The sequence below is a fragment of the Tasmannia lanceolata genome, unplaced genomic scaffold (genome assembly GCF_043159265.1).
Source record: "Tasmannia lanceolata isolate RefF3 unplaced genomic scaffold, GAP_Taslan_0.1 ptg000002l, whole genome shotgun sequence".
Lineage (NCBI taxonomy): Eukaryota > Viridiplantae > Streptophyta > Magnoliopsida > Canellales > Winteraceae > Tasmannia > Tasmannia lanceolata.
This window is the reverse complement of record NW_027518679.1, coordinates 58,900,908-59,145,000: the sequence shown is the minus strand read 5'-3', so window position 1 is coordinate 59,145,000 and position 244,093 is coordinate 58,900,908. Positions and strand designations below refer to the sequence as shown.

The window sequence follows — 244,093 nt, the reverse complement described above, 5'->3', positions numbered from 1 at the left end:
TTAATTCGAGAGGCAATTTGTCACACTGGTTGTAGTCACTTTGTTGAATCAAAAGAAAGTTTCATACTTTTTTTTTAATTTCAACGGTGTACAAAATGACTCTTTGAAGATATTAATGAGACTGGAACGGTGCATAGAAGATTAGCATTTTCCCTGCACAAGGATACGACACATGAATTAGGAAATCTATTCCAATTTCTACCTCGTTCTAGAAAAGGAGTGTGCACCAGATTGAATTTCTTGGTTGAATTTGGTTGTCTGACTTCTTCCCTCTTGTGGAAGCCTAGAGAGGCTATTGTTTCTTCTAGGAATCCTTCTTTCTGTGTATTGCTTGGGATCATCTCGGTTATGAGTTTGTTGCTTTCTTTTTTTCTTTTTAGCTTTTTTTGAATGGCTGTGAGTTTGATGCTTTCTCTTGTCTTCAAACAATGTTTTCTATCATTTAAAAAAAAATTCTACCTCTTCTTCCTTTGTATCAAAAGTTTCCTTTCCTTAATGGTTCATGTTCCAAATTTTTAAAAGCAGCAAGTATTTCCCCCATGGGAGTGAACAGAATAAAAAAAAAGAAACTCAACATAAATCTTTGAGTTTTATGAGTCTAAAATGCCTCTTGATGTTTAGATGGCGAATTGCTATAAGTTTCATTTGTAGAATCTAAGTGCTATTTGTGAAAGGAACATTTGTCTTACACAAGCTAAAATATAAAAGATATTTTTCCTTTATTATTGTTAGAAGGTGTATATGTGCTTAAGGGTATTTTGTCATTGTATTATTCTTTCTCGTGTGTGTGTGCATGAGTAAACAGTTCCTGAGGTGGCGTTAGCGCTAGCTTATATGAGGTGGCACTCACAAAACATAGGTGGCCCACTTTGTTTGGATGATCCAAAGCATTCATTTGATAGGCCCTCATATAGATAGGGTGCCCACAAAAAATCAGGTCCATAGGATCATCCTAACCCTTCCATTTGTGGAGGTTTAGATTTATGGAGGTTTATACTCATCCATTTTAACCTCGCAAATGGAAGGGTTAGGATGATCCTATGAAGTTGATTTTTTGTGGGCACCCTATCTATGTGAGGGCCTATCAAATGAATGCTTTGGATCATCCAAACAAAGTGAACCCCCTATGTTTTGTGAGCGCCACTAGGGGTGGTTATTCGGTTATAACCGGACCGAATAAACCGAAATAATTTCGGTTATCAAATTTCGGTAACCGAAACCGAACCGATTTACAATTCGGTTATTCAGTTATAACAGAATTGTGGGAGAAAAAGAGGGAAAAAAGAAAAATCTCGGTTTGGATCGGAGGGCTAGGATCATCCGATCGAAATGATTTTTTGAGCACAACCTAATTAAGTTATGATCAATCAAATGGACGGTTTTGATCATCCTACGGAGTGCACATATAGCACTTTTTTTTGGAAAAACATGGTTTTCATCCATAATTTCGGTTATTCGGTTAACCGATTTTTTTTTTGAGATGACTGAAAACCGAAACCGAATAACCGAATTTCCAAAAAAAAAACACCAAAACTGAACCGAAAAGAAAAAAAACTGAACCGAACCAACCCAACCAATTCGGTTCAGTTCGGTTATTCTGTTATAACCGAATAATGAACACCCCTAAGCGCCACCTCATATAAGGTGCACTAGCGCCACCTCAGGAACCCTTCTCTCTCTCTCTCTCTCTCTCTCTCTCTCTATATATATATATATATATATATATATATATATATATACACACACACACACACACTGTAGACACCCCATTTTGACCGATCATAATTCTGTCTCGACCCTAATAATAATAATAATATACCCCTGAGCATTGGTATTGGCACTCCCCTATTGAGGTCCCCCAAACTCCGAGGCTTACCCGTACAATCTTGTTTTGATGTTTAAAGAGCCATCAATGGTCATTATTATTTCCAAGATACCCTGCAGAAAGCAGAGGGGCGTGAGTGGCAATACATAGAGTGAGAGAGGGGCTGAATTTGCTATTAAAAGGAGGGTTATTTTAGATTTATCCACATATGGGTGTGCCAATGCCAATTACTGTGTGGTTGCAACTAATGAGTGAAAATATTACATGAGGGGGAGTGCAATTACCAAGCTAAAAGGTTGCTCTTATCAGCTCCCATTCTCATTTGTAAAAGGGCCTCGAGTGGGGTTTTGAATGAAAGGAATCACATTTCAAAAAAAAAAAAATATAATAACGAGTGGGGTTTTGAATGAAAGGAATCCCACTTCAAAAAAAAATATATATAATAAAAAGGGTCAAAACCCATCATCATTGTCCCCCCTCCCTCCTCATTTTTTCTTCACCTACCACCACTCTTTCAAAACGTCAAACCACAAAAAATAAAAAAATAAGAAAATGAACCGAAAAACACCCGAATAAAAAAAAAAAGGGATTCGACCATCGGGTGGTCGCCAACGATCTGCAGAGATCTGCAGAGAGAAAAGAGAGAGAGAGAGAGAAAAAGATCTGAGAGGGAGGGAGAGAGAGATCTGCAGAGAGAAAAAAAAGAGAAAGAGAGAGAGAAAGATCTGAGAGGGAGGGAGAGAGAGATCTGCAGAGAGAAAAGAGAGAGAGAGAGAGAGAGATCTGCAGAGAGGGAGAGAGAGAGAGATCTGCAGAGAGAGAGAGAGGAAGGGTCTTCTCCTCCGGCAACCCAACCGGATTCCGGTCACCTTCTCCGGCATCCTCCCAGCCAACCACCGGAGCTCCACCGGCATCCCCATCTCATCCACCCCACCTCCAGCGGGCCCCACACCAGCGGGCCCCACACAAGCACGACTCTGTCAACACCTTCCTGGATCTCTTGTTCCTCCCATAGCTGGCGTAAGTTCATTTTTTTTTTATTTTATAATTATTCATTCTTTGCACTACACGGGTCCCACAGTGGGTCCCACAACGGGTCCCACAGCGGGTCCCACATCAGTAGGTCCCACAACGGGTCCCACAGCAGTGGGTCCCACATCAACGGGTCCCACAACAGCGGGTCCCGCAGCGGGTCCCACAACAGCGGGTCCCACATCCGTGGGTCCCACATCAACGGGTCCCACATCAACGGGTCCCACAACAGCGGGTCCCAAAGCGGGTCCCACAACAGTGGGTCCCACATCAACGGGTCCCACATCAACGGGTCCCACAGCGGGTCCCACAGCGGGTCCCACATCCGTGGGTCCCACAGCGGGTCCCACATCAGCGGGTCCCACATCAGCGGGTCCCACAACAGGTCCCAAAGCGGGTCCCACAGAGGCTCCCACATCCGCGGGTCCGACAGCGGGTCCCACAACGGGTCCCACAACGGGTCCCGCAGCGGGTCCCACAACAGCGGGTCCCACATCAACGAGTCCTACTATGAATAGTAGTTTTGAATAGTACTTATAAATAGTAATTATGAATAGTAGTTTTGAATAGTACCTATAAATAGTAATTATGAATAGTATTTTTGAATAGTAATCTTGTATAGTAATTATAAATAGTAATTATAACAGTCTTCAGCACAGGAGTCAGTCCTTCAGTCAGTCCAGGAGTTTTTCCTATCATCATAGGGGTTAGGATTCTGTCCATCCTCTCATCAAGTCGTGATCTTTACCCGCTCCTGCAAGGTATAGGATGCTGTCCAACCCTTGCCGAGTTATTTTCCTGTTCGTTCCCCCGCAAAGCATAGGATGCTATCCAACCTTTGCGGGATTCCAGAAGTCCCCCTACCCTTATGATGATAGGATTTTATTCTCTGGTGTCAAAAAACAACAAAAACATTTCAAAAATACTTGAAAACAACAAAAACATTCCAAAAACACTTGAAAACAACAAAAACATTCCAAAAACACTTGAAAATTCAAAAACATCTCAAAAACAATTCAAAATCCAAAAACATTTTAAAAATCAAAATCTCAAAAAATCTTGAGTTATGTGCAGAGTAGTTAGGAATTCTGTTCCGAACTACGGATGGCTTGATCCCTAGCTGAGGGGTACGTAGGCAGCTCAGGCGTGCTGCTGGCACCCTGAGTTCAGTCACCATTTTTTACACTCTTTCACCCTTTACACACCACTTTACCATTATTTCTCACCTTTCCGTCCGAACTACGTTGGCTTGATCCCTTTCAACAGGGTACGTAGTGCAGCTTGGGGTCCACATCCCAGGTCCAGCCAAACCTTTAAAAATAAACATTTCAAATATTCCAAAAAAATACAAAAAAACTTCAAAACCTTTTCAAAAAAGATCTTCCCCTAGAGTTAGGAGTCTGTCCTAGATATTTAGGGTGTTTTAGAGTTAGGAGTCGGTCCTGATTTGTATTGATATGGTGTGTCCTGTCGTGTGAGTGTCCCTAGAGTTAGGAGGCCTCAAGTCGATCGGTTAGACATTTAGTCGAACCGATGGCTAGACTAGGAAGCATATAGTCAACCCATGGTTTTCCTTAGAATGCACAGCCTAGATGCACATAGGATATAGGGCCCACCTGCATTAGCTTAAGGCTAATCAACTTGCATTAGTTAGGGCATATAGAGTCCTAAAAATTACAATCCACTTGAATTTAAGCAATCGCACAAAAAGCTTTAAACATCAGTCGAGTCTAGTGGATCGAGTCTAGGATAGCGGTCCTAGAGTTTTAGGCATCGTAGTTTAGAATAGGGCACCGAACTACGTTGGCTCTGATTCTTCCCGAGGCCGGGATACGTAGTGCAGCTAGGATGGATGGCCATCCTGGTCCGAGTCAAGTATTGCATTAGAGTCTAGGGTTTGTCGTGTCGGGTCGTGTGTCGAGTCGTGTTGTGTTGTGTGTTTTGCTGTGTTTTCTTATTTTTATGTACAGATCCTATACCTTTAGCTGTAACATGCATGTGCTTGTCCACCAGAACTTAGACACCAATTAGGCATGTCACTCATAACCTAGCTATTCTTAGGCGACATATCTTTCATTTCTTTTGTGTGTGCTTCTTATTCATCTCCGAGACATGCATGATTAGCTAGACGTTATCTCGGAGATATTCGTTCTCATTTCGCATGATTTTCGCCCAAAACTCTTCAAAATTAATAATAAATGGCATAAGAGACCAGGTGCTAGCACTTGGGCGAATTGGGGGCGCCTAATCCCTTCCCCATTCGTCATCAGGCACGAACCCTATTTTATATCTCTGGTTATCCGTTGCAACAGAGCACAGCATGGGATCCAGGGCCCACTTCCTTGGATGGCGACTCTTTCTTTGTTCGAGGTGCGTCTCGAATCCGGGCTAGTCCTCGAATCGAGAGGTATCTCCCTTACATCGCCGCTCATGCTGTGAGGGGCACTCTTTCGAGAGTTCCTTGGTGGGGCTCTCCTTCACGTGGACGATCTAGAGAGACTCGTCGTGGGGGCACGTCCCCTCACGCCCGTCCCGGATCGGGGTCCACAGACTGGCGACTCTGCTGGGGAAATTTTGAAACATTGCCTAACTCTGTAAAAATGCCATTGTTACTAATTTTGAGGAAATTTGGGCCAAAATCGAGTTAAATGGGAACTTTATCGTTAGAAATCCAGGGGCACCAAGTAGGTGCGTAAATAAAACAAGGGATTCACACACTGCACATCATGCATTGTCATATTCTTTATTTCTTTCATTATTTTCCTTATTGGCCTCAGGGAATAGATATGACGCGCACCAGATGGGAGCCGTTGTATCTATTTCCTAGCTATGCGCCGGAGCTGCAGCCGTAGACACTGGGTGTGCTGGTGTTCTACAGCAGCCGATGAGCAATGAACATACTCTGTATAATGCTGGGTGTGCTGGCGTTATACATCAAGGGTATGGTCATAGGCATAGTACCCTGCAGAAATGCCTGGGCCCTACTTTCATTTCATTATATTATGTATATATATTAGTTGCTCCCTTTAGAACCAAAATTAGGGAACCCTTGCTAGGACACTATATATATGTACTCATATAGGACGAACATGTGTTGCTCACACGTGTGGAGCCTAGAGTTAGGAGCTTTGTCCCCTTTGTAGACTTGGGTAGTTCATTTTGACATGGCTACAGCGGTCCTAGTACGCTCATCAGTCTGTCTTGAGTCGAGACTTCCTTGACTCCGCTAGTTAGACTAGGGTTGGTGCCCCTGGTTAGGATGTATATATATATATATATATATGTATATATTTATTATTAGATTAGGGCTTGCTTCTTAGTTAGGTTTCCTTCTAATCTAATCAATTTTTCCCCATCTATCCATTCTGTGGATTATCATCAGATTCTTGGCTCTTTTAGTCATGATCTGTCTTCCGTGAGCCTGATCCTTTGATTGATCCTGATCAGACCGTGTTCCACATGTCGATTGTGAGTCTATCTTGCCATTATCATTATCGGAGTGTGTGTTCTTGCTGAGAACCCTGCTTTATCTTGACCATGACGGCATACTCTTCATGTTTAGTTGCTGAGACCCTCCTAGTATAGCCGTCATGCTGCCAATTTTTTTTTAGAACCCTTGAGCGTAATCATTATCCTTTTGGGTTCATTGACAAACCATGTGCTTACCTTACCACATCTCCTGGTATAGCCGTTATGCTGCCGAATTTTCTCCAAATACCTTGAGTGTGGTCATCATCCTTTTAGGCTTGTTGACAAACCATGTACTTGTCGTACCACATCTTCATGCACAACCGTTAAGCTGTCGGATTTTGATCCAAGGGAAGGATGTGTTGGCGCTACCTTTTGTCTCAACTTGCACATTACATTGCTATGGGATTAATTCTCATTGAGCCTAGTGTTTATGATGTCCATGACAGGAGTCTTAGTCACTCGTTTACCATCAACCCCAAAAAGCTTTCATCTCTAAACTCGCTTGGTCTAGCCCGCTATACCTTTTTCCTCTCACATTGCCCAGATGGCTGAGTATGCTGAAAGTCTCGTCTTGAGAGAAATGAGAGAGATGGTGATGACATCCATGACCTGATAGACGGGGATCCCCTCAGTCTTCTCGAACTCAAATGCTTCTGAGAACCCTGCACATAACCGTGTTGCACTTCTTTCACCCACCATGGGAACCATTCAACTCATTCAACCCTTCACAGATCTTACCACCTCTACCTATACCACCTCTGGGCTGGAAAATGATTAGGAAGGGAAAAGAAAAATGTCAGAGCTTGAACTCCTTGAAAACATTATACCAGAGAAAGCCTTGCCATTGTCAGGTGCTAAAGGACAATTTGAGCTGGATCAACAGAAACCAAAGAGGCCCTCTCTTCTGAGATTCTAACTCCAGGATTGCTCTCTCCAATCATTATCAATGAAGGCACGTTGTCCTTGAACTTTCAGCGCCAATCCGTTGCCTCCGATGAAGTGTCTCATCTTTGAAATTTGTTTGGAAGAGTGTATACTTACCCTCCTGTCAAAGTTGGTAAGCCTAACCATGCCAATATCAATTCTACGTACGTTGTGTTTATTGGTCTCTCTCATTGTGAACCAATGTCCAATCTTTTGTTGAATTTGATGGAGAGCCTATCGTGGCGCGTCAAAAATCAATGTATGTACTTCAAACATTCAACGCAACGAACATTTGATTCCAGTGTCGTCATTATTCTTGTATATGTTCACTCTTGGATCTAATGTTAATAAACAAATTAAGACACCCTCCTCGGACGAGGATGCCGATGAAATTCTCCTCGAGATTTGAAAGATGATCAAACGAGAGGAAGAGTGTTGAGCAAAGCCACTTGAAGATGAAATCGATACCGTGGATAGTGTTATCGAAATCCGAAACTCGGGAAATAAGGATTAGCAAAATCTCCCGAAGAGCGCAAAGAGTCGATAAACCTATTTAGAGGGTTCAAGGAAGTGTTGCTTGGTCCTATGAGGATAAATCAGAAGCGTGCCTTGGCACTGTTCAACGTGAGTCACCCTCAGCTTCAGACATCAGGTCGAAAGAGCAAAAAAATTCAAATGAAGAATACCAAACATCAAATGCAGTGAATGAAAAATTGAGAGAAGACTTTCAGACAACAAAGTCATGAGCATAGAGCATGAACCCCAAAAAGAATACTTGGGCTATACATTGCGATGGAATTTCAAGTTAAAGCATTCCAGGCGTAGGGGCATTCCCCACATCCAAGCAAAAAAATAAAAATCAGAATGAACAAAGAAAAATAAGATAGAATCCAGAGACGAAAGGAGAAGGGAGCATGCCCCACGTCAACTCCTTAGAAATATCAGAATCCCGAGAATTTGAGTCGGTTTTAAAGCATCTTCAGCATATAGAGAAGACCCTGAGTCTTAGAATACTGAGCATCAGTGCAAGATCCCAAAGACAAAGTGGGAATTCAATCAGTCAAGTTTGCGCAGTACAGATGAAGTCTTGCCAGGAAATGCCGCCAGACTCCTAAAAAAAAAAGAGAAAAAAGTTCAAAGCCATTGAACCTTAGCCATTCAAGAAGCTTGTATGCCAAAACATCAGAAGGCCATCCTTGGACGCCTGAGCCTTAAACGCCAAAAATCCCAAGTTCAAAAAAAAATCCTTTTGCGAACACCTTCGAGCCTCAACAAAATCAAACATTCTTTTCAAACACCCGCAAATTAGGGGCATTTCGGCCCGAACTACGTCTGACCTGATCCCCAACTCTTCGGGGGTACGTAGGCAACCTGATCAATTCAGGTTCGGTCAACCTTTGGGATAAAAATCAAATTATTCCCTTTCAACCTTTGGGATAAAAGTCAAATTATTCCCTTTCAACCTTTGGGATAAAAGTCAAATTATTCCCTTTCAACCTTTGGGATAAAAGTCAAATTATTCCCTTTCAACCTTTGAGCTTAAAAGCCAAATCATTCTATTCCAAACCTCAGCGAACCACTCGAACCTGATCCTCCATTGTTGGGGTACTTAGGCAACCTGGCCAATCCAAGTCTAGTCGAAACTTTGAAATCCAAAAGAAATATCCAACCGTTTTGAACCCCGGCCCACTTAGAAAGTCCTTCTGGTGAACAAGCAGAGGTTCAAAGTCAAGAACAAAAAACGATGGAATCTGAAGACCCGCTAGGCTGAAAACCCGGGAGGGCGGTCTAGGCAAAATTTAGGGTCATTCACCCGCTAAGTTGACAACTGAAAAGTCAGCTTAGGCAAAAGTTAGGGTATCGAGCCCGCTGGATTGAAAACCCGAAAGGGCGAACCAGGCAAAAGTTAGGGCAAGCGGTCCATCAGATTGAAAACCTGAAAAGGCAATCTGGTCAATGGCAATGACTTCCAGCAAAAAGTGAATCATTGAGGTGGAGAAACAGTCTTCAACCAGGGTAAAATCTCGGAGTCCAAGTAGTGCCAGCAAGCTTACTTTAACATTCCTCTAAACTGAGGGCATCGAAACCGAGCAATCCAAAAGGGATAATAACCATGACATAAACACCGAAAAAGGAGAGTTGTGCATCTTGACACGGTCTTCGAAATACTCTAAGAGTGGCTAAGCCATACCCTTAAAAAATGACACATCAGATCCAAGAGTGAGTCAAAAGCGAGTCGAGTCCTTGGAACAATGAGAATCTTCTTTGATTGAGTCCTTGGAAATCTGTTCCTCCTTCATATTTGTGTTCCCTCTCCTTGCGAAGTCCAAACTGTCAGATGCTGGAAGAATGGGAGCGTGTCCTCCAAAATGCGAACAAAATTCAGAGTAAATCCTGGTTTAGGTATCAGAAAAGGCGGGAGACATCTTGTTCAAACCTACCCGAGACCTTAAGCCTCCAAAAGTGAGCCATGCGAAAGAAGAGATTTTCAGACTCAGCCATCATGGTTATTGTCCTATTCTCTCCATACAAAAGAACTTTGCATCCTCGAGCCTTCATGAAACGAAGCATCTTTTCTTCAACCATCATTGTCCTGCCTCCTTAAAACTCCTGTCATGGAAACACAATATACTAGGGGCATCTTTTATGACTTGCGTCATAAAAGATATCAAGCACAAAAGGCAATCAATGATGTACGAGTATATCTCGAGCCAAACTTCAAACTTCTCAGACGAGTGCATTCTCTGAAAGGTCAACTTCCCCAGAAAATCAGTTTCTCCAGTGGAGTTTAGAATTTGCTCCCACAACCTTCAATCTCCAGCAGAATTCAGTTCTCTCGGAAAAAATGGTCTACTCAAAACCTCAGCACGTTACTTATGTCTGGTCCTCAGCAGAGATCGCACACTCCTAACGTTCTCGGCAAGAGACAATCAATCATGTAATGGAATCGATCGAAATCTCAATTTCTTGAATCAAAATTGTTCATTCTTGAGTTTCGTGTTCTTGATTCTTAGAGTGGTTTGATCATGATAACTGTCTAATCATTCCACCGTGTTGATCTGTCAAGATGCTATCTTCCCAGATCCCAATTTAGGCTTGATCATGATAACTGTCTAATCATTCCGCCATGTTGATCTGTCAAGATGCTATCTTCCCAGATCCCAATTTAGGTTTGATCATGATAGCTGTCTAATCATTCCGCCGTGTTGATCTGTCAAGATGCTATCTTCCCAGATCCCAATTTAGGTTTGATCATGATAGCTGTCTAATCATTCCGCCGTGTTGATCTGTCAAGATGCTATCTTCCCAGATCCCAATTTAGGTTTGATCATGATAACTGTCTAATCATTCCGCCGTGTTGATCTGTCAAGATGCTATCTTCCCAGATCCCAATTTAGGTTTGATCATGATAGCTGTCTAATCATTCCGCCATGTTGATCTGTCAAGATGCTATCTTCCCAGATCCCAATTTAGGTTTGATCATGATAGCTGTCTAATCATTCCGCCATGTTGATCTGTCAAGATGCTATCTTCTCAGATCCCAATTTAGGTTTGATCATGATAGCTGTCTAATCATTCCGCCGTGTTGATCTGTCAAGATGCTATCTTCCCAGATCCCAATTTAGGTTTGATCATGATAGCTGTCTAATCATTCCACCATGTTGATCTGTCAAGATGCTATCTTCCCAGATCCCAATTTAGGTTTGATCATGATAGCTGTCTAATCATTCCGCCATGTTGATCTGTCAAGATGCTATCTTCCTAGATCTCGATTTAGGCTTGATCATGATAGCTGTCTAATCATTCCACCATGTTGATCTGTCAAGATGCTATCTTCCCAGATCCCAATTTAGGTTTGATCATGATAGCTGTCTAATCATTCCGCCATGTTGATCTGTCAAGATGCTATCTTCCCAGATCTCAATTTAGGCTTGATCATGATAGCTGTCTAATCATTCCACCATGTTGATCTGTCAAGATGCTATCTTCCCAGATCCCAATTTAGGTTTGATCATGATAGCTGTCTAATCATTCCACCATGTTGATCTGTCAAGATGCTATCTTCCCAGATCCCAATTTAGGTTTGATCATGATAGCTGTCTAATCATTCCGCCCTGATCATCTGCCAAGATGCTATCTTCTCAGATCCAAATTCAGGTTTGCATATCTTCGACCTTTCGGTTCATTCGCAACCAGGTCAATCCTTTGAGTTTTGACTCATTCGCAGTCTCGCTCATACCCTCGGCCTTTCGGTTCATTCGCAACCAGGTCATAGGTTTGATCATGATAACTGTCTAATCATTCCGCCCTGATCATCTGCCAAGATGCTATCTTCTCAGATCCAAATTCAGGTTTGCATATCTTCGACCTTTCGGTTCATTCGCAACCAGGTCAATCCTTTGAGTTTTGACTCATTCGCAGTCTCGCTCATATCCTCGGCCTTTCGGTTCATTCGCAACCAGGTCATAGGTTTGATCATGATAACTGTCTAATCATTCCGCCCTGATCATCTGCCAAGATGCTATCTTCTCAGATCCAAATTCAGGTTTGCATATCTTCGACCTTTCGGTTCATTCGCAACCAGGTCAATCCTTGAGTTTTGACTCATTCGCAGTCTCGCTCATATCCTCGACCTTTCGGTTCATTCGCAACCAGGTCATAGGTTTGATCATGATAACTGTCTAATCATTCCGCCCTGATCATCTGCCAAGATGCTATCTTCTCAGATCCAAATTCAGGTTTGCATATCTTCGACCTTTCGGTTCATTCGCAACCAGGTCAATCCTTGAGTTTTGACTCATTCGCAGTCTCGCTCATAACCTCCACCTTTCGGTTCATTCGCAACCAGGTTATAGGTTTGATCATGATAACTGTCTAATCATTCCGCCCTGATCATCTGCCAAGATGCTATCTTCTCAGATCCAAATTCAGGTTTGCATATCTTCAACCTTTCGGTTCATTCGCAACCAGGTCAATCCTTTGAGTTTTGACTCATTCGCAGTCTCGCTCATATCCTCGACCTTTTGGTTCATTCGCAACCGGGTCAAAATCTTAGGTTTCCGACTCATTCACAGTCAGGCCTGTTTTCTAATTTCTTGACTCATTCGCAGTCAAGTTAATCTCTTTGACTTCGGTTCGTTCGCAGCCAAGTCATAATTCTGGCCTTTTGGTTCATTCGCAACCGGGTCAAAATCTCGGACTCTTCGGCACATTCGCTGCCAAGTTCTCGCTGATTTCTTGATTCATTCGCAATGAAGATAATCTCCCTGACTTCGACTCCTTCGCAGTCGAGTCAATCTTTCAATTCTTAACTCATTCACAGCTCAAATCAAATTCCATCCTTTTGGTTCATTCGCAACCAAGCTAAAATCTTAGACTCTTCGGCTCATTCGCTGCCAAGTTTCTTGCTGATTTCTTGATTCATTCGCAATCAAGCTAATCTCCCTGACTCTGACTCATTCGCAGTCGAGTCAATCCCTCACTTTCTAGTTCATTCGCAACTAGGCCAGTATCCTTGACTCTGGCTCCCTCGCAGTCAAGTCAAACCCTTTGCTTTTCGGTTCGTTCGCTTCAGTTCGTTCGCAACCAAGCCAGTTCCCGTTCCTTTGACTCATTCGCAGTCAAATTAATCTCTTTGACTTCAGTTCGTTCGCAACCAAGTCATCATTCCGGCCTTTTTGATTCATTCGCAATCGGGTCCAAATCTTAGACTCTTCGGCACGTTCGCTGCCAAAGTTCTCGCTGATTTCTTGATTCATTCGCAATCAAGCTAATCTCCCTGACTCTGACTCATTCGCAGTCGAGTCAATCCCTCACTTTATAGTTCATTCGCAACTAGGCCAGTATCCCTGATTTTGGCTCCTTTGCAGTCAAGTCAACCCTTCGCTTTTCGGTTCGCTCGCAACCAAGCAAATTTTGACCTTCCGACTCATTCGCAGTCAAGTCAATTCTCGGCTTCTGGTTCAATCGCTACCAAACCAATATCTTTCCCGGCTCTCTCGCAGCCAAATCAATCCTTTAAAGTTTTGCAAGAGAGGCTATCTCATCCATATATCTATTTTTGAGTTACGAGTTCAAGAGAGGCTATCTCACCCGCGTTTGTGGAGTCAGAGTCCGGTGAAAGGCTATTTCACCATATTATCTTTGTGAGTATCATTTTCAAAAATCCAAAAAAAAAAAACAAAAAACAAAAAAAAAACCCTCTGATTTTGGGCCAGTCAAAATGTGTTGTCTGTTCAGCTTTGACATTCGCGCGACAAGCGCGCTCTGCCAAAAAGGGGCATCTGTAGACACCCCATTTTGACCGATCATAATTCTGTCTCGACCCTAATAATAATAATAATATACCCCTGAGCATTGGTATTGGCACTCCCCTATTGAGGTCCCCCAAACTCCGAGGCTTACCCGTACAATCTTGTTTTGATGTTTAAAGAGCCATCAATGGTCATTATTATTTCCAAGATACCCTGCAGAAAGCAGAGGGGCGTGAGTGGCAATACATAGAGTGAGAGAGGGGCTGAATTTGCTATTAAAAGGAGGGTTATTTTAGATTTATCCACATATGGGTGTGCCAATGCCAATTACTGTGTGGTTGCAACTAATGAGTGAAAATATTACATGAGGGGGAGTGCAATTACCAAGCTAAAAGGTTGCTCTTATCAGCTCCCATTCTCATTTGTAAAAGGGCCTCGAGTGGGGTTTTGAATGAAAGGAATCACATTTCAAAAAAAAAAATATATAATAACGAGTGGGGTTTTGAATGAAAGGAATCCCATTTCAAAAAAATATATATATAATAAAAAGGGTCAAAACCCATCATCATTGTCCCCCCTCCCTCCTCATTTTTTCTTCACCTACCACCACTCTTTCAAAACGTCAAACCACAAAAAATAAAAAAATAAGAAAATGAACCGAAAAACACCCGAATAAAAAAAAAAAGGGATTCGACCATCGGGTGGTCGCCAACGATCTGCAGAGATCTGCAGAGAGAAAAGAGAGAGAGAGAGAGAAAAAGATCTGAGAGGGAGGGAGAGAGAGATCTGCAGAGAGAAAAAAAAGAGAAAGAGAGAGAGAAAGATCTGAGAGGGAGGGAGAGAGAGATCTGCAGAGAGAAAAGAGAGAGAGAGAGAGAGAGATCTGCAGAGAGGGAGAGAGAGAGAGAGATCTGCAGAGAGAGAGAGAGGAAGGGTCTTCTCCTCCGGCAACCCAACCGGATTCCGGTCACCTTCTCCGGCATTCTCCCAGCCAACCACCGGAGCTCCACCGGCATCCCCATCTCATCCACCCCACCTCCAGCGGGCCCCACACCAGCGGGCCCCACACAAGCACGACTCTGTCAACACCTTCCTGGATCTCTTGTTCCTCCCATAGCTGGCGTAAGTTCATTTTTTTTTTATTTTATAATTATTCATTCTTTGCACTACACGGGTCCCACAGTGGGTCCCACAACGGGTCCCACAGCGGGTCCCACATCAGTAGGTCCCACAACAGTGGGTCCCACATCAACGGGTCCCACAACAGCGGGTCCCGCAGCGGGTCCCACAACAGCGGGTCCCACATCCGTGGGTCCCACATCAACGGGTCCCACATCAACGGGTCCCACAACAGCGGGTCCCAAAGCGGGTCCCACAACAGTGGGTCCCACATCAACGGGTCCCACATCAACGGGTCCCACAGCGGGTCCCACAGCGGGTCCCACATCCGTGGGTCCCACAGCGGGTCCCACATCAGCGGGTCCCACATCAGCGGGTCCCACAACAGGTCCCAAAGCGGGTCCCACAGAGGCTCCCACATCCGCGGGTCCGACAGCGGGTCCCACAACGGGTCCCACAACGGGTCCCGCAGCGGGTCCCACAACAGCGGGTCCCACATCAACGAGTCCTACTATGAATAGTAGTTTTGAATAGTACTTATAAATAGTAATTATGAATAGTAGTTTTGAATAGTACCTATAAATAGTAATTATGAATAGTATTTTTGAATAGTAATCTTGTATAGTAATTATAAATAGTAATTATAACAGTCTTCAGCACAGGAGTCAGTCCTTCAGTCAGTCCAGGAGTTTTTCCTATCATCATAGGGGTTAGGATTCTGTCCATCCTCTCATCAAGTCGTGATCTTTACCCGCTCCTGCAAGGTATAGGATGCTGTCCAACCCTTGCCGAGTTATTTTCCTGTTCGTTCCCCCGCAAAGCATAGGATGCTATCCAACCTTTGCGGGATTCCAGAAGTCCCCCTACCCTTATGATGATAGGATTTTATTCTCTGGTGTCAAAAAACAACAAAAACATTTCAAAAATACTTGAAAACAACAAAAACATTCCAAAAACACTTGAAAACAACAAAAACATTCCAAAAACACTTGAAAATTCAAAAACATCTCAAAAACAATTCAAAATCCAAAAACATTTTAAAAATCAAAATCTCAAAAAATCTTGAGTTATGTGCAGAGTAGTTAGGAATTCTGTTCCGAACTACGGATGGCTTGATCCCTAGCTGAGGGGTACGTAGGCAGCTCAGGCGTGCTGCTGGCACCCTGAGTTCAGTCACCATTTTTTACACTCTTTCACCCTTTACACACCACTTTACCATTATTTCTCACCTTTCCGTCCGAACTACGTTGGCTTGATCCCTTTCAACAGGGTACGTAGTGCAGCTTGGGGTCCACATCCCAGGTCCAGCCAAACCTTTAAAAATAAACATTTCAAATATTCCAAAAAAATACAAAAAAACTTCAAAACCTTTTCAAAAAAGATCTTCCCCTAGAGTTAGGAGTCTGTCCTAGATATTTAGGGTGTTTTAGAGTTAGGAGTCGGTCCTGATTTGTATTGATATGGTGTGTCCTGTCGTGTGAGTGTCCCTAGAGTTAGGAGGCCTCAAGTCGATCGGTTAGACATTTAGTCGAACCGATGGCTAGACTAGGAAGCATATAGTCAACCCATGGTTTTCCTTAGAATGCACAGCCTAGATGCACATAGGATATAGGGCCCACCTGCATTAGCTTAAGGCTAATCAACTTGCATTAGTTAGGGCATATAGAGTCCTAAAAATTACAATCCACTTGAATTTAAGCAATCGCACAAAAAGCTTTAAACATCAGTCGAGTCTAGTGGATCGAGTCTAGGATAGCGGTCCTAGAGTTTTAGGCATCGTAGTTTAGAATAGGGCACCGAACTACGTTGGCTCTGATTCTTCCCGAGGCCGGGATACGTAGTGCAGCTAGGATGGATGGCCATCCTGGTCCGAGTCAAGTATTGCATTAGAGTCTAGGGTTTGTCGTGTCGGGTCGTGTGTCGAGTCGTGTTGTGTTGTGTGTTTTGCTGTGTTTTCTTATTTTTATGTACAGATCCTATACCTTTAGCTGTAACATGCATGTGCTTGTCCACCAGAACTTAGACACCAATTAGGCATGTCACTCATAACCTAGCTATTCTTAGGCGACATATCTTTCATTTCTTTTGTGTGTGCTTCTTATTCATCTCCGAGACATGCATGATTAGCTAGACGTTATCTCGGAGATATTCGTTCTCATTTCGCATGATTTTCGCCCAAAACTCTTCAAAATTAATAATAAATGGCATAAGAGACCAGGTGCTAGCACTTGGGCGAATTGGGGGCGCCTAATCCCTTCCCCATTCGTCATCAGGCACGAACCCTATTTTATATCTCTGGTTATCCGTTGCAACAGAGCACAGCATGGGATCCAGGGCCCACTTCCTTGGATGGCGACTCTTTCTTTGTTCGAGGTGCGTCTCGAATCCGGGCTAGTCCTCGAATCGAGAGGTATCTCCCTTACATCGCCGCTCATGCTGTGAGGGGCACTCTTTCGAGAGTTCCTTGGTGGGGCTCTCCTTCACGTGGACGATCTAGAGAGACTCGTCGTGGGGGCACGTCCCCTCACGCCCGTCCCGGATCGGGGTCCACACACACTAGTAAAAAAAACCCCGTGCAATGCACGGGCTGACAAAGAAATGTACGGACCACATCATAGGTTGATCCAAACCGTCCATGTGATGGAACACAACATCAATAGGTTGTGCTAGTAAAATCATTTCCATAGGCTGATCCTAGCCCTCCAATCTATAGAGGTTTCCATAATTAAAAAAGCATAAAGGAGGGGGGTAGGATTGAAATTATGTAGCTTTAATGGGTGCCTTTGTTAAAAAGCATAAAGGAGGGGGTAGGATTGAAAATATGTGGGTTGAATGGGTGCCTTTGTTAAAAAAAAGTCAAAAAAAGTGATGTGTAATTCTCATAAAATTTTGGAAGAAATTCAAATAATTCTCTTCTTTTCTCTTCTGCTATATATATACTGCTATATATATTCCTCATATATATATATATATATATATATATATATATATATATATATATATATATATATGAGGAAAGTGTTGGTGAGCTTAAGCGCCCCAATCACATGGGTCCCACATTTTCTGTGGTGATCCAAACCATTCATTTGTAAGGCCTTATCGTAGATAGGGGGTGTACCAAAAATCAGCTCCAAAAGATCATCCTAACCCCTCCATTTGTGGAGCACAAAAATGGGCAGATTTGTGGACAAATTATGTCTGTCCATTTTGACCTCCACAAATGGATGGGTTAGGATGATCCTATGGAGCTGATTTTTGGTACACACCCCATCTATGTAAGGGCCTTTCAAATGAATGGTTTGGATCATCCTAACAAAGTAGGCCCCAATGTGATTGGGCGCTTAAGCTCACCATAAGTTTGGTGAGCTTATGCTCACCAACACTTTCCTCTATATATATATATATATATATATATATATAGAAAACGGTTCCTACACATATGTGTAGAGAGTTCTCTACACACTAGCTTAAAATACAGTGGGGGCCCACATTGTTTGGGTGATCCAAGCCATCCATTTTAAAGGCCCTCAAATAGATAGGGTGTCTACAAAAAATCAGATCCATAGGATCATCCCAACCCTACGATTTGTGGAGGTAAAATGGATGTCTTTAAACCTTCACAAATTAGTCCGTTTTTTGCCTCCACAGTTCGAATGGTTAGGATGATCCTATGGATCTGATTTTTTGTGGACACCATATCTATGTGAGGGCCTTAAAAATGAATGGTTTGGATCACCCAAATAATGTGGTCCTCACTGCATTTTAAGCTAGTGTGTAGATAACTTATCTACACATATGTGTAGGAACCGTTTTCTCATATATATATATATATATATATATATATATATATATATATATATATATATATATATTGTTAAGGGCTATGATATTTTCACCCCCTCTACAGTAGGCAACCGCCCCCATTATAACGTGAACAGTGGGCAACTTCAACGCTTTTTTACGTCAAATCACATTAAGAGGGGGGCGAATGCCTACTGCAGGGGGGGGTTTGAAAATATCATCGCCCTATTGTTAAATGTATTCAAGCCTATTAAGGGCAAACTTGTCATTTTATATTATATCTTTAATATATAAGTGAAATCGTGCGTGGTGACCACAAATTTCGACTTCTCCATTCCCTTAAAAAAAAAAAAAAAAACTTTCGGCTTCTCCATTCACAACATTCTCTATCTCTTCTCTCTTCTCCTCTCATCTCATCGTCTCTTTCTCCATTCATTCAATTGTGTTGAAATCTAAGATGGTATCAGAGCTAAAGATGGAAGTCACTATTCCTTGTTAAAAGGTTCCATTATTATCTTCCTTTTTTCTCTTTTTTAAACCCTAGCCAAACCCCCTTTGAGTTTTTTTTTCAATAAATCCCTAACTACTATTCTTCTTCCTTAATCTTTTCCCTCAAATCATTCTAACCCTCACCCTCTTCTCAATCGCCCACCCCACCCTCCACCAACCCTAGCCGCCGACCCCCCCTTCCAAAAAAAAAAATCTCTTGTTTTCTCTTCAAACCCCACCCCTGACCCTAACCTCCTACCACCTTATCCGTACACCCTCTTTGCATCTCTTTTGAGTTTTCGCCCTACCCCTTTCCCCTTTTTCTAATCCCAAAACACACATTTTACTTTTCACCCTAACCCTATATATATATATATATATATATATATATATATATATATATATATATATATATATATATATATATAAGGGCTACGATATTTTCACCCCCTCTACAGTAGGCAACCGCCACCTTTATAACGTGAACAGTGGGCAACTTCAACACTTTTTAACGTCAAATCACATTAAGAGGGGGGTGAATGCCTACTGCAATGGGGGTGAAAATATCATCGCCCTATTGTTAAATGTATTCAAGCCTATTAAGGGCAAACTTGTCATTTTATATTATATCTTTAATATATAAGTGAAATCGTGCGTGGAGACCTTAACTTTCGGCTTCTCCATTCCCTTCAAAAAAAAAAAACTTTCGGCTTCTCCATTCACGACATTCTCTATCTCTTCTCTCTTTCTTCTCTCTTCTCCTCTCATCTCATCGTCTCTTTCTCCATTCATTCAATTGTGTTGAAATCTAAGATGGTATCAGAGCTAAAGATGGAAGTCATTCTTCCTTGTTAAAAGGTTCCATTATTATCTTCATTTTTCTCTCTTTTTTAAACCCTAGCCAAACTCCTTTTGAGTTTTTTTTTTCAATAAATCCCTAACTTCCCCCTCCCCACCCCCCCCACCCCCCAATCTCTTGTTTTCTCTTCAAACCCCACCCCCGACCCTAACCTCCTCCCACCTTATCCGTACACCCTCTTTACATCTCTTTTGAGTTTTCGCCCTACCCCTTTCCCCTTTTTCCAATCCCAAAACACACATTTTACTTTTCACCCTAACCCTATATATAAGGGCTACGATATTTTCACCCCCTCTACAGTAGGCAACCGCCCCCCTTATAACGTGAACAATGGGCAACTTCAACGCTTTTTTACGTCAAATCACATTAAGAGGGGGGCGAATGCCTACTGCAGGGGGGGTGAAAATATCATTGCCCTATTGTTAAATGTATTCAAGCCTACCCTAGGAAGTATTAAACCTAAATTTTGAGGAAATATAGGGAGTTATTTAATAAAATATCAACAACTCTCTCATTTTAAGTTCCAAAGTGGTGAAATCCCTACCATTCGAAGCTTGTCTAATTCTCTTTCCACAGAGAAAAACCCTATGAAAAAACTCAATTGGTTGAGAGAGTTATGTCTTTACCTAGGGAAGTATTAAGTCATATTTTTGAGATAATATAAGGAGTTATTTAATATAACATCAATAACTCTCTCATTTTAATTGCCAAAGTGGTGAAATTTCTATCATTCGGAGCTTGTCAAATTCTCTTTCCAAAGGAAAAAATCTCATCAAAAAATTCAATGGGTTGAAAGAGTTATGGTCTCCTTACCTTAGAAACTATTAAACCGTAATTTTGTGATAATATAGGGATTTATTAAATAAAACATCAATAACTCACTTATTTTAAGTGCAAAAGTGGTGAAATCTCTATCATTCGGAGGTAATCAAATTCACTTTCTAAAGAAAAAGAATCTCATCAAATTATTGAATGGGTTGAAAGAGTTAGGATGTCTTTACCGAGGGAAGTATTAAACAGTAATTTTGAGATAAAATAGGTAGTTATTTAATAAAACATCAATAACTCTCTCATTTTAAATGCCAAAGTGGTGAAATTTCTACCATTCGGAGGTCGTTAAATTCTCTTTCCAAAGAAAAAAACCTCATCACAAAAATCAATGGGTTGAAAGAGTTATTGTCTCTTTACCTTAGGAAGTATTAAACCGTAATTTTGAGATAATATAGGGAGTTATTTAATAAAACATCAATAAGTCTATCATTTTAAGTGGCAAAGTAGTGAAATTTTTCCATTCTGAGGTCGTCAAATTCCCTTTCCGAAGACATTTAACCTCATCAAAAAAATTCAATGGTTGAAAGAGTTATGGTCTTTTTACCCAAGAAAGTATTAAACTGTAATTTTGAGATAATATAGTGAGTTATTTAATTAAACATCAATAACTCTATCATTATAAGTGCCAAAGTGGTGAAATTTCTACCATTCGAAGGTCGTCAAATTCTCTTTCCAAAGAAAAAACCCTAATCAAAAAATTCAATGGGTTGAAAGAGTTATGGTCAGTTTACCCTAGCAAATACTAAATCGTAATATAGGGAGTTATTTAATAAAACATCAATTACTCTATCATTTTAAGTGCCAACGTTGTGAAATCTCTACAATTCGGAGGAAGTCAAATTCTCTTTCTAAAGAAAAAAACCTCATCAAAAAATTCAATGGGTTGAAAGAGTTATAATCTTTTTACCCTAAGAAGTCTTAAACCGTAATTTGGAGATAATATAGGGAGTTATTTAATGAAACATCAATAACTCTCTCATTTTAAGTGTCAAAGTGGTGAGATCTCTAGCATTCGGAGGTCGTCAAATTCTCTTTTTAAAGAAAAAAACCTAATCAAAAAATCAAATGGGTTGAAAGAGTTATGGTCTCTTTACTTAGGGAAGTATTAAACCGTAATTTTGAGATAATATAAGGAGTTATTTAATAAAATATCAATAACTATCTAATTTTAAGTGCCAAAGTGGTGAAATTACTACCATTCGAATGTCGTCAAATTCACTTTCCAATGAAAAAAACCTAATCGAAACATTCAATAGGTTGAAAGTGTTATTGTCTCTTTACCATATAAAGTATTAAACCTAAATTTTGAGGAAATATAAGGAGTTATTTAATAATACATCAACAACTCTCCCATTTTAAGTTCCAAAGTGGTGAAACCGCTGCCATTCGAAGCTCGTCTAATTCTCTTTCATAGAAAAAAACCCTATCAAAAAAATCAATTGGTTGAGAGAGTTATGGTCTCTTTACCTTGGCAAGTATTAAACCGTAATTTTGAAATAATATAGGGAGTTATTTAATAAAACATCAATAACTCTCTCATTTTAAGTGTCAAAGTGGTGAAATTTCCATCATTATGTGGTCGTCAAATTCTCATTCCAAAGAAAAAAACCTCATCAAAAAATTCAATAGGTTGAAAGAGTTATGGTCTCCTTACCTTAGAAACTATTAAACAAGTAATTTTAAGATAATATACGGAGTTATTTAATAAAACCTCAATAACTCTCTCATTTTAAGTGCCAAAGTGGTGAAATCTTTATCATTCGGAGGTCGTCAAATTCACTTTCTAAAGGAAAAAAACCTCATCAAAAAATTGAATGGGTTGAAAGAGTTATAATCTCTTTACCCAGGGAAGTATTTAACCGTAATTTTGAGATAATATAGGGAGTTATTTAATAAAATATCAATAACTCTCTCATTTTAAGTGCCAAAGTGGTGAAATTTCTACCATTCGGAGGTCGTCAAATTCTCTTTCCAAAGAAAAAAACCTCATTAAAAAATTCAATGGGTTGAAAGAGTTATTGTCTTTTTACCTTAGGAAGTATTAAACCGTAATTTTGAGATAATATAGGGAGTTGTTTAATAAAACATCAGTAAGTCTCTCATTTTAAGTGCAAAAGTGGTGAAATTTCTACCATTCGGAGGTCGTCAAATTTCCTTTCCGAAGACAAATACCTCATCAAAAAATTCAATGGGTTGATAGAGTTATGGTCTCTTTACCCTAAGAAGTATTAAACCGTAATTTTGTGATTATATAAGGAGTTATTTAATAAAACATCAATAACTCTCTCATTTTAAGTGCCAAAGTGGTGAGATTTCTAGCAATCGGAGGTCGTCAAATTCTCTTTCTAAAGAACAAAACCTCATAAAAAATCAAATAGGTTGACAGAGTTATGGTCTCTTTACCCAGGGAAGTATTAAACCGTAATTTTGAGATAATATAAGGAGTTATTTAATGAAACATCAATAACTCTCTCATTTTAAGTGCCAAAGTGGTGAAATTTCTACCATTCGAAGGTTGTCAAATTCACTTTCCAAAGAAAAAAACCTAATCGAAACATTAAATGAGTTGAAAGGGTTATGGTCTCTTTACCCTAGGAAGTATTAAACCTAAATTTTGTGGAAATATAGGGAGTTATTTAATTAAATATCAACAACTCTCTCATTTTAAGTTCCAAAGTGGTGAAATCTCTACCATTCGAAGCTCGTCTAATTCTCTTTCCACAGAAAAAACCCTATCAAAAAACTCAATTGGTTGAGAGAGTTATGGTCTTTTTACCTAGGGAAGTATTAAACCGTAATTTTGAGATCATATAGGGAGTTATTTAGCAAAACATCATTAACTCTCTCATTTTACATGCCAAAGTGGTGCAATTTCTACCATTATGTGGTCGTCAAATTCTCTTTCCAAAGAAAAAAATATCATCAAAAAATTCAATGGGTTGAAAGAGTTATGGTCTCCTTACCTTAGAAACTATTAAACCGTAATTTTGAGATAATATAGGGAGTTATTTAATAAAACATCAATAACTCTCTCATTTTAAGTGCCAAAGTAGTTAAATCTCTATCAATCGGAGGTCGTCAAATTCACTTTCTAAAGAAAAAAAATCCTCATAAAAAATTGAATGGGTTGAAAGAGTTATGATCTCTTTGCCCAGGGAAGTATTAAACCGTAATTTTGAGATAATATAAGGAGTTATTTAATAAAACATTAATAATTCTCTCATTTTAAGTGCCAAAGAGGTGAAATCTCTACCATTCGGAGCTCGTCAAATTCTCTTTCTAAAGAAAAAAACCTCATCAAAAAATTCAATGGGTTGAAAGAGTTATGGTCTCTTTACCTAGGAAAGTATTAAGCCGTAATTTTGAGATAATGTAAGGTGTTATTTAATAAAACATCAATAACTCTTTCATTTTAAGTGCCAAAGTGATGAAATTTCTACTATTCGGAGGTCGTCAAATTATCTTTCCAAAGAAAAAACCTAATCGAAACATTCAATAGGTTGAAAGAGTTATGGTCTCTTTACCCTAGGATGTGTTAAACCTAAATTTTGAGATAATATAAGGAGTTATTTAATAAAACATCAATAATTCTCTAATTTTAAGCACCAAAGTGGTGAGGCACAAATATTACAGCACGAATGCGACCATTTAGAGGGAATAATTTATGTTGACAAAATGTTGCAGAAGACATTCAGAACTGTAGACAACTAGGATTTACCTCTACCTAGAGGGTGCTCCAAGCTTGGTGTTCACTAACTTTGTCTTACGCCCCAAAGGGCGTTGCTTTATTGCATCTAAAACTGCCATTAGGTACCTGATGAAATATTAGTCCTCTCAATTGGTGGTGGTATTGCAAAATTCTGTTGCAATTAATTTAGTTCATCATCTAAATGAGACGAATATTTGTATCCTCTGTAGTTTCAATTTTCTTTGGCTTTTCTCATCAGGGCTGTGGATTAAGCATTTCCAGTTCTGCCTTTCTCTTGGATAGCCTGAAATCATCAAATGGTCAAATGATTTTGGTTGAACCACTGTTTCAGATTTCAGGGTTTAGGGTTAAGAGCTACTATGACGGGAAGACTATGCTTGGATGGCAACTATCGTAGCGGGACTTCTTTTAACTACTAACTGAGGCATATGTCGCTGTGTTGGGTTGAGCATCAAAAGGTAAATGAGGCCCCCTTAGATGATGGTTTCTTATTCGAGGCCATAAAGATCCATAGATGGTTTGAGAAAGCCTCTTGGTTTTGAAGTTGCTCGTATTGATGGGTTTGAGGTTCTGGCAAGTAGATAATTTAGATGTTCCGTGATGGTCGCAGTTGAGATATGGTGGGTCACTCACGACACTAGTGGATTAGAGCCATATCCAAGACTGGAGCAGTGAGATCATGGTCGCAGCAAAGTCTGCTCAGTGGGTGGAAGAAGGACAATGCCATGCCCATCGAGGAGCGGTTCATTAGCAGCAAGGATAGCATTAATTGGCTTGTATTCGCTTAAAAGAGATGATTAGATGAGGGGTCTTTTATGCCCATCAATTTAGAGACGGCAACCCGGAAGGGTGTGGCTCTTTGGCGTAAAGTCATGGGTTTGCTCCCCAGTGACGAGATCCCCCTTGCTTACCCGATGCGCGTGGTTTCCGGGTGATTGCGCGCATCCGTAGGGAAATTGTCCTACCCCCGAAGGGGGTGGGGACACCCTTCGTTACCAAAAAAATTTTAGAGACGGCAAGGCAAGCTTGACTGCTCAATCGGAAACTCTTTTGAAGTGCCACCCGTTGTGCCATGACTATCAGAGAAATTATATGGTGCCTGACCGTGAAGTCCCGTGTGGTCAATATGATAAAAGTACCGCCCTTGATATTTGATCCAACAGCTGCCTCTTAAAAAAGCAGGTTGCTGTTGGATCAAATATCAAGGGCGGTCTTGCCTTGACAGGACTTCACGGCCAGGCACCATATAAAAGCTCTGATTATCAAATCTAGCCCTATCAAATTTTAGATTTAAGGGAAGCAATATATTCACCCTCAGGCTGGATCCCACGGTCCCATACCTAGGTGAGCTCCCACTCAAGACCGTAGCATTCCACTTCCACCACACTTCCCCACCCGAGTCTCATACCTAGCCAGGGCCCATGCAGGACCATAAAATTCAATCAACTTCTGCATCCACCATCCTTGGCAGAATGGCAACCCACTTTGCTCTAGCCTTTTTTCAATGTAGTCCTCACCACAGGTCAGTCCTTCTGTGACTAGTGTTCTGTGATTCAAACACAGGATGTGATGGCTGCTCTGATACAAAATGTTATGTACCTAACTAAGATGTCAAAAGCTCCAGGGTTGAGTCGGCTGATGGAACATGTTAGGCAAGACCCTTTAAACCGATCTTATACCAGGGTGGGTCCCACACATAGGGGGACCCCACTTAGGACCGTAACAGCATCAAAAGGAAGCAATGGCTAACATTAATCCTCCAATACTGTTTTATCGTAAGATCAGTTTCTTCCCATTCCGAGACCGTGCATTCGGCACAGGGATAGCTATCTATCCCTGAGGCGGTCAGTCGCTGGTTGCCTAGGAGACTTGCAGATTGGTAGGCCAATTGATATAAAATAATGAGAGCACATGGTGAAGATTAGGGATAGTGGAAAAAATGGACACCATCTGGGACGGTTGATTTTTAACAGCTGTCACGTGAGATAGAAATTAAAAATCTCAGTTCAATCATTTAGTAGAGAACAAGTACAAGCACTAAGGCAGTAGTTGTCTCAGGCAAATATCAAGAAAAGGAACTACTTTGATGTGGTCGACTCGTCACACAACATAACATAATGAACTGAGCAATATAGGAAACAAGTGGAAGGTCAAATCACCATTTTATTATTTGTGACACATTACTATAGTCTGCTCTGTGCATTAGGATAAAAAAACATTACAGCTGTTCTTTCTGGGGAAACAAGACCAGACTATGCATATCCTAGCACTGTCGTAATTGAGAAATTTATGGCCAAAAGGATCCGTACCATTGATCTTCGGGATAAGTTGAATAAATAAAAGGCTTTGGAGAGTTAGCCAACTTGTCTTTGTCGCTCAACTTTGGGAAGAGTTTGGCCTTGTAGAAAAAGGAAAGTTGTCTTCAAGCTGAGCATATTATTATGTTGAAAAATGAAGATCCGGTCTTCAAGCTTCAATTGCTTTGGTCTCATTGGGGAGTTTTCTTGATTGGCCTCGTGCTGATTGACGACTTCTGTGGATGTCTAGTAGATCACACTTTCTGCCTTTTCCACACATCTTTTCTACCATTATTCACTTGATTAAAAAAAAAGGAAATGAAAATAACCCAACATCATCTATACAAACAATGGTTACAATCATTAAAATCAACAACAGGATGGTGATAATAAATTGGATATGAAATACCTTGCAATTGAATGCAAGGCAGTGCTAGAAAGAACTTTCTTTTCAATCTAGTGTTCATCCGGTGAAAGACAAGGTTGGGGATATACAAGACCAGAACTGATACCAAAGGCCTTCCAACAGTAAGCATTCGTTTTTCCTACTGAATACAATAGTTGAATATCACTCAAATATATGTCCATGCATGGAAAGTTGTCACTGCAAGCAAATATCATTGCATTCTCTGTGGCTGATGTCCCTCGAATCTGTTTGAAAGAAACTCTCTCCAACTTAATGGACGATGTCTGCATCATTAGATAATAATTTGAGCAACTAACTTAATGTCACGAATAAAATTTACTTCATCTTGTCTTTCCCTTCGGCACTATGTAATTAGGACAGAGACTCATGGCTGCGACAGACATGGATATGGGGTGTTGAAAAAAGACACTCCATACTCCAACACACCATACAGAGTTACACACGCTAATATGAAAAGTAAGATGATGATAACTGTAATCCCATGTTTTGATATTTTCTTTATTTTACATTGCTCTCATTTTCTGTTATAATTCCCGAAAAGGTATCAACAGCCAATCAGTGGAGTATAAAATAAAGCACAATATCAAAACAAGGGAGTGCCCAGGAATAGATTTTAGTAAAGAAGTATACAAATACAAATGGAAAAAAAAAACAGAAAAATAGGAAATAATATGAATAAAAGAAAATTCGTAGAGGCATATTGATATGCATACATGCATGTATCAATGCACTTACAGAACCTAAAAGTATCATGTCCTCGTTAGATAGCTTTAGAAGTGACGTTAGAAGATGGTTTTGAGTGCAATACCTGGTTTGGACATTGTAACATTGAGTCACAATAGTATTGATCAATTATTATTGGGTTTGAAACATTAACCATCAAAACATTCCGAAAATCAACGTCTCTGACAAACCCACTGCCTCCCTGATGAAGTGTAATCAAAACAAGACAGATTTAATATATGAAATGCATGGATTAGAACTTAAGAGAATTGCGATCAACCAATGTTCAAAAGCTTGCTAATCAACTAGGAATTCAGCTAGGGCTGGCCGGGCGCCAAATTAATCAGGTTTCATGGTACTGAAAAAGATGAGAAACTAATCCCTAATTAATTAACATTATCAACCACCAGAGGGGCAAGAATACCTGCCACGTCTTGATCCTCAGTCCATTTTCAGTATTGGAAAGAAAGGCCCCATCAACCAGTATATCACGCACTTGAGAATACGAACTGAACTTGCCCAAACTTCCGATACTAATGGATTTAGAGTAGCAGCATCAGTCAGGATGTTACGAAACTCAAGATTCTGAATGATTGAAGTTCACAACAATATTACCTTATACCATGACCAGGCCCACAGATAATGTTTCTCATCTGCACTACGGAAGAATTACTGACTACAGAGATGCAGTCGTCTCCTGGAATGTTTTAGGTGAATCACTAAATAATTTGATGAACATGAAATGCAGTTAATATAGGATGCACATACAAGTGCAACCATTCTTCTTTTTTCTGAATGACAATTTATTGAAGAGAAATGAAGCCTGAACAAGTGTAACCATTATTTTCACATGAAATACATAACTCGTATGTATGTATGAGCATATCAATATACTAGAATTGATAAAGATCGGCAGACTCAATGTTTTGACATGTTCTGGAACTTTAATGCTAATGTAAAAGTATTTACAAACCACAGACGATCATCAAAAAAATCATAGATGGGCTGATGGGCATATGCAGAGAAAAATAAGATGATTGTGTTTTATGACTGCAAAGTGTCTGTTGAACTAGGCATGAAACAACAGTTTAATTAAACAATTAAAAATTCAATGGACCGCCCAAAATATTCACTCAGACAACTCAACTCAATCAAGACATGGATTGAGTTAAGGGGGTGGCAATGTTTCTATAAAACCAGAGAAAACACAAATTTAGTACACATAAAAGCTCACTTAAGCACTCAAAGGACTCAAAACGCTTCAGAAAACCGTCTACATCATAAGCTTTTTGAAATTTAAAAAACTCATTCAAGTATTCAATTGAGTTTTTAGTCCATTTGGACATGGTACCTCATCGATTCCAAGTCAGCTATCAACTTTTTAGATCTTTTTCACGAAAACGCAGCTGGTAAATGAGTACCAACAAGAATAGAGGACAGGTAACTAGACAGCCATGCTGTAGGCTTTTAGATAAGATGGATACCAAGAGGCTACTTTAAGGGGCTGGTTGGATCTAGGGAAAAAATTTCCATCGAAAATGAGTTCTCCAGCAATTGGCTAAATCGTTTCCCATTAAATTATTTTTACAGAATCCAAAATTTTCCCCATTTTGTAGGAAAACTTAATTCCTGCAATCCAAAAATTTCCCCCTTTTCTAGGAAAACTTAATTCCTGCTGGAACTTGGATTTTTTCCATGGAGAGAGAGCTTTTCTTCCCTAGATCCAAACAGTACCTAATAATGCATACCTGGAATTCATGAATGGTGATATGCAAAACGAATTTCTTGGACTTACCCAAAGAAGAAGGAAATGTCAGCCAGGTCCAAGATTTTAAAGACTTACAATTAGAACTTGGTAGCCGAGTTTCAAAATGTAGATGCAGGTCAAAATGAGGCCAAAGCAAATCCTAGTCGACTCGGCATGACACGGTTGAGTACTCGGCTGACACAGCTAAGTACTTGGTTGACGTGGTCGTAACTTGGGAGAGTCAAAGGAGTTTTGATTAAGTTTGTAGGGCAAACGCGGACTCGGACAAGAACGTGACCAAGGTAGAAGGGAGTCGAATCAGGGGGTCGACGATGATGCTGGGGAGTTTTGAAACTACACTTGGTAGTATACATTATGTGGGTGCAAGAAGCACTTCATACATGTGTGGGACATTTCTAGATTTGCAACTTGTAATACAGTAAAATTTTAATGAACTTCTAACAACTCTTCGTGGAATGGTGCTATGAGAAGCTTCACAAGGTCCAGCACATGAGTTCAGCTTGATCCAAACTCTTCATCTAAGAGGCCCCTTCAAATGACAACATGAAAATCAAACCAATTAAAAATTGCACACGTTCTAGTAGATAACCTGAATTTGAATCATTGATCGTTTTTTTTTTCTTAATTGTTCACTTTTCAGCCTCCGATCAAACAACCATCTAAACATTATGATTTTTAGGCTATCTCATCTCCAAACAGGGCCCAACAGATGAAGGGATAGAACCATGTGGGAATTATTTCGGTATGCTTAGATTATGTGTCTCATGGTATTGTGTTCCCCCATCTATTTTTTTCTTAAGATTACACAAAATCATGATACTACTATCTTACGTTGTCTAAGAGTTGTAAAAGACTAGGGCTCTGCAAAATTAATACGAGATCAAAGTTCTTTTAGATTAGATTTAGAAAATTGGACACAGGCCTCACATCTGTTGAAATACACTTTAGATCTGTTATTCTAAAAATCAATCAGATCATTAGTCATATGAGAGCCATATAGAACCAAAATATAAATTTGCATCATAATCTTAAGATTTTTAAAGTAACTCGAGAAAATTAGAAGAAATGTGGAAAAAAAAACACACACATGAATCTGTTGCATTTCTATGTAGTACTGAACTGTATAGAGCATCTAGACCAATAATACTGAGGAATGATGTCTCATTATATTCAAGGCTTCCAGCAATTCCATTTCATCTCATTTCAATCCATGAAATAAAACTAATTTCAGAACCATTAGCAATCATGAATCCCATTGACTTTCCATTTTAGAGAAAATTGCTCTATTGACCAAAGAAATTCAAATTGGGTTAAGTATTAGTTTCTATGATGATTTTAAAAAAAATAAGCAAATTGTAAGTTTTCAGCAATATTGCTTGGGTGAGTAAAGAGGCATTGCTCTTGCCACCAGAAAATAAACAAACACTAAATGGAACTTGAGCCTTGGGTCTAGTGAAGAATGAAGACTGAATTGGCCGAAGACTAGTTGGAGAATTGCAATACAAACCATAGCATGAAAACAAAATGCCTCTAAAGTAAGCATACTAACCAGGTTATGCATTGCAAAATTGTCTTCATTCACATACTTTTTGGGCAGGGTTTACACTTGAAAGCCAGAATGTTGGACCAGTCTAGTATCATGAATTAACGGAAATAGAAATTGGAATATTGAATTCAATGGATTGTGGCTTTCTTTCAGAAATTCAGATAACTTGACAAAGTGCCCATATAAATTTATGTAAATTGGAAGAATTTTATTTCATGGCTTTCATCTAATGGTTGTTGATGTTGTAACAAAAACGTAGGTTGGGCATGCCATATGGGGAACAGAGAAATAGTCTAGTGGTATTGTCAGAGACTCCAAAGTCAAGAGTAAATGAGATAAGAAATATAACAAGACAGAAGGAAGAAGCAAAAGGTAGCATAGTAGAAAGAGTAAATCCACACCACGGATGTCAATGACAGCTGCTGACCTGTTTGAATTATGCTGTTCTTGACCTCTACGTGACTGGATGCACTTATGTGGATACCATCAGTGTTTGGGCTATCAGCAGGGGCAACCACTTTCAGATGAGATACCTTAACCCGATAACAGTTAGTGAATGCCATATGCATCTGTTGACTATTTACTATCATCAGGTTCCTAACATCCAAATTATTGCATCTATGAAAAGTAATGGCCTGCACATGAGAATTCGAAAACCATCAAGTGAAATAAAGCCATGAGGAAACCAAGGAACCATTTGTTAATATTGGTTTAGTTACAGAAAAGAAAGCAGAACTAACCGTAGGTGCATGTTGGCATGGCTGCAAATAAAAAAAAAATAGAAGATGGTTTCAGGTACAATCAATTCAGAAAAATATCATTTTGTTTAGATAAAAGTGGGATAAATTAAATATATAATTTGAGGAATATATCATTCAGAAGTGAAGTTCACATTGGTGGTGTTGATCTTGCATGAGCGATCCCACCATTTCCTTCCCATGCCATTGATAATCCCTCCTCCTCGTACAACAAGATGATCCAGACCATGGAAATATAGCCACTTGCGTGGATCCAACCCATTCCAGATATCAGGTTCCTCGGGAGCAACAATAGTACCTGAGACCTATTAAAATTAACAAAACCCAATTCATTCTATGCCACCTGTTACCATTCGAAAAAAAAAAAACAACACATGTAGTAGAGGATATATCAGTAGTCTCAACTCTCAAGTAACAACATACCAAGAGAGTCACTTTTGATTGACAAGGTCCACCAAAATTGATGGGGCGAACCAAATAAACATTCCCCGCCGGAATTTCAAGTATCGATCCTGAAGGTAAAGAACAAGCCACCTTCCAAGCATCTTCAAAGGCCTATATAGTAACATAAATTCATCAAGCTTTTCTTCACCTACACTAGAGTAGTAACAAATCGAAATGGTATAGATAGGAGGATTTCCACTTTCTACTCCATCTCAATTAGATCGCGTACCTTAGTATCGTCCCTAAACCCGTCTCCTTTCGCCCCAAAATCATTCACGGAAACGACCGCCTTCGAGTCTCCAAACCAAAAAGGGAGCTGCTGAATCACAGACTCAAAGCTTTCTATATTTAATGTATGTAAATAAAACAGGATAATAAGAAACACAGAAATAAAATACAAAGGTCCAAAGCTTCTTCTGCAGAAGAATTCAGTAATCATTTCTTCCTCCTCCTGCAGAGTGAGAGTGAGAATCTATTCGTCAATCAGGGAGAATCGAGAGAGGGCTTTGCACTCGTTTTATTCTGGTACAAGGGTTAGACTCCTCTAAATGATGGGGATATTTCCATTAGGAGATGATATTCGCACTCACTCGTTTAAATAAGGGCACTACTTCCATTAATTAGTTTTTCTGATAGATTGGGATTCTATATGGTGTAAGGCCTTACAACAATACGGTACGAGTACCGCCCTTGATAACTTGATCCAACAGCAGCTTACTTTTTTGAGGGGCTGCTGCTGTTGGATCAAATATCAAGGGTGGTACTTCCACCGTACAAAGGCCTTATTGTTGTAAAGCCTTACACCATATAATTTCTCAGGTTATTCATAGCAGTTGAAAAGAAATAAAAAATCTTTGAATGATATATCATTATGGGCTTTCGTCTGTTGATAGTAGGGCTGCAACAGGGTCGGGTTGGGCTGGGTTTTTCAAAACCCTAGCCCAACCCTGGATCCCATTATCTTGGCCCTCACCCGCCCTAACTCACCTCTATGCAATGCCCGCCCTGCAGGGCTCAGCGCGGCCCTGGCCCACCCTAGTGGCCCTGATTGGGCCGGGCTGGCCCTAATTGACCCTAGTGCAAATACCACTTAAGAGTGCAAAAATAAAGCAACCACATATCATATAGAACAAAATAATCAATAAACAAAGAAAGGGAATAAAATAAGACAATATGAATTCAACAACATGACGGGCAACAAAGACAATTAATAATAATAATCTAAAGTAACATCAATCCAAGGTAAGAAAACATTAACAAAAGAAATATGCACAGATGGTTCAATTCTATAATACCAAACAGGGTCGGGCCGGTTCGGACTGACTCGAGGTCTCAACCCTGAACCCGACCCAACCCTGAGTCAGGGCCAAAAAAATGAACTCTGACCCTCCCTCAGGGTGGGAAAATCAAAACCCAAACCCTGTTCGGGCTCAGGGTGGGTCAAGGCTCACAAGGCCAAACTTGCACCCCTAGTTGATAGCATTTGAGAAGAAAGGAAAATGTTAACAGCACTACTGTATTTGATGAGGGCACTCCTCACTTTATTAAAAGTACGGTGTGGCCTGCACCATAGGATGAACCAAACGGTCCATTACATGGGCCACAGCCTAAATAGGATGTGCCCCAAAAATCATTTCCATAGGTTGTTCCTAACCCTCCGATCTTAATGTTAGAGCTAACCATCTATGGTGCATGCCATATCGTACTTTTAATAAAGAGGAGTGCCCTCATCAAAATACAGTAGTGCTGATAACATTTCCCGACAATCATTATTTTATCTGGGAAAAGGGTTTTTGCAAAAGAAGTCTTCAACTAGGCTTTATTTGCAAAAAGAGTTTTCTAGATTGACAATTTGCAAATAGAGTCAACACAATTGAGGGAATTCTGCAAATGTAGTGCCATAAATTTGTAACCAAATGGTAGATTTTTATTTTATTTTTTATGGGAAAACTGTCAACTGGTGACACAAAAATGCGAAAATAGTGAATGGGTGTGTCACCCTTTTGAAAGTTTGTGAACGGGGGTCGAAATACCTTTTCTGACATGGCCTTTTACATAAATACCCTTGAGAAAGAAAAACCCATTTTCTCTTCGTTTTTAACTGTACAGAGGCTTTTTTTTTTTTACTTGGGAAAATTGTCAACTGGTGACACAAAAATGCGAAAATAGTGAATGGGTGACACCCTTTTGAAAGTTTGTGAACGGAGGTCGAAATACCTTTTCTGACATGGCCTTTTACGTAAATACCCTTGAGAAAGAAAAACCCATTTTCTCTTCGTTTTTAACTGTACAGAGGCTTTTTTTTTTACTTTTACTCTCCATTTTCATTTTAACCACCTGAAACCCATCTTCTCCGGCGTGAAGATTTCTCATTTTTCTCTGGAGTGGGGCGGTTTCCTGCATTATTCCAAACCTCTCTCCTCCGTTATCAAGTGTATTCTGGCGAGGGCTTCATTTTTCCGGCGAGGGATTCATTTTTCCGGCGTGGGCTTCATTTTTCCCCCATCCCCATCGTGCAGGTATGTTAGGGTGTCGTATTTCATATTTTTTTACTTTTTTTTCGTTCTATTAAGTTACCTTTGTGGTGTATTGTTTCATTGTCAGTATTTGGAAGTCTTTACACATCTAGGGTTTATTTTATTTTTTTGTTCCATTTTGACTGTGGAGAACCCCCTTTTGATAATCTCTCATTCTCGGTGTTGAGAATCCCCTTTTGAGATTGATAATATCCCCTTTTCAGTGTTGAGAACTCATTTCCAGTGTTGGGACCCCCATTTTCCAGTGTTGAATGCTTTATATCCAGTGTTGGGACCCCCTTTTGAGGTTCATAATCCCTCAATTTAAGTGTTGAGGACCCCCTCCAGGTAGATTGATAATCCCTCATTGCCAGTGTTGAGAATCCCCTCATTTCCAGTGTTAGTAACCCTCTCTAGGATGTTGATAATCCCCCATTGCCAGTGTTGAGAACCCCCTCTAGGTAGTTCATAATCTCCCATTTGCAGTGTTGGGAACCCCTTTTCAGGCTGATAATCCCCCACTTTCAGTGTTGAGAATCCTTTCTAGGTACATTGATAATCCCCCTTCTCCACTGTTAAAAACCCCCTATTGAGGTTGATAATCCCCCTTCTCCAGTGTTGAAAACCCCTGAAGGGAGGTTGATAATCCCTATTTCCAGTGTTGGGAACCCCCTGTTGAGGTTGATAATCCCCATTCTCGTGTGTTGAGAACCTCCTGTGGTTGATAATCCCCCTTCTCTTCTGTTGAGAACCCCCTGTTGAGGTTGATAATCCCCCTTCTCTTGTGTTGAGAACCCCCTGTTGAGGTTGATAATCCTCATTGTCCAGTGTTGAGAACCTCCTGTTGAGGTTGATAATCCCCCTTCTCCAGTGTTGAAAACCCCCTCAAGGGAGGTTGATAATCCCCATTTCCTGTGTTGAGAACCCCCTGTTGAGGTTGATAATCCCCTACTCAAGTGTTAAAACTCCCTATTGAGGTTGATAATCCCCCTTCTCTAGTGTTGAAAACCCCCTCAGGGAGTTTATAATACCCATTTCCAGTGTTGTGAATCCCAGTTGAGGTTGATAATTAATATTTGTAGTGTTGAGAACTCCCTGTTGAGGTTGATAATCCCCCTTCTCCAGTGTTGAAAACCCCCTCAAGGGAGGTTGATAATCCCCATTTTCAGATTGTTGCCAATCCTCTTTTGGATCATTGTTCATATAGTAATTTTTGGTATGGTTTCTACACTTGAGAAGCACATATTTGAGTTGTGAACCCCATTTTAAGAAACATGAACTTACATTACAATTAATTATGTTCTTCTTTTGTGACAGTGATAATATATATAGTTGGATTGGGAGAAGGCAAAGTCTACAATGAAGATGCGTGTAAGTGTAGTCTTTTTTGTTCTCGTTTTAGATTGTTAGTCAATAGAATGCTCTTTTATTCTCTAATTGTGTTAATAGGCAAATGAGAGCCGGAGTCGAAAGTCTAATAGGAAGCCCGCAATGGGTTTAAAAAATGAGGAGATGAAAATGAAAGGTGGTAAGGGGAAAATGAAATTGAGAGGTGAAAAGGGAGAAATGAAACTGAAAGGTGAGAAGGCAAAAATGAAAAATAGAGGTGAGAAGAAGATAGTTGAAGTGAAAGGTCAGAAGATGAAAACCAAAGTGAAAGGTCAGAAGATGAAAACCGATGTGAAAAGTGAGAAGATGAAAAGCAACGTGAAAGGTGAGAAGAGTGAAGTGAAGGCAAAACATGTAAGTGTATTTGATCTTTACAGTTTTAATCTAAGTTACTTGATAAAAGTTCAAGTTCTGATTATGTATGTTGTTTGACAGGATCCATATGTCCCTGCACGATGTTCTCCATCGTACTTTATTAAGGAGATGCGGAGTACACAGTTCCGGCAGTCCCACTATGATGCTATAGGCAAGACTCCTTTCAAGGACTTCATCCGCCTATAACAGAATCCATTGGAAGAGGCTGTCATGCATAAGCCTCTAATTAGAGCACTACACAGTAAGTGGGTTCCGACGACGAAGACATTCATGCTAGGAGGTATCGCAGTTCCATTTAGGGCTAGCGATGTTGCATTGGCTTTAGGCCTTCCACTTAGAGGGGAAAAAATTAATTTGGCGAGGGTTCCGTGGACGGACAAGAGTAAACCCACTCCTTTACTGCCTGGGTGGCCATTTCGTAGAGGATCTGTTCTGACATCTGACCTTTCTGTGCAAATCAAGGCCTTAGTTGGTCTAGAGGACCAACCCTCCATAGAGACTTGTGTGAAATATGTCGTGCTACACCTATTCGCTACTGTGTTATTCACTTAGGCTGCACATCGGGCCGACCAGCTGTTTTGGCCCTATATCGATGATTTAGAGAAGATGTGCAACTATAACTGGGGGGAAGCAGTATACAATTGGTTACTCGAGTATTTAAACGCATCTGTCGCAGGGGGAAAATATCTTGGAGGTTGCTCCCTCACATTGCAGGTATCATGGCCTCTGCAATAGTTTGCCTTTTTATTTATCTTCCTATTAATAAAATATTAACAAAGTCTGTCTTGTGTGTGCAGGTGTGGCTTTTCGAGCACACGAAGTTGTGGATACCAAAAAATCCAAATGCCTGTCCACGCCTTCTGAAGTGGAAGTCGAAAGGAAATGAATCGAATAAGTACTATATGATTGAGCATGGGAAGATAGACAAATCTGAGGTGAGACCCTATCTACTAGATACCATTTTAGATAGTCTATAATATTTTCTGATCTAACAACTTTCTCGAATCATTAGGTAGTGGTGACATTGACGCCACGAGAGGACAAACTACGGTACATTCCTGAGCAGGTATCGCAATGGACCTCTTTTTATATTATGTTTTATTTAACTTGGTAATGTTTACAAATTTTGTGTGTTGTATCCCTTATTTGTATATTAGGAACCCGAGGAAGAAGGAATCATTGGGCAGGGAGAACCATTAAGGCAGTCACCTACTATCCCAGCATTGACCGGCACACCTGCGTTTGAAGGAAGGGATACTGTAGTTGAGGAGGGTGGTCAGGAAGCCAGTGAGGATAGGAGGATAAAAAGAGAGTGGGAGAAGATAGGAGAGGCATGGGACAATATAAAAAAAGAGAGGGTACAGAATGAAGAGGAGAAGGAGAGGTTAAGAAGAGTCAGGGTGGAGATGGAGGCGGAGAAGGAGAATTTACGAATACAGATTGCAGCTGAGAGGGAAATTATACAGAAGGAGTGGGAAGCGAAGAGAAGACAGGAGGGAGACGAAGCTGAAATGGAGAAGGAAGAATTGAGAAAAGATGGGGAAAAAGAAGAGAAGAGGAAGATATGGAGGTCATAAATGTGATGAGTCAGGCTGAAGATGTTGGCTTCGTAAATGAAGCAGTTGTAACAGGAGCGTCAGATGTTGTAACCATTCTCGATAGCCCTGAGGGTAAAGAGAAGAGGAAGAGGACGGAAAAATTAGGGAGCATTGAGAGGAGAGTGAAAAATCAGAGAAGGGATAGGAAACCAAGCTACGCCAAGAATAGCTCCTATACAGTACCCCCAGTGACAAAGAAAAAAGTGAGAGGGCAACGAAGAAAGTAACACGGAGGCGAACTGATCTCATTCAAAAGTTGAAAAAACAAGACCAAAGGCAAGTACACTTGTTTTCAATTAATCATTATTCAAAGTTAGATACTTGCTTCCTCTAACCTTTGTATATTTTTGCAGTCGTATTCTCATGACCGTTGACGGGGTAAAAGTCTTGGCCGAGGATCTCGAAACGTTGTGGAACCTGAAAGGAGTCCTCAGTGGCCAAGTAAGTGTCATTTTTTAAATTAAGTGTTGTCTTCAGTACCCATTGTTGAGGTAATTAAGAATTTTTTTTGAGTTGTAGGTGTTGGATGCATATGGGAAGTATTTGTGCACCTCCAGCAATGCCTTGACTGGACGGATTGTATATATTCCTTCGTCAGTACATGTAAGAGGCTTTTTTGTAGCTATACATGTTACTTTACAACTTATCCATCATTTAGTGTTCCCACAAAATTCATTTCATTGTACAGGGATATAAGACTTCAGGGCGTGATTCAATGGATGACAAAAATAAGTTGGACTCCGATCGGTTGGCGAACGAGCTATTGCATCGTACACTTGACCATATCCCGTTAGAAGATATTGGGATGCTTTTAATCCCATGCTGTCAAGACTTTCATTGGGCTCTTGTGCTTGTTGATATGGTGAATAAAAAGATGGTTGAGTTCAACTCAATGGAAGGGGACTCATTTCAGGAGTGAGCATCTCCCACTGTAAGTAAATTAACATCTTCCTTAACATTTAAAGTTACTTCCATATGTATAACACTCAATATTCCTTCGTTGTCTTAAATTCAGGTAGCATTAATGAAGGAATATTTGAAGGGCCGGGGTTGCAACATCGATGACTTTCCATATTCACAGATGGATGGCTTCCGAAAGCAGAACAATGGGTGGGTTCAAACTTAAAACTTTCGAATTTTTGTTAGTATTCCTATCTCATTCGTAGTTAGCTTAAAAGTAACTCCATTCAATGCATGCTTTTATACAGGGTTGATTGCGGCGCTTTTGTCCTAAAAGCGATTGAGCATCTCTACCATGGTCAACCACTGAACTTTGGGCCGACAAACATTCTTGAATTTTGGCTACAACTCTGTGAGAGATTTTTACGAGGAGAGTTTGGGGACTGCACACTTATATAGGAACACCTTCTAATGTTCATGGATATTTATTTTTTCTGATGATCATGCTAAAAACTTTATTTTTTAATGGAGATTGGCAGGGGAATTGTTAAATGGCAAGGGAAGTTGTTATGGTCTGTGTTTTTATTTGTGAATGGGTGGAGAACTTGTAAATTGAAATAGGTTTAATGGAAGTGTGTTTGTGTTTGTGAATGGGTGGAGAACTTGGTTGGTGAAACAGGTTTTATGGAATTGTGAACTTGTTTATGAATGTGGAGAAGTTGTAAATGTAAGCAGGTTTTATGGAAGTGTGTTTGTGTTTGTGTTTCAATTTGAATATTGGAACTTGTAAATTTAAACAGGTTTTAGACATGTGTGTTTGTGTTTCTGAATGAGTAGGAAAGTGATAAATTAAAACATAATATGATGTGTGTTTGTGTTTGTGAACAGAATATGAAGTGTGTTTGTGTTTGTGTTTAAACAGGTTTTATACATTTTCAATTCCAGCAGCTTTACTCCCCTGGAAAATGGTTGGTGACCCTTTTTCTGGGTTGGTAACCCACATTCCACGGTCAATCACCCAAAAAAAGGGAGGTTGGTAACCTTAATTTTCAAGTCCAGCAGCTTTACTCCCCTGGAAAAATGGTTGGTGACCCTTTTTCTGGGTTGGTAACCCACATTCCAAGGTCAATGACCCAAAAAAATGGGAGGTTGGTAACCTTAAATTTCTATTCCAGCAGCTTTACTCCCCTGGAAAATGGTTGGTGACCCTTTTTCTGGGTTGGTAACCCACATTCCACGGTCAATCACCCAAAAAAAAGGGAGGTTGGTAACCTTAAGTTTCAATTACAGCAGCTTTACTCCCCTGGAAAAATGGTTGGTGACCCTTTTTCTAGGTTGGTAACCCACATTCCAAGGTCAATGACCCAAAAAAATGGGAGGTTGATAACCTTAAGTTTCAATTCCAGCAGCTTTACTCCCCTGGAAAAATGGTTGGTGACCCTTTTTCTGGGTTGGTAACCCACATTCCAATGTCAATGACCCAAAAAAATGGGAGGTTGGTAACCTTAAATTTCTATTCTAGCAGCTTTCCTCCCCTGGAAAATGGTTGGTGAGCCTTTTTCTGGGTTGGTAACCCACATTCCACAGTCAATCACCCAAAAAAAGGGAGGTTGGTAATCTTAAGTTTCAATTCCAGCAGCTTTACTCCCCTGAAAAAATGGTTGGTGACCCTTTTTCTGGGTTGGTAACCCACATTCCAAGGTCAATGACCCAAAAAAATGGGAAGTTGGTAACCTTAAATTTCTATTCCAGCAGCTTTACTCCCCTGGAAAATGGTTGGTGACCCTTTTTCTGGGTTGGTAACCCACATTCCACGGTCAATCACCCAAAAAAAGGGAGGTTGGTAACCTTAAGTTTCAATTCCAGCAGCTTTATCAACCAAGGGAATGGGTTGATGATCCAATTTTGTGTGTTGATAACCTCACTTCCGATTGGTTGATGACCTATTTTGGGGGAGTCGATAACCTAAATTCCAACATTCAAGTACCTTTATCAACCAAGGGAATGGGTTGATGATCCCATTTTGTATGTTGATAACCTCACTTCCGATTGGTTGATGACCTATTTGGAGGGAGTTGATAAGCTGAATTCCAACATCAAGTAGCTTTATCAACCTAGGGAATTGGTTGATAATCCTATTGTTTGTGCTGGTAATCCAATTCTGACTGTTGATAGGTCCATTTTTATGGTTTAGATGTAGGAGAGCGACAACTAAATAGAAAACAAATAGCATATCTATATCCAAAAAAATTGTTTATGTATTGATGTTCCAATTACAACCATTCTTTACAAAATAACAAAAAAGAAGTCATCACAATATCTGAGAACATTCAAAAAATTCAATTACACCCTTACACAAAGAAGGGAGCTTGGCAAGGTACGCCCGACCTACTGAGTATGGGTGCAGAAGGCCCAATAGCAGTTTGGTCAACTTGTTGTCTTACCACGGGTGGTTCTTTGCAACTTCTTCTATTGTGGCCAAGTTGTCGACATCGGGTGCATTTGTAATGTAATCCACCTTTCAATTCGCGAGCAGTTCTTCTCGTACGTGGCCTTCCCGGTGGTCGCTTTGCAATCGGCGGTAATATTGTCATCAAGGATTCGGAATTTAATTCCCATTGGGTCCTGTCTAGTGTCAGGTGCAAAACTTCAGCGTACATATCCCGATATCTCTCTACATGAAACCATTTCTCACAGTAATCGTATGCATCAAAATCTGTGATGCTAATGGCTGCCATGGCATGTCCACACGGGAGTCCAAATGTTTGGAATGCACGACAACTGCACGTGCGAAGTTCCAAGTTTACGCCATCTGTATGTTCAAGCGACCGTACTTCATATTCATGAACCCCAACTCGATAAGCTGTATACTGGCGGCTCTCTTCCCTCGCTAATGTTATACGTTCTTTTGCGTAATGAGTCAACTTTGTTTGCCAACTATGACCCAATTTCTGACGCTTTTGAATGAAGTCTGTAGTCTGATGTCTAGTGTACTCTACCAATGATGCAATCGGCAATCTTCTCGCATCCTTCAGGACAGCATTGAAACACTCCGATCTATTTGTAGTCAATACATCATACCTATCCCCCTTAAAGTAAAAACTAGCCCAGTGTTCGTTCACAATGTCACTTATCCACTTGTGTGCACGTTCATTCCTCACCTTAATCTTGCCCATTGTTTCTCTGAACACACTCTCTCTCAAAGTCCGTGCGGCTTTCCAAAACAATCTCTCAAGTAGAACATCTTTGAACTCGGATCGCAAATTGGCGGCGAGGTGACGCATGCAATAACTATGATGAAAATTGAGAAATATATTAGGCACTGCCTGCAACAACCCCTTCTGTCGATCGGAGCATATGGTGAATATGTTCATCTCCGCTGCCAATACGTACTGCCTCAGCAACATAAAAAACCACCTCCAACTATCTTCGTTCTCCGTCTCAACAACCCCAAATGCTAATGGATATAAATCGCTGTTACCATCGACCCCGATTGCAATCAATAAGATTCCTAGATACTTCGCTCGCAGATGTGTCCCATCAACCAAAATTATAGGCCTGAGTGTTCGATGAAAAGACCGTATGCTGAGACCAAATGTCCAAAATAAGCGAACAAATCTATCATCTCCCCTAGGTCGTAAATCTCTGGCTCTGAAAACACGCATATAGCTGTCGGGATTTCTTCTCATCATCTGAACTGTAAGTGCAGGCAATATTCGATAAGAGTCCTCCACATTTCCACACTTAATCTCAAGTATGATGTTCATCGCGTTGTACGCTTTCCAATAGCTTATAATTATACCCCAATGCATCTTGATATATTCTCGTATGATCTTCGTCCTCACATCATCTGGGCAAGCAAATAAGCATAAACATGTCTGAGCAACCCAAGCTGCTGTGATAAGAGGGTGATCATTGCCCCTTAATTTAGTTCTACACGTATGGTCGGGGACAAACGACTTCACTAACACACAGGTCATATGATTAGTACCCGTTATACGCCATTTGCAACCCTCTACCTTGCATCGAACGGCATACTTCTTCAATGTTGACTTTGACCTCACGAACATAAACCTCTGCCGAATAGTGTACTCTTTGACAACCTTTTTGAAGTGTTGCATATTAGAAAATATTGCCCCAACCGTTAACTGCTCAAACTGAAGATTATTAGTATCTACATCATGGGCTCCAACAAACATCCCATCTACTTTCATTGGCCGACTACTGTCAGTCGGAACCGGTTGAGATCCCTCTCTGATAGGAGAACCCCCTCTGATAGGAGAATCCGCACTGAAAGGCTGAGCGCATGGACTAACACCGATATTTCCATAATCGTCATCATCCTCCTCCTCCTCCTCCTCCTCATCATCATCATCATCATCATCACTACCATCGTCATTATCATCATCATTTATTTCTTCTTCTAAATCTAAACCCCTCACACTGAAACCGTCTTCAAAAACATTACTGAAGTCCACTTCAAGATCTCCCACATTTTGGAAGTCATCGATACCTCCACTAACATGGTTGCCATACAAATCACTTGCCAATGTTTCATTTAAGTCAATTTCAGACTTGCATAGTTCGGCAATATATAATCAAGTTGGATCCATATGAATTATAAATTGAAATATGAAAGTATTCAAACATTGCCAAAGAACTACAATACCTTATGACAGGTTCTGCTGGAGCACCTCTTATCTCTTCACTTACATCTTCACTTACATATCTCCCATCAAATTCACTTTCGTAGTCTTTTTGCAAGTCCACTTCAAAACGATGACATTTTTGGGACGGAATTGAAGTAGAAGGAATGCTACGTTTAAGAGAGGGTCTCCTAGTGCAGAGTTTGTTTGGGGGAAGCATTGACGAATTCAATGAATTAATACATTTGTCATTTATGCTCTTAGTTATGTATATCATCACAGAATTGAACATGTATCTGTCAAACATCCTTAACATTGTTTGGAGGACATCATCATCATCGACGTCGATTAAAGTGACTATATATGGATCCACAACATATCGACATTTTATCTATAGTAAAACCTGCCTTTCTATAACACCAATCCTTCTTCGGATTGCAGCTTCAAATTCGTCGAAATTAATTCCACGGCTGACAAATAACAATGTCTTCTTCCCTCCGATGTATTCCCAAGAAACATCATCCTTCAAATCTCCATCATAGTGTAAAAGAAGAGAAACCATTGTTTCGGACATTTTTATAAAATTCTAAATAGGAGTTCTAAACAGAGTTGTTGCTAAAAGGGGATCTTCATATCTTCTTGAGGGGTATTCAAGTATACACAATGGGTTACCAAGTTCATAAGTGGGGTTATGGACTCTAAAGGGGGTTTCACTACCTCAATGGGGGTTTGAAGGTCAGTCCACAAGGTAATCTAAGAGATTATAAGCTACCTAATGGGGGATTCAAGTCCATACGGAGGCTTCTGTAAAGGGTAATCAAGTTGCAAATTAGGGGTTTTCAACTCTCTACACAAGGGGGTTTTCAAGTTTGTAAAGGGATTACCATGTAAATAGAAGGGGAGTTACCAACAATGTACAAGGGCTTTTCAACACTCTCCAAGGGGGTTACCAAGCCTCTCCGAGGTGTATCAAGTGTCAAAACAAGTTTATCAGGTAAATATATGGGACTTACCAACAGCAAATAAGGGATTATCAAGTGTAAAAAATTGTGATTCATGTACAAAAGGGTTTACATAAACCATCTATATTCGGGTCATCAAACACTAATACCAACTTTATTAGTAGGGTACCAACTCTATAAGAACAGTTTCAGAGATAATAGAAGCACAAGCCCTAACTCACCATTTTAAAAGGGTTATAAGATAGGGTTATCAATCACAATAAAGATAGGGTTATCACACACAATACAGACAGGGTTATTATCACACACTAAAGACAGGATTCAAACGCATTAATGGAAGCACTAATCCTAAGAGAGTAGATAACCTACTAACCTTCACTTACACTTTGTGGGTTTCAGGCGTTAATGGAGAAATTTGCAAGAGGTTGGCGGTAAGTTTGGGTAGGTGAAAAGTAAGAGAGAGAAAAATCTACTATAACGTGTTCTTTTTGGCATGAGGGGTATTTGGGTAAAAGGCCATGTCAGAAAAAGGTGTTTCGACCTCCGTTCACAACTTTTCAAAAGGGTGTCACCCATCCACTATTTTTGCATTTTTCTATCACCAATTGACAATTTTCTCTTTTTTTATTTTTACTCGTATAAGAACCAAAATGACCATGTATATTTGAAAAGATGAAAATTACCTTGTAAATGACTTCAAATAAAGCAGAGTCGGTAACCCGTGCCTGTAAATATGAGTACTTGCCATTGACCTCGCTCATATCGTTGGTTGTTTGCTCCCATCAAAACGTCCAGTTGCTTTCTTATAGCATCCATTTCTAGAGTTAGGGCTAGGGTTTTCTGTTTCTTATTTTCTTTTTTGCTCGGAGTTTAGGGAAATATCTCTCGTCTAAACCGGCAGAGAAGAATATATAAAGAAGAAATTAAAAGGGAAAGAGTCTCCCTCCCTCAACCACCATCCTACAAAATCTAACTTAAGACCTACCAAATAGAACTTAGGACTTGATCTAATTACCCTAAATATACGCATGGATAATCCTATATATATATATATCTAATCTAATACAATAAGCTGGGATGAAAAGAGGAGAGTTTTTTCGATTTTTTTGAAAATTACGTGAGAATTACACCTCACATTTTTTGACTTTTTTGAACAAATGCACCCATTCAACTCATATAATTTCAATCCTACGCCCCCCTCCTTTATGCTTATAACAAAGGCACTCATTAAAGCCGTATAATTTCGATCTTACCCCCCTCCTTTATGGTTTTTTAATTAAAAAACTATAGGGTGATCTTAACCATCCGATTTAAGATAAGAGGAATTATGGAAACATCTATAGATTGGAGGGCTAGGATCAGCCTATGGAAATGATTTTTGGGGCACAACCTATTTATGTTGTGTTCCATCACATGGACGGTTTGGATCAACCTATGACGTGGTCCGTACCGTTCTTTGTCGGCCCGTGCATCGCACGGGTTTTTTACTAGTATATGTAAAGCGGAATCCTACAAACTGTGGTGCTGCCACGTGTCAGCCTCTCCTCTGCCCTAGAGTTTAAAACGTTGGAATTACAAAAGAAAAGTCGGAATTCCAAAAATCTAAACGTTTCATATCCCGTTTTTTCTAGAATGCAATTAATTTCAAAATCAACCTTGTATCCCGAATTTATTGGCATTTATTCAGAAACCTTAGCCCTTACCAAATCCACACTCAAAATGTTTCCAGTAATGCACTTAATTCCCGCATGACATAATTTTGTTTCAGTTTTTCTCGCCCATTTATTTTGGAAAAGGGACACCGATTCATATCCAAGCACCTATCTCTCTCTCTCTCTCTCTCTCTCTCTCTCTCTCTCTCTCTCTCTCTCTCTCTCTCTCTCCCACGCGTCTCACCCGTCCTCTTTAGCTTTCAAATCACCCGTTTCATTTCTCTGGGGGTGGTTGGGTTTTAGATTGTGCAGTTTGAGATAATTAGAGTCTCCTTCAGCTTGAGGAAGCTTTCAAGCCCTCTCCACCAACCTCTATCTTTGGAACGTCTCCCATCACCACCTACACAACCATGTCCAACGGCAAACTAAGAGGTATATTCGCTAGCCCTTCCCATCTCACCCTCCTTTCTTCTTCCCCTCTTACCCTGGTTTCTTCTTCCCATCCCCCGTTTCATTCTCTGGCCCAAATCCGGAAAGCAAATTTTTCTTTTTTAAACTGCAAATGATGTACAGAGGCTCACACAATCCGACAAGCAATTTTGTATTGACACTGCTATGAATGGCTTTAATCCAATGGCAAAAATTGGAGGAAAGACCGATTTTAGAGCAGTGCTAATAATGACCCAATTTTTTTTAATTGTCTGGTGCCTCTCTTGCTTTGTTTACATCCAATTCCAAGTTATGTATTTTCAATGTCTTAACAAAATCCCTCTTATTGAGAACATTTCCCATTTCCACCTGATGCTGATTGGGTAATGAGAAAATTTATTTAGTGAACTTTGCAGTGGATGATATACATCAGATAATTCGATATCTAAACATGTAGGTTGTTGATTCTTGAGTGTGTTGTTGTGTCGGCATCATCAAATCACAATGGATTGTTCAGTTTCTTATGAGTTTGGTCACACACATGACTCTTTGTTGTGATATGTCATGCTTTTACCAAATGTCATATGATATAGTTGTGCCATTGATACAATCATAAATACTTATTGACTTCTCTGATATGGAAAGAGAGAAGAGGATTTCTTAGAATTTTTTTACTGGATTTCACATAAAGTACTGTTACAGATGGGTGGATTTCTGTGCATTTTTTTTACAGGATTTCACATAAAGTTCAGTTACAGAAAAGGAATTAGTCTGCTAGAAAGAGCCAAAGCAAAGATGATCCGATATTTTCAGAGAAATGATGGGCACTATTATAATGTTGATGTTTCAAGTCATCATTCCATCGGTTGTAAAGAAAGATGAGTAGAAGAATTGGGTATGCACTAAGTCTTCTCATTGTTGCTGATTTTAGCTCTTAATTGATTGTTTATACATTGGTGTATAATTTTTGGTAATTGGGTTGTTTATATTATTATTATCATTGTGTTTACTCTTACAAATTTTGAGCTCCAAGGTTGGTTTCTTTTCCTTATCAAGTGTTTGTGTCAGCAGCCTTTTGTTTTGGTTTTGCAGGTACATAGCCAGTTAGAAGTCCTAAATATATTTCAGAACGGTAATTTTATTTTTCTAGCCTGTCTTATCTGTTACATACTAACGAGTATGCTTTTATATGTTACTTTTTCTTGCATATCTTTCGATCACTATAGCTTCCCACTTATGACCTATATCTATTTTTTTTCATAATTTGGATATTCTTCATGAAACACAAAGTTGCGTAATATGATATAGCTGAGGAAGCATCAAAAGGAGATAGACAACGAATTGGGTATTCTTCATGAAATCCAAGCCATTATTTTACATGTGTTATTCCATTTTAGAATGTTCTTTAGAAATTTGATAACATCTATATGTTTTTGGTTGAGTGCAATTTTTTTTTATGTAATTATTATTTTTATTGTCAAATGTTCAGAACTTTTGATAGATAGCAATTACTGATAAGATAAATTATTCTCTGGAGGTGGACATTAGGACATTTGATTTGTTTCATGTTGCATGCTGATTATGATGGCTTTATAGCTTGATCATTTATTTATTGATTTAAGGTAATTTGTATCACTCCACCACGACCTCCTTCTCTCTCTCTCTCTCTCTCTCTCTCTCTCTCTCTCTCTTTAATGCATTATAACATTTTCTCCCTTTTAATAAATCTACTTTCCCTTCTAAAAAAATTTACTATTTCTCCGTGGGTATTGCTAATTCCTAATTCCTAATCTTCTTTACAAATATATCTTCTTCTCTTTCTTTTTTGAAAAATAAATTCGATAACATACATTTTTATGTTAAGGTATACATTTTTAGTTAATGTATACCTCCTCAAAGTCCATATTTGAGTCTGTGAGTAAATGATTTTGGCCGTTTCATTGCATGACTGTTACGTTTGAAGCAAACTTGACCTTTTCTATGGTACCTTGGTATAATTTGATTTATTTCTTTTCTCTACCTCTGCAATTGAACTGCAATTTTGGTTCTACATTTTTATTGGGTATTTTTATATGCGAGCCTTTATTTCCTTGAGCCTATTTTTATTTCTTTTTCCTTTAAAAGCAGATCTCCTTTATTTGACCTTTATTCATGTATTTATGTTACAATTTATTAAATATTTTGGAATCTGCTTTTTTGGCATTTTCTCACATTCTAAGTGTGTGCGCGCGCACGCGTGTTTATTTATTTATTTATTTTTATGTTTTGGGATTTGTTGTCATGATTTATTTTCTGCAAAGTCTACTAATATACACCAAAGCCTGCTTTACTTTGTTGTCCCTATTTGGATCTAACAGCTTGGAAAGGATAAAACTATTTAAAAAATTCCAATTTCCCATTATTTAATTATATATGAAAGAAAATAATTTGAACCAACATGATTCCAGTTGAAATTGTAGACACATTCAATTATGGTGATATCCCTCTAAATAATCTATATCAACATCTTTTTCTTTTAAATTATGGAAATGAAAAAAAAATCTTAGGGAAATATTTTTATCAAAAGAAATTTTCCTCCAATCCAAAGAGGGAGCGATTGGAGTTTTCCCTCGAAGAATTGTTTCTATTTTTAAACCTTTTCTACAAGCGCATGTTATATTTCCTTGCGGGTCGTACTTCTATCGTACTGCCAAAAGCCACTTTTCTAAAGAAATATTTTACGTAACTTTATTATTCGGGCTTATCATTTTTTGGATTTTTGGGTCTAAAGGTGTTTAATAGAAATTCAAGCTTCACAGCAGATTCTCTTCACACCAATATATGTTTACACCAAAACTCATGCCCTGGAAGGAATACATGATCACTTGAGTTTCAAGGTGATTGATATATAAGTCAAGAACTATGTGGTCCATTTAAAAGTTTTCTATGGTCATGTTTTTCCTTCGCCCTGCTTGGCAGCTTGGAATAATCCATTACTGAAATTCTTCTAATTTTTGTTGTTGTTGTTTAACCTTCTTCTTTTCCGATATAGTGATTGAAATTCTCTAATATTAAAACATTTTTAAAGCATATTTTGTTCCTCGCTCCGTGCATCGCACGGGTCTGCAACTAGTTTTATTTCATAGCTATAGAAGGTGTATTATATTGAGGATAAATAGGGATGAAAATTGGGTTGAAATTACTTGGGTAGGAGTGAACCCAAGAAAAGCCTTTGTCCAAAATTTTAAACCTAACTCAGCCCAAACACAAAGTGAGCTCAAGAAGTCTAACCCAAGTTAAAATTACGAAATTCGTCACTTACTCCGGTTCAGTAGATAAACATGATCGGATACTTGTATTAAACCCATTCAAAATTGCCATATTTAACCAATTTAAGTACGCTTGTTAAGGTCATTTAGGGCATGTTTGGCAACAAAAAAAATTATAGATCCATGATTTACCTAATGTGAGAAAGGGGAGTAAAGGCCGAAGAATAAGAGAGATCCAAGGGTTGGCGACTGAAGAGAGCCTATGATGGGGTTGGAAAAAGAGGAAAATAAAAACTATATTCTAAACGAGTATTTTCCCCTTATTTCTAGTGCTATCTCATGATATCCTCATTCATTCCCCTCTCAAATTTCTCTCTCACCATTACACAGGGTAAACAAATATTCCATATAATTTCTTTTGTAGCTGCCAAACAAGCCCTAAGTTCTCAAATGTTACTAAGTTAACATTGTATATAAAAGAACAGCTATGTATTGCAAATATTCAACTTCGTGCTACACTTAAAGGCTTATGAAGCAATCTTAATTGTTCGTCATCAATTCTTTTATGAGAGAAAAGAGTGTGCGCTCAATCGTTTCTCCTTAACATGCGGTCGAAGAGAGAGAAAATATCTGATTGGCTGAGAAAGTGTGCGCTGGCGGGGAAGAAAAAGACGATTGTAAGTCGTCTTTTTGTCCCTGTAGACACCCCCATTTTGCTAGACTTTAAAAAAGCAAAAGATTTGGTAGTTTGTCAAGTTTCGAGTCCGTATTCCACCTAGGATTAGGCATCCATGCATTTTAGGGTAGATTTCATTTCATTATGGGAGTTTTGAAGTTGATTCGTGATCCTGAAGGTCTCTAGGAGGTTCCTTTGGCCTCTGAAAGATGAAAGTTCAAGTTTCCAAGCAAATGAAAAAACCTGCTATTTTTAGAATTTTCAGGGTTTCCCTCATTTTTGCCTATTTTGCACTGCAGGGGTATCTTGGTCATTCCCGATGTGTCTCGTTTGACCCCCGAGTTATATTTGAGAAATCTTGAGTGATTTTACAAATTTTGAAAAAGCTGCTATTTTTAGAAACTCATAGGGCTTCCAGATTTTCATCATCTTATGGATATTTCAATCATTTCTCATATGTCCAAAACCATCTCGAGGGTACGGCTGATGGATTATGAGTAATTTCGTAAGATTTGGAAAACCTGCTAAATTTAGATCTCTCAAGATTTTCTCTTAGTCTTGCACTTCGGGGGTATTTTAGACATTTCCAATATATCATATTCTGATTCTCCTCTTCTAGTTTATTATTCCATTAGTTTCATCTATACTCTGTATTTTTTTGCTAGCCTGTAATCTGGTAGTTCTGTTGCTAGATGGGAGTAATGGCGGCTAATTTAATTTATATATTTTGTTCCTGGTCTTTTTCTCCTGTTCTTTTTTCAGTCATGCTGTTAAATTGCAGGGCAAATGATATATTCACCCCATTGTTTTACTTGAGACAGCCCCTTCTAGTGTAAAAGAGTCGTCATAAAATAATAAAGGAAAATGATATAGTTGGGGCTGTCCCAGGTAGAAAAGGGGATTGATATTCATAGTTTCAAAGAGTTCCACATCCCATCTGGTTCTGTCAGTGGACCCCGACAAGGCCAAAGGATCCGCTTTTGAGTCCGATAATAGGATTTGGACATACAATCTATTCTCAAAATCCAAAAGGAATAGGGCCCAAGTGTATTCTCTTTTTTCACTCCAAATCTCTTCTTTTTAGGGTTTATTTTTAGGGTTTATTTTTATGGTTTCATCTTCTTTTTAGGGTTTATTTTTAGGCATCTATATTGGGTTTATTGGGCTGTTTTTCTGAATTTTTTATTCTGAAACATCTATATGGTGTCTGCAAAATAAAACAAGGTTAGTTGAGCCATTTCATAAAAATTGAAGAGAGGAGACACTATATAAGAGCAAATTTCATGGGCATTGCATACAGATTTCTTACTTCTCACCCTCAGACAAGAAAACTTGTACTTCACTCGCTTTCTCTTAGAATTCTCAAGATTGTTCTTCTTCTTATATTACCATTTCTTATTATGCTGATGGGCCATGTGTATGTTGTATTTTTAGGTATAACAAATGGATCCATCTATTGACGAAGTACATGTAAATGATTTAATTAAGGACGATGGGTTTAATCTCAACGATGATAATTTAGTATGGGATGGGTTTAATCTCAATGATGATGATCTAGTATGGGAGGCTACTGATGAGAAGAAGGAGATGAGGGTTGTAGTCATACAGTTACTACTCCCAACGAGATTGTCGGTGAGGATAGTATTGTGAATAAGCCGTTTGAGGATCAGGTTTTTCAAACTTGAGAAGCTGCATATGAGTTCTACAATGCTTATGCGTATGGCACTGGTTTTGGACTACGAAAATCTAGTACTACCATCCCAAATTTAACAAAGACGGTGATATCTAGAACATTTGTATGTAACAAAGAGAGGGAGAAAAAAGCTAAGGAGAAGAAAGATGATGTTAATGAGTTGAGGGAGCGTCGCCTTGCCAGGATGAATTGTAAAGCGAGGATGATCATCAAGTTGAGAGATAAACAGTGGAAAGTTACAACTTTTGACGACAACCATTCTCATCAGCTTACTTCCCCACTTAAAAGGTAAATGCTTTGTTCACATAGTCAGTTCCGTAAAAACAAAAGTTGTAAGAATTTGATTGAACAGCTCAGTGGAAGCAATTTCAAGCCTGGTCAGATAAAGAATGCCATTAACTCTACTTCCAATGCTCCCATCGTCTCAACAAATCAAGTTATTGCCCATTTGAGAGCACTTAGGGAGAACAATATGGGTAAAGAAGCGGTGACAGTGGCGAATCATTTCCAAAAGAGAAAGTGTGAAGACCCGAACTTCTATTTTGAGTTGGAGTTAGACGCGAATGGGACTTTGCGTTCGATGTTCTGGGCTGATTCCAGGGTGAGAGAAGCATACCTTACGTTTAGTGATGTGATCATATTTGACGTGACTTATAAAACAAACAGGTTTAAAATGCCGTTTGCACCGTTCACTGGAGTTAACCATCACAGGCAGTCGACTTTATTTGGATGTGCATTTCTTGCCGACGAGACAGAGGAGACTTTCACCTGGTTATTTGAGCAATGGCTCACGTGTATGTTTGGTAAAGCTCCACGTGCTATAATAACTGATATGGACGGGGCTATGCGAAATGCAATTAGAAAAGTGTTTCCACATACCAGGCATCGGTTTTGTTCGTGGCACATAAAGAAGCATCTCCTTGAGCATGTTACGAACATGATAGATGCCGACAGTGAGTTCTACAAGGATTACAATCACTGGTTTTACAGGAGGGAAATAGAGGAATCTGAGACAGAATGGAAAACTTTGGTTGGTAAATATAATATTGATGAAAGTCATTGGTTAGGAAAAATGTGGGATCTCCGTGAGCATTAGGTCCCCGCCTATTGGAGAGACACATTCACAGCAGGAATGACATCTAGTCAATGGAGTGAAAGCATAAATTCTTTCTTTGATGGTTATGTTAACCAGAACACCTCCTTAGTTGAATTCTTGGGTCAATACGATAAGGCACTAGTTGAGCGGCATAAAGCCGAATCCGAAGAAGATTTTAAGTCTACAAATACAATTGCGAAAATGAACACAACCAGCCCATTGGAACTAAATGCTGGGGAATTCTATACGAAGAAGATGTTCACCATATTCCAAGATGAGATGATGGGTAATTTTGCCTTATGAAAAGACAAGTTGGGAAAGAACGGTAATGTTGTGGAATACAGTGTAGGAATTAGGACAGATGACAAGAAGAAATACTTCAGGGTTCTGTTTGACAGTTCTAACGATGTAAATGCAACATGTCAATGTGCTAAGTTTGAGAGGGAAGGAATATTATGCAGACATATCCTTCACGTTATGGATAGAAAGCAAGTACCTACTATCCCAAAACATTATTTATTAAAGAGAAGGTCAATTGATGCAAGGTATCGAGCTGGGGGCACAACATCTGTAACCCAAGGAGATACTATTGGCATGAATGGACTAAAGAGGTGGTGTCTAATGTCAACATGGTGTGGGAGCCAGATCCCGCGAGAGGGGCGTGGGGCGCGAGCCGCCGCGCGCTCTCTCTTGGTCTCTCGTACCCACGCGATTGGCGTGTGCATTTTAATTATTGATTTGAATTTGTCTTTCCTGTAAACTTGGGATCACTAAGGCAATCCGAATTCCACACGAAAGAGACTGACAGAGTCGCCACCTAGATGTGGGATCTAGGACCCGTAATTAACCAGAAATCTAGACTCGCTACCTGGTTACAAGAATGGAAGGTATGGGGAGTTATCCACCACATGCACCATTCCTGTCCGATAATCGGTCTTCGATTCCAAAAGCTAACTCTTTTAAATTTATTTTAAATGGCTCATTCAACTCTATGTTAATGTGCGAACTAAGTGACATGCATCCTAGAATCTAATTTCAATGTGAATCCTAGATGTGTATCTTGATTTATTAATTTGTCTGGATTCATTCTAAGTGAAAGTTCTCCTAGAATTCTAATTTCATGGAAAACCCTAACTGATTTGATTAAGTATTTACAAGAAAATTAATATACAAAACACCACAATTTGTTGTGGTGCCGACTCGCGGGTGGTATGCCATCAGACATCCAAGCTGCCTACGTACCCAAGCCTCACTGGGATCAGAGTCGACGTAGTTCGGTGCACCTAAGCTAAGCTACTTATGCCTAACTCAACTAGGACACCGACTTAAACGGATTTGACTGTTTCAACAGTTTTAAAAGTAGTTATTTAATTCAAGTTGAGGATTTTATTATCTTAGGATTTCATCTAAGATGCTGTATGATTCTTATCTAAATGCAAGTTGTTCCTTAGACTAATGCAGGTTTGCCTACACCCTAGTTTACTAGGCTTGTCTTAAGGAAAGATTGGGTGACTAGTGTAACTAGACCTATGGTACGGTTGCTATTCATAGCAAGCGTCCGTGATGAGGCTGGACTCCTAACTCTAGGACTCCCTAAAACCTAGGACACGGCACGACACCAGTGTTCCTAAATTGGGCTCTAATGGTTCTTAGATTGGAAACCATAATCCAATGGTTCCGAAAGACACAAGATAAATCGATTTAAGTTCTCGAGGTTAATGAGTTTCAGATTTCGAAGATTTTCAGTTTCTAGACATTTAAGGATTACCAATGGTTCTAGGGTTCACCAATTTCGGCCTTGAATGGCATCCAAAGGAGGGAATCGTGCGCTCTTTCCTTGTGCAATTTAATACTTAGGTTATAGCATCTTATTGCCTGGCAGAATCTCAGGATTTCCGTGGACAATAACCTCGGAGCCAACAACATGCTATAACTTAAATATTCAAATTGTCAAAGATCAAGTTGCAATTGGGATACGATTATGGATGCACTGGCCATTTTTCCAGAAAAATCTAAAGATCCTAAAATTTCTGTTTCAATGGATTAAGGAGTGAACATGTGACAGAATTTTAAAGTTCTTTAGGAATTTTTATATGATTTTCAATTAATTTCGAATTTTCCATGGATTTTATCACTTTTAAGCATATGAGCGGTTTTACAAGTGAAATTGTTGCAAATAAATTAGAAATGATTTGAAATTTCTACAGCAGCAAGATGAAAATGTATGTAGCTTACAGGATGAGTTTTGCATATTTTTACATTAAATTCACATTTAATCTTGATTAAACCATTAAATGTCCAGATTGCACAATTAACACATAAACTAGTAGAAATATAACTCTAAATTCTATGAAATTTCTACAGAAATACTATATGAATCAAAATAGCATGCAGTGAGATTTTCATGAATTTTAGAAATTAGTTACTACCAATTTCGGATTTTACAATTTCCAGACCAGATTATAAATTAACACTACATCCCATATTAAAACAGATCCAAATAACACGAATATTTTACAGTAACAAGTAATATGGAAGATAAGACTACTGTAAAAATTTTATGAATTTTAATGATGATCTGATGTTAGTAACAATTCTCCTAAAATCTGATAAGTTTCAAAGAAAATATTAAATAATATAACAAATAAACTCCAAAACTCTTTATAAATTCATGGTAAAATGAATCAGTAACATATTATTTTCCCACGAAATTTCATTAATTTTAGAATCTGTTTGGTATATAATTTAATTTTTCTTCGTCAAAAGATGTTTTTTGAAGAGTTTTCCATTTTTAAAACACAATTTGTGGAAAAAATCAGAAAAATTCGGAAAAATACAGAAATATTTTGAGAACAATGCACCTACCTGTGGTGAAGATCTCCGCCCAATCCAAAAAAATATAAAAAATCCTGCCGCCGCCGATCCGCTCCGCCGTCTTTCGCTTTCTCTGGAGTGTTTAGAGGGAGTGATTGAGGGAGTGAAGAGATAATGGAAGAAGAATATTAGGGAGAGGGATGGAAGAATATATTGAGGAAAGGGATTGGAGGGAGTGATTAGAAGAGATAATGGAAGAGAAAGAGATAATGGAAGATAAATTTCTTTTTTTTTTTTTATGGATGGGAAGGAAGATATATATAGGGAGAGAAAGAGAGAGAGAGAGATATGTTGGTGGAGAGCTCATCATGTTGTCCCTCTTAGTGGAGAATCCATCATTATTGTTCTTAGTGGAGGGCCCATCATGTTTCTTAGTGGAGAATCCATCATTATTGTTCTTAGTGGAGGGCCCATCATGTTTCTTAGTGGAGAATCCATCATTATTGTTCTTAGTGGAGGGCCCATCATGTTTCTTAGTGGAGAATCCATCATTATTGTTCTTAGTGGAGGGCCCATCATGTTGTCTTAGTGGAGAGCTACCATCATTGCTCTTCATAAGAGGCCTCACAAGAGGCCCCATTGAGGCCCCACAACGCGGGCCCCACAACGTGGGCCCCACAACGCGGGCCCCACAATGTGGGCCCCACAATGTGGGCCCCCGGTTGATTCAATTTTAAACAAATGTTCAATGCGGGCCTACCAAACGGGTACAAATTCTCCCTTGCTCGGATTCTCACGAATAACCCTTCTCCGCTCTTTAGCGGAAAAAATCAGAACAATGCAGAAATGACCAGAAAGATTTGAGAAAGCGTAAGGGACGAACACCGGAATAGAAAACATTGAAAAATTGACAGCGAAACCCTAATTTCTTTTTTAATCAAAGCAGAGCAAAATGGGGTGTCTACAGATGCCCCTCTTTGGTAGAGATGACGTAGTCATCGAATACCAAAGTCAAAATGACAGAACCATTTTGCGTAGCTTTAATCGACAAAAGACTCTACGGAACCTAGACGCAAGCATTTACTACCTAATGTAAAACCCAAAACGAAGTCCTAGAATTGGAATGTAGTAAAAAAAATCCCGCTGCGGTGCCGCTCGACATCACATTTATATGATGTTCAAAGAGAAAAGACCATTTTTGAATGGACTCAGAATGAAATACCATATTTTTACGGCTTCCAAGGAAATGAGACATCACATTTGTATGATGCTCAAAGAGAGTAAGAGACCATAGTTGTATGGACCTGAAGAGAATGGAATACCGTATTTTTTACGGAGTTCCAAGGAAATGAGGTATCATATTTGTATGATGCTCAAAGAGAATAAGAGAACATTTTTGAATGGACTCAGAAGAGAATGGAATACCGTATTTTTACGGAGTTCCAAAGAAATGAGGTATCATATTTGTATGATGCTCAAAGAGAATAAGAGAACATTTTTGAATGGACTCAGAAGAGAATGGAATACCGTATTTTTTACGGAGTTCCAAGGAAATGAGGTATCATATTTGTATGATGCTCAAAGAGAATAAGAGAACATTTTTGAATGGACTCAGAAGAGAATGGAATACCGTATTTTTTACGGAGTTCCAAGGAAATGAGGTATCATATTTGTATGATGCTCAAAGAGAATAAGAAAACATTTTTGAATGGACTCAGAAGAGAATGGAATACCGTATTTTTACGGAGTTCTAAGGAAATGAGGTATCATATTTGTATGATGCTCAAAGGGAATAAGAGAACTTTTTTTAATGGACTCAGAATGAAATACCGTATTTTTACGGCTTCAATCTTCGGTTGAGATTAATGAATTTGGAGGTTTTTTTATGAATTTGAATTTGACGTAGAATTGGATTTGATGAATTTGGGGAATTTGAATTTGACGTAGGATTGGAGTTGATGAATTTTGGGATTTTGAATTTTGACGTAGAATTGGACTTGATGAATTTTGAGAATTTGAATTTAACGTAGAATTGGATTTGATGAATTACGGAATTCCAAGGAAATGAGGTATCATATTTGTATGATGCTCAAAGAGAATAAGAGAACATTTTTGAATGGACTCAGAAGAAAATGGAATACCGTATTTTTACGGAGTTCCAAGGAAATGAGATATCATATTTGTATGATGTTCAAAGAAAGAAGACCACTTTCAAATGGACTCAGAGAGTATATGATAACAGAGATTATCAGGAAAGGGGGAACTGGAATCTCCAATTAACAATTTTGGAAGCAAATGATTCAATACCACCATGCAGCAAAGGTCTTTCAAGGCTTGAATATGAGATGCCACTTTATTAGCAACCTGCCCCAGTTTAAGGCCTTCTAACCTTCTTCTATTCATTGACCAGAGATCATTCTTGCAACGATTTTTCACCATTCGTGACAGTCTCACCTTTTCCAAGTTTCTCGGAATCCGTTAATGAACCTGCCTTCAGAGTGATTGCACCCTACAACAATTCTTTAAAATAGCATTTGTAAATTTTTCTAAAAATAGAACCACAGACATTGGTAATAAAAAGACAAAATAAGAAAGATTACTCAAGTGATCTCGTGATGCTTCTGACTTATCAGTATTTTCTTTTGGGTTAGGTTAGCCTCTTTTAAAGAATGTTTCTCCACTGATAAACATCTTCACTTATTTTTTAAGACAGTGATACTTCATATATCCTTCTATCAACTTTCGGATTGTTTTGAAATTAATGCCCTTAGTTTCGGGAATCATTGTTATTTTTGCCTGACCTACTGAGAGTTCAGAGGTCGATGTAATTCTTCTGGCGTGAACCCCATCTTACCACGACCAAGTATTCCTTTTTAGATTTTCAACTTGGCGGACCGTTCAACCTTAACTTTTGCCTGAATCGCCTTTTAGGTTTTCGACTCAGCAGGCTACCCCCTTAACTTTTGCCTAAGCTGCCTTTTCAGGTTTTCAACTTAGCAGAGGAATGATCCTGAATTTTGGCTAGATCGCCTTTTCAGGTTTTCAATCTAGCGGATTTTCAAGCTCCATTTTTTTTTTTTTTTTTTTTTTTTTCTGAACACCAAAAGGACTTTACAGGTGAGGTAGAGCTTTTCAAAGAATGGCTTAAGGTTTTGCAAGAGTTTCGACCGAACCTGTGAACAGGTTGCCTACGTATCCCAGTGTAGGAATCAGGTCATGCGTAGTTCAGGGGAATGCCCCTAGTACATTGGGTTTTGAAGGAAAATTTTATGTAGGCTCGAAAGGGTTTGCAAAAGGTTATATATTTTTTGATTTTGGGTTATGAATTTGGGTTTTATTCGGCCAAAAGACGGCCTTCTGGTGTTCAAGCATAGAACCTCTTGAGTTGATCAAGATTTGTTGGTTCCGGCAATATTTCTCCATTTAAATTACGGAGCTTGACGGCTTTTCTGGGTAAGATTTGGTCCACGATGTATGGCCCTGACCAATTAGGCTTGAATTTGCCTCTTGGGTCAAGCACTGGTGCTCGATTTTCTTTTAGAACAAGATTGCCTTCTTCGAGATCTCTGATTTTAACCTTTTTATTAAAAGCCCGGGCTATTCTGCGCTGATAACCCTGCACATGGTAAAGTGCTTTTAACCTCTTTTCATCTAGCATGTTCAGCTCTTTATATCTGGCGTCTGCCCATTCATTTTCTGGCAACTTGACTTCAGTCAATACTCGGAGCGAAGGTACACGGATCTCCACAGGTAGCACTGCTTCCATACCATAAACAAGAGAGTAAGGGGTTGCCCCAGTTGAAGCTCTAATTGATGTTCTGTAAGCCCACAATGCGTACGGCAACTTATTCGACCAATCCTTATAAGTTTCTGACATCTTGCTAATGATAGTCTTGACATTTTTGTTTGCAGCTTCCACCGCTCCATTTGTCTGCGGCCGATAAGGTGAAGATTTATGATGCTTAATCTTGAACTCTTCGCAAAGAGTGATAACTTCTTTCTTGAAATGAGATCCGTTATCTGAGATAAGTTCATGGGGAATTCCATATCTGCATATGATGTTGGTTCGTATGAATTTAGCAACTGATGCGGATGTAAGCTTTGCATAAGAAGCGGCCTCAACCCACTTAGTGAAGTAGTCAATTGCAACGAGTATGTACTCGTGACCACTAGATGACTTAGGGGAAATCTTGCCAATTATGTCAATTCCCCATACCGAAAACGGCCAAGGAGAAGTAAGAGAATGCAATTCGGTAGGTGGTACATGAATGAGATTCGCATGTATCTGACATTTATAGCATTTCTTCACAAATGTGTGACAATCTGCTTCCAATGTTGGCCAATAGTACCCCAGACGTAGGATCTTCTTTGACAACATCCTCCCATTCATATGAGGTCCACACACCCCTTCATGAACATCTGCGAGAATTTCTTCTGCCTGATCTTCAGTGACACATAAGAGTTGGATTCCGTCGAAGGACCGTCGATACAGCTCTCCTCCACAAATGACAAAGTTAACTGCCAATCTCTGCAAAGTCCTTATCTCCTTATTCGACGCCTCATTGGGATGCCCCTGGCCCGAGATGTAGTTCTTTATGTCCGTATACCATGGTTTACCATCGGGACATCTTGCAGCTATCTCTATAGCATCAACATATGCAGGAGCCCATTGCTCTTGAACCGTGATGGGCCTCATCTTCATATTGTGAGGTATGTCAATCATAGAAGCTAACGTCGCTAAGGCATCGGCGAATCTATTCTTCAACCTTGGCAAATAACTGAAAGTGATGTGCTGGAATTGCTTAGCGAGAACATCCAAGTATTCATGATATGGCAGCAACTTTTCTTCTTTGGTTCTCCATTCTCCTTGGGTTTGGCAAATGATTAACATTGAATCTCCATATACGTCAAGATTCTCTATGCCTAAGGCCAATGCAGCCTCAAGCCCAACAATGCATGCTTCATACTCTGCCATATTGTTGGTGCAATTGAATTGTAACTTAACGGCAAGGGGAACATGCTCATTTCGAGGTGACACAAGCAATGCCCCTACTCCCTGTCCTGTTTGGTTTGCTGCTCCATCAAAATAGAGGGTCCAACCAGTTTCTGGATATTCATCTTCTACCATCATGATCTCTTCATCTGGGAACATCGTCTTGAAAGGCTGATTTTCTTCTTGGGGTGCTTCTGCCAATTGTTCAGCAATGGCTCGGCCCTTTACTGATTTTTGGGTTACATGGGTGATGTCAAATTCAGACAACAATAACAACCATCTGGCAGTCCTACCTGTCAGGGCTGGTTTTTCAAAGAGATATTTCAGAGGATCCATCCTTGATAGGAGCAAGACCTTATGTGATAAAAGGTAATGCCTGAGTCGCTGAGTAGCCCAAACCAAAGCTAAGCAGGTTTTTTCTAGGACAGTATACTTCTGTTCGTACTCCAACATCTTCTTACTAAGATAGTATACAGCCTTTTCATGCTTGGTTTCTGGATCTTGCTGTGCTAACATACAGCCCATTGTGGTTTCTGTTACTGACAAGTAAAGCAGCAATGGATGCCCCGGTATTACTGGTGCTACTATCGGTGGTTCAGACAAACTTTGCTTTATTTTCTCGAAGGCCTGTTGACATTCCGCCGTCCACTCTTTGGAAGAGTTTTTCTTTAATAGCTTGAAGATAGGTTCACAAGTTGAAGTCAGATGAGCGATGAATCGTCTTAGGAACTGTATCCTTCCTAGGAACCCCCGTATTTCCTTCTCGGTTCTAGGCGGCGGCATCTCCTGGATAGCCTTAATTTTCTGAGGATCCACCTCTATGCCCCTTTGACTCACCATGAATCCAAGCAACTTACCAGAGGTAACCCCGAATACACACTTGCTAGGATTCAAGCGAAGCTGGTATTTGAGTATTCTTTCAAAGAACTTCTTGAGGTTCGGGATGTGATCTCTCCTTTCCTTGGCTTTTACAATCATATCATCGACATAAACTTCGACTTCTCGATGTATCATGTCATGGAGTAAAGCTGTAGCTGCTCTTTGATATGTTGCACCAGCATTCTTAAGACCAAATGGCATTACCCGATAGCAATATGTCCCCCATTGTGTAATGAACGAGGTTTTAGCCATGTCTTCGGGTGCCATCTTAATTTGATTGTAGCCCGAGAAACCATCCATGAAGGATAGTAATTCATGCCCGGCCGTATTGTCTACCAGGATATCGATATGTGGTAGAGGGAAATCGTCTTTCGGACTTGCCTTGTTCAGATCTCTGAAATCTACACACATTCTCACCTTTCCATCTTTCTTCGGTACAGGTACTATATTTGCAAGCCATTCCGGATATTCCACCACTTGCAGGAACCCAGCATTCAACTGCTTAGTAACCTCTTCTTCTACTTTCAAGACCCACTCGGGCTTCATTCTCCTTAGCTTCTGCTTTTTAGGTTTAATTCCTGGCAACAAAGGTAGCTTGTGCTGAACAATGTCTTCGCTCAACCCGGGCATATCTTTGTAGGACCAGGCAAAAACTTCCTTATATTCCTTAAGTAGGTTTATTAATTCATCGCGCTCTTCAGAGGATAGAGTATTTCCAATTCGTATTTCCTGTATTAAATCTTCTGTTCCGATGTTTATAATTTTGATTTCATCTTTAAGAGGCTGGGCTCGGCGCTCCTCCTCTTGTTTGAGCATATGCTGCAATTCAAGGGGAGTTTCGTCGATCCCTTCTTCCTCGTCTGAGGAGGGAGTGTTATCATTATTAAAGTCAGAAGCAAACACAGAGACATACTGAGAATCAGATTTCATTGAATTGAAAGAAATTACATCATTATTCTTGGACTCATCCTGAACAGGCTCAGGATTCATATAGTAAATAAACTCAGAAAACGACTCGCCTGGACTAGGCACTGACACTGATTCAGTTGGCTTGACTAGACTTGACTTAGCCGTAAAATAAGATGGAAAAATATCAGAACTCCAGTTGGAAAGATTTTCTGTTGCAGGTGCAATTTGACTCTGAGGTTCAGTAAAGGTAGCATCGCCCTGAATAACCGCCACTAGCATATCTTCACAGTCAGTCTCTTCTTGCTTTTTAGAATGATCTAAAACGGGCAACTCCTGACAAACAACATCAGGCACATCTTCTTCGAACAAAGACCCCAACATATCTGGCTCAAGGCAGACTATCCAATCCTCAACAGTTTTTTCAACACAATATACCGGCGGTTCTGTTTCTGGGAGAGCAAGGCCACTGAATATTTCAAAACCCGGTATCATGATCCCTGTTACTGAGTCATACCATGGTTCAGAAAACCCATAGTATGGAGAAGTCTCACCTTCTTTGATAAAGTGACCATTCATTGATAAGGAATATGGAGTCATCGGGAGTATCCTTCCAGTGCGGCGGATTTCTTCCTTCAATTTCAACAATTCTTTCATGGATTCCTCCTCCTCCTCAGTAGGTATATACCCAAGACCGAAAGCTCCAGAGTTTGCTTTGATTGGGCGCCAGTGAGACGCTTTGCTTGGATCACGGCCTAAATTCATACCCGGAAAGTAGTTCATTTTTCTCATCATCTTGGCAACCACAGGACTGATGGCAAAAGGCAAATACAACTCCTCCCGAGAGGCATCTTCATAGGAAATAGCAGTAACATCGAATGCGAAACCATTCAAGTTGTAATCATCTGCTTTTGTAACTGGAAGAATCCGAGTTTCTCCTGTTATCTGCCCTATTTCTGGCTCTTCGTCGCCTCTGACAGTGATCAATTTTCCTTCTTTAATGAACTTCAGTTTTTGATGAAGGGTTGAGGCAACAACACCTTCCTTATGCAACCAGGGTCGTCCCAGAAGTATATTGAACGAGGCCTTGATATCAATAACTTGAAATTCCACCTCAAATTCTTGACCGCCTATAACGATCCTGGTGGTAAGGACTCCGACCACATTTCTGCGGGTATTGTCATATGCGAGGATACCAAGGGTTGATTCGGCAAAATCAGTGGGACCGAAACCCAAGGTAATGGCAGTTCTTAATGGACATACATTCAACGCGGATCCATTATCTACCAGCACAGACGGTACTTTCTTGCCTTCGCAAACAACAGTGACATGAAGAGCTCTAGCATGATTCCGACCTTGAGGAGGCAGCTCCTGGTCTGAGAAACTAATGGCCCTGGTGGCGTGTGTCAGAGCGACAACTTCAGCTAGTTGCTCTGGAGATATTTCTGAGGACACCTGTGTGGTATTCAGTTCTTTCAACACAGCCTCTTTGTGTTTCTTCGATGCTATCAACAACCCCCAAACAGATATGACAGCCTGAGTTTTCTTCAACTGCTGAACAACTTCATCATCTGGGTCCTTCACGTATTGCGGCTCCTCTCCTCGAGCCAATGCCCCTGGATTTTCGACTCTTAATTCAGCAGGTTTGAAAATTCTTCCACCCCTTGTCACATGTCTGACTTCATCCAATTCTGGCTCACCATAGGTGATAATTTGAGGGACTTGTGGCTCATAGGTGATTACCAAGGGAGGTACAGACTCCCTCAGGTATGATTCATCACAGAAGATGATTTCGGGTTCAGAAATGGGTTCTAAAGCACATATGAGGGTGAGAGGGTCAAACTCAGGATCTCCTATGGTTATGGCATTAACGGCAGCGGGAGGATTAGCATGACCAGGTAGCGGGTTTTGGGTAACATTGGGTCTTGGTTGGAATGCAATGACTTTCTCATCAATAAGTTTCTGGATTCTGAATTTCAAGGCGATGCAATTGTCTGTAAGATGACCAGGACCCCTGTGATACTCACAGTGTAGGTCGGCTCGCCAATTGGCAGGTAAAGGATTGGGGGGAGGCCGGGTGGCAGGTAGGGTTATGCGACCTGAAGCCAGACACTGCTTAAGCACCTCCGAAGATGGAATGGGAAGAGGAGTAAATTCTACCCGGGCTTGTTGCCGAGGTGCGGTCGCAGGTTGAGCATAGTCCATTACTAGAGGTTCCTGGGATTTAGAGGATTGAGCATTGGAATGGGAGATACTACTGACTTGGGCTGGTGGGGATTTTTTGAAATCTCTAGGATTTGGGTTGCTACGGTTGAATACACCTTGAGCCATAGCCTCCTCTATCTGGGTGCCAGCCACAATGAAGTGTTTGAAGTCTGGATAGTATTGCAATGACATGTGATACTGGAGCTGGGGGGAAATATTTTTCATGATTATCTGGACTTGCTCCTCCTCAGACGGGCGCTCCATCATCTGAGCTGCTATTCTCCTCCATCTTTTCACAAAAATCAGAAAGGATTCTCTCGAGTCTTGTTTTGTTCTCTCTAAATCCTTTCTGGTGATTTCTGTCCCATCATCATATTTGAACTGCCTGATGAATTGCTCGCCGATATCCTTCCATGTCCTGTAACGAGTCTTGTCCAAGACCATGAACCATCTCCTAGCAACCTTGGTTAGGGAAACTGGGAACAATTGAGCCATTTGCTCAGGAGATAAGCCTTGAGGCTGACACATGATGGTGAACATTTGTAAATGTGTGATTGGACAACCCACACCATCATATTTGTCGAAATCGGGCATTTGAAAATTAGCAGGAAGGCGGATTTCGGGAAATAGAGTAAGATCACTGGGATTGAAACTACCCTGGTCTTGAAACTGAATGTCTTGAACTTTTCTGGTAAGAGTCTCTAATTTCTCCATAACAGACTTATCAACCATGGACTGAGAAGGTCTACTGCGATTCTCGCTATACTGCTCTTTTTCCAAATCTTCTTCGGTTTTATCATGGATATTGATGAACACTGGCTGGACAGGTGCTGCTGAAGTAGCTGCTTGGTGCACAGGCCCTTTATCCTTGGACAACGATTGTCCGAACTTCTCAGAAAGTTGAGCCTTGATAACTTGGTTCTCTTCCTTGAGTTCTTGAAGCTGCCGGAGAATCAAGGTAAGAGTATCGGTGATAGCAGCGAGTGGAGGACTGTCCTGGTTTTCTGCCATTGGTGAGGATGAGGACGGGAAAGAATGAGATGCTGGGGTTCTCAGAGAAGGTGGCGGGGATACAGATTTCCTCTGTAATCGAGAAGAGACCCGAACCCAAGGAGTATTAGGGTTAGCTATGGTGTCTACGGCTCTGTAATATTTGAAAGACATATTTAAAATCAGAAAGAAGTAGACACTGATGTATGCATAGACGAAGATACTGAAAGAAAAAGGTGAACTTTTATTGATAGATCATTAAAGCTTGAGTACATGGTTCGATCTTTCAAAGATAGACTGATAAGAGAAAACATGACATTAAGCACTCTTTCTAGACTTCTTCTTTGGACGACTATCTTCCTCAACTGACTCCTTGAAAGATTTGATGACTCGAACATCCCAAGCAGATGAAACGGCTTTGACAATCTTGGGCTTGAGATCCTCAGGCGGATAGAAATGACGAAGGGGAGGCACAATGGATTGCTCCCTTCCATACTGACGCTGAATCCTGGCAGGAATATAAAAGGAAGTCTTTTTGAGGCCAAGAAGGCGAACGTAGTTAGCTTCTCCAGTATTGAAGACAGCTTCTTGGATTCCAGGGATTTGCCAATAAATCTGATCTTCATGGCGAGAACTCAACCACTCAGCCCAATCGCCTTTATGATTGAAAGAAACATCATGACGCCATTCACTGAAGGTGTATAACGTATGATCAAAATGCACAGGAGCTGCAATTTTTAGCTTGTGGCATAACCACACGTGAAGTAATGCAGGACATCCTGAGAAGGACCCAACAAAAGATCGAACATAAGAGCCTGGACCTGAGCTGGCACGAAGACGAGCCATCTCATCCAATCCATTGAAGGTTTCTGCAAGCATAGTAGGAATTGGATTGGCGCCACGATCCATCTGATCAACGAGGTCCAAGAGAACAGCTGACGCACAGCGAGAAGGCTGGACAGTGAGGAACCTAGCAAAGGAGCAGAATCTCAGAGCGCGACCTCGGGCTTTTTGAATATCAACAGCACCAATATGCCCAACAGGAGGGTAAATGTCAATCAGTTGTTGCATGGACACTTCCTGGTCTTTGATGAAAGAGTTCATGGATTCATCTGGATTATTCATCAAGCGAAGGAACAAAGGACGATAATCCGACACGTAAGATGGCTTCACCAGAGGGCCATCTACAGGATATTCCAATAAGGCACACCATTCTTCAAAGGTGGGACACATTTCTTGGTTGCCAAAACGGAAGACATGATGATCGGGATCCCAACACTCTGATGCAGCATAGAGTAATCCCCAATCGAGCTTGATGGTGGCCACGTAACCGAAGAGATTTTTCTCTTGCTCACTTATGGCATAGATATGGGATTCTCTTAATGTACCACGGATCCAATCAAGAATTGTACGAGTAGACATGGTGTCTGTAAGCCAGGAGAAAGGATACAGGGATAATCAGGATTACATGAACATGAGATTAGGATGAGTTCCTACCAATATAAAGGAAGTATGGATACTCGATCGAATCAGATAATATAAGATTAAAAATCGTACGATCGAGATGAGATGAGATAGCATAAGATTGCTTTCAACGGATGGATCATGAATGACTAATCCTATGAGATCTTTGGAAATGAATGGGATTTAAATCCTAACCCCAAAGGGAAAGTTTTTTAATCTTTGCACATTTTATCAGTGTTACCTGAAGGCATCAACCCTAATCCTAATCTAGCGGAGTGGAGAGAGGATCTCGACTCATGACTTTGTTTGTGTACCTAGGACCGATCGTAGCCATTAGAAGATGGTCTACGGCCTAATCTAGACACAAATAGGTAGGATATCCTAAACTAGGCTCACACACGTGATGCACATGTGTTCGTATACTACATGCATGTGTGGGTTAATCTAGGGGTAAGGCCAAGAGTTCCCTTAGCGCGAATCCCTGTTCGATATACTGTACCAGTGTCCGGCGTATCAGTACGTGAACAAGAGATCCGTTTACGTACCATAAAGGTACTAGGCTAAGGGTGGAATGCTTCTCTAGCACAGAGGCACCAGGTGATGAAATCCCAGTCAACCATGCTAGATAACACTCCGGGTTCCTAAAATAGGACGTGTGTGCATGTGAGATGCAGGGGTTTAGATGAAAGTGATGTAAGTGTGTGCAATAAGTTCGCGCAATCTATGATGCCTTCAGGTTTTGTTAGATTAAGTTTGAGTATATGTGATGAGAAAATAAAGCATACAAACTAATCTAACAAGCATAAAAGAGATAGAGTTTTCATGAGCCAGTTAAAATAGATTCAAATGAGTTATCCTTTGGAATTGTAATGAAGTTAGGTGGTCCCCAGCAGAGTCGCCAGACTGTGGGACATGATCCTGCGAGAGGGGCGTGGGGCGCGAGCCGCCGCGCGCTCTCTCTTGGTCTCTCGTACCCACGCGATTGGCGTGTGCATTTTAATTATTGATTTGAATTTGTCTTTCCTGTAAACTTGGGATCACTAAGGCAATCCGAATTCCACACGAAAGAGACTGACAGAGTCGCCACCTAGATGTGGGATCTAGGACCCGTAATTAACCAGAAATCTAGACTCGCTACCTGGTTACAAGAATGGAAGGTATGGGGAGTTATCCACCACATGCACCATTCCTGTCCGATAATCGGTCTTCGATTCCAAAAGCTAACTCTTTTAAATTTATTTTAAATGGCTCATTCAACTCTATGTTAATGTGCGAACTAAGTGACATGCATCCTAGAATCTAATTTCAATGTGAATCGTAGATGTGTATCTTGATTTATTAATTTGTCTGGATTCATTCTAAGTGAAAGTTCTCCTAGAATTCTAATTTCATGGAAAACCCTAACTGATTTGATTAAGTATTTACAAGAAAATTAATATACAAAACACCACAATTTGTTGTGGTGCCGACTCGCGGGTGGTATGCCATCAGACATCCAAGCTGCCTACGTACCCAAGCCTCACTGGGATCAGAGTCGACGTAGTTCGGTGCACCTAAGCTAAGCTACTTATGCCTAACTCAACTAGGACACCGACTTAAACGGATTTGACTGTTTCAACAGTTTTAAAAGTAGTTATTTAATTCAAGTTGAGGATTTTATTATCTTAGGATTTCATCTAAGATGCTGTATGATTCTTATCTAAATGCAAGTTGTTCCTTAGACTAATGCAGGTTTGCCTACACCCTAGTTTACTAGGCTTGTCTTAAGGAAAGATTGGGTGACTAGTGTAACTAGACCTATGGTACGGTTGCTATTCATAGCAAGCGTCCGTGATGAGGCTGGACTCCTAACTCTAGGACTCCCTAAAACCTAGGACACGGCACGACACCAGTGTTCCTAAATTGGGCTCTAATGGTTCTTAGATTGGAAACCATAATCCAATGGTTCCGAAAGACACAAGATAAATCGATTTAAGTTCTCGAGGTTAATGAGTTTCAGATTTCGAAGATTTTCAGTTTCTAGACATTTAAGGATTACCAATGGTTCTAGGGTTCACCAATTTCGGCCTTGAATGGCATCCAAAGGAGGGAATCGTGCGCTCTTTCCATGTGCAATTTAATACTTAGGTTATAGCATCTTATTGCCTGGCAGAATCTCAGGATTTCCGTGGACAATAACCTCGGAGCCAACAACATGCTATAACTTAAATATTCAAATTGTCAAAGATCAAGTTGCAATTGGGATACGATTATGGATGCACTGGCCATTTTTCCAGGAAAATCTAAAGATCCTAAAATTTCTGTTTCAATGGATTAAGGAGTGAACATGTGACAGAATTTTAAAGTTCTTTAGGAATTTTTATATGATTTTCAATTAATTTCGAATTTTCCATGGATTTTATCACTTTTAAGCATATGAGCGGTTTTACAAGTGAAATTGTTGCAAATAAATTCGAAATGATTTGAAATTTCTACAGCAGCAAGATGAAAATGTATGTAGCTTACAGGATGAGTTTTGCATATTTTTACATTAAATTCACATTTAATCTTGATTAAACCATTAAATGTCCAGATTGCACAATTAACACATAAACTAGTAGAAATATAACTCTAAATTCTATGAAATTTCTACAGAAATACTATATGAATCAAAATAGCATGCAGTGAGATTTTCATGAATTTTAGAAATTAGTTACTACCAATTTCGGATTTTACAATTTCCAGACCAGATTATAAATTAACACTACATCCCATATTAAAACAGATCCAAATAACACGAATATTTTACAGTAACAAGTAATATGGAAGATAAGACTACTGTAAAAATTTTATGAATTTTAATGATGATCTGATGTTAGTAACAATTCTCCTAAAATCTGATAAGTTTCAAAGAAAATATTAAATAATATAACAAATAAACTCCAAAACTCTTTATAAATTCATGGTAAAATGAATCAGTAACATATTATTTTCCCACGAAATTTCATTAATTTTAGAATCTGTTTGGTATATAATTTAATTTTTCTTCGTCAAAAGATGTTTTTTGAAGAGTTTTCCATTTTTAAAACACAATTTGTGGAAAAAATCAGAAAAATTCGGAAAAATACAGAAATATTTTGAGAACAATGCACCTACCTGTGGTGAAGATCTCCGCCCAATCCAAAAAAATATAAAAAATCCTGCCGCCGCCGATCCGCTCCGCCGTCTTTCGCTTTCTCTGGAGTGTTTAGAGGGAGTGATTGAGGGAGTGAAGAGATAATGGAAGAAGAATATTAGGGAGAGGGATGGAAGAATATATTGAGGAAAGGGATTGGAGGGAGTGATTAGAAGAGATAATGGAAGAGAAAGAGATAATGGAAGATAAATTTCTCTTTTTTTTTTTATGGATGGGAAGGAAGATATATATAGGGAGAGAAAGAGAGAGAGAGAGATATGTTGGTGGAGAGCTCATCATGTTGTCCCTCTTAGTGGAGAATCCATCATTATTGTTCTTAGTGGAGGGCCCATCATGTTTCTTAGTGGAGAATCCATCATTATTGTTCTTAGTGGAGGGCCCATCATGTTTCTTAGTGGAGAATCCATCATTATTGTTCTTAGTGGAGGGCCCATCATGTTGTCTTAGTGGAGAGCTACCATCATTGCTCTTCATAAGAGGCCTCACAAGAGGCCCCATTGAGGCCCCACAACGCGGGCCCCACAACGTGGGCCCCACAACGCGGGCCCCACAATGTGGGCCCCCGGTTGATTCAATTTTAAACAAATGTTCAATGCGGGCCTACCAAACGGGTACAAATTCTCCCTTGCTCGGATTCTCACGAATAACCCTTCTCCGCTCTTTAGCGGAAAAAATCAGAACAATGCAGAAATGACCAGAAAGATTTGAGAAAGCGTAAGGGACGAACACCGGAATAGAAAACATTGAAAAATTGACAGCGAAACCCTAATTTCTTTTTTAATCAAAGCAGAGCAAAATGGGGTGTCTACACATGGCAGCAACTGATTGAAAAAGTTGGTAATGATAAGATTCTCTTCAAGAAGATGACTGATTTTTGTACGGAGCTTGCTGTAGAAGTTGAAAAGAAGGAGAAGGAGATTGTCTCTCCGCAGACTGACTTGGCAACATTTGATAGCCAAGTGCAGTCAGACATTGGTCTCAGTCAAATACCTGAGTCAAACATTGGTTCCAGTCAAATACCTGAGTCAAACATTTGTCCCAGTCAAATACCTGGGTTTATAATTCGCGACCCCGAAGTTGTAAGGACGAAGGGCAGGCCCAAGCGTGCAACACGTCATGTATCTAGCATAGAGGCTGCTCAAGCAAACAAAAAACAACGCCAGTGCTCAAGATGTGGGGGATATGGACATTACAGAACAAGCTGTCAAAAGATGACTAAGGTTTGGAAACGTTATTATTGCTCTTGTCATTTTATTATGCTCCGCTTTTTTCTTATTGATTTAAATCTCTATTATTGTGCTTGCTAAAAGGTGTCTGCAAATCAGCAGCAAAATGCCGATAACCAAGATGGAAATGAGTAAGATAAAGAGAGTTAGACACTTGCTTTCTAGATGAAGGTGCCATTTCTCACTGCCCATTTTCACTATTTGTTACATAAGTTTAAATCACGAGTCCTTGGATTATGGGTGTTTTTCTCATTGCCCATTGTCATTTAAAAAAGTTTACATCATTTACAAGAAATTTTAAATCGTCATTTTAAAAAAAAACATCATTTAGAAGGTGCCATTTCTCACTGCCCATTGTCACTAACTTGGTGTTTTTTTGTTTTTGTTTTTTTTTGTAGACCCACTATCGATCGTTCATTTGGTGCGATCAATATCGGCTGTAACTGCATTTACTGCATGTTGGGCTTCATTCTGATTATGGCAGCTGTGATTCTTTGGTTTTTGAAGCTGTAAAATCGGATGGTAGGCATTGCTGGGATGTTATTTTGAACCATTTGAACGTGTCTGCCAGATGCAACAATTTTATGAAATATTGTAGATTGGATAAACGAGCAGAGTTTTACTGCTTGACAAGGTGACTTATTAATGGGTGATTGTTTTACTCCCTATGAATATACCTAATTGGTTATAATTGCTGATTTTGAATTCAAAGGATACAAATTGTTGGGGAGCTCGTTACCTCTCATCCACTAGGTATTGTGGGTTTGTTGACAGCCTCGCTTCTTGGAGGTAGTCTTTGATTGGCTTGCTTAAATCTACTTCAATTTCACAGACTATGACAGTAATGGCTAGCTATGAGTATGACTATCCATTGTCTTGAGTGAAATCCTTAACGCGTGGGAGAATTGGACACTACATCGCTATGATTGTTATTTTTCCCTCGGCAAAAAGAAACAATGAAGTTGCTAGGTTGGCAGAGACCATTGGTGTAGCTTTTTTAGGCCTTGGAATGTGGCTGATCTGGGTATTGAAGAATTGAGCAATGATTCTCGTTTACTCTCCAATGGGTATGGCATGAGGTGTGTTTAATGATAGCCCTTTTCTCCAGTGAGTTGGTTGCTGATTATGTCTAAACTGTGATATCTGATGACATAGAACTCAAGTTGTGCTCCAAAAGTTGTGCTTCCACTTTGGGCTACAGTCTGGATGAAATACATTATGTCTAAACTGTGATATCTGATGACTTTGCTCTGTTTGTTTGTGTTTTTTTAGAAAAATAGGGGATTGTAATTCTCGTGAGAAATTAATTTTTTCCGTAATTGTCATAACTTTCTACCTTTTGTTGGTAATTTTTCATTTAAAACTTTATAACTTCAGCTATTTTACTTTTGTAATGATTACTTTTTTTTCTTATTTTTGCTTTTGCTAGCCATTTTTGCCATGTGCGAATTTTTGCACCAAGGATGGTCACATGCCGAGAAGTGGCATAGGAGAAGTTTGCTAGCAAATTCCTATAAAAAACGAAAAAAGAAGGAATGTTATCAACACTACTTTTTCTTGGGCACAGTCTATTAAGGTTATCAACACTAATGTTATCAAAAATCGTTTCCATAGGATGATCCTGTAAAATATTTTATTGGGCACAGTCTATTAAGGTTGTGGCCAATCAAATGGACGGTTTGGATCTTTGGATCATCCTATGGTGTGTGTAGCCGTATAGTCCAGTTTTTTTTCAAAAAGTGCAGTACTACCCACACTAGGATAATCCAAACCGTCCATTTGATAGGTCACGTATAGTCCAGAATTTTTCCAAAAATGTTGTACTGAATTTAATATAACCCAAGCTTGATAAGGCTCGCGAGCCTGGCCGAGCCTAACCTAGCCGAGCCGAGCCCGAGCCTGGTTCGAGCCCGAGCTGAGCCTTTGAGCTTAACGAGCCGAGCCGAGCCTGGCCAAGCTCGGCTCGGCTCGGCTCGTTTACAGCCCTAGTCCCTGCCTCCCTCCTCAGCTCCTCTTTTACAAATGGACCCATGAATATTCCATGAAATAATTTTTCAAGGTTTCCAAACAGGTTCCTAGTGATTGTTATATGGAACGCATGTATTTCATCCCAAATACAGGACTTGTTGTTTTAATATAGATATAAGTCCTAAAACACACTTCGTTGAAAGACAAAAAGGAATCTCTTGGGCTGCTCTTCATGGGGAAAGAAATCTCTTGATAACGTATTCCTGATAATTGATCCTGCCTAGATAAGGTTATCTTGAATTATTTTGTAATTGTTCACCTCAAGGATATCAATCCCTGGAGTAATTTTATCAACTGGAGTTACTCTCCATGGGGATAACAATCCCTGGATAATCTAACATGAATGGGGCATAACTTTTGGATTTTGAGAACCAAACTGAGTCCAAAACAGATTATTGGTCTCAGTTTATTCCTGGTCCCCTCTCTCAGCTGATGTGAAATACCTGATCATACCCATAAAAAAAAGCAACAAATGCACAAATGCACAAATGCAAAAGAACAAAATCATCAATTACAAATACAGGGAAAGGACTAATTGCCAATTGTAGAAAGAGTAAAAGAGCCATATCAAGTCCCTCTCTAGCTAAGAGTTATCATTACATAAATAGTTCATCATCTACCATTAAATAAGCTGATGGACTCATCTGCTTGCAAAATTACTTATGTATGCTAAAATAAGAAGCAAAATCACTATAAGAACTAAAACTTTAAGCATGGCATTATCAATCTCCACTGCTCTCATGTGCTCCTCCAACATCCTATATTCGCTAAAGACTTCACGTTCGCCACCAACTTCACGCCCATTGTACGACCTTGCCTCACTGCCTAGCACGTTCCTGTCTAAGTCATCGTCAGCCCAATAGAAATGCTCGCACTTCTTGTCCTACATAATGTTTAAACTTTACAATTTGGAGAAGATAGAAAATAGAGGACTGCAATAATGAATATTACTCACATTCTTTCAAGCGCAAGTGTAGTAAGGGCGTCCTTGGTTGCCATTCTTGTTACTGCGGGTGATTTTCCTAACTGCCGGCTCAGAACACTGACAAAACTCGGCGGTTGGCCACACACTATGTGAGGTACTGCTGTAGTTACTAGATGATGCCATTTCTTGGGTTTTTCTTACAAGCAAAACAAACAACCATTCATGAAATGAATAGGACAAAAAATTGCTAAAAATTGAGCATGTACGCCTGTACTATTATGCAAAAGTGGGCCACGTAATGGCATTCAGCCGAATTGCCCAACAAATTCTATTTTAAACTTCGGTGGCTCTCAGAGTCATTTGGAACATTATAAATGTGAAGCACCTTTTAGCTATTAAATATTGGGAAATGTTATCAGCACTACTGTATTTTGATGAAGGCACTCCTACTTTATTGAAAGTACGGTATGGCCGGCACCATAAGATGATCCAAACCGTCCATTAGATGGGCCACAACCTAAATAGGTCGTGCCCCAAAAATTATTCCCATAGGTTAATCCTAACCCTCCGATCAATAGAGTGTTAGATCAACACTCTAACAATCAGATCGGAGGGTTAGGATCAACCTATGGAAATGATTTTTTGGACACGGCCAATTTAGGTTGTGGCCCATCTAATGGACGGTTTGGATCATTCTATGTTCGGGCCTTACCGTACTTTCAATAAAGTGAGGAGTGCCCTCATCAAAATAGATCAAACATGTATAAAATATGTATAAATAGGTTGATCCTCCTCAAAATCATGAAAATTTCCAAGAATATAGTGAAAGCTCATTTTCATTTTTTGGGTGTTATTTCCAAGAATGCCCTCAGACAATACAGTGAAAGCTCGTTTTCCTTTTTGGGCAGAAAATCATGAAAATTTCCAACAATATAAAGGACATGAAACCCTCCTCAAAACCCTCTTCAACTGGGAAAAAATAATTTCAGATGAAACCCTCCTCATAAACAGAACAACAACGTGGGTTGGTTCTAGATTTTTGTTCTCATTTTCCTGTTCATTTAAGATTATGACAAGAAAATGGAGGCCATCTTCTCCTTTTTTGTTTTTTTCAGACGAATGAAACCCTCCTCAAAAGCCTCTTCAATAGAGAACAAAAATGCAGACAGAACCCTACTAAAACCAAGATGAAACCCTCTTACAATGAGGGGAAAAAATAGGAAACCCTCTCCATACATGATTTGCTTCTCATTTTCAGCAAAAAAAGAGAAAAAAAGAGAAAAGTTATAAGAAACTAACATTTTCTAATCGGCCAAAGTAGGGTTTTGCAGAGGGTAGGATGCTGAGACGAGGGCGGCGGCGAGCGAGGATTTTCCGACAACAGCAAGGCATCTGTTCAGCGAGAGAAGAGAGGAAGGAGATAAGGGTTTTGGTGGTTACGAAAAGAAGAAAACCCAAAATCGATTTTTTTTTGGGTTTTGGTTTCGTACGGGACGAAAAGACGACTTACAATCTTCTTTTTCTTCCCTGCCAGCGCACACTTTCTCAACCAATCAGATCTTTTCTCTCTCTTCGACCGCATGTTAAGGAGAAACGGTTGAGCGCACACTCTTTTCTCTCATATATATATATATATATATATATATATATATATATATATACTAGTAAAAAACCCCGTGCGATGCACGGGCCGACAAAGAACTCTACGGACCACGTCATAGGTTGATCCAAACCGTCCATGTGACGGAACACAACATAAATAGGTTGTGCCCCAAAAATCATTTCCATAGGTTGATCCTAGCTGTCCAATTTATAGAGGTTTCCATAATTCCTCTTAAATCAGATGGTTAAGATCACTCTATAGATTTTTTATTAAAAAACCATAAAGGAGGGGGGTAAGATTGAAATTATGTGGCTTTAATGGGTGCATTTGTTAAAAAGCATAAAGGAGGGCGTAGGATTGAAAATATGTGAGTTGAATGGGTGCATTTGTTAAAAAAAGTCAAAAAAGTGATGTGTAATTCTCATAGAATTTTCCAAAAATTCAAAAAATTCTCTTTTTTTCTCTTCTCCTATATAGTATATAGGAGAAGAGAATGGTTTGGATCACCCAAACAATATGCCCTCCACTGTATTTTAAGCTAGTGTGTAGATAACTTATCTACACTTGTGTGTAGAAACCATTTTCTCTTTTATATATATATATATATGAGAGAACATTTCCTACACACTTGTGTAGGTAAGTTACCTACACACTAGCTTAAAATATGGTGGGGGCCCACATTGTTTGGGTGATCCAAACAATTCACTCTCTCTCTCTCTCTCTCTCTCTCTCTATATATATATATATATATATATATATATAGCTAGAGAAAAAAGGAATTTCTTTTCTTTTTATGTGAGATTTACACATCAGCATTACTCTTTTACCATTAACCCCATTGCTGATATCTAACAGACAAATTATTTGAGGGTAAAATCGTAATGTACTTACAAAAAGTACCGACCAAGGGTATCTGTCTATGACAATTACGAAAAAAACTACCAAGAAGAGGTAAAGACATATGACAATGACGAAAAAACTACTTTATATTACTCATGCAGGACACTTGCAAAATATTGACGGATTCCGGGCACCTGAAGAGGAACAACAATTATGGAAACCTCTATCGATTGGAGGGCTAGGATCAGCCTATATCGATTGGAGGGCTAGGATCACCCTATGGAAATGATTTTACCGGCACAACCGATTGATGTTAGCGGTCCTAGAGGGTTAAGCATTGTAGTTTAGCATAGGTCACCGAACTACGTTGACTCTGATTCTTCCCGAGGCCGGGATACGTAGTGCAGTCAGGATGGATGGCCATCTTGGTCCGAGTCAAGTATCGCATTAGAGTCGAGGGTGTGTCATATTGTATGTTTTGCTGTGTTTTCTTACTTTCCTGTACAGACCTTATACCTTTAGTTATAGTGTGCATGTGCTTGCCCATCGGAACTTAGACACCAATTAGGCATGACACTCATAACCTAGCTATTCTTAGGTGGCATGTCTTTCATTTTCATTTGTGTGTGCTTCTTATTCATCTCCGAGACATGCATGATTAGCTAGACGTTATCTCGAGGATATTCGTTCTCATTTCGCATGATTTTCGTCCAAAACTCTTCAAAGTTAATAATAAATGGCATAAGAGACCAGGTGCTTGCACTTGGGCGAATTGGGGGCGCCTAACCCCTTCCCCATTCGTCATCAGGCACGGGCTTTTTATATCTCTGGTTATCTGTTGCGACAGAGCACACCATGGGATCCAGGGCCTACTTCCTTGGATGGCGACTCTTTCTTTGTTTAAGGTACGCCTCGAATCTGGGCTAGTCCCCGAATCGAGAGGTATCTCACTTTACATCGCCACTCATGCTGTGAGGGGCACTCTTTCGAGAGTTCCTTGGTGGAGCTCTCCTTCACGTGGATGATCTAGAGATTTTCTGGGGGCCCGTCCCCCCGCCTCTCTCGGATCGGGGTCCACAGCCCGTTTGTGAACGGTGTCTCATTTTCCGAATCCATTTGTGAATGGTCTCTTATCCTCTTTGAGCCCGTTTGTGAACGGTGTCTCATTTTTCGAGTCCATTTGTGAATGGCCTCATATCCTCTTTGAGCCCGTTTGTGAACGGTATCTCATTTTCTGAGTCCATTTGTGAATGGTCTCATGTTCTCCTTGAGCCCGTTTGTGAACGGTGTCTCATTTTCTGAGTCCATTTGTGAATGGTCTCATATCCTCCTTGAGCCCATTTGGGAATGGTCTCATTTTTCGAGTCCATTTGTGAATGGTCTCATATCCTCTTTGAGCCCGTTTGTGAACGGTATCTCATTTTTTGAGTCCATTTGTGAATGGTCTCATGTTCTCCTTGAGCCTGTTTGTGAACGGTGTCTAATTTTTGAGTCCATTTGTGAATGGTCTCAGATCATCCTTGAGCCCGTTTGTGAACGGTGTCTCACTTTCCGAGTCCATTTGTGAATGGTCTCTTATTCTCTTTGAGCCCGTTTGTGAACGGTGTCTCATTTTTCGAGTCCATTTGTGAATGGCCTCATATCCTCTTTGAGCCCGTTTGTGAACGGTATCTCATTTTCTGAGTCCATTTGTGAATGGTCTCATGTTTTCCTTGAGCCCATTTGTGAACGGTGTCTCATTTTCTGAGTCTATTTGTGAATGGTCTCATGTCCTCCTTGAGCCCGATTGTGAACGGTGTCTCATTTCCTGAGTCCATTTGTGAATGGTCTCCTATCCTCCTTGAGGTTGTTTGTGAACGGTGCCTCATTGTCCGAGTCCATTTGGGAATGCCTCTTATCCTCCTTGAGCCTACTTGTGAACGGTGTCTCATTTTCTTCTAAAATCCGTTTGAGAACGATCTTTGTTCCTTCTCTTCAGAATCGATTCGAAAATGATATCTCATTCTCTCATTGCCCGTTTGTGAACGGCGCCGCATCGGGATTATTTTTCATTCTAAGTTGCGTGATTTTCTTTCTTAGATTGAATGCATTTCTCTATTTATTCTGAACTACCAACTCATGGTAGCAAGAATAAAAATGATTTTTTATTACATTCTAATTCTAGGACTTCGTTTAGGGTCTTGCATTAGGTAGTATATGTTTGTGTCTAGGTTGCATTTTTTTCTAGAGTCCTTTGTTGATTAAAGCTGCACAAAATGGCTCTGTCACTTTTGCTTTGGTATTCGATGACTACGTCATCTCTACCAAAGAGGGGCATCTGTAGACACCCCCATTTTGCTATGCTTTAAAAAGCGCACTTTAAAAGCGAAAGATTCGGTAGTATCATAGAGTCTTGAGTCTGTATTCAGCATTAGATTAGACATCCATGCATTTTAGGGGAGATCTCACCTCATTATGGGAGTTTTGAAGTTGATTCACGATCCTGAAAGTCTCTAGGGGTTCCTTTGGCTTCCGGAAGATGTAAAATCAAATTTCCAAGCAAGTGAAAAATCTGCTATTTTTAGAATTTTCAGGGTTTCCCTCATTTTTGCCCATTTTGCACTACAGGAGTATTTTGGTCATTCCTGATGTGTCCCATTTGAACCCCGAGCTGTGTCCGAGAGATCTTGAGCGATTACATGAATTTTGAAAAAGCTGCTATTTTTAGAAACTCATGGGGCTTCCATATTTTCATCATCTTATGGATGTTTCAATCATTTCTCATATTTCCAAAACCATCTCGAGGGTACAGCTGATGGATTAGCAGTAATTTCGTAAGATTTGAAAAACCTGCTAAATTTAGATCTCTCAAGATTTTCTCTTACTCTTGCACTTCGGGGTATTTTAGACTGTAAGCCCAAGGGTTCCCCATGGGTTCATTAATCACCTTGTTTTGATTATTAACAAACACAAATTGATTAGTCTTTTATGGACTAATTGTTTGGCTTGGACAAATCACACCTTGGAGGATCCACCAAGGAGAAGCTCAACATCATCCATATCAAGCATTGAACATATAGAGAAGTTCATGAAGGCCAAAGCTGGAGGATCAAGAACCTAATACAAAGAACCAAGGAGCTTGTACCACAACTTGAAGATGTCAAGCATGGAAGCTCAACCATAGAAGATCCCAGCTCAAGAGAAGAGTTCAAGAGAGTGATAGAAGGGTTAGAATGTATTCCTATCTCTCTTGCATTTCCTCTTATCAATGCACATTTTTAAACCCCTAAAACTAGTGAAAAATCATATTTTCCAAAGAGACTACAACATACCCTTAGAGCCTAATTGGTTTAATGAATGACCATGTGGTGTTCCATCATTGTGGGACCCTCATGACATTCCATTTAACTTGGGTAAATTGAGTTCCAAAAGCCCAAATGAATTCAGCAACAAAAACAGGAAAATATATTGTTCATAGGCTTTTCGGAACTCCGAGAAATGGTCCAGTAGTATTTTTTCACTTCTGGTCATTTTCTCAGAACTCCGAGAAATGGTCCAGTAGAATTTTTCTTCTTCTGGCCGTTCTTCCGGAACTCCGAGAATTTGTCTTGGAACTCCGAGAACCTCGCGACAGCACAGAAAAGAGCCGTTGGGATTTGAAATTAAAATTTATTTTTTGATATTACCACCCACAAACGGTCATATTGAGTTGGAACTCTATATATACACATTGTATGGATCTAAAACATTAGAAGAACATGTTCCAACCTTAACAAACCGTAAAAACTTATTTGCAACCATTTTTGGGTTAATTTCTCTCACCAACCTCTTGTGCCTTGATTTGAGAAAATCATTTGAGATTGCTATAGGCATGTGGACCCCGATCCTGAGAGAACGACGATGAAGGTGAGGGGACAGGTCCCCACACCATCCTCTCTGGATCATCCACGTGTGAAGGAGAGCTCTGCCAAGGAACTCTCAAAACGGATGCCACCCTCATTGCATAGCACGAGTGGCGATATAAAAAGAAAGGGATATGTCTTGATTCGGAACCGGGGTTCGAAACCGAGACATACCCAAAATAAACTCAGAGTCGCCATCCATGGATAGGCCATGGAACCCTAAAATCAAATCCTCTGTGCAATGGATAACCAGAAATATATATGGGTTCGTGCCTGGTTACGAATGGGGAAGGTCTGAGAGCACCCCCAATTCGCCCGAGTGCAAGCACTTGGTCTCTTATGCCATTTTCATTAATTCCAAAGAAGTTTGAGTAAAAATCATGTGAAATGGGAACAATCCTCAGGAATCGTCTACCTAAGCATGCATTTCCTGAGAATGGAGAAATAAACACGTAAAATGAAATGAAAAATGTGTCACCTAAGCAAAGCTAGGTTATGAGTGACATGCCTAATGGGTGTCTAAGTTTCTGGTGGACACGCACATGCAAGCTACAACCAAAGGTATAGTATCAGTACAAGAAAGTAAGAAAACATATCAAAACATGAGACACAAATCTATGCTATGTATGACGGGACAAGACAAGTCCTAACTCTAATGCAGGACTGGACTCGGACCAGAATGGCCATCCATCCTAGCTGCGCTACGTATCCCGGCCTCGGGAAGAATCGGAGCCCACGTAGTTCGATGCCCTATTCTAAATTATGATGTCTAAGACATCTAGCCCTCTATCCTAGACTCGATCTAAAAGACCGAACCAGTTATTAAAGCTTCTTGTATGATTATTAAAATTCCAGTGAATTGTGGATTTTAGGACACCCTATATGCCCTAACTAATGCAAGTTGATTAGCCTTAGGCTAATGCAGGTGGTTCCTACAATCCTATGTGTAACTAGGCTGTGCAACCTAATGAAAACCACGGGCTGACTATATGCCTAGTCTAGCCATCGGTTCGACTAAATGTCTAACCGATCGACTCGAGGCCTCCTAACTCTAGGGACACTCACACGACAGGACATACCATATCAATACAAATCAAGACAAACTCCTAACTCTAGAACACAACCTAAACAGCTAGGACATACTCCGAACTCTAGAGGAAGATCTTTTTGAAAATGGTTTGAATATTTTTGTAACTTTGAAAGATTTAAAATTTTTATTTTTAAAGGTTTGGCTGGACTTGGGATGTGGATCCCAAGCTGCACTACGTACCTCGTGGAAGAGGATCAAGCCAACGTAGTTCGGAACGAACTCTCTACCTATCAAACACTTACGGCAAATCAACTATGCTCTAATAATACTATTATAAGAGCAAATGAGTCAAAGACTCTCTAATGACAGTAACTGGAGAATAAATGAGTCAAAGACTCTCTAATAAAAGCGACTAAAGGATAAACGAGTCAAAGACTCTCTAATAAGAGCAACTGATAACACTGAAATGAGATAACGAAGTCAAAGACTCTCTAATAATACTGCAAATGAAACAGATGAGTCAAAGACTCTCTAAAAACGGAAACACGAGTCAAAGACTCCAATGACACCAACTAAAAGATAAATGAGTCAAAGACTCTCTAAAGGAAAAGAAACACGAGTCAAAGACTCCACTAACATTAACTAAAGGATTAATGAGTAAAGACTCTCTAAAAGAGATGAAAAACACGAGTCAAAGACTCCACTAACACCAACTAAAGGATATATGAGTCAAAGACTCTCTAAAGGAAAAGAAATACGAGTCAAAGACTCCACTAACACCAACTAAAGGATAAATGAGTCAAAGACTCTCTAAAAGAGATGAAAATACGAGTCAAAGACTCCACTAACACCAACTAAAGGATATATGAGTCAAAGACTCTCTAAAGGAAAAGAAATACGAGTCAAAGACTCCACTAACACAAACTAAAGGATAAATGAGTCAAAGACTCTCTAAAAGAGATGAAAATACGAGTCAAAGACTCCACTAACACCAACTAAAGGATATATGAGTCAAAGACTCTCTAAAGGAAAAGAAACACGAGTCAAAGACTCTACTAACACCAACTAAAGGCTAAATGAGTCAAAGACTCTCTAAAGGAAAAGAAACATGAGTCAAAGACTCTACTAACACCAACTAAAGGCTAAATGAGTCAAAGACTCTCTAAAGGAAAAGAAACATGAGTCAAAGACTCTACTAACACCAACTAAAGGATAAATGAGTCAAAGACTCTCTAAAAGAGATGAAAACACGAGTCAAAGACTCTACTAACACCAACTAAAGGATATATGAGTCAAAGACTCTCTAAAGGAAAAGAAACACGATCGAATCATATAATAGAAGATTGAAAATCTGTGATCAAGATGAGATGAGATAGCATAAGATTGCTTTCAACGGATGGATCATGAATGACTAATCCTATGAGATCTTTGGAAATGAATGGGATTTACATCCTAACCCCAAAGGAAAAGTTTTTTAATCTTCACACATTTTATCAGTGTTACCTGAAGGCATCAACCCTAACCCTAATCTAGCGGAGTGGAGAAAGGATCTCGACTCATGACTTTGTTTGTGTACCTAGGACCGATCGTAGCCATTGGAAGATGGACTACGGCCTAATCTAGACACAAATGGGTAGGATATCCTAAACTAGGCTCACACACGTGATGCACATGTGTTCGTATACTACATGCATGTGTGGGTTAATCTAGGGGTAAGGCCAAGAGTTCCCTTAGCGCGAATCCATGTTCGATATACTGTACCAGTGTCCGGCGTATCAGTACGTGAACAAGAGATCCGTTTACGTACCATAAAGGTACTAGGCTAAGGGTGGAATGCTTCTCTAGCACAGAGGCACCAGGTGATGAAATCCCAGTCAACCATGCTAGATAACACTCCGGGTTCCTAAAATAGGACATGTGTGCATGTGAGATGCAGGGGTTTAGATGCAAGTGATGTAAGTGTGTGCAATAAGTTCGCGCAATCTATGATGCCTTCAGGTTTTGTTAGATTAAGTTTGAGTAAATGTGATGAGAAAATAAAACATACAAACTAATCACAGCATCAGGATTTTACAAAGGAAATCAGTGATTCCTAAGGTTTCTATTTTGATAATTTAATGATTGAATATGTGATGGAATATTATGATCTGGAAATTTTTAAAACAATTTGATTTTAATTCAATTTACTCAAGGATTTTAAAAGGTTTCAATTCAGATTGTAGATTTACACATCAACATATAACAAATCTTTTCAGAACAAGATGAAATTTTTACAGTAACTTCTCCTTAATTATATAAGATTATAATAAAAATTTCATAGATTTTAAATGTGGTTTGCTATTAGTTTTTCAATGTTGAAAGTTTCTGTCCAGATTGTGAATTAACACAGTAACGTATAGCAAATAAATTCAAAACAATATGAAATTTCTATAGTATGTGTATTACAATAAGAAAGGATTACTGTAAAAGTTTCATAAATTTTAAAAATGATTTACTATTAATTTACGATTTTACAAATATCCATCCAGATTATGAATTAACAAAGAAACACATAGTAAATCAAATCCAAATCAGTTTAAACTTTATGAAAACATGTAATTCCAGTAGTAATTATCAAACAAATATTTTCAGAAGTTTTCATTGCAATTTACTATTTTTATCAGATTTAATACAGCATGCATGATTTTACGTAAAAAATCATAAACAAATATCCAACAGCAACCAAAAATCTTGAAAACTTCACGGGAGATTAGATTAGATTTAATTTGCATCTCATCCAAATTTCACTTTTGAAAACATTATAGAGTTTTTGAAAATTGGTTTTTTCCAAAAATACCCCTAGAGTTAAATGAATTTTTAAACCCTTTAAATCAAATCAAGAATTCATAAAGAAATTCGTACTAATTCAAAATCTTACAATTATGTTATGTTTAAATTTTTATTGATTTTGGATCTATGTTGACATCTTCTTAAATTCAATCTTTAGAATTTTACCCCTTTGAGGGTAAAGTTCAAAAGGTCAAATTACGGTCAAAACGAAGTCAAAATTCTTCGAAATTCCAGATTTCTACACTTCTTAATGTTCAAAACACTCAGAGATTGAAAAAACATATTTTGAATAACAATAAGAAAAAATAAAAATAAATCACAAATTCAATCCTAGCATGCTTCTAGTTTAAGATATATGAAAGAGGGTTTTGGAATACCAACCTTGCTAGCTCTCCTTGTCTCTAGGGTAAGTAATCCTCGGATATACGCTTTGTCTTACCCTTTCAATTAGCAAAGAAAACCCCCAAAAAAAATGTTGCCGCCGATCCGTTCCGCCGTCTTCACTTTCTCTTAGAGGGAAGGATTGGGAGGTGATTGGGAGAGATAATGGAAGAAGAATATAGGGAAAGGGATTGGAGGGAGTGATTGGAAGAGATAATGGAAGAGAAAAAGATAATGGAAGATAAATCTCTCCTTTTTCTCCTCTTTTTTATGGATGGGAAGGAAGATATATATAGGGAGAGAAAGAGAGAGAGAGAGATGTGTTGGTGGAGAGCTCATCATGTTGTCCCTCTTAGTGGAGAATCCATCATCATTCTTCTTAGTGGAGGGCCCATCATGTTTCTTAGTGGAGAATCCATCATCATTCTTCTTAGTGGAGGGCCCATCATGTTTCTTACTGGAGAATCCATCATCATTCTTCTTAGTGGAGGGCCCATCATGTTTCTTAGTGGAGAATCCATCATCATTCTTCTTAGTGGAGGGCCCATCATGTTTCTTAGTGGAGAATCCATCATCATTCTTCTTAGTGGAGGGCCCATCATGTTTCTTAGTGGAGAATCCATCATTATTGTTCTTAGTGGAGGGCCCATCATGTTTCTTTAGTGGAGAATCCATCATTATTGTTCTTCATAAGAGGCCTCACAAGAGGCCCTACTGAGGCCCCACAATGTGGGCCCCACAACGCGGGCCCCACAATGTGGGCCCTCGGTTGATTCGAATTTTAAACAAATGTTCAATGCGGGCCCACCAAACGGGTCCAAATTCTCCCTCGCTTGGATTCTTATGAATAATCTCTCTCAACCTCTCACGGAAAAATGCGAAACATGGCGGAAATGATCGGATGGGGTTTCTCCCAAGCATAGCGAACTTGGGTCCGGTCAAAATGGGGTGTCTACAGATGCCCCTCTTTGGCAGAGCGTGTGTAACACGCGAATGGCAAAGCTGAACAGACGACACATTTTGACTGACCCGAAACCAAAACAAAGCAAATTTTTGGGTTTTCAGTTTTAAAACGATATTCACAAAGATAAAACTCTACTAACAATAGGGAGATAGTCTCTCACCGACTCTTAACTCGGCAACTAAGACATCTCAAAGAGATAGTCTCTCCCTAATACTCATGACTCGACTAATTAATAAAAAACGAACGAACGATTACAAAAACACAAACATTTTTTCTTTTTCTTTTTTTTTTATATATCAGGCTAAGCCAAAGTAAACATAACAATTGCTCCAAGAGCACCAACCAAAGAAACAAGTTAATCACTTCAATCACTCAAAGAGCTTCCATTTTCTTTTTTAATTTTTTAGAAACCACATTGCAATTTGTCCAAGACAAGTATAATTCGAAACACTCAAAGAGTTTTTTTTTTTTTTTTTTTTTTTTTTTTTAGAAACCTGCAAAAATAGGCCAAAGACCAATGTATCAAAACTCGTCCAAAACAAGTTCAAAATCAAACACTCAAAGAATTAAATTTTTTTTTAAAAAAAATGCCGATCAGTCAAAGACTTGACCAATTATTAGGGTATTCGAGTATTTGAGCTAAACTCAAACACCTAATACCAAGGCGAGACTAAGTCTCAAGCCCAGCGATAGTTATACAGATCATTGCTGAAAATAAATCTGTTTAACTATCCAAGTAATTCTGACTCCTCTCTTTCAAGGTAGCGAATCACTCCGGATCACGCGGTTCTGCTAAACAGTTCCACGTAAATCCAAATTCGTAGGTCCTGCTAAACAGTCCCCTACAAACCTCTTCGCAGATACACATGACTCCTAACACGTTAGGAAGCTGCACATTGCGGGACGATGATTAGGTAAGTCACCACTTGACATTACACTACTAATCATCTGGGTACTAAGTACCAGAGGCGAGACTAAGTCTCAAGCCTAGCGATAGTTATACAGATCATTACTGAAAATAAATCTGTTTAACTATCCGAGTAACTCTGACTCCTCTCTTTCAAGGTAGCGAATCACTCCGGATCACGCGGTTCTGCTAAACAGTTCCACATAAACCCAAATTCGTAGGTCCTGCTAAACAGTCCCCTACAAACCTCTTCGCAGATACACATGACTCCTAACTCGTTAAGAAGCTGCACATTGCGGGACGATGATTAGGTAAGTCACCACTTGACATTACACTACTAATCATCTGGGTACTAAGTACCAGAGGCGAGACTAAGTCTCAAGCCTAGCGATAGTTATACAGATCATTACTGAAAATAAATCTGTTTAACTATCCGAGTAACTCTGACTCCTCTCTTTCAAGGTAGCGAATCACTCCGGATCACGCGGTTCTGCTAAACAGTTCCACATAAACCCAAATTCGTAGGTCCTGCTAAACAGTCCCCTACAAACCTCTTCGCAGATACACATGACTCCTAACTCGTTAAGAAGCTGCACATTGCGGAACGATGATTAGGTAAGTCACTACTTGACATTACACTACTAATCATCGGGGTACTAAATACCCGGGAGAAGGAAGAAAAGACCAATCCGTGTAACACAGGATCGGAAATATTTTCCTTATTAAAACATTTCAAAAAGACCAAACCGTGTAACACAGGTTCGATAATTTCCATCTCTATTAAAATCTTTCAAAAGGACCAAACCGTGTAACACAGATTCGGTAATTTCTATCTCTGTTAAAAACTTTCAAAACGACCAAACTGTGTAACACAGGTTCGGTAATTTCAAACTCTGTTAAAATCTTTCAAAAAGACCAAACCGCGTAACGCAAGTTCGGTAATTTCAAACTCTGTTAAAATCTTTCAAAAGGAATGAAGAATTTACCATCTTTGATCGATTTCACTAATGGGCCAGTCATCTCTTACCAAGAATAACTAGGAGCGCATGATCTTTGCTGAAAGCAAAACTCAAATATATTGATGAGATTTTCAGGTGCTGACTCTCTTTAACAGGTGAGAAGCATTTTGATGAGGTTTGAAGGATGCAGGAGTAGATTTTATACTCCGCTGGGAATTAAAGTTTCTGAAACTGACTCCAAAAGAAACAATTGGATCAAGGAATTCAACTCAAAGACCATGTTCAAGCTTCGCTGCTTTCTATTTGCTAAGAATAGATATCCCAGTTATCATTGTGTAATATCTTTTATGACGTAAGTCATAAAAGATGCCCCTAGTATGATGTGCTTCCATGACAAAGTCTTAAGAAGGCAAAAGCAAGGTAAGTAGAAAAAATTTGAGTTTGCATGGGTTCTTTCTTTGGTATAGTGGTAAAACCATCTCCACAAAGGCTGAATGTAAGAATTCTTCATTTTGCTCAGTGCTTGAGGCTTTGATGTTTCAGGCAGGTCTGAATAACAAATCTCTTGCCCTTCTTTGATTCTTAAACCAGGATCTACTTTGAATTTTCTTTTCACTTTGGAAGGTATACACCCATTCTCTCCAGTGCCAAACACTTTTGATTCTAAAAGAAAAACAATGATAAACCAGAAACAGACTTCTGATGACTCTTTCAAAGAAGACTTACAATATTCAAGGGACTTGACTAAATTTTGATTCACCCTTAGATAAAATGTGTTATTTTGTTATGGTAAGGTTAGCCACTCTTAGAGCACTCTCAAAAACTATGTCAAGATGACCTAATTTCCTCCATCGGGATCTCCGTCATGGTTGTTACCCCTTTCGGATTGCTCGGTCTTAATGCCCCTAGTTTAAAAAGGTGTCAAAATAAGTCTCGCTGACACTACTCGGATTCCAGGATTCTGCCCTGTGCAGAGGTGGCTTCTCCGTCTCCCTGATTTCTCTCTTCAAAAGAAGTCATAACTTTTGCTTTCCAAGCTTTCAGTCTGAAAGACCACTTATCTCAACTTTTGCTTGTACTCAAACTTGGGAATTCTACGTAACTGAGGAACTCCTTCTGCTTCTATTCAACTCAACTGTTCATGGGAAGTCTTTGCCCTTGACTGGATTACCTCTTCAAGTTTTCAATCCAGCAGACCATTACCCTTACTTTTTGGTAAGTCAATCCCTTTACTTGTTGACTTAGCAAGAAAAATGACTTTCACCTTTCTCTAGGCCGCCCTTTCGGGTTTTCAACCTAGCGGGTCTTCAGACTCTCATTCTTTTCTTTCTGTTTTTCTTTTCATTCGCCTCGAACCTTTGCTTGTTTCACCAGAAGGACTTTCTAGGTGAGCTTGGGTTCCAAAGGGTTGAATACCTAAGGTTCTAAAGATTTGGACCGAATCTGGTCTAGCCAGACTACCTACGTACCCCAAAGATGGAGGATCAGATCCGCGTAGTTCGCTTTGGGATTTTTCAAAGAATGGTTTAGCATTTAGCTTCAAAATTTTCAAAGGGGATTTTATCCCAAGGTTTGACCGAACTTGAATTAATCAAGTTGCCTACGTACCCCTGAAGAGGTGGGGATCAGGTCCGACGTAGTTCGGGTGCATAAATGCCCCGGGTTTATAATGTGTTTGAAAAGAAGTTGTTTTAATTTTGCTTTTGGCCCAAAGGGTTTACAAATGGATTTTAAAACATTAGGATTTTGGCTATAAAAGCTCAAACGATCAAGGATGGCCTCCTGATGTATTTGATGTACAAGCCCTTTTGTTTAAGGTTCAAAGCCTTTGAAATTATTTTTTTTTGAGGAGTCTGGTGGTTTTCTGGCAAAACTTCAACCACTGTGCTCCACTCCCGTCTCAAAGATCTTGAATTTATGCTCAAGATTCCACAACTCTGTCTGAAAATCTTCTCTCAATATCTCATCAACTCCACAGGATGCCTGACGCTTATCTCTTTAAAATTTTATTCCTCAACTGGATGTCTAAAGCAGATGAAGTCTTGCTTTGATCAACGACAGGGCATTCCCCTGGTTTATCCTTATAGGATCAAGCAAAACTACCTCAAACCCCTCTAAACAGGTTTATCAATTCTTTGCGCTCCTTAGGAGATAAAGTTTTTCCAATCCATCCATCCCGAGTTTCGGATTTCGATACCACTATCAATGGATTTGATTTCTTCTTTAAGTGGCTATGCTCGACGCTCTTCCTCTCGTTCGACCATCTTTCAGATCTCGAGGTGAATTTCGTCTGCATTCTCATCCGAGAAGGGGGTCTTTAGTTGTTTAAACATTAGATCTAAGAGTGAATCATAGAGTATCAAAGATACGAAATCAACAATTTTATTGAATTGAAGACTGTAAGTACATTGATGATTTTTGACACACCTCAATGGGCTCTTCAACAGTTCTGATAGAAAACAGAATACTGACTCTGTATAAGAAAGATTGACAGACATGACTTCATTTTTTTTTTTTTAACATCTACGTAACTGAACTTTTTCAACTTAGAGAGAAGAAAGTTGATGTACACTCAATGAAAGACAAATCTAAAGATACAGGACACTTCTTCAAAGGTAGTGAACTGACACTGAAAGCTTATAGGTGATACACCTTTCCTCATGATAATGATAACTATAAAGTTCAATCCCGGAGTAGAAATCACAGAAAAGGCAACAAAAGGCTTATGTTGACAATGTGGGTAAAATAATAGACTGCCTGGATCAAGTATGATTAGAAATAGTCAGTCTTTAGAAAAAATGGTCTTTCGCTAAACATAGACTCTTGACTTGGAAGCACACACACTAGATCAATAGTCATGGGATAAAGATTCTGAACAAACAGAGAAAAGAGTAATCTTGAAATACACCAAAGGGTATTTTATTCTAAAAATCAAAGAAATATTGTCTATGAATGTCAAAGCGAAATAGACAGTGATATTATGACCTACATCAACAGGGTTTCAATGAATTCTCAATCCACACCTTGAAGTCTCATTTGAGTATAACTGCTCTTCTTTTTGGGAATGAAAGAGTCAGGAACGATAAACATCCATAATCAAAATAAATTTCGATCTCAGCAATGATCATGCACTCAAAGAATACAGGTAAGATCAAACTTTTCCATTAATGATTTCGATATGATCCAAGGGTAAAAGATATATGATAGGTAAACATGGATCAAAAAATCAATGGCTCAGATAATAGACCATGGCCATAAGAATGACAAAAGTAGGGTCAAAGACCAGATCTAAAATCTGAATGATGGATATCAACAACTGTATGATCAATATGAGATGAAATGATAGACCATGGTCATAAGGACAGCAAACGAGCTATCGGCCAGATCTCAAGACAAACAGGTTGACAAATAAGGATCTAATCCTACTAAATGATGTATACATGAGAATCAAGACAAGGCAGACTGACTCCAAAGGATAGCAATCATGCTTAACATACTTTTGGATAAAATCCAGCAGCATAACGGCTATACGAGGAGGTCAAGGTCCAGACTAAGTAAACTGACTCTAAAGAGTAGCCGTCATGCTCAAAATGTTCTGGATAAAATCCGGCAGCATAACGACTATACAAGGGATCACCCTAGCTCAATCGAAAGGTATGAATAACGGTTACTAGAGAAGGGTGATCAACAGATGGACTAACCAAAGGTGAGAATATACAACAATGGGTCAAACCCTATAATCAACAGATCAAGGGCTAAACTCGGCCAAGGTAATGACGGTCAAAATCCACTGACTAGATCTAGATCTAAATTCGGAATGGATATAACCGACTGAAAGGAATAAGGAATCTCTGACTAAGAGGAGAACCATAATATACATAATCAGTATATATAAGTAAATACACATACTGTAGACACCCCATTTTGATCGGACCCAAGTTCGCTATGCTTGGGCGAAACCCCATCCAATCATTTCCGCCATGTTTCGCACTTTTCCGTTAAGTGTTGAGAGAGATTATTCCCAAGAATCCGAGCAAGAGAGAATTTGGATCCGATTGATGGGCCCGTCTTGAGCATTTGTTTAGATTTGGATCAAACAGGGTGGCCCGCGCATTGTTTTAGTGAAAAATGAGTTTTGAACCTACTTCGATCCAACACCTAAAGATGATCATCAAGAGAACGGTCAAGATCTCAGAGAAGTCGTTTTAAACAACCAATTTTGTTACGATCATCAGGTTGAGTTACTCGGATCAGCCCATTGAAATGATTTAGGAGGACACAACCTACTTAGGTAGGGGACCCATCAATTGGATGGTCTGGATCGTCATAGAGGAATGATTTAAGGGGGCACAACCAATTTACATTGCGACCCACCATTTGAACGGTCAAGATCATCAATTGTCGCCCATCAAATGGATGGTTCAGATCATCAAATGGGAGTGATTTAAAAATGGGGTAACATATTCACATTTTGATCTATTGGATGGTTTGGATCAGCCCATAGGATTGATTAGTGGAGCACAAATTAAATCACATCGCAGCCCACTATTTGAACGGTCAAGATCATCAATTGTCGCCCATCAAATGGACGGTTCGGATCATCAAATGGGAGTGATTTAAAAATGGGGTAACATATTCACATTTTGATCTATTGGATGGTTTGGATCAGCCCATAGGATTGATTAGCGGAGCACAAATTAAATCACATTGTCGCCCATCAAATGAACGGTTCCGATCATACTTTGGAGTGGGGCATATGATTTTATGCACAATTGGGAATTTGGTCACATATGGGACCCATTTGGGTTATCTTTTACCTACTCAAAAGGACTTTAAAAAACATGCATGGGGCCACACACATGTCAAAATTCAATGTCCACAATGGTGGCCACCTACCATGGAATATGTCCACAATGGTGGCCACCTACCATGGAATAAGTCCACAATGGTGGCCACCACCCTCCCATTCCTTTGCTATAAATGGTTCAATGAGGGTGAGTAAGAGGGAGAACTCATTTCTCTTCTATCATGTGTTCTAACAAAGTTGCTATGAGGGGTTGAAAAGAAAAAAAAAGAAAAGAAACAAGAAAAGAAGAAAAAGAAACAAAAAAGAAGCAAAAAGAGAAAGAAAGCGGAAGCGATCGCACGGAGGCGGAATTTTTGAGTTTTTCGGCTCTCGGATTCGGCGAGGATTTCGATCACAGGTAGGTACACCGTTCTCGGAATTTTTTTTAGAATTATTTGGTATATTTTCGGATTTTTGCATGATTTTTAACAAAGAAAACTAAACGATATACTAAACAGATTCCAAAAATAATGAAATTTCGTGAGAAAATAATATGATAATGATACATTCTACCATGAATTTGTGAGAATTTTTGGATTTTGTTTGGTATATTATTTTACGCATTCTTTGAAAATTATCAGATTTTGGGAGAATTGTTACTGACGTCAAATCACAGATAAAATTCTCCAAAGTTTTACAGTAGTCTTAAATTATATACTTCTTGCTTCTGTAAAATTTTCAAGTGATTTGGATCTTGTTTCATATGAGCTGTAGTGTTAATTCATAATCTGGTTTGAAATTTGAAAAATCCGAAACTGATAGTAAATAGTTTTCTAAATTCATGGAAATCTCACAGCATGCTATTTTCACTTATCTCTTACTACTGTAGAAATTTCATGGAATTTAGATATCTATTTCTAGTAGTTTATGTGTTATTTTTGCAATCTGGTTAATTAATTTTTAAATCCATATTAAATATGAGTTTAATGTAAAAATCTGTAAAAATCTTCCAGTAAATTACATCTCATCATATCTTGTTGGTGGAGAAGTTTCAACTCATTTCGAGTTCGTTTGCAACAGCTTCACTTGTAAAATCACTCATATGGTTAAAAATTGGTAAAATCCATTAAAAAAATAATAAAAATTAAGTGAAAATCATCTTAAAATCTCTAAAGCACCTTCATCTTTGTGTGTGTTTGGGAGACCCGCCCGGTCTCATTCTCTCGTTAGTCCTCTTTGTGCGCCGTTTGGTTTTGGGAGAACACCCTACTCGGCTTGGCTTCATACCCCTACCCTTATGGGTATTGGGTTGCACATTTGTTGCGCCCTAGGGCTAGGTAGCTGTCCGGCCCGGCTTGGTGTTTTACCTCTGCCAAATGTGCAAATTCGTGTTTCCTTTTCTTTTAGAGAGTCTTTGACTCATCTATCCTTTAGTTGATGTTATTGGAGTCTTTGACTCATGTTTCCATTTCTTTTAGAGAGTCTTTGACTCATTCGTTCTTTTGTTGTATTACTAGGAAGTCTTTGACTCATTGGTTCTTCTGTTGGCGTTATTTGGGAGTCTTTGACTCATTCCTCCTCTAAGTTGTAGTATTAGAGAGTCTCTGACTCATTTGTTCCCCTCTTTAGTGTTGTTAGTTCGGAGTTTCTCCTTTAGAGTTGTTGATTACTTCGCTTTTGATTAGAGGTTAACTCAGTCTTATTAGAGCTTTGCTTGCTTGGGATCTTGGATCGTTTTCTCTCTTCTTGGGACGCTATCTTTCTTGTTGTGGTTTGTCTCTTTGAGACGCTAATTGCTTATTCGGGGTTTCCCCTTTTGCTTTAGGGCTTTGCCCTAGTTTGTGGTATTACTTGCGTGTTCCCTTTAAGATTAAAAATATTTTAAGGTCCTGAGCATTGGAAAAGCTTTAAAATCCAAAAACATTAGAAATTTAAAACTCAAAAACATTTGAAAACTTTAAAAATATCAAAAACATTTGAAAATATAAAAAAACCTTAAAAAATCTGAAGTGTGAGTGTTTCTTTTAGAAGCGTAGTTTGAGAGTTCGTTTCGAACTACGTTGGCTTGATCCTCTTCCGAGGTACGTAGTGCAGCTTGGGATTTACATCCCAAGTCCAGCCAAACTTTTTTTGTAAATAAACGTTTTAAACCTTCTTCAAAAACCTTTAAAATATTGTTTTCAAAAGACCTTCCTCTAGAGTTAGGAGTTTCTCCTCGATAGAGAATTTTAGAGTTAGGGTTTTTCTTTTGATAGGTTGTTTGATTGATTGTTTGCTGTGTGCTTGTTTTAGAGTTAGAGGTCTGTCCTAGAGTTATAGGAGCGCCTCCGTCCGGTCAGTCGGCGATCCATATCGCCGAGTGATGACTAGAGTAGGATACGCTGGTCCACCCTTTGTTTTCCTTAGGAAATACAGCCTAGTCACACATAGGTTGTAATAACCACCTGCATTAGGCTAGGGCTAATCTGCATTTAGTTAGGGCATATAGGGTGTCCTAAAATTCACAATTCACTGGAATTTAAATAATCGTACAATAAACTTTAATAATTGGTCCGGTCTTTTAGATCGAGTCTAGGATAGAGGGCTAGGTGTCTTAGGCATCTTAGCTTAGAATAGGCGCGGAGAACTACGTTGCCTTGATTCTCGTGGAGGCGGGGATACGTAGGCTTCTTTGGATGAATACCAGATCATCTGAGGACTCGGGCTAATCACTTTTAAAACTGTTGAAACAATCAAATCACTTAGGATTTTCCATGAAATTAGAATTTTAGGAGAACTTTCACTTAGATTGAATCCAAACCAATTAAGAAATCAAGATACACATTTAGGATTCACATTGAAATTAGATCATAGGATGCATGTCACATAGATAGCACATTAACAGAGAGTTGAATGAGCCATTAAAAATGAATTTAAAAGAGTTAACTTTTGGAATTGAAGACCGATTATCGGGCAGGAATGGTGCATGTGGTGGATAAATCCCCATACCTTCCATTCTTGTAACCAGGTAGCGAGTCTAGATTTCTGGTTAATTATGGGTCCTAGATCCCACATCTAGGTGGCGACTCTGTCAGTCTCTTTTGTGTGGAATTCGGATTGCCTTAGTGATCCCAAGTTCACATAAAAGATGAATTAAAATTAATAATAAAAGGCACACGCCAATCGCGTGGGTACGAGAGACCAAGAGATAGTGCGTGGCGGCTCTCGCGCCACCACCCCTCTCGCGGGATCGGGTCCCACAGACTGGCGACTCTGCTGGGGATAACCTAACTTCATTACAATTCCAAAGGATAACTCATTTGAATCTATTTCAACTGGCTCATGAAAACTCTATCTCTTTTATGCTTGTTAGATTAGTTTGTATGCTTTATTTTCTCATCACATTTACTCAAACTTAATCTAACAAAACCTGAAGGCATCATAGATTGCGCAAACTTATTGCACACACTTACATCACTTTCATCTAAACCCCTGCATCTCACATGCACACACGTCCTATTTTAGGAACCCGGAGTGTTATCTAGCATGGTTGACTGGGATTTCATCACCTGGTGCCTCTGTGCTAGAGAAGCATTCCACCCTTAGCCTAGTACTTTTATGGTACGTAAACGGATCTCTTGTTCACGTACTGATACGCCGGACACTGGTACAGTATATTGAACATGGATTCGCGCTAAGGGAACTCTTAGCCTTACCCCTAGATTAACCCACACATGCATGTAGTATACGAACACATGTGCATCACGTGTGTGAGCCTAGTTTAGGATATCTTACCCAATTGTGTGTGTGAGCCTAGTTTAGGATATCCTACCCATTTGTGTCTAGATTAGGCCGTAGTCCATCTTTCAATGGCTACGATCGGTCCTAGGTACACAAACAAAGTCATGAGTCGAGATCCTCTCTCCATTCCGCTAGATTAGGGTTAGGATTGATGCCTTCAGGTAACACTGATAAAATGTGCGAAGATTAAAAAAACTTTTCCTTTGGGGTTAGGATGTAAATCCCATTCATTTCCAAAGATCTCATAGGATTAGTCATTCATGATCCATCCGTTGAAAGCAATCTTATGCTATCTCATCTCATCTTGATCTAATCATATTGATCTACAGTTGTTGATATCCATCATTCAGATTTTAGATCTGGCCCTGGACTCTACTTTTGTCATTCTTATGGCCATGGTCTATTATCTGAGCCATTGATTTTTCATTGATCAATGTTTACCTATCATATATCTTTTACCTTTGGATCATATCGAAATCATTGATGGAAAAGTTTGATCTTACCTGTATTCTTTGAGTGCATGATCGTTGCTGAGATCGAAACTTATTCTGATTAGGGATGTTTATCGTTCCTGACTCTTTCATTCCCAAAAGAAGAACGGTTATACCCAAAGAACATCTTAAGGAATAGATTGAGGATTCTTTCCAAATTAACATACCCGTTGATGTATTTCAAGATTACTCTTTTCTCTATTTGTTTAGAATTTTTATCCCATGACTATTGAGATAGTGTGATTGCTTCTAAGTCAAAAGTCTGTGTTCAACAAAAAGCCCCTCTTCCAAAAGACTGACCATTTCTGAATTCATTCGATACATCAGTCTATTGCTTTACCCACATTGTCAGCATAAGTCTTTTGTTGCCCCATTTAACCTAGACCTTGTGGAGTTGCCTTTTCTGGGATTCCTACTCTGGGATTGAACTTTATAGTTATCATTATCATGGGGAAAGGTGTATCATCTATAAACTTTCAGTGTCAGTTCACTACCTTTGAAGAAGTGTCCTGTGTCTTTAGATTTATCTTTCATTGAGTGTACATCAACTTTCTTCTCTCTAAGTTGAAAAAGTTCAGTTATGTAGATGTTAAAAAAGAAGAAGAGAGAAGTGTCATATCTGCCAGTCTTTCTTATATAGAGTCAGTGTTCTGTTTTCTATCAGAACTGATAAAGAGCCCATTGAGGTGTGTCAAAAATCATCAATGTACTTACAGTCTTCAATTCAATAAAATGGTTGATTTCGTATCTTTGATACTCTATGATTCACTCTTAGATCTAATGTTTAAACAACTAAAGACCCCCTTTTCGGATGAGAATGCAGACGAAATTCACCTCGAGATCTGAAAGATGGTCGAACGAGAGGAAGAGCGTCGAGCATAGCCACTTAAAGAAGAAATCGAAGCCATTGATAGTGGTATCGAAATCCGAAATTCGGGAGAAATGGATTGGAAAAACTTTATCTCCTAAGGAGCGCAAAGAATTGATAAACCTGTTTAGAGGGGTTTGAGGTAGTCTTGCTTGATCCTATAAGGATAAACCAGGGGAATGCCCTGTCGTTGAGCAAAGCAAGACTTCATCTGCTTTAGACATCCAGTTGAAGAGTAAAATTTTAAAGAGATAAGCATCAGACATCCTGTGGAGCTGATGAAATACTGAGAGAAGATTTTCGGACAAGGAGTTGTGGAATCTTGAGCATAAATCCAAGATCTTTGAGATGAGAGTGGAGCACAGTGGTTGAAGTTTTGCCAGAAAACCGCCAGACTCCTCGATAAAAAAAAAATTCTAAGTCTTTGAACCTCAGCATTCAAGAGCTTGTACATCATATACATCAGGAGGCCATCATTGGACATTTGAGCCTTAATAGCCAAAATCCTAAAATCCTTTTGAGAACCCTTTGGGCCAACAATTTAAAGCCAATATTTCTTTTCAAACACATTATAAATCCGGGGCATTTATGCACCCGAACTACGTCGGACCTGATCCCCATTTCTTCAGGGGTACGTAGGCAACTTGATTAATTCAGGTTCGGTCAAACCTTGGGATAAAATCCCTTTTCAAAATTTTGAAGCTAAATGCTAAACCATTCTTTGAAAAATCCTTAAGCGAACTACGCGGACCTGATCCTCCATTTTTGGGGTACGTAGGTAGTCTGGCTAGACCAGATTCGGTCCAAATCCTTAGAACCTTAGGTATTCAACCCTTTTGAACCCGAGCCCACCTAGAAAGTCCTTCTGGTGAAACAAGTAAAGGTTCGAGGCGAATGAAAAGAAAAACAGAAAGAAAAGAATGAGAGTCTGAAGACCCGCTAGGTTGAAAACCCGAAAGGGCGGCCTAGAGAAAGGTGAAAGTCGTTTTTCTTACTAAGTCAACAAGCAAAATGATTGACTTATCAGAAAGTAAGGGTAGTGGTATGCTGGATTGAAAACTTGAAGAGACAATCTAGTCAGAGGCAAATACTTCCCATGAAAAGTTGAGTTGAATAGAAGCAGAAGAAGTTCCTCAGTTACGTAGAATTCCTAAGTTCGAGTGCAAGCAAAAGTTAGGACAAGTAGTCTTTTAGACTGAAAACTTGGAAATAAAAGTTGAGACAAGTGGTCTTTTAGACTGAAAACTTGAAAATTAAAAGTTGTGACTTCTTTTGAAGAGGAGACTCAAGAAGACGGAGAAACAATCACTGCATAGGGTAGGATCTTGGAATCCAAATAGTGTCAGCGAGACTTACTTTGACACCTTTTTAAACTAGGGGCATTAAAACCGAGCAATCCGAAGGGGTAGTAACCATGACGGAAATCCCGATGGAGGAAATTAGAGCATCTTGACTTGGTTTTTGAGACTACTCTAAGAGTGGCTGACCTTACCATTTAAAAAATGATACATTTGATTTAAGGGTGAATCAAAATTTAGTCAAGTCCCTTGAATATTGTAAGTCTTCTTTTGAAAGAGTCCTTAGGAGTCTGTTCCTTGTTTCTCATTGTTTTCTTTTAGAATCCAAAGTGTTTGGCACTGGAGAGAATGGATGTACACCTTCCGAAATGTAAAGAAAAATCTAGAGTAGATCCTGGTTTAAGAATCAAGGAAGGGGCAAGAAACATTTGGTCCAAACCTACCAGAGACATCAAGCCTCAAGTAATGTTCAGCAATGAAAGGAAGAATCTTAGATCTAGCCTTTGTGAAGTTGGTTTTACCACTATACCAAAGAAAGAACCCATGCAAACTCAAATTTTTCCTACTTACCTTGGTTTTGCTTTCTTAAGACCTTGTCATGGAAGCACATCATACTAGGGGCATCTTTTATGACTTGCGTCATAAAAGATATTACACAATGATAACTGGGATATCTATTCTTAGCAAATAGAAACCAGAGAAGCTTGAACATACTCTTTGAGTTGAATTCCTTGATCAAGTTGTTTCTTTTGGAGTCAAAGTTTCATAAACTTCAATTTCCAGCGGGGTATATAATCTACTCCTACATCCTTCAAACCTCATTAGAATGCTTTTCATCTGTTAAAGAGAGTCAGCACCTAAAAATCTCATCAATCTACTTGAGTTTTGCTTTCAGCAAAGATCATGCACTCCCATTTATTCTCGGCAGGAGATCGCTATGCTATCAATGAACTCGATATAAGATCGATAAATATTTTTGTGTTGATTTGAGACTCTTTGAGTAGTTAAGGCCCTTTGAGTGTTACAGACTCTTCGGGTAGTTGAGACTCTCTGAGTATAAATGTTTTGATTTGTTTTGAGACTCTTTGAGTAGTTGAGACCCTTTGAGTGTTACAGACTCTTCGGGTAGTTGAGACTCTTTGAGTATAAATGTTTTGTGTTGATTTGAGACTCTTTGAGTAGTTGAGACCCTTTGAGTGTTACAGACTCTTCGGGTAGTTGAGACTCTTTGAGTATAAATATTTTCGTGTCGGTTTGAGACTCTTTGAGTAGTTAAGACCCTTTGAGTGTTACAGACTCTTCGGGTAGTTGAGACTTTTTGAGTATAAAGGTTTTTTGTGTGTATTTGAGACTCTTTGAGTAGTTGAGACCCTTTGAGTGTTACAGACTCTTCGGGTAGTTGAGACTCTTTGAGTATAAATGTTTTTGTGTTGGTTTGAGACTCTTTGAGTAGTTGAGACCCTTTGAGTGTTACAGACTCTTCGGGTAGTTGAGACTCTTTGAGTATAAATATTTTCGTGTCGGTTTGAGACTCTTTGAGTAGTTAAGACCCTTTGAGTGTTACAGACTCTTCGGGTAGTTGAGACTTTTTGAGTATATAGGTTTTTTGTGTGTATTTGAGACTCTTTGAGTAGTTGAGACCCTTTGAGTGTTACAGACTCTTCGGGTAGTTGAGACTCTTTGAGTATAAATGTTTTTGTGTTGATTTGAGACTCTTTGAGTAGTTGAGACCCTTTGAGTGTTATAGACTCTTCGGGTAGTTGAGACTCCTTGAGTATAAATGTTTTGTGTTGGTTTGAGACTCTTTGAGTAGTTGAGACCCTTCGAGTGTTACAGACTCTTCGGGTAATTGAGACTCTTTGAGTATAAAAGTTTCTTTGATGTGTTTGAGACTCTTTGAGTAGTTGAGACCCTTTGAGTGTTACAGACTCTTCGGGTAGTTGAGGCTCTTTGAGTATAAAGGTTTCTCTATGTAGTTGAGACTCTTTCGAGTATAAAGGTTTTTGCATGTGTTTGAGACTCTTTGAGTAGTTGAGACCCTTTGAGTGTTACAGACTCTTCGGGTGGTTGAGGCTCTTTGAGTATAAAGGTTTTTCGTGTGTGTTTGAGACTCTTTGAGTAGTTGAGACCCTTTGAGTGTTACAGACTCTTCGGGTGGTTGAGGCTCTTTGAGTATAAAGGTTTTTCGTGTGCGTTTAAGACTCTTTGAGTAGTTGAGACCCTTTGAGTGTTAGAGACTCTTCGGGTAGTTAGGTCTCTTTGAGTATAAAGATTTCTGTATTGTTTTGAGACTCTCAGAGTGTTATAGACTCTTTGAGTGATTTGTTTTAAACTCTCAGAGTGTTACAGACTCTTTCAGTGATTGTTTTGAGACTCTCAGAGTGTTACAAACTCTTTGGGTGATTGTTTTGAAACTCCCAGAGTGTTACCGACTCTTTGAGTGATTGTTTCACATTTGTTTGAGTGATTGATTTATATTTGCATTGATAATGGTCTGCATTCTCTAAAAGTAATTTCATTGCGTTAGTTTTCTTAAAACTTTGTTGTTAAAAAGTGTGTGTTTGTGTTTGCTTTAATAGAGCCCTTGCGTATTTGTTTTAGATAGTTGAGTCGTGAGTATTAGAGAGAGGCCATCTCATTGAGATGTCGTGATTGCCGAGTTAAGGGTCGGTGAGAGGTTATCTCCCATTTGCTTGTTGTTTATGAGTCTCTTAATGTTACTTTGTTGTGTGCCCTTGTGAATACCACCCTTAGAACCTGAGAACCCAAAAATTTGCTTTGCTTTTGGGTCAGTCAAAATGTGTCGTCTGTTCAGCTTTGCCATTCGCGTGTTACACACGCTCTGCCAAAGAGGGGCATCTGTAGACACCCCATTTTGATCGGACCCAAGTTCGCTATGCTTGGGCGAAACCCCATCCAATCATTTCCGCCATGTTTCGCACTTTTCCGTTAAGTGTTGAGAGAGATTATTCCCAAGAATCCGAGCAAGAGAGAATTTGGATCCGATTGATGGGCCCGTCTTGAGCATTTGTTTAGATTTGGATCAAACAGGGTGGCCCGCGCATTGTTTTAGTGAAAAATGAGTTTTGAACCTACTTCGATCCAACACCTAAAGATGATCATCAAGAGAACGGTCAAGATCTCAGAGAAGTCGTTTTAAACAACCAATTTTGTTACGATCATCAGGTTGAGTTACTCGGATCAGCCCATTGAAATGATTTAGGAGGACACAACCTACTTAGGTAGGGGACCCATCAATTGGATGGTCTGGATCGTCATAGAGGAATGATTTAAGGGGGCACAACCAATTTACATTGCGACCCACCATTTGAACGGTCAAGATCATCAATTGTCGCCCATCAAATGGATGGTTCAGATCATCAAATGGGAGTGATTTAAAAATGGGGTAACATATTCACATTTTGATCTATTGGATGGTTTGGATCAGCCCATAGGATTGATTAGTGGAGCACAAATTAAATCACATCGCAGCCCACTATTTGAACGGTCAAGATCATCAATTGTCGCCCATCAAATGGACGGTTCGGATCATCAAATGGGAGTGATTTAAAAATGGGGTAACATATTCACATTTTGATCTATTGGATGGTTTGGATCAGCCCATAGGATTGATTAGCGGAGCACAAATTAAATCACATTGTCGCCCATCAAATGAACGGTTCCGATCATACTTTGGAGTGGGGCATATGATTTTATGCACAATTGGGAATTTGGTCACATATGGGACCCATTTGGGTTATCTTTTACCTACTCAAAAGGACTTTAAAAAACATGCATGGGGCCACACACATGTCAAAATTCAATGTCCACAATGGTGGCCACCTACCATGGAATATGTCCACAATGGTGGCCACCTACCATGGAATAAGTCCACAATGGTGGCCACCACCCTCCCATTCCTTTGCTATAAATGGTTCAATGAGGGTGAGTAAGAGGGAGAACTCATTTCTCTTCTATCATGTGTTCTAACAAAGTTGCTATGAGGGGTTGAAAAGAAAAAAAAAGAAAAGAAACAAGAAAAGAAGAAAAAGAAACAAAAAAGAAGCAAAAAGAGAAAGAAAGCGGAAGCGATCGCACGGAGGCGGAATTTTTGAGTTTTTCGGCTCTCGGATTCGGCGAGGATTTCGATCACAGGTAGGTACACCGTTCTCGGAATTTTTTTTAGAATTATTTGGTATATTTTCGGATTTTTGCATGATTTTTAACAAAGAAAACTAAACGATATACTAAACAGATTCCAAAAATAATGAAATTTCGTGAGAAAATAATATGATAATGATACATTCTACCATGAATTTGTGAGAATTTTTGGATTTTGTTTGGTATATTATTTTACGCATTCTTTGAAAATTATCAGATTTTGGGAGAATTGTTACTGACGTCAAATCACAGATAAAATTCTCCAAAGTTTTACAGTAGTCTTAAATTATATACTTCTTGCTTCTGTAAAATTTTCAAGTGATTTGGATCTTGTTTCATATGAGCTGTAGTGTTAATTCATAATCTGGTTTGAAATTTGAAAAATCCGAAACTGATAGTAAATAGTTTTCTAAATTCATGGAAATCTCACAGCATGCTATTTTCACTTATCTCTTACTACTGTAGAAATTTCATGGAATTTAGATATCTATTTCTAGTAGTTTATGTGTTATTTTTGCAATCTGGTTAATTAATTTTTAAATCCATATTAAATATGAGTTTAATGTAAAAATCTGTAAAAATCTTCCAGTAAATTACATCTCATCATATCTTGTTGGTGGAGAAGTTTCAACTCATTTCGAGTTCGTTTGCAACAGCTTCACTTGTAAAATCACTCATATGGTTAAAAATTGGTAAAATCCATTAAAAAAATAATAAAAATTAAGTGAAAATCATCTTAAAATCTCTAAAGCACCTTCATCTTTGTGTGTGTTTGGGAGACCCGCCCGGTCTCATTCTCTCGTTAGTCCTCTTTGTGCGCCGTTTGGTTTTGGGAGAACACCCTACTCGGCTTGGCTTCATACCCCTACCCTTATGGGTATTGGGTTGCACATTTGTTGCGCCCTAGGGCTAGGTAGCTGTCCGGCCCGGCTTGGTGTTTTACCTCTGCCAAATGTGCAAATTCGTGTTTCCTTTTCTTTTAGAGAGTCTTTGACTCATCTATCCTTTAGTTGATGTTATTGGAGTCTTTGACTCATGTTTCCATTTCTTTTAGAGAGTCTTTGACTCATTCGTTCTTTTGTTGTATTACTAGGAAGTCTTTGACTCATTGGTTCTTCTGTTGGCGTTATTTGGGAGTCTTTGACTCATTCCTCCTCTAAGTTGTAGTATTAGAGAGTCTCTGACTCATTTGTTCCCCTCTTTAGTGTTGTTAGTTCGGAGTTTCTCCTTTAGAGTTGTTGATTACTTCGCTTTTGATTAGAGGTTAACTCAGTCTTATTAGAGCTTTGCTTGCTTGGGATCTTGGATCGTTTTCTCTCTTCTTGGGACGCTATCTTTCTTGTTGTGGTTTGTCTCTTTGAGACGCTAATTGCTTATTCGGGGTTTCCCCTTTTGCTTTAGGGCTTTGCCCTAGTTTGTGGTATTACTTGCGTGTTCCCTTTAAGATTAAAAATATTTTAAGGTCCTGAGCATTGGAAAAGCTTTAAAATCCAAAAACATTAGAAATTTAAAACTCAAAAACATTTGAAAACTTTAAAAATATCAAAAACATTTGAAAATATAAAAAAACCTTAAAAAATCTGAAGTGTGAGTGTTTCTTTTAGAAGCGTAGTTTGAGAGTTCGTTTCGAACTACGTTGGCTTGATCCTCTTCCGAGGTACGTAGTGCAGCTTGGGATTTACATCCCAAGTCCAGCCAAACTTTTTTTGTAAATAAACGTTTTAAACCTTCTTCAAAAACCTTTAAAATATTGTTTTCAAAAGACCTTCCTCTAGAGTTAGGAGTTTCTCCTCGATAGAGAATTTTAGAGTTAGGGTTTTTCTTTTGATAGGTTGTTTGATTGATTGTTTGCTGTGTGCTTGTTTTAGAGTTAGAGGTCTGTCCTAGAGTTATAGGAGCGCCTCCGTCCGGTCAGTCGGCGATCCATATCGCCGAGTGATGACTAGAGTAGGATACGCTGGTCCACCCTTTGTTTTCCTTAGGAAATACAGCCTAGTCACACATAGGTTGTAATAACCACCTGCATTAGGCTAGGGCTAATCTGCATTTAGTTAGGGCATATAGGGTGTCCTAAAATTCACAATTCACTGGAATTTAAATAATCGTACAATAAACTTTAATAATTGGTCCGGTCTTTTAGATCGAGTCTAGGATAGAGGGCTAGGTGTCTTAGGCATCTTAGCTTAGAATAGGCGCGGAGAACTACGTTGCCTTGATTCTCGTGGAGGCGGGGATACGTAGGCTTCTTTGGATGAATACCAGATCATCTGAGGACTCGGGCTAATCACTTTTAAAACTGTTGAAACAATCAAATCACTTAGGATTTTCCATGAAATTAGAATTTTAGGAGAACTTTCACTTAGATTGAATCCAAACCAATTAAGAAATCAAGATACACATTTAGGATTCACATTGAAATTAGATCATAGGATGCATGTCACATAGATAGCACATTAACAGAGAGTTGAATGAGCCATTAAAAATGAATTTAAAAGAGTTAACTTTTGGAATTGAAGACCGATTATCGGGCAGGAATGGTGCATGTGGTGGATAAATCCCCATACCTTCCATTCTTGTAACCAGGTAGCGAGTCTAGATTTCTGGTTAATTATGGGTCCTAGATCCCACATCTAGGTGGCGACTCTGTCAGTCTCTTTTGTGTGGAATTCGGATTGCCTTAGTGATCCCAAGTTCACATAAAAGATGAATTAAAATTAATAATAAAAGGCACACGCCAATCGCGTGGGTACGAGAGACCAAGAGATAGTGCGTGGCGGCTCTCGCGCCACCACCCCTCTCGCGGGATCGGGTCCCACACATACACACAAATCCTAACCAGGGGCACCAGCCCTAATTCTAATCTAACGGAGTCAAGGAAGTCTCGACTCAAGACAGACTGGTGAGTGTACTAGGACAGTGTTGTAGCAATGTAAAAATGAGCTACCCTAGTCTACAAATGGGGCAAAGCTCCTCTAGGCTCCACATGTGTAAGCAACAGATGTTCGACCCTATATGAATGCAATATACACACGGGTACTCCCTAGTTGGGCTTCACTAGGTCAGTAAGTATATATATAATATATATAAAACAAAGTAGGGCTCCGGACTCAATCTAATGGGTACTATGCGTATGAAACATACTTAATATGCTGCAGCGCTGGCGCATAGCTTGGAAATAGATTCAACAGTACCATCAGGATGTAATAACATCCCAGTCAGGCACGCATTGAATCTATCCCATGGAGCCAATAATGAAAAACAATGAAAAATAAATTTAAAAAAAAATAAAAAATAAAAAAATATGACAATGCATGATGTGCAGTGTGTGAATCCTTTGTTTTAATTACGCACCTACCTGGTGCCCCTGGATTCTAACGATAGAGTTCCCATTTAAAATGATTTTAGCTCAAATTTCTCCAAAGTTAATAAAAATGGCATTTTTAAAGAGTTAGGCAATGTTTCAAGAACTCCCCAGCAGAGTCGCCACCCTGTGGACCCCGATCCTGAGAGAACGACGATGAAGGTGAGGGGACAGGTCCCCACACCATCCTCTCTGGATCATCCACGTGTGAAGGAGAGCTCTGCCAAGGAACTCTCAAAACGGATGCCACCCTCATTGCATAGCACGAGTGGCGATATAAAAAGAAAGGGATATGTCTTGATTCGGAACCGGGGTTCGAAACCGAGACATACCCAAAATAAACTCAGAGTCGCCATCCATGGATAGGCCATGGAACCCTAAAATCAAATCCTCTGTGCAATGGATAACCAGAAATATATATGGGTTCGTGCCTGGTTACGAATGGGGAAGGTCTGAGAGCACCCCCAATTCGCCCGAGTGCAAGCACTTGGTCTCTTATGCCATTTTCATTAATTCCAAAGAAGTTTGAGTAAAAATCATGTGAAATGGGAACAATCCTCAGGAATCGTCTACCTAAGCATGCATTTCCTGAGAATGGAGAAATAAACACGTAAAATGAAATGAAAAATGTGTCACCTAAGCAAAGCTAGGTTATGAGTGACATGCCTAATGGGTGTCTAAGTTTCTGGTGGACACGCACATGCAAGCTACAACCAAAGGTATAGTATCAGTACAAGAAAGTAAGAAAACATATCAAAACATGAGACACAAATCTATGCTATGTATGACGGGACAAGACAAGTCCTAACTCTAATGCAGGACTGGACTCGGACCAGAATGGCCATCCATCCTAGCTGCGCTACGTATCCCGGCCTCGGGAAGAATCGGAGCCCACGTAGTTCGATGCCCTATTCTAAATTATGATGTCTAAGACATCTAGCCCTCTATCCTAGACTCGATCTAAAAGACCGAACCAGTTATTAAAGCTTCTTGTATGATTATTAAAATTCCAGTGAATTGTGGATTTTAGGACACCCTATATGCCCTAACTAATGCAAGTTGATTAGCCTTAGGCTAATGCAGGTGGTTCCTACAATCCTATGTGTAACTAGGCTGTGCAACCTAATGAAAACCACGGGCTGACTATATGCCTAGTCTAGCCATCGGTTCGACTAAATGTCTAACCGATCGACTCGAGGCCTCCTAACTCTAGGGACACTCACACGACAGGACATACCATATCAATACAAATCAAGACAAACTCCTAACTCTAGAACACAACCTAAACAGCTAGGACATACTCCGAACTCTAGAGGAAGATCTTTTTGAAAATGGTTTGAATATTTTTGTAACTTTGAAAGATTTAAAATTTTTATTTTTAAAGGTTTGGCTGGACTTGGGATGTGGATCCCAAGCTGCACTACGTACCTCGTGGAAGAGGATCAAGCCAACGTAGTTCGGAACGAACTCTCTACCTATCAAACACTTACGGCAAATCAACTATGCTCTAATAATACTATTATAAGAGCAAATGAGTCAAAGACTCTCTAATGACAGTAACTGGAGAATAAATGAGTCAAAGACTCTCTAATAAAAGCGACTAAAGGATAAACGAGTCAAAGACTCTCTAATAAGAGCAACTGATAACACTGAAATGAGATAACGAAGTCAAAGACTCTCTAATAATACTGCAAATGAAACAGATGAGTCAAAGACTCTCTAAAAACGGAAACACGAGTCAAAGACTCCAATGACACCAACTAAAAGATAAATGAGTCAAAGACTCTCTAAAGGAAAAGAAACACGAGTCAAAGACTCCACTAACATTAACTAAAGGATTAATGAGTAAAGACTCTCTAAAAGAGATGAAAAACACGAGTCAAAGACTCCACTAACACCAACTAAAGGATATATGAGTCAAAGACTCTCTAAAGGAAAAGAAATACGAGTCAAAGACTCCACTAACACCAACTAAAGGATAAATGAGTCAAAGACTCTCTAAAAGAGATGAAAATACGAGTCAAAGACTCCACTAACACCAACTAAAGGATATATGAGTCAAAGACTCTCTAAAGGAAAAGAAATACGAGTCAAAGACTCCACTAACACAAACTAAAGGATAAATGAGTCAAAGACTCTCTAAAAGAGATGAAAATACGAGTCAAAGACTCCACTAACACCAACTAAAGGATATATGAGTCAAAGACTCTCTAAAGGAAAAGAAACACGAGTCAAAGACTCTACTAACACCAACTAAAGGCTAAATGAGTCAAAGACTCTCTAAAGGAAAAGAAACATGAGTCAAAGACTCTACTAACACCAACTAAAGGCTAAATGAGTCAAAGACTCTCTAAAGGAAAAGAAACATGAGTCAAAGACTCTACTAACACCAACTAAAGGATAAATGAGTCAAAGACTCTCTAAAAGAGATGAAAACACGAGTCAAAGACTCTACTAACACCAACTAAAGGATATATGAGTCAAAGACTCTCTAAAGGAAAAGAAACACGATCGAATCATATAATAGAAGATTGAAAATCTGTGATCAAGATGAGATGAGATAGCATAAGATTGCTTTCAACGGATGGATCATGAATGACTAATCCTATGAGATCTTTGGAAATGAATGGGATTTACATCCTAACCCCAAAGGAAAAGTTTTTTAATCTTCACACATTTTATCAGTGTTACCTGAAGGCATCAACCCTAACCCTAATCTAGCGGAGTGGAGAAAGGATCTCGACTCATGACTTTGTTTGTGTACCTAGGACCGATCGTAGCCATTGGAAGATGGACTACGGCCTAATCTAGACACAAATGGGTAGGATATCCTAAACTAGGCTCACACACGTGATGCACATGTGTTCGTATACTACATGCATGTGTGGGTTAATCTAGGGGTAAGGCCAAGAGTTCCCTTAGCGCGAATCCATGTTCGATATACTGTACCAGTGTCCGGCGTATCAGTACGTGAACAAGAGATCCGTTTACGTACCATAAAGGTACTAGGCTAAGGGTGGAATGCTTCTCTAGCACAGAGGCACCAGGTGATGAAATCCCAGTCAACCATGCTAGATAACACTCCGGGTTCCTAAAATAGGACATGTGTGCATGTGAGATGCAGGGGTTTAGATGCAAGTGATGTAAGTGTGTGCAATAAGTTCGCGCAATCTATGATGCCTTCAGGTTTTGTTAGATTAAGTTTGAGTAAATGTGATGAGAAAATAAAACATACAAACTAATCACAGCATCAGGATTTTACAAAGGAAATCAGTGATTCCTAAGGTTTCTATTTTGATAATTTAATGATTGAATATGTGATGGAATATTATGATCTGGAAATTTTTAAAACAATTTGATTTTAATTCAATTTACTCAAGGATTTTAAAAGGTTTCAATTCAGATTGTAGATTTACACATCAACATATAACAAATCTTTTCAGAACAAGATGAAATTTTTACAGTAACTTCTCCTTAATTATATAAGATTATAATAAAAATTTCATAGATTTTAAATGTGGTTTGCTATTAGTTTTTCAATGTTGAAAGTTTCTGTCCAGATTGTGAATTAACACAGTAACGTATAGCAAATAAATTCAAAACAATATGAAATTTCTATAGTATGTGTATTACAATAAGAAAGGATTACTGTAAAAGTTTCATAAATTTTAAAAATGATTTACTATTAATTTACGATTTTACAAATATCCATCCAGATTATGAATTAACAAAGAAACACATAGTAAATCAAATCCAAATCAGTTTAAACTTTATGAAAACATGTAATTCCAGTAGTAATTATCAAACAAATATTTTCAGAAGTTTTCATTGCAATTTACTATTTTTATCAGATTTAATACAGCATGCATGATTTTACGTAAAAAATCATAAACAAATATCCAACAGCAACCAAAAATCTTGAAAACTTCACGGGAGATTAGATTAGATTTAATTTGCATCTCATCCAAATTTCACTTTTGAAAACATTATAGAGTTTTTGAAAATTGGTTTTTTCCAAAAATACCCCTAGAGTTAAATGAATTTTTAAACCCTTTAAATCAAATCAAGAATTCATAAAGAAATTCGTACTAATTCAAAATCTTACAATTATGTTATGTTTAAATTTTTATTGATTTTGGATCTATGTTGACATCTTCTTAAATTCAATCTTTAGAATTTTACCCCTTTGAGGGTAAAGTTCAAAAGGTCAAATTACGGTCAAAACGAAGTCAAAATTCTTCGAAATTCCAGATTTCTACACTTCTTAATGTTCAAAACACTCAGAGATTGAAAAAACATATTTTGAATAACAATAAGAAAAAATAAAAATAAATCACAAATTCAATCCTAGCATGCTTCTAGTTTAAGATATATGAAAGAGGGTTTTGGAATACCAACCTTGCTAGCTCTCCTTGTCTCTAGGGTAAGTAATCCTCGGATATACGCTTTGTCTTACCCTTTCAATTAGCAAAGAAAACCCCCAAAAAAAATGTTGCCGCCGATCCGTTCCGCCGTCTTCACTTTCTCTTAGAGGGAAGGATTGGGAGGTGATTGGGAGAGATAATGGAAGAAGAATATAGGGAAAGGGATTGGAGGGAGTGATTGGAAGAGATAATGGAAGAGAAAAAGATAATGGAAGATAAATCTCTCCTTTTTCTCCTCTTTTTTATGGATGGGAAGGAAGATATATATAGGGAGAGAAAGAGAGAGAGAGAGATGTGTTGGTGGAGAGCTCATCATGTTGTCCCTCTTAGTGGAGAATCCATCATCATTCTTCTTAGTGGAGGGCCCATCATGTTTCTTAGTGGAGAATCCATCATCATTCTTCTTAGTGGAGGGCCCATCATGTTTCTTAGTGGAGAATCCATCATCATTCTTCTTAGTGGAGGGCCCATCATGTTTCTTAGTGGAGAATCCATCATCATTCTTCTTAGTGGAGGGCCCATCATGTTTCTTAGTGGAGAATCCATCATCATTCTTCTTAGTGGAGGGCCCATCATGTTTCTTAGTGGAGAATCCATCATTATTGTTCTTAGTGGAGGGCCCATCATGTTTCTTTAGTGGAGAATCCATCATTATTGTTCTTCATAAGAGGCCTCACAAGAGGCCCTACTGAGGCCCCACAATGTGGGCCCCACAACGCGGGCCCCACAACGTGGGCCCCACAATGTGGGCCCTCGGTTGATTCGAATTTTAAACAAATGTTCAATGCGGGCCCACCAAACGGGTCCAAATTCTCCCTCGCTTGGATTCTTATGAATAATCTCTCTCAACCTCTCACGGAAAAATGCGAAACATGGCGGAAATGATCGGATGGGGTTTCTCCCAAGCATAGCGAACTTGGGTCCGGTCAAAATGGGGTGTCTACAAGGCATTACTTCTAATCATCTTTGAGAGTGCATTGTGAGCTTTACTTTATATTAGCCTATCTAGAGGCAAGTGAGCAACATCTTCTTCTCTTCATTGTATTTGGCAACAAAGGGCGCCGTATTTAAGACCCTTGGAGCTCGAACGCTCGGATTGTACAAGGCGAAAGGAACGCCGTATTTAAGTTCCTTAGAAGATAGTGGATACCTCAAGGAGAGCAAACTTGAGAAGAGTGGAGTAGGTCTTGGGTTTAAGACCGAACCACTATAAAAGCCATTGTGTCAAAGCCTCTTGTCTCTCTACCTCCTCTTGATTGGTGATTGGTACACATCTCTCTTACTCTCTCTTGTAGGTGCTTTAATATTCATATCCTTGCTTGAGTGAGTGATTAGCACTTAAGTTGAAATTGCATATTCATCTCTTGCTAATTAAGCCTCTCATCATTCTAATCAAGTTATAAAATCAACTAAGGAATAAAGTTTACATATTACTATTAAGCTTAATTAATCAAACTAACTTAATTGAGAAAAGTTAAAACTAGGATAATTTTGGTAAAGAGTTTTTAAAGAGAATAAGGTTTTTAAAGAAACCCAATTCACCCCCCTCTTGGGTTGCCTAGTGGGATTTCATAGACATTTTCAATATATCATATTTGGTCCCTAAGTTGTGTCTAAGAAATCTTGAGTCCGTTCATAAATTTTCGAAAATCTATTATTTTTGGAATTTCTCAGGGTTTTCCCTAGTCACGTCAAATTCTAGCACCTCGGGGTAATTTGGTCTTTTCCTGTATAATTCTTTTGATCCCCGAAATATGTCTAAGAGATTATGAATGATTTCCTAAATTTTTGGAAAACCTGCTAAATTTTGAATTTCTCAGGGGTTTCGCTTAATTTGGAAATTCTAAGTGTTGAGAGCATTTTGGGTATTTTCAGGGGATACCAAATGATCCTGTTTAATATTGCTCACCGAAATGACCCAATTTTAAAAGTTTCTACTTTTGAAGTTTGACCACAAAGACTTTCCATTTTTAATTTTTCCCTTTAGGGGTGAACCAATCTGATGATATTTTAGTCGCATTTGGATGTCTAACAGTCAAATATGGGCATTTTGGTCCTAAAAGTTATTTTACCAAAAAGATGGTCCGATCATGAGTGAGGGAGCACCATAAATGTCAAATGGGTTGGGTCCATTTATAGGATGTTGAATTTAGAAAGATTTTATTGAATTTTTACGAAAAAACCGAAACCCGTGTGAAATGGCCCAATCCTTTAAATTTCCATCATTGTATTACTCTTTCTCTATTAAATTAATGAATGGAGGGACTTTTTTCCTACATTGTGTTTATTTGAAGCATGAAGCATGTGTATTTGTAGTTGTATACATTTTCAATTTAGAATGAACCTTATTGATCCAGACATACGAGACAACGCATTACTCATTTCGTTAGTTATTTGAACTTGTCAAATTATTATGGATGCTTATCTTGTTTATCCGATGGTTTCTAAGGAGTTATTTGCAATTATTCCAGCATTTCTTGCTTTTTTATCTAAGTTTCCATCATATGCATGCATTTTCATGATTTTACAATATTTTGACTGAAATATATGACCGCATGTTTCCATTTCCGTGGCAACTGGCATACATACCAAAATTGACATTTAAAACTTTGTCGCCTTTACGTAATGCAATGGGAACCTCAGCGGAAGCATTTACAAGAGAAGTAGATAATTGTGAAGCAGATGGTGTGAGAGCTAGAGTTTGTGATCTCCGGTTGCAGAGGCTTTTGTCGAGATATATCAGTAGGAATATGTTGAAGGCTTGGAGCTACTTGTTTTCAATATTTATAATTTCAATGACCATATGAACAGGAGTAGGAATGCTAGAAGCAGGGAATGGTTCCTCTCGAGTACAAGTAAGTTTGCATTGAGATGCTGACCTTCTCCAGGAAAATAAGAGTACTCTCGAAGAGGCGAGATCAGCACATACATAATATCGACGAGAACTAGGATAATAACATCAGTATCCCTTTCGCCATTCAAAAAGAAAAAACATCAGTGCCTCCTTTTCATCTGATGTCACCATCTCATCATGCATGTATGATTGTACACTGTTGGGTGCCTGTGGCCCACCAATGGTTCAACCCTTGGCAATCTTCTAGTCTTGTTTTGATGAATGTTTTTAAAACCCAATTCACCCCTTTTCTTGGGCTGCCACCTGGACTAGCAGTTCCTATGTGGCTCACTTGCCATATAAGATTGTTTCTACGCAAAGTCATGGTTAATGTGTGGGTACAGGTCCGTTATGCCCCACATACGCCTCTTGTCTTGCAAAGTTTTACATGCACTTCCCCTGGACGGATGGAGACTTGCATTGTTCCCTGTGGGAACAAATTACATAGTTTTGAACTATCCTATTAACCAATCTTCAAAACGTGCTCCTCACCCCAGAATTTGACTGGGTGGACATGGTTTTTGACCGAACTGTGCACCCAGTGCGTATGTACTTTCTGAACTTCAAAACCTCATTTCTGTTTGATATTCATGTTTATCGTCTTTTTCCTCTTGTTTTTTTGAACATTTTGGAAGATGTTCTATGGACTAGTTCAACTTGTCCATGTCGGTGATAAACCTGGTTGAGTTAACTGGCCATAGCTTTGGACACTTTCCAAATAGAGAGTGAGTTTTGGATGTTGTTATTTGTCATCTGATGCTTGTAGACACCCCATTTTGACCTAACCCAAATTTCCCAAATTTGAATAAAAATCCCGAAATTAAACAAAGTTCCCGAAGCCCAAGTCCCGAAACCAAATTCCGAGTCCCCAGAATCAAGCTTCAAGCTTCCGAAACCGGTTCCGGAATGTTCCGAAACCAATCCCGAAATTCCCAAAAATCGAGCTCTAATTACAAAAGAACCTGAAAAATCTGAAAATGCCCGTTTGGTGACCACTTTTCGAAATATTGTGAAAGCCTGAGTGATACCCGAGCCCCATTGATATCCTCCGTTCAATTGCCCTGACCTTCTCTTTCATTTTTGCAAAAATCGCGAAGTACCCTAAGTTTTGGCAGTGGCACTCCTTTATTTGCACTCCTAAGCTTCGACTGAGATATTTTCACTAACTTACCTCGTCCTTTATGAGTAAAAATATCCCCGAATAGTTGTTACCATTCCCAAGAGCGCGCTTGCAAATTTTTACACGAAACAGACGGAAAATCAAGGAAAGGATGAGCTGAGTTTGTGTCATTATCAAAATATGGTAGTGCTTACATCATTTGCGAAATGGGCAAGGAGCATATCCCTCTTTTCCTTGCCTAATAAGCCCCCTTTAGAGTAACAAAAAAAAGTAGGGAAAATGACCAAATGAAAGGACTTTCTACTGACTATGACATATGAAGAGGGGAGATTTGGAAATAACCAATCTATAGTGATGGTGACTGGTTTGCAAGGGTTTAGGACAAAAATACCCTCATTTTTAAAATACCGTCACCTCTCTCTGTCTCATGGGATGATCCCAACCATCAATTAGAGGGTCACAATTCCTCTCTTTCTCTCTCATGGGATGATCCCAACAGTCCATTAGAGAGCTCTCTCTCTCTCTTTCTCTCTCTCTCTCGTGGGATGATCCCAACCGTCCATTAGAGGGCCCCAATGCCCCCCTCTCTCTCATGGGATGATCCCAACCGTCCATGAAAGGGCCACAATGCCCCCCTCTCTAATGGGATGATCCCAACCGTCTATTAGAGGGCCACAATTCCTCTCTCTTTCTCTCTCATGGGATGATCCCAACAGTCCATTAGAGGGCCACAATGCCCCCCCTCTCTCTCTCTCTCTCGTGGGATGATTCCAACCGTCCATTAGAGGGCCCCAATGCCCCCCTCTCTCTCATGGGATGATCCCACCCGTCCATTAAAGGGCCACAATGCCCCTCTCTCTCTCATGGGATGATCCCAATCGTCCATTAGAGGGCCACAATGCCCTCTTTCTCTCATGGGATGATCCCAACCGTCAATTAGAGGGTCACAATGCCCCTCAGGTTCGTGCATCTCTCTCCGGTATCCTCTTATTCTGAGTGAACCTTCTCTCACAGGTTGGTAGTATCTCCCTTTCAGTTGTTTAAACCCCTAATTTTTTTAGAAATCTATGGTTTAAAGCCTTAAAGTTTGGTTTAAACCCCTAATTTTTTCCAAAATTTTCACAGATTATTGGTTTAAACCTCCAAGTTTGGTTTAGAAATTTAGTTTAGAAAACCCTATATTTTCCCAAATTAGTTGAGAAAACCGTATATTTTGGAAAATCAGGTTAGAAAACTCTATAATTTTCCCAAATCAGTTTAGACTCAAACCAATAAGTTAGGGTTGGTACTCTCTCTTTCAGTTTGGAAAATCAGCAACTGAAACCCTAATTTTTTTATAGAAATCTATGGTTTAAAGCCCTAAAGTTTGGTTATGTTTTTTAGAAATATATGGTTTAAAGTCGTAAAGTTTTGTTTGAACCCCTAATTTCTTAGAATTGTATGGTTTAGAGCCCTAAAGTTTGGTTTAAACCCCTAATTGCTTCCAATTTTTTCACAATTTTTTCGACCCACAATTACGGGCAACTTCTTCCCGCCGATGTATTCAAATGATACCGCATCCTTTACAAAGCCGTCGACGTGTAAGATAAAAGAAGCTCTTCGTTCTACCGTTCTTCTGTTTACACAAAATTAAACCATTGTCAAAATAACCAATTGAAAAAAAATCATTCCAATTAACAAGTAAAGCAGCCATTTTAGAATTATGCACAACTTCAACCACTACTAAATCTCCATAAAACAACATAAACCACTACTAAGACAATTCGGGCCACTTTTAAACACTCTAGACCACTACTAAATCATGACAATGAAATATGAACCACTGCTTACCCTATATAAACCACTTATAAATTCTATAAACCACTGTTAAGCCAGTATAAACCACTTATAAACACTCTAAACCATTGGTAATCCTAAATAAACAACTTATAAACACTCTAAAACCACTGGTAAGTCTATATAAACCACTTATAAACACTCTAAACCACTGATAGGGTTATATAAACCACTTATAAACACTATAAACCACTAATAAGCCACTCTAAAACCACTGGTAAGTCTATATAAACCACTTCTTACCCTGTATAAACCATGTATAAACACTCTAAACCACTGATAAGCCTACATAAACCACTTATAAACAGTCTAAACCACTGATAGACTTATATAAACCACTATTTACCCTATATAAACCAGTTGTAAAAACTCTAAACCACTGATATACCTATATAAACCACTTACAAACACTATAAACTACTTCTTACCCTGTATAAACCATGTATAAACACTCTAAACCACTGATAAGCCTACATAAACCACTTATAAACAGTCTAAACCACTGATAGGCTTATATAAGCCACTGTTTACCCTATATAAACCAGTTGTAAACACTATAAACCACTGATAAGCTTATATAAACCACTTATAAACACTATAAACTACTTCTTACCCTGTATAAACCAATGATAAACACTCTAAACCGCTGATAAGCCTACATAAACCACTTATAAACACTCTAAATCACTGATAGGCTTATATAAACCACTGTTTACCCTATATAAACCAGTTGTAAACACTTTAAACCACTTATAAGCCTATATAAACCACTTATAAACACTATAAACTACTGCTCACCCTGTATAAATCATTTATAAATCCTTATAAACCAATTATAAACACTCTAAACCACCGGTAAGCCTTAATAAACCACTAATTACGATTATAAACCACTACGGAGGATTCTTAACCAAAGAAGCTATATAAACCACTTATAAACACCCACTTCAGTACCGGTTTATGGTAGTGAAATACTGGTTAAACTTAAGAAATTAGTGGTTTACAGAAAAATAACAATGATTATAAAGTGTTTAAAGTAATTTAAATAAGATTAAATAGTGATTGAAGGCTTTCTGCAATGGAAGACAATAGTTTAACATGGAAAACTTTCATTCAAGTTTATAAACATGCCTTATAATGGAAAGAGATGGGAGAGGGGTAAAAATACACACCTTTCCATTAAATTGAAGCTTTCTGCAATGGAATGGTGGTTTTTAGTGAAGATTTTTAAGATTTCCAAATCCAATAACGTTTTTTTCCAATATTTGTTGAAAATGGAGGCGTTGTGCAATGCAATGAAGGATTAGGAAGGCTTTCACATCTAAAAATGAGGTTTTCAGCAATAGAATGGAGCTTTTGGCATTTAACAATGGAGGTTTTTGGGTTTCAAAAATGGAGGTTTTTGGGTTTTTCATACGTACGTTTTTTTGGTAGGTGGGAGGAAGAAGAAGAAGAGGGAAAAAGGTGGGTTTTGGGATTTGTTTTTCTCTAAATGTAATCATTTCAAAAAGGTGATTTGATAGGGGGAGATAGAGAGAGAGAGAGAGAGAGAGTCAAGGGCATTTTAGTCATATGCACTCTTGATTGGTGATTTAGAAAACACCCCTCTTGAAATGTCATAGTCAGTAGAAACCCCTTCTATTTGGTCATTTTCCCAAAAAAGTATCTAAGATACACTTGAGGTGGCTGTCCAAGCCATACAAGAGGGGTCGAATATGTCATTTCTTATAATGAAAAGGAAGGTGAATTATTGCAACGAGGGTGTGTCAATATTAATTTCTATATATATACAAATGAATAGAGGGAAGAAGCTAAATGGGGAGTGTGCCTTTACCAAAACATGGGGGTGTCAAAATCAGCACAACCCTCATTTATATATCAACGAGTTAAGGTCTGTTGAGAAAAAAATCCGATTCTTTGAAGAAAATAGAGATGGGTGAGAGATGAGAGCAATGGGAGAGAAGGTGTGAGGAGATTTGGGTCTCCTTCTCCAATCCATACTCGAAGACCACCATTTCTCTATCTTCTCAAAACCTTGTCTACCCCACCATCATCATTTTCCTGTTCTTCCACCTCCAAGAAAACCACCATTTCAACCCAAACCCATTTCTGTCCTTCCATAAACCCTAACCACCATTACAGTCATATTCTTCTCCATACCGCCTATACACCATCTTTACCTTCTACCTTTAGCCTCTATAAGCCAACAACATCACCATCTCCATTGATTCCGGCAACTTTGCCGGAATCCGACCAAACCCCCTACGATTTCTCATCTCAGCCCTCCATATCCGACCAAACCCCCTACGATTTCTCATCTCAGCCCTCCATTTCAGCCACCATTTCCACCTTCTACCTCCATCTCCACCACTAGCCACAACCCTCTTCTCAAACCACCGTCCTCAAACCCAAACCTATTTTCCAAACCAAACCCCTGTTGTTGAAGCCCTTAACCCCTAGCAGCGACCCTGTTTTTCCGGCCAAATCCCCATTAATTTTAGCCATTTTCCAAAACCCATCCATCACCATCTTCTACCTCCATCAAATCCATCGGAATCTGATCATGATCCCAACCACAAATTCGGTAGCCTTCATCTCTTCTCCCTCCTATAATCATGCCATTCCCACCTGTCTCAACGGACCCCATCTTTCATTTCCCTTGTTATTTCATTGGGTACATAGACCCATAGCAAAAGCCATTGCCATTTTCACCATATACTCTCTCTAAAACCATAGCCCTTTTTCCATCTCCTCAATAGACCCGAACCCCATCTCAGATCTGGTCGATGGTTGCATTTCTCGGCACAAATTTGGTCCCCAACGGTTAGGGTTCTAAACTCCAAGGCCTCCTCTTCGTTGCCCATGTTGCAGCCCCTTATCATTTTTCCATACTCAATCACATGGAAAAGGCCATGAGCGAATCTCCGCTTTCGTTCAGTTTTCTGGTAATCAACTCCAGCTTATGGTCTAACGCAACGGCAACAAAGCATCTTCGCTAAATTGGACTTCATCAGCTACTTCTCGGTAATCCCCGTCTCTTTCTCTTTTATTTGAATAAAAGTCACGACTATCTAGCTAGCTTAAGATCCTACATTCCATTTCATTGTATGACCGCATTTTTGAGCCCTTGGAAATTTAGAGGGTTGGATCAATCCAAACTCCAAAATTCCATGTATAGATGATTAAAGAGAGCCACCCTCCCCTGTACTTTGTGAAAAATGTATCAACACATATGTCTTAGTGCTTGCATGACCAAGGCTCCCCTCCTCTTTCCTTCTTAACCGGTTTATAAGAGCTTATAAGAACTGTGATACCATCTTGGCAGTTCTTTAACCCCCCAAAAGATGAGCTGCCTTGGTAGAAGTATTAAAACATAATGAGGTTGATATCATTTCTTTATTGTTTATTGCTCAAATTGATGGTAATGAAGTCTCAGGGTATGCTTGAGCTATGATTGGTCGTGGTTTTCCTTTGCGCATGGTATGACCGGATCATCAACACCGTTGTGTCTTGATATTAACACCATCACATTCTGAAAATGATATCACTATTATTCAGTCCTTTAGTAGCAGGCCTTTCAAGGTCGTTTCACATGCATAGTAAAAGTGTTGTCACCAAGATCTGGTGGTGTAGATGTCAACCGTCGGGCGTTGATACCGGCACTACCCAATCTTAGTACTCGCACAAATCTGCTTGTCCCTTCTGCCCTAAATCTCTAGTTGGGTCTTGGGAATTTCTTTTGAGTAAATGTAATAGCCCTGATCAAAGCTTTAATAATGGGAGGCAGGTCAGTTTAGTGCCATTATCAAAGCAGAGCAATGTAGACGTTTTGTAATTGTACGAACTCAGCTTGTCCTTTCCATTAGAATGGGTGTCTAGAAATTGTTCTTCTAAAACTGAGATGATTTTTTATGGTTGTATTGGATAGAAGAGACAAGATGAATTAGTGTTATTTTAGAAAGTGCAGTTGTGGTGACATAACTGCCCTAAGGTAGTATTGGAGGGCTGATACTTGCACCACTCAATTGTGAGGGCACTGTTATATTGTTTAGCACTCATAAGTTTTAATGGATGGCTCGTACACATGTTGTCTCATTCACACAGTCAACATTTTGACAGATAAGTGTATAACAATGTTAATAGTAAACTTTGCCGAATATTTTGGTGTGGATATTGGTTGTCGGATGTTGGTATTGGCACTACTTCGTCCTAATGAGTGCACCAAATTCTTTTCTTGTTTAGAACGCTTCTAGCTCATTTCTATCACTTCAATGGTAGATCCCTTCACCATATGTCTTAGTTTTTGTCTCTCAATCATCAAGGGTGGGTTTAGCTTAAATGTTACCTTTCATCTTTGCAATCTTGATCTTTGTATCCTGACCCTTTTACCCTTGTCGTCCTCTTTGTACTAGGATTTCTCATGGGGTTTAGGGATTCCTCTTTCTTAAGGACTTTTACTTCTTCGGGTCCATCTTTCCACACGTTCCTTAGGATTCTCTTTGCATTTCGGGATCCCCATCGATTCTGGAAACACCCGTCGGGTTTAGGCTATGACGGACGGCAACCTCTTGAGCCAACCCTTGGCCCTTCATATCACTCTCTTACCCCATCGCTTCTTATAGGGCTTAGGGGTTTCCTTTTCTTTGAAGGTCTTACGTCTTACAGGGCTCAAGAGTTCCTTCACTTCTGGGATTGTTCTTCGTGCGTTCCTTGGGATCCTCTTCGAGTTTTGGAGTTCCATCAATCTTGAGAATACTTTGTCAAGTTTGGCGACGATGGAATGTTTCTTGAGCCAACCCCTTGCCTTCTTATCATTTTCCCCATCTTAGGGTCGTCACAGGGTTTGAGGGGTTTCCTTTCTTTTCGGGACTATTCTTTGCACGTTCCTCGGGATCCTTTTCGAGTTTCAGGATTCCATCGATTTTGGGAACACTTCTCTCGAGTTTAGGTGGCGACGATAGAATGTTTCTTGAACCAATCTCTTCCCTTCTTGCCTTAGAGTTTTCACAAGTTAAGGGATTCCCTCCTTTTAGAGTGTTTAACTAGTTAGGACCCTTCCTTAGTGACTGATTGTTTAGTGGTTCTTCTTATAAGGGTTTTGTCTATCTCTTTTGTTTAGAAGTTTGCCCTTAGGGTTAGAAGCTTTTCATCTCTCGTTTGTTTAAGGTTTTTCCTCGCAGGTTAGATATCATCTCCTTTGAAAATTGATTACGTCTCGTCAGTTTTGTTTTCGTCTCTTCGATATTGTTCTTTCCCTTGGGATTTTAGTTCCCCCGTTTTGATTCCTTTCCCCTAAAGCTTTAAGGATCCCGTTTCCCTCTATAATACTTTACCGCGATATGGTGGGTATAGAGGCTCTTCTATTGGATTCCCTTTATCTGAAAGGGTGTTAACGCACTTTAAATACTTGAAAAACATCTAAAAAAACCAAAAATCTGAAAAGCCGTGAGTCATTGGGAGAGTAGTTAGGAAAGTTTGTTTCGAACTACGTTGGCTTGATCATCTTTCACGAGGTACGTAGTGCAGCTTGGGATCTTTATCCCAAGTCCAGCCAAACTTTTGTAAATAACATTTTAAATCTTTCTTGGAATAAACAATTTTAAAACCTTGTTTACAAAAAGCTCTTCCTCAAGAGTTAGGAGTTTGCTCTAAATAGAGAGTTTTAGAGTTAGGAGTTTGTCCTTGATTTGTTGTGTGCTTGATATGTGTTTGTGTTAGAGTTATGAGTTTGTCCTAGCTAGAAATGCCTCCGTTCGGTCAGTTGGCGATTCACATCGCTGACTGATGACTAGGTCTAGGATGCGTTAGTGATCCCATTGTTTTCCTTAGAACACACAGCCTAGTTATACATAGGTTGTAGGCTAAGAAGCACGGGTACGGGTACGGGGTACGGGTATGACACGACACGGGTACGTGATTTTCCAAAAAACCCGGGTGCGGGTACGTTAAATATAATAATATTTTTTATTATTTTATTATATATTTATAAAAATTAAAAACAATTAAAGAACAATCAAATTACAATTAACATCACCAAAATAGCAAAATCTAATATTACTCCATATTTCATAAGTTCCAACTTTAAGTACAAGATATTACGATCGAATCATTCATTAGATACAATGTCCGTCGCCTCATCTCCAATAACATCATCTGCATCATCGGTAAAAACAACGGCTTCCAAATCCGGCTCATCGAGTGAAAGGCTAGCAACTTCAAGCACCCCAACATCCTCAAAAGAGTCAAATGAATCTCCACCTATGTCCCACATTCTCGTCTCTCCCTGTGCATACTGTGGAGATCGTCTTGATAGAAGACGAAGATTACTATGAACAAAAACCAAGTCCTGAGCCCGTTGTGGAGTTATCTTGTTCCTTCTCAAAGAATGCACAAAGGAGTAAGTGCTCCAATTCCTCTCGGCACAAGATGAAGACGAAGGCTGCATAAGAAGCTTCAAAGCTAAGCTTTGAAGCGTAGGAGCACACGTACCGTGGACAGCCCACCAATCATGAGGCTCTAAAGTAGCTCGGTCATTGATGGAATCAACGTCATTAAATAATCCAGACTTCATAGAGAAGTGGGCAAACTCCACATTAGCCTTCGTGCGATCTGCTGAATTGGGAAAGTACCTTTTGAGGCACTTTACCCTCTCTGCATAAATCTCTGTATCCTTATGTGGAGGAACACGATTTGAACCGGTACTAAGCCATTCTTCACTGTAATACCTTCAAGAATAGAAAAAATAATTTAGTTTCATGTTAAAAGTAAGAAATAAAGTTCACAATGAACATAACTATTAATCTAAATAAAATTTGAAGTCACCTAACCTTGGATTCAATGAATGAGCCAAGCAATGAAGCGAAGTGTTCTTGTTCCAACGATCAAAAAGAATTTCTTGCACCACTTCATAAAAGCTAGACTCTTCTTCTTTTCTCTTTGCTTCCTTCCTATAGATTGTCGTCTTCACTTTCTCAATCATCGTGTCCCACATATCATAAACCAAATGAAGACAAGGCTTATCCGTGTCACACTCTCTTAGCATGTCATACATAGGAGATGTAAAAGAGAGTATGTAATCGATAGAATCCCACCAAATGTCATCCAACACCTTCTCTTTCACAAACTTTGCTTTTCCTACATCATCATCTCGATAGCAATTCCATTTGTCACTAATCACCATCGATTGTAGACCTTGCTTTAAGAGTTTAAATCTCTTAAGCATCACAATAACACTCGCAAAGCGAGTCTCGGCAACGGAAAGCAACTTCAAACTATTGAAGTCGTTGAATATGGCCAATCTCATCGAATGATTCATGATGAAATTCTTCACTAGCATGACATCTCCCGCAATATCCGAGATCCAACTACATTCTCCATAGGCAATTTGATTTACTTCCACATTCTTTGCCGCACAAATGTTCTTCAAAGCAAGATTGAGTGTGTGCACCACACATGGGGTCCAAAATATGGAAGGAAATTGAGCTTCAACAAGTTGTCCGGTCGCCTTGCAATTTGGAGCATTATCAGTAACTACCTGGACAACCTTATCATGTCCAACCTCATTAATGACTTCCTTCAATAAGTTAGCAATGAAATGCTTGTCTTTTGTCTCCCCCGAACAATCTATCGCCTTAAGAAACATAGCTCTACCTTCCGATACCGCCATGAAGTTAATGAGAGGCCTCCTCTGTGAGTCGCTCCATCCATCACTAACAATGCTCACGCCTTTCTCCCTCCACGTGTCTCTAATAGGTTGCAACAACCTATCAATATTAGCCCTCTCTCTTTGAAGTAGAGTTGTCCTAAGCAAGTTGTACCCCGGAGGCAAATACCCCGAAAGTGCATTGTTGGCGGCAAAAGTGTAGGAACTAGCATAGTATGGGTTTCTTGCTAGGTGAAAGGGCAAGCCACCAGAGTAAAACATCCTAGCAATCTCGGCATGTAGTTGATCACGGGCCGCCATGTTGAAAGCTTTTTCAAGTGCACTCACATTTCCACTTGTCTTTCTCTTCTTCAAATCATAACTTGGAGCCACAAACATACTTGTGCAACCCAATGATCCAGTACTCGACGATGGCGGCAATGGCACTTTCTTGGGAGCATTTTGCTTCATAATCTCTTTGCATTCTTCCTCAAACCTTTGCATTGCAAGTAGATCACTTGCTTTCACTTTAGGACATTGTCCGATTCCTTGTCCCGCTATCTTCAACAAGTGCGCCCTAACCCTTGTGTAGGAGCTACTGAAACTCTTACTGCAAAAATTGCATTGCCACCTCACATTCCCTCCACCTTAGGATCTTTATCAAATCTAGAGACATGCTTCCATAAAGGCTTCGACAAATCTTCATCAGTAGAAGACGTATGTGCGGCTTGGGCGGCGCTACTAGCACCGGATGAAGACATTCTAAAATCTATTAAACAACAAAAACAATTTTAGTACGCAACGTTGCAACCCAAAAAAACAAGGGACTCTAATTCTCAATTACACAAATTGAAACAAACAAGGTTACAACTTACAAGGCAACACCAATTGTAAATTTGTATACACAACCAAACATACCCATGTAAATTAAACAATTGTACACACAACCAAACATACCCATATAAATTCAAAAGGCAAGTGGCAAATGGCAAATGGCAAATGGCAATCCAATGCAATGCAATTATAAATTTATAATGAAGCAATTTTAGACTCTCAAGTCTCAAGTCTCAACACTCAGGTATTGGCGTATTGCATCCAAAAATCAGTTTTGGACTCTCAAGTCTCAACAAAGTAACAGACAACAGGTATTTGCACCCAAAAATAAGTTTTGAACTCTCAACAGCCAACAAGTATTGCACCCAAAACTCAGTTTAGGACTCTCAACAGCCAACATGTATTGCACCCAAAAATCAGATTTGGATTTTGAGAACAGATTGTGAGTCCGAAGCTGATTCTTAGACTCAAAATTAGATTCAACAGATTGTGAGTCCAAAAATCTGCTTTGGATTCACAATCTGTTCTCAAAATCCAAAAGTCAAAACAAACAGGGCCCAATAATCATTAATCTGTTTTGGACTCAAAATCGATTGACAAAATCCAAAAAATGTTCTCAAAATCCAAAACAAAAGGCCCAATAATATGTTTTGGGCTCACAATCGATTGACAAAATCCAAAAAATGTTCTCAAAATCCAAAACAGATTAATGATTATTGGGCCCTGTTTGTTTTGACTTTTGGATTTTGAGAACAGATTGTGAATCCAAAGCAGATTTTTGGACTCAATAATCTGTTTTGGACTCAAAATCGATTGACAAAATCTAAAAAAAAAAACAGAGAGAGAAAGAGATACAGAGGGAGAGAGAGAAACACAGAGAGGAGAGTGGCTAAGAGGCTGAGAGAGAGAGAGATAGAGGCACAGAGAGATAGAGGCACAGAGAGAGAGGGAAACAGAGAGAGAGAGATAGAGGCTGAGAGAGAGAGGAGAGAGAGAGAGAGAGAGAGAGAGAGAGGAGAGAGAGAGAGCACGAGGAGAGAGAGAGATAGAGGCTGAGAGAGAGAGAATCAGAGAGAGAGAGAGAGAGGGTTACCTTTAATGGCCGTCGTAGGGGAGGGATTCGCCGGAGTGGAGAGACCTCGTCGGATCACCGGAGAAGATGGGTTAGGTAGGGTTTTGAGAGAGGAAGAGAGGATTTGGGTATTTCAGAAAATCGATCGTTTTTTTTCCTTTTATTTGTTTTCAAAACAACCCCCCCCCCCCCCAATATGTTATAAAGCCACCCCCCTGTTTAATTCAAAACCTACCTTTTTAATTCAAACACCCCCCTTTTTATTTAAAAACCCACCCAAACGTGTCGGGCACGCGTGGGTGCGCACCCACGACGCACCCGACACGCACCCACAACAGAAAATTTTGTTTTTTTTTTTTTAAAAGAGGGGTGCGCACCCAGGACGTACCCGGGGCGTACCCGAACGTATCCGCACCCCATACGTGTGGGGTACGGGTACGGACCCCCAGGAGAGTACCCGTGCTTCGGAGGTTGTAGGAATCACCTGCATTAGTTTAGGGCTAACCTGCATTTAGTTAGAGCATATAGGGTGTCCTAAAATCCACAATCCACTGGAATTTAAATAACCGCACAAGAAGCTTTAATAACTAGTCCGGTCTTTTAGGTCGAGTCTAGGATAGAGGTCTAGATGTCTTCGGCATCATAGCTTAGAATAGGTGTGAAGAACTACGTTGCCTTGATTCTCGTGGAGGCGGGGATACGTAGGCTTCTTTGGATGAACATCAGATCATCTAAAGACTCGGGCTGAAGCATTAGAGTCTTAGGGTCTATTGTTAGCACTTTAGGGCTTGTGATTGTATATTGATGATGATTTTTGCATAGGATCATGATAGTATGTGTTCATTTCTCGGCTTACTCGCATGCTTATTCTTTTATCTGCCTGTATTTTTGTATCTTAATTCTTTTCGTGATTAACTGCTAGTTTTAGATTTCTCATCTTGTGCAGACTTGATACCTTTAGCTGTAGCATGCATGTGTCCGTCCACCAGAACTTAGACACCAGTTAGGCATGTCACTCATAACCTAGCTGTGCTTTACGTGACACATCTTTTATTTTATTTTGTGTGTGCTCACTATTCATCCCCGAGTCATGCATGTTTAGGTAGACGTCCACTCAGGGATATTTGCTCCCATTTCACATGATTTTTCCCAAAAAATTTTAGAGTTAATAATAAATGGCATAAGAGACCAATTGTTTGCACTCGGACGAATTGGGGGTGCTCTTCGGACCTTCTCCATTCGTAACCAGGTAAGAGCCCATATATATTTCTGGTTATCCATTGCACAGAGGATTTGATTTTAGGGTTCCATGGCCTATCCATGGATGGCGACTCTGAGTTATTTTAGGTACGTCTTGGTTTGGGGATTCATCCTTGGATCAAGAGGTATCTCATTTATTGCCACTCGTGTTTTGCTATGAGGGTGGCATCCGTTTCGAGAGTTCCTTGGTAGAGCTCTCTTTTACGTGGAGATCGAGAGGATGTAGGGACTCATTTCCTCATCATCCTCAGATTAGGGTCCACAATGCTACAATCACGTCATTCATATTATATGTTTTTTGCTTAACATCTGACTGTGCTCTTCTGGGTGCATGTCTGGCCCTCTTTTTCATAATGGATTGTTTCTTTGCTAAGTTGTGGTTAATTAACGACTGGGTACAGATCCGTTATGCCCCGCATATGCCTCTTGTCTTGAAAGGTCTGACATGCACTTTCCCTGGAGGGATGAAGACCGGCATTGTTGGGAGGACGGGGAGCGGAAAATCAACTCTCATACAGGCACTTTTCCGCATTGTTGATCCCACTGGTGGTCAGATTCTGATAGATGGCATTGACATTTCAACTATAGGACTGCATGATCTAAGAACGAGGTTAAGCATCATCCCTCAAGATCCAACCATGTTTGAAGGGACCGTGCGAAGCAACCTTGACCCGCTTGAAGAGTACAATGACGGACAGATTTGGGAGGTGAATTTGTTTGAAAATGTGGACACCCCGATGATGCTTAAATTTTTTTTAATTATTTTTTTATTTTTATTTTTTTTGTGGCGAATTATTTATACGATTCTTTCTGTTTTAGGCTCTAGATAGGTGCCAACTTGGAGAAATTGTGAGGAGGAAGGAGGGAAAGCTCGACTCTGCAGGTTTGATTTCCACTTTGGATTCATTGGATATCCATGTCGTTTGACCCCCATATCCACTTGGGATGTGTATTGGGTGCTTTCAATGAATACATCACTTCTGGGAACTTGAGAATTACATGTCACGAAGCTGTAACTGCAACCAGATATCTCAATCTTTCTGATTTCATTTAGATGTTGGCAGATTTCACGTCACAAGTAGGAACTAGTTGGCGATCTTCTTTCATTAAAGTATTTGTCTACATATGGGAATGTGTAGGCAATTTTGCAAAAGGAAATTTGCAGCCCCTCTTTTCCAGGAATGACATGGCACCTTAAGAATTAAATGAGCAAGGCAAATTCAGCTGAAGTGTTTTTTCTCATGAAAAAGAGGAGCCATGAAATGTTTTGTGCAAAATTGCCCTCACTTGTTGACTGTAGAAATACCGTACCTAACCTTGTTCTAGTATCTTTGTGTTGCATATACCAACACTTAGTATTTTATATTATGAGTTGGTTGCAGTGGCCGAAAATGGAGAAAACTGGAGCATGGGTCAACGGCAGCTGGTATGTCTTGGTCGGGTGATACTGAAGAGGAGCAAGGTTTTGGTGCTTGACGAGGCAACTGCTTCAGTGGATACTGCTACTGATAACCTTATTCAGATTACACTGAGGCAACAGTTCTCACACTCCACAGTCATCACGATAGCGCATCGAATAACATCCGTTCTTGATAGTGACATGGTGTTGGTTCTTGATAATGGTCAGTATATGTATGACTTAATAGTGTTGTTGTTTGGCCCATCTTTTTCTCTTTTCAAGATGATTGAATTTTGGGTTGTTGCATTTCGAGCAGGTGTTATTGTGGAATACGACTCCCCAACAAGATTGTTAGAAAACAAGTCCTCTTCATTTGCAAAACTCGTCGCCGAGTATACTGTAAGATCAACCTGTAGATTTGGATGATAGCAAATTTCTCATGGAGGATGATAATTAGGCTGCATTCTGCTGAAATGCGAGCCTTTAATTGGTGATGAGGATCCTATGAAGATGTTTGTGCAAGATATCTTCTGTCTTGTGGTTGTGAGGTGATACATAAGCAATGCTTTTCACTATTTTAATATAAATCAGTTCCAAGCAAGGTTTTAAATTTCGACCGAAATCTGAAATTTCGGATTTCAGTGGAGACCGAAACCGAAATTGATGTTACCCGAAATGGTGAGAAATTTCGGAATTTGGGCCAAAATTTCCTTTTTGTACCCAAATTTTTAATAAAATTCCTTTTTTTATTATTAAAATAATAATTTTCTGAAATTTCGTTCGAAATTTTGCCGAAACTTCGAAAACTATTATTTTATTTAAGAGAAAACAGTTCCTACACACTTGTGTAGATAAGTTATCTACACACTAGCTTAAAAGACAATGGAGGCCCACATTATTTGGGTGATCCAAAACTTTCATTTTTAAGGCCCTCACATAGATAGGGTGTCCACAAAAAATCAGATCCATAGGATCATCCTAACCATTAGAACTGTGGAGGCAAAAAATGGACTAATTTGTCAAGGTTTAAAGATGTCCATTTTACCTCCACAAATTGTAGGATTGGGATGATCCTATGGATCTGATTTTTTGTGGACACCCTATCTATGTGAGGGCCTTTAAAATGAATGGCTTGGATCACCCAAACAAGTGGGCTCCCATTGTATTTTAAGCTAGTGTGTAGATAACTTATCTACACAAGTGTGTAGGAACTGTTCTCTCTTTATTTAATATATATAAAATATTAATTTCAAAGTGAGTATTCAATTTCGGTTTCGCTGGGGTCCGAAATGGGTTTCGAAACTGAAATTTAAAACCTTGGTTCCAAGTATATGTGAACCAAGAGAGATGATACGTTATCAGCAAAGAGCAATGAAGGAGAAGCTTATCTGATTTTTATTGTGCCATTCTAGCAAGTCCTTATTGATAAACCACAATCGCGAGTAAGATGGATTGCTTGTTCCAATTTGAGCCAAGAGCTTCTTGCGAATATTGTAGGCTTTCATTACAGTTTCTTATTGTAAAATGTGGATAGAATGTCTCCCACGTTAATGGAGATGATATTCCAGTTAATAAAGCTAGTACTTTTGAATTTGCAGGTATGGGTAATACATATATGTGACAGTTGCCTTGGATGATTTCAATTATCAAGTCGACTTGGCTTCAAAACCATGTTCTTAGCATTGGATAACAGACATGATCACCTCAATGAAAACAATTGTATTAATATACTGGAAAAATAATTTTCTATGTTATTCAAGAGATATTTAAGAAGTCACAGTAGACCCATATGAGTTAGGTTTAGGGTTTTTTTTCTTTAAACCCGTCCCTAGCCAGGATTGAGTCGGATTTTCCAATTTAAAACCTGACCCTACCCAAGATCCATGATTTCTAAACCTGACCCATGTATTTTCAGGTCGGGTTGATGTGGGCCGGGTAAAACCATCCCAAGTTGCAGCCCTATCAAATATAATTGCTTTCTACCCCGTTCGGATTGCAGGAAAATTTTGGAGTTCCCGATGCCCCTGATAATGGTCGAATAGCCACCACCTACAGCGAGTCTACGATAAATGGACACATAACCGTCCCCCAGTGCATGGGCCCTGTCACGCCACGCCATGACAGGTTTCTCTCGCTACACCGCGACCCCCTCCCGCCTTTGCCTCGTGTTTCAAGTGAATTTTTTTTTTTTTCCAGAATCTCCTTGTTTCTCTGTTTGGCTGCACATGGAAAAACTATTGTCACTGAAGAATAATTTATAATTTTACCTCCAAAAAATTTCCCAGCTCAAACCTGTCATTTTTCCATTACCCCTGTTGAAAATCGTAGCCAATTTTATTGCAAGCGAAGAGGATCGAGATGCTCGATGTACGACAAGGAAAGAAATAAAAGGAAACAAAGCTATTATCTACAAAAAATGGAGATAGCATCAAGGGGAAAGAGCGTCAACAAGAGCCAAAGTTTCCTTAGCCACACCATCTCTAGCTTGCCCATCCGCCACCGAGTTGGTGGATCAATGAATATGCTGGAAGTCCATAGAAGATCTCACTCAGTCAAACATCTCATCAAATAGCCTATCAAATCTCTCTCTCTCTCTCTCTCTCTCTCTCTCTCTCACTCTCTCAGACACACACATACAATATTGGAAACCATAGTAAACCATGGCAACCGGGTGCTATCTTGAGCAAGTTTCCCAAGACAGTTTGCAAACTTTATGGAAGAAATATCATATTGCTTTATATAAGAATCACTTTGGGAAATGTTTTCCATGATTTATCAAGGAGATTTGCATTACTGTATATGGCAAGACTTATAAAGAAAGAAAAGGATTGCATGCCTTTTACATTCCAGGGAAGATATTTGTATGTTTATATAAGCACAGTTCATATACATCCGGTGATATCAATAAAATGAATGAAATTCCTCACTTTGTATTGTTTCTATTAATTTAACATGGTATCAGATGTCTCCTTCACTAGTTTGATCATTCTTTGATCCTTCTCTGCCATTTCTCCATGGCTTCAGAGGACTCTTCGTCTCCTCCTCCACCTCCTAATCATTCTGTACAATCTGATTCTACACAGATTGTTACACCATCACTGCAAAACTCTCTTTCCCATGATGCTTATTCATCTTCTCCGTATTATCTTCATCATTACGACAGTCCCGGTACCCTCTTAGTCTCCAAACCCTCACCGGTGACAACTACTACAACTGGTCACGTGCCATGAAAATGGCACTCAATGCAAAAAATAAATTAGCTTTCATTGATGGGTCCTTGCTGCGGCCTCCAAAATCTTCCACCCTTTTTAGTTCCTGGGATCGTGCCAATGACATGGTCATTTCTTGGATATTAAATGTCATCTCTGGTGACATATCTGATAACATTCTCCATGATTCCTCCGCTTACAATGTTTGGAATGATCTGCGTGATGGTTTTCTCAAAGCCACACACCCCGTATCTTTGAACTCACTCGTTCCATTGCCACTCACCGGCAAGACAGATCCACCATCATTCAATACTACAGCAAACTTAAAGCTTTCTAGGATGAACTTTCTTCCATCTCATCCCTTCCCACATGCACTTGTGGTGCTTTTAAATCCGCCTTTGCCTTTGAGCATCAACAACGCCTCATGCAGTTCTTAATGGGGCTCAATGAATCTTACTCTTCCATCAGAAGTCAAATTCTTATCATGGATCTACTTCCGTCTGTCAACAGAGCATAAAACCTCCTCCTACAAGAGGAACGACAGCGTCAACTACATGTTCAACCTACATCCATGATCAAAACTACTGCTCTTTCCACTCGTAGCCCTATCCTCTCATCTCCTCCAGTTGCTCCACATAGTGGGCCGCCTCAACCTGGCAGTTGTACGCACTGCCATAGAACCAACCACACTATCGAAAATTGTTGGTTGATTATTGGTTTTCCGAAATGATGAAATTATCGTCCACAACAACCTGGACCTAACCGTGGCACTCCGCGACAGCAGCAAGGAAGGCCCTTCCCTCGGTCCAATGCGGCTTCTCTCCCATTGTCGAGCGGCACCTCATCATCAAGCAATGCGCCACCACAGTCCCTCCATTCGTCATCTTCCTCTCGTCCAACCGGCACTGCCCGACCTTTTACTTTTGACGAGTATGGCAAACTGTTGTCCCTAATCACCCCAGGTACCAACTCGCCAGCCTCTGTTAACCTTGCAGGTAAGACTATTTTTTCTTCCTCTGCGGCTACCCCTTTTTGGATAATTGATAGCGGGGCCATAGACCATATGGTCTCAGACCCTTCTTTACTTTCTTCTTTCACATCCTTATCTTCATCAAAACCCGTTCTTTTGCCTACTGGGGATCATGCCTATATTTCTCATATTGGCAGTTGCTCAATTTCCCCTCAATTGCACCTTGATAATGTGTTATGCATTCCCTCATTTCATCATAATTTGCTTTCTGTTCCTAAACTCACAAAAGATTTAAATTGCTCAATCACCTTTTATCCTTCCCATTGTGTGATGCAGGACCTGTCCACGAAGACGACGATTGGTTTGGGTAAACTCATTGGCGGTCTCTACGCCATCCATCCATCCCCCCAACCTCTGCACTCACTTCCATTCGGACAGCATCCTTTGACCTATGGCATTGGCGACTAGGGCATCCCTCTTCATCAAGAATGGAAATTCTTTCTAAGCATTTCCCTGCTGTTTATGTTTCTAATAAGGACTTATGTATGGTTTGCCCACTTGCTAAACAAACTCGGCATCCATTTCCTTTGAGTTCTATTTCAACAGTTACTCCTTTTTCTTTATTACATGTTGACATATTGGGTGCTTATAGTGTTCCATCTCATAACAACGCACATTTTTTTCTCACTATTGTTGACGACTTCACTCTTGCAACTTGGGTTTACCTCATGCAACATAAATCTGATATATGTCATTTTTTACAATTATTTATTAATCTTGCCAAAACTCAATTTCATTGTCATGTTCAAGCAATTCGAACTGACAATGGCAGTGAGTTTTTCTCACACAGTATGCAAGATTTTCTTGGTAAAAATGGCATTGTTCACCAACATAGCTGTTTGGGCACACCACAACAGAATGGCGTCGTGGAACGTAAACACAGGAACCTTCTTGAAGTTGCTCGTTCTTTACGTTTCCAAGCTCATCTTCCACTCGAATTCTGGGGTGAATGTGTTCTCACAGCTACATTACTCATTAACTGCATTCCGACTCCATTGTTGGGTAACCGTTCCCCTTATGAAATGCTATTTCATTCTAAGCCTAATTATTTCCACCTCCGCATTTTTGGATGTCTATGCCACGCATACAACATCCATCATAAAGACAAATTTAACTCTTGCGCAAAACCTGGGATATTTGTTGGTTATCCCTTTGCACAAAAAGGTTATCTTATTTTTGATATAGAAAGTGGGAAAATCTATACCAGTAGGGATGTGAGATTTTTTGAAAATATTTTTCCCTATGCCAATGCCAATCCAGCCGCCACCAATCCCAATCGTGTCATTCCATTACCTATACCTGATCACGAATCATCCCCACCTCCTCCAAATCCACGCACTCCAGTATCTCCAACAAATTCGTCCCCTACTCCAAATCCACCTACTCCACCATCTCCAACAAACTCTTCATCTCCATCCACCACTCAAAACCCCACCCCTCCTTCCGCCACCATGGATACATCTCCATCTCCACCACCAAGATGCTCAACTCGCACTCACCATCCACCCTCATATTTACAAGACTTTCATTGCCCTATCTTACCCAGTTCCACCCCTCTCTCGTCTTCGACGGCAGGTGCTGAAGGTACCCCGTTTCCACTGTCTTAATTTTTAGATTACCATAATTTTTCATCATCTCACAAATCTTTCCTTGTAGCCATTCAAAATATTCCTGAACCCAGAACCTTTACCCAAGCTGCAAAGATACCTGAATGGAGGGATGGTATGGCCAAGGAAATCCAAGCCCTTGAGGATAACCATACTTGGACCATTACCACCTTACCACCTGGCAAACGCCCTATTGGTTGCTAGTGCATATATAGTCAAATACAAGGCTGATGGCTCTGTTGAAAGATATAAAGCTCGGTTGGTAGCCAAAGGCTACACTCAGATGGAAGGTCTCGACTATCACTAGACCTTTGCTCCTATAGCCAAACTTGTCACGGTTCGATGTCTATTGGCCGCAGCCAAAAATTGGGAAATTCAACAACTTGATGTCCACAATGCTTTCTTGCATGGGGATTTACATGAAGAAGTGTACATGAAAATACCGCCAGGATTCCACAAACAGGGGGAGCAATATGTGTGCAAACTCAACAAGTCTCTATACGGTCTCAAACAAGCATCTAGAAATTGGTTTGCAAAATTTTCTCAAGCACTATTGCAAATTGGCTATGTACAATCCAAAGCCGACTATTCTCTTTTTATCAAGCATAATGGGAAACTTTCCACTTTTATCCTTGTGTACGTCGATGATATTATTATCACCGGTAGCGACCAATCAACCATCAACCTCACCAAAAGTTTCCTTCACAACAAATTCCGTATCAAGGATCTCGGGCCCCTCAAATATTTTTTAGGAATTGAAGTTGGAAGATCTTCTAAAGGGATTTTTCTTACTCGGCGAAAATTCGCTTTGGAAATCTTTAGATGACATGGGCCTTCTTGGCGCTAGAGTTGCTGATTTTCCAATGGAGCAAAATCTCAAGCTTGAAAATACCGGTGAACTACTTGATGATCCTTCCTCTTTCAGACGGCTAATTGGCAAACTCATTTATTTGACTATCACTCGTCCAGATATTGTGTATTCTGTGATGCAACAACCACAAAAGCCTCATATGGATGAAGCTCTTCACCTCCTTCGGTATCTTAAAAGTACCCCAGGCTTATCATCTACCAGTACTACACATCTCACCGCTTATTGCGATTCTGATTGGGGAAGTTGCCCAATGACCAGAAAATCCACGATCGGCTACTGCGTCTTATTGGGTGCATCCCTTATCTCATGGAAGACCAAGAAACAGAACACTGTTTCACTTTCTTCTGCTAAAGCTGAATATCGTTCCATGGCCAAAGTTACTTGTGAAATTCAATGGCTTAAATATCTCATGATCGCACCTTCAGAAGAATGAACCTCGATAAAGCAGCTATTGAAGTGGCATCTGATGAAGAAGACTTTGATGATGAGGAAGCAGAGGATCAGGATGTTCAGGCCCCGAAGGCCACACAGTCATCTCAGGATATGTCTCATGCATGCACTCGTCAGGACTTACAGCCCATGCAGGAGTCACTTGAGCGTTCCATGGCTTCTCAGTTCGAGAAGCTCACTACTCACGTTGATGATGAGCTCACCGCTCGGTTCCAGACACTTACTACTCATGTTGATAATCAGTTTACTGCCTTTCGCCAGTACCTCTCAGGCAGGCAGTGGAGCCAGTATCATGGCAGCTCTTCTTATCCTCCACCACCTCCAGAGCAGTAGCTGGACCCTCTTCTCTGATCATGTTGGGCATCATTTTGTGTTTGATTAGGCTGTCTAGTTATATTCCGTATGTTGTATTTGGACTACGATCTGTGTTGATAGTTTAGCTGTTTATGCTTTCACTTGGATATGTCTGTACGTTTGTACTCAAATATTACAGTGTGTTTTGAGATTAGCGTGTATGGCCAAGCACCTCATGGGTATTGCTTTTATGTATGGCCTTTCTTCATGTATGAACTATGGTTTGCTTATGCTTTTGAGCTTGTGTGTATTGTACTTTCTTGTGGCTATCTTTCTTTTGGTTTGATTATTATCTCTCATGCATGGACTTCTACTGGAAATTCTTGGCACTCATATGTTTTCTATCCTTTTGTTTCACCTTTTTGGTGATGACAAAAGGGGGAGAATATTTGAGCTCCCAAGTCATGACTATATGCATATATTGAGGGGGAGCAAAGCTCAATTTCATTTAATCTTTTCTCAATATAATTAATGCTTAAATTGTCCATTAAATCATACTCTTAGGGGGAGCATTAATTGTTCTAACCATCCCATAAGGGGGAGCTCCTACCCAAAGGCAAATTGTGTTTGTCATCATCAAAAAGGAGGAGATTGTTAGCCAAGGGTTCAACAAGTACTCCTAATTATATGTTTTGATGATTAACAAACTCAATTTGTCACATAATGATTATGTGGACTAGTGATCTTCAATATCTAAGTGAATATGTTTCAAGCACAAGTACTCTCAAGTTTGCATATCAAGGGGTCAATTCAACCAAGCACAAAGTGAACTCAAAGGCATGAAAAAGGAATCAACAACACAAAAGCATATCAAAGCAACATCAAGACAAGACAAGGACATTCAAATACAAGCCCAAAAGGATGGAAATCAACTCAAAGTCCAAAGCTATGCTCAAGCATCAATGGAGTTGATGGAAGACAAGTCAAAGCTTCATCAAAGTACCATCAAGAACTAAGACCAAGCTCTACTTAGATTGTATTAGGTCAATCATGTAATATCTAGGTAAAGGCACAAAAGAGAGCCTAAAACAAACATAAAATGAACCTAATTGCATCATGGTGGTGTCCTCACATGTTTGGACCAATATGGCATTCCATTCAACAAGTTAAAAGTGAATTCCAAAGGCCCAAATCAATCAGCAACACAAAAGGTTAAAATCTGCTGAAAATGACCTTCACAGAATCCCGAGAAAATTCTCGAAATTTTGAGAATTTCCTCGGAATTCCGTGATAAGTTATGTTGCAAAATATAAAAAAAAAGTGGCAACGGCCACTACGGAATTCCGAGCGACAATTCCGTAATGACCGTTGGGGAGTCTAAAAAGGCTATATTTCATACTCCCACACACACAAACATACATATATATTCACTAGGGCCTTAATGAACACTCTTAATGACTCACCAAACCTTCCTTGAGTATTCATAAGGGTTTTTAACACATTCAAACAAGGAAATCACTCTCTAATCCTCTCTTGTGCCTTTGACTTTTGATTGTTCTTGAGAGACCTTAGGATTTTACTTGTTTATCTTTTTTAAGTGAGAGTGAGTGTTCTCTACATTGTAATCAGCCTACTAAGAGGTAAGTGAGTTACATCTTTCATCTCTTCATTGTATTTGACAAGAAAGGGCGTCGTAGTTAAGACCCTTGGAGCATTGAAGCTCGGATTGTACTTGGCGGAAGGAACGCCGTATTTAAGTTCCTTGGAAGAAGATTCTTAGTGGAATCCTCAAGAGATCAACTTGAGAAGAGTGGAGTAGGTCTTGGGTTTAAGACCGAACCACAATAAAAATCTTATGTCAAGCCTCTTGTCTCTTCTCTTCCTCTCTTGTGGTAAGTGCTTGAACTCTTTACTTTAAAGCTTATTCATAGTTTTCAAATCAAACTAAAACTAGTGCAAGATAATTTTTTAAAAATCCTTAAAATTTCAAAAGACACCCAATTCACCCCCCCTCTGAGGTTGCTAAGTGGAATTTCACTTATTTATAGCCCTAACAAGGATATTACCGTTTGGGGCAAAACCGTAATAAACGGCCCAAGAAAAATCAAGTCGCAAAAGCCCCAACAGCTACTTTGCCAGACGGGGGCGGTCGGCCAGGGTGTCATGGTCGCCCGCTGAGGGCCTTCTGGACATTTTTAATTATTGTCTAAAACCTATCCGCAGTCTGCCAAGCCTAGGGCGGTCGACCGCCGAGACCTCTCTGGATGACTTCTGGATTTCCAGAAGCCTATCCGCGGTCGACCAGGGTAGCCTCGGTCGACCGCGTCTCGCTTTTGTTGGGTAGATGCTGGACTTCCAACATCCATCCCACGATCGTCCGGGAGACCCCGGTCGCCCGGCCCTGTTTTAAAATTTTATTTTTATACATTAAAGACTTAGGGTTTTGGGCCATGATCTTTGGGCTTTTAACCTAAGTTTTCAAATACCTTTTTGAGTTTGTTGCAATGGTTTTGAAAAGGTTTTGAACACATGAATTCATGCAATTACTTAATGTCAAGAGGACTCTAATACATTCTAAGAAATAAGAAACCTTGAGTCTTCTTGATCTCTAATTTTCTTGTGCGATCGCATGAGTTATTCCTTGACTTGAGAGAGTTCTATCTTGCTTTTGCGCTTGTGGTTTCCTTAATTCTTCAACAACTCTAAGAGATGTAGGAAGACCGCCATGGCTTGACTTTCTCCAAGTTGTGCCATTTTTCTTCTTGCCTCGAGTGTTGACTTTGATATATCATGTCTGAATCACAACACTAGAGAAGCCATTAGCAAACTACCATCAATTTGGATTTGTTGATCATCAAAACATTAGTGGATTGTACCCTTAGGCTTACACAGCCCCTACCTAATCCCATAGACCCTTGGGAGGATATATCCATGGATTTTGTGTTGGGACTACCCAAGACGCCTAGGGGATGGGATAGCATTTATGTGGTTGTTGATCGCTTTTCAAAGATGGCTCACTTTATTCCATGCAAGACGACTCTTGATGCCACAAGAGTTGCTGATTTGCTCTTCAAAGAGGTGATCCGTTATCATGGTCTTCCACATTCCATGGTGTCGGATCATGACTCAAAGTTCATAAGTCACTTTTGGCGGTGTTTATGGCAACGGCTTGGTACCACCTTGAAATTCTCTAGTCCGTACCATCCTCAAAGTGATGGTCAAACGGAGGTGGTTAATCGATCACTTGGGATGTTGAGACCACGGTGAAGAGTTTGGCAATTGGGATTTGGTGTTACCAAAGATTGAATTTGAGTTCAATGGCTCCATCAACTGTAGTACCGGTTTTACTCCTTTCCAAATTGTTTTGGGAAAGAATCCTTAAGGTCCATTGGACTTGCTTCCGCTACCTATTTCAGCTGAGAAAGCTCCTAAAAAAGTGGAAGAAATTTGGGAAAGTTTGCAGCAAATTCACTCCCAAGTGAAGGCCAACTTGCTTAAGCACAACGCCAAATTCAAAGAAAAGGCAGATTTGAAGCGGAAAGATGTCTTTTTTGAGGTTGGAGATAAGGTTTGGGTGTATGTGCCATTGGAGAGGTTCCCTACCAGTCAATATAACAAGCTACAAAGCAAGAAATTCGCTTCCGAGATTCTTGCCAAAGTCGGTAACAATGCTTACCGGGTACTACTTCTGAAAGATTAGAAGATTGACAATCTTTTTAATGTGAGCCATATATTTCCATTCTATGATAGAGATAGCGAGAGCTCGAGGTCAAGTTCAAGCCAACAACGGGAGAGTAATGCAGGGGCATCTCCCGAAGATGATACGGTGGAGGAAATAGCCGAGGAGGTGCAACGGCAATTTGAGCACCCCAAGGCAATCCGACGGTTCAAGCGCAACCGGAAGCGACACAAGTGACTATGTGCATTTAGGATGTGATGGAAAACTAGTAATTTTCATTTGTGATGCAGGAGCATCCCCTCGGCAATTGACATCGGCCCACATGGCTCCTTTAGAGTAGAGTTTCCTTTATTTGACCCCCTGCTTATATAGTGCTTGGCGTTGTTATTTTACTATCTTTATTTCTTTTAATGTCATTTTACAATATTAGGGGCAGTTTAGGGATGTAATGTTGTCTTAGGGCTGTGTTATAAAGCCCCTTCTTTCTTCTCTCTCTCATTTTAGTTTTCGATGATTTTAGTTTTAGAGAATTCTCTTCTGAGAGAGCTTGGCTCCTCTTGTATTTTCATCTTCTTCGTTGAGATAATGGAGTTCTAAGCTATTAAATGTACCTTTGAATGTTATCAGCGGTAGGTCAGCAATCAGCACGACGAAAGCGCGCGAGTCTCACTGTTTCGCTCATAACTCTCAAAATACTTGGAATTTTTCACCTCCGTTTCATTCTTAGTAAAGTAGACTTCGACAGCTTCGAGTGGGCGTAAATTTCACTAAATTCCGAGTTGAATTGAGTGAGTTATGGTCGTTTTATCAGCGGTAAGACAGAAATCAGCATAACGAAAGCGCGCGGGTCCCACTGTCTTGCTCATAACTCTCAAAATACTTAAATTTTTCAACTTCATTTCTTTCGTCGTAAAGTAGACTTCGACAGCTTCGAGTGGGCATAAATTTCACTGAATTCCGAGTTGAATTGAGTGAGTTATGATCATTTTATCAACGGTAGGTCAGAAATCAGCACGACAAAAGCGCGCGAGTCTCATTGTTTCGGTCATAACTCTCAAAATACTTGAAATTTTTCAGCTTCGTTTCTTTCGTTGTAAAGTAGACTTCAACAGCTTCAAGTGAGCCCAAATTTCACTCAATTCCGAGTTGAATTGAGTGAGTTATGGTCATTTTATCAGCTGTAGGTCAGAAATCAGCATGACAAAAGCGAGTGAGTCTCACTGTTTCGCTCATAACTCTTAAAATACTTGGAATTTTCCACCTCCGTTTCTTTCGTTGTAAAGTAGACTTCGATAGCTTCAAGTGGGCGCAAATTTCATTGAATTCTGAGTTGAATTGAGTGAGTCATGGTCATTTTATCAGAGGTAGGTCAGAAATCAGCATGACGAAAGCGCACGAGTGTCACTGTTTCAGTCATAACTCTCAAAATACTTGGAATTTTTCAGCTCCGTTTCTTTCGTTGTAAAGTAGACTTCGACAACTTCGAGTGGGCACAATTTGCACTGAATTCCGAGTTGAATCGAGTGAGTTATTATCGTTTTATCAGCAGTAGGTCATAAATCAACACGACGAAAGCGCTTGAGTCTCACTGTTTCGCTCATAACTCTGAAAATACTTGGAATTTTTCACCTCGATTTTTTTCATTGTAAAGTAAACTTTGACAACTTCGAGTGGGCGCAAATTTCACTGAATTCCGAGTTGAATTGAGTGAGTTATGGTCGTTTAATCAGTGGTAGGTCGGAAATCAGCACAACGAAAGCATGCGGGTCTCATTGTTTCGGTCATAACTCTCAAAATACTAGGAATTTTTCACCTACGTTTCTTTTGTTGTAAAGTAGACTTCAACAGCTTCGAGTTGCCACAAATTTCACTGAATTTCGAGTTGAATTGAGTGAGTTATGGTTATTTAAATCAACGGTAGGTCAGAAATCAGCACGACGAAAGTGCGCAAGTCTCACTATTTCGGTAATAACTCTCAAAATACTTGAAATTTTTCACCTCAGTTTCTTTCGTTATAAAGTAGACTTTAATAGCTTCAAGTGAGCCAAATTTCGATGAATTCCGAGTTGAATTGAGTAAGTTATGGCCGTTTAATAAGAGGTACGTCAGAAATCAGCAAGATGAAAGCGCACGAGTCTCACTGTTTCGCTCATAACTCTCAAAATACTAGAAATTTTTTACCTCCATTTCTTTCGTTGTAAAGAAGACTTCGACAGCTTCGAGTGGGTGCAAATTTCACTGAATTCCAAGTTGAATTGAGTGAGTTATAGTCATTTAATTAGAGGTAGATCAGAAATCAGCACGACGAAAGCGTGCGAGTCTCACTGTTTCGCTTATAACTCTCTAAATACTTGGAATATTTCACCTCCGTTTCTTTCGTTGTAAAATAGACTTCGACAGCTTCGAGTGGGCGCAAATTTCACTGAATTCTGTGTTGAATTGAGTTATGGCCATTTAATCAGACGTAGGTCAAAAATCAGCACGACGAAAGCGCGTGAGTCTCATTGTTTCGCTCATAACTCTGAAAATCCTTGGAATTTTTCACCTCTGTTTCTTTCGTTGTAAAGTAGACTTCGACAGCTTCGAATGGGCGTAAATTTCAATAAATTCCGAGTTGAATTGAGTTATGGCTGTTTAATCAGCGGTAGGTCAGAAATCGGCATGATGAAAGCGCTCGAGTCTCACTGTTTTGCTCATAACTCTCAAAATACTTGGAATTTTTCACCTCTATTTCTTCGTTGTAAAGTTGACTTTGACAGCTTCGAGTGGGTGCAAATTTCACTGAATTCCGAGTTGAATTGAGTGAGTTATGGTTATTTAATCAACGGTAGGTCAGAAATCAGCACGACGAAAGTGCGCAAGTCTCATTGTTTCGGTCATAACTCTCAAAATACTTGGAATTTTTCAGTTCCGTTTTTTTCGTTGTAAAGTAGACTTCGACAGCTTCGAGCGGGTGTAAATTCCAATAAATTCCAAGTTGAATTGAGTGAGTTATGGCCGTTTAATCAGAGGTAGGTCTGAAGTCAACATGATGAAAGCGTGTGAGTCTCACTGTTTCGGTCATAACTCTCAAAATACTTGGAATGTTTCACCTCTGTTTCTTTCGTTGTAAAGTAAACTTCGACAGCTTCGAGTGGGCGCAAATTTCACTGAATTCCAATTTGAATTGAGTGAGTTATGGCCGTTTAATCAGAGGTAGGTCTGAAGTCAACATGATGAAAGCGTGTGAGTCTCACTATTTCGTTCATAACTCTCAAAATACTTGGAATGTTCCACCTCCGTTTCTTTCGTTGTAAAGTAGACTTCGACAACTTCGAGTGGGTGCAAAGTTCACTGAATTCCGAGTTGAATTGAGTGAGTTATGGCCGTTTAATCAGAGGTAGGTCTGAAATCAACATGATGAAAGCGTGTGAGTCTCACTGTTTCGGTCATAACTCTCAAAATACTTGGAATGTTTCACCTCTGTTTCTTTCTTTGTAAAGTAGACTTCGACAGCTTCGAGTGGGCGCAAATTTCACTGAATTCCGATTTGAATTGAGTGAGTTATGGCCGTTCAATTAGAAGTAGGTCTGAAATCAGCACAACGAAAGCGAGCGAGTCTCACTGTTTCGGTCATAACTCCCAAAATAGTTGGAATTTTTACCTCTGTTTCTTTCGTTGTAAAGTAGACTTCGACGGCTTCGAGTGGGCGCAAATTTAACTGAATTCCGAGTTGAATTGCGTGAGTTATGGCCGTTCAATCAAAGGTAGGTCTGAAATCAGTACGACAAAAGTGTGCGAGTCTCACTGTTTTGGTCGTAACTCTCAAAATACTTGAAATTTTTCACCTCCGTTTCTTTCGTTGTAAAGTAGACTTCGACGGCTTCGGGTGGGCGCAAATTTCACTGAATTCCGAATTAAATTGAGCAAGTTTTGTTTGTTCAATCAAAGGCAGACTTCTCAGGACCTTGTAGTTATGGGTTTGTTGTTCGTATTGATAAACCACCAATTATAGAGGCTATCCCATATAAAGTGGATGGACAGGGATCAAATATGAAATATTAAATAAAACAAATATAGACATATTAAGAAAAAAAGAATGGATAAATGACACCATATATTTATATGTGGCACAAGCAAAGCAAATGCAACATAGGGGTGAAAGGAAAAGAGAAAAAAATGGAAAGAATGAAAAATCCTCAAAAGCAAAAGCAGATAAATGACATAATATATTTATACGTGGCACAAGCAAAGCAAAAGCAACTTAGGGAAGAAAGAAAAATAGGTAAAAAATTGAAAGAATGAAAAATCCACAAAAGCAAAAGCAGCCCATGCTGTCTGTATGATGATGTATACAATCGAAGATGAGAAGAAAAAAATAATCAAGTAACCAACATAACCGGGGATGGGAAAAATAGGATGGAAAAAAGAGGAATTGATGGGAATGGAATTTGTGGTCATCTAAGGAGGATGGGGAGGAGGATGACAAGGAGGATGATAAGAAGTAGGAAGATGGCATAACATGTACACTTCCTGGAGTTCCTCTGGTGCTTCTTGGCCTTTTGGATCTGTTCGGTTGCAGCCCCGATGTATGACACAGTCCTCGCAAGTTGACTCTCGATGTCGTCGAGCTGCTGCCCTTGTGCTTCCACAAGCACCGACATGTCCAAGAACACTTGATGTAGTTCCAGCAGGTTCTTCTCCATCTCTTTCACCGCATCATATCGTTCTTGGATCTCCGAGATGGTGTCCTCCAAAACCTGACCCCTACCCTGCTCCTGAATCTCATGTGTAGCCACCAAAACCAAACATCTCTTTCTCCTTATTATCCCCAGGAATCTCGGCACCTTCACACCCTAAGGGCCGTTTGGATACGCGGATTTTAGAACCCTGGATTTCTTTAAAATTGTAGATGGGAGACAAGAGGAGGATACCGTCCTTTTCGCTTCTCTTTAGAATCTTGGATTTTAAGAAATCTAGGTTTTAGAAATATCTCCCCCGTCCTGAGATTTCTAAAACCCGGAAACATGGGATAATCTCCTACTCTCTTGTTGACGGAAAGAAAGGTGAGAAATCAGAAAACGACGACAGCCTCCTTCTCTTGTCTCCCATCTACAATTTTGAAGAAATCCAGGATTCTAAAATCTGCGAATCCAAACGGCTCCTAAAAATCCAAACTAGCAAAACCAAATTGACAACCACTAAGCAAAAAAACTTTTCCTATCAGTGGCCAAATACAACTTTTGGTTTCTAATGAAAGCCATAGGAGGGCAGGTCATGTTTACCATGTTATGACAACATGGTCAGAGTAGTTATATTTGACTATCGTGTATACATTTACCATCTTCAACTTTTTTTTTGAAACGATTTACCATCTTCAACTTCTTAAGTAATAATCAAGTTTCAGAGCTGGGCTTCACTCAACTGGATCGCATTTCATGTTGGTTTTCACTTCCCTTGCAGACAAGCTTAGTCAAATGGAAAAATTGATCTTCATTTACCAATAAGATCATTTTAAGTTAATCTCATTCGCAAATGGGACTTTAGAAGCCATTAACTATATCTTTCATAAAACCATTTTAATATGAGTCCCATTCATGAGCACATGACATTATATGCAAATAATTTGAACGGATGCCTCCATAATGCGAATAGCAAGCACATAAGAGTTTGCATGTTGTTGGAGTTGTTGTCATTTGGAGCAAGCATACATTATCCCAATCAATGAATTGATACAGTACATGGACATGGAAAAATGATCTGCAAAGACAGAATAAAATAAAAGAAGACCTCATTCATAGTAATCAAATGAAGCTCCAACCACTTCGGGCGACGGTGTGTCTATGCACGTACCAGAACCAATCGTGGATCAACGGGTTCGACCAATTTCGACCTAAGGCAACAAATCAACTATGATCTCTGTTGGATGTTGGTTTAATCACTTGGCCAAATCAAACGATTACGGATGTTTGGGTTTCCCTCCTATGGACCCACTCTGGAGTGAGACTGTCGGGACAACAATTTTAACACAGGGACTGGATAGGCGAGACACAGCGAGTGTATTCAATCGATCACCAAGTATCCGCTTGGCGGAGCAAATACTACAGTTAGGAAAGTAAAGATATAATGAATATAAAATGCATTCAAGATAAGTGATGAATAAGATACCTGAGGCAGTTTTGTTAGTGTAAATGCCCTAAAGCCAGTGTATGTAATAAACATCAATCAATTGATTGATCACATGATATGTATCGAATAAATTAAAACAAATGTAGCAAAGTAGGAATACCATGCATGTGGATTCACAGATCTTAAGCCAACAGAGATATAGAAACTGGTGCTATTGCGGCTACACCTCCCGATTTGTCAGGTATACTGCAAAGAATGGCATGGATCGGTAGGAAATACCATTCCGGCACAATATGAGGCGGGGTGGGCTTCACTACCGCAAAACTACCGATCACCCTCACTCCGCTCGCCTCACTATCCGCTTTAGCGGGAATAAAGGAAAGCAAACTGAGCTGCTTGAGTGTGCTAGGCTAGTGCGCTGAGCCTTATCATTCATATGTGCCCGGGGTGGTGCCCAAAGCAAGAGCACGGGGAGATGATATGGCCTAAAAAGTTTATAGTTATGGTTGAGATGACATATTTTAATATACACAACTAGCATCAAACATAGCCTCCGTTGAATAAGGTGTAAGGGTAGTTTAGGCATTACTTGTAAGTTAGAGATATTATAGTCATTGTACACATGTTTCCATAGTTGGGCCTATATATATACATCATTTTCATGAGGGAGCTTTTTAGTGGGGACCCTCCATCTTCTCCATCCCTCTTCTTCTTTATCTCTAACCCTATTTCCATTATCTAACACGGTATCAAAGCAAAGACCCTGAAATATGGAAAAGAAGGAGAAAGAAGAGTTCTCTCCCACGTCTTCTTCTCCCTCTCTCTCGCAAGCCCTCGTTTTCTCTCCCCATTTTATTTTTTTTCCCATAAAAACATAAACCCTACAATCTCTCTGTCGAGTGCGCATTTGTGCAAATCAGTTTCCTTTTTTTTCCTTTCAAAATCCCTACAATCTCTCTCTCTCTCTCTCTCTCTCTCTCTCTCTCTCTCTCTCTCTCTCTCTCTCTCTCTCTCTCTCTCTCTCTCCTGAGTATTGCGCATTACGGCAATGTGCCAACCCCCTCACAAATCCCTAAAATATTTTCCTATTTTCTCTCCTCTTACCCTACTACAGCGACCCCCATAATCCTATATTACGGGGGGGGGGGAGCAAAACTCACTTGCACAAACCCATCTCTCTCTCCACTTTCTTTGCCGTAAGCTTCTCTCCCACGCCATACGGGTTTGCCGTAAACCATCCATCCACTATTTCTCCATCCAAACCCAAACCCCCAAATCTCAACCTGAAAATTCCTTTTCCCATGCCCAAATCCTTATTCTTCATTTCTTTCTCTTTTGAATTCTCATTTGAGGAAGAAATCTTCTTCCAAAATCCCTTTTAGCATCCTCAAACCCTAATTCTCAACCCTAAATCCCAAGTCTCCAATCCCAAAACCTAAATCTTCCCTTTCTTTCTCTTTTGAATTCCAATGAGGAAGAAATCTTCCTCCCAAATCCCTTTTTTAATTCCCTTATCCCTGAAAGCCCAATGGTTCCCACCTTGGCAATCTTTTATGTTTTGATGATTCCCAACACAAGTTGATTTGTGTTGCTATTTCTAATGTCTTTGATATTTAAGTGCATGTATTGGAGATTCAAGAAATCAAAAACCAAAGTCAAAGACATGGCATGGATCGAGGCTTGAACTAATGGTGAAGATCATTTGGAGTCAAAGGAACATGAAGGCTTGAACCAATCTAGAAGACCTTGCAAGCCAAAGAATCAAAGAGAGGATCCATTGAAGAAGACAAAGACATGAAGAGCTTCAAAGTTGAAGAAATGAGTCAAAGTCTTGTTTTTAGAATGTATTATCTAATCCCTATTGGTGTACCACTTAGAAGCACTAAAACATGTTAATTAGGGTCCCTAAACATGTTAATATAAGTGGGACAAAACCTAGCAAACACACCCAAAGATTGGATATCATATGGCACAAAATGTGCAAAAATAGCAAGGCTAGTCGGCTGCCCCTTGTCCAGTCGACTGGACAGTTTTCAAAATACAAGTTGTTTGCAAACAACATGTGGTCCAGCATTGGACCGGTCGACTGGGGGTGTCCAGTCAACTGGACTGCACTTGAAAAAGTAGTGTTGGGCTACAATTGCTAATTGCGGGAATTACCAAAATGCCATTCTAATGACTAGTTTTGGTGTTCCTATATATATGTGAGTTCCATAACCATTTGGACCCAACTCTTACACACTTAAACTTGTTTTAAACATATCTAAGAGTGATTAAACCCCCTCTGCCTCATCTGGGATCATCTAAAGAGGGATTTGATCTAGGATTCAATTTGTACATCTTATTTAGAGATTTTTATTGTGAGAGCTTAAGAGTTGATCTTGCCTTTGTAGAGGTTTTCTTATTCTTTCATTTTCTCTGCAATCTACTTGTAAACGGCAAGTGTGGTGGAGTCACAGAGCCATGTCCACAGAGGCAAGTGTAGGAGACGCGTAAAAACCCGTCTTGGACCGAACCACGTAAAAACCCGGTGCACACTTTTTCCCTCTTTATCTCTTTATATCTTTGTGGTAATTGTGCATTTGTGTTTTTCTTCTATATGCTTCAAAGTTTAAACTTGCCAAAGTCATTAATTCCACATTGTTTTTGGCAAAAGATTTTAAGACCCAATTCACCCCCCTCTTGGGTTGCTATTCTATATTGGGCACCTATCCTTTACAATCCCCAAAACTCCATCATAACCCTTTATTTTCTTTTTTCTATATTTTTTGGCTTCTATGGCCTTTGTCTTGATCTCCAAGGTGCACCCCAAGTGTTTGATGAAATGTCTAAGAGGGATTTGGTGCCTTGAAAGTCTTCTTTTCTTTGCAAGTCGAAGGCCTTCTGCCTCAACTGGAGGAGGATTGTTGTCATGTAGTCTTTTCCTTGGTATTGTCTTCTTTGTTGTCTTTTCTTGTCTTGTTGTCTCCGGGCTCTGTAGTCTCGCACGAGGGGGAGTGTTGTTGGTGATTCCTTTATGTTCTTCGTTCTTCTTGTTGTGGTTGGTTGGTGGTTCTTCTTCCTCATATGCTTTGTCGTCTTCTCTAGTTGATGTATTTCACCATTCTTCGGTTGTTTGGTTTCTTCTTCTCATTGTCTGTTCTTCACACTGTTCGTCCTTCGCATTGTCAATTCTTCACATTGTCAGTTCTTCACATTGTCAGTTCTTCACATTGTATGTCAGTTGCTTCTTTGTATTCTTTGTTGATTTCTTTTATACGAGTGTATAGTTTTACGTGTTCATCGTGGTTTGTCATTGTCCGGCTACATGCCTGGTCGTTAGCGTGGCTATCGGCCTTATCTCTTCAGGCGACGTGCTGATGTCAACCTTGTCTCCAGATGATGGTGCGACAGCGTCCCCTGTTGATCTTGTTTCCAGACGACGATGTCCCCCGTCATTGGTTGGTTATTTACAGGCAACAGTGTCCCCCGTCGACCTTGTCTCCAGATGATGGTGTCCCCCATCGTTGGTTGGTTGTCTGAAGGCGACGATGTCCCCCTTCGACCTTGTTTCCAAATGATGGTGTCCCCCATCATCGGTTGGTTATCTCTTCAGGCGACGTACTGTCGTTGACCTTGTCTCCAGAAGATGGTGTCTCCCATCCTTGGATGGTTATCTTCAGGCGTCGTTGTCCCCGTCGACCTTGCCTCTCCGGACAACAGTGTTCTCTATCGTTGGTCTGTTATATCTCCAGGCAACGGTGTCACCCCGTCGACCTTGTCTCTTCGGACGACGGTGTCCCCCATCGTTGGTTGGTTCCTCTCACCCTTCTGGTGGTGGGAATTCTTCTTCTTCCAAAGGCGTTGTGCTAGATGTCTCTACCAGTGCTACTTCGCTGTGGTTCGCAATGCGCACCTTGGGCGTGCTTATTTTGTTCGAGGCTCATGTTGTCCCTGTTGAGGCGCTTCTATTTGATCGTTGTTGGCATGCAGCTTCGTTCGCCGTGTTCTTATTCAGGGGGAGTCCTTGTTCTGATCGCTCTCGTCGTCATGCTGATTTAGAGGGAGCAGCTCTTTTTTTATGACTATTGATCTCGCCGTTGTACTCTTGTGGGCGTTGCTAGTTTCCTTATGTTTTTCATTATGTATTCACCACAGCAGCTTGGGGAGTGTTGTCCCAAGCTGGCCGTGTGTATGAGATTGTTGTTCTTTTTTTTGTTGTATGGTTGTTTTTAGTTGTTTGTTGTAGTTTTTCTTTGTAGCAAGCCGGAGCTCCATAGTAGATACACTCCAGCTTAAGGGAGTGTTGAATAATGTGTAAAGGTAGTTTAGGCATTACTTGTAAGTTAGAGGGTATTATAGTCATTGTACACATGTTTCCCTAGTTGGGCCTATTTATACATCATTTATATGAGGGAGCTCCTTAGTGAAGACTCTCCATCTTCTCCATTCCTCTTCTTCCTCTCTAACCCTATTTCCATTATCTAACAGCCTCTATACACACATTGGGGTGAGACCCTCAGCATGCAGCATGAATGCGATAAACAGTTTACGCACTAAATGGGATCGACACATATCCACAAATAACCCGTGGATAAGAAATAAGGATAAGGTTATTCTACACGGACAGAATACTTAGTATCCCAGATTCCCACAGCATCACTTTCTTTTTCTTTTTCTTTTTCTTTTTCAACCTCTACATCCTTTTATCTCCTTAATATCAGAAAGATAGCTAGCTACAAATCATTCTTCCATATTATCTCCTGCATCAGGTTTGAAAAGTTCAATTGCTAATTATTCTCTTGTGCTTTCTCTGTGGCTAACTCATTCAGTGCTCTGATTTCTGTTGTTCTGCTTGTTGAAAGTGTTCTCATGTTTATTTTTGTTAGGATGGATTCTGTGCTGAAGATTTCCTGACTGAACAAATGATTGAGACTTGCCTAAAGATTAAAGTCTCTTCTATTTCAAAATCATGGAAATTCCCCTATTGCTACATGATTTTTTGGTCCTTCCCCTCATGTACACAAATGTAACTCTACCTATCTTCTCCCACTTTAGACATTAGGATGTTTACCGATGATGGGTTCTGTGTTATGTTTTGGTCCAATTCCCTACAGAGTAGAATGCTGACAAAAGTTTCTAAAAGATTGCTGACAAAAGGTCCTCTTATTCCAAGTAACAACAAAACATAGTGCTTTCAGTACTGTTCATGTTGATGTATGGGGCCTTGCATGCGAAGTGCTCATCCTCAAACTCTCGTTTCAGGGCTGATTGGTATTGATTACCCCTATGCTATGTTGCAGATTTAGTAGTTAGAGGTATTATTTTAGAACTCCTCAGATCAATCATTTGCTCACTTAAGTCAACTTGGTTTTGGCCCCTACTGAGTCAAAAAAACTCGTCGTATCAATCATTGACTCCCCCGAGTCAACTAAGTTTTACCTTGGATGACTTCTCATCCTAGTACAAGTTCTTGAAGACTGTTTTGAGGACACTTTGTTTATTTGTTTCTTCATGACTAGAATCTAGCAATTTCCAGTTCTTATTAAGAACTACCTGAATTGGCCAATTTTTGCGGATTTAGATTTTTCTGTTATTGGAATGAATATCGGCATGCAAGGTTGATTCTTCAAATTATTATCCCCAGACTGTTTTCTATGAAACGGTTCTTAGAGGCCTTTGCACTTCTTTACAAATTAGCTACATTATGCATGGCAGATGCTTCCTAGGCACTCTCCTGTTTCTTGATTTTCTTCATACCCGGCGCTGCCACTCTCATGCATTCAAAAGCATTCCCACTTCATTCAACTAATTCCTACCCACATTCAGTTGCTAAAGTCACACTTTTCTTTGGCATCTTGTCAGGGTTACCTTATTCTACGGAGAGACCTTCAAGCAAATCGAGTTCAGAGGCCCATTTGACTCATTTAGACATTTGATTCATTAGATTTTGAGGAGTAATTTAAAATTCTTTAGAAATTCATAGCCAACTGCTGCGGGATCTCTCTCGTGCCTTTTATTGCCTTTACAAGTTTTCCCTTCTTCCTACAGGCTTGAAATGAGTCTCCTTTTGGTGGCAGTGGCTGGTTACCATTTCTTGAATATTGCAGGGATGTGTAGTTCTGTTGAATAGCAATACTTTGTTTCCACGGGATTTTCTTCCCCTGTGAGTTGGACTCGGTGGCAGCTGCTCTTCGTCGGTGGCCATGATATCCAGTGAACAGCCTTGCTGCTTGTTTTTTGACATAAATGTCGCCAAAATTTTGAAGTATGTTCCCTTTTGATGGACATTGTGAACCTTACGTATATTTATTGATGAAGTCATAAACTTTTAATTCTTGCCTTTTTAAGGTGAGAATTAGTGAATGGTGTGAGAAACAACAATCTGTCCCTTTCACTCTCTGCCTAATTGAGCTCCCAACCCTTGAATTCAAGATGCATGAGAATGGCCTCATGACGAATATGATTCTATAACAATGTCAAAGGTCTGTTCAAAGATGTTGGGGGAGAAAACTCTGCAAACAAATAAGAAAATCACCCCAGCCCATTCAGGGCACTGGTGGAAGTGGTGCAGACTCCACTGAAGTGCTATGACAAAGTTAGGAACAAAACTTTGGTTTGAATGATTTAGATACTTTTTCCATTAACTGTAGTGATATATTTATATACAAAAGTAGCAAAATGTATCCCATATTTGGGATTGCGACTGAAATGGAAAAGAAAGAAAGCTATACATTTAAGGAACCTAATTGAAGGTTAAAAAAAAGGTAATAAACAAGGAACGCACATTATAAAGTCTTTCCTAATATTCCTTGACAGAATCTGTACAGCTGTATGGATGATTGGATTCAATCATGTCCTAACAATGCCACTGGCATGGTAGGCTTTAATACCCAGATGCTCGTAAGGATTACTGTCCACTATTATAGTGCAGCATCTTATCATTTTCCAACATGACACTTGAATCTCCACTGTCACCCCATTAAAACAGATCGTTGTTGAACCCTTTAAGACTTAAGTTCTAGCCTCTTTTTTTTTCAAATGTCGGTCTTAATGACTTTTATTCCATTAACTTGATTTTAATAGTTTCCTTTTAGATCTGATGCACTAATCACCTCAACTTATTCACACTAGTGATGAAGCAATTAGAGTGCCCCTATTTTTGTTGTAACTGCAGACTACCAAACTCAGGGACTGGGATGTATTGTTTATTGCTTAATTACATTGGTGTTTGCCCACTTTAACAAATTCCTAACTGCCAATTTTCATTTCATACTGTGATACAGAAATGATCAGAAACAGTCATCAAGCATATAGGCATATAGCCATTAAATAAAACATCGATCCAACCAGCATTTGAGATATCCGCCAATTATACAACACAATTCCATGATGTCCTTCATAAAGGGCATACCTGTATAGGAAGGAACTGGATGGAATTTTCCTGGGCTTGCGGCTACTGTTGTGCTTCAGACAAATGAACACTGTTTTTATGACACTGCAGTTCCCCCCCAGCAGACATTTCTTCTTGCAATGTGGGCATCGTTGCGGTAAATGGTTGATATGCATCAAAATCAAGTGCAACTGAGGGAGAGTGGTCATTTGTTGCCTTTCCATCAGTAGCCAACAGTTGATTGCATTGCACTGCTTTGAAGATATGTTTCTGTCTGTGGGGTTGCACCTCTTTGTGCTGCAAGATTTAATCTCAAAGGCCGACCTTCCACCTCCTAATTACCATGAAATTGCCTCTTCTTCTTCATCATCATCATCATCTTGATATATTCCCTCTTCATCTGAAGTTGCAACGCGGCAGATGCCGGGGGAAGGAGAGAAAAGGCAAGAGGAAGCAGTTATGGGTTTTGGAATTGAGAGTGAGATGTTTGGGTTTTGTGAATTTAACGGCAGTAATGGCGACATTATAGGAAGAAGAAGAGCGCGCGGGGAAGAGGGGAGGAGTAAATAATGGAAGGGAAATGGAAATAGAAGGCACCATTGGCACTACAGGGGAGGCGAGCAGATAATCAATATAGGAATCAAATTTCTCAAAGGAGGAAAGAAGAAAGAGAGAGAGGGATTTCTTTCCTTTTGGCTTTCTCTGTATATGCATTATTAGGTCCATTCCTCCGCCTTTCGCTCTGCGTCGCTTCGATTGTTGTTTTCCCTTGCATTTCCTTGCTGCTTTCAACGAATATGTTATATGAGAGAGAGGGATGATGTCAACCACTTGCTATTTTACCAAAACCTATCCACGCTAATAATGCTGTGTCCTACCCGACTCCTCCTCTCCTTCGCTCCGTACCTATTGCTTTTGCTACCCCAAAAAATTGATCCGGTTTTCAGAGGATGTTTACCCCTTTATTTGGCCCCGCGGCGGAATGGATCCCACCAAATCAACGGTTACACAGGACCCGGATTAGAGCTCGTGATTAAAAAACAAAACAAAAAACAGGTCCATAAATAAATGTGGAAGGAAGAAAGTGGACTCTTGGGATTACGAGAAAAAACAAACGTTCCCACGCAAAGAATAAAAAAGGAAGCAAGCACCACCTCTTTACTCCTCATATCGCTGCCTCGCAAACAAGGAAGGAATCATTAATCCATTCGTGGATTACTGGAACATGATTTTTGGGCATTTTTGGTTCATCTTCCTCTGCTTAGCTTAATGGTAGAAGCCTAGTGGATGAGGGGATGGGAGCTCAGCAGAGCATTCATGCCGGTAAAGGTCAGTCTGTCATAAACACACATTCAAACGAAATAACGAATTCCCATCATCTCTCTCATCTCTCATATGTTCATTACACACGACAATTCCTGCTTTTGGTCCTCAGCCAAGATAGACGTCAACATCGATCTCACCCACAAGCTATGCGCAGCATGCATGCTTCCCCCTCCATTCAGGTCTCTCTCTCTCTCTCTCTTGTGTAAGCTTTTTTATGTTTTTTTTTTCATTGATCTCCGCCTTATGGTAGGATGTCTTGGATTTTAATGGCTCCTTATTGCTACCCTTTTCTTAGGGTGTTTTCAATTTGAATGGGGTTGTTCTCAATTTGGATCTAGATGATGATAGCTTGGTTTTGAATTTGAATGACGATTAATTTCCTTAGTTTGGACTGAGTATGGGGCTGACTATATATAGTCGGGAGTAGGGGGGATGTGTTCAGTCAAGGATATGAGAAAGAAGAAGAGAATAAGATGCTTCAAGGCGCGTAATCGCTTTCCTTAAGACAATATTCGCCCCCACCAGTTGTGTACAAAGGGGATCCACGAATTGTCTCCAAGATACAATGAAGCCTTGTAGGACAATCCTACAATTGTTTGATGACGCTTTGCACAAGTGGAATCAAACCCAAAACACCTTTCAAGGAACTTCAAGCCTTAGAGAAAATTCACTAAAACTGTTTCTGCAGAAAACAGATTTTAGTGCTCTGTGTTATGAACAAAATAACTAAAGAACAAGTGATAGAGGGATTGTTAAAGAGAGAAACAAGAAAATACAGCAATAATTGTTTTCTTATATTTGAAAAGACAGATTTCTGCTCTTTTTATAGAGCACTAGATATCTATTGTCCAAGAGAAACATCTCTTCAAGACATCCCGTTGATTGGTTTGAACAATGATCATTCGATCACAACTCTTTGTGATTTTTGTGTCTTGGATCACCCACAAAGTGTCCTTTGTGTTTGAAAAACATCCATGACTCTAGGGAAGCAAAAGACATGAAGAAAGGTTGAAAAACGGAAGTGAAAAGCCATGTCTATTTTCTCCCAACGAATAGTTTTTCGAACAGCCGCGGTCGCCCGCCGGCATGCTTCTGTCCATTTTATATTTTACGATCAAAAGAACCGCGGCCGACCAGGACTTCTGGGTCGACCTCAAACACCTTCCTGGAAATCAATTAATTTTCCAGTAACCAATCCGCGGTCGCCCGGGATAATACCCCGGTCGACCGGCCCCGTCTGAAAATTGTTTTTATATTTAAAATTAAAACTTGTAAAACCATTTTAATTTTCAAATACCACTTTGCATTTTGAAAATCTCTAACAGGATGAACTGTGATTTTATTATCATTTCTGAATCGTGCATAGTTAGTAATTTCAGTATTTTATAGTTCCATTTTTTGGAGTTGTTGCATTCGGTACTCAAGCACTTATCAGGGCCTTTTTCTGTTTTCATTTCTTTCTCTCATGTAACTATGGTGCATCAAAAGGAATGAGGGCATATTGACAGATAATTAAAGGGAGCCATGATAAATCTTCAAGTAGAATTTTCCCAAGGCTTGACTTTGAGGACTATTTTATTTTCTTTTTTGGGGGTGGGGGAGGGGGTAGGGGAATGAGCCTTCTCGTTAGATGACTTATGCAGACTGGATACTTAAACTAAGATTGGGATTCTCAATTCAGATTATATAGTGATTAGGAGGTTTAGGAACAAAAGAGAGGATAAGAGTAATTTTGAATTTGATAAAAATTGCTGTTCTTAATGTGGGATCCGTCAATGGCTATAATGGGATATTTCGGTGAAGATCAGTATATAGTACTAGTCGAGAAGACGTACGTCCCTTGAATTGCTTTTTCATTAAGGTATCCACACGCTCAAATAGCCATTTCTATCTGATTTGGTTTTCTTTATATGTAGTTTACATTCCCTCACAAGAATAAGAAAAAAGATTTTTCCATGAGTCTTATCTTTTCATTCTTTTGGCATATAATTATTTGTTAGGTACTCGAACAATCCCCTTTCACAGGTTATTGGAAGGTAAGGGCACTTTTTGGTTAACAGCTTCTCTCTTCATTGGTTTCTGTCTTTACATCTGGTGATTTTGTGGTCTGTCACTGTAGTCTTTGCCTCAAACACCCCAATCTTTTCGGCAAAAGTGAGAAGTTGGACATTTTGTGGGACAAGGGACTTTATGATTCCAATCTTTTGATAGCTTACAGGAGACCAAGGCCTGAATGGCTCTCTCAACAATCTTTTGTCATACAGGTTTGTAATGTTCTTTTGTCCTTTATTTTCTTCCTCTTGTCCGAGGAATTCTTAAAATATAATTCTGATTCACTGCTATGATGATTTTTTTGGAGAAAGGGTTTGTTAATGTTCCATTGCCCACCTATTTTCTTCTTACTGTCTAAGGATCGTTGAAAACATAATTTCCGACTCACTGTTATGATGAATTGTTGGAGAGAGCTTTGGAAACCACACTAATGGTTTATTTGAATTTTGAGATGGAACAAATGGTGCATTGCTTCTTATACGAACATTTGATTCATTCAGCATTCAATTGCTCCTGAAATCGGGGTCCATGGTTTGCCAATCGAAAATTTCTCCCGTTCCGGGAGTGGAGGTGTCAATCTATGCCGTTTCTCAGCAGGAGTAGATGTTAATGAGCCCGCGAGTTCCAACTGGAGCAGCACCACAAGCATAAAATTTGAGGTCGGTTTTGCCTTATTCGAGGCAGCTGAGTATCAAAACTGATGCATATCATGAATTATTTAACTTAAGATAGCTCAAATAAAAATTTTAGAAATTTTCTGATGAAGTTGAAACCCAGTCTTGTTATCCATTTCTCTATATGTTTTGTGTCAGCATATTCGTCCAGTCAATGATGATGGCCGTTCAATAATTGAGGACCTTGATGGATTTCCAGTCACTTGCAGGTAATTGAAGTTTATGATCAATAACTTAGTTCTTAAACTCAGGTCTATGTCGATTCTTAACTGGATAAATGCTACTTATGCAGTGGCAGGCCCCATGACAGCATGTTTGTTTTGAAGCAGGAGTCAAATTATGCAATGGTCAATGATCGAAGTTTTTCTCAAGTAAATGATGCAAAAATGAAACTCAACATCATATTTTCCTATTCTGAAGTTAATCAATATGACATCTTTTATATTCATGTCATTTGTGTTTCAGTTAAATTTTCAAATAGAGCAAGGAATTCCTCTTCTATCGAAGTGGCTAATTTTTAACCGATTCAAATTTGTTGCTTCAAAGGGAGTTAAACTGGGGCCAACATTTCTCGTGACGAGGTGATGAATGTTTCAAAATTATCATCCACATCCTATGTGCCTTTAATGCTGTCACATGTAACTCTTTAACTTTCATCTGACAGCCTGACAGGTGGTTCCATTGTAGGGGACATGGCTCCATATCAAGCATTTGCGATTGGAGGACTAAACAGTGTTCGTGGATATGGTGAGGGTGCGGTCGGGTCAGGGAGATCATGTCTCATTGTGAACAACGAACTAACAATCCCCATTGTATGTGATATCCCGATTGCTTAATTTCGAGGGGCTTGATATCTAAGAGTGAATGCCATTTATCTTTGCCAGTGGTCTCATTTTGCAGCATCAAGTTCATTTGTTGAGATGTTCATGCTATGATTTTTACTTTTCGAGTAGTAGATGAGATAAAATGGAACTCTTACATGCTAGAAGATTAGAGAAATACTCACTAGAGTAGGGACCAACTCTAAGCTTTGTTTCTTGGCATGCTTTAATGTAAGTTCCTATCATCATCAAAGATCATTACCAGCACTGCAATTATGATATGAGCTATTCTTGAAATGAGTCACATGAGTGGGATATTACTAAACAAACTGTGGCAATGGCACCAGAAATACAGTGAGTAGGTATTTATCTCCAGTAACATAAAGATCCCTATGTCTTTATTTATCCCTATTAAGTATCCAATTTCTGATAGCTAACCAGGCAAAAGAAGTAGACCTAGGTTTTTGCTCTCTCCTTCCAGATGGGATGCATCTATGGCCTCCTTTTTCCAACGGGGTAGACTTTGAAATATCTCACAGTCAAGATCTATGATGGCCCTCTTGCCCAAACCACTGTATTTTCAAGTGAAAGCCAGATCCTTGTAAACTGCTACACGTAGAACCATTTCAATCACAACTCTGAGGTTCTTGTCCTTAGATTATTATCAAATATTTGGATTCACCCATCGATCAATGTGTGTGGAGTAACCAACTTTTCCTTTTGGCATTTTGTTTTATAATGCTCACATATGGTAGGTTTGCATGTCAATCAAACCACTACTGAGATTATTATCGAATATTTGGATTCACGCATCAAGACATGCATGTAAGTCCATCCATGCATGCATGTCTTATGACTCTTGAATACTGCCTGATATAAACTGAGGTTGGGATGCAAAATATCTCAATCTTTTCATCTCCACGGAGCATGTTCTTTAAAATAGATCTTTGGTAATTGGAAATAAAACTAAATAAAAGGCAGAACTATATGGTCATGATACCGAGAGCAACTGCAAGCTGCCCACAAGGACTATGACAAGGTAGAGGAGCATATCATGAAGGCACCTATTTCTGTTGTCTTTATGTGAACAACAAATAAAACAAAGATTCGGATGAAATGACCATTCATCGAAGAAAGCATGACAAGAACACACAAGTTGATGCAAAAACCTGTTGCCATTTACTAAACGCACTCACCTACGTGTGCCCAACAAGCCACATAAGAATGGCCATACAACAGTGACTCAACGTGTATCAAACTTCGCATAAACACCTATGTTGACATGGACAACCATCACAAACCAGCATCACGAGAAAACTCAGGGATCACGCAAGCAAGATGGAAAATGGTTCAAAGAAACTTTGAGAAGAAGCCACCAAAAACAATAAGGCGTTGTTGGACATCAAATCACCTACCATAACATCTAGCCACTAGCATCGACTTCACCCAATTGACGGGGCACATGGCCCCCTTTACAAAGCTATAAATGCCCCATCTCTCAAATAGAGAAAGGGTGGCAAGAAAAAAGAGAAAAAATTGTATTTCTATACGATAGGAATATTTTAGGGGATTCGAACCCTAGAGGTTAGGTAGATTGGAAACCTTGGCCTTTCCTCTGCTTTTTTTTTTTGGAAATTGACAAATATATTCATACCAGCAAATTTTACAATGGGGACCAGTAGTCCCACCAGATTTACATAGTATGAATTGCCCAGGAGCATTCTCCTTGGCCCAAAAGAAAACCCATAACCCCTTACAATACCCAATAGCCTTAATTGTATTGAATCCAACAAAAATCCCATATTGTGGGGCCCCCAAGTCAAGATCGTGACCTGCAACGTCACACCGACTTCTCCACCACATCCCAAATTCGATTTTCAAAAATCCCACTGAAAAGCCAAGAGCTATTGTGCGCCCTCACCGTGCACGATAGCCAACCACTGAACAACATCGAATCTCCGACGGCCTCCACCTCGAACCACCATCAATCACCGCAGCCACCACCTCCAGTCCCACCTCCGTTTCCTCCACAAAAAACATCTCCGCCGGGGGAGTCTCAGCCACCACCACCGTCATCAAGATCCGGCAACCACCATTGCCATTGGCCACCACGCCCGTCCTCAGGCCACCACCATGATCTTGATTCCGGAGACCACATCCTGCTACAATCAAACCCATCAACCCCATTGCTAATCCGGCAATCCACAGCCTCCAGTAATCCTCGGCCTAAAAAATAAGATTGCTCCGTCTTTAGCTGGCCTTCCACGACTCCGGATCCAGCAACCCACGGCCTTTTACTGCCTCCGGCAACCTTCGCGGTTTTCCTTTGCTCCAGATCCAGCATCACGGCCTCCACAACTCTAGATCCGGCCTCCACCGCCCCAGATCTAGCCATACTCCAGATCCGGCCTCCACGGCTCAACTTTTGCTAGCAATGGGGAGAGAGCGAGACTCAAAAAATACAGAGGAAGAGAGGGAGACGGGAAGGGGCCAACAATGGGGAGAGACAAGAAAGAGATGTCGAGGCTTAAAATTCAGAGAAAAAGAATGAGACGAGAGAGAGAGACAGACAGAGAGAGAGAGAGAGAGAGAGAGAGAGAGGGAGGGAGAGGGAGGGAGACAAAAGAGAGGGAGACGAGCAAGAGAGAAAGGGGGAGACGAGAGAGAGGGGGAGAGGGGAAGACGAGAGAGAGAGAGGGAGAGGGAGAGGGAGAGCGAGAAGGAGACGAGAGAGAGAGAGAGAGAGAGAGAGAGAGAGAGAGAGAGGGAGACTAGAGAGACGAGAGAGGGGGGGGGAATAAACCGCCTCCCTCCCTAGGGTTTCCATCGACCTACAGAGGGAGCGCCACGAATTGCCAATAGCTAATACTTGCAGGCCTTGAACCCCTTTCCTCTGCTTTAACAATCATTATTTATCGTTTTTCCTTGAACGACATAAAAGAAGGATATTACTTTGAAAAGATCATAGTGTCTCGATCTCTCCCTAGAGGTATGTCAGAGACAAATGGCGTAAAGTCCTCATGGCCATCTGTTTTACGATTCCTCTTAAGTTTAAATGCAGTATAGGAAAGCTCCATCGAAACTTGAACTGCGGACATTGGATGCTGAGATATCGAATCCACACAGAGTATCACTTCCATCGATGTCCAACATTGTGTTACTCGATGAAACACTTTGACCTAGAAACATTGTTTGCCTCTAAAATGGACAGCAACAGGGTGAATTTTGTCACCTCCATTTGGTTCTGAAATATGCTGCAAGCCTTGCTGAAAAATGTGGTCAAATGCATGGTGACCGAAACACGGTGTCATTGCATAAGAGTATAGCAGTATTCCTCGAATACGAGTAACGATTGAAGTCTTGGTGTCTTCTACATATATCTCATTGGCTTAGAAATCAACTTAGTGTCAATATGTGGAGAGTTCATGCTTCATCCTGCCTATGAAACCATGTTTTTCTCTGTCCATAGGTCCTATCTTTTCCCAACTGGACATTCCCATTAATGTCTCAATATCGTGGCATCGATCTACTACATTTTCTCTAGCGTCCACTCTTTCCCTGGTCCTTGGCCCTCCTACCATTCCTAATGTTATCAAAATCAAACTCAACAAGTCAAGCTTGACGTCAGTTTTTTAGTTTGACTAAAGCTGGATTTATAAATACGTGGGGCCCAACAAAATGTTTGTATCTAAACTCTAAAGTTGTCAAACATTTAATGTAGTTCTAGAATCTTTGGAATCAGTTTCCCGTCATTGTGGGTGGAGGATGGCTTGTAGGCACCTTTCTCTAATTTCCACTTCTGTGATTCCAAATAACTAACCTTGTTGTATTTTGCTGTTATCTTTCTTCCTTTCTGTGGGCATCGCTGCCATCCGTCTGCCCAGAAAAGCATACGTTCTCTCATACCTTTCTTCGTTTGTCAGGGCTCCTCTAACCTTGTGGAAGTTGGCTAGAGTGCCACCTAGGAAAAGGACCTAGGACCAAAAAGTGACCGAATCAGTCTTTTCTAGAATACGTGCGGTTTCTGTATGAATCATGGGAATACAAATTATTTGATTTAGATGAAAGACCATTTTCAAATAAAGCGAAATTAGGTGGAAAACTAGCTGTCCAGAAGTGGGTCTGTTCTTAGGCCTCTTGCAATTGCAATGCCATTTGAGATCGCAAGTCAATGTTTAGTGATCTTAAACCTTTAGGAGTCCACGGTCGCAATCATGTCGAGCTCAGCCCAGGTTTTTCCTGATAATACCTAACTTCCAAGCTTGAAGTTTATGGTCGAGGACGTTTGAGGTTCTAAGGAAACAGTGAATACTTTGAAGTAATGGTGTCCCCCGAACAATGTAATTCGTTCCATGAATCTGTATTGAAATTTACATAAACTTGCTCCTTCAATCCTGTAACTTTTCAATTGAAAAGCTTAAGATTTTTGCAAGAGTAAATAAAGACAAATTTGAACATCTCCACGGCAGTTAACACTGACTCCAACAGTAAAGAACAGAATGAGGTGTTTTCAACACTTGAGTGCTCAATTCTATAAATTTCTTGCACCAACTCTGGTCAATCTCTTAGAGAATTCAAACAACATGACAATCCAATCAAAACATGCATTAAGCATATGTATGACAAAGTTCTGTCCTAAGAGATAATGGATTAAAATCCTCTTTTAAAATGATTCTCAGCTGTAAATTTGAAACTTTAAGGTCGAATTTGCACTTCCAGAAATCTGTAGCTTGCACATTCATCCAGGGAATTCCATCCAAGTTTTCCAAAATCAGCAATCACATGTCTCGGATATGAATTCAACTACTGTAAAACTACAACCAGAATGTCTAAAGTTCTGAATTCAGGACATGTAACACTAAATGAGTTTCAGTCTCTGGACAGGTTCAATTCACAAGGAATTTTGAGGCAGCCACATGAAATTGAGTACACGATTCCACTACATTACACAAAGCCGCCTATAGGGCAGATCTGTATCATCAAAGCATGGCTGTCTTGTGCAGTTCTAGTGAGATCTTTTAGATCTAAGCTTGTAAAAAACAAAATCCTTCAAACGATTTGATGATTGAACATAACTGGAAGCTTCATGTTTCAAGGAAAATTGCGCAATTACAAGAGCTAGGCATGGAGACACCAAACTACTCTTACAACATTATCATCTCCTTACAAAATCACAAGGGATTAATTAAGATCAAGGTGGAAAGCTTGTAGATCCAAGCTCAATTCCTCCCTTCTTCTGATCGACTTTCTCAATAGAAGTTTCTCCACAAGGAAATTTCCCTCCCAAATCGAAATTTCAGATCCCCTTTTTTAAATTCGAAATGCAGTGCTAAAAACTATAATGGAAAATGAGGAAATTTGGCTTTTATTGCCAATTACAAAAGCATTATTCCCTAAACTACACCTAGGCTACTAGAAAAAGGTCTAATCTCCCAAAGTTTCTCCGGTCCTTCTCTCGATCTTTCTCTGGTTTTCAAAATAAGAGGTCACCAAAAAACTAGTGATCCCTTTAAGCCAAGCTCACATTTGAAGCCACCCGAATCCACCAAAATCTTCAAAACCGAGTCCTGAGTTTGCTTAACCGAGATCCCACAGATAAAACCCAAAAGCCCGTCAGCACACGGCACCCCACTTCTTACGGCAACCCAAGATCCTGAAGATCCAACCCCTAAACTCCCTGAGTCACTTAATCAGCTACATGACATCAACAACATTACATTTTTCTTCTTCACCACATTTTACTAATCACCATCAGTGTGTGCATCAACCATTTCTAATAAGAGATGAATTATAAATACTCAATCCTTAAAACTATTTTGTAACCAATTTATTCAAGAATTTACAGCAATCTATCCACAAAGGAATTATGATAGGAAAAATACTTTGCTTCAAATCTCAATGTTTACACTAAATTTCTCAATGATTATGAAACCATTAATAACTCATATACTTATGTCTATACTGTAAAAGACCTGAAACCTTAAATTCTACGTTTCAGAATTCTGAGTATTCTCACATGAGAAAGATATATTAAAGAAGAAAATCAACTATAAAAATCACTCCAACAATTATTCAAAGAAGAACAGAGCAATCTTACATATATTAACCTTATTAACGAAAAACAAACATAATTATTTCAAAAGATAAAGGTTCAGCACACAAGTTTAGTATCAAAATCCTCATCTGAACCAAAATTTTCAAGGAATAAAAAAAATAAAAATCTTACCTGAACTTTGGAAGAGAGGTTAAAAAAAGCAAAGAAATAGCTGAACCTCTGTTCTTTGGATCAACTCCTTCGAATCACTTTGCAAATTAGCTTAGATCTAAAATCTTTTCTCTCTTACTCAATGAAGATTTGTCAGAATCTATGGAGCTTACCTTAAAGAAAGTTGCAGAAATTGAATACCAGTTAGGGTTTGTAGAGATGCAATGAAAATTAGAGTTTCTAGCAAGAAGAAATAGGGTTAGATTGAAGCAAAGGAAGAAGAAGGTGATGTTAGAGAAGATGAAGATATGGCCGGAACCTTGCCGGAGGATGGCCGGAGTTGGCCGGAGAAGAAAGAGCAAGAGAGTTAGGGTTTCAGCTCAGATCTATTTTCTCACTCTTCTTTTCTCAGACTCTGCCTCTCTAAAAATATTAACTAAAACCAAGATTAGTGATAAAATGAGGGTTAAGCTTGTATTTATAGGATTTTTTAGAGTTGATCTTAGCACTACCGCTTGATAAGGTGCGCGGAAAATTGATAAGGCGCGCGAAATATTGATAGGCGCACAAAGTTACGTGTCTTATTCTAAACCGCTTTTACCCTTTTCCAGGATAACTCACCCCTCTTTCTGTATTTGCACTACGGTTCCCATTCGACTCGTTCACTAGGCAAACATACTCGGATTTCGACGAAATTTTACGGGGACCTAGTTAGGACCCTTAGCAAGCTTAGGGTGAAATTTGAGGTTCTAATTCAATTATTTGATAGGTTTTTTATCAAACAAAGTGAATAGGGGTTCGGTCAAAATGGGGTGTCTACATAGAGATACTACCTATAATCGGATTTGCAACTCTTGAGTCTTCTCTTGAACATGATCTTCAATGAGTTCCGTTCGATGCTTGACTTGGTTGAGATCTTCGAATCTTCACTCTATCTTGTAGAATCATCCATCAAACGTCCTTTTGAGCTTGCTCCCATCAAGATTGAGTTGCTTCATGTAGCGTCCACATGGATCTCCAAGTCATGCATTGTGTTGTGTTATGTGATGTGCTAGTTCTTTCCTGTTTTCACACAACACTCAAGGCAACTTATTAGTCCTATTAACCTAATCAATTTGTTTTTGTTAATCATCAAAACATGGGTGAAAGTATGAGGAGCCCTTGGGAGAACCCTTGGGCTTACAGCCTTCAACATCACTGCCACCAACACGGCTTCAATGGCCCCAACCACGGCCAAAGGTACCACCCCCGAAGACACTACTAGGCACGAGAGTAAACCTCCGTGAGAGATGGAATGAAACCGTAGCTAATAATCTACTGTCGGAGGGACAGATAGTAAGGGCCCAAGGCATCTAGGAAGTGAACAACCCGGAGTTGCTCCCGTTGCCTGGCAAGAACTGCCAGATCAGTTGTGAGGGGTATAAATACATCTAGCTGCTGACAAAGTGAAACAAACTGACTGTAGAAGGCATCTAAAAGTGTATTGTCACACTGGAGGTGCACCCAGGCGCAACTACGAGTGAGGTTATCAACCCCACTATAGAGGACAACAGTATGATCCCAGATTTTCTTAGAGGTCTTGAGGCACATCATCGTGCCAGCTACATGGGGTGCCATGCTCTGCCAGAGAAGGGTGCGGATCAGGGCATCACCCTGCCGCCATCGAGCATATGAGGGATCCGTGGAAGAGGGAGGATCAAGCTCAATGAAATCAGCCTTACCTCGAGCTAGGAGGTAGGTCTCAACAGCCATACATCAATTCAGATAATTGGACCCGAACTGTAGTCCTATATGTGGGAATAAAGCGTCCATTGTAGGAGAATAGCTAGACGAAGGAGACGAAGGTGGATGAGTCGCACTGACCGCAGGAGTCATGCTGAGAGGAGGATCCATGATGACACGAGGATCCATGAAGATAGATAGATAAGATGACTCTCAACCACAACAACGACAAAGGGATAATAGAAGAAAAAAAAAAGGAATCACTAGACGGGTCTGGACACCATGCCGCGGGTCCAAAGAAGGCCAATAGCAGAAGTAGACTTAGTACTACTATCAAGGAAGAGGAGAGAAACTATCAAAGTAGATTGGAGCCGCGGGAAGGAATAAAAAAGGAGTGGAAATGATTTAGATCATGAAGGATAAGCGTTTAAGAACCCAAAAATGCAGTTTGGGAGATGAAGATTAGGGTGTAAGCTTAGGGATTAAGCTTATGAAGGTTGGAAAGAGGAGGATGGTGGGTAGATGGATTACGAAAATGGTAAGGGAGGGTATGTTTAGGATTTAGGGTTTTGGGTGGAGGAGAGTGGGGGTAAAGGGATTACGGCAAGGGTGGAGGCATGGGGGCGTCGGTGGTCAGAGAGAGAGAGAGAGAGGGATAATGAGTGAGGGTGGGGATAGGGTAAGGCGTGAGAGGGAGTGCTGACGAGTGGAGAGAGGGGGTGGAGGTAGGAGTCGAGTGGAAGAGGGGCGTGGGTTAGGGTTAGCGCTGACAATTGGAGAGAGATGATGGAGGTGAGAGGGGTGGACTGGGGAATGAGGAAGAAGAAACAAGAAGCAAGGATGTGTGCTTCAATGGAGGTCCCTAGGGCACCACAACCCTAGGGCACTAATACCATGTTGAGAGAGGAAATAAGGGAATGAGAGTAAAAGAATGAATTAGGAAGAGCTCCCCCTCACTTATTTATAGATAAAGAGAAAAAAGTACAATGACTATAGTGCCCTTAGGCATATATTCACTTCTAACAAAACCAAAGGGCCCTGAATAGCCAAAGCTCACCACCCAAATTGATTACAGATAGTGCCACCCACACCCGCTTGTCCCATATTGCCTAAAGAGCTATTGAAGTTGAGCTTAAGAACACCTTCAGAAAGCGATGACCTGCTAGCCACCACCCTATTCTCTCTTGGACTATCTCCCATCAATTTTTCTCAATCAACTGATGTCTATAAATTTCTTGATAGCCAAAGCCGTCCTGTGACGAACGACTATCTTACCCATCAATTTCACCAACGGAACACCTTATAATCAAATATATGATCATTTCTTTCTTGACACCTCTGCCACACTATTGGGGAACACCCAACATGTTCTAACTTCTAAACACCTGAAGGACAATACTTCAAATCCTCTACAAAACACTACAATGGATGGATAGTTCACTGTTGTTTCTTTGCTTTCTTGCATAGGTAACACATGTTAGCAATCTTATGTTTCTTACTTTTTTAGGTGATTACTAGTCAAAATATCAACGGCCCCTGTCAAGCAAAAGACTGACTTGGGGAGGAGAGGAGCACATCATTAATTAGAGAAAGGTACATCCTTGACGAATAAAAGTGAAGGATAGAAAAGTAACCTTGGCTCTACGGCTCTACCCTAATCCAACCTATGGCTCCCAAGCCTTGCAATATAAACTCCCTCTAATCTGCCCAGTAACAGCAACACAGACTCACACTGCTGTAACTTAAATACCTCCTATAATTTGAGGACCAGGCAACCCTCTCTTACCTTGCATCCTGTAAACATCATAAATAAGGGAGCTTGCTTTCCTAACAACCCTATAGAGATCAGATACCCTTTGAAAAGAAGGAACCACCCACACTATACAACCTGCCAAATCTAACCCCCCTTGCAACTAACAGCCTTGTTGAACTCCTCAACCAGCTTACTGATTTCCAAGCCCTAGAACCTGAACCTCTACAGACCAACCCACAGTCCCGTCTCCTGATCCCTTCCCCACACTTGATCGCCATGAACTTCCGCTATAACACATCTTTTTTCTTGCCAAAAGCACCAATCACTTACTCAAAAGAGGCTCATTCTTCTTAATGTTGCCAATGCTGATTCTAGATCTCCTTTTGGGTTACATCTTCTTGACTAAGTAATTTATGATATTTGTGCTCTAAGTCCCTTCATTACCAAAGTCTCTTTGAAATCTCTCCAATCCATCTCCTTCTGATTGTTGCAGCCAAAACCCACCGCCAATAACACCTGCCGATCTACCACCGACAAACACACGGAAACACCCAAGATCTTGCACAAACAATATATACCAACAAAACCACAACCACCAGAGGGAAGCAAAACAAACAACCAAGCAACCTAAGAAGACAAGAATATACGTGGTTCACAACAATGAGATACTCCACGAACAAGGCAATACACAATCCACTATTTAGAACCAAAATAGTACAATGTTATCTCCACCGGTAAAATCCACTAATAAAACCCTTCTCTCCAACCTTCAATGCAACCACAAAGAAACCCTCAAATCTCTACACCGAGAATGAGGAAACCCCCTATGGAAAACCCTCCAATACAATGCTTCTCTTGTAAAGAAGAAAGCTCTATGGAGAAGAAGAACAATGGAAGAAGAAGAATAAACATTGATAAACAAGAAGAGGAGGAAAATGCTACACTACAAAAAGCCTTCCAAGAGCCTAAGAGAAAACCCCTCTTTTTACCCTAAACGTTCCCCTCAACCTTGAGTAGATGAACCTTGCTTTTGCTTCACCACAAAAGCCCTCCTAGAACCCCCCAAGAGAAAACCCCTCTTGCTTGCCCTAGCTTTCTCCTCGAGAAGAAGAACCTTGCTTTTGCTCCACCACAAAGCCCTCCAGGGCCCCCAAGAGAAAACCCTCTTTCCTTGCCCTAGCCTTTTCTCCTCTCCTCTCTTCATTTTCCCTTTTTCTTCAAACCCTCTCTTTCATATACAATCTCTATATGTAAAGAGAAAACGCATCCCACTTAAAAGGGCCAAGTGGGACCGGTGATTTTGTATCACCAACTCAACACTGATGCTGGAAAACTGATCAAAACGTAAATGAATTGAAATATTGAATTTAACATGATTCGATAAACAAACACTAAACATTGTTGCTTCCTCAAAGCAAGCTTCCTTGGAATCTTTTCACAGCCGGATCCCAACGCGGCTTTGTTGGAATAAACAGTTTTTTTACCACCAAATGACTGACTGAACAAGATTTTGCTACAAATAGATATAAAACTTTTCAAACTTATCTATGATACCATCAACATATCTCATTGCCCATTATTTCCCGTTGTCCTGGTTAATATCTAACTAGACTGAAATAATTTTCTCATCAGAAGCATGGGGAACGACCTTTATTTTGTTAGAAAATTCTGATTTCTACCTAATGCTTTTCCGCCTAAAATAAAAATAGGATTTCAACATCTGTAGCAGCGTTTGACTGGTTAGGCATTGGACTTTGGAAGGCTAAATGGAGACATTTGTGAGCGACATTATGATTTCATGCAACCTGTAGTGGATTTATTTTATGTTAATTACATAAACTGTGACTTAATTTTCACATCTCAATGTGACCAAGGAAATAGGATTCTTAGTCTTGTTAATTTGGCCAAATTTTGCTAAGATGGTTCTAAAAATTGTTTTAGTAGTTGATTGCCAAAGTTGTTCCCATCCCTGTTGTTGTGCTTGTCATCCATTGCAATCTTTTATTTGTCATTGAGCTCTAAATAACTGCCAAATAATATCATCCTCATATTTCCATGCTCGTCTTGTTGAAGAGAAATGGGCTGGAAGGTGCCATTTTCATGGATTGCGGGACGGACTTGGGCTCTAGTCACCATGTCCCAGGTCAGTTTCTGCCCTTTGTTTTATTATTCTTTTTACCCTTGTATGTTTATTTACATACGTAAGCATGAATGTACTTGTATTAATGTATTGTAAACATTGGCCACCCCCATTCTGTAGTTGGCATTACAGTGCTTTGAGCTTTTCTTGTTACCCACCAAATACATCCCCGATCTGTGAAACAACCGAAATTCTCCCTCTTTATGAGAAGATAGACTTCTCTTAGGGCCCGTTTGGATGCCGAGAAGATTTTGATTTGGATTTCTCACATTTGCAGCCCTTTTTGCGTTGTGATTTGGATCCGGATCAAATCCTTGGATTTCCAAATCAGCGACTAACAGTGAAAAAAATCAGATTTCCAAATATGCTGTGGAAATAAGTAATTGGAAATCCACAGGTCTGGCAGTTTCCTTCTTCCTCTTTGCTCCTCAACCTCTCCCCTCCAGTAGGAAGTACCCCCTTCCCTCTCTGTCTCCCTCAACATGAGCTGGCAGATCTATTCATTTTGTATTCAAAACTCAATTCCAAATCCAAATACAAAATATGAGGTATCCAAACGGGCCCTTAATGATGTTCTTGTAATATCAGGAAGAAAATGTGATACCAAATTGATGTTTTGAAAACTATAGGTAAAAAGATGCATAAAGAGAAGATGCATCAAGAGCTCTCCTTGCTAGTAATCCTGGGTCTGGGTTGGATTGGGTGCTAATTATTCTTTGTCGGGCCAAGATTGGGTTAGGCATCAAAACCGTTTGCAGGCTTGAGTAGGCTTGGCCGTTGACAAATTTCTGCAGGCTAGATTGGGTCTAACCCTTGCTGGCCCCAAACTCTGACACACAATATGCTCACACAATTTCTTTATGGGAAAGAATAACGGCATTGTGATGACGTCGCTCCTCATTTTGTTAAACAATACAGGGGCCGTTTGGATACCATCATTTTAAAATCCTGGATTTTTTTCAAAATCTAGGGTTTTGATGGATAAAACCTAGAGAAAGAGAATGGGGGTGGACATGGAGGTGATGAAGCCAGGCTTTGCTCTCGTGTCTCAATCTTCCTCCCTCAACACGCAGCCTGACAAGTTTTTTCAATCTAGGTTTTAGATATCTTAGGATGGAATAGAGATTACTTACACCTGGATTGTTTATTTAAAATCCAAGTCATTGGATGGTAAAATCCATGATTTTAGCCACCCAGACACTACTTTCAAGCTAAATCCCAGAATTATAAAATCCGGTTATCCAAACGGCCCCTGCATTTATTGGATCTTATTGGAAGTTGTAACAACTTGAAAAAACTAGTTAGGGAAATGTATAGAGTAGTACCATTATTGAAATATGGGAGTTCGGATGTCCATTCATCTTTTTTTTTTAAATATGTTGATGATCAACTTTGTTTTGGAAATTTTCAGGCAATCCTGCTCTAAGACAGGGCAAACCTGGGTCTGGAGTTGGGTTTGGCTATGGTCTTCGGTTCCATTCTCGGTTTGGTAAGTTTCGTATCGACTATGCCTTCAATGCCTTCCAGCAGAAAACTGTATACTTTGGCATCGGCAATGTCACCTCATGAATCCTCCAAACACCTTCATCTCATCAACTTCATTCCAAAATTCAATTCAATTGGAAATTGATGCCCTAAACTGAAATTGTGCATGCTGCAATTTTAAGCGAGATTGCCCAAAATTGAGGAAAATTGAACACTGAAACCTCCGACATGGCACATAGAGCACAAACAATCTCTCAACTGATACCAACATATTATCAACATTCTAATGTAATCTTTGTCCGGTTTAACATCTAAGTAATTTAATTGATGATTATAGATGTTTCTTACACTCCCATTTGCAGTTATGGAACTTTCTTTCTTGCACACACACACACACATGTGCATCTTCACCCATGTTTGCAAGGGGATGTGCTGATTGATCATTTCTACTGTATCAGGTAATGCAAATTTAAAACCCTATATTTTGGTGACAGATTAATGCTGGCAACAACCTAGACATTCTCTAATTATTGCTAGAAAATGGTAGGGACAAGGAAGGCTTGAAATCTTTATGAAAATTTTAGGAAATGTCATGGGTGTAGGTCATAGTTACGACGTTTTGATTCAGGAATAATTCAGAAGCAAATGTTTGAAAATTTTGGGAAATGTTTAGGAAGAGCTTGAGAAAACTCAACTCAACTAGGCTTTGTCCCAAACTAGTTGGGGTCGGCTAATAGGAAGAGCTTGAGAAAAACGTATGAAAAATCGCATGTGTCTTTCTATTTACAATATGCTTGTAGATTATATACTTCTAAATAAGATAGACTATGGTCAAGTGCATGCGTTGGCTAAACTAGGATGTGGATTTAGTTTTCACTACAATATAATTGTATAACATATTAAATAGATGTATAGACAATTTATATTTACAAGGTAATTAATAGTTAAAAGAAACTTTATATTTATAAGGTTTTAAATAACCTAGGTTACCCAACTTTTCCCAGAGAGTATGCAATGTATAAAGTGTATACATGATATTCCATAGCTAAAAAGAAATTTGCATTTATAAGGTAATCAATAGTTAAAGGAAACTTTAAATTTATTAAGTTTTAAATAAATGTGGGGCCACCCAATTTTTCCATATAGTATAGTACGTAATACATGTATATACATGTATATATACAATATATTTAATAGCTACAAAGAGATTTAAATTTTTACGGTTTTTGTTAGTGAATAAACTTTACATTGATAAGGTTTTAAATAAACTTTACATTGGGGTGGCATGACGTCTACCATATAACTCTAATAATTATTATCATATTAATGCATCTATGTATAGGTATTTGCTGGGGTGATCCAAAGTAGACCCGGCAAACGGGTAACCCGTGCGGGTACGGGTAAGAAATACCGGCGCAGGTACGGGTAGCCTTTCATGAACCCGGAGCCCACCCGAGCGGGTACGGGTATACCCGGGGGTAATCCGGCAAATTTAAAGAAGAAATTATATATATATTTACGAAAAGAAATTATATGATGAATGGGTGTATGAAGACATAAATGTGGTACGATGGATGTACAAGCCTTGATATTTAATCCAACAGCAGCTTCTTAACAAGTCAGCTGCTGTTGGATCAAAAATCAAGGATGGGATGATGAGTACATGTTTATACACCCATTCATCATACAAATTTTCATCTACTTTAACGAATGTTCGTTTTGGTACAACCAAAGATACCAGTTACATGGTCTGATTGCTTTGACTTGTTTTGTTGGCCCACCCACATAGTCTATTTTTTAGTGTTTAGTGTGTAGGCCTTAAGAATAAAAAGTTAAAAATCGAATGGCGGGTAACCCGCGGGCACCAACGCCCGACCCAGACCCACCTGCGGGTCACGGGTACGGGTTGGGTGCGGGTACTTTTTTTCGCGGGTATTGAAATTGGTACCCGTACCCCTGCAGACCGGGTGTACCCGCGGGTACGGGTCCCATTTTGCCGGGTCTAATCCAAAGCATTCATTTGGAAGGGCTTTATATAGATATGGTGTGTACCAAAAATCAGGTCCATAAGATTGTGCTAAACCATCCAAAAGTGGAGGGAAAATGGACAGACGTCAATAATCATATCTTCAATAAAAGGGAGTTGCTAGCTACCTTTGTGGAAAGCCATTTCGCGCTCATCCTTCACATGTGATGACAGGTAGGGGTGTAAATGGATATTTGAAAATTTGATTACCGTTCGCATCCGAATCTGTTTTAAGCAGATATTATATGAATCTGTTTCAAGCGGATATTATCCGAATCCGTTTATGAGATATCCGGCTCTACTCTTAGCGTATGCAAATCTGATAAATGGTATATCTGATATGTTAACATCCGAATCCGAGAAGTACATCCTTTGTATTTATTATTAATAATATCATTAATATTTATTTTTAGTAATGACACACTATCTTTTGTTTCTAAAAGGAAAGTGAATTTTCTTTTTTAGAAAAAAAAAAAAAAAAAAAAAAAAACTAAGTGTTTTGCGTAGGAAATGGAGTAATAAGGAGAAGAAAGATAAAGTGCTGCAATAAAATGTTCAAATTTACCGGATAAACGGATACAGATAATATCCGAATTCGAACAATATCCGCCGGAATCGAATTTGGTAATAGATATTAAATATCTGTCGAATTCGAATCCGAATTTGGATAGTGTATACTGTAATCGAATTCAGATATAGCCATATCCGCTTCGACTTCGATGCGTTTACACCTCTAATGACAGGCATCTATGTTGACTTTTGACAGATTTTGTCTTATTCATCACATGCAAAGGACGGGCGTGAAATGGCTTTCCGTGAAGGTGGCTAGCAAATCCCGTATAACAATAATACTTCTCTTTTTGGTGAAATTACAAAACATAACCCTACTTTGGTTCACATGTCGAGATTTGGAGCCATGTTTGGGATGAACCTGAAAAAGAGGCCATTCGTATTGTTTTCCATCGCTTTATATTGCAAACAAGATTAACTTAGAATGCCCTTATTAAGGTGAGGGTCCCACATAGAGATGAATGGATTGGATCACTCGGTCTGTACCATGCTTTATCAACTACTTTTCCGGTAGTCTTTTGGGATAGAGAAATCAAAATAGTGCAAATGTAGGGGGTTTGAGACTTTAGCTCAATTTGGTTAAGGCTTTGGTTTTCAACCTTGAGATGGAGGTTCAAGCTAACCCATAAAAATTTAAAAAAAGGTAGTGCGAATATTAATCATCACCCTACTGAAACGAAAATCTTTCACACCTAAATTTGGGTGGAAAAAAGCGTAGAACTCGAAGAGGATACCTCTCGCCACTGATTTCCCTAAACCCGCTATACCAAATTCTCCATCACTGACCCCCTCAAATCACATACGGTGTAAACAAAACACGAGGGGAAAAAAAAAAAGAACAGGCATTCGCGCGGGGAGAGAGAGAGAAGCAATGGCTCGTACTGCCTTTACTAGTAGAGAGAGCACTCAATTCACATGTATACACATACAGTGAGTAAGTGAAAGAGATTAATCTAAAGGTATCCCACACACTTGTCATATGTATACTTGAGGGAGAAAGAACCTTATTTCCTTATGCCAAGACGACTCGGATTCCATTATGACTCGTCCTGCCTGCAAAGAAGGGCAAACAGGAGGGTTAACAAAATTGTGACGGGCAGAGGAAAGGGGGCAAAAAGGAGGGTTACAAAATTAATTCTTCAATATGCATAATATATGATTTTTTTGGTAGGTAATCTGGGATAGAGCAACCTCAAGGTGCCTCAACCACCGAGATACAGGCCCCAACCCCAACATGTGATTATTTTCAATAAGCATAGTATAAGAAAAACTCATTGTTGGGCACGTAACATAATCATTATTATTTTCAATAAATTTATAAGTAGAAGATATCTCCCCGCATCAATATGCATAATATATGATAAAAAATAGGTGGTCATGGATTTAATTATTTGAGAAAGGATCTTGATCACTACACATAGAATGGGGAAGCTAATGCTATCATGAAAGGTCCATTTTGTTCTCTTATTAGAAATTTTTTAAGGGTTTTTATAAATGACCACCTATCATTCCTAAAAAGCTTTCTCCTTGGGAGAAATGCTTAAGCCCACCTATTGTTTTTCGCTATAATGCCAAAAGGATGTTTCCTCTCTCTAAAGGGTTTCTTTTTCCCTATAAAAAGAGAAGAATTCCACGTACAGAGAATGTTTTTTCTCCTTAAGATTTTTTGCTATTTGTTCCTCTGTCTTTCATTCCATTCTAACCACAAATTTGAAGTGGTTTGAAGAGGACCAATAAGTGAGTGCAGGTCTACTAGCTGGCTGTTTTATCATGGAGTGTCATTCGCGGATCCCGGTTGCATCGTAGGGGCGAATACAATTCTTAAGGAGAGTGACCAAGTAGCATGACTCAAATTCCTTGCTCATTCTACGAAGGGGATTTTCAATCAAGGGTTTTTCTTTTAAATGGATGAGTGCAACTGCCTCCCTTTTAATTAGTATTCTGATTTTATCCAATAATCTAACACTGGGATTCGCCATATTACATATCATATATCTATTATTTTTCCAACAACAACTCACCCCATGCATATGTGGAAACTTGCACGGTGGGACCTGCTAGTCTTATGGTCTCACAAAAAAACTTGATGATTTTATCATGGGAAATGATATATTCACCTTTTTTTATTTGGGACAGCCCCTCGAGTGTGCAAGAGCAGTCATAAAAACACTAGAGGGGTTGTCCCAAGTAAAAAAAAGGCAAATATATCACTTCCTTTATCATGAGCCGTTTTGTTGGTAAATGATGTATTCACCCCTCTCTCATACTTGGGGCACCGGCTTGTAGTGTAAAAGAGTAGTCATAAAAACACTCGAGGGGTCGGCCCAAGGGAAAAAAGGGGCTAATATATTGCTCCCTTTTTTGTTTTTGTTTTTTAAGTTTACCATATTCCTTGCAGAGGAATTCTGAACTCACAGGAGCCCCTACAGAACCTTTGTACATTTAAAACAGCACTGATAACCGATAAGCAATGACGTCGTTGGAATAGTGCCACCGTTGTAGTCCTTTCTACAGGAGAAAAGTACGGAATGCGGGTACAAGTTTCGAGGAATTACGGATTTTGGGTACCTTTTAAAACTAGCATCAAAATCGGGTGGAAGAAAGACCCTGATACCCTTCTGACTTCAACATAAATCTCCTTTTTCATTACTGCCCATTAAATTGGCGCTTCACAAGGCTTATTTTCGTTCATCTGAATGTGAATGTGTATTTGAACCGACAGAACCTTGGGTTCATTTCTATCTTGGCCGTCGGAAATAACTAGAGACGGATGGATGCTTGACACGTGTTGAAAAACTTTTTAGAACGCTGGCGCCTTTATACAAGGCGGTTTGGTTTGGATTTGAAATCTTTCTTTGAACCCAGAGTTCCTCGGGTTCGTTTAAATCTTGGTTGTCGCCAATATGCATAGACGGTGGATCCACTACACATGGACATCAATATGGAACGTTGGCATCTTCTAATAATACCACATCTCTGTATGAGATTCCGCCGGCGTACCCATTATTTCTGCTTACACCCTATTTCCGCCGCGCGTACCCCTTGATATTCCGGCGGCGTATTCGATATTTCAGCGGCGTACTCAATATGTTTGGAACACATGCTTGAACCCAGAAAATCCGGCAGCGTACTTGATATTTTGGCGGCAAACTCTAGAATCTGCCGGTGTACCCCATTATTTATGTTGACGTACCTATTATTTCCGCCGGCTTACACGCTATTTCCGCCTGTGTACACCTTAATATTCCGACGGCGTACTCGATACGTTTGGAACACATGTTTGAACCCAGAAAATCCAGCGGCGTACTCTATATTCCGGCGGCGTACTTGATATCTTCGAACGATGGGTGTTTCACGTACTTGATATTCCGGGGGCGTTCTCAGCCAAAAGGGATGTGAGAAATAATAAAATATTCAATAACATCGCCGTTCTCATTTAGTGGCCATAGCCCCCCAAATGACCAATGCTTAGGTATTTATGCTGACGTACCTATTATTTCCGCCGGCTTACACGCTATTTCCGCCTGTGTACACCTTAATATTCCGACGGCGTACTCGATACGTTTGGAACACATGTTTGAACCCAGAAAATCCAGCGGCGTACTCTATATTCCGGCGGCGTACTTGATATCTTCGAACGATGGGTGTTTCACGTACTTGATATTCCGGGGGCGTTCTCAGCCAAAAGGGATGTGAGAAATAATAAAATATTCAATAACATCCCCGTTCTAAGCGAAAAGAAACGTATTCAATAATGTTACCGTTATAAGCCAAAAGAGAAGTGAAAAGATTCTAAGCCAAACAATAACATTACCATTCTAGCCAAAAGAGAAGTGAGAAAATATTCTAATCCAAAAGAGACGTATTCAATAACGTTACCGTTATAAGCCAAAAGAGAAGTGGGGACCAAAAGAGAAGTGAAAAGATTCTAAGCCAAAAGAGACGTATTCAATAACGTTACCGTTCTAAGCCAAGAAAGAAGTGAGAGAAGATAATGATTGACTTTGAGTTGTCAGCATTCCAAAAAGTTCAGTTATTTCCGACGGCCAAGATAGAAACGAACACAAGGTTCTATCGGTTCAAATACACATTCAAACGAACCAAAAGAAGCCTCGTGAAGCGCACCAAGTTAATAGGCAGTAATGAAAAAGAAGGACTTTGTTGATGTCAAAAGGGTATCAAAGTCTTTTTACCTAGGGGCGGAGGCACCTACAGCATTAGGGGGGCCATGGCCCCCCCTTCGACTTGCAAAATCCCTTTAAAGCTGCATGGCTGTAAATGCATGCTTAGGTAGTTTAGTGGCCATGGCCCCCCAAATGACCAATGCATTCGAGGGTAAATTAATCCTGCCCCTCCCCCCCCCCCCCCCCAAGTATAAACTCCTGGCTCCGCCCCTAGGTAAAGTCGAGGTCCTTCCGGACTATTCCATCGTTCCAAAACGCAGGGATCTCAATTCTCAACACACTCGTTTTCGTGAACAGCAGGGAGCCGTCGATCTTAGGGTTTCGAAGCAGTTGCAGCTGCTCGCTCTCAGATTCTTCATTTCCTTCCCTCTCCCTCTCCCGTCTGCAATGAAACAGAGAAATCAGTGAGATCTTAGGGTTTCCTTTGTGCTGCTATCGATCTAACGCTTGCATAAATTATTTGGAGGAGGAAAGATGTTTGGGAGAGCGCCTAAGAAGAGCGATAATACGAGGTACTATGAGGTCCTCGGAGTGTCTAACACGGCTTCGCAGGAGGATCTGAAGAAGGCTTACAGAAAGGCAGCCATTAAGAATCATCCAGATAAGGGGGGAGATCCCGAGAAGGTATTCCCATTTGTTCCCTTCTCTTACACTTCCATCATTTTATACCTCTGTTTGGATTATTTCTATCATTATATTATTTACATTCGATGCCATTTATATTGAATATCTTGAAACTTATATAATTTTGAGCTATACTTGAATGATAGCGGTTCTGTGCCTGTAATTTACTTGCGTCCATTTAAAATTTCAGTCTTGATTTATCATACACGTATTTTGCTTTCAATTCCCCTTTTGTAAAGCTAGCATTTCCTTTTCAATAAATTAGCTTGGAATCTTCTGTTTTCTTCAATTCTGGATTATCTGAAGCATCCATCTAATTCTATCCATCGCTCAAGGCACTAGGTTATAAGTAGTTCCTTTTACATATCTTGAAAATGCCATTGCTTCCATGAATTTCAGATTTTTTCTATGGTTTTGATGGCATTTGTTATTGGGTTAGGTAGATTGCAATATTTTCACATCCGTCTTCTTTACTCTCTATGTATATATATATATATATATATATATATATATATATATATATATATATATATATATATATATATATATATATATATAGAGAGAGAGAGAGAGAGAGAGAGAGAGAGAGAGAGAGAGAGAGTAAAGGGTTTCTGCTCTCGAGTGCAAAAACAGGGGTTGTGATAGAACTGAGGATCAAGGGACGACAATCACTCAGGAGGCACCTGCAGAGATAGAAGTACAGAAAGATAAACGAGGAATTATCAGACACAGAGTCAGAAATAAACTAACATGGATGTCGGATTATGTTAATCCTTAGTAAAAGAGATACTTAGTAGTTAATGAGTGTATTAGAGGAGGATTAGTTAGGAACAGATCTGACAGATCCCAACTGAATAACAAACTGATGTAGCCTTTAAAAGGGCAAGTGAGCTGAAAAGAAAGTAAGAAAATTCAAATTGTTTTCCTTTCCCTCTCTTTTTCTTCTTCCTTTGTTCTCTCCCTCTTCTCCAATCTCTGTTCCATTTCAGATCTGATACCAGAAGGCGTATCAGGTTGGCCCACATTGTTGAGGGGATCCAAAGCATTCATTTGGAAGGCCCTTTCATGGATAGAGTGTCAACCAAAAATCAGCTCCATTGGATCATCTTAGGGTGTCCATTTGTGGGGTGAAAAATGGGCAGATTAGTGGACAAACAGTATCTGTCCATTTTCACCCCCACAAATGGACACCCTATGTTGATCCAATGAAGCTGCTTTTTGGTACACACCCCATCCATGATGGGGCCTTCCAAATTAATGCTTAGGATCACCCCAACAATGTGGCCCCACCTCTGTTTCCTGCACTCGAGCACAGGAACCCTTTACACACAAACACACACACACACACACAAAGGGGGCGTTGTATCTTAGGTTGTTCCTAAGAAACCATCTCCATAGGATCCTCCTAACCGTTCGATCTGTAGAGGCACAAAATGGACCATTTTGTAGACGTCCATTTTAAATCTCCACAAATCAACGATCCTATCAAGATGATTTCTTAGGTACACCCTATCTATGTTAGGTCCTATAGAATCAATATCTAACATAACCCAAACAACATAGGCAGCCACCCTATTTAAAAACTCTACCTCAACTTGAGCTCATAAACCATTTACTAATATACAAAATCCAAAGAAAGGGGAGAAAGAAAGAAAAGATGGAATTTCACCTACCAAGGTCGGAAAGAGCACTTTTTCTACGAGCAACTTGCCACAAGTCTCGGTTCCTAGCCTGAAAGGAACAAGAAGTCAGCAAGGCCAGTGGGTTGTGGTGGCGGGTGGGGAAGGGAAAAAGAACTCTGGAATTTCATATACATAGACAAAATCCATGGCAAAAATGGAGGTATCGGATACTAGGCATCAGTTTGAGTTCAAGATCGAGACCCAGAAGTAGAGATAAAGGCAAAGGTTGCAGCAGGAGGTAGAGACGGTTCAATATCACCCCCCAGCAATGTGGCCCCACCCTTGTTTCCTGCACTCGAGCGCAGAAAAGTGTTCAGAGAGTTCCCTGTACTGTAGTTGTTTATAACACCTCCCATTCGTCACTTTTTGTGGGCCCGCAAAGGTGGGCTCGCTAAACGAACCAATGAGAGGCTTTATAACAGAAATACAGCGCAGGGAAAATTGGGAGTGGAACCAAACAAATAGCCTATTCGCACGTTAGCAATCTTTCTCCTTGATTTTCTGCTTTTTAGCCCTTGAAATGGCAACCATTGTTGCCATAGTGGGAAGCGAGTGTGAGAAGCGATGTGGGAAGCGGAAGTGAGAAAAGAGAAAATGCGGGAAGCGGAAAGCTTTAAAGAAAGTAAATAAATAAATTTTGAGAATTGCCATTGAAAGTCAACATGAAGCATGTAATAAGCCTCATAGGAAGCATACAAGAAGTACATAGAAAGAGACTCAATATGAAGATATTCAGAATGGGCTGTGTACCTTCGACTCTTGGGAAGATCTCAAGAGAGAACTCAAGAACCAATTCCGTAGAATTGTAGTAGGTTAGGGAGGAAGGGATAGAACAAGGAAAAATTACATGTAGAAAAGAAGACTTCACTAATTAGAATTATAAGTTTTGAAAATTTACAGTTTCACATGTTTTATTTACGTAGATTTAATGTTAATTTTTTGGAAAAAGATCAACATAATTTTCAACTGAAACTTAAGATTAGTTTTCAAGTTTTAAATACACTCTTTGTTTAAATACACTCCTTCAACATTATCAAAAGGAGGAAATATTCTTTTAGGAAGAAAAATTCACCTAAATAAGAAGCATACTCTTAACTAAGAGGAAACACGTAGGAAGCGGAAGGGAAGCGTGCTTCCCCTAAATTTAGGAAGGAGAAGAACTTGGCTTCCGAAGCGAGTTTCCAGGGAAGCGAGCTTCCCATCCAACTAGGACGTTTCCAGTAACTATGGGCAAAACTACCCCTCACATGCGATGTGGCATATGGAGATTTGGTACGTCCCACTTCTGGCTCCTTTCAGTCTCCATAGCATCTCTCTCTCTCTCTCTCTCTCTCTCTATATATATATATATATATATATATATATATATATATATATATATATATATATATATATATATACTAGTGGGACACCCGAGCGATGCACGGGGCGAGAAAAAAACATGCTTTGGAATTATTTTTTTCTTTTAAAAAAATTGGATGCATTCATAAAAAGATTGAAGTTGGGAATGCAAAAAAATGGGAGAAGGACATATAGTTCTTATAAATTAAAACATGGATCATTTTTCTTATATTCAAAGTGGACACCTGAATAATGGTATAATTAAAATCATCTTATAAAATAGAGCTGAATATTTGAAGAACCAAAACACTTGCATTAAGTTTTGAATAGAAAATGAGAAGGTGATTGGTACATTTGGAAATAAAAGATCATAAAATTTGTGAAAGAAATCTTAATTTCACTTTTTACAAAAGGAATAACCGACGGCATGTGTGTGCTAACAGCTGAATATAAAGGCCCATGAATCCGCTTCCCATTTAAAGTTGGAAGCAAGAAGAACCTTTGCAATGCACAATGCACAGGACGACAAATGGAAAGCTAAATGAAACTGAGATATAGATGAGAGAAAATGGCTAGTATTTTTTTAATGGTAAAGAAACAAAAAAATTGTAAAACAAAGAATGGAATCATCAAAATAAGGTAGTGTTGATAATATTTCTTTAAATATCTATTATTATTGAAATTAGTATTGAATTTTATTCTGATCACTCTCACCATTTCTTTCATTTAAAATGTATAAATGTTTGGTACGACTAATTGAGTTGTATGAATGAATAGAAAACCGTCCAACTAAAAATAATGGGTGCAACACCAACATCTCCAACATACTTAACTTTGTAATGATTGTCTAGAGTACATCATAATACTTGTATACTAAAACAGAAATAATGGGTGCAACACCAACATCTCCAACATACTTAACTTTGTAATGATTGTCTAGAGTACATCATAATACTTGTATACTAAAACAGATAAAATTAAGGGAACATAATAAGCTGCTAGTAGTCTAGAAAGAGGGAGGAAAATGTGTGGCTTATCACACAAAAGAATGATATCCATTAGCCTAATGATAAAGGAGGAGCACCAAATGGATTATTTTGATCTTGCCCATTCCCATTCCAAACTGTCCATTGTGCCTGCAAATCCGCTCTTCCAATCCAAATAAGAACAGGTAACTTGATCCAGAAGTTGTGTCATTGGCTTAATAATTTATCTCTCACAACTGAACTTTTCCAGATCTGTCGTGCAAAAATATAGACATCAAATCCAATTTCTGTTTTAAAAAAAATACCTTACCATGTGAAAACTGGTATTCCAATGTTTTTGTTTGCCTTTCCTACATCTTCCAGCTCCTCATCTGCACCCAAATAAAAATTCCAAGTAAAAAATCTCACCCACTATTATATCTAATTTTCAGGAGGAGAATGATATATCCACCACTTGCGTTTGTCCTTTTCTGAATATGATCTCATTTATAGGAAAAAGACAAACAAAAGGGTTTGGGTTCATAAGGATGGACTTCCAAAAAGATGTCATCACTAATATTAAGGAATATCACACGACAGTGATAGAGAAAATTAAGAAGCACAGTTTCGATTTCAAGAGTCAGCTTTGCCTTTATATGAAAATTAAGAAGCAATAGTTTCGATTTCAAGAGTCAGCTTTGCCTTTGTTAAATTCTTTTAAAAGACTAACATGCCTTACTATTTATTTAAAAATACTCAGATCAATCAATCTGTCAAGACAAATATATGATTCTAAACATTTTATTTATAATATTTCTCATAACAAAAAAGAGTTTGTGGCTCATATTGAAGGGACCCTACAGGATCAACAAAACAACATTATAAAGTTATAAACACTAACAAATTTTGTGGTACTAATAGAAACTACAGAGACGTAAAATTTGTGGCAACTTTAAATAATCATAACAAATTCAAAGTTTTTTCTATATAAAATGGAAATTTGACAGTGTAAAAAAAAGCCCTTGAAATTTCATTCGATAATCTAAACCGCTCTCAACCATTGGGCCCATTGTGGAGTTCGAGTTCAAGTCAATTCTAAGATTAGTTTCATGTTAGTTGCAAGATTAATAACAGATTAGAGGTAATATCGATGTTCTTTTCTACAACAAACACAAATAAGAACCAAGAGTCTGTAAGCAAAACAATAAAAACAAAATTGGAGGGCAAGGATAATGGAACCTGAATATTTGATGGTCGTGAGAGAGAGAGAGAGAGAGAGAGAGAGAGAGAGAGAGAGAGAGAGAGAGAGAGATCATAGATCATGGATGATATGAAAGTTCTTGTTCTTTTATAGGATAGTACAGAAAAAACGTACACAAATAGGAACCAAGAGCCTGTAAGGAAAACAATAAAAACAAAATTGGAGGGCAGGGAAAATGGAACCTGAATATTTGATGGTCGTGAATAGGGAAAAGAGATACACAGAGAGAGATCATAGATCATGGATGATATGAAATTTCTTGTTCTTCTATAGGATAGTATAGAAAAAATGTTAGGAATAATGTTTCTAAAAATCCTCTAGTTTCGTAAACGCAAGGGAAACTAATATGGTTTTGATAATTGATACACAGGCGAAAATCCAGGGATAAAATCAGAGAGATTAGTAATATGGGTTTGAAAATAGATACATAGAGGGGCAAAAATTTAGGGAAAATATGGCTTTGCTGTATTTTTGGGGAGAAATCAGATAGATTAGCAATGGTATACCTTTGAGAATCTAATGACATCTAATTTTTAGAATTTTTGGGATGCATAATTGAGAGAGAGAGAGAGAGAGAGAGAGTAAATAGGAAACAATCCAATGTTGATTTTAACATAGGAGATTTGTTACTGATTTTAACGTGAGAGATCTAGAATCCCTATATTATAGGAAACAATCCCATCCTTTCCTGTGTGTGTGAGTTCTGTGAATCGAGTTATAAGAGTGTGTGTGTGTGTGTGTGTGTGAGAGAGAGAGAGAGAGAGAGAGAGAGAGAGAGAGAGAGAGAGAGAGAGAGAGAGGCATGGGATATGGAGAAGGTATGCTCGAGTTATATCTTAAAGCGGAAAGGGGAAGTTTTAGATGTTTTTGTTTTTGGAAAGAAATCGGTCTAAATTTGTAACGACCCGATTACGTCAAGTCGCTACGAGCAAAAGAACAACGCAAAAATCATGGAATTAAAAAAAAAAAAAAAGATAACCAACAACCACGACAAAAATCTTATTCCAAATTAAGTAAGTCTATAATACTAAGGGGCCCCTTCAATACTCATACTCCAACTGAAAAGTAAAGTTTTAATAACTAAAGTTCAAACTAAAGAAAGTCAAAAATAAAATCAGAAAATGACGCAAGACGTCATAGCGCAATAATCCATGACGCGAACTCGCCGATCACATAATCCCTTATCCCACGGTTTCTTCGTTTGCAAACGCTCCGCCATCTAACGCCTCAACTCCTGTGGTGGAGAAAACAACGTTAGAGCAGGGTCCTCTAGAGACCGAACAGAGTAAGAGAGACAATATAAAATGTGCATTCAATATAATCCAAATCCTTAGCAATATCTAGAAATAATAATAAAGACTGGAAAGGAATCACACTATCTATGCAATATAAATAAAAATGAGGAACAATGATTCAAGTTTATACTATGCATACAACGAGTATGTACAATGAGACAGCACATTCCCCAGGTACATCCAGCTTTTTCCCATTTGCTTTTCGGCCAGTTCTTTTCTGACCTTTTCCTTCTTACCGGTGCCCTTGCCGCACGACTACCCACTACCCCTGTCCAAAGGTAGTGGCGTTATGGACTTGGATTTCGGTCTCGCATTTAATGCCGAGCCGTTTCGGGGATACTATCCCTTTGGATGGTTTGCCAACGAAAGGCTGTACACGCTTCTCGCGTTTGCCTTTGGACCTTAGGTCCCAGGATGATACCACCACACCCTTAATTTCCCCTTCACTCTCTCCCCTGTATGATATGCAAATAGAGATTTTAAAGTACGTTACCTTTGCCTTGTTTTCCTGCATTCTTTCACATAAAGGTTAGAAACAGTTTATTATTAATTTCATTTCAAGTAAACAAGTATAGTGAGCTATACAGTTATCACTAAGAAAATTATATACGTAAGATTACTTTGCATGAAACAAGTTATATTGAAACCATTACAAAACAAGGTCTTGCTGTCACCTGCCTTTTCAAATTCTGAGTGAAGATAGAAACCGAAAAGTCCCAACAAGAATAGGAAGTGATCAACCTGGAAGTAAGGCCACACACATACCATTATTCTGAGTTCTTCATAAGCTTACCATTTTATCTTAAGATTGCTTTGTGAAGCCTTTCATTATTTTCCTTACTCCTATAAAATGGTCCTTTTAAGAGTGTTAAGTATACGAATAGACCTTTTTGTGAAGAACATGCCTAAATACATTTATTTCTCAAGTGAAGGTCTGTTCGTGAAGTGAAATATGTCAAAACACAATTGTGACTACCTTGCTTGTGAAGGTTTTCGCATGAAAATAAGACAAGACAATCTTAATTTGTGCAGTTATCAAAATGTTATTGGGCTGAAAATCAGCAACTGTTCATCAATCAAGAAAGGCAAACTGAGTCTGTGTATTTTACAAGATTTTGGAGTATTAAAATCAGCCGTTTGCTACACTATCCTAAGAAAAGACAAGTTATTTTTGTGTGGTTATCAAAACATGTAGTATTTAAAATCAACCACCTGTTATACCAAAAAAGACAAATTGTTGGTGTGTATTTATCAAACATGGGTGTGTTCAAAACCGGCAGGTTTGTGCGATAGAAATAGGAAAAGACAGGTTGATGATGTGTGGTTATCAAAATATTGAGTGTTAAATCTGCTGCATAAAATAAGAAAGATATGCTGCCAAACATGGGAACGCCCACATCAGCAGCCTCCCTGTTCTTTTCTTTTTGGGGAAAAATATATTACTCCCCCCCATAAGTTACCCGAGGCAACCCCTGTAGTAAAAGAGATAAACTTGTTATTCCTTTAAAGGGTTGCCCAAGGAGGAAAAAGGGCTGGATATATCACTTTCCCTAAGTATATTCCAGCATCTTTTTCCCTGTATGTTCATTCTATTTGTCTTCCATCTTAAATATTTCCTTGATTTACAGGTTTTGGGATTGCCATGAAGGTGAGGATAGAAGAGATTTGAATAGGTCTGATTCATGGTGATGTGGAGTTTTGGGTATTTTATTGAATGTACCTTGGGCACAAAATCAGAGGAAAATAAAATTGGGGTTTATTTTCTTGCTTGATTTGGCGTGGTGCATGAGAAAAACGAATATGATTAAGCATAAATCTGGGCATGTTATTTGTAATACATGTGATGTGTAAATCCAAGAATTTAAAATAAGAATACTTACTTGCTGTAGAAGAAGGATGGAGGTTGCAGAAGAAGAGAAGGGCTAATGGTTTCTTCTCTCTATTTCCTTACTTCTCTTCTCTCTCTCTCTCTCTCTCTCTCTCTCTCTCTCTCTCTTTTCTTCAATCTACTGTTGCCGTGAGAGTTTTGGGCGAGACTAAGGAGAAAAGCCACACAATGGCTTCTTCTTACTTAAAAGCAAACCCTACTTTCTATGTTGTGAGATTAATTCCTAAACAAATCTAATTAGATTTGCAAGCTTCCATTCTTTTTAGGTATCTTAAATGTCTACCTTAATGCTTAAGATAACTAATAAAAGAAATAAAAGAAACACCATATAATTTATTTTTCTTTTCTTTTTGGTAATGGCACTCCTAATTGTGGCCCACTGTGCATACGCCCACTTCAAATTCTAGGAGTTGTGCACGACCACTAGCTTGGGGAGGTTGCTATATCTCCCTCAATTTAAGTAAAATTCCAACTTTGCCCCTCATTAACAAGATATTACTCAAATACCCCTTTTTATATTATCTCCAAGTTAGGTTTAATAGTGTTGTTACTCAAATCCCATTTCAAAAATTCTTTGCCCCTTCTATTCTAATTGTGAAATATTTTCGCAGAAAATTAATTCTATGGAAGAGTTCTGATTATTTAATTGTGTTTAAGAATTTTAGGGACAAAATAGGGCCGTTGATTTCTAAGATCACTTGATCTAATGAGGAAAAAAAACGAATAAATGAGAATATCAAAAGATCCGAAGTCGATCCCATTACTTAATTATAGATCCTACGGTGCTAATGATCTAGATTTTTAATTTAGACAGGGATTGACAAGGGTAGGTCTTTACAAAATTTATGGGATGGGATATGGTCGAAAAGTGAGAGATCCGGAAGAGTGTTGCTTTCGATTTTGAAAGTTGGATATTGAGAGATTTTAGGAGACATGTCAAGCTAATTTTTTTCCCAGGTACTCTACTTACCATTGGTTTAGAAAGGATTTAAGATTCGTTTTGAATTTCTTTTTTTATGCAAACCTAGAGCAATAGCATGATGAACCAAGAAGTCTCCAGGACCTATTGCATTCAATGCTGGTCGAAGCATATGGTTATCCGGCTGGTTACAACCACACTGATCTTAGTAAAATGTGTCTGCCCATTTTTTCCCTCCACAAATGGTAGGGTTAGGATGATCCTATAGGGTTGATTTTTGGTACACACCCTATCCATGGAAGGGCGTTCCATATGAATACTTTGGACCCCCCCCCACCAAAAAAAAAAAAATTGTGGGGCCACATGTGTTTGTGAGCTTCTGCTCATATATGAGCAGCTGCTCACAAACCATTTCCTCTCTCTCTCTCTCTCTCTCTATATATATATATATATATATATATATATATATATATATATATATGAGGGCGAGGTTTGTGAGCTCGAGCTCAGGCTGAGCTAGAGCTCACAATACACCATCTCCCATAGTTGTTTGACTCATCTAACCCATTCATTCTATAGGACCTCTTATTGATAGGCTATCCCTAACAAACCATCTCCATACCATAATCCTAACCATTCAATCTATAGAAGAACATCTTCTAGCCATCCATTTTAAACCTCCACAAATCATAAACCTAACCATAACCTACAATCCTAACCGCAGCCATAATCCTAATCATAACCTATAGAATGAATGGGTTGGATGAATCAAACAACTATGGGAGATATGGTTTCTGAGCTCTAGCTTAGGCTGAGCTCGAGCTCAGAAACCTTTTCATATATATATATATATATATATATATATATATATATATATATAGAGAGAGAGAGAGAGAGAGAGAGAGAGAGAGAGAAAACGGTTCCTACACACATGTGTAGATAAGGTATCTACACACTAGCTTAAAATACAGTGGGGGCCCACATTGTTTGGGGATCCAAACCATTCATTTTTAAGGCCCTCACATAGATAGGGTGTCCACAAAAAATCAGATCCATAAGATCATCCTAACCATTCGAACTGTGGAGGCAAAAAATGGACTAATTTGTGAAGGTTTAAAGACATCCATTTTACCTCCACAAATCGTAGGGTTGGGATGATCCTATGGATCTGATTTTTTGTAGACACCCTATCTATATGAGGGCCTTTAAAATGGATGGCTTGGATCACCCAAACAATGTGGGCCCCCACTGTATTTTAAGCTAGTGTGTAGAGAACTCTCTACACATATGTGTAGGAACCGTTTTCTCATATATATATATATATATATATACAGAGAGAGAGAGAGAGAGAGAGAGAGAGAGAGAGGAAATGGTTTGTGTTAGATAAGCTATCTGTGCATGGCTGCACAAACCATAGTGGGGACCACATTTTTGGGGGGATCCAAAGCATTCATTTGGAAGGCCCTTCCATGGATAGGGTGTGTACCAAAAATCAGCCCTATAGGATCATCCTAACCCAATCAAAGTTGGAAGGGAAATGGACAGACACTATTTCTGCCCATTTTTCCCCTCCACAAATGGCAGGGTTAGGATGATCTTAAAGGGCTGATTTTTGGCACACACCCTATCCATGGAAGGGCCTTCCAAATGAATGCTTTGGATCCCCCCAAAAATGTGGCCCTATGGTTTGTGAGCCATGCACAAATAGCTTATCTGTGCAACTGCACACAAACCATTTCCTTATATATATATATATATATATATATATATATATATATATGGAGAGAGAGAGAGAGAGAAGGGTTGTTGGGCTCGAGCACAGAAACAGGGGGGTGGGGTCTTTGGGGGGGTGATCCTAAGCATTCATTTGGAAGGCCCCATCATGGATGGGGGGCCTACAAAAAATCAGCTCCATTGGATCACCAATGGGTGTCCATTTGTGGGGCCAAAAATGGACAGATACTGTTTGTCCACAAATCTGTCCATTTTTGGCCCCACAAATGGACACCCTAAGGTGATCCAATGGAGCTGATTTTTGGTAGGCACCCTACCCATGAAAGGGCCCATCAAATGAATGCTTTGGATCCCACCCAAAATGTGGCCCCACCCTGTTTCTGTGCTCGAGCGCAGCAAATGCATTCTCATATATATATATATATATATATATATATATATATATCAAATGAATACTTTGGATCACCCAAACAATGTGGGCCCCCACTGTATTTTAAGCTAGTATGTAGATAACTTATCTACACTAGTGTGTAGAAACCGTTTTCTCATATATATATATATATATATATATATATGAGAAAACGGTTTCTACACATATATATATATATATATATATGAGAAAACGGTTTCTACACACTAGTGTAGATAAGTTATCTACATACTAGCTTAAAATACAGTGGGGGCCCACATTGTTTGGGTGATCCAAAGTATTCATTTGATGGGCCCTCACATAGATAGGGTGTGCCCATAAAATCAGCTTCATAGGATCATCCTAACCCTTAGAACCGTGGAGACAAAAAATGGACAGATTTGTGAAGGTTTATACACGTCCATTTTACCTCCACAAATCGTAGGGTTGGGATGATCCTATGGAGCTGATTTTTTGTGGACACCCTATCTATGTGAAGGCCAATCAAATGAATGGTTTGGATCACCCAAACAATATGCCCTCCACTGTATTTTAAGCTAGTGTGTAGATTACTTTTTTTTTTTTGATCAGTAAGCTAGGGTTAGGCAGGACCCCTACCAGAATTCATTGATAAAAACGTAATTAACATAGCTAGGGGGGCTCAAACGCCAACAAAAAGGGAACACACTCCCAACATGGCAAAACCCATAAAAGATACAACAATACCGTAGTCCAGAGATGAGCTAAATTATGGGAGCAATGTAGTGTGTAGATTACTTAGCTACACTTGTGTGTAGAAACCGTTCTCTCTCTCTCTCTCTCTCTCTCTCTATATATATATATATATATATATATATATATATGCTGGTAAAAAACCCCGTGCGATGCACGGGCCGACAAAGAACTGTACGGACCACATCATAGTTTGATCCAAACCGTCCATGTGATGGAACACAACATCAATAAGTTGTGCCCGTAAAATCATTTCCATAGGCTGATCCTAGCCCTCCAATCTATAGAGGTTTCCATAATTAAAAAAGCATAAAGGAGGGGGGTAGGATTGAAATTATGTGGCTTTAATGGGTGCCATTGTTAAAAATCATAAAGGAGGGGGTAGGATTGAAAATATGTGGGTTGAATGGGTGCCTTTGTTAAAAAAAGTCAAAAAAAGTGATGTGTAATTCTCATAGAATTTTGGGAGAAATTCAAATAATTCTCTCCTTTTCTCTTTTGCTATATATATATATGTATATATATATATATATATATATATATATATATATATATATAGAGAGAGAGAGAGAGAGAGAGAGAGAGAGAGAGAGAGGAAAGTGTTGGTGAGCTTAAGCTCACCAAACTTATGGTGCGCTTAAGCTCCCCAATCACATGGGTTCCACATTTTCTGTGGTGATCCAAACCATTCATTTGCAAGGCCTTATCATAGATAGGGTGTGTACCAAAAATCAGCTCCATAGGATCATCCTAACCCCTCCATTTGTGGAGGACAAAAATGGGCAGATTTGTGGACAAACAATGTCTGTCCATTTTGACCTCCACAAATGGATGGGTTAGGATGATCCTATGGAGCTCATTTTTGGTACACACCCCATCTATGCAAGGGCCTTTCAAATGAATGCTTTGGATCATCCTAACAAAATAGGCCCCCATGTGATTGGGCGCTTAAGCTCACCATAAGTTGCTTAAGCTCACCAACACTTTCCTCATATATATATATATATATATAATGAGAAAAGTGTTTCTGCGCACGTGCGCAGGGAGCTCCCTGCTCACAAGTGACTTAAAAAGCCACCGATTGGTCACTTTTTGTGGACCCGCCATACGAACCAATCGGTGGCTTTTTAAGCCACTTGTGCGCAGGGAGCTCCCGTGCGCAAAAACACTTTCCTCATATATAATTTGTTTCTGTTTTTGCCAATTCTGTTAGATTATTCATGTTTTTGTAAATTCATTGGAAACCCCTGAAATCTTTTAACCCATTCTTCATTTTTGCTTGTTGGGTCTGTTAGAATATTTATAGTTTATTCAATTTTATTAGTCAATTAATTTCTTGCTGATCAAGGATTGTTGCTATATAAGCCAATAAAAAATGATTGTTGCTATATAAAGGTTCTCTTTTCTGGTAAGCTGTGACAAAACATCACAATGATGCATCCATGGCCTTTGAATAAATTGACTATTGCCTGTCTAATTTGAAGGCCACTGACCTTACAATCAGGTGTTAAGTTGAGAAGTGAGGTGAACTCATCTTGGGTTGTCTAACCAACTGGTGAGAAGCTCATGTTGTAATGCAGTGTAATTTCCTTTTTAAGTGTTAGCTTTGGTCGAGTTTGGAAATATAAAGTAACATCTCCATTTATTGACCAATCCCTTGATCCCCCACTGTTTATTGGAGAGCTACCTTGTGGTTGCTACTTGTAATTTCCTGCTTCTGAATCTGTTATATTGCTTGGATAGATGACACATCCTGTTGTTGTATGACATACTGTTCACAACATCCTGTTGCAGTTGAATAGGCCTTGAATTGCATACTTGTTTTGTGCAGTTCAAGGAGTTAGCTCAGGCTTATGAGGTTTTGAGCGACCCTGAAAAGCGTGAAATCTATGATCAATATGGAGAGGATGCACTCAAGGAAGGAATGGGTGGAGGTGCAGGAGGACATGATCCTTTTGATATTTTCCAATCCTTCTTTGGTGGCAATCCTTTTGGAGGTAATTTTTTCTTATTCTTTTTTCAATTGCTGCTATAGAATGGGATCATGATGAATTGAGTCGCCTGTTCGGCGCACCCAATCCAATAATTTATGCTCCAGCGCTTCGAATTGTTGTTGCTATTTTGTCTTTAGTAATGCATGCTGCAATTTGTGAAACAATCTTGTCCCATTCCCCTCTCCTATCTAATATTTATGGGAGATCCTAATATTTGATTCTTTTTTGGTGGCCAGGTGGTGGAAGCAGCAGAGGACGAAGGCAGAGAAGGGGAGAGGATGTGATCCATCCTCTCAAGGTTTCTCTTGAAGAGCTGTACAATGGGACCTCAAAGAAATTGTCACTCTCTCGAAATGTCATCTGTTCCAAGTGCAAGGGGTGAGTTACTCTTGATGGACTGTCATCCTCCTATAGTCTTATGCGGCTGGATGGTGATTCTAATGAACTGGTTTTTAAGATGATTTTAATGAACTGGTTTTTAATGGTGGCAGGAAAGGGTCAAAATCAGGGGCTTCGATGACATGTGCTGGGTGTCAAGGTTCTGGCATGAAGGTATCAATAAGGCACCTTGGGCCCTCTATGATCCAACAGATGCAGCATCCTTGCAATGAGTGCAAGGGTACTGGGGAAACAATCAATGACAAAGATCGATGCCCACAGTGCAAAGGTGAGAAGGTTGTGCAGGAGAAGAAAGTACTGGAAGTTGTCGTAGAGAAAGGAATGCAGAATGGTCAGAAGATAACCTTCCCTGGTGAAGCTGATGAAGCTGTAAGATTATATTTTTCTGAGCCCCTTGTGAAGATCCCTTTGACTTTTGAGCGGCTTAAATAAAGAGATTTATTGCCTGACTATTGATGGCTTGGGTATCTTGCAGCCTGACACAGTGACAGGAGACAGTGTGTTTGTGCTACAACAAAAGGAGCATCCCAAGTTCAAGAGAAAGAGTGACGATTTGTTTGTGGAGCATACATTGTCACTCACCGAGGCCCTATGCGGCTTCCAGTTTGTATTGACCCACCTGGATAACCGGCAATTGCTAATCAAATCGAATCCTGGTGAAGTTGTCAAGCCTGGTGAGCTTATTCTGACTGAAATTGCGTTAGTTCTTTATTATTTTTACATGTTATGTTTCTCTGACACCTAATATGAATTTTTGGTTGAAATTTCAGAACAATTCAAGGCGATAAATGATGAAGGGATGCCGCTGTACCAAAGGCCATTCATGAGGGGGAAGCTGTACATCCATTTCACAGTGGACTTCCCAGATTCACTGAGCCCAGAGCAGTGCAAGGCGTTGGAGAGTGTGCTGCCGGCAAGGCCGTTGTCGAGGCAGCTGACTGACATGGAATTGGATGAGTGCGAGGAGACTACGCTACACGATGTCAACATTGAGGAGGAGATGCGCAGGAAACAAAGTGCTCAGGCACAGGAGGCCTACGATGAGGATGAGGATGAGGATGCTCATAGTGGTGCACAACGGGTACAATGCGCCCAGCAATGAGAGACAAAGAAAGAGAGTTAATCTCATCCCACGCCCGTGCGCCCCCCCACACACATTTTTATTTTTATTATTATTAATAGCATGGTATGCAGGTTTTGTATTTAAACTGCTATTTGCTTTAATTTCTTTCCTGTTCTATTGATTGTTGAACCGGCATGACATTTTGACTGACGGTATCAATCTCATCCCACGCCCTCACCCCTGCAAACCCCCCCCCCCCCCCCCCCCCCCCCCCCCCACCACCACACATTTTTATTTTTATTAATAGCATGGTATGCAGGTTTTGTATTTAAACTGCTATTTGCTTTAATTTCTTTCTTGTTCTATTGATTGTTGAACCATTTTGACGGACGGTATCTATCTAATATGGATAATTTAACTAAGACTATGTATCTGTTAGGTAGAACTCACCCCTAAAAGCTAGCCATTGGAGGGAGGGTGCCCATTCCCTTATAATCGATCCCCGTCCATTTCAATTATCTGATGCGGGACTATTTGATTTTGTGTGGAACTCCAACAGTATCCATATCTGTTATACCTATGATTAGGTGGCGCCTGCCCCGGGAGATATGCCTGCCATTGAAATTCTTAGAAAAAGGAGTGTGAATAATAAAATAATAAATGAAAAGTTTAAAAATATCAAAATAGGCACTTCTCCCAAAGATGCAATTTCATCTTGATCTTACACTTAACCCTTACATTAGCCACCCATCCTCCTTTTTGTCGTCATATTTCCTCTATAATTAGTGTAGGCTTGTGGTGCTTACCAGCCATCCTAAAAGCAATTGACGATGGGAAAGGCGCTACCATTATCTTTATTAAGAGTCCAGGGGGCATTGCTGGCAAAAGGCCTATGACCACGCAGCCATATTCCAATCTGGGTCCACTAACCCGCTTAGGCCAACAATCAATCCCCCCCTCCCCAAAAAATAAATAAATAAACCCCAAAACAATAATCCAGGAGGGACTCAAACCTAAGACCTAGCTTTGGTACTACTTGTAGGATTGTGGCGCCTGCCGACTATCCAACAAGTAATTGCTAATGGGAAAGATGCTACCTGATGGGGTATGAAAAACAGTAGCCAGTTGGCTGTCGACACGTGGCCCCGGGATGGTCCACGCAAGCCCAACTGTTGCACAAGGGCAATCTGGTAACTTCCTGAAGAGTAGGTAAATTTAAACCTATAACAGGTCGACACCTGTCCTGGGGTAGGTAATCCAACCACCCCAAGTTTCCCTCTATAAAAGGCCTTCCAGGGCTCAGAATCGGGGGTAATAACTTCTCAACCACTACTCTTAAAATTGCTTTGCACTCCTGCTCATACTGACTTGAGTGTCGAAGGGCCTGTCCGAAGTAACGACTCCGGGTTGGTCTTCTGACCTCGTTTGCTCCTGTGTAGGGCTCACCTCCTTCACTTCGGCTCCTCGGGTCCTCCAGCTCAGCTCTTACGTCACTGCCGTATCTGTTACCGATTTTAGGCCTAACAGATTGGCGCCATCCGTGGGACCACGAACTAAAAGTTGTTCAAATCCCCTTACAAAATGGCAGGACGGAGGAATGCTCGGGTCCCAACTGCACGGACTACTAGAGCCGTGCTACCTCGCAGGACCAGGAGTGAGCGAATCGCCTCACAGGTGGTGGCTACTTCTGCTACAGCAGAGCAGAGCCCAGCTCGTTCGGAACATCTCAATCCCACGCTCACTCCGGATCAAGTTCAAGCTCTCTTTCAACAGATGACGGCTCTTGTCGGTCAATACCAACAGCTACTCCAAGCGCCTCCCTAACATCCTCCAGAAGTTCCACGACCTGTACAGGAAATGTCGAATATCCAAATGGGAGATTCGGCGCGCCACGGTAAAGACCGGACTCACCACTCAAGACAAGTCCATCACTCCAGAGCCAGGCATGCCCATACAGAACCTCACCCCCGCCGGAGGTTGTGGTCCCGCTCTGCATGAAAGCATCGAGCCCAGGAAGACCACGCGCAGCAAGAAAAATCTTGGCCTCGTCGAAGGAGTCCGGAAAGTCAGTCCGGCTCTGCGGCGAGTCCATCAGTGCAGAGCATTCCCGACCACACTGACTGGTGCGGCCCGGGACTGGTACTCAAGGATCAAACCAAACTCCATCAGTAACTTTGAGGACTTTGGGGACGATATGGTCCGCCATTTCATGAGCAGCCGTAGGCCAAGGAAAACAACAGCATCCTTGATGGCCTTGCGGCAGGAGGACAACGAACCTTTGAAGGTGTTCGTCAGCCGTTTCAACAGGGAGGCACTCCAAGTGCCGAATTTAGATCCCTCAGCCGCCATGAACGCGCTCCTCGCAGGCGCTAGATCCAACGATTTCCGCCAGTTAGTGGCTCGCCAAAATCCACACTCACTAGCAGATCTGATGGCCAGAGCAGAAGAATATATATCAGTTGAAGAGACGCTGGCGGCCCTGGACTCAAATCGGAGGAGAACCTCTGAGGACAAAAACCCTACCAAGTAACGTAGGGACGATAAGGCCCCCAGAAGAGAGAAGTCCCCCCAGAGGAGAGAAGAGAACTTCACCCCTCTTAACACCTCCTGGAGATACATACTGGCCGCTATCAGAGGAGAAGAGTTCGTAAGGTGGCCGACCATAATGATCTCCAAGGCAAATAAGAGAGACAAGTCGAAGTACTGTCGGTTCCACAGGGACCACAGTCACGACACAGACGAATGCTGGCAGCTCAAGGAAGAAATCGAGCTGCTGATTGGCCGGGGCTACTTGAAAAAGTATGTCCGAAGTGACGGCCACAGAAGAGAGCACAGAGAAAAAAGTACCCAGGGCCAGAGCCCTCGACGGTCACAGCCGCCCCCTGCGAGGAACCAATCTCCTCTGCCATCCAGTTCACAACCAAAGGCACAGCGATCCCAGCCAAGAGGGGTCATCGTCACGATTATGGGCGGACCGGCCGCTGGGGGCACATCATCTGCTGCTCGAAAAGCATACGCACGCCGAGTTAACGCCGTGCACACATGCAACAAAAAGATGAAGACGGAGAATGAGATCTCCTTTTCAGATGCGGACCTCGACGACTTGATACTACCACACGACGACGCCCTAGTCCTGACAATGCTCGTCGCGAACTGGGAGCTGAAGAAAATCCTTGTCGACAACGGGAGTTCGGCCGATATACTTTACTATCATGCTTTCGAGAGAATGATGATCGGAGACGACCGTTTGAGGCCAGCAAACTCCGACCTGTTCGGTTTCCCAGGGGAGGTCGTGAAAGTGGCAGGACAGATTGAACTCCCAGTCCTCGTCGAAAAGCCGCCCTGTTAGGCCTTCGCGATGATCAATTTCCTGGTAGTGAGGGCCACTTTGGTCTACAACGCTATCTTGGGATGACCCGGTCAGAACTTAATCCGCGCCGTCGCTTCAGCGTATCACCAGAAGATGAAGTTCATAACACCAAACGGCGTGGGAGAAGTCCGGGGAGACCAACCACAGTCCAGGGAGTGCTATGCAATGGCACTCAAGGGCAAAAATGCGGTGGAATCGCTGCCGATTGAGCTACTCGATCTGAGGGATGAAGCCCAGGGGAGTTTGCCCGCCGAAGACCTCGTCTCCATCCCCTTGTGCAAAGATGATAATGAGAAAGTCGTTCAGATCGGCTCCTCTCTAAGCAGCAGCACCCGTCACAGCCTCACCCAGTTTCTCCAAGACAATGCAGACGTCTTTGTATGGGCTCCCATTGACATGCCCGGCATAGACCCGGAGGTCAGCACGCACAGACTTGGTGTTGACCCAACCTGTAGGCCGGTGAAACAGAAAAGAAGACATTTCACCCTCGAAAGGCGGCAGGCGATAAAAGAAGAAGTGGAGAGGCTCTTAAGGGCTGACTTCATTCGAGAAATCCAATACCCGGACCGGCTGGCAAACGTGGTCCTGGTGAAGAAGACAAATGGAAAGTGGAGGACCTGCGTAGATTTCACTGATCTGAACAAAGCCTGTCCCAAGGACAGCTATCCGCTCCCAAAAATCGATCAGCTCATTGATGCCACCGCAGGTTACGAATTACTGAGTTTCATGGACGCCTTCTCCGGATACAACCAGATCTGAATGTATGAGTCGGACATACCAAAGACTTCCTTTATAACTGATCAGGGGACGTACTGTTACCGTGTCATGCCCTTCGGCCTAAAAAATGCCGGGGCCACGTATCAGAGGCTCGTGAACAAACTCTTCCGGAATCAGATCGGCCGTAATATGGAAGTCTACGTAGATGATATGCTGGTCAAAAGCCGAAGTGCACAAGATCATGTGTCCGACTTGAAAGAAACATTTCAGGTCCTAAGAGAGCATAACATGAAACTTAACCCCACCAAGTGCACTTTCAGCGTCAGCTCGGGAAAGTTCTTGGGGTTTATGGTAAGCCGAAGAGGGATATAGGCCAATCCAGAGAAGATCAAGGCCGTGGTGGAGCTCACTCCACCGAAAATCATCAGAGAAGTGCAGCGGCTAACGGGTATGGTGGCCGCACTGAGCCGCTTCATCTCAAAGTCTGCAGAGAGATGCCTGCCTTTCTTCAACGCCGTCAAAGGAATCAAGATAGGACCTTGGACAGAGGAGTGCCAGACCGCGTTCGAGGAACTGAAGCAGTACTTATCCTCCCCACCCCTGTTGACAAAGCCGGAACCGGGGGAGGAGCTGCTCCTGTACCTGTCCGTGAGCCCCATGGCTCTAGCAGCCGTCCTAGTTCGTGAAGAGCACAGCCAACAAAAACCGGTCTACTATGTCAGCAAGGTCCTGCATGATGCCAAAATTAGGTACCAGCGGGTCGAGAAATTGGCCTACACCCTGATCATGGCAGCCAGGAAGTTGAGGCCGTATTCTCAAGCCCACACAATAAAGGTCTTGACCGATCAGCCGCTCAGACAAGTTCTCCATAAGCCGGACAGCTCAGGACGACTTGTGAAATGGGCCGTGGAGCTGAGCGAATTCGATATCCAGTACATACCTAGGCCAGCCATAAAGGCCCAAGTATTGGCAGACTTCGTAGCTGAATGCACCATCCCCCAGCAGAGCACTGAACCTGAAATTGTCCAAACCCCGGCTGTGGAGAAGAAAACCACAACCGAGGAGCGAACAGGAGATGGCACTGAAGCAGAAATCGTCCCCGTACCGGCAGAACAGGATCCATCGAGCATCGAACCGCTCTGGGAAGTGTACGTGGACGGATCTTCGAACAAGGGTGGCTGTGGAGCAGGTCTGGTTCTCACCGGGCCTGACAACTTCACTTTAGATTACTCTCTAAGGTTCGGATTTCGCGCGTCCAACAATGAGGCAGAGTATGAAGCCCTTCTCGCTAGAATGAACCTCGCAGTCCAGACCAGCGCCCAAAGGCTGAAAGCATACTGTGACTCCCAGCTGGTTGCAAACCAGATTCAAGGGGTCTATGAGGCCCGCGACGAACGTATGATCAAATACCTCTCCAAGGTCTGCCAGTTATCCAACAAGTTCAAAAGTTTTGAGGTCATCAGAATTCCCATAATAGAAAACACAAAAGCAGATGTGCTGTCTAAGCTGGCCGCATCCGGATACACCACTCTCGGGAGTATATGTATGGAGTTTCTACAAAAATCCAGTATCGAAAATGAGGCCGCTGAAGTAATGCAGGTGGAGCACGAGTCCTGCTAGATGGACGAAATTATTGAATACCTGCGCAGTGGAAAACTTCTCAAAGCCAAGAAGGAAGCCCACAAAGTGACACAGAGAGCAGCCCGGTTTTCCCTCGATGGTGAGAGCCTGTACAAAAGGTCGTACACCCTCCCATACCTAAAATGCCTCCAGCCAAGCAACGCTGCGTACGTTCTGCAAGAGACGCACGAAGGGATTTGTGGGGAACACTTAGGGGGCAAGGCCCTGGCAATCAAGGTGCTGCTAAGAGGACTTTACTGGCCAACCTTAAGGCAAGACGCACTGGATCTGGTTAGAAGGTGTGAGAGATGCCAGAAATTCTCTCCCACCATCCACCAACCTGCTGTATCTATGACCCTAATCATCAGCCCACTCCCCTTCGCAGTATGGGGGATGGACATATTGGGCCCCTTCCCACCGGCCTCCGGAAGACGTGCGTCCGTAATAGTGGCCATTGACTATTTCACCAAGTGGGTGGAGGCCGAACCTCTAGCCCAGATCACAGAGCAAAACGTGCAGAACTTCTTTTGGAAGTCGGTTGTTTGCAGATTCGGGATCCCACGCGTCTTGATAACAGACAACGGTAGACAATTTGACTGCGAGAACTTTCAAAAATTCTGCTCTGACTTGAAGATCGAGCAGAAATTCACTTCGGGGGCACACCCCCAGACAAATGGGCAAACAAAAGTAACAAACAGAATCCTACTGCAGGGAATTAAGAAAAGGCTTGACGAAAAGGCTGGCCGCTGGCCGATGGGCAGACGAGCTTTATCACGTCCTATGGGCGTATCGTACCACCCAGCGCACATCAACGGGGGAGTCACCGTTCAACTTGTCCTTTGGGATGGAGGCCGTAATACCCGTCGATGTGGGCACCCCGTCTCCCAGAGTCACCAATTTCGATGAGCAGCTCAATGGAGATGAGCTCCGCGCAAACCTCGACTTATTGGAAGAAGCCCGGGAAGAGTCCCGAATCAGGGTCGCCACCTACAAGCAGAAAGTGTCCAACTATCATGATTTGAAGATACGCCCCAGAGAATTCCGAGCAGGGGATCTTGTCCTAAGAAAAGCTGCCATCTCCCAACCAAAGAGGGTCGGAAAACTCTCCCCGACCTGGGAGGGGCCGTACCGAGTAAAAGAAGTGATTCGCCCGAGGAGTTATAAGCTTCAGACGCTGGAGGAGCACCTATTACCCCACGCCTGGAACTCAAAGAACCGCCGAAAATACTATCAGTAGTAGACCACCCGGCGTGGAAGTGACTTTGTAAATATATATTAAATGTGAATGATAGAAGCTCTTTTGCAAATCTCCTCGCACTACTCGGAAACCCAGTTCACTAAAACTAGGTTACTCGCTGCTTGGTTCGCCACGGCTCGTCTCCGCAAAGACCGGGAGCGCACTCCTGGCCCGGAACAAGCCCGGACAGCAAAAACCAAGGCTACTTGGAAACCCAGTTCACTAAAAGTAGGGTACTCGCTGCTTGGTTCGCCACGGCTCGTCTCCGCAAAGACCAGGAGTGCACTCCTGGCCGGGAACAAGCCCGGACAGCAAAAACCAAGGCTACTTGGAAACCCAATTCACTAAAACTAGGGTACTCGCTGCTTGGTTCGCCACGGCTTGTCTCCGCAAAGACCGGGAGCGCACTCCTGGCCCGGAACAAGCCCGGACAGCAATAACCAAAGCTACTTGGAAACCCAGTTCACTAAAAGTAGGGTACTCGCTGCTTGGTTCGCCACGGCTCGTCTCCGCAAAGACCGGGAGCGCACTCCTGGTCCGGAACAAGCCCAGACAGCAAAAACCAAAGCCGTCTTAGAAACCCAGTTCACTAAAACTTGGGTACTCGCTGGTTGGTTTACCTCGAACGTCTGCCCGGATTATTCTTGGCCCACAGTGTTAGAATCAGACAGTATTAGCCAGGGGTAGACGAGTAGAGAATGGGCAACAAAATGCAATTTCTATTCATGGAAAAGTGGGGCCTCGAAGGACCATTACAAAAAGTTGGGCCGCTAAGGGCCATTACAAAAATACGGCCTCCAAGGGCCAATACAAAAAGAATCAGAAGACAGTGTCCAGGAAGAAAAGAAGGGGAGCTCAAGACACCCCGTGGCTACCGCCCCGTGATTAGTGTGCCTCAGGGACCTCTGCGGCAGCGGTGGTGCCCGGCTCGTCATCGTCAGGCGCCAATGGGTCAGGGAGAACTAGGCCAGTCAGGGTCACGGCCGGGTTGGATGCCTTGACCTGATCAAGGCAATCAAAGAATCCCACCTTGTAGGATTCGCTGGACAAACTAATAAGTTCGTCCTCCTTCTTCTGTACGGCCTCCTCGACAGCCGCAATCTGCCTCTCCCGGGCTCTTTCCCTCTGTGCGTTGAGGGCCTCGGCGGCCTTCTGCTTCTGGGCAGCCAACTCATCTTTGAGCCGCTGATTCTCCGCGTCCCTCTCTCCGATGGACCTTTGGAGCTCCTCTGCTTCCTTCATCAGCTGGCCGCTCTCCTCCTCGGACTTAGTTATTGCCTCGGAGAACTTCTTGCTCTTCTCTCGAAAATCGTTGTAGTATAATCCGATCTGCAGGCGGGCAAGTGTTAACACAAGAAAACAAAACAAAAGACAAAACAAACGAACACACGGACCATCTTACGTGGTAGAGCAAAGAGAAGATGGCCTCGTCGGCCGCAGCTGGAGGCTCGTTTAGAACCTGCAGCTTGTCACTGTGCAGGAGACCCTTACTGACGATCTCCACAGCCACCTGGCTCTCACCAAGGCCAGAATCGCTTTTCTGAACAGCCCAGTTGGGCCGAAAAACATTATCTCCAGACCTCGTCGGGGGAGGACGGGCTCCAGTGGATGTTCTGCCCTATTTTGAAGACCCTGCTCCTCGGCAGTAGGCGCCGACCAGCTTCAAAGTAGTCTTGCCTTTGGAGGGCGGCGTGTCCTGGGGCGAAGCAGGACTCAAAATCTCTGCGGCTTTCCTTTTCTGGCCCTGCTGGGCCCTTCCAAATGCTCCTTGCCTCACTCTCTCAATCTTTGACTGTTTCTGCATCTCTGAAATCAACATGAACGAAAAAACCGGTCAGAAGCAAAAATGAGGAAAAAGAGTTTAAAGCAAGACTAGCTACATACGTGCCGGGGTTGCAGTACTAAGGCCAAGCCCGACCAGAACCTTCTCCCCAGAGAATTTCGAATAGTGAATGAGGCCCTCATGATCCAGCTCCTCACGGACTAGGGCGAACGTTCTCATATCCTCGCCCTCAAGGAGCGGCTTGCGGCTCATCGAAACTGTATCAGGGGCGTCCCATTTTAGAGGAACCGGTTAGGGCTTGGTGGACTCCCTGTCCTCGACGTAGAAGAACCTGTTCTACCATAAGTGTATGGAAGAGGGAATGCCAGTGATCATTTTCACCTCCGGGCGCTGGCTAATGTAAATCCAACCCCCGTCCTTATGCCTCTTCAAGTGCGCACACGCGCGGAACAACGACACAAACAAATTTCTCTGAAGCCGGCCCTGGACCAGGTATACAAAACCGGTCAGCGTCCTCCACGAGTTCGGCGCTACCTGAGCAGGAGCCAGCCCGTAATATTGAAGGACCGCGGTGAAGAATGGGTGCAGAGGGAACCTGAGCCCAGCCCTTAACGACTTGTCGTATATACAGACGTCGGAGCTTTCGTTGCAAGCCCTATCTCCCTCTATCGCGGCCCTCAGCCCGAACCTTAGGGGAATAATGTACCTATCCCTAATGTCCTCCATCCTGGACTCGTCAAGGATATTCTCCTTGTAAAGAGCCTGTATGTTGTACTGGGGATTGACGTCCATCCGGGCCCTAGCTACGACCTCAACGGCCCGGCCAGGGAGGAATGTTGTGGACGCCTCAGCGGCGTCACTACCAACACTCGCCTCTGCTCGGAGATAACTATCCGTTGGGGGTGAGGTGGTGTTCAGATCCAAAATCACCTCGTCCCCAATCACCTCGTCCTCACTATCTACGATCTCTACACTAACATCAGGACTTGCCATATTTGGCCCGGGAGTCCTGGTCGGATTGTTTTGGGTCCTCCCTGACGAACTAGACTCTGAGCTACTAGAAGAGGACTCCCCCGAACCGGCCTCCGAACCGGACTCAGAGCTAGAATTACTACAGGATATGAATGCAGGAAAAGAAACGAAAAAAAAAGACGCGCTCAAGAAAATTACCGGACCGAACAGAGAAGAGCTCCTAAATCCGCGGACGATCACAACCTCAAGTTACACGAGCCGAATAGGCAGAGCAAAAAAGCAGAAAGGAGAAGGCGAAAGTGAAAAGATAAAAGTAAGAAATTAAGGGTGAAAACCTCTTTTTATAGGCCTTAGCTTAAGGCGGTTCGCATTTATGGAAGGCACACACTTCGAGGGCCCTTGTATGGTGCCACGTGTCTTTAATTAATGACGGACACACACTTCGAGGCAAGGGCGTAAGTAAATACGCGCGTATCTCCAAGGGGCTAAGGGACATCCGTAAGGTACTTGTGTACAGATTAACTCCTAAAGCGATTGTGCCCGTCAAGAAAATCAGTCCGGCCCAAGCCGGACAAGATATGGCGCATTCGCTACGCGACAAAAATCAGTCCGGCCCAAGCCAGACAGAATATGGCACAAATCGCTAAACGACAAAAATCTGTCCAGCCCAAGCCGGACAGAATATGGCGCATTCGCTACGCAACAAAAATCAGTCCGGCCCAAGCTGGACAGAATATGGCGCATTCGCTACACGACAAAAATATGTCCGGCCTAAGCCAGACATGATATAGAGCATTCGCTACTCGACAAAAATCAGTCCGGCCCAAGCCGGACAGGATATGGGCAAATCGCTAAACGACAAAAATCTGTCCGGACCAAGCCGGACAGAATATGGCGCAAATCGCTAAACGACAAAAATTTGTCTGGCCCAAACCGGACAGAATATGGCGCATTCGCTACGCGACAAAAATCAGTCCGGCCCAAGCCGGACAGGATACAGCGCAAATCACTAAACGACAAAAATCAGTCCGGCCCAAGGCAGACAGAATATGGCGCAAATTGCTAAACGACAAAAATCTGTCTGGCCCAAGCCGGGCAGAATATGGCGCATCCGCTACGCGACAAAAATCTGTCCGGCCCAAGCCGGATAGATGGATTTCCAAGCCGGACAGCCAAAATTTCCGGACTGATTTTCAGGCCGGACAGACAAAATTTCCGGACTGATTTCTAGGCCGGACTAACAAAATTTCCGGACTGATTTCCAAGCCGGACAGACAAAATTTCCGAACTGATTCCCAGGCCGGACAGACGAAATTTCCGGACTGATTTCCAAGCTGGACAGACAAAATTTCCGGACTGATTCCCAGGCCGGATAGACGAAATTTCTGGACTGATTTCCTGGCCGAACAGACAGAATTTCCGGACTGATTCACAGGCCGGACAGACAAAATTTCCGGACTGATTTCCAGGCCGGACTGACAAAATTTCCAGACTGATTCTCAAGCCGGACAGATAGAATTTCCGGACAGACTTCCCCTATTCAGGAATATAACTCCTCGCACTTCCCCAAATCACTACAATGACTTGGAGAACTGTGGGGCAACTGATGGGGTATGAAAAACAGCAGCCAGTTGGCTATCGACACGTGACCCCGGGATGGCCCACCGCAAGCCCAACTGTTGCACAAGGGCAATCTGGTAACTTCTTGAAGAGTAGGTAAATTTAAACCTATAACAAGTCGACACCTGTTTTGGGGTAGGTAATCCAACCACCCCAGGTTTCCCTCTATAAAAGGCCTTCCAGGGCTCAGAATCGGGGGTAATAACTTCTCAACCACTACTCTTAAAACTTGCTCTGCACTCCTGCTTATACTGACTTGAGTGTCGAAGGGCATGTCCGGAGTAACGACTCCGGATTGGTCTTCTGACCTCGTTTGCTCCTATGCAGGGCTCACCTCCTTCACTTCGGCTCCTCGGGTCCTCCAGCTCAGCTCTTAGGTCACTGTCGTATCTGTTACCGATTTTAGGCCTAACACTACCATTACTTTATTAAGAGTCCAGACTAGAGGCATTACTGGCACAATGCATAGGACCACATGTCCATACTCCGATCTGGGTCCATTAATCTGCCTAGATGCATGATTATGGGAAGTGATATATTTGCCCATTTTTCTTCCTGGGCCAGCCTAATTAGAACTGTCGTTTTACACTACAAGCATGCTGAAAAAGGGGCGAATATATCATTTCCCAAAAATATTCCATGGAATACGGGGGTTGCATGGAGCCAATTGCGATGGAGAGGCAGGTGAGGCACGGAAGGGAGAATTGAGAGGGAGAGGGGGCAAAAGTTCAGGTTAGTCAAGGTAGTAGGTATTTATTTATTTTTTGCTTTTAAGCCCCTTCCTAACATCCCCTTTCTCCTTTTTTAGCCTCTTCCTAGCATTCCCTCGTCCAGTACCCTCTCCGCTCTCTCCCCTTTACTAGTAATTTTTCTAAGAAATACAATGATACAATATCCCATCAAATAGAGTGATGCTGCATCTTTATAGGCGGGTTCTTTTTTTTAAGTAGGTAAGCTGGGTTTGACAGGGACCCTACCGGTTTATTAAATGAAAAGAAAGGTGATACATTTAAGTATGAAAACAATCAACCGTATCCTTGAGAAACACTAGATAGGGAAAACAAAGGATTCATATGGTCAAAAAATACTACTAGTAGTTTTACAAAACCGAAATGTAAGACCTTTAATTCAGCATCAATGATTAGCTTACTACCTTAGGGCAAAATCTCTAGGCTATCAAAGGAGCTCTCCTTGGCAGTAATGTCGTATCCTTGACTTAAGTGAAAGATATCCTGTGAACTTAGGGACTATTTTTTCAAAAGTGATTATTTATTAATGAGAAAAACCTGAGTACAGCGAATGGGGACAAGCCGTCCCCCACAAAGATTACATCATAATCCCCTGGAGCAATAAACACCCACCTTGCATATTTCTTAGGAACAGATTGTTGCCTAGCTTTCTAAGGCAATCACACAGGAGTTGTCACGGCCTTATCAATCCTCCATGTCTAGGTATTGTAATAACCACTCCTAGATGAGGTTTGTTGCCTGGGAATTGCTTCAGAAAGTTTGTGGAAATGTGTGATCCTTGAAGATATTTTGTTAATGTTTCCTTTTCTATTTCATTCTTTTCACAGTTTGAGGGGTCAAAAGGTCTTTGAAGTCAGTGTGACAATTTCTCAAGTACAATCTTGGAGCTGTTATTATTAAGGAATATCGATGTTTGTTGGGCAATTGAAATTGTCCTCTATGAAAAAGAAAATAATAATCTAATATGCAATCTCATAAATCCCCTTTGTCACATTTTAAGTTTTTCAGACTCTGGTACTCATCACCTGTTACAAGACCTCGAGCTCTTTATTAATGCTTTAGGTGATTAGCACATTCATGTGTTGTTGGGGGGATCAATTTCATTTTTCAAGGGTGTTAAGTTCTTACATGATGATGAGATAGAGAAGAGAAGAGATGGAGAATGGCGTGAGAGAGTTGGAGTTCTCTCCCATACCATTTCATACACACACACATAATATATATATATATATATATATATATATATATATAAGGAAAGTTTTTCTAGTCGGCCGACTAGAGAACCTTCTCTAGTTCGCCGACCAAAACACAGTGGGCCCATGTTATTTGGATGATCCAAAGCATTCATATGATGGGCCCTGGCATAGATAGGGTGTGCCTAAAAAATCAGCTCCATAGTATCATCCTAGCCCTTCGATTTGTGGAGGTTAAAAATGGACGGTGGAGGTTAAAAACATGGTGAGCCCACGTTGTTTTGATGATCCAAAGCATTCATTTGATGGGCTCTGACATATAGGATGTGCCTAAAAATCCATCTCCATAGGATCATCCTAACCCTTCGATTTATGGAGGTTAAAATGGACGCTTATCAACTCCACAAATCTGTCCATTTTTAACCTCCACAAATCAAAGGATTAGGATGATCCTATGCAGCTGATTTTTTAGGCACGCTCTATCTATGCTAGGGCCTATCAAATGAATGTTTTGGATTATCCAAATAATGTGGGACCACTGTGTTTTTTGGTCGGCGGACTAGAGAAGGTTCTCTAGTCGGCCGACTAGAAAAACTTTCTTCATATATATATATGAGAATAGAGTTCCTAAGGTGTCACCTCATATAGCTTATATGAGGTGGCGCTTAAAAACATAAGGGGCCCACTTTGTTTGGATGATCCAAATCATTCATTTGATACGCCCTCATATAGATAGGGTGTGCCCAAAAAATCAACTTCATAGGATCATCCTAACCCTTCTATTTGTGGAGGTTGAAATGGATGGGTATAAACCTCCATAAATCTGCCCATTTTTAACCTCCATAAATGGAAGGGTTAGGATGATCCTATGCACTTGATTTTTAGTAGACACCATATCCATATAAGGGCCTTTCGAATGAGTGGTTTGGATCACCCCAAAATGTGGGCCATTTATGTTTTGTGAGCACCACCTCATATAAGCTATATGAGGTGACACCTTAGGAACTCTACTCTCTCTCTCTCTCTCTCTCTCTCTATCTCTCTCTCTCTCTCTCTCTCTCTCTCTCTATATATATATATATATATATATATATATATATATATATATATATATATATATATATATATATATATATAAACACACACACACACATTAGTAAAAAACCCCGTTCGATGCACGGGCCGACAAAGAATTGTACGGACCACATCACGGGTTGATCCAAACCGTCCATGTGATGGAACACAACATAAATAGGTTGTGCCCCAAAAATCATTTCCATAGGCTGATCCTAGCCCTCCAATCTATAGAGGTTTCCATAATATGTTGTTCCTCTTAAATCGGATGGTTAAGATCACCCTATAGATTTTTTATTAAAAAAGCATAAAGGAGGGGGTAGGATTGAAATTATTTGGCTTTAATGGGTGCCTTTGTTAAAAAGAATAAAATAGGGGGTAGGATTGAAAATATGTGTGTTGAAATGGTGCCTTTGCTAAAAAAAGTCAAAAAGGAGTGATGTGTAATTCTACAAAAAATTCTCTTATTTTCTCTTCTACTATATATATATATAATATATATATATGAGGAAAATGATTGCACGCTCAAGTGTATGCAAGTTAGGTGCGGAAGAGTTTGTAACAGGCTTGCTATTTGTTGATATTTGGGGCCCACTCAACATACGAGCTTTGGAAAAAAAAGAAAAAAAGAACCAAAAGGCTTCCTCGACAGAAGCTTGTTTCTGAGACGTGAAAACCCAAAAGGCTTCACCGACGAAGCTCTCTCTCCCTCTCTCCGACTGAACCGTCTCTCCGGCGGGCTCTCTCCCTCTCTCCGACGATCGCCGAAGCTCTCTCTCCCTCTCTCCAACAGGTATGTGTTTCACTCTTTTTTTTTTTGGGTTTAGTTCTATTCTAGGGTTTCTTTTTTTTTCTAGGGTTTTATTTTATGCCATCTAAGGTTTATTTTTCTGCTTCTTTCTGGATGTAGGTCTGTAATTTTTTAAGGGTTATGAAAACCTGATTTTAAAAAAGCTTTGTAGGGTTTCTTTTGTGATCTAGGGTTTCGTTTTTGTGTTTTTTTTATGTTTCTTTTGCGAATCTCACGCCTTCTACTCGTGGTCTTCTCCACACAGGTACGTTTGTTGTTTTTTTTCCTCTAAAAGGCTGTCTAGGATTAAAGACAAATATATGTGTGGTTTTGTTCTTCTTCTTACTCATTTTCTTTCTCTTTTCCTTCAATTATTTCTTAATAATTTGTTATCGAATGAAGAAAAAAAAACCCATAAAACAGTAACAAGATTGGTTTCTTTTGATGTGCTTCTTTGTCATTTTCTTTGTCTTTTCCTTCATTAATGGGTTATTGTTACTGATTTGTTGTGGAATGAAGAAAAAAAACCCTAAATAGTAACAAAAGGGTTTTCTTTGTGTCCACCTAACAAAGACTTTCAAAGGGGTTTTTTTCTGATTTTTGTTGTGCATGCTTGAAAGGAAAATGTCTCCTTTAATCTGATTTTTCGTTTTTTCTTCTTGTTACTCATTTTCTGTCCCATTTCCTTCACTAATTTCTTTACACAAGAGACCCTAAAAATCTAACTTTTCTTACTCATTTTGTTCAGTGATTTAGTCTTCTTGGTACTGATTTTGTGTGGATTAAAGACTTGGATTTAGGGTTTTTCTTTTCACAAGAGACCATCAAAATCAAGGTTTTACTCCTCTTTTTGTTCACTGATTTAGGGTTTTCTGGTACTGATTTTGTGTGAGTTTATTACCTAAACCTGCTGTTAGGTTTTATATTGCTTATGAATGCATTGTGTGTTTTTTTCTTTTGCAGCTCAGAGAAACTAAGTAATGGCTTCCTCAAATAACTCACCTGGTAGCGTTGGATCAAACTTCCATAACTGTTCTTGTCAGGTGCCCGCAGTTCGTAAAATTACCCAAACTAACAAAAACGGTAACCAAGGACGCCCTTACTACAGTTGTGCGGGATTGAAAGTGAGTAAACAATAAATAATTGTTGTGTACTCCTATTCTTTATAACTTGTCTAATTTCTAACATTTTAAATAAAATGCAGGGAGACAAGTGCGGGTATTTCCTTTGGGGTGATTTAGACAGGACCATACTGGGGAGGGAGGAGAATATGATATTTGTAGACCGCATCATAGCGTTGGAGAAGGATAATAGGATGTTTCAAGACCGCATCATAGCATTGGAGAAGGATGATATGATGTTTGAACTCCGCATCAGGGAGTTGGAGAAGGATAATAGGATGTTTCAAGATCGCATCATAGCATTGGAGAAGGAAAACACCATGCTAAAGAATGAGATTAGCATGCTTAAGTAATCCATGAGCATCAACTTCTTCAATAGCTAGGCCGCATGCTTGCGACAAAGCATCGTCAACCAAACCATAGGGTCTACCATCACCTCGCTCAATAGGTACCCCACTTGGTTGCGAAGAAGTTGGATACATTTTAGCTACCTAAAAACATGGAAATTTGAGAAATATATCCGTCAAACAACATGAAAATTAATCAAAGATACATCAAAGAAAGCAACTTGAAACCTTAGATTTAAGAAACCCTCAATCGATGTCATGATTTAAGAAATCAGTTGGAAGAACCCTAAATCCATAAATCCATACAAGAATCTTTGAGAAACCATTGAAAAACCCAAAACAGTTTGAAAAATTGATAATTATGGTGTCATGAACTGGAACCATAAATCAGTGAACAAAAAGAGGGAAAATAATAAACCCTAAATCCAAGTCAGTGAAGAAAAAGCATAAGTCGATGAAGAAAAAGCGGAAGAAAACTAACATTTTTTATAGTCTCTTGTGAAAAGAGAAATCCTACATCCAAGACTTCAATCGACAGAAAATCAGTACCAACGACCCTAAATCAGTGAACAAAAAGAGTAAGAAAACCTAGATTTTGAAGGTCGCTTGTGTTAAAAAAAATCATAAATCCATGTATTCAATCCACACAAAGAAAACCCTTTTGTTACTATTTAGGGTTTTTTTTCTTCATTCCATAACAAATCAGTAACAATAACCCATTAATGAAGGAAAAGACAAAACAAATGACAAAGAAGCACAACAAAAGAAACCCATCTTGTTACTGTTTTAGGGGTTTTTTTCTTTCTTCATTCGATAACAAATTATTAAGAATAACTAATTGAAGGAAAAGAGAAGGAAAAAGTAAGAAGAAGAACAAAATCACACATATATTTGTCTTTAATCCTAGACAGCCTTTTAGAGGAAAAAAAACAACAAACTTACCTGTGTGGGAAGACCACGAGTAGAAGGCGTGAGCTTCGCAAAAGAAATATAAAAAAAACACAAAAACGAAACCCTAGATCACAAAAGAAACCCTACAAAGCTTTTTTAAAATCAGGTTTTCATAACCCTTAAAAAATTACAGACCTACATCCAGAAAGAAGCAGAAAAATAAACCTTAGATGGCATAAAATAAAACCTTAGAAAAAAAAAAGAAACCCTAGAATAGAACTAAACCCCAAAAAAAAAGAGAGTGAAACACATACCTGTTGGAGAGAGGGAGAGAGAGCTTCGGTGATCGTCGGAGAGAGGGAGAGAGCTCGCCGGAGAGACAGTTCAGTCGGAGAGAGGGAGAGAGAGCTTCGTCAGCGAAGCCTTTTGGGTTTTCTCGTCTCAGAGACGAGCTTCTGTCGAGGAAGCCTTTTGGTTCTTTTTTTCTTTTTTTTTCCAAAGGTCGTATGTTGAGTGGGCCCCAAATATCAACCAATAGCAAGCCTGTTACAAACTCTTCCGCACCTAACTTGCATACGCTTGAACGTGCAATCCTTTTCCTCTATATATATATATATATATATATATATATATATATATATATTACAAAGACCAAACTACCCTTTAACACTCCCCCTCAAGCTGGAGTGTATACATCATACAACCCCAGCTCATTCCAAATATCTCTCAACTTGGATTTTGCCAATGGTTTGGTGAACACATCAGCCAACTGATCTGCAGACCTAGTAAAGATGGTACTAATCTCTCCACTCTGAAGCTTCTCACGAATGAAGTGACAATCAACCTCAATATGCTAAGTCCTCTCATAAAACATTAAATTAGAAGCGATATGAATTGTTGCCCTATTGTTACAATGCAACAGTGATGGAGATGAACGGATACCAATCTATTGCAGAAGAGACCTCAACCATGTCAACTCTCCACATGTGTGAGCCATAGCTTAGTACTCAACCTCTGCGCTCGATCTAGATACAATATTTTGTTTCTTACTACGCCATGAGACAAGATTTCCTCCCACAAAAGTGTGGTAGCTTGTAGTTGATCTCCTATATGTTGGAGATCCTGCCCAGTCTACATTTATGAACCCCTCAAGTCTCAAATGATTATGCTTCCTGAAAAATAAACCTTTTCTAGGAGCACTCTTCAAGTATCTAACTATCTGAAGGGCAACTGCTCAATGTGAAGTACGAGGAGAACTCATGAACCGGCTCACTGCTCCCACTGCATATGATATGTGAAGGTGATTCACAGTCAAGTATATCAACTTACCAACCAATCTTCTGTACCTGCCCGGGTCCTCCAACAACTTCCCCTGATTCGGAAGAAGCTTCACATTGGGATCCATAGGAACCTCATCTGGCTTTATTCCTATGGATCTCCTCTCCTCTAATATATCAAGAACGTATTTCCTCTGGGATAAGGAAATACCACCACGGGAGTATGCCACCTCTATACCCAGAAAGTACCACAGACATCCCAAGTCTTTGGTACAAAACTTTGTATGAAGAAACTTCTTGAGTCCCTGAATACCTGACTCATCATCCCAGTAATGCGAATATGAGTAGATAATCATAATGCGAATATGTTATTGATATAATCATAAAGTGGATATTTATTTCTTTGTTTATTGTGTATCATGTGTATAGCATGCTAGGCGGAAAATATTTTTTCAATATAATTAGCATGCATAAATGAAAATTTATTTGAAAAGATATAGTTTTTGGATTCAAGTAAATCCAAGATTGCATATGAGATTCATAATTGAGTAAATCTAAGCTAAAATATGAGATCTAGATTCAAAATCCAAAACCGAAGATGTGATTTAGATTCAAGTAAATCCAATATTATAGATGCGGGTCTAGTTTTACAATTGAATGGGAAAATGTTGCTTTCGTTATCCAAAAGAAACAATGAAGTATTGTATTATTATTCATAAGATTGGAGCAGAGACACTCAAAAGTTACTAAAATGGTAAAGTTATGATATGAATAATAGATTATATTATCCATGAGATCAAAGTAAGTGACAACTTTATATTATCGATGATATGCATAATAGATTATATATTATCCATGAGATATCTCTATTTTGTTCACACACACACACACACACACACACATATATATATATATATATACACACACACACACACACACTTTTGCTTTGTGGTTAACCAAGAAATTGAAATAGATTCACTTGTTTTTTTTACTATAGTGGTTTTAAAATCTGATTGTATTCAGTTCCTTTGTTTACCTTAATATAGTTATTTATTATATCATTAGCGATATGATGTTTCTTTTTAATCTAAGAGCCCATTTGGATGCCAAGAAGATTTGGATTTGGGTTTCTCACATTTGCAGTTCATTTTGTGTTGTGATTTGGATCCGGATAAAATCCTTGGATTTCCAAATGAGCGACTAACAGTGAAAAAAATCAAATTTCCAAATATGTTGTGGAAATAAGTAATTGGAAATCCACATATCTAGCAGTTTCCTTCACCCTCTTTGCTCCTCAACCTCTCCCCTCCAGCAGGAAGTACCCCTTGCCCCTCTGTCTATCTCAACATGTGCTGGCGAATGTATTCATGTTTTATTCAAAACTCAAATCCAAATCCAAATACAAAATATGAGGTATCCAAACGGGCCCAAAATGAATTTCCAGCCCGTGAATCGCACGATCAGTACTATTAGTATAAAATAATTTCGGTGAAGGATGACATGAAAGTGTTGATAATGGTTTATTAATTGCGATGGATGACATGAAACCCTAATGTGATACTAATAGGAACGGAAATAAAATTCATCATCATCAAGCATCTATATATTGTGACAGACCAATATGGCGATGGCTAGTTTTCTGTTGCCGTTATTTCTTGCATTGCGCTTTAAATAAACTCACCTTGCTCAGTGCTTCTCTTCCTGGCTTGGGGTCTCACGATCATGTAAAAACGCCTCATGGGCTTGAGTTTTAAGGTGGTGATTGGTGATGCTCAACACATTTTTCATAGTAGGCCTGTTGTCCATGGGAAATCAAATTGGGCTCGATTTTATCCTTAGGCTCGCCATCCTCGGATTACATAAAACAACAGCAATATATAGGATGTGGTATACAAGCAAGATAGGCAACCCCTAGAACAAAAGTTATTCAAAGATTTCTATCCCCAATAAAGTAATGCGAGTATGGATTTAGACGTGAGATGCATTCATGGTGATCAGGACCGTTCATCACAGTTAAAAAAGTATCCTGTGATTGGATGGTTAGGATCGTCCGACTGGTGTCATCTGTGCTCGGTGCAGTGTATATAAATGATCTGTAGGGTGAAGACCAGATGAAGGGTCGAGATTCCGATAGAGATTTAGGAGCAAAGCTAGAGTAGGAGATGGGATAGGTCCCACTACGGAGAGGGTAAGCATTTGTTGGTTCGTTGTCCGTTCCACTCGTGTGTGGGGTGTGTTGTTGTGTAGATCACATTCACAGGTCGGAAAGAGGAGAGAAATAGACCAATATCAATCAAGATTCCTTTCCTTCCCATTTCAGAAGAAAGACAATTTTTTTCTATTTTTTTTGTTTTGGATTTCCCTTCTCCTTAAAATCGCCTCTCCTATTCTATTCTCTAGTCTCTACAGAGAGAGAACCTCCTTTTTTCTCTACAAAATCCTCCGCCATTTCTGTCCTTCCTGCAAACAAAACCCATCGATCGACTTTTCTTGATGCGCTTTCCAGATCTCGAATTTCTCGGAAATGGACGGTTTTGATGCCCCCGATTTCGCTCAAGGCCCCATTCCCGAGCCCGAAAGAGTCTACTTCGTGCCCTACAGGTAATCTCTTCTATTTATTTCTTTATTCTTCTTTTGATTGATTTGATCCATCTCCTCGTACTCAGCATTGCCATCTTTTATGTATGTATGTATGTATGTATGTATGTTTCCTGCAAATTTTCAGATCTCCCAGCGGTTAGGGTTTTCTTTGTTTTGTGACGATTCCTCTGCCTGTAGACTGACTTTTGCCATTTTTATAGCTTGTATTTTGGTTTCTCGAATGCAAAAACTCCCGTTGTAGCCTGATTTCCTCCTGTATTGGATCTTTCTTCTAATGTGGTTTTGTGATTATATGAAAATTCCTTTTTCTCTCCCAATTCTGTGATTTTATGAGTGGTGGATTGTTCTGATTCTCACTCGGTTAATGCTGCCTCTCATGACAATATTGTGACTTCTCAGATCTTTCTGCTGCTAGGGTTAATGTTGTTCGGCGAAAAATTACTCTACCACTCAGTGGACTTCACTAGTCTCTACTTCTCTATACTTTGCATTTCGATCTGGAATCCCAAAATTGACATCGTTTGAACCTTGATTAGTGCTGATAGGATGAGCTCGCTATTTCAAATGTTCTTTCCTGTGTCTTGTTTTATTGTTCCATGAAACTTCCCTTTCGCTTCTACAAATTATTGTAATCTCCACAGCTTTCATTTGTATGGATCAGAAATTGGTGTTGCTAAAATTGACATCGTAGGCACTGGCTTGGGTCTTTATGCGGGTTATTGATCTTTTGAATTTCCTCTGTTGGTTGGGAGATTGTTGTAATCATTCTAACTTCCACTTAGAAGGAGCTGTCTTTGGTTTATTGTATATTATTACTATTTGTTTTTATCGGGTGAATGCTTCATTCGATGTGTTGAATGCATTCCCACTGTTTCAGATGGCTGAAAGATGCACGTGAATCATCTGTTGGCGATGAAGAAGGGAGCCAAGGGGTTGTATATTCAGCATCTCCCCCTTCTTATGCAGGTCCGATGAAGATCATAAATAACATCTTTAACTCAGATCTCATTTTTAACCTGAGGCGCGGAGAGGATCTTGGACAGCCTGAAAACACTGAAGAGGAGGTCTCTGGCCGCGACTACGCCCTAATTACCGACAGTATGTGGTTGCAGACACTCAAATGGTGAGAGGATCAATCTGAATGATTCTTCCTGTTGATTTATTTTCTCTCATAGAATAGTTTTTAATTTTTGTTAAACTGTTATAAAGAAAGTAACAATTTCAAGGTAAATTGATTGCTTGGGTCTCAGACCACATGAAAAAATAAATTTGTGATTCTAACGTATGCGTGCACATATGTTAGCTATGTCGGTGTTAGGCTTACAAACGTACACATATATCAAGGTATTGAAAACCGAAAAATCTCTAATCTCTCCCAAAACAGAATCGAACTTGATGTATTGCTAACAAAAAGATGAGACGGAAGAAGCACAAACACACAAAGTAAGATACACAAGAATTACGTGGTTCGATAGTGTGTCTACGTCCACAGTAGATGAGAGTCTCACTATGTCGATATCAGAGTTACCGCACTACGTTCCCAGTAGATGAGAGTTTCACTATGTTGATATTAGGGTTACAAACTCTGTTCTTCTACTCAAGAAAACGCCCCAAATCTCTTACTCTCGTAATCCTAAGATGTGGCACATATATTGATGTCACTACATCAACAATTACTGAAATATCCTTATAGTGCAACCTGAAAATTAAATTTTCCTTTTGGGATGCTACCCCGGAAACTCCGACAGGAGCACAGATGGATTAACTATCAAGAAATCCCATGATTTAGTGTATTATTCATTAAATGCATGTGTATTTGTAATATTATTGAATCGTTTCATTTGCGAGGAGCTGGATGAGACCGTCAAGCCCTGATCAATTAATGTAAAAAATCCCTCAAATTGTATCTGACTGTCCTCTACACCCCACGAGCTAACCGCTCAGCTTAACTAGCGTATGCATTGCATACATTAATCTGTAAACGTGATAAGTCACTGCCAGAATACACGACATCTGCACTATACAAAGATCATGACATACAGACCAACTTGTGTTTTGGCCTATAGCCATAATAATATGTATACAACACATCGGTTGATAGTTTAATACAACTATGGGATTTTCCCTTTTTCTCACCTAGTCCCCAAAAAATATTGATATGGATGGGCTTCCAGCAAAGATTCTTATTCACTTTTAGGGGGTGTTTGAATCAAGGGTAAAATATTTTGGAAAATAAAATTTTCCATGGTCCAACGGGCCAACATTCCCTAGAAAACAAGAAATTTTTTTGATTGTGGAATATTTCTTTTCCATGGATAATGATTTAAAGTGGAAGGGCCCGGTCATCATAAGGGGTTCCCCCGAGGAAAATTACCGATGAAATTTATAGATGCTTCCAATAAATTTCCTTTTGAAGGGCTGAAGAATAAAAAGAAAAATGCTGCTGCGACCCTTGTGAATTCTGGATGGGTTTCTCAAATCCCTACGGTATGTGTTGTTTGTGGATGAAGTCTATTTGGGATCCCCCAGCTCCTGGATGACGGTGCATGGGATCGGGGAGGGCTTCGGAGAAGGTACATCTGTTATTTATTGACCCAGCCATTGGCAGTGTCGATAAGCATTTAAGGCAAATTTCACGAAGGAATGATCACTTTTATTTAAAGAAAGGAAGGACATGGATTTCTGTTTTTGGGATAAGCATTTGAGGCATTTTAAAACTTTTTATTTCAAGTATTCATCTCTTGAAAGTTTTCTTCATCATGGGAAGTCGAAAAGGTTTCCTGGAGTTGGGATGGATGTCAATGAGTAATACGGCACCATTAATGCACATTTATGGCAGAAAGAGTTTTTTGTACGCGAAGAGGAGTATGTGTATGGACACCTGCCCCTTGGTCAGAGGTCCCTTCGTGGCGGTGATATACACAGTAAGGAATTCTCGTCTCTTCGATTTCCTTGTAAACAGTAAGAGTAGAGGAAAAGAAAACACTCGAGAAAATCAGATGGAAAACTTGAACGATACTGAGGAAGCGTACTATGGAGTTAATTAAGATAGAGGAAACATTGAGCAGGGTAAAGGCGATGGTTTACAATGAAAATTTGGCTTCTAAATTGGTGCCAACACCGAGAGAAGTCATTAAAGACTTCTTGAAGAGACAGTGGAAGCTCTTCAAAGAGGCGGCTAACAGGAGGTCGGAAATAATTTTTAGTATAACTGAGTTGCATAAGGTTAAGGAAACCCACTCACCGATGCATAAGCACCCATTCTTCACCAAGGTCTTGGAGGATGAAAAGACATTGAGGTGGTTACGATGGGAAGAAGATAAGGAATCGGGAATTAAGAAACTGGAGGCTATGATTAAACAGAAAAGAGCACCTGAAGTAATGGACCTTAATGTCGAGGAAGCCTCGACTATTAATCTTGACCAGGAGGTTTTTGTATATGAGATGGAAAGACTTCTGTTGGACTTACAAAAATGCTCACTTTAAGGAGGGCATCATGAAGTTCTACAGTAGGATATCCAGGCTTAGGAAAGCACACATCAGGATGCTGGAAGGTTTATTTTTAGGAGCCTTGGATTGGAGGTATTTTGCTATAGGCACTAGGCAAGTGTACAGTTGAGAGGGGGGCCATTTTGAGGATAGGTGAAGAAGAAATTCCCTAAAGGAATAGTGGCTTCAGTGGTTATCAAGATCTTCGGTGGAAGATCACAATGGTTTTAGCAATTTTTTTTGGAATTTTTCAGGGGTGACTAGATGTCCAACGAATGGAGAAGGGAAGAATACTTTGGAAGATGGTTGGGTCTTGATGATTTCAGAGCTGTTTTTGGTGGATCTGGAAGACGGTTGGGAGGGCCAACCGTTGGTTTTATAGTTGTCCTTTTTGGTTTTCTTCGACCTGGATTGATCCAGGTCTTCATACATTGTAATACTTGGGGGACTACTGGTCCCCCATACATGTATTCTTCGTATGATCTTAATATATCTTCGTCATCTTTCAAAAAAAATAATGTTGATATGATTAAGGATATGAACGATGGAGCAGTAACTAGTGTCAGAACTACAGATGGCACGTCTAGTGAGTTTCCAATTACAATAGGACTGCACCAAGGATCAACTCTAAGCCCCTATCTTTTTACTCTAGTTATGGATGAACTTACGGAGGGTATCCAGGACGAGAGGTGCCATGGTGTATGCTATTTGCAGTTGACATAGTATTAATTGACGAAACCAAAGCAGGAGTTAATGCTAAGTTAGAGTTATGGAGAACTACTTTAGAATCCAAAGGTTTTATACTGAGCAGGACTAAGACAGAGTATATGGAGTGCAACTTTAGTAATGTAAGGAGGCCGGGTGAGGATGACTGGACAGGAGGTACCTAAGAGGGATGTTTTTCGCTATCTTGGTTCAATCCTACAGAAGGAAGGAGAGATTGAAGAGGATGTTAACCACATAATAAGAGCAGGTTGGTTGAAGTGGAAGCATGCTTCAGGAGTTCTGTGCGACTGTAAAATACCTACCAATACCATGTTGAAGGGAAAGTTTCATAAGACAGCTGTGAGGCCAGCCATGCTGTACGGCATAGGATATTGGGCCACCAAGAAGCAGCATGTGCATAAGATGAGTGTAGCGGAGATGCGGATGCTTAAATGGATGTGCGGCCACACAAGGTTAGGTCGAATTAAAAATGAAGATGGTGCAAGCCCAGAGGCTCGCGAATAACTACCAGGATTTTAGGAGCTCAATGGGTCTAAAACTCTAAATCTTCATATCCATACAACCATCCATAACCCATAAACAAATAGAGAAACATTCAATAGTAAATTTCAGCATAAATGAAGCATGAAATGAACTGTAAGCAACGGACCATCAATGATAAATACTTCCGTTTCAAGCAGTTATTGAACATATCAAATAAATGACTCAAAGATAGGATTTAAAGGCTCAAATAACTGACTTTATTCGCTGATTTATTGTTGTCCAAAACATAAGAGAAAGATCTAGGGCCCGAAAATTTATTAGAAAATGACAAAAGGCTCAAAATAGACTAGGGTAATTCACTAGGGATGTTCATAAGGGTTTCTAAAGGTTGAAATATGACTGAAAAAGCTAATAATATGGAAAAATATTGCCGGTAAGTTGCAGCAGTCCTTTCACGTGTAGATCTTGCTAACAAAGGGGCTAAGAAGATGTTGGAGAAGCCTGTAGTCACGTCTCCAAACTTCGGACATTAGCTAGCTCTCAATTAATGTGTGAAAGAGGGATGTAAAAAAAGAGAGAATATGAGAGAAAGAGATCAAGAAATGATAGGGAGAGAATAGAGAACGAGAGAGAAAGATCGAAAGAGAGAAAAGATGTAACGAGGGACAGAGACAGTTGCGAGAAAGAGAACAAAAGAGAAGGAAAGGGTATGAGGGCAGTAGTAGGGGATAGAGAGAAATATGGGGGCAGTAGTAGGAAGAGAGAGAGAGAGAGAGAGAGAGAGAGAGAGAGTTGTAGGGATGGAGGAAGAAAGAGAGAAATATGGGGGCAGTAGTAGGGATGGAGGAAGAAAGAGGGAAGATGAGGGGATAGAGGAGAAGAAGTGAAGGATGGAGGAGGGAAGACGCACCTGCAGCTGTGAGTTTGGTAGAGAAGAAGAAGAAGCGCCATGTAGGCGTGGAGGGAGGTAGAGGGGTCAGGAGAGACGTGGGGCTCCTTTCTTTGTTCTTTTTCTTCAATTTATCAAAACTAGGGTTTCTTCTCCCAATAACTTATGTTTATATGCTTTTAGTGGACCCTCTTTGTTAGCTTCACTTAATATGAGGTGAAAAGACCGTCTTGCCCCTAAAACAAAGAAAAACAATTAAACAATAAGGGCATAATAGGGAAAACAAGCTAAACAAAAGAAATAAGGGTAGAGAGGTGCTTGCAAAGGTGGGCCCTAGATGTTGTTGACATCCCCCACATCTAGGATAATCCAATAATGTCAAATAAGTCCAATAAACGCAAAATAAATAAGTGCAAACATAATAAAGTGGTAATCCAACGGTCGGATCACATCAGAAGACATCCGCAAAAAGGTGGGGGTGGCACCAATTGTGGAGAAGATGAGAGAGGACCGCTTAAGATGGTTTGGGCATATCCAACGTAGGCCTTTGGATGTTCCAGTGAGAAGAAGTGACCCGTGCCAAGTTGATGAAGTAAAAAGAGGTAGGGGCAGACCGAAAACAACTTGGATAGAAATAATGAGGAAAGACTTGAGGGCTAGGAATATAACAGAGAACATGACCTTGGATAGGAGAGAATGGAAGAAAATGATCCATATAGACGAACCCAACTAGGGTCAGGATTAGAGTTAGTCAATTTGAGCCGGGTAGATCCTTTCACCTTCTTCATGGAAATTTTCTTAAGGATTCATTAGCCGACCCCAACTAGTTTGGGACAAAGGCTTAGTTGATTTGAGTTGAGTTGAGTAAAGAGAGTGCTGTGTTGATATGATAAACAAACTAAGAAAGCTCATGACTTATTATGTGAAAACCAATATTGAGACGACGTAAGGTTTTGGGTTTCGACCATGAAATGAAATGTCACTTTTGGGACACTAACCATGATTAATATAGTAAGGAGGCTCACCTGGTGCAAAATACCATGATTAATATGCATACTTGCCAACCAATCACTAGAAAATCCTCTGGAGCGTGTTTTCAATATACAGCTGCCTCCTAGACACCAAAACCACAGCAGAGCTCCAAAACATGCTGAAACCCCAACTCCATTGTTTATATTTATTTATCATGACTAAGAGTCATCACTTTGTGGACAAGTGTGATATCTATGTTACTACCACTTTGTGAACGAGTCTTGCCTTGGATGTCTATTGTACTAATTATTTTATCCTTATTCTGCAGCCTTGAATCGAACTGCTAGTTTATGTTTGAATTTTGAAAGGCTAATTTGGTCTTATCGGTTAAACAGCATGTCAGGTGTTGGAGTTGCAACTGCACTATCTTGATAAGTGAATCGGCTGCATGATTCTTCCTACATGGTTGTTTTCAAGTTTTTATTTATATACTGAATCAGCAAAGCATTTTGTGTGTGGAACTTGTCATACACTGCTAGTTTATTACTGAAGCTTTGTAAACTAAATGAATATCTATGACATCTTTGAATATTAATTTTTAATTTTTTTTTCTATAGGCACAGTGATTCAAATGTGGCAATGAGGACTGCTGGAGGCTTTTCTGCTGCTGGAGATGGTATGGCGGATGTTTATCCCTTACAACTCAGGCTCTCTGTTATGCGTGATGCAAATCAATTGACAGTAAAGATAAGCAAAAAGGTCTACTCTGATATATGTATCTTGCCTCTTCTCTTTGTAGTGATTTTTCTTTAGGTTCACTACTGTCGGCATGGGTTGTCATGATTGGATTGTATTTTGTACTATGATTGTATCTGTAATGTTCTTGTTTTTTCTGTGGCTATTGTGATTTCTGTCTAGATTATAGAAGTTTGTTTTTTAAATTTGACAACATTTTAAGGGAAATTATATTCCCCCCCCCCCTCTGACGGATAAAATCCCCTCCTTTAACATTATTCGTTAAGTTTTAAAGGCAAAGAAAAATGTTAAAGGGGGTGAATTTATCCTCAAGCAGCCATTCTCACAGAAACCGTTGAAGGGGTGGATTTTATCTGTTTAAGGAGTTTGGGGGGGGGGGGGGGGGGGGGGGTATCATTCCCCCATTTTAATCATCTACCCTATCAAAAAAAAAAAAAAATGACAACATTTTCTAAAACTTATATTCATGCTATATTTTTTATAGATAACTTCACTTCATTAAAGAAAAATGTTAAATTTTTTTTTTTTGAAATAGCAGAAAAATGTTAAAAATTTATAATTTGTTTGTGTCGTGAGGTATTACTTAGCAGTATCATTGCCTTATAGGTTCCTTAATATTAATTATAACACCTTGTTGTTGATGTCTTGAAGTGTTCAAACTTCAAAAATAGTATGTTATTGTTTGTCTTCAAGTGTCTTTTTTCGTCTGTACGTTCTAACTAATTGTCTCTTTTTCAGGACAATGCTTTAGAATATTACAAAAGAGCCTGTAAGATTTTCAGCGTTGAATCTGAACCTGTATGTTGCTTAATATTGATTTAGATTGTTGTTTTGAACAGTAAGTTAAGAGTTTACTAGCAGTATTAAATGATTCTCATTCACTGCTGCTGCTGCAGGTACGCATTTGGGACTTTTCAGGACAGACAACTCTGTATTTCGTAGATGAGAAAAATAAGATGCTGAAAGATTGTCAACGACATTCAGATCAAGAGGTAATTAGTTGATGTGTCTAATGAGGTTTTGCTATGTTGCTTGTATTTTCCTCATATGATAGGAATAAGCAAGGTTTCAAATGTCAGTTCTGGAATGAACTTCAGTCCACATGAAAGTACTTCTCGGTATTCTGGACAACTACAAAAATCATGGAAGCTTATGGGAGTCTATGGAAATGATGGAAATTTAAGATAAGACCTCAGGAAATGTTAAAATAAGCACAAATACACAGATAAAAACCGTCACATAAGGAAGACAATTATCCATAATGGTTTAAAAAATCAAGTAGCTAGTGGCATGTGCTGTCACATATGTCTGGAATGGTAAGGTTTATTCTAAATATAAATATTTCACATGTTTTGAAAGTTGATGATCATTCCATTACTCTTATTTTTTTAACTTACTCATCTTATTAAAGAAATGTCATTAATATTTTCTCTATGTATGCGACTTTTTAGTTATGGCAGTGCATCATAGGGTATTAAACATCAGACTTTGGTCTAGGCTTTGGTACACACAGAAGTCGACACTTGTCGGCCAAAATCGACATATGTCGGTGGAAGTTTAATACTATAGGCATAAGGTATTAGCATTATTTGACTGCATGGTGATCTAGGCCTTCTTTGGAAGTGATGACTATCCTATTGGTTACTGGTAGTGACTATCCAGACAAATATAAGTGTGCCTCTCAAAGATCGGACATATTAGAAGTGACCACTATCACTCATCAATAACTTGTGATTGCCGTTGAGTTACTTTGCCCATTTAGTAATTTTGGTTGCAATATTTGTCACCTACATAAAAACTTTTTTAATTCCAGGCTTTCATTGATATTTATATATATTTAATAACTGGGAAAACTGTGATAGTTTCCCCAATCTGAGTATCTGTAGGGTAATACTTCTGGTTTTGAAAATTTTACAATACAATCCTCGATTTGCACTTTTTCTGAAAAGTTGGATAAATTATTTTCTTGGTCCTTTTGCATATTTAGTATACCAAACACATTATAAAACAATCCCTTAACTGAAACTCATTGCTTGTATCCATGGTGGCTTGGGTAAATGGGAAATTGGGTTTCTGTGCCAATGTTTTCTCTACTTTAACCTCATTAGGGAAGTCCAACCTAGTCACTACAACTGGTCAAAGTCATTGGGATCTTACTTCCATGCCTTTGACCACTTGAACTGGATCAGATACAAAAATTGGTTATTTTGTAATGTTAGGGTTTTGCCATGAACCTTCTTGTAGCTTTGTAGGTAAACTGATGTCATTTACATCTAGGCTTCTAAAAGGATGGAGTTGTAGGATTTTTAAGCTTTAAATGCTCTTTCCAGCATTTCTAATTGTCTACTGCATCCTATTCAAACTAATTTTGAGAACAAAATTCCCGTTACAGTTGGAGGGTTTCGGTAGAAGAAATTGGAGACGTTGGAAAATAAACCCCAATCTCTTAGGCCATGGTTTCTAGAAATGGCACTTCGGGTAAAAGCCAAGCCATTGTCTACAGTCTAGTTGTTTTGTTGTCATTGAGTCTGAAATGTGTTGTTTTCTGGTTTATTGGTAAGCACATATATTGATGTACAGTCTAGTTGTTTTGTTGTCATTGAGTTTGAAATGTGTTGTTTTCTGGTTTATTGGTAAGCACATATATTGATGCTGCCTGAGTTTTTGTGTACTGTAAGTAGTTGGTCCTTGTCATTTCCAATTGCTGCATAACGTATTTTGAGTATTGATATGTTGCATGAACTCCTTTTGTTGAGAATTGGTCATGTTATACCTCTCTCGTATAGAGGGGTATTTCTGTCTTTCTATGCAACACGCATATATATATATATATATATATATATATATATATATATATATATAGGGAAAGGTGTGCGTACTCGGTCGAGTAGATAAGCTTATCTACTCGGTCGGGTTAAAAACAGTGGGGGCCCACATTTTTGGGGTGATCCAAACCATTCATTTGAAAGGCTCTTACCTAGATAGGGTGTCCACAAAAAATCAGCCCCATAGGATCATCCTAACCCATGCAACAGTGGAGGGAAAAATGGGGAAAAATGGACAAACACAGCTTGTCCACAAATCTGCCCATTTTTCCCTCCACTGTTGGATGGGTTAGGATGATCCTATGGGGCTGATTTTTTCTGGACACCCTATCTAGGTAAGGGCCTTTCAAATGAATGGTTTGGATCACCCCAAAAATGTGGGCCCCCACTGTTTTTAACCTGACCAAGTAGATAAGCTTATCTACTCGACCGAGTACGCACACCTTTCCCATATATATATATATATATATATATATATATATATATATATATATATATATATATATATATATATATATATACGGAAAAGTGTTGGGAAAGATTTCCCACATATATATATATATATATATATATATATATATATATTATATCAGTGTGCGTGAGAGATTACCAACTCTCTCATTCACCCATTTTCCTCTCCATCTTTTCTCTCATCTCTTCTCCACTCTCAATACTTTAATCTAGATTCTAACATGGTATCAGAGCGAAAGATTGAAGATCGAGATTGGAGATCCCTAACCCTAACTCTAAACCCAAAAACCCTAAAATCATAACCCAAATCAGTACCGTGTGACCTTCCCTAACCCTAACCCATTACTCTCTACAAATCACCTTCCCTAACCCTAACCCATTACTTCTCCACTCCATCTTTTTATTGCCGCACCACCTTAAATCATCTTTTTTTTGGTGGTTTTCCTTGCCCCCAAGCCACTCGCACCCCACCCTTTCTACCCTTAGTGTGCCGTACCACCATTAAACCCTCTTTCAATGTCCGAATCCTAATCCTAACCCATTACTCTCTACAAATCAGCCATCTCTTTGTCTTAATGTTCTAAACAGTGATTCTTTTATCTTTCTCATCTCGTGGTTGGTTCCAGGCAATTGTTTGGTGATTTTCTCATGTTGGTGGTGCATGTTCGTGGTGTTGTTGCATCGTTCTATCATGGACACGTGCGCTAATGTGTGAGATAGCATCTGTAGATGCTTTTATTGGTAGCATGTTCGCGATTTGATGGTAATTAGTTCTTGGTGGTGCTTGTCGTTGGTTTGGTGTTGGTTTTGGTGATATTGATGGTCGTTTGTTGGTTGCTTGATTTTTCTGTGCTCTTCGTAGTTGCTATTCGTTGGTGGTGGATGTTAGTCAGATTGGTGGATCTGTCTGCAATTGTTCTTGTGGTTCATTGGTTTGTGATTTTCCCTTTTCCGGTTATTGCCGTTCGTTGGTGTTGATAAGTGCACACCAACTGTTTGATGAAATGTCTGACAGAATTTTTTGTTGGCTTTGGTAGTGATCGGTTGTTCCTTGTTACTTAGTAGATGTTGGGTGCCTCGATACTTGTGTTGTTGATGGTGATCGGGTTGTAGTTGTTATTGGCGGTGGTGCGCTTCAGTCGTGGTGATCTCTTGGTGGATCTATGTTGATATGTTGTTAGGATTCGATTTTATAGTCTTGGTGGTGATTTGGGGGTTGTTCTTTGGTGGAAGTTGGTGGAGTTTTCTGTTGATGTTGTTGTTTGGTGGATGTGGTTGTTTGGTGCTGACAGTGGCTGAGATTTCTATTGATAGTGGTTGTTTGCGACCCATATGTTGGTGGTTTATGATTCTTCGTGAATTGTTATTGGAGATTTCTTAGTGTCTGTCTTTGGTGGTGATCAGTTCTTATTGGTTAGTTGTTTCTATTGTGGTTATTCAGTATGGCTATCCTTGATGATTCATCCGTTGAGCATTCTGCTCTTGCCGTGCACAACGGTTATGGTCGTGGTGCGTGCGATGGTTGTGGTCATGTATCTGTCAGAGATTCAGGGGGAGGTCATGGTGTTGGTGGCCGTGCATTCCGTTACTGTAGTTATTATGGTTTTAAGGTCCATACTGTTGGCTTTTGCTACGATCTACATCAGGAATTACGGCCCTCCCGTGTTGCTCATCATGTTTCTAGTACGACTTTTGCTAGCTCATCTGCAGCCCCTTTCCCACCTTCTTCTGTTGATACACTGGTCATTTCGCGTGCTGAGTATGAGGCCTTAGTGAGATCCCAGAATAGAGGAAACTAAGCCACTGTCACACTAGCTATGGAAGGTAGCAACCCATCCTTCTCTCGCAGTCATTCCAGTTCTTGGCTCATCGACTCTGGAGCCTCTCATCATATGACTGGTAACAGTAGACGCCTTGGTTCCTTCGCGGCATCTTCTACGTCTACATCGGTTACCTTGGCCAATGGAACGATGTGTCCTATTTCTGGTACCGGGGGCGGGGACACATCGCTCGGCCCCGACTTGTCTCTTTCCTCTGTTTTATGTGTTCCTAGTTTTCCTTATAACTTATTTTGTTTTAGTCAGCTTACTTGCCATCTTCGATGTTGTGTAACATTCTTTCCTTCTTATTGTATCTTTCAGTATCTAGTGACTGGGAGGAGGATTGGTTCGGGCCATGAGGTACACAACCCCTACTACTTTGATTGTGGACCTTCGCATTTTGCCTTGAGTGCTTGCGTCATTTATGTTGCAATGCCGTCTTGGTCTTCCTCCAGCGGATCGCATGCAGCACTCATCCGTCATGTCTAGCCCTATTTTTTTTTTGAAAGTTAACAATTTATTGAATAAAAGGTAGCTACTTGCAATGGGGACAAGGTGTCCCCATCATGGATACAAAGCATAAACAAACATTCAAGAGTGACACATAGCGATATTATAGCACCATCAAGGTGGACACATTCATAACAGTTTCCATCTCCATACGCGACACTCAATCCTTTGCCAAACCATTCGCCAGGGAATTTGCCGAGCATCTCATGTGTGATAATTGAGCCTAATGATCCGTATAATATCCCGTATCTCGTCTATGATCCTAGCCAATCTCCATGGGCCCACGCTAAAGTTCTTTGCCCAAGCAATGACATTGGATGAACCCCCCCTTCCACTATTAGAGGTCCCAGATTGTTATCTTTGAACCATCTTAAACAAAAAAGTAAGGCCTTCGCCTCAGCTTCATTCGCGTCGCATATTCCTACAAATCCGGAGTAGCTCATAATCGTATTTCCATTTTCGTCTCGGATAACACCGCCAATTCCTTCCAGCCCTGGATTACCCCTTAAACTTCCATCGAAATTCAGCTTAAGCCATCTGTTTGGTGGGGCCAACCAGCGAGCGGTTATTCTAGTATGTGGTTTCTTTTCCATCATAATCGTGCCGTCATGTCTAGTCCTATTAGTCCTTTTCGGTGTGAGTCTTGTGAGTATGGAAAATACCATCGTGTTTCCTTTCCGCCCATGTCACCTAGTCGTGTGTCTAGTCCTTCTGAGCTTGTTCATTCTGATATTTGGGGTCCCTGCAGAGGCATTGAAAAGAGACAGCCTCGTGTCAATCTAAGCTCGCCCTGAGATCATGAGTTCTTTAGCTGTTGCAAGCTCCTTGGAGACTCTTAGTTGGTCGCAAGCCTCCTTCATTCAGTGAGTCCTCATTCGGGCAGATCAATTCATTGAACGTACGGAGCGTGCTTTCCATCAAGGTCTTCATTCAAGCCCGAGGATGAGTCGACCGTCAAGGTAGCTTAGCCAGATGGGATGTGAGATTGGGCAAGAGATTGATGGATTCAACTCCATCTATATTTGGATATCGTTATTTTATTGTTTTTGTTGATGAATTTTCTAGGATGTCTTGGTTATATGTAATAAAAGGTTCAGAAGTATTTGATTTGTTTTGCTTTTATGCTGAAGTTTCTACCCAATATTCATGTTCTATTACGCACTGATAATGCACGTGAATACTTTTCTGTTCCTAATGGGTTTCAGCAGTTCCTCTCTAGTCATGGCATTATTCTTCAGTCATCGTGCACCCATACCTCTCAGCAAAATGGTGTGGCTGGGAGGAGGCTTCAATACTTTGTCGATATGGCACGCACTCTTCTAGTTCAGATTCGTGTCCCAAAGACCATTAGGGCTGATGCAGTTCTCACATCTTTCTTTCTGGCGAACCGTCTTTCGTCTTCTGTCCTATGTAATAGGACGACTTTCTCGGTATTACATCCGTTTGGAAATTCCTTTTCTTTACTTCCTAGAGTTTTTGGCCGCATTTGCTTTGTTCATAGTCTTAGTCTTAGCGTAGATAAGCTTGATCCACGTGTCATTAAATGTGTCTTCGTGGGCTACTCTCGCACTCATAAGGGATCAAGGTTTTAAATTTCGACCGAAATCCGAAATTTCTGTCGGTTTCGGTCAACCCCGAAACCGAAATTAGTTAAACTTGAAACGTTATAAAATTTCGACCGAAATTTCGAAATTTCGTTATCCCTGAAATTTCGGTCCAAAATTCAAGGGGAATCTCCAAAAAATCTGGGATTTATTCTTTATATAATATTTTCCCGAAATTTCAGCCAAATTACCGAAATTTTGGTAATTTCGTCGAACTTTTATACGAGATAAAATATTATTTTATATGATCTCGTTAGATTTCGTCCGAAATTTCGGTTTCGGTGAGGAACGAAATGCATTCCGAAACTGAAATTTAAAACCTTGGAAGGGACAACTTCGTCGTGTTTATGTCTCTGCGGATGTTTCCTTCTTCGAGGATACATCTTACTTTGCTGAGTCTTTTCCTACACCCTCACCTGACCCTTCTCTTCCGCTACCGGTACTAGTTCCTCAAGTATCTTCATCTCTTCCGCTGCCAGTATCTCAGTGACGGTTTATTCGCGTGGTCCTTAACATGTTTTATTACCCACATGTGCAGATGGCCCCTCATGCGCACCGCCTGCTCCTCAGCCCGCTGGTCAACCTACTGCTCTTGAGGTAATTGCTTCTTCTTCTGCACCTGATGATGCTCCTATGTCATCTTGTCAACGTTCTCGTTCTACTCATCATCCCATTTTTGATGTGGTTTCTTATGCTCATATGTCACCCTCTTATTGTTCTTTTTTATCATTTGTGTCCTCTGTCTCTATTCCTCGTTCTGTTGTGGAGGCTTTGGCTCATCTAGGTTGGCGAGCAGCAATGGGTGCTATGTAGTCAAATCATACATAGCATATGGTTCCTCTTCCTCCAGGGGCGCAGGTAGTTGGCTCTAAGTGGGTGTTTATCGTAAAATACCTACCAGATGGGAAAGTAGAAAGACTGAAGGCTCGATTGGTTGCAAAGGGGTACACACTGACCTACGCCATTGATTACACTGAAACTTTTTCTCTTGTGGCAAAAATTCCTTCAGTACGAGTTTTGATTTCTCTTGCAGTGAATATGTCATGGCCTCTTTATCAGTTAGATGTCAAGAATGCCTTCTTACATGGTGACCTGCAGGAAGAGGTATACTTGGAGCAACCTCCTAGGTATGTTGCTCGGAGGAGATGACGCATGCTAACTGTAAGTTACAGAAGGCCATATATGGTCTTAAGCAGTCTCCTCATGCCTGGTTTGGAATATTTAGTGAGGCGGTGATACATTTTGGAATGAAACAGTGTGCTGTCGATCATTCGGGGAGTGATAGTGCAAGTATATAGAGACTGGAGGATTTTCTTCAGTAAGAATTTTGTGCTAAAGATCTTGGTCGTCTGAGATACTTTCTGGAGATAAAGGTAGCAAATCCACGTGGAGGGCTATCTTTATCACAAAGAAAGTATACACTGGATATATTGGAGGAGACTGGTCTTCTGGAAGCGAAGCCAACTGAGACACCCATGGACCCAAATATCAAGTTGTCCCCTGATCAAGGGGAGTTACTAGAGGATCTAGGTAGATACATACGTTTAGTTGGGAAGTTGATTTACCTCATTGTCGCACGTCCAAGTATCGCTTATGCAGTCGGCGTGGTTAGTTAGTATATGAGTGCACCACGGACACCTCATTGGTTAGCAGTTATCCAGAGAGTAAAATATCTGAAGAAAGCTCTTGGTAAAGGACTCCTCTTCGGAAAACAGTCACATGAGGAGTGAGGGATATTCATATGCAGATTGTGCAGTATCTCCTGCAGATTGAAGGTCTACAAATGGCTATTATACTTATGTTAGAGGCAAGTTGGTGTCTTGGAAGAGCAAGAAACAAGATGTTGTATGAAGGTCAAGTGCAGAGGCATGGTATAGATCCATGGCATATCCAGGCTGCGAGCTGATCTGGTTGAGGTCGTTTATGTCATAGATTGGGTTTCCCTACTTGTCACCTCCTTCGCTCCACTGCGACAACAAGTCTGCCATTCATATAGCCATGAATCTAGTGCTTCATGAGAGGACAAAACACATAAGATGGCCATTGTAAGATGGTCAGAGAGGTATGGGGCAGATTACTGTCCAGATTTGGGATAACATGGGTATTCCCAGCTAGTTTCTTAGAGTTGGTGGAAAGCTGGGGAAAATACTATGGCATGTCTCTTTCTTGGCTACGATATGGGTCCTTTGGAAAGAGTGTAATGCAAGAATTTTTAAGGGGTTCATGAATTCTTGTTCAATAAGGTAATTGCGTTAACAATTTCTTGAGTAAAACCCCTAGAAAGCTTTAGATTTGTATCAGCGTATGAATTATGGCATGGATGGCGGGTGATATGCGATGCCTTTAGCATTGAACCCAAAAGTTTGGTCACCATCGGCCCAAGGGATATTAAAACTAAACTTTGATGGCTCTAGTTTGAAAATCCAGGGCCCTCTGGTATTGGAGGTCTTCTAAGGAATGAAGAGGGAGTAGTATTATGGGCTTTTAGAGGTCTGGTCGGGATAGCAGATGCAAATGAGGCTATTTATCAAGGAATCAAATTGCTCCACAACGTAGATTTGAACAAGGTAGAGATTGAGGGAGATTCACTCAATGTCATCAGGTGGCTAAGAGGCTCAAAGGTGGCTCCTTGGAGGTTTGCGGCTCTATTTGATGAGATGGACAATTTGAGGTCGGCCTTGGCATCCTTTCATCATGTCAAGCTGTCGGCTAACGGGGAGGTAGACAAATTGGCAAGGGAAGGAGTTTCTAGGAACAGTTTAGAGTTTGATTTTCTTCCTCCCTAGGTCTTTTTATTGCACTTTTCTTTCTTTTTCTGTTCCTTTGCTTTGCTGTAATTTGGGACTTTCTCGGTCTCGTTTTCAGTAATGAAATCTTTTTACCATTCAAAAAAAAAGAAAAGAAAAGAAAAGAATATCCAATAGGCAATAATATGCCTAAGAGTTGAGAAGCCTGAGATAATAGCAGAATCGAAATAATGCATGTATAATTGTTATTATGGATGAAGATCATGATTTTATGCGTACTATGTATGTAAGTATGTTCCTCTTGCAAGGAAATCAGACTAAATGTATCAAAAGCTGTTTTCGAGGTAGTGCACTATCCGATCCTCACTTCACATGCATGTCCATGTTTCCCATTTCTAGTAACTATGAGTTGAACCCCGAGCAGAAACTCCCAGTGTGAAGTCTCATGTAGCTTTTTCTGGGTTTTGATTAAATTCCCCCGTTCCTGAAAGTTGATTCTAAATAAATAGAAGGCTCATTGTACTTGGTTTTCATAGAAGACTAATTTTGAACTCAGTGACGGTATACTGGATTCACTGCTTGGATCCTATATGATTTAGATGTGTTTTTAGAGGGTGTAGTATATCACTAATTCATACTCTTGTTTGTGGTATTTGCTTTGCAGATTCTGTTGGAGTTACAGGTCTATGGGTTGTCAGATTCCATGAAGTCACGAGCTGAAGTAAAGAAAGATGAGCCGGCAACTCAGCAATCTATAATTGCTGTTTCGTCTTCTGCCGGTTCACTTATGAACAATGGAAGCATGGGAAATTTTGATAGTGGTTTTGTTCTCTCCAACCCTCTAGCTTTGAGTGGAAGTTCTGGAGGTGCTGGTTCTTTGGGCTTGACAGGATTACAGAATCTTGGAAATACTTGTTTCATGAACAGTGCAATCCAGTGCTTGGCACATACACCGAAGCTTGTTGAATATTTTCTTGGAGACTACAGTAGAGAAATAAATCAGCATAATCCATTGGGCATGGATGTAGGTTTCCGATTTATTTTATTTCTTTTCTACTTCTCTTATGTTTTTTTTTTAAATGGTTTATTTTTAATGGTGATAGTACTTTTGCATTTTCTTAATTAAGTAGTTGCTCATGGTATTAGGAGTAGGTTTATATTTTTGGTTGGAAAATCGGTGTATCTTTTTCAAACTCTTAAGTATCCCCCTTCTTGGTCAGGGTGAGCTTGCTTTGGCATTTGGAGATTTATTGAGGAAGTTATGGGCTCCAGGAAGAGCACCAGTCGCACCGCGATTGTTTAAAACAAAACTTGCTCGTTTTGCCCCACAATTCGGTGGCTTTAATCAACATGATTCACAAGTCAGTAAAGTTCTCTCATTCTCCCAGCTAACTTTCATTCTCCCAGCTAACTTTTATAAGGCTAGGTCAAAATAGTGGTAGCCACCTTTTTTCATCAATTATTGCCATTCTAGTTTTATGAGTTCTAGAAATATTTGTTAATTTGTTCCGGTGGTGCCTATGTAGGAGCTTCTTGCTTTTTTGTTGGATGGACTCCATGAAGATCTGAATCGTGTGAAACACAAGCCCTACATAGAAGCTAAGGATGCAGATGGTCGTCCAGATGAACTAGTGGCTGATGAATTCTGGGCAAATCACCTGGCTCGCAATGACTCCATTATTGTTGATGTATGCCAAGTGAGTATATATTGTAAGCCTTTGGATTTTGAAATTAAGTAAATACTGTTTCTGCTTAAATGTTCCCATGTATGATATACATTGTAATGAAACTCAGATGACGCACCACAGTGACCCTCCTTTTGTTATGTTTGGGTCATGTTTATTACACATCTCAATTTTGCTTCCTCAAAGACTTTTGATGCTACTGAAGTGCCCATAAACCATGCAATGCAAGCTTTACAGCTGCTCTATTTATTGAATTATCAATGCCCACTGTTGGATGTTCTCTCAATAATCTAGGACGCTGAGGCATGTTGGTGAATTTTTGCTTTAGCTTTTTGAGTGAGTATTTTAAGTCCATTTTAGTAAACCATTCTTTGATTTTTATTCTTATGACAGGGTCAGTACAGGTCAACATTAGTATGTCCTGTTTGCAATAAGGTGTCTGTTACATTTGATCCATTCATGTACTTGTCGCTGCCTCTACCTTCAACAACCATGCGGTCAATGACTGTGACAGTCTTCAGCACTGATGGCAGTACCCTGCCATGTCCATATACCGTAACTGTGCCCAAGCACGGAAAGTGCAAGGATCTCATTCAGGCCTTAACCATCGCTTCTTCTCTAAGGACTGACGAGAGTCTCTTGGTGGCTGAGGTATGTAATAAATCTGTCTTGCATGTAGCTGTAGTTAATGTGCCCAACAGTATATATCCATGTTACATAGATTTTTAGAATTAGATATAGTTTTTTATTAAGGTTTTTTTTCAGATATAGTTGTTTATTAAGGTTTTTTTTTTTTGCAGATTTACTCTAATCGCATTATTCGTTACTTGGAGGAACCATCTGATTCACTGTCATTGATTAGAGACGATGACCGTCTTGTAGCATATCGACTACCAAATGAACCTGAGAAACCCCCGTTGGTGGTTTTCATGCATCAACGTTTGGAGGAGTAAGCTTACATATTAAGTTATGCTGTGGTACACTTTTTTGTTCATTTAAATATCCGTACCCTTGGTAAATTACTTGTGCTTTGGCCTTTAGTTGGTTAGGCTTTAGTTGCCCAGTACATCATTATTGATAAACTGTTAATTTCATAACTATAAGCAGGTTCTTTTTTCTATTGGCAATTGCCTGATTGCTTAAATTTCATAGCTTCAAAGGCATCATACCATGCAATAGACAATATTTCATTATGTATGAAGCTTCAGGATTATTTCCATTATATATACTTCTGCATACAAGCATTTCTATTGGTGTTCTTTTTTTCTTTGAGCTCCCCTTATTATCTTAATTTTAATGGTTTCCTTTGAGCCTTTCCATGAGCTTTTGAATTTTTTACTCAGTGGAAACTCTCTGATCAGAACATTTTGTTGTCAGGCATTATGTTAATGGCAAAATGGCATCATGTTGGAAGGCATTTGGGATTCCTCTCATGACAAGGCTATGTAATATCATTAATGGATCCAATATCCAAAAGATGCTTCTGAACTTACTAAATCAATTTCTAAGAAATAGAGAAGCTAATTTAAATGATCAAAGCAATACTGTAAGCAGCGCAAATGATGGTGACATTGAAATGGATGATGCCATAACGCCTCCTGTCTCAGGTGGTGAAATTCCAATTGATGAATCAGGAGATGAATCACAATTTGATTTCGAACTAGAGCTTTACCTAACAGATGAAAAGGGCTTACTAAAGAACTCAAAGATAGAAATGAGTGAGCCGATTCAGATGGCGGGTTTGCCTAGACGGTTGCATGTGCTTGTGTGCTGGCCTGATAAAGCAATTGAACTGTATGATATGCGACCTCTCAATTCATTACCTGAGATTTTTAAGCCTGGATTTTTTGCGAGGAGGCCTCAGGAATCCATTTCTCTTTATACATGCCTTGAAGCCTTTCTGAAAGAGGAGCCTCTAGGACCAGAAGACATGTGGTCAGTATACTCCCCCAATTTCCTTTATTTTATAACTATTCTTGTTCATGAGAGATGCGGGAGAGAAGTTTACAAAGATGTTGATCATTGTTTGGTTGTTTTGCTTAGTTTGGGTTGTTTCTGAAGTTAAAGATTGTGTTGGTTTCTAGTTAGAAAATCATTGTTGCTCTACTCTGATGAAAGATAGCAAATTATTGGTTATGTGGTTAATGCAGGGTGTTTAAGTAATGTGAAAAATTAGGTGCATTTATCCTTGGTTTTCATTTAAATTTTAAAGTTATATTGGTTATTTTCGGTAAATTTTGGTGGTCAGCAGTCACTTCTAAAAGGCTTGTTGCATTTATCTGCCCGCTATACTGGGAGTGGGAAATGCCACTGTTATTTCTTCATTGAGTTTCTTTGGTTTATCATTACTGTTTGTATACTCTTTCACTATACAATTATGCTTGTCAACAGTATCCATTGACTGTTAGCCTTACTTAACTAATTATATCTATTTTAAGGAGTACTGAAAAAACCAGAGAGTATTCTCAGTTTGAAATTAGAATTACTGAACTTTGCAAAACACTTTTTGTCAAGCTACTTATGAAGGTTTTTCTCGTTATATCAACCACTGTCTATTCTCTGTTTTTGGAACCATGGCCATAGACTTACAGTCTTTTAATGCAGGTACTGTCCATGCTGCACGAAGCATCAACAAGCTAGCAAGAAATTAGATCTTTGGAGGCTGCCAGAAATTCTGGTTATCCATCTTAAGAGATTTTCCTATAGTAGGTTCATGAAGAACAAGCTGGAGACATTTGTAGACTTCCCTACACATGATCTTGACTTGTCAAGGTATATTGCTCATAAGAGTGGGCAGTTGTCAAACCGTTATGTGCTGTACGCCGTAAGCAATCACTATGGGAGCATGGGAGGCGGTCATTATACAGCTTATGCCTATGTGAGTGGTGTTTTTACTTGCTTCTTATCTACTTTTGTCTTTAGAAAGGTGAGAAATGTAAAGGAATCTCAATAACGCAAGTGCCCATGGGTTCCCTTATGTGACTTGCAAACTGATAGCGCTTCAATCTATGAATCAAATATTAATATTTAGTTTCCCCATAAAATGTCAAAAACTTCTCAAGTGACAAAGTTTCATGTACCAGAGCGAGTTTTCAATATGCATTTTGAGTCGATGAAATTTATGCAAGTAGATGTTCGTCCCTCCACTGCTAATGAAGTTATTCATGATTCTTCTGCAACCCTAACTCAAACCCACATAGTGATGCCAATAAATGCATGAATTTGTCAGAATCTAAGTAACACACTATTTGAAATGATGTGTCAGATGGGGTGGCACAGCTATAAGGAATAAAATATTCTTTCTTACGCATTGCTTATGTACTTCTATTGGTCTTGGTACATTCCTATGTTACATGCTTTAATGATCAAATAACGCTAATTGTTCTTTGGAAACTCCATCCCTTGAGCCAGACTATCCACCACCGAGTTAGCAGATCGTCTCACATGTGAAACACTATGGGCAATGAGCCTATCCGATCAAACACATCATCAAAAAACCTGTCAAATCTCCAATGGTGATTTTGTGATCTTCTAAACCAACAAATCACATTTAAGGAGTCCCTTCCACCACCAAGGAAGCCATTTGGTTTTGTTTCACTAATTTTATCCCTTGGTGAACTGCCCTGACTTCTGTTTCCGATGCATCTGCTTCCCCAAGAGGCCCTGTGAAGGCCCAAATTACCTCCCCCAAATCATTCCTCATGACTCCTCCGATACCAGCCGGGCATGGATTTCCCAAACTTGAACCATCAAAGGAAAATAGCACAACCGTATAGACACAACTGTGTATATGTTTCTGTGTATTGTGCCTCTAGGCCTTTTTGACAAGGACAAACTCCCCAAATCCTGTAGCTGTAAAAACTACTTTAAAAGAAAAATCTTGAACCTTGTAGCTGTAATAACTCCCTCAAATAAAAATCTAGGTTATTATATTTTATTTTTATCTTTCAAAAAAAAATATATTATTGACATTTCTCACTACAAAAACTGCCTTAAAGAAAAACATGTGTTATATTTTATGACATTTCTTACTGTTCTCTTTTCAAGTCGCGTGAACTTATGCTAAGAAAAAATTGGAAGAAAAACTAAAGGACTTTTCAAATAAAACATACACTTAAAAGCCCATGTGTTCTGAATCGCACATTTTTTCCTTAATCCTCTTTCATGCAGTTGTTTTTGTAAGTGTTAAATGGGATAGATTCATTGCTTTCATATGAGTAGCATTGTTTGATCAATTTCATACAAATCATACAATGGCAGGAGCCTCGTGCACTGGGCCGCCCTTTTTTTACAAATCATTATCATGCCCTAGCATTTGAATTTATATGCCGTCCATGACTTTGGTTATTTGTTAATTCTCGAAATGCCAGTATATATTATCATTGGGGATTTGTTAGGGACTTTCACAGAAAGTCATTTCGCAGCTTGCTGTTGCATGAGAGCAGCCACCTCAGATGAATTAAATGAATAAGACAAAATCTTCTGAAAATTTAGCCTGTGTGGCTGCTCTCTCATGCAACAGCCAGCCACGAAATGCCTGTCTGCGAAAGTCCCTAGCAAATCCCTTATCATTGTTATGTTTAGGTATGTGTTTGCATGTATGCTTGGGATTTGCTAGGGACTTTCACAGAAAGGCATTTCGCAGCTTGCTGTTGCATGAGAGAGCAGCCACCTCAGTTGAATTTAATGAATAAGGCAAAATCTGCTGAAAATTTAGCCTGTGTGGCTGCTCTCTCATGCAACAGCCAGCCACGAAATGCCTGTCTGCGAAAGTCTCTAGCAAATCCCTTATCATTGTTATGTATAGGTATGTGTTTGGATGTATGCCTAGTGTACTGATATTCTCATTTTCTGTAGCATCAAGGGGAGAATCAGTGGTACGATTTTGATGACAGCCATGTCTTTCCGGTTAACGAGGACAAGATAAAGTCAGCGGCTGCGTATGTTCTTTTCTACAGGAGAGTTGGAGCTAGCAACTCCAATACAGAAGTGTAACCTGAACAGTAAACTTCACCAGGGAAGCCATTACAATTATTCAGGTGTTCTGGAGGAACAGACTTACCATTTCAGCTGGCGAATTTTTCGTAGACTTAACTACCAAGTGTATCATTTCAAAAAATAGCATTCTTTGGTTTTTAGCCTTACAGATTGGATTGGCTTAGTTGAAGAATCCAAGAATCAGAGAACAAGGATTTGTGAATTTGAGCTTAAAGATGGTGTCAAGGTCACTGTAACATAGTACAATCAAGAGGTGAGATTCTTACCTTCTATAAGGAGTTCCATTTTTTTTGTTTTGTTTAATGTTTTATCACATGTAGTACCTACTATCAAAAGGAAAGGCCTCTAATTTCGTTTTGCTTTTCCCTTTTCCGGGGATGCCAGCAGCTGACATCATGTGTATTTCTTCATTATATTGAGTAATATATCGCTTTAATGAATTTTTCCGAACGTTGATGTTGCAATATCTTTTGTGTCCCATCATGCATATTTGTTCCGTACACACAGAGATAGGTGAACACATTTTTCAAACCTAGACAATTTTCTGAATTGGATCTGTCTCCAAAGTAAAAAGGTATGTTGAGTTGCTGGGTAGTAGAGTCTCAATAACCAGCTGTTGAAGCTGGATCGTGGTTTAGGCTTGAATTATTTATTTTTAGTTGTTTTATTTATTTGCTGGGTTGTTACTGAGTCCTACTGTGTTTAGGATTCTGAACTTGTTATATGCTGAACTGATCAAAGGTTAAAACAAGCAGAATTTTACTCCCACTTGTGTTCTCACATAGGAGGATCGCCTCACCTCAAGGATCCCCTAACAATTGGTTTTTCTCCTCCTTAGCTTTTCTTGCATGTACCTATCAACTGGTATTAAAGCCGGTTTGATCTTGGCATGACAAACAAGAATCATCCCAAGAAGAAATCAGTAATGGAAGAGAGAGTTGACAAGTTGGAAGAGCCTCTTAACAATCTGGTGGAGATGTTTTCCTTGTTCTTGGAAAATTAAAACCAGAAATCAGCAGAGGACGAGGCCGACGGTGGCAAGGATACCTCCTCCAACGTTGGATTTGGAGGAAACGATACATAGAGTCTGGAACTACGGGTGGAAAATTCCAAGCCAGGTTCACCAGACTCGTGGTTCCTTGTTGTGATGGTTCTAAAGATCCTACGGGGTAGGTATATTGTACCTAATAGTTACGCTTCCTTCAAATAGCAGAAGATATGAAGGTACCTCTTTCCTCATTCCACATGGAAAGTGAGTCACTACAATGGGGTTCCAATAGTACAAGAAAACACACACAAATCTGGAATGGAAGGACTTAAAAGACAGTCTTATTTGTTTGATTTGGTCCTATCGAGTTCGTGGATTTTGACTTAGCTCTTATTAACCTGTGACATAATGGACAATTAGAGAATATCAGAAGCAGTTTGAAAGAATTGTCAAACATGGTCGGGGGTTGGACGGAAAAGGCTTTAGTGGGAACTTTTGTAGGGGGTAGGGGTGTGCATAAATGGGTTAAAACCGAAATAACCGACCGAACCAAAGTCGGTCAGTTATTTCGGTTCGGTTAGTACGTGGGGTGGTTCGGTTTCTGTTTTGGAAACATCTGATTTTCGGTTATCGGTTTTGGTTGCGGTTTTCATTTTGAAAATTTCGGTTAAATCGAAAACCGATATAGGTAGGGGTTCGTTCAAATAATAAAAATGGTTATAGGAATCGGTTTCGGCTTCCACTTTCCAGAACCGAATAAGCTATAAGCCAAGTAGCCAACACTTCTCTTCGTATGATCGTATCAACTATCAACAGATTAAAAAAGTATGGTTTTTTCACCCTCTTTTTTTCCTTTTGTACAGCCCCCACCACCACTAAAGTTAACATGTAAGTAATTGTAAATTTGTAATTTGTAATTTGTAAAAGAGTAGCGGTTTTTGGTTTAACTGAAAATTTTCAAAATGAAACTGCAACCGCAACCGATAACCGAAAATCAGATGTTTCTATAACCGAATCCAATCCGCCCCACCTACTAACCGAACTGAAATAACCTACCGACTTCGGTTCGGTCAGTTATTTCGGTTTTAACCGATTTATGCACACCCCTTGTTCTAGCCATGCCCGATCAGGTGTGGCGAAACAAATTTGTTGTTTTCATGAGCAAGGTGTTCTCCAGAAGAAACTTGGGTAAGTCAACATATGGAGGCAGATGATGGTGGTCTTAAGTGCAATTCAATAGAAACGGCCGTATTTGATGGGTAAGAAGTTTACCATCCGCACAGATCATCAGTGTTCAATTTCTCAAGGAATAGAAGTCCACTACAATCGAGCAGCAATCCTGGTTTTCTAAATTGATGCGTTATGAATTTGAGCTGATTTATAAATAGGGAAAAAATAATGTTTTAGTTGACACACTATCCCGGCAACAGGAAGAGGCTGAGCAAGAATAGAGTAATAACCTTCATTAAGTTATAAGCTGCTATTTTTTTCTTATAGCAGTTCAGCTGTTAGGTTTAATCAGAGTTTTAAAATGCCACCCACTTTCACAGCATCTACTTCTTAGCCTTTTCTCCCTACTGCCATTCAATGAATCCACCGGCGCCTTCAATCAAGGAGAATAATAAATCTCCTGATTTTGGTCTTCTTGCCTCTGAGCAGCTTGTGGATCTTTTCAACGACGGAAAATCCTCCTTAAACTCTCAGAAAAAGCCCAGAATTTATGAATGGCAAAATAGAGTGTCAATTCAAAAGTCTGCTCCTTCCAGGCACCTATTCACAGCCATTGATAGCTCCAACGAAAGACAGCTCACAATTAGCAGACAACACATTAAATGCAGTCTTAGTAAGTACACGTAGCACATTGAATGCAGGCAGGACTTCAAAAGCAGACTCATTGAATGCAGGTTTTAACCCCACTGAGTCGTACCAAACGAGGAATAGCCACAGACGAGAAAGATCTGGAAAAGCCCTCATATTTCAAATATGGATCTCGAGCGGGAGAACAAAAAAGGCTCTGAACGGCCATCTTTATCTTCAGCCGAGGAGAAGAAACTTGAACAAAACAATGTTTAGAGCAAGGTTGCCAGGGTGGAAATCGAAAGCAGGATTTATTTCGGGATTTGAAAGCGAGAATCGAAGGCTCCAGGATGATTAGGAGCGGGAATCGTGGGTTTGCCGGAGAGTCGCTGGGGAGTTTGGATTG

At 40.0% G+C, this 244,093-nt stretch overlaps 7 protein-coding genes, 2 long non-coding RNA genes and 1 other non-coding gene across 13 annotated transcripts; 6 read left to right on the top strand and 4 right to left on the bottom strand.

Moving 5' to 3' along the window:
- The first annotated feature begins 100 nt into the window (after positions 1–100).
- On the top strand, positions 101–200 carry LOC143846240 (U6 spliceosomal RNA). The gene has a single exon (XR_013234709.1). It is a non-coding gene; the product is annotated as a U6 spliceosomal RNA (small nuclear RNA).
- Positions 201–26,446: 26,246 nt separating this feature from the next.
- Positions 26,447–32,840, bottom strand: LOC143881744 (Pectin lyase-like superfamily protein). 2 transcript variants are annotated; one of them, XM_077385010.1, is made up of 10 exons: positions 32,507–32,840; positions 32,257–32,388; positions 31,968–32,138; positions 31,816–31,836; positions 31,503–31,710; positions 28,377–28,458; positions 28,186–28,294; positions 27,847–27,963; positions 27,021–27,301; positions 26,447–26,909 (listed from the first exon to the last, which is right to left on the bottom strand). In XM_077385010.1, the coding sequence occupies exons 1-9, from the start codon at positions 32,714–32,716 to the stop codon at positions 27,068–27,070; spliced, it is 1,284 nt and encodes a 427-aa protein (XP_077241125.1). In that variant the 5' UTR covers positions 32,717–32,840; the 3' UTR covers positions 26,447–26,909; positions 27,021–27,067. The 2 variants fall into 2 exon arrangements, with proteins under 2 accessions (XP_077241125.1, XP_077241117.1); XM_077385002.1 differs by having other exon boundaries at positions 26,447–27,301.
- An 8,566-nt stretch (positions 32,841–41,406) lies between these two features.
- Positions 41,407–44,008, bottom strand: LOC143845643 (uncharacterized). Its single transcript, XM_077354034.1, has 3 exons — positions 43,725–44,008; positions 43,498–43,597; positions 41,407–43,413 (listed from the first exon to the last, which is right to left on the bottom strand). The coding sequence occupies exons 1-3, from the start codon at positions 44,006–44,008 to the stop codon at positions 41,407–41,409; spliced, it is 2,391 nt and encodes a 796-aa protein (XP_077210149.1).
- Positions 44,009–71,627: 27,619 nt separating this feature from the next.
- Positions 71,628–73,309, top strand: LOC143887621 (uncharacterized). The gene is made up of 3 exons (XR_013254305.1): positions 71,628–72,103; positions 72,194–72,280; positions 72,508–73,309. It is a non-coding gene; the product is annotated as an uncharacterized LOC143887621 (long non-coding RNA).
- A 1,468-nt stretch (positions 73,310–74,777) lies between these two features.
- Positions 74,778–125,620, bottom strand: LOC143845635 (uncharacterized). Its single transcript, XM_077354021.1, has 3 exons — positions 124,302–125,620; positions 123,596–124,199; positions 74,778–75,020 (listed from the first exon to the last, which is right to left on the bottom strand). The coding sequence occupies exons 1-3, from the start codon at positions 125,618–125,620 to the stop codon at positions 74,778–74,780; spliced, it is 2,166 nt and encodes a 721-aa protein (XP_077210136.1).
- LOC143881727 (ABC transporter C family member 3-like) lies at positions 119,390–131,272 on the top strand. The gene is made up of 5 exons (XM_077384983.1): positions 119,390–120,498; positions 128,684–128,989; positions 129,102–129,165; positions 129,665–129,904; positions 129,998–131,272. Exons 2-5 carry the CDS (start codon positions 128,702–128,704, stop codon positions 130,105–130,107), a joined length of 702 nt encoding a protein of 233 aa, XP_077241098.1. The 5' UTR covers positions 119,390–120,498; positions 128,684–128,701; the 3' UTR covers positions 130,108–131,272.
- A 117-nt stretch (positions 131,273–131,389) lies between these two features.
- Positions 131,390–155,993, bottom strand: LOC143881738 (uncharacterized). The gene is made up of 2 exons (XR_013252013.1): positions 154,323–155,993; positions 131,390–131,900 (listed from the first exon to the last, which is right to left on the bottom strand). It is a non-coding gene; the product is annotated as an uncharacterized LOC143881738 (long non-coding RNA).
- Positions 155,163–172,828, top strand: LOC143881712 (Outer membrane OMP85 family protein). Of its 2 annotated transcripts, XM_077384965.1 has the most exons (11): positions 155,163–155,630; positions 155,737–155,806; positions 157,628–157,663; positions 157,747–157,891; positions 158,180–158,338; positions 158,492–158,562; positions 158,646–158,724; positions 158,819–158,934; positions 159,018–159,165; positions 170,928–170,997; positions 172,406–172,828. In XM_077384965.1, the coding sequence occupies exons 1-11, from the start codon at positions 155,597–155,599 to the stop codon at positions 172,561–172,563; spliced, it is 1,086 nt and encodes a 361-aa protein (XP_077241080.1). In that variant the 5' UTR covers positions 155,163–155,596; the 3' UTR covers positions 172,564–172,828. The 2 variants fall into 2 exon arrangements, with proteins under 2 accessions (XP_077241080.1, XP_077241086.1); XM_077384971.1 differs by lacking the exon at positions 157,628–157,663 and having other exon boundaries at positions 155,164–155,630.
- A 6,642-nt stretch (positions 172,829–179,470) lies between these two features.
- On the top strand, positions 179,471–195,775 carry LOC143881704 (dnaJ protein homolog). Its single transcript, XM_077384958.1, has 6 exons — positions 179,471–179,883; positions 193,941–194,106; positions 194,340–194,481; positions 194,595–194,871; positions 194,978–195,176; positions 195,273–195,775. The coding sequence occupies exons 1-6, from the start codon at positions 179,734–179,736 to the stop codon at positions 195,602–195,604; spliced, it is 1,266 nt and encodes a 421-aa protein (XP_077241073.1). The 5' UTR covers positions 179,471–179,733; the 3' UTR covers positions 195,605–195,775.
- A 20,786-nt stretch (positions 195,776–216,561) lies between these two features.
- Positions 216,562–241,352, top strand: UBP8 (ubiquitin-specific protease 8). Of its 2 annotated transcripts, XM_077384942.1 has the most exons (14): positions 216,562–216,927; positions 217,805–218,050; positions 224,104–224,245; positions 224,981–225,040; positions 225,139–225,234; positions 229,680–229,718; positions 234,884–235,243; positions 235,440–235,580; positions 235,746–235,916; positions 236,298–236,555; positions 236,705–236,853; positions 237,282–237,839; positions 238,509–238,782; positions 240,762–241,352. In XM_077384942.1, the coding sequence occupies exons 1-14, from the start codon at positions 216,851–216,853 to the stop codon at positions 240,897–240,899; spliced, it is 2,709 nt and encodes a 902-aa protein (XP_077241057.1). In that variant the 5' UTR covers positions 216,562–216,850; the 3' UTR covers positions 240,900–241,352. The 2 variants fall into 2 exon arrangements, with proteins under 2 accessions (XP_077241057.1, XP_077241064.1); XM_077384949.1 differs by lacking the exon at positions 229,680–229,718 and having other exon boundaries at positions 216,563–216,927.
- The last annotated feature ends 2,741 nt before the right edge of the window (positions 241,353–244,093 follow it).

What these genes read in the sequence shown, in the direction of transcription:
- LOC143881744 (XM_077385002.1), bottom strand. Translation starts at nt 32,716, where the DNA reads ATGATTACTGAATTCTTCTGCAGAAGAAGCTTTGGACCTTTGTATTTT. An exon ending in AATCAAAAGTGACTCTCTTG is followed by an intron (nt 32,139 to 32,256) that starts GTATGTTGTTAC and finishes TAATTTTAATAG; the next exon opens with GTCTCAGGTACTATTGTTGC. An exon ending in GCAAGATCAACACCACCAAT is followed by an intron (nt 31,837 to 31,967) that starts GTGAACTTCACT and finishes TTTTATTTGCAG; the next exon opens with CCATGCCAACATGCACCTAC.
- LOC143845643 (XM_077354034.1), bottom strand. Translation starts at nt 44,008, where the DNA reads ATGTTTGACAGATACATGTTCAATTCTGTGATGATATACATAACTAAG. An exon ending in CCAGCAGAACCTGTCATAAG is followed by an intron (nt 43,598 to 43,724) that starts GTATTGTAGTTC and finishes AACATTGGCAAG; the next exon opens with TGATTTGTATGGCAACCATG. An exon ending in TTTTTGAAGACGGTTTCAGT is followed by an intron (nt 43,414 to 43,497) that starts GTGAGGGGTTTA and finishes GATGATGAGGAG; the next exon opens with GAGGAGGAGGAGGAGGATGA.
- LOC143845635 (XM_077354021.1), bottom strand. Translation starts at nt 125,620, where the DNA reads ATGCAAAGGTTTGAGGAAGAATGCAAAGAGATTATGAAGCAAAATGCT. An exon ending in GCTCATTCATTGAATCCAAG is followed by an intron (nt 124,200 to 124,301) that starts GTTAGGTGACTT and finishes CTATTCTTGAAG; the next exon opens with GTATTACAGTGAAGAATGGC. An exon ending in GAGATGAGGCGACGGACATT is followed by an intron (nt 75,021 to 123,595) that starts GTATCTAATGAA and finishes AACATTATGTAG; the next exon opens with GACAAGAAGTGCGAGCATTT.
- LOC143881727 (XM_077384983.1), top strand. Translation starts at nt 128,702, where the DNA reads ATGCCTCTTGTCTTGAAAGGTCTGACATGCACTTTCCCTGGAGGGATG. An exon ending in GGGAAAGCTCGACTCTGCAG is followed by an intron (nt 129,166 to 129,664) that starts GTTTGATTTCCA and finishes AGTTGGTTGCAG; the next exon opens with TGGCCGAAAATGGAGAAAAC. An exon ending in GGTGTTGGTTCTTGATAATG is followed by an intron (nt 129,905 to 129,997) that starts GTCAGTATATGT and finishes CATTTCGAGCAG; the next exon opens with GTGTTATTGTGGAATACGAC.
- LOC143881712 (XM_077384965.1), top strand. Translation starts at nt 155,597, where the DNA reads ATGGGAGCTCAGCAGAGCATTCATGCCGGTAAAG. An exon ending in CCACAAGCATAAAATTTGAG is followed by an intron (nt 158,339 to 158,491) that starts GTCGGTTTTGCC and finishes GTTTTGTGTCAG; the next exon opens with CATATTCGTCCAGTCAATGA. An exon ending in ATGATCGAAGTTTTTCTCAA is followed by an intron (nt 158,725 to 158,818) that starts GTAAATGATGCA and finishes TTTGTGTTTCAG; the next exon opens with TTAAATTTTCAAATAGAGCA.
- LOC143881704 (XM_077384958.1), top strand. Translation starts at nt 179,734, where the DNA reads ATGTTTGGGAGAGCGCCTAAGAAGAGCGATAATACGAGGTACTATGAG. An exon ending in TGGTGGCAATCCTTTTGGAG is followed by an intron (nt 194,107 to 194,339) that starts GTAATTTTTTCT and finishes TTTGGTGGCCAG; the next exon opens with GTGGTGGAAGCAGCAGAGGA. An exon ending in CTGGTGAAGCTGATGAAGCT is followed by an intron (nt 194,872 to 194,977) that starts GTAAGATTATAT and finishes GGTATCTTGCAG; the next exon opens with CCTGACACAGTGACAGGAGA.
- UBP8 (XM_077384942.1), top strand. Translation starts at nt 216,851, where the DNA reads ATGGACGGTTTTGATGCCCCCGATTTCGCTCAAGGCCCCATTCCCGAG. An exon ending in CAGTAAAGATAAGCAAAAAG is followed by an intron (nt 224,246 to 224,980) that starts GTCTACTCTGAT and finishes TCTCTTTTTCAG; the next exon opens with GACAATGCTTTAGAATATTA. An exon ending in ATGCATCAACGTTTGGAGGA is followed by an intron (nt 236,854 to 237,281) that starts GTAAGCTTACAT and finishes TTTTGTTGTCAG; the next exon opens with GCATTATGTTAATGGCAAAA.